This window comes from Urocitellus parryii, chromosome 1 (genome assembly GCF_045843805.1).
Source record: "Urocitellus parryii isolate mUroPar1 chromosome 1, mUroPar1.hap1, whole genome shotgun sequence".
Taxonomy (NCBI): Eukaryota; Metazoa; Chordata; class Mammalia; order Rodentia; family Sciuridae; genus Urocitellus; species Urocitellus parryii.
The window spans coordinates 179,239,304-179,508,997 of record NC_135531.1 but is presented as its reverse complement, the minus strand read 5'-3'; the positions used below and the strand labels follow the sequence as shown (position 1 = coordinate 179,508,997).

The window sequence follows — 269,694 nt, the reverse complement described above, 5'->3', positions numbered from 1 at the left end:
ACAATGCAAGAAGGTTCAGAGGTGAAATGATTGGTTTTGAGAGCCTTAACCCAATTAGTGAATTAATCCCCTGACAGGATTAACTGACTGAGGCTGGTAGGGTGTGGCTGATGGAGGAGGGTCATCGTGCCTTTGGGGGATATATTTTGTCTCTGGGGAGTGGAGTCTCTCTACTTCTGATGTGAAGTCCTGAGCCACTTTCTCTGCCACATTCTTTCGAGGTGATGTTCTGCCTCCCCGGGAGCCCCGGAATAGAGCCAACCTTCTATGGACTGAGACCTCTGAAATCATGAGCCCCCAAATAAACTTTTCCTCCTCTAAAATTATTCTTGTGGGGTCTTCTAGTCAACAGCAGTGAGAAAGCTAAAACACCAACTAAACAAACAAACAAAAACCCATAAGACTACTCCATGTAACAGTTTGGAATAATCTTGGTGACTTGCTTCCAAATGCTCCTCCTGTTGGTATTCCTTCTCATGGTGAGCTGTTTAATTGTGAGTGCTGGGTCCAGAGGGAAGAGCCTTGGGAAGGTGGCATGGCCTGTGCAGCGTCCCTGGCAATGTGATGCCTAAGCAGGCACCTGAGCATTCACCCCTTGCAGCTCTGGGGGTAAACATGGCCTTCTTTTCCATTCTCCTTTTGGAAAGCAAATATTCCTAGACAGCATTAAATCCTAAGCATTTCAGAGGAGGGGCTGGGTGAAAGGAAGAGGAAAATCCAGAAGGTAGAGATTTGCTAGGGGGATCTGTGAGGCCAGCTCAGCTCCCATCCTTGGGGAGCAGTTCACAGGTGAGGGACTCTGAGGCGATGTCAGCTCTTACTGGGTGGGATCCATCCCAGGTTGTTCCAGAGAATGGCCACTCGGAGGACAGATCTTCCAAAATCATTCTCAAAAAAGACGTGTGCGTATGTGTGCGTGCACGTGTCAGGAGATGGAAACAGCTAGGGTGGGCTAGGGTGGAGGTGGCCAATGCATTTCGAATCTCTATTCAAATCGTAGAATTTATACTTGGAAAAGGAAAAACCCTGGAGCATTGCAACCCTAGAGCATGCAAAAGTTAAGTTTGAGACAAAGGCTCCCTGGCGGAGCCGTGAAAGGCTTTCAAGCAGGGGAAGCCCTTTGCAGAGGGGGGGACACGCACGCTGGTTTCACAGGCTGGGAGAAAGCAGGACCAACACTTTGTCCTGGCGACCGTGCGCCCTCTGGAGGCCAAGAGCCTGAGCCGCCTCGCCTGGCTCCTCCAGCTGGTTTTTCCTGTGCGCCCAGGGAGGGTGTGAGTGGTGGGAGGTGTGACCTGTGGAGTAAGCTATCTTGGGCTCTTCTGGGCTGACAGAGCCAAAGACTTAGTCTCTGGGAATTGAAACTCCGCTTCAGGACTCCCTCTCCTCTTAGAAAGGAGGTTAGCGGTTGGGGTCCTCACTGGATCCATCCCTTGCTGATGTGAGTGGCCTGGAGATCCCTGGGTGTCTTTGGGTCGTGGGCATCTCTGGGTTATGGCCCTCCTCACACTGCACCCTCTTCTCTTTGGCAGGGGCCCTCAAGTCTTCCCAATGGAAGAGTTACCTGTTTGACCCAGTGTTACCATGGCCTTAGGCCTGAGCCTAAGCAACTCCATTTTAAAAACTCCAGTTTGAAACCTGCAGTCTCACCAGGCACACCCACAGAGCCCTCCAGTGTGGCCTCAAACAAGTCACTTCCCCTCACCCTGATAACAGAGTGAAGCCCCTGGCAGGCTGTCCTCCTCTGATAAGAGGGAAAGGAGAGGGCTGGGGATGTGGCTCAAGCGGTAGCGCGCTCGCCTGGCATGCGTGCGGCCCGGGTTCGATCCTCAGCACCACATACCAACAAAGATGTTGTGTCCGCCGAGAACTAAAAAATAAATAATAAAAAAATTCTCTCTCTCTCTCTCTTTAAAAAAAAAAGAACTCAGGGTGAGCTTCCAGAGAACTATGAACACCATGGGGTCTTTGGGCCCATGTCTAAAAAAAAAAAAAAAGAGGGAAAGGAGAGAAGATCAGGGCGGAGACCACCAAACCAGGTGTTACCAAACCAGGTGTTTCTGACCCCAGGGTAAATGATGTCTCTGAGAAATCTGGTGGTAGCTGATAAGGATTGAAAGGCGGGTCAAAAGAACAAACAAACAAACAAACCAAGTTTAGTATAAATAATAGAGCAAATGAACAGGGATTCAGCCAGCCAAGACAAGGATGCACTCTAGCTGGAGAGCCTGATGAGGACCTGACACCCCGTCACTTGTCCTCATTCCTGAGCCTCTGCCTGATCCCCACCACTCTCAACTCTACCGCCTCGTCTGGACCTTGGTAAGAGCCGCAACTTCTCCCTAGGACCCTCTCCTCAACTGGTCGTCCACTTCATGCCAGGAAAAGCCTGCCTTGGTTCCAGACCTGATCACCGTGGTCTGAGTGAGTGTGCATCTGCTGGACTTAAAGCCTAAGGTTTGAGACTTTTGAACTTAGCAAGCAGAGGGAATGTCTGTCATTGGCCTGTCATGATTAAGTGTGTTTTCAGTGCTTAGAATTAATCTAGAATTGTTTGCTATAAATTGATTATGTCTATTGCAGTGCCTAGCATTAAGGATTGTCATTTTCTTGATTAAGAACCTATAGAGTGAAATTGTATTGAGTGAATAAAACATTGAAAGGGGCAGAAGTGCGTGAACATTCTTTATTTCTCCTCTTGACTGCAGATGTCGCAATTTTGCCCCCTCTCCATACCCACCCTAATCCCTATCCCCACACCCAAATCACCTGAGTATTTTGTTCTAATTGGATTTAGTCTCTCTCCTCCATATTCAGTCCAGGAGGAAGGAAGAGAAAACATATGGGACTCACCTCCTGCCCTTCTCTTCCTCCCCAGCTAACTCCCCTCTCCCGAACCTCCTCACCACTCTCCTTTGTTCCACAGAGTGCAAACACCCTTCCCTTTAGGTGAGTGTCCCGGTCCTTTCTCTGTCATTAATAATACCATACCACAACCAGGCAAGGTGGTGCATATCTGTAATCGCAGTGGCTCAGGAGGCTGAGACAGGACGATCAGGAGTTCAAAGCCAGCCTCAGCAAAAGGGAGATGCTAAGCAACTCAGTGAGACCCTGTCTCTAAATAAAACAAAAATAGGGCTAGGGATGTGGCTCAGTGATCAAGTGCCCCTGAGTTCAATCCCTGGTGGTAATAATAATAATAACAATAATAATAACACCATACCACAAACTAGGTAAATTATAAAGGAAAGAGAGTTATTTTGGTTTATGGCTCTGGCCCCAGGTGGGGGGACTGCATCTGGTGATACTGGCACAGTCCTGGGGCAACACAGGACATCACATTCAGAGACTCAGGGATCCAATGGCAGACCTAGCCAAACTGGCTTTATAGCAAAAGACCCATTCTGGAGATATCCCATTAATCCACTAATTACATGAGCGAATTAATGCATTCCTGCTGGCAGAGCCCTATCTGGTCCTACCCAAAGGTCCTACCTAGTCCTGCCTCTTCATATCTCATATTTGGGACTGAATTTCAACATGAGTTTCAGAGGGAACAAACCATCTTTAAACCGTAGCAGACAGATTCTGTATCTTCTTTATACTCAACCTATATTAAAGGTGTAATTTTGGCCTGTCCTAAGCTTTGCTTTTGATAAGTAATGAGGTTTTCAGAATTAGATAACATTTTCTGTCTCCATTCGATCAAATTTTCAAGATTATTGCATTTCTGGGATTTAAAAAAATCAGTTTGAAAGATGAGCAATGACACATTCAAAATATATCTCTTTTCCAGGGCTTTCATTTCCCAGAATATCTCAGTGGAAGTATTTTGCATAATTCTAAGTGCTTAGGGTTTGGACTCTGATATAATTCCACAGCAAGAGGAATGAGGCCCATGGTCCTGATATGCTGTCCATGTCCTGGAAGCGGGAAAGATCAGGATGAGCCCAGAATATCCTGCTATTGGCCTCAAACTGTGGAAGGTTTCAGAATGTGGTGTTATTTGACCCAACTGTAACAATTGGCAATGATTTATCATGATTTGTCCATGGAAATTGAATCATAATTATCATAATTACAGTGTTTTCTCAGGTTTAATCTAAAAGGACATGAGACTATGATATCTAGAAAGGAAAAGTTTATATAAAATCACAAAATAGCCTTTTAAGTAACTATTTTTAGTAAGGGCAGTGCTTCTTAGGCCATGTCTATTTATAGAGCTGCATACAACACAGTCTCCATTTCTTTCTTTTTTCTATGTTTTTGGCAGGGGGCCGGGATACTAGGGATTGAACTCAGGGGTACTCGACCACTGAGCCACATCCCCAGCCCTATTTTTGTTTTATTTAGAGACAGGGTCTTACTGAATTGCATAGTACTTTGCCATTGATCCTCCTGCACCTCTGGGATTACAGGTATGTGCCTGTCTCCATTTCTAAGTGTGAAAGGATGAACATGAAAGTGTGAGCAAGTGAGAGATGACCAGAAAAGCAGGGAGGGACCAAAATCACAGCATGGAAAGAGGCCCAAGAGAATGCAGAAGGACACTGGGATCAGGTGAGTCTCCAAAGGCACAGAGCTACTTGTCTAGACTTCCGTCTTTAATCTCTGGGGTTGAAATCTCTAGTTGTCGTAATTAATCAAAATCCTGAAGAATCCTGAGAAAGTAAACTTGTTTCCCTTTCTTTTCTTATCTTTCCTCTTCCTTCTCCTTTCTCTCTCTTTCTCAGTTTTCAGGATCTTTCTTCTTTATCCCTTCAAGGTAATAAAATAAGCATTACATATCCTAAAAAGGTTAAAAAACAAGCGCAAGGATAGGGGCTATAAGATGAATTCCACGGAGAAAGCATTTTATTTACTTATTTTTCAGTGCTAGGGATTGAACCAGAGTCTTGTGCACGTTAGGCAGATAAGGGCTCTACCACTGAGCTACATCCCCAGCCTCATAAAGAAAGCTCTTTTAAAATACTAACCCTAGGCTGGTCAATGGTAGGTCAATGTGTAGGTCAACACTTGCCTAGCAGGCACAAAGCCCTGGGTTCAATTCCCAGCACTGCAAAAAAACCAACCAAACAAATAAAAAACACAAACAACTAACAAACAAACAAAAATAGGTTTATAGCAGTCCACCCATGTTCATGGGGATTACTTTCCAAGATGCCCAATGGATGACTGAAATCAATAGTACCAAACCCTATATACTGTTTTTTTTTTTTTTTACACACACTATGATGAGATTTAATTTATAAATTAGACACAATAAGAAATTGACAACAAAAATAACTAATAATGAAATAGAATCATTATAACAATAAACTCTGTAATGAAAGTTATGTAAATGCACTCTCAAAATATTGTATTTTTCACCTCTTCACTTAAAAAAAGCACTTTGTGGCTTTTCTTTGGCATATCTGAATCTCCATCATCTACTCTTTGGTTTTGGGGTCATTGTTAAGCAAAATAGCACTGCTTGAACACAAACACTGTGATAGCAAGAGAGTCGTACTGATAACTAAGATGTTACTAAGGGATTAACGGGTGGGCTGTGTATACAGTGTGGATACTCTGGACAAGGGAGAGAGTCACATCCCAGACAGGACAGAGTGAGGTGGCATGAGATTTCACCACACTACTTGGAATAGCATACAATTTAAAATGAATTGTTTATTTAACAATTGTTAATTGTTAAATTATGAATTATTTATCTCTAGAAATTTTCCATTTAATATTTCAGACTGAAGTTGATACCAGGTAACTGAAACCATTGAAGGAGAAACCGCAGATACGGGGAAACTACTGTAAATGTAAATGTAGCACTGAAGTTAGTTTTGCTACATTTTTGGATATTTTGTTTCTGTCCAAGTGGTGTGTGTGTGTGTGTGTGTGTGTGTGTGTGTGTGTGGTGCTGGGGGTTGAACATAGGGCCTCATGTGTACCCCTGAGTTACATCCCTAGTCTTTTTCTTAAAGGGCCATGTAGTCAATAGTTTTGCCTCTGCAGGACATATGGTTTCTGTTGCAACTACTCAAGTCTGCCGTTGCGGCACCAAAGCAGTCACAGATAGTAGTAATCCAGGGTGTTTCTATGTGCTAATAAAACTTTATTTCTGAAAGCAGACAGTGAATTATAGTTTTCTGACTCCTCGACTAGAATATTTTAAGCTTGAAATAATGTCATGATAAAACTCTACTTTTAATTACATCATTTAGAATATTTATTGCATTAAGTTGTAATTGGTGATCAAATGTTTAAGCCTGGCAAGCATTCTGTCTACTTACAAAAGCCTTTCTGCTATTAAAATAGTCTACTACCAGGCTTGGTGGCACACCTGTAATCCCAGCCACTTGGGATGCTGAGGAAGGAGGATCAGAAGTTGGAGATGAGCCTCAAAAACTTAGTGAGACCCTGTCTAAAAAAGAAAAAGAAAGAAAGAAAGAAAGAAAGAAAGAAAGAAAGAAAGAAAGAAAGAAAGAAAGAAAAACTTAAACATGTTAATAACAGAGCTGAATCTAAGTCCCCAAATCTCTCATTGGGCAAAGGAGAGGGAGGGGAGGGAGGGTGTATCGGCAGGAAAAATGGTGGAATGAGATGGACATCATTACTCTAGGTACATGTATGACTGCACATATGGTGTGATGCTACATCATGCACAACCATAGAGATGAAAAGTTGTGCTGCAATTGAGTAAAATGGGTCAAAATAAATTAATTAAAAAAGCATGATGGTAGAATGATATGGACATTATTACCCCTATGTATGGGTATGAATGCACGAATGGTGTAACTCTACATCATGTAAATCAATAAAATAAATAAAGTTAAAAAATCAAAACTATTAAAATTAAAAACAAAGAAAGGAAAAAAAATTGTAACCATTTGTTTTCCAGGTAGGTAATCTGGCTAGGATTGATTAGGTTTCCCATGACAAGGCTAACAAATAAAACAATAGGCAGAAATAAAAAGAAGGAGTATATCAAGTGCTTGATACACCCCCAAGGAGAACCCCTGATACACTTCAAAAGATTTATATTCAGGTGCTCAGAACCTCTAAGGAATTACAATCAAGTCAAAGGGAGGGAACCAATGAGGTAGCTCCCAACACATGCAGTTCTGTCCTCCTTCAAAGCCTCTGGAATAACAGATGTGAGCCACACCAGAGCTTTTGTGTGCAGGCTCAACAGTCACCATAGGAGGTCCAGACCCTCGAAATGCAGAGCACTCCCACAAACAGAGAGGGAGGGTGCCTCTCTCTGCTTCAGAGGGTCCAGGATTCCTAGGCACCCAGGAGCCATAGCCTCGACCCTGGTGATCATCTCAATGGGGCCTCCAAAATGTTATGTTGAGATTGCAATAAATCACCGAGTAGATCTTAAAGCAGGAGATGGAAACTTTATTCACCATCTGGCCGTCTGGATCTACCAGCTGGGGGCCAAGAGGCAGACGGCAAGTCCACACTCTTTGACCCCCTCCAAGGGTTATAGTACACATTATAATCCAAAACCATAATAATCATAAGTAGCTGTTGCTATGATTCAAAACCATAAACAAATATGAGATCATCAGCAGAAGGGGAAGTGGGTCAAAATGAACCTAGTTGAGACTTTATCCATTAAAGAGTGGTTACTAATGTCTAGACAATCATTCTCTGACAGGGTACACTGTCCAAGTAAAATGGGAATCCAAAAGAGGACAAATTTACACTGTATAAGAACTGCCATTTTGTGTTGCCAAACATGCTATGCTAAGCAACTGCTGATGGGTACAGAGGCAGGGTATTCCCAGGGGAGAAGCATTTCTTATACTACATGAAATCTCAGGGTAAGCTGGAGTCTGTTTGGCCATTACCCATAGAGTCTGGCCCATAACAGAACAACTGGGATTTTTTTTTTTTCTGGTGTTGGGGATTGAAGCCAGCCTCCCATGCTAGGCAAGCAGTCTATCACTGAGCCACACCTCTCAGTCAAGCCGCTGAGATTTTTGACTTTGCTGTTACAGCAAATAGCATTATCTTAATTGTAGTAATGATTGACAATGATGGGGACGCTGGGCATCACAGGGAGCCGCAGCTCCCAGCCAGCCATGCAATCACGACTGTACATAACTGGCAGTCCACAGCATGCTGTGTTCCTAAGCCATGATGTTTGGAAGTTAGGTGTACGCAATGCATTTCTGACATGATATGTTCCATTTAGAGTGACTTTATCAGGATGAAACCCCATTTGAAGTTGAGGAGCCCTTGTGGGATGGGGGTGTAGCTTGTACTTTGAAAGGGGGTTGGAGCTGAGGAAGGCCAGAAGGAGGTAGAAATTTGACATCAGTCCATCCACCCACTCATCAAATATTTATTGAGGATTTACATGGCTGAGGTCTGAGGATACAGAACTGGAGAACACACACCTGTCTTCAAGGACCTCAAGAGACTGGGAGGGAGCAGGCAGCTGTGCTGACAAGCACTGAGAAGTCTGCAATAGACTTGTGTCCCCGTGGATGAGTGGGGTAGAGCAGAGAGTCACCAGCTGGTCATACAAGGGTACCCCAGCCCTAGAGGCAGGTGTACCTAGAGGTAAATCAGAAGCAGATTCCTGGCAGGTCAATCAGGCAAGTGGCAAGAGGCAAGCAGTGGATTCCAGGACTAAGATTTCCCTAGAGAGTTCAAGATTTGGTAGGAATCTGCTTTCACAGCACATTTTCCAGCCTACAAAGGAGACTTCATAGTCCCAAGTCACTGGACTTGACTAACCTTATGGGACCACAGCCTGGATGGCTGGTTCAGTTGTAGTTATTTTTTTGACCTCCAGAGGGAGCTCCAGTGCTTCCTATAAAGGTTCATCCTTTTAATGCACGCTTGCTGTGTGCCAGGTATAGTACAAGTCCCTGTTCAGCAAGCAGGGGTGTGTGTGTGTGTGTGTGTGTGTGTGTGTGTGTGTGTGTGTGTGTGCATGCATGGACAAAGACACATAAACAGATCACTTATATGCATGTGGTTAGTCCACAGAGAGAGCTATATGTTGGATATCTCAGGAACTCAGAGTTGGGGTCTGATAATGTCCTCTATAGGGTGGGGACTTCTTTGTCCTCATCTTCTGCAATTTGTGCATCAAGTCTTAGTTCCCTCCACATGATGAAATCACCCAACTTATTGAGCAGACAGTGGGTGCCAGGCACTTTATATATCTGAACACACTTGATATAATTCGATCCCCATAACAACCCTGGAGTCTCAGAGAGGTTAAGGAGCCATAGCAGAGGCCAGATTTGAGCATATGGGGTGGAAGCAAATCCTGTGCTTTAAGCATTGTGCCCCAGGGCTCCCTCTCTGGGAGCTGCTCACTTGGCTCACAGGCCCCAAGGCCCAACTTCCTCCAGACCTGGGCCCACTCACTAGGGGCATTTGCACCACCTCTCTGCATGTCCCTCTGACAACCTGGATGCAGGCTCCTTCTGGGGTCTCCAGCCCAACTCACTCCACCTTTCCTAAGCAGGTGGGCAAATATGCCATGTTCCCTCTCTGGGCTGCTGGGTAGTCAGGTCTCTTCGTCAGAGCGGAGCCATCTCCATCTGCAGAAATTTCATGACCCCTGTCAACACCTGCAGCTTTAGGTTTCTTCATGTCCAATGCTGCCTACATAAATTCTACTCAATCCAACTTCTGTCTCAAATTCTTTGATTTCCAGGATGATAACCAGCTTTAAAGGGTTAGTTTTATCTTCATTGTTGGGACACTAATTGCATTATCATATATTGCCTCAAGACAACTCTCTAATATTTTATTCTAGTATAGTTATCCTATATATGACAGCCCTTCTTATTTAACTAGTAAGGAAGTATGTCCAAAATGTTCGATGAGGAGGGGATATAGAGAAAAATAAACTGCAAATTAGTACAACCACTATGGAAATCAAAAAGGTTCCACAAAAGACTAGGAATGCAATTACCATATGACCTAGCTATACCAGTCCTCAATGTTTATCCTAAAGAATGCAAGTCTTCATACTATAGAGATACAAGCATACCCATGTTTATAGCAGCACAATTCACAAGAGCCAAACTATGGAACCAGCCTAAGTGTTCATCAGTGGAAGAATGGATAAAAAAATGTGATATATATACAAAGGAGTTTTATTCAGTCATAAAGAAGAATGAAATTATGTCATTTGTAGGACGTTGGATGGAACTGGGGAACACTGTATTGTGAAACAAGCCAAACTCAGAAGATCAAGAGTCATAGGGGGAGGGGGGATGAGAGGGAAAGGGTAAATACTGGAGAATGATATTGGTCAAATTATTTTTTTATTTGTTCTTTTTAGTTGTACATGCCAGTGGAGTGTATTTTGACATATTATTCATACGTGGAGTATAACTTCCCATTCTTGTGGTTGTACACTGGTCATGCATTCATATATGAACACAGGAAAGTAATGTCCGATTCATTCTACTGTCTTTTCCATTCCATCCCCCTCCCTTCCCTTCATTCCCCTTTGTCTAATCCAATGAACTTCTATCTTCTTCCCATCCCTACCCTCCCTTGTTGTGAGTTAGACCCACATAACATGGAACATTTGCCCTTTGATTTTGGGGGACTGGCTTATTTCACTTAGCATGATATTCTCCGTTCCACCCATTTACTGGCAAATGCATAATTTTATTCTTCTTTATGGATGAATAATATTCCATTATATATATATATATATATATATATATATATATATATATATATATATATCACATTTCTTTATCCATTCATTTGTTGAAGGGCACCTAATTTGGTTCCATAGCTTAGCTGTTGTAAATTGAGCTGCTATAAACATTGATGTGGCTGTGTCAATAATATGCTGATTTTAAGTCCTTTGGGTATATGCTGAGGAGTGGGATAACTGGGTCAAATGGTGATTCCATTCCAGATTTTCTGAGAAATATCCATACTGCTTTCCATAGTGGTTGCACTGATTTGCAGTCCTACCAGCAATGTATGAGTAAATCTTTTCTCCCACATCCTCAGATATTAGCCAAATTATATTGTTACGTTGTGTGTATGTACAAATATGTAACAATGAATCCCATTATGTATAATTATAATGCACCAATAAAATGTGAAAAAATATTCAACAGGCTTACTATGTAAGATGTGATTAAAGGAAGGTCAGCTTTGTTTTGCCTCTAATAGTCATTTCTTGTTTTGTTTTTTTTTGCTCAAAAAGCAACTTTACTGAGGTATAATTTAATACAATAAAACAAACTCCTGTGTGTATGTGTGTGTGTGTGTTGTGTGTGCTTTGCTGTTTTCCCAGGGGAAAACAAATCCACTTTAAATGTACATTTATTTGATGAGTCTTGGTGAATTGATGTAACCATAAGAGAACACCATAATCAAGAGAGAACCTTTTTAACACCCCAAAGAATTCCTTGTGGTCCTTTCCCACCTTTTCCCATCTTCATCCTGGCCCAATGTTGACTCAATTAAAAATCACTGGTCTTGTTTGTGGTGCTATAGATTCAGTTAGGCTTTTCTAGAGTTTTATGCAAGTGAAATATGGAGTATGCATTCTTGTATCTGGTTGCTTTTACTTAGCTTAATGTTTTGAATGTTCATCTGTGTCAGTAGTTCCATCTTACTGCTGAATGGTACCTCCATGTATAAAGACATCACAATTTGTTTTTCCATTCTCTTGTGATGGACATTGGAGTTCCAGGGGAAGTCCCCAAATGGCCTTAACTGACCTAGTGCTCCCCCTCTTGCTTGAACTTCTGTACAACAAAATGAAACTGCAATGTCCTGAGATAAGGAGAAATTGTCTGGAAGAGGCCAGTCTTTGCCCTTGTTCCTAATAGATCAGGTTGTTCTGCCACTTTGGAGCTCAGAAACCCAGTATCTCCTGTGTAAAGTCCAGAGCACCCCATGTTCCAAGTCCTTCTGTTGCAGAGCAAAGTGGAGCACCTCTAGATGAATCTCCATCTGCCCTGGGCAGCTTTCCTGGGAAAATCTTTGGTTATGTTTCAATTTTAAGTTGCTTATCTCCAGTATATAGAAGTAGAATTCATTCTTTTATTCAGTGTGGGGGATCAGACCCAGGGGTTTGGCATGCTAGGGCAAGTGCTCTACCACTGAGCTACATCTCAGCCCTTAAATATTGACCTTGAAACCTGTGATAATGTTAAACTCAAATATCAGTTCTTGTAGCTGTTTCGAAGGTTTCTTAGGCTTTTCTACAATCTTATCTGTGAGTAAAGACAGTTTTACTCTAGGTGGCAAAAGCCTGTAATCTCAGCTACTCAGGAGGCTGAGGCAGGAGGATCACAAGTTCAAGGCCAACCTGAATAACTTAGTGAGACCCTGCTCAAAATAAAAATAAAAAATAAATAAAACCGAGATGTAGCTCAGTGGTAGAATACACCTGAGTATAGAATACACCTACTGGGAATTAGGGTAGGAGAGGGGCTTGGGGTAGGAGAGAGTGTCAAGAGAATGAGAAGACAATCCACAGAACGGGAGAAAACATTTGCAAAAAATAGTGCAAAGGCAAGCCACAGAGCTACGTCCTCAGTCCTTTTTTATATTTTCAACTTTGACACAGAGTCTTGCTAAGTTGCTGAAGCTGACCTTGAACTTGGAATCCTCCTGCCTCAGCCTCCAGAGTAGTTAGGATTATAGACCTGCACCACCACACCCAGCTTTGATACTTTTGCAGAGCAGAAGTTTTGAATTCTTTTTTAAAAAATATTTATTTTTTAGTTTTAAGTGGACACAATATCTTTATTTTACATTTATGTGGTGCTGAGGATCAAACTCAGTCCCTCAAGCATGCTAGGCAAGCGCTCTACCACTGAGCCAAACCCAGCCCCAGAAGTTTTAAATTCTAATGAAGTTCAGCCCACCAATTCTTTATTTTATAGATCATGCCTTTAATGTACATAAAAAGTCATTGCCACATTGTGGGGGGGGCATGAGAAAAATGGAGGAACTTTGGGCAAAGGGGAGGGAGAGGTGGAGAGGAACATGGGGGCAGGAAAGATGGTGAGATGAGATGGAAATCATAATCCTAAGTACATGTGTGACTGCACATATGATGTGATGCTACATTATGTACAACCAGAGAAATGAAAAGTTGTGCTGCAATTGTATACAATGAATCAAAATGCATTCTGCTGTCATATACCTAATAAAAAAAAAAAGTTGCTATGTCCAAGTTCATCAAGGTTTTCTCCTGTGTTATCTTCTAGGAGTTTTGTAGTTCTGCAGCTTCCACTTGGACCTATAATTCATTTTGGGTTAATTTTTGTGAAAGACATAAGGTCTGTCTATAGATTCATTGGTTTACATGTGGATGTTCAGTTGTTCCAGCACCATTTGTTGAAAAGACTCTTCTGTCTCCATTATGCTTTTGCTCCTTTGTCAAAGATCAGTTGGCTTTATCTATGTGGATCTATTTCTGGGCTGTCTATTCTGCCTCAATCATCTATTTTTCTACTCCCCCCCCCCCTAATACCATGCTGTCTTAATTATTGTAGCTTTATTTGTGCTGTGAATGGATAATTATGATTGTAATGCATTCCACTATCATCATGTGTGTAAGAAATAAAAATAAATAAATAAATAAATCTTTAAAAAAGTCAAAATATCAAGGCAGCACAAAGGATAACACATTAATCATATATGGTTATATTTCTATATAAATCAATAAACATGAAGATTTTTATTTATTTTTGTAAAAAAAAATTATTGTAGCTTTATACTAATTGTTGATGTCAGATAATGTTAGTCCCCTGACTTTGTTCTTTTTAAAGAACGTGTTGGCTATTCTGGATCTTTTGCCTAGCCATATAAACTTTACAATCAGTTTGTCAATGTCTATAACATTGCTTGCTGGGGTTTGGGTTAGGACTTACTTACCCAACCTATATGTCAGGTTGAGTAAGAACTCTTATTTTGACAATATGAGTCTTCTTATCCATGAACATGTAGCCTCCTCCATTCATTTAGTTCTTCTTTGATTTCATTCATCAAAATTTTGTAGTTTTGTAGATCATGTACATATTTTGTTAATTTGTACCTAAAGAATTGATTTGTGTGTGGGGGGGTTTGATGTAAATGTATTGCATTTTTAACTTCAAATTTTGCTTGTTCAAATTCCACTTTGTATATGAAAAGTAATGGGCTTTTGTATAGAAATTTTATATTCTACAACCTTCTATAATTGCTTATGAATTCTAGGAGGTTTTGTTGTTGTTAATGATTTTCCAAGATTTTCTACATAGACAATCATATCAGCTGTGAACAAAGATAGTTTTATTTCTTTCTTCTCAATGTGTATTCTTTTAGTTTCCTTTTCTTGTCTTATTGAATTAGCTAGGAATTATAGTACAGTGTTGAAAGCAGTGATAAGAAGAGATATCCTTGCCTTGTTCCTTGTTTCCTTAGTGAAGCTTTGAGTTTCTCACCATTACATATGATGTTAACTGTGCATCTGTATAGCTATTCTTTATCAAGTCATAGAAGTTCCATTTTATTCTTAGTTGAATGAGAATTTTTTTTTTATCATAAATGGGTGTGGGTTTTGACAAATGCTTTTTTCTGTATTGATTTATATGATTGTGTGATTTTTCTTTTAAGCTAGTTGATATATAGATTATAGCAATTGATTTTTTTTTTTTTTTTTTTTTTTTTTTTTTTAGAATTTTAACATTTATTTTTCTTAGTTCTCGGCGGACACAACATCTTTGTTGGTATGTGGTGCTGAGGATCGAACCCGGGCCGTACGCATTCCAGGCGAGTGCGCTACCGCTTGAGCCACATCCCCAGCCCCATAGCAATTGATTTTTCAATGTTGCCCCAGGCTTGCATACTTGGCACAAATTCCACTTGGTCATGGTGTGTAATTGTTTTTATATACTATAGTATTCAATTTGCTAATATTTTGTTGAGAATTTTTGCATCTAGGCTCATGAGAGATACTGGTCTGTAGTTTTTGTTCTTATAATGTCTTTGGTTTTGACTTTGGGATGGTACTGGCTGTATATATGAGCCAGGAAATAGCCAAGGCGTTTCCCACAACCATTTTAAATTCTATTCAATGAGAAAAGTTTTCCCCTTGTCCCCAAATAAAAACAGGGTTCCCAGCAGGCCCCGTAGTTTGCCAGTTTCTTCCTAATAAAGTATCCTTAAATGCAGTGAAAGAAGCCACACACGTGTGTACTTTCCATGGGAAGTTGCAGAACAGACAAAACTAACACCTGGTATAAAAATCAGAGTAGCATTTGCCTCTGGGATCATAAGGACAGATACTGACTGGGGAGGGGCATGAAGGAACTTTCTGGATTGATAGCAATGTTCCACGTTTTGATAGGGATCTGTGTCATACAAGCATATGCATTTTTTAAAACTCATGAGATTGTCCATTTAGGGTTTGTGCCTTTTGTTGTTGTGTTAGCTTTCTTTCTCTGGGACAAAATACCTGGGGTAAACACAAGAAGGAAAGGTTTATTCTAGCTTGTGGTTTCTGAGGCTCCAGTCCATGGTTGCTTGGCCTGGTTGCCTCTGGGCCTGTTGAGAAGCAGTACATTATGGCAGGGAGCATAGGATGGGACAAAGAGCTCATTTCATGGTGGCCTGGATGCAGAGAGAGAGTGGAAAGGGCTTGGGTTCCAACATCCTCTTCAAGGGCATCCCAGGGACCTAACTTCCTCCCACCAAGCCCCACCTTCTGAAGGTCCCCACCCCTAGTGGTGCCACAGGCTGGCAAACAAGTTTTCAATCCACGAGACTTTGAGGGATATTTCAGATTCAAATCATAACAGTGGTATATAAATTTGACCCCAAAGAAATGATAGACCTGTAAGCAAATATTAAACTCCAGTTAATAATGTACATGCTTTAATATTAGGGGGAAGTATAGTGAAGTCTGTAGCTTACTTTGAAACACAGCAAAAATAATTCAGATTGCTGGAGAGAGAGAGAGAAAAAATAGACAATTGGATTGATGATAAAGTAACCAGAGTAAAACATTACGGTAAGCTGGGTGCAGTGGCTCAGGCCTATAATCCCAGGAGGATCCTATGTTCAAGGCCAGCCTTGGCAACTTTCTCAAAATAAAAAATAAAAAGGGCTGGGGATGTAGCTCAGTGGCCCAGTGCCTCTGGGTTCAACCCCTAGTATGGGAGAACAAAAAAAAAAAATCTATGATAAAATCCCTGTAGTGGACACATAGGTATTGGCTATACATTTTTTTTTTTTACTTTCTTATGTATTTGAAAAGTTTCATAATAAAATGGTCATAAATAAATAAATAAATATAAATAAATAAATAAATAAATAAATAAATAAAAGTTTCTTTAAAGTTAAATATGGCTAAGAGACTGTTCTCTGCTCTGACCCAGGCCAGATTTTATTTTATTTTTATTTTTGTGTATCAGGGATTGACCCCATGGGCACATAACCACTGAGCCACATTTCCAGTCCCTTTTATTTTTTATTTTGAGACAGAGTCTCAGAAGTTGCTTAGGCCCTCACTAAGTTGCCGAGGCTGACCTGGAACTTGCGATCTTCCTGCATAGCTGTGATTAGCATAGCGCCACCAACTCCCAGCTGGGACAGATTACTGCTGCTCAATTCCCCAATTTCTGCAGTTCCCCAGCCCCCTCTGTGTGTGTGTGTCTGTCTGCCCCATGGATCTCTCCTTTAGAGAGTGGTTTCCTCCCTTCAGGGCCCTGAATACCATATCTGGATGACTCACCATCTCTGCCCACACAAGATCTCCGAGTTTGTTTTTAAGCATTTTAGTCCTGATCACGTGCATTTTTGAGGGGGTTGCTTCCTCAAGTACTCACTGTACTTGAGGCCAGAAAAGGTTGGTTTGCTTCTCCCCTGAGTGCTGCATCCAGCTGACCTGCTGAGAAGTGGTGCCACTCTGCCCCACAGAGATGCCTGCTCAGCCCTTCTGATGGCCCGGGGGGGGGGGGGGGGGGGATTCAGGTTAACCAGTTAACTAACACACAGTACAGTCCCTTGGTGAATGGAAAACATCTGGCCTGCTGCTCCCTGGCAATTAGACTTGGGAAAGCAGAGCCGGAATTGAAAAAGAGAGAAGTCCCCAGGAAGAGCAACACAGAGCCCAATAGGAAGGAGGACAAAAATGATGCAGGGTGGCCCAGAGAGAAAGAGAGTGACCATGGAGAAGGTCACCATCAAACCTTCACTTCCAAGGGAGCCTGAAAGCAAGATATTCTTTTTTATCTGTTAAGTTGTAAAAACAAAACAAATTTTTAAATGATATTATTTAGGGCTAATAATCAATGACAGGGCACTTTAAAATATTACTATTGAGGCTTTTATGGAATACTGTCATTTAACAATATGTCTTAAAGGTCATTTTAAATTAATAAATTATGTCCAAGGATATATCTACTCTAAGTTCAAGCAATTAAGATGTTTTCAAACATCTCCATATAAAGATATTTAATAGGTTATTATAATAGAAAAAATGGGATATAATTTTCAGGGTATTAATTGTAGTTTAACAAAGTGATGCAAATATTATGCAGACTTTCAGTGTGTGTGTGTGTGTGTGTGTGTATGTGTGTGTTGCTGAAGACAGAACCCAGGCAGGGCCTCACACATGCTAGGCAAATGTCTACCATGGAGACATTTTTCATGATGAGCTTTTAGGGAAGAAAAATAAAGTTACAGAAATTTATATACAAGGTGATTTTCACTATATGCTAAGAAAATATGAGAGATTATTTGTTTTCTTTTTCACAGTTTTCAGCATTCCCTAAGTTTTCTGCAGTGTACACACATTATTTTTCATATTAGGAAAACTTTCTTTTAAATGCACCAGTTTTAAATGTGCTGCAAAGGAGATTTCTGCTGGAGATGGATATCATAAAAATTAAAATGATTATAGAATGGTCAAAATGTGCAGAAATCCTTTCCTAAGTCTTAGAGATTTTTCTGACTGGGGATTGCCACAAAGTCATCATGTCAGGAACTGAATCTACCAGAGAAAAAAATTTTCCAGAATCTAATAATACATTGCAAAGTTTGAGAAAGACTAGATTGGCCAATTAGATTGCTTCTTGACCTGGACATTCTAATGTTACAAATTTTTGACCACATTAGTTTGTGTCAGTTTTACTGGAATTTACCTCAGTCTTTACTTATCTTCCCTAAAGAATTCTCCTATCTGTTACAGAAGTCCTAGTTCTGCTGAATTTTGGTAGGGCCCTTCCTGGTGTTTAAAGAAGTCTGTTTTTTAGGGCTGGGGATGTGGCTCAAGTGGTAGCGCGCTCGCCTGGCATGCGTGCGGCCCGGGTTTGATTCTCAGCACCACATACAAACAAAGATGTTGTGTCCGCTGAAAACTAAAAAATAAATATTAAAAATTCTCTCTCTTTCTCTCTCTCTCTCTCTCTCTCTCCCTCTCTCGGGGAGGGGAGGGGAGGAAAGATAGCAGAATACAACAGTCACTAGTATGGCAAAATGTAAAAACGTGGATGTGTAACCAATGTGATTCTGCAATCTGTACACGGGGTAAAAATGGGATTTCATAACCCACTTGAATCAAATGTATGAAATATGATATGTCAAGAGCTTTGTAATGTTTTGAACAACCAATAAAAAATTCTCTCTCTCTCTCTTTAAAAAAAATAAAAATAAAGAAGTCTGTTTTATAATTTGTAAATCTGTACCCCAATACAATTGTCCTTGTTTTATTTTAACCTCTTTTAGGATTTCTGGGTTGGCAAGACTGAGGATGGAATGTTTTTTAAAGAAACTATTGTAAGTCTTTTTTACAAATTCTTAAGAATTTGCAAAACAATTTGCTTATACTATGATGACCACACAGGTCCCAATTTAGAATCATACTGTGGTTGGGTAGAAGGAGCTCTGTTTGTATCAGGCTGGAGCAAAGGCATTACAAAACTTTCTGAGAGTATAATTTCAAGGCAGGGTTGTGAACCACCCATAATAGCAAAAGTTGCTGCCGCTGCTTTCTTGCAACATAGATGGTATTGGTGGCAAATTTCCACCATCCACATAGGAAAATGAAGGGTCACTGGAAGAGAGGGAATGGGGGAAGGGAACTACCAGTTATAGAGCCCACTTTTGATCTCTGTGATGAAAGACTTTACAAACATTATCGCTCACCTAATCCTTAGAACAGTCCCATTAGCTGTGCCTCATAATATCGGAGCCAGGCTGAGATAGAAACCTGCCTCCTACCAACACAAGCAAAAGGAGATGCATTGCTTTAGTTATCTGGCAAGAACAGCTTGATCACAGCCTCATATAACATGCAACAATCTTTGGCAGCTTATATTTTCTTAAAATAACTGCAACAGAATCTCCCATTCCACAAGCCTCTCCTTCAAGGAGACCTCAACATTCCTCCCACCAAGAACTAAGGGGTCTGTGTTCCTTCTCCTTGAATTTGGGGGACTTAGCACCATGGTGAAAGTGATCCTATGTGACTTGCAAGGCTAGATCAAAAAAGGTGATGCAGAGTCTGCCTGGATCTCCTGGGTCACTCACCCTGGGAACTCAGCCACCATTCTGTGAGGAAGCTCAAGTCACATGGACAGCCAAGAATAAGAGTCTTGGCCACAGCTAGCATCAACCACTAGACACATGTAAGGAAGCTGTGAGCTGACTGCAGCCTTGGCCATCATCTTGTGGCCACATGATCATTCTGAACAAGACCTCCCATCTGAGCTGAGTCAATCTCAGAACCATGTGGACAATAAAATTACTGTTGTTATTTTAAGGCATTAATTTGGGGGTGATTTGTTACACAGGAGTAAATAATGAGAACAACCTCCATCTCTTAGCTCTTCTTCTCTTTGTTGTAGAATTCATTCTGCCCTGGTAGAAAACATAGACAGTCGCTACACCCAGGCTTCTATCAGTCCCACTAGTAATTCCTTAGGAAATATTTTTCTTTTAATGTATAAGTGCTGGGGATATAGCTCAGTAGGTGGAGTGCTTGCCTCGCATGCACAAGGCCCGGGGTTCAATCCCCAGCAACACACACACACACACACACACACACACACACGCACGCACGCGCGCGTTTCCTAATGTTCAGGTAAAATCTCAAGTAAGAGCTAGTCTGTTGGGTCATATGTCTACCTCAGGAAAATCATTGTGGCCCCAGGAACAGGATTCGGTGCCCAGGTTGCCATGTGTATACCCCAAATTTATTCTTCTTCCCCTGTGCCTGAATATGGTTTGTACCCTCGGAAACCCAGGTTGAAATTTAATTCCCATTAGGAGACATTAAGAAAGGGAAAATAAAATGTTATTAGGGCTGGGTGCACCGGTGTACGCCTGTAATCCCAGCAACTCAGGAGGCTGAGGCAGGAGGATTGCAATTTTGAGGTCAGCCTATGCAACTTAGTGAGGCCCTGTCTCAAAATGAAAAATAAAAAAGACTAGGGATATAGCTCAGTGGTAAAGCACCCTGGGTTCAATTTCCAGTTACCACCCACTCCCAACACACACATACAAATGATGTGATTAGGGCTCTGCCATTCATGTGATTAATGGATTGATAGATTAAAGAGTTCATTTCTGGAATGGGTCTGCTATAAAAGCCTCTTTGGTTAGATCTCTCACATGCTCCTACTCTCTCACCATGTGTCTCATATCCAGACTGTCAATAAGAAAGTCATCACAAGATGCAGGTACTCAACCTTGAACAAGATGTATGAGTCAAGCTAGGCACAGTGGCAGATGTGTATAATTCCAGCTATCTGGAGACTGAGGCAGGAGGATTGCAAGTTTGAAGCCAACCTCAGCAACTTAGTCAGACTCTGTCCCAAAACTAAAAAAAAAAGGGTGGGGGGCTAGGGTTGGAGAAAATAATATCATAAGTCAAAATAAAATTCTTTTTAACTTTCCCAAATTGTGGTTTGGCAATTAGCAACAAAAAATAGATTGACACCCTAGTAATGAAATCCTAATTTTGTTTGGATTGGCAATGTGCCAGTGTCTCTTGTAGCTAGGCATGGCTTTGTGGTTAAATTCTGGCCAAGGAGATAAAAACAGAAGTATGTGTGGTCCTTCATGGAAGGATCCTATACTCTTATACTAGTTTGCTATTGTGGCTGCAACAAATTACTACAATATAGTAGCTTAAAACAACACATTTTTTTTTTTTTTTTGGTCTTACCCTTCTGGAGTTGGGAGAGTAACATGGATCTCACTAGGCTAAAGGTCAGGTGTTGTAGTACTGTCTTCCTTTTGGAGGGCCTAGGGGAGAATCTGTTTCCTTGACTTTTCTAGTTCCTAGATGCTTCCATATGGCTTGGCTTCCAGACCCTTCCATCTTCAAAGCCAGTGGCGGTCACGGGAGTTGTTCCTCTATCTCACCACTCTGACCAGACACGGACTGTTTTTCTTGCCTTTTCCACTCCTACGCACCCTTGAGATTACAGGGGCCCATCTGGACAATTCCGATAGCCTCCCTATCTAAAGATCACCAAACAGACTATCTTCAATCCTAACTTTCTCTTTGCCATGCCATCTTACTCATTCACGGGTTCTGGGGAGGAGGGTGTGAACATCTTTGGTGAGATCATAATTCTGCAACCCCAGATTTTTTTTTTTTAAAGTACCCTTTGGTGATTTCTTCCTCTTCCCTGCTACTGTGGTATACACACTTCTGGAATGAGGTACTGTGATGGGAAGCCTGCCAGGATCATCTTTTGACAGTTTCCCTAAAGAAAGATGAACTGTTATCAGTAATGTAGGAGAAGGAAAGCCAGACAGACAGATAAGCCAGGCGTTTGCTGCAATCATGCTGCAGATGGCAATTAGTTGACAACACTGATATAGCTACTGGTGGCTCTGCCAGGCTTGTCTGGGATCAGCTGGACTTGACTCTAGGCTGGGGTTAGGTTCAGGTGTGTTCTACTTGTCTCCCATCTATGTGGCAACAGGTGCACCTCGGGTACATTCTTCTCATGGCAGACGGCAGAAGTATAAGAGGGTCAGCCAAACTAAACAGGGACGTTGAAAATTTTGCTGGTATCATGTCTGATCACATTCATTGGTCAAAGCGAGTCTCATGACCAGACCCAGCAGTGATGGGGAGGAGATGAGCACTCATTCTTCTGGAGGTTTGCAGAGTGGCCTAGTGAAGGGCACAGATGTGTGACTCATTCCAGGGAGGATGGCAAGGGTTGGGACCAATCATCCCATTTATACAGTGGGCTGGGCCCAACCACTTCCCTCATCAGTGGGGGGGGGGGTTTCGCAGGGATTCTTCTTTATGCCCACTTGATTTGGAGGAGTATGCTATGGTGATTTTCTTCTTCTCACCTCCACTGTTTTAAAAAAAAGACTAAAAACAAGCTGGGTACAGTGGTGCACACCTATAATCCCAGTGGTTTGGACAGGAGGATGGCGAGGTCAAAGCCAGCCTAAGCAATTTAGCTGAGGCTCTAAGCAACTTAGTGAGACCCTGCTTCAAAGTAAAAAATAAAAAGGGCTGGGGATGTGGCTCAGTGGTTAAGCACGCTTTAGTTCAATCCCTGGTACCCAAAATACCCCAAACCAAACCAAACCAAAACTAAAAAACAGAAGGACAGAGACCAATATAACAAATGCTGAAATATGTACTCACAACCCAAATTTAAGAGATCTTTCTTACTCAAAAAGATCTTTGTTCCTTTTTTTTTCCTTTTCCTATTCCTGGAGCATCAGATTTTGGAGATTCTGAGATATGTGCACATTCAGTAGTTTCTATTAATAATTCCAGGTCCTATACATGAGGATTTTGTCACACTTACCTTGTATGGACAGAGTCCTGACTAATCACTGTACCACTATCATTAGGAATTGTATTTAGCTGTGTGTAATGGTGCCCTGGAAAAAAAGTGGTTTCAACACACAAGGCTCTATTTTACAGAGAGAAATCAGGTAAGCAACCCAAGGATAACTCAGTTCTTCAGAATCCTTAAGATTTCTCCTGGAGTTCCTGTGATATTATCTGTTCATCCTTTATTCCCTCTTCATCTCTCCACATGTGTTCTTTCTGAAATGAGGGATTTGGTTGGAGCTTCACAGACCAAGGAGTATGTATGTCCCTTGGTCAAGTGCATTACTGATGGAGCTATGATTGTAACTTAGAACTTCCCAGCTCTGACGCCTATTCTGTTTTCTACATTATTGTTCTCCATTTTTTCTTTAGAATTACTATCCATGTCCTTCATATTAAGACTTTTTTTTTTTTTTTTTTTTTTTTTGTGGTGCTGGGGATCGAACCCAGGGCCTTGTGCATGCAAGGCAAGCACTCTACCAACTGAGCTATATCCCCAACTCCCCATGTCCTTCTTCATGAAACTCTGTAATGCCTACTACTGGAGTAGGTAGGGTGAACATCCCTGCCCTGTTGGCTTGAGATTTGGCCACAGACTCATTTTGTCTTGTTTTGGTTTTTGTAGTGCAGGGCCTCATACATGCTAGGCAAGTGCTCAACCACTGAGCTATATTTCCAGCCCAAGACTTATTTATATCAATGAAATGAGAGCAGATATGACCAAAGCTGTCTTGGACAAGGTTAAAGAGCTTGGTTTGCCTCTTGGACTTTCTTTAGTCTTCCAGCAGAAGAACATTCCCAGTTAGTTGCTGGTTCAAAATGAAGATATGCATGGAGCAGATCTGAACCCAGACCTCAGCCTAGAGTTGAACTCAGCTGATCTCAGGAAAAGTCTATCAGGATTATGACTGATCTGCAGACTTTTAAGTGAGGCCTTGAGTTTGGAGGATTATTTGTTACAGAGCATTATGATAGCCAAATACTGACTAATACGTTCACCAGGCTGGTAAACTCAGGAGAAAGGGTTAAGGATACGATTTTATACTCTTTCTGTTGAAAGTACAAGGAGCTGTTTTATGTCAGTGTGAAAAAGGAATGTATTGGCTAGCATTTATGAACATTCTAGGATGGAATGTTCTTGCACAGCTGGATCCAGAACCCAGATAATGTTGTGAAGCTTTGTGTTTCTTTCAATCCATCAACTGCTCCATTTCTTTTTGAATATTGGCATCATTTTTTTGTTTTTGCTATGGGAGAGAGCTTCTCCTATGCAGCTTGGAAAAAATAGCACAAACAGTTCTGGCATGTAGCATCCCTACAAGTGGAGGGTCCAGAAGTTGGGTGGACTTGTTACCTAGGCATGGCCAGTCAAGGTGCTTCATGCCTCTGGCATGGGACTGGTACAGAGATGCTCAGGTAACCCAAGCCATCAGTCTTCCCTGGGACTTTCATGCTAAGACTCTCAGGAAAATACTAATACACTAGGGATCTGATAGCATTCTGGTACAAGGAATAGGGATGGCAAAGTGGAAGGGATTACCCCTCAAGAAAGGGGTGCTAGTCCAAGAAAACATAAGCACGGAAGACATATAGTCTCTCCAATTACGAAGTCTGAGCTTCTTCAACAAGAATGTCTCAATCCGCAAAATCTTGAGAACATTGATTCATTCTTTATTCATTCAAACTCTTGCTGATGATTAATCACCATCATGTATTGATGTTCCTGTTGTGTATCAGGCACTTAAATATCCTCCTTCAATCCTGCAACTTACGAATTATCCCTGTTTTATAAACACAGAAAATAAAAAAACTTGTTCAAGACACACAAAAAACAGAAGTTCTTCTGCTGTGATTTAATCTCAAGTCTATCTGCAATGCCCACCCCCAAATACTGCTTGATAAACTGTTATGGCCGCATCCTTCAGGGCCACCTTGGGCAAAAGTGTGTTAAAGGCCAGTATAATCAGCCCCTGCAATCTCCTCCCACAATTTCTTATGGCAAATCTCCTACTGAATGCTGATGGCCTGTACTGGTGGGTGACTTCTCAGTGTGGCCGCACTGGCAGCAACCTTAGTTCTAGTTCCTTTATTTTGTTTTTGTACTGGGGACTAAACTCAGGGGCACTTTACCACTGAACTACATCTCCAGCCCTTTTCTATTTTTTTATTTTGAGACCTGTCTCACTAAATTGCTGAGACTCTTGCTAGATTGTTGAAGCTGGCCTTGAACTTGAGATATTCCTGCCTTAGCCTCCTGTGTTGCTGGGATTACAGGCATGCACTACCATGCCCAACTCCCTTCAGAAAAGGGAGGCTGGGTATGATGGTGCATGCCTACAATCTTAGCTTCTTGGGAGGCTGAGGCAGAAGGACTGCAAGTTTAAAGCCAGCCTGGGCAACTTAGTGAGGGCCTGTCTTGAAATAAAATCTAAAAAGGACTGGGGATATAGCTCAGTGGTAGAGCATTTGCCTAGCAAGCCCCTGGGTTCAATTCCCAGCACTGTTCTTCACCACAAGAACAAAAACAAAAACAATAAAACAAAACAAAACAAAAAGAATCTGTAAAGTTCTTCCTTTAAAAGTGCATTGAGATACTTGAGTCCAACTCCCAGTACAAAAAAAAAAAAAAATGGGGGGGGGGACTTTGAGAGATCGAGGAAGGGAGGGAAATGGAAGGTACTGGGGAATATTATGTGCACATATGAATATGGTACAATGAATAATAAATCTCCTTATTATGTACAATTATAATGCACTAATAAAAAGTGCCTTGAGAAATTCATTCATGTAACTTTTATTATAATACACTGTTACATTTGTTCTACTTTATTATTAATCTCTTTCTGTGCCTAATTTATCAGTGAGTTTATCACAAGTAGGTATGTATAGGAAAAAACATAATATCTGTGGGGTTTGGCACCATCTACTGGGGGTCTTAGAACATATCCACCATGGTTTAAGGGGGACCACTATATTTCCAAGTAAGGTCATATTTATATGCACAGGAATTAGGACTTGGACATGTCTTTTGTGGGAGGGGTACACAATTACATCCACCACAGCAGGGTATTCGGGGGACCTCACAATGACCCCATTAGGCTGCTTCATATCCCCACCCCCCCACCCTTAAGTACAGAGTCCTTTTCTGTCTTCGATGCTCAGCAATTTCCCTGGAAAGACTTTATGGTGCTCTCTTTATTAGCCTCAGAAAAAGGAGAGTGTTTTCAGTCTAGACTCGTGCGCATTCCTTACTTAGCAAAGCTACTTATTGAAAATCACAAAACATAAGAAAAAGCTGCAGACTGACTCCTGGTCTCCCAAGGATCGAGCTGTTCCAAGGCAAGGACTTGCGAGGCAGAGGAGTATCTGCTTGGAGCAGAGCAGAGAGGCCCACCCAGGGCACTGCTGTCACACGGTGGTTTGTGTGACACTCTTTCAGGGCAAGGGTATGGCACACCCTGGGATCCAGGGATCATAGAAATAAGCAAGGGAAGAAACACTGTGACCTTGTCTACCGTGGTGCTGCCCAGTGGGCAAGAGGATCTTAACCCAACCTTGACCTAAAGGCGCAACTCTGTGAAAGCCCGCCCCCGCTGGTGACCTCTCTTGGTTCATCCTCCACCCCAAGTGCCTATAATTTATTCTTGAGAAGCTTTAATCATCTGGCTGCTTATGCCGCCCCCTCACAACTTCCCAGCCTGGCTGTGGTCAGGCTAGCCACCCCAAAAGCCTTCTCTTTCACTCCTCTGGCTTTCCTGGGACATATAATCTTCTGTTCAGTCCTGTTTTATTGATGAAGAAACTGAGGCTCACAGAGGTGACATAGCTTCCCTGTGTCTATTTAACTTGGATAGTGGCAGAGCCAACATCCTCTAACTTACAATCCAGTGACTCTTCCATGTTCCCTTGAGATAACTGGTTCTGGATCTTGGAACTACTTTGGCGTGGGAGGACATCCTTGGATGACCCACACTTGCCCGCCTGGCTTACTCACCAATTCCTGGAGCACTGTCCAGGCCAGGACTCATCCGGATGGTGGGGAGGGAAAGAGGTGAGCATGCGTGCTAGGAAGACCTCAGGTTGCTGCCTGGCAGGCATTGTGCTAAGCACTTTTTCTGCTTTGTCAGCCCTGTGGGGTACAGATGTACCCATTTTCCAGAAGACGGAAATGAGTCTCCAAGAAAACAAGGATCCAGCACCTGAGAATGAAGTAAGATTTATAAGTCTGTCAAGAATTCAGATTTGAGGTAAGACATGTCATGGAGGTGCCACAGAGGTTTGTCACAATGCCACATACAAACAAAGATGTTGTGTCCGCCGAAAACTAAAAAATAAATATTAAAATTCTCCCTCTTTAAAAAAAAAAAGTAAGTGAAAATGGCTGAACCCCCAACTGCTATTTCACTAGCTCCCCAGGGGCACTCTCTGGATGACGCCGGTGGTAGCCACAGAAGCAGAACAGCCCCAGAGGCTGGAGCTGACTCACTCCCAGAACACCACGCTGATTTTACTTTCTGAGAAACCAGTACAACGGCTTGCTGGTGAGCAGGGAGGGCACTTCACTAACTTGACTTAAGTCTCAGAATCACCTGAGGTTCTTAAAAGTACAGCTCACCTGGGCTTCACTCCAGCTTGAAAATGTGATCTGGTTTTGTAAGACGCTCCTCAGGAATGGGTCCCACAGCCAAGGGCAGGATTTCACAAGAACACCTTATGCTACTCTTGTGATCAGACACACAGCAAAGCTGCAGAGCTGAGTGGTCATGGGAAGGGACATAAAAGGGACACGTGGGACACTCCCATCAAAGAGCCGTGGTTGTGGATCTATTTATATCATTTCAGCCTTAGTTTTTCATCTGAATAATGGGCACGGCAATCCCCACTACGAAGTGCAGTAGTCTCCCTTATCTTATCTGTGGTTTTGCTTTCTGTGGTGTCAGTTGCCTGAGGTCAACCATGGTCCACAAATTATTGAATGGAAAATTCAATAATAAACAAGACATAAGTCTTAAATAATAGTTTATAACTTAAATCACTATAATTGTTCTATTTTTATCAGTTATTGTTAATATCTCACTGTGCCTAATTTATAAACCAGCATAGATATGTTGTGTTATAGTTTGGATATGAGGTGCCCCCCCACCGCAAAAGCTCATGTGTTAATGCAGGAATGTTCAAAGGTGAAGTAATTGGATTGGGAGAATTATAACCTCATCACTAGATTAATCCATTTGGTGGATTAATAATTTGAATGGGTTGCTGGATGGTAACTTTAGGTAAGTAGGTCACTCGGGGTGTGGCCTGGATTATTTCTCTGCTTCTGCTTCCTGGCTGCCATGAGCTGAGCAGCTTTCTTTTGCCATGCTCTTCCATGTCAGCCAGCCATGGACTAAGACCTCTGAAACCATGAGCCCAAATCCTTTTCCTCCTTTATGTTGTTCTTGTCAGGTATTTTGGTGACAGCGACACAAAGCCCACTGATTACACAGTATGTCAAAGATTAAAAAAAAATTATATGGATTTTGGTAGTATCTGTGGTTTCAGGCATCCATGCAACGTCTTGGAATATAGTACTAAAAATCAACAAATGACTATGAGGCTTAATCCCCCTATCAGAGGACTGAGGGGTTAAATGCAAGAACTGAAGTGAAGAACTGCAGTCAGATCCTGGCCCTAGCAGATTCTCAGTAAATGATGGTCACTAACCGGAGGCCACAGCAGCTGTGGCCCTAAAGGGTCTCAGGTCCAAGCCTTTTCATTTCCATTCCAAGAAAGGGAACAACAAGTAGACAAAATATGGTCTCCGCACAGGGTAACTGCACAGAGCCAAACTGCGGCATCTTTGTGAGGGCTTCCTTAGACCCTTCTTTGATACTGGTCAGTGCTGACATGCAGACTTTGTGCCTGGGAGCTAGCCTGCTGGCTTAGCTGCCTTGCACAAGCCAGAAAGAGGCAGGTGCTTCTGATCCCCACCATCGTTATCAGTGGAGTGATGCTTGATCACCGACTAAGTCCTTGATGCACGCAATTATTGCAAGGGAGGTTTCCGGGGACTAGAGGTGGTTTGAAAGCTGATGGGAACAAGGTTCCTTATCAAGTGGCACGCTTTGGGTGCACACTCCATGCCAGAAGCTTCTCATACTAACCCACCAAACCCTCACCACTCTGGACAGCTGTGCCTGGACTGAGCCTGGAGACAGATCTGGCTGGACAGGAACAACAGCCTGTATTCCATTTAAGGCTGTTTCTCCTTTAACTTTTTTTTTTTTTTTTGGCCTGGAAATAAGACCTGGAGCCTTGTGCATGTTGAGCACATTCCCAGCTGGTGAGATTACCCTCAGTTTTTTTTTTTTTTTTTTTTTTTTTTACTTATTTATTTTTTGAGATGAGGTTTTGCCATCTCCTGTTGCCTGGTCTGATCTTGAACTTGGTCTCAAGTGATCCTCTCTCCTTAGCCTCCCAAGTAGTTGGAACTGCAGATGTGTGCCACTACACTGGGCTCTTTTGATTTATTCTTGAAACAATAACTGAGCCAAGGAAATGATCCAAACATGGTCCATGTTATTTGGTGGCTGTGGCTCCCCACTGCTTCCCTAGGATCTCATGGACGTGCCTGAGTTTGATTGCATTAGCAGTCTCACTGGAGTGTGGAGGCAGGTGCAACTGTCGCTGCCATTCAGGAAGTTTCCTCCTTTGGATGCATAGGTGGGTTTTGGACTTTGGCCCGTATGCTTTCTTAGAGCAACTTCCCATCTGCACCTCAGTGGCCGGGCCAGAACTGGGGGTGCTAATTCTTAACGGCTATTGATTTACTCAGAATCACCTTTTATCATAACTGCTCCTGGGCTCTCCCCATGGCCTAGGATCAAATTCCATACTTGCAAGCCCCTTCACTCCCTAGTCCTATTTTACAGAGGGTGTGCCAAACTCAGCCACCCCAAGCAGCTGTCCCCTGTGTTCCTTCCTCTCTGGAGGTTCAGGCTGGGAACCAGGGTGATCTGCGTTTGAAAGTTGGTTCTTAGTTCCTTTACCAGTAGCAGGACGGTGGGCAAGTTGTTCTCAGGCCCACTGTTCCTCTGAGGGTGAGGCTGAACTACTGTCTAAGACCAGAGCCTAGTCTATGGATGGAAGAAGCCTGGGAGCTATCTGGCCTCAGTATCTCCTGAATTCTTTTTAGCTTCAGCATCTTCACCTGCAAAACGAGAAAACCATAACTCCTGTGGGACTGCAGAATTTATGGAAGGGAAACATCTGGCCATTTTGATCTTGTCCACTCTTTTTCTCTTCCTCCTTCCTTTCCAATAACTAAAGTCCTCCAAAATCCAGCATTTCTTGTCTGCAGCCTCCTGGAGTCCTGCTCCCCCATCTCCCTGCTGAGGAACTCTTTGGCTCACTGATCAAACTCACTCCCACTCCAGCTGGTGGCCAAGCTTCCTTAGGAACTTTACCTGGGGAAGCCTCATGCCAGATGTGCACCCTCTTCCTGATAGGGGCTCCCCACTCTCTTTGTTTATGTGGATCCATGGACTGGTTGGCCCTTGGACAAAACTTCAAAACTTTTCAACGCCACTCCCCTCCAAACCTGAGGCCAGCCATGTCCCTGACAGATGGCTGGAAGTATCTGCAATCGGAAGTCTCAGCTAGCCCACCCCATCTTCCTCAGTATAGAAGAAGCCACCTCTGTAACCCTTTTCCTCGACACCAAGGCTGAGTCCACCAGGGGCCTGGGAACAGGTGAGACCACCAGGACACAGAGGAAGGCAGGTGGAAGTACTTCCAGAGAACGTCTTTAGAAAAAGGAGGCGAGGATGAGAGATGGGAACAGGGTGAATCATTTCAAGAATCCAGATTACCGAAGACTTCAAGTAACAAACATACTTTTAATAATCTCAGATAAAAACTATTCAGGGAGGGTCAGTCATCAGTTCTGCCCCTACTTTGTTAGAGCCACATGCTGGGAAGCCTTGATAAACTGGGTTAACTGATTATTTTCACTCTTCACATCATTCATGGTATTAGAAGAAAAAAAAGGCATTATATCATTTTAGGTTCACTGTGTGGCTGGCAACCAAATCCAGTCTCTTACATCCCATATTTCTTCTTTAGCTCTTCTACTTTGTCGATGTAAGCTTTCATGGCACTTTCCTTGGAAGTTCCTAGAAGGAATCAATAGGATTATTTGTCAGGGAGGCAGTGAGGTAGAAAAGCAGCAGGTTTTAAGGCCCTCATCAGCTCCAGTTGAATTTTCCAGGGCTGAGTTTCTCCTCCATGTAGAAGGGGTTTACCCACATCTCCGAGATCTGTTGATAATTAGACTTAAAAACACCTGAGAATTATGGCCCTGAGTTATGCTCTGTAACGCACTGAACTCATCATGCATGGAGGGGCAGATCCAATGCTTGTCCCCCATGGGTCTCCCATGACAGGGTGAGCCTTAGCCTTCCAAGTCAAGCAAGCAACTGTCACCATGGTGACTTTACTTGTCCTGATGATTTCATGCTTGGCTTTATTCAATCAAATATTTCTGTGTTGGGCTCTTATCTCCTAGAGCTACTAAGCTGGCAGCGAAAGAGCAAAGCCAGCCACACTCTTCTCACCAGAGAGAAGCTAGAAGAGGTTTGAGAGTCTAAGCAAAGGCAGCTGATTCTTGGAGGGGAATGAGGCAAATCTTTCTTTTCCCTGCTGTAGCATAAAAGACACTGAATATATCTTCTGAGACAGTCACACCCAGTTCCCTGGATTCTCTGGTAAAAAGAGAGGCCCTCTGGGACTTATTCTGAAGTGCCTGATGAAAATGAACAATTAGACGGGCATTGCCCCCCTCCCCCCCCCCCGCTTGCAAATCCTAGGAGTATATTTATTGTATTGTGGTCTTTTCTGAATTCATGCACTTCTCATTTGCAGGAAGACAGCAGGCTTATTCAGCAACTAGCTAGTGAGGACACAAAAGCTGCCAGGAGCTTTGATGCCAACTTTGGGTCTTGCTGCCTTGGGGACACGTGATTCAATAGAAACTTGGATACTTTTCGGCTGTTGGGGCTCAGCAAATAATAGCTTCATTCACTGAGCCTACCAGTGGCTGGCCAGGCATTACCTCATCCCCTTTTTTCATGTGCCTTTCTGGCTGGAAGGGAACTGGGGAGGGCCATTCCAGTTAAGGGGTCACTGCTTGGCCTTCCTGTGGAGAGGGGGGTATGGAATCCACCCTTATTCTGAACGTATCCAAAGACATTACCTCCCAGCCCATTCTCACTGGCCTAGACCCCTAGCCCTTCCCCTCCAGATGATACCCTTTTGCAGAAATGGCACTTTTAGAAAAGGCATGAAGAATATTTGGAGAGAAGGTAGGTGGCCTAGTTTTCCCCACTTGGGCTCAGGTCAGGCTGATTTCCAGCATGTGCCTCCTGTACTTTGTTTCCTTCCTGCCCGTGTGTACTCTACAATGAAGAGTCTTTCATTACTGGACTTCACAAAGGAGGGAAACTGATTTGAAATAGTTACCTTTCAGCTGATTCCAGGCATCCCACTTGGCCTTGCCTTTGAAGTCCAATATTCCGGGCCGATCTTAAAGAAGGCAAAGGAATACATTATTAGATTTGCTCAAGTTCTAACATTGAACTTCATCAACTTTCTTTCCATGAAAGTCATCTTTTATTAAACTGATTCCTTCTAGGTTCTCTCATGGAATTTAATGTGTCTTGCACAGTGGCTTCTGCCTTAACAGATCCAGGTATACAGAAATCCAAACTTAAAAATCTAGAGAAAACAGGAGGAAAACTGTTCTCATTACAGGAGAGTTTCTGAATTGCAAGTTACCTTCGAATTCTATCCTTAAAAAAAAAAAAATCACTTAAAAAATTAAAGATCTATGCACATGGCTCAGAATTCAAAGCTACAAAGGTTAGCAGTATCAAAGTTCCTCCTACTTCTGCTTTCCGTCACCCAATTTCTCTCCCTAACGAATCATTGTTATCAGTCTTCTGGGTGTTCTTGCAATGTGAACTGTCCATATCCTGGTCCCATTGTTCTAGCAAGCTGTTAGACTACTTCCAGATGGGTAATCATCTGTAGTTGGGAAACATTCCCTTCCTCCCTGATGATCTATTTCACTGCCAAGAGGAATGACTGCAGTGTCCCTAATCTGGAGCACTGTGTTGAAGAAAATAGCAAGTGCTCCTGAGTGCTTTCAAGGCAGCATTCCTCGGGGGACCTAAGAAGACTATACCCAGTCAATAGTAATCACCAGAATCCCAAGCTGCACTCACTGCGAGCCCTCTATCCACTGTGGGCCCTCTATCCACCGTGGACATGTTTATTTGCAATATCCAATTCAGGATCATTTGCCACTTGTGGCAACTAAGTTTCCCGGAAAAAGAGCTCATGTGGCTAGCACTTGAACTTTAGATACTATTTAACTATTTTGAGTTCTAATGTAAATAGTCATCAGTGGCTACTGTATGAAAAGTACAGCTCTAGAGAGAGCTAATATCTCCAATCAGGCAGTGATAGACTCCATGTCCATCTACCTACCTACATTTATATGAGAGCAAGTCCCTTTAGCTCAAACAGAGGCCACGCTCTGTGAAAACACTATGTGACAGAAAAGCATCTCAGCCCCTCTGGCCACACCCACTTCACTCTCTTTTCCCTAATTGGGAGGAGACAATTTATACACCTACTGTACAACTCATCTTTGCTACAAGACCTTCCTTAAAATAAGCCCTTGATGTGAACCATAGAGTCTCATTTGACATTGCCCAAGATCCTTAGTTCTGGGCATTGCTGCAGCTGGCCACCTGCCAGCCTACCAGCTCCACCCTCCACCCCCAACCCTAGCTCCTAAGGAACTGGGGCTATGGTTCCCCTCCTCTTGAAGGGTCTGAGGGTCACTCCTTTGATGCTGACATGACCACTGACTTTTGAGTCCCTGCATGGAACCCATTAAGCTTCCACCTCACTGTACAGCTGTTAATTCAGGAACTTAGTTTGTCTAAAAACTGCCCAAGGCAGGAAACATAACATTGTAGATGACAGTGGTACAAAGCGTAGCTTCAAAATCTGCAACAAGATTTTTGGATAGGGAACAGAAATCATCAGGAAGGTACAGACTGTAGTTCACAAAAACATTCCTGACTGTCCCAAGACACCAGGTGCTTCTCTGCTTCTCCATAAGGCTTGGTGGGAGGACTGTCCACCAGGGGTGGAAGCAATACTGCTCAACAAAGCTAATTCTGAGCTGAAAGCCTGGAACAGAGCTCTTTTCCTGGGGTTTTATTTCCTCCCCAGTAGATGGAAACTTCTGGTGATAATCAGATAAGCCCTTCTAAAACCAGGATTGGAATTCTGCTACCTGAGACACTGATGATCCAGGAATATGGTCTTTGGGGAAACTCCCTAGCTTAAACCCCAAGACTGTGACCATGCCACGCCTGAAGAATAGAGCCTCTGGTAGTTTGAAAGTGAAGTTCCCAGACTTCCAATCAAGGACTCCCAGTCACTGGCAAGCCCCTGCTTTGATGAGCAGTTCAGCATACCTGTATTTATGTCGCCCACAGTTGCTTGTTTGTAGTGGCTGTAGATGAACAGCATCTCATCATCTGCTGGCTGGGTCTTGAGGTGCTTAACCTCCTCAGCAGCTTTGTCAAACTCAGCCTAAGTGGGAGGGAGGGGAGAGGAATGAGGGATTCCAAGTGGGATAGGGCAGAAAGTGGCCTGAATGGAGCCCAGGGACAGGATGAGAGGATGGAAAGGCAGCATTCCTAGTGCCATGCAGGACAGGAAAAGCAGCCCCCCTCAAGAGTGTCTCCCTTCCCCACTACGGATTCAGTAAAATAAAGAGGGAAGGTACATTAGTTCACTTACTCAACCTACAACTACTATCTGGTGCTCTTACAAAAGAAATATCAGGAGTTGGAAATACAGTGGTGAGGGAAGCAGGACAAGACTTGGCCTACAGTGGGTGGACACTGCGGAAAAGTAGCACGGCCAACTGCCTGGCCACCACTGGACCAGACTAGGGAATGGCTGAGGTCCCAGTGAAGCCCTAACCTAAGGAGAGGGGTGGCACACTGTGCTCGAAACATCTGCTAAAGGAACAGGACACAAATACAGTGTTCTCCAGCAGGAGTCCGCTGGCCCCTTTTCCCATGGGGCCTGTGAGTTTAGCGCTGACCTCTGTCCCAGTGCCCAGAGTGGGGAGAGGCAGGTGGGAGGAGCCAGCGATCGCCCCACATAGCTCGGTGCTGGACAAGGGTCTACATTGGAGGGCAGGGAAAGGCCTCTAGGTCACTCTACCTGATCAGCCACTCTCCTCCCCCCGCACGCCAGACACTTGGCTCTTACTTCTCCTGACCTCCACTACCCAGCTACGGTCTCTTTGCCTTCCCACCTGGCCGTGACTTCGCTCCCCCACCGCCAAGTCTCGCCAGATCCTTCCAAGTGTGGGGCTCAGTCTCCTTGCTCTTTCCGTACATGCAATCACCGTCCCGTCAATCACCCCATCTTTCTATAGAGGACCCTAGCCTCCCACTCTAGCCTGCTTCGCCACGAAAAGTCCACCCCATGGGCAACTTTCCAGCAGTTGCGGAGTGGGTAGCTGTTTTAGAAATCCACAAACGGAAAGTTCCGCTTACAAGGCTCGGTGCAAAGAATTAGGGCTGGGCATGGGTCCAGGAGCAAGAGCAGGGCATCCGTGGGAAGGACTCCGCGGGGTTCTGCCAGCCGGACGAGATCCCCACTCTGGCCTCCCGCCCCGCTCCACCTCCGCAGTTTGGCAGGGCACGCGCTGTACCTGAGACATGCTGGCGGGGTTACAAGGATTCCTCGGAGTGGAAGCTGCAAGAGCAGGAAGCGACAGCTAACAGCGGACTGGCCAGCGCCTTTAAATGCACAGCCCCGGGAGTCCCAGTCTCGCTCGGGCGAGCATCAACAGCCAATCAGAAGCGGCTTCTACGTCGGGGGCGTGTTTAGGTTCATCTCCCGCGCCAGCTCCGCCCAAACCCACGAAAGGCAGATTGCGCACGCGCAGGGCAAGCCGCAGGGGACGTCGGGAGCAGGTGGGGAACGCCGAAATAGTGGGTGTGCGGTGGGGCGGGTTATAGGTCCCGAGTTGTGTTGCTCTCCCAACAGAGGTTGGGGGCTGCACACGGGTCTAACGGGAGGAGGCTGAGGCCCGAGGGCAGACGCCTTAACGGTTTTAAAATCATGCCCGGCGCCAGGAGGCCGGAAGTTGCCAATCCGAACAAGTAACTTCTCAGGCCTGGGGATTGCAAGTGGGACCCGCCGCTCCTAGGGCTGATCCTCCGGAAATGGCCCCTGGTGAACTGTGTGATGGTAGCAAACTGGACTGGTCCCAGAAAGGCTAAGCCCAGGACTCTTCCTCTGGACTTTGGCACGTTCTTTGACCTGTTAGTTTGAAATCCTGATTTTAAACACGTTTGTGGTGCCATGCTTCATCTGGGGCGTTAAAGGCAGGGACAGTGGCTTGTCTTAGTGGACTTGGACAGGAACAGGGGCTCAGCAAACCTTTATTAAGTGACTTTTCATCCCGGATTTTTGTCGAACCTTTGTCAGCTAACTTGCACTGTACTAGACCTGGTGGAAACATCACTGTACGAAACAAATGAATCCCTGTAATCATGGAACTTACAGTGGGTTAGTAATGCAATAAATTATATAGAGAGTTTTTAGGGACATAGAGTTGGACATTTTAAGTTGGAGGCAGGGCGTAGGGAAATTGACATTTGAGCAAGTCCCACAGGAGGGGAGGGAACGTTGTGGCAGAGAACAAGTGCAAAACAAAATGTGGGCAGGATATAAAGGAGGAGAGTAGAAAGGCATGAGGCTGGGGAGGTGGCAGACCAGCTAGATGATGCAGAGGTTGGCCATTCTACATTGGACTTTCATCCTGATGGAGATGACAAGTAATCAGAGGGTTCTGAGCAGAGATGATGAATGAGACAGGGATCCATCTTTGCAAGGTGGGTACAGAGGCTGATCTTAGTGGGAACAGAGGAGAGGCACTGGTGGATAGAGTAGTTTGAGGGTTGATACTTTGGAGGCTAAGGGAAGAATTTTCAGGCAGTGGTTAAAAGGGAGTTGGTGAAGGAAGGGAAATGATGGAAAATGCCTTGGAGATCATTAATAAAGAGATCATTCTGAGAATAGGTTTAGAATTCTCTGTCAAAGGCAGGTCAGAGCCACCAGACGCATCACCGTGTGGGTGGCTGAGGCGGAGGAACCTGATCAGATACCAGGGATTAAGGTGGTGTCTCCCCCCTCATTGCTTCTAGCATTGCATATAAGAAAAATAAATGACTGGGCACAGGGCCTATGCCTGTCATCCCAGTGACTGGAGAGGCTGAGGCAGGATAGGAGGATTGCAAGTTTGAGACCATCCTCAGTAACTTACTTGGTGAGACCCTGTGAAACTTAGTGAAACCCTGTCTCAAAAAGGGGTGGGGACATGACTCAGAGGTTAAGTGCCTCGGGTTTCAATTCCCAGTACCAATAGTAATTATAATAATAATTATTATTTCTCTGCAATTCCTGATGTGTGACAAGAGGGCTACAGATCTCTACCTTTTCTACCCCCCCCCCCCCCGCCCCATTTACAGCTGTATGTGTTCAGAAAGGAAGGCCAGGTAGAAGCTTTTAGATGTCACTTCATAACTTAATGTAGGTCAGGCTTTATAAATGGGAAGAAGTGGAACTTTAATTGTAGGGAACAAACCTAGAGTTGTTAGTCTATGAATAATATTATTTGAGAAAGCAAAACTAAATTAACAAGAACCTTGGGGTTGAATTTGGGAAAATTTTATTCCGACTGTAAGAAATGCAGGCTTCGTCCACAGTGATTCTTCAAAACTTCTTTTCCCTATTGAGGCCTAGGTGAATACTGTGACAGATTGAAAATATTAGATAACCTTGGATAGTTTGTTTTCTTTATCATTTTTTTCAAGATCAATGGTGTGATTGATCTACATTTGACTGGAGTCAAATGTAGAAAGTAAGGCTAGTGAGAGTGTTGACATTAAATATGCAGTCTCCAGTTCGAGTAGGGTTGATTGTTGGTTGCTTGTTTGGAATGCATTTCACCCTTCCAAAAGAATTTTTTTTTTCCACATTGTGGTTTTGTGCTTCCCTGTTAATTCTACAAAAGTTATTTAAAGTAAATGAAGTATGAAATGAGTAAGGGTTGTAGATCCCAGGGAGGAGGATGCTAAGTGACCTTGACTAGGAAAAGGAAGAGTGCTTTTGCTTATTGCAGCGTGCATCCTAGGCCAAATTTCAAAGTAACTGGAGGTGTTCTTTTAGCATACTTTCTGCTTCCTTTCCTCACTTCTCAGTGACTATTTTTGTTACTTCTGTCTAGGGAAATTCCACCTTAAGCCCTTTAGTTAGTTCTTATATTCTAAGAAATAGGGATGGCATTCAAACTGCCACCTGGGATTTCATTTTTTGGGGGGTGGGTGGGTGTTAAGCAGGATGTTTATCAACCTTTTAGCAACATTAGCAACAAGAGCAACATTCGAACTGTGCTGTTTATAAAACTCAACCATGCATATTATTCCATTCATGAGGCTCAAGAAGTCTGATGGCTTCTGTTTTCAGTTCATAAACAGTAAAAACAAGCTAGATGAATTGGCTGAGTTACCTAAAATAAGGCATGCATCCTGTGTCCTGGGGGTTCAGATACTTGTGTTGGATATCTAACAGCCCTGGCAGCAGGTGTAGGGCTGAGCCCTGGTTTCTCCCTTACATACATATTGGATTTCATTTTTAAATATAAATTTTAGGGTATATTTGAGGTCAATGGATTGTGTGAGTTTTTAATTCTGTGTTTCTATAGGCCTGGAAAGGATCATTACTCTTCATAATCCTGAGAAGGTGCAAGATCTCCACAGCTATCCAGGAGGCTAAGGCAGAAGGATTGCAAATTTGAAGCCAGTCTCAACAATTTAATGAGAGCCTGTCTCAAAATAAAAAATAAAAAGGGCTGGGAATGTAGCTCATTGGTACTGGATTCAGGTCTAGTATGGGATAGATGGGGAGAGTATAAGATCCTCAGCTCTGTTTATGTCTCTGTGAGCAACTAACACATGTTGTAATTATTTTATTTACAATTATTTTAATTTCCTACTTTAAGTTTAATTTTCTACTTTAAGTTTTCTCCCCTACATAAACTAGGGAGGATAGGGGTCACTGTGTATTGGCCACTGCCTTATCTTCAAATGTCTAGTGCTTAGGTACTCAACTTGATTGTTAGATGAATGAAGTGCTTTTCTCTCTCTGAAGATTTGTCCCTTCTGGTTAGCTGTGAACTTGGAAACCAACTAAATTTGCTAGAAACAAATGTGAAACTGTGGGCTTGAATAAAGCAGATGAACTCTGTTGCAAGGCCCCATGATCTCTTTGTAGCAGTCCAGCTTTGGAAGCAGAGTGCCTGGAGGGTTAAAGGAAGATGGGCAACCTGCCCAGCCAACTTGTCAGCCAAATTGACCTAGCCAGCCATAGAGAGGCCATTGTCATTGTTGTACCTTGCTTTTACATCTGTAGGATACCATTTTGACCATCCATAGGCTTCACTTGCTGGATTTCAGCTTGATAGGTAAAATATATTAACAGGTGTAAGTGGTTCTTGCCCCATGGGTGAATAACAGTTTAATATTAGGTGTCTTGGTATAAACTAAACCTCTAATTTCTAAAAGTAATTGGATTATTTAGAAGTGAACTACAGTTACAAGAGAGATTCATTGGAAGGAAATGCATTCACAATTGATGAATTATGTTCATTCTGTATGTGTTTTCCTTTTCTTGGAATTTGACTCCTGTAGCAGGGCTTCAGCAAAGCTGGGAGCAGGCTTCGGGAATTGCTTCTGGGACTACAGAGGGGAGAGATGGGTGGAGTGGAGGGTTGTGTGATGGTTGAGGGAGGTCAGGGCTGAAAGTGATCGGACAAGAAGAGGCAGGGCAGTTCCCTCTTTACCATTTATACCCTCTTCTTTAGAGGAATTGCAGCAAGGGGCATGAAATGAGAGTGAATGTGGGTGTGTGGGTGGCGTGCCGTTGTGTGTCATTTTTCTCTCCCTTCCTTCTACCCAGGCAAACATGGTTGGGGTGGTAGGATGATTGAAGAGAGATAGGGAGATAACTCGGGAGTGGGAGAATCTGGTAGGGAAGTGTCCTAGGCTGGCTAGGGGTAAGGAAGGAAAGAAAACTTCCTATATAATTGCTTATCCATAGGTTTGTTGTCCACTGGTCAGGCCCTTCCTGTACTCTTGATTAGAAATTGTTATGATTACAGGGCAGAAATAATGGAACATGATGTAAAATGTTTTGAGTTTAATAGTATAGTTCTTGGTCAACCTCACTAGAAATATATATTCTACATTGTTTTCTACATCTTTGCCTGTTTCCTAGTTGCATATGACAAACACTTGGTAACTGCTTCCAAGTTAAGCTTTTAGAGATGAATTTTCTAGGCCCCCCCCCTTTTTTTTGGTGGTACTAGGGATTGAATCCAGGACATCACATACTAGGCAAATGCTCTACCCCTGAGTTGTATTCCCCTTTTAAATTTTATTTTGAGACAGCATCTCTCCGAGTTGCCCCCAAGCTGGCCGTAAAATTGGAGTCCTCCTGCCTCAGCCTCCCAAGTAGCTATAATTGCAGGAGTACACCACCACTATCAGGGAGATGAATTTTCCTACCTCTTTTATCACTTGCCAACAAGGAAATTAGAAATGTTTAAAACCTGGTGGCAAATACCATTAAAAAGAAACTGTTTTGAAATAATGCCATTTTAACAAAAGCTAATTTTTTGAGATAACTAGATTCAAATGCAGTTGTAAGAAATAATATTGAGTGATCCCTTGTATCCATTACCTACTTCCTCCCAATGATAACTGCTATGGTTTGAATATGATCATGTCCCCCAAAGGTCATTAAAACTCAATGTAAGAGCTTGGTCCCCAGGGTGGCTGTATTGGGAATGCAGTCCTAGTGGCAGGTACTTAGTCATTGGGGACTGTGAGACTTCATATGCTTTTCCTGCTTTCTGTCATATGATGTGACCACTAGCTCCAACATGCCCTCCTGTCATGATGTGCTGCTCTTGCCAGAGCCCCAAAACAATGGGGCTGCCCCATTTTGTACTTGTATGTCTAGAACCGTGAGCCAGAATAAATCTCTTTACTTCATAAGTAGGCTTGTGAAAGGTATTTGTTGTAGTGATATAGGCTGACTAATACAGTAACACTTTGCAAAACCATGTACAAGACCTAACAGTGCATTGATATATTTGATGAGATAACAGAACATTTGCATCAACAAGGACCCCTTGTATTGCCCTGATAAAGCTGTTACCACTTCCTTCCTGCCTCTCTTCTTCCTTAGACCTCAAGAACGTTATTTAAATGAAAGCATGCAGTGTGTAACCTTTTGGGCTTGGTTTTTCACTCAGTAGTTCTGTGGATATTCCTCTACCTTGTCGGGTGTTATTAGTGGTTTGTTCCTCTTTGTTGTAGAAAGGTCTGTCACCTGGATGAATCAGTCCATTTAACCATTCCCTCCTTGAGAAGGATATCTGGATTGTTTCTACTCTTTGACTTTTGTGAATAAAGCTGCTGCTATCACATATACAGGATTTTATGTGAGTGCACATTTCCCCTTTTCTGGAATAGATGTCCAGAGTGAATTTCTGGGTCATAGGTGGTGATTTCATGTACAGTTTTGTAAGAAACTGCCATACTCTTCCAGAGTGGTTGCACTATTTTAACATTCTCATGAGCAATGAATCAACAGTGAATCTTCACATCCTTGCAAACATGGTGTCATTACTATTTTTTCCCCAAGCCAAACTATCCAGCTTTATTAAAAATACTTTTCATAAACAATCATGATATTTCAGGCAGGACATGGGCAGATAATTGTTAACAGTGTACAACAACTTTCAAACTCCCATCTAATTTTGATGGACTACCAAAATTAGAGCCACTATAAAACCCAACGAAGTCTTCATTTGATCCTCTGAATAAGGACAGTTTAGAGTGAGGGTTGACGTTTCACCTTCAGCATGTTGTTTAACTACTTTTGAATTGATCCTGACTTCCAGGAAATGAAATGAAAATGGCAGAATTATTAATCTGAAGATCTGCAATCTAGAAAAGGAACTGCTGCTCTTTTAGTGGACATTATCTCATTGATGTCACTGGGAAGTCCTGGTTGTAAACCTAATTGGTGGGTGTCAGATCTCAATAGATCTACGGGTTCAGGGAAGTTAAATCTATGCAGTTGGCAGAGAGGAGAGGAGGACATAAAGATGATTTGAGTGTTTCCACACCACGAGGCATTTGTGCCAAGGTGGCTATGTGTGCCAACATCAGGGAATTCCTCTTCCTCTGAGCCATGAGGAAATCTCTCAATTTTCCTCCTCAGCAACCAGGTTTGGAGACATTCTATCAGTGCCGTCTGTTCCTTTTCCTCCAAATAACAATGAAGTGTTCTGTGTATTAGCAACATAGCTTAAAAAAAAAAAAAAGTAAAACTCTTCCTTTTTATAAAGCTTGATTAAAAAATAGTATTTCAATCTTTACAGTCCTCAGAAGTCCACAGTTATCAAAAATGCACACACTTCACTGAGCATCTCCAGTACCTTCTGCTTTCTGTGCCTGGGCTGTTTGGCATATCTATTTCTGCAGGGTTATTCCCATCCCTGCCAGTGTCAGCTCTTCCCTTTTGCCCTTTGGGTACCTTCTCTCCCTTCTTTGTAGGGGCCTTGGCTTGAGCTCTGGCTTTGGAGGAGCAGGTTAGCAGACAACCTTGAGGATCTTCTCTGTGGTTCATCTGCACCTTGGCTTTATCTCCTTTAGCATCTCCTCCAGCCTTTCCTCTGGGCATGGTGGAGACAGCGATGTGCTGTAGGCACTGGATGCAGTGTTGTGCAGTTTTGGTCAGTTCAGAGGTGTTCTTACCTCTTCTTCACACTGCTTTAGCACTGTCTTGGGTTTGCCATTTATCTGTTTTCTCCTGGGAAATGTTTTCTCATGTCTTTTGCCCATACTCTCATTTGATTTTTTAGAGTTGATTTTTGAGAATGCTTCATATATTCTAGATACCAGTCCTTTGTTGTATAGGTAATTTTTGCAAATATTTTCTTCAAGGTTTTTTTTTTAATCCTCCTAGCATTGTTTCATAGAGCCTAAATTTTTAAATTCTTATGAAGTACAGTTCACCAATTTTTCTTTTTCTGGATTGTACCTTAGTGTTGTCTAGATCCATTTTTCATAAACATTCTGTAGTTTTGTATTTTATATTTGACATAATACATTCTGAGTTAATTCTTGGTATAAAGTATAAGATTTAGGTTAAAAGCCAGGCCCAGTGGTATATGCCATAATTCCAGCCACTTGGGAGGTTGAGGCAGAAGGATCACTTGAGCCCAGGAATTTAAGGCTAGCCTATGCAACATAGCCAGACCCTGATCTTAAACAAAATATCTAGATTTAAGGTTCTTTTTCCCCCTTGGTGTCCAATTGCTTCAGCAACATTTGTTGCAAAAGTGACTTTTCCTCTGTTGAATTGCTTTTGCACTTTTTTCAGTAATCTGTTAGGCATGCTTATGTGGTGTTTTCAGGGTTCTCTGTTCTGTTCCATTGGTCTCTTCCCCTGTTCCTCCACCAATATTGCACACTGTTGATTACTGGAGCTACTACCATAGAGTTGAGTCATGTTTTTAAATCCACTCTGACCTTCTCTTTCAGTTGGTGTATTTAGATTATTTAGATTTAATGTAACTATTTACATATTAAGGCCTGCCATTTTATTTCTTGTTGCTTCTGTTTTATTTCTTTTTCTTACTTTTCTGTCCGTTACTTGAGCATATTTTAGAGTTACTTTTAAAAAAAAATTTATCTGTAGTGTTTTTGTGTGTATCTTGTGTAGCTTTTTAGTGGTTGCTCTAGGTAATGCATATTATTTGCAGTCATAGTCTTAGTGTCATCATTTTATCAGCTTGAGTGACGTAGAGAAAGTTTACCTCCCTTTATCACCCTCTACCCCCTCCACAATTGATAATTGCTATAAATATTTCCTCTTGAATCTTATCAGGTAATGTGGTAACTTTTCTCTTTGCATAAATGCATATAATATTCATTTTTAATTATAATTTAGAAAACTCAGGAGGAGAAAGAATATATTTACCCACAGTTTTGCTTAGTTTCCTTCCATCCTGTTAGTTCAAGGTGCCTTCTTTAACTGCTTTCTTTTCTGTTTAGACTTTCTATAGCCATCCTTTTAGTTGAGATGTGCTGATGATGAATTCTTCTAGTTTTCCTTTGTCTGAGAATATCTTGATTTCCCCCTTTATTTCTGAAAAGTGTCTTCATTGGACAAAGAATTTTGAGTTGACAGATTTTTTTCTCTCAGCATTCAAAGTGTGTGCACTTCCTTCTGGCCTCCATAATTTATGGTGAAAACCCCACTGTCATTTAAATTGCTTTTTTCAATAGGCTCTTTTGCTCTAAGTCTTCTTCCAAATTTTTTTTTCTTTGCCTTTAGTAATGAAAAGTTTGTATTGTGTTTTGATGTAGATTTCTTTGATTTTGCCCAGTTTACAGTTCCCTTCTCAAGTCTATAAGTTTATGTCTATAAACAAATTTGGGATGTTTTCAGTCTTATCTTTTTAGGTCCACCCTTTTGTCCCATCTTTTTTAACTCTGATGACAAGAGTGTTACAGTTCCACAGGAGATGTTTTTTTGCTTTTTTTTTTTTTCCCCTCTGCTCAGTTATTTCATATAGAAGGAGAACATTTGAAAAATCCTCTTCAGATCATGGCAACTTTAATCTATCCCAAAAGCATAGCCACAGGTTCTGCTTATTTGCTTATTTTTTAAGTCTTCTTTTTTCTCCATTGTTAAGATTGGGTAATTCCTATTGCTTTATCTTCTTGTTTACTTATTCTTTAATTTGTTCCTTCCATTCTGGTGTGAGCCTACCCATGGAATTTTTAAATTTTGGTTATTGCGATTTTTAGTTTTAAAATTTCTGTTTGGTTCTTTATATCTATTTCTTTGATAAAACCTCTTTTTCATTTATTTCCAGATTATATGTAATTGTGTGTTGAAGCATTTTTATGCTGCTTTAAACCTTTACCACATTATCCTAACATCTCTTGGTGTTAGCCTCAGTTGATTGAATTTTTGTTCAGGTGATTTCCCACTTCTCAATGTGTCAAGTGATTTTTGTCACTTGAAGTCTAGACATTTGTTGTTGGGTTCTGAGACTCTGGATCAATTTTAAATCTCCTGTGTTAATGACTTTCTTTGACACTCTGGCAGAGGAAGGGGACAGCTAGCTTACTTGTTATTACCAGGCAGAGACAGAAATTCGGGTTCTCTGCTTGCTTCTTGTTGACAGCTGAGGTGGCAGTGGGAGTTCTGGCAGAGGTTGATGCTTCTGGGAGGATAGGAGTGCCTTGCTACCGATCCTGACATGTCTTCCAGGGACACTGAGCTAGGTGTGGGAGGGTGGCCTCATCTTGCCTCTCCAGTAGTCCTCACCTGTGTCCACCCATTGAGGGAAAGAAGCCCTTCTTACTGGGAGACAGGGTAGAAGTATGTGTTCCTCAGATGGTCTTCACCGACACAGGGAAGAGCGGGAGTCAGGCTTGTTATGGTCCCGCTCCCTCTGACCTTCTTTGGCACCACCCCGGCAGGGTCACTGGGATGCCTCGTTAGGAGCCTGGCAAGGGTGGAGGTCTAAGCTCCCCACACAGGCTTTGCTGGTGTGGGTGGTGGTGGGACCACAGTTTTTCTTGATTCCTGGCTAGCGGAGAGCAGTTACTCTCTGAGAGTTTTCTCACCTGCTAGGCTGCCCCTTCCTGGTCCTTTGGTTAGAAAGAACAGGCTTTCGTTGAGGCTCTTCTTTTCTACACCTGTTGGTGTTTCCAGTTGCTAATTTCTTTAACTCCAAGTCTGAGACCCAGGAAAACCCAGAAAACTCGCCACCATGTCAGGCCTTGGGTCTGGAGTTCCCTAACCTGTCTGCCCTCTTCTCATCTTTCAAAGTCTTCTTATGCTTGTTTTATACATAATGCCCACAGTTTTCAGTTGTACTTAGCAGGAAGTATAGGGAAAAGTACATCTTCCACATATAGGACAGCACCATTTATAATTTATTTTTGTTATTTCCATGAAATATATTGGGTCCTGAACTAGTAACTTCTGTTGTGGCTGTTAAGTCTAGTAAAGAGTCATTATTTCCCTGTTTTCTTTAGGAGAACATTAGCCTTGGTTTGGCCATTGGAAAGATGTGGCAAAGGTTGAAGATTATTATGTACTAAATATAATAGCAGATTTATTTTCTTAAAAAAATCCATGTGGTCAGGTATTTACTGGTTTGTTCATTAAACATGAGTTTCAGTAAAGCCAAATCTAATTTTAACTAGCGTTTAATAAAACATCCACTTCTGAGTATTAGCTGTAGAAATAGTTTATTTTAAAAGGCATCCTTTCTGGCATGTGTGTTGCCAAAAGGAAGTTTTGAATTTATCTTTCCTAATAATATTTTCTGATTGCTGCAGTGAAACTAATTGTTCTTTATAGTGTGTCAGATACTTTATTGGTATAATACAGTGGGTAGCTCTTGATGGAAGTATGAAGATTTGTATTTAGTTACAGAATTACTGAATTAGCAACATTCAATAACTAACTTTGCTGTATTGTTAAGTGAGGCTTATGGTGATACATCTGAAGCATTTAGCACCATGTTACACACACACACACACACACACTCACACACTGCATCACTGTCACTGTTATTACCATTATTGATGAAGTTTATTGAAGCTGCAGCCTTGAAGCAAACTCTTAACAAAACCAGAGGTCAAATAATCTGCTGTGGTTCTTATCATAAAGTCATAGAATTGAGATTAAGGAGTTTGTGGCCTTTCTTCATTGACACCATTGTGATTTGTCAAGAACTATTCTTGACAAATAATAGGACTGGTAGTGAGGCCTCACTGTAAGATAGTCCCATATTTTAATAGGTTACTCAAAAAAAAAAATGAAAGTTTCATTTATTTATTTATTTTTGGTACTGGGGATTGAACCAAGGACTTCATGCCTGCTAGACAAGTGTGCTGCTACTGAGCTACACCCTGAACCTGATATTTTTAATTTAAATAAAGAAACACAATATTAAAACTGCCATTCATACCTCCTTTAGCCCTTCCATCACCCCTTAGAGTCTCTTTCACTTAAATCTTTCCAATTTGGCATTTGTGTTAGTTTCCTAGGGCATCCAGAACAAAGTAGCACACACAGGACAGCTTAAAACAACAGAAATTCAGTGTCTCACAGCTCTGGAGATCGCAAGTCCAGAATCAAGGTGTCAGAGAGTTGTTTTCTTGTGAAGATACTGAGGGGGAATCTGTTCTAGGCTGCTGTGAGCCCCAGTTGTTCTCCGGTTTGTGGGTATATTACTTCAGTCTCCAGCTCCACATGATGGTCCCTGTGTGTTTGTCTTTACATGGTTGTTTTCTTGTAAGGACAACAGTCATGTTAGATTAATCTGTACCCTCTACTATAATAGAATACTAGAGGCTGGGTAGTTCGTAAATAATAGCAATTTATCTCATGATTCTGACAGCTTCAAAGTCCAAGATCCAGGGCACGGGCACTGGCAGATTTGGTATCTTGTGAAGGCCTGATTTCTGGTTCATAGATGGTAGCTTCTAGCTGGGTTCTCATGTGGTAGTCTGGGCAAGGCAGCTTTCTGGGCACCCAGAGAGATTATAAGCCACCCTCAGGACCTAATGCCATTACATTAGTACTTAGGCTTCAGCATATAAGTTTTGGGGGAGTTCTGTTCACTGAATCAATCCATTTTCAGCTCTTTGTGCCTGGAACTGAGGTTGAATAGCCACAGTGGACCAGTGGATGTCATTGGGTTCCAGCTTAGCCAAACCACCTGTGACTAAGGGTGGCCTAAGGATTTAGGCCTTTGAACATTGGTGAATTGAGAGTCCTTAGGGTACAGAAGCTTTGCTTCAAGTGGGAGATGGGACACAATAGGTTAATCTCCCTTTTGACTAACTTACTGTAGCTATGTGCAGCTACTCCTGCACATCAAGCTGGAGGGACAAACATACCATTTCCATTTAACACGTGAGCTTGTCTGGCCCTTCCCACCTTACAAGTTAGAGTACTTGCTCCAAATGGGGATTCTATGCTGAAGTGTTGCATGGTCCACGGGTAATTTATTGAGTTTTGCCAGAGCTGGTTGTAAGCTCATGGAAGCTTGTCAGAAGCCATGATCTTGATGCGATGTCAGGGAGGTGAGGCATCTAAGACCTAAAGGGGCACATCTAGGTGGAAGCTGTCTCCCTTTGCTAGAGACTCTAGTTGACAAAATCATCAGCCACAAAGACTGTACCTCAGAGAGGTCATTAGGGTTGAGGGGCACCAAAAGTAGAGAATGTGCCATAGCTTGCTGTGTGGCTTCCAATAGTTGGTTTAGACATCATTCAGGATGCTTGCTTGTGGGTTAGCCATTATAAATGACCACATAGAATGTTCAGATATGGACTGTTGTGGTCAGAGTTCAATGGAAGAAGCAAAACCAGTAAAGAAAAAACAAAAGACACTTGTATGTATGCACACAGGTGTGCAGAATTGGCTTACTCATTTGTGGGTACTGGCTGAGCAAGTCTGAAGTCCAAACTGGCAGTCACAAGGGTTGATAAAGAGCAGACTATGCTCTCTAGGCAGGAGCTGATGCTTGTTGTCCCAGGCAGTAGTCAGGAGAAGGACCCAAGGAAAAGGGAGAGCAATGATAGACCCAGCTACAGTTTGTTTTTTTTCTAGGTCAGGGAAAGCCTACATCCCCCTATAGGGTCAAGTGAGTCAGACCTACCATAATCTCCCTTTTGACTAACTTAAAGTCACCTTACTGGAGCCTTGAATCATACCAGCAACATCCTTTCTCAGAAGCCCTTCAATCTGATTAAAAAATGGGGAGTGGTGGGTATGTTACAAAATGGCCACTGTTCTACCCAGTCTCTCTCAGGAGAGAATGTCCCTTGTTGTCCATCTGCATCAGAAACACACTAGAAAATGCTTTTTGAAGACTGCAATTCAGCTAGCCAAGCTGACACATCACAAAGCCATTCCAAGCATCATTTTATATAGTGCATTCTTGGGACATTGGAGGGTAGGGACAAGTGCTTTAAATCCTGACCTACCCACTGGTAACAGGTGGCACCATGGAAAGGGCAACTATATTTAACAGGTCACCTCCTGCTATACATCGAGAGGATTGACAGCAGTATATTGCTTGGCACAAATGACCCTGTTAACTAGGACATGTTTCTCTCCCTGCTAGGGTTTGAATCTTGAGTGTTTCCTAAAGGCCCATGTGTGAGAGAATTGGTCCCTAGCTTGGCACTGTTGGGAAGCAGTGGGACCTCTGAGAGATGGGACCTAGAGGGAGGGCTTTGGGTTATTGGGGGTATGGCTTTGAGGGGGAATATGGGACCCCAGTCTTTTCCTCCCTCTTTCTTGCTCCCTGACCATGAATCAAGCAATTTTGTTCTACCATGTACTCCCACCATGATGTTTCACCGTAGACTCAAAGCAATAGGGCCAACAAATCAAGAGATGAAACCTCTAAGCTGTGAGCTAAAATAAACATTTTCTCTCTATAGTTTGATTTCCTCAGGTATTTTTTAGAGGAATGGGAAGTTGACTAATATACTCCCCAATTGTGAATCCTGTTCAAACCCCATTAGCTGAATCTGAGTTCTCTTCCCCTGAGGCCAGGATGTCACCACAGGACATGCCCGTGTCCACAGAACTATGAAAGTTTTGAGTCCTCCCTGCCCTCTCCCACTCCCCAGCCCCCCCAATAGCATACTTGGATAAGTGCATAAGGCCTTTAGTTCCTCTTAGGGACCAGGATAAGTGTGGTCCATCCTTAATCATCTTTCTCCTTAAAGCAGATGTCAGGCTAGAGGACAAGGGGGAGGGACGGAGGAGCTTGACTTTGCTCTGTCAGCTTTAAGTTTCATGTAGTCTGATGGATACTCTTGGCCGGACATAATGCCCTTTTCATTCACCCGAAGACATCTATTTTCATTGCTGACATCATTCATTTCAACTTTGGGGACTATACTCAAACGTGCAGCCACATTTCCTCTCATCAGGTGATTATTCACCCAGAGGAGAGTGAACAATAAATAAGTACCCACTGGTGGAGCAGCTTGTTTAAACCCTACCCCTTACTGCCTACCCACTAGACATTAATTAATTTTACTCCCCATGCCTACCACATTTGCTACTGAACCCTAAAGAATCTTCTCATCTCCCAAACATGTAGACCTCTGTCAGTTCTGTTCTAGAAAACCTGTTCTGTTGTAGAAAACCATCCTGTATCAACAGTCAAGAAGTAGAAGAGGTCTGAGATTTTATCGTGTTTGCAAGCTAACAGCTCTGCCTGGCAGTTTACTGGATGGTTTCAGCAGACATGAGACTCCTGGGTCAGAGACAAAGGACTATATTGCTCATGGCACAGCCAACAGTGTGACCTTGTTAAGTGAAAAACTTGAGACAAGCTTTAACATGATTTATTTGAGTAAAGAATGATTCGTGTGGGCTGGAGCTGTGGCTCAGTGGTAGAGTGCTCGCCTAGCAAGTGCGATGTGCTGGGTTTGATCCTCAGTATCACATAAAAATAAATAAATAAAATAAAGGTATTGTGTCCAACTACAATTAAAAATAATGAAAAAAAAAGAATGTTCATGAATTGGGCAGCATCAGAAACAAAAAATGCAGAGAGCTCCACTCTATCTATGTGAGCAGCAAGCTTTTGTAGGCCAATATACAAACTACAGAAATCTCTGATTGGCTACAGTGAGGTGTTTGCTTTATTAGGTATGGTATAATGAGGCATTTTCTTTATTTGAAAGTGGTCCTAGCAGAGATCCCAGTTGTATAACCAATCAGTAGTTGACTGTTCTGTTGATAGGCTGTGGCTTGTGTTTTTGTTGTTGTTTTATTTAGAATGTTCCCAAATTAAATTCCCAGTTTTTTTACATAAGAATTCTGGTACAGAGCCTTAGGCTACTTGCTTCCCTTATTTGCTTCAAAAACCTTCGTGTTTGTATTAGTTCTTCTCTTATTAAATCACACAGGGACAATGTTGAGTGGCCTTGATGAACACTGTCCATGTAGTGGGTTTTTGTCATAGTTGAGGTGCCTTGCATTTAAATAATCCAAATTTTTTTGTTGGCAGAAGTCATAAGACTCCTGGGTCAGAGACAAAGGACTGTATTACTCATGGTAGAGCCAACAGCATAAGCTTGTTTGTGTCAGTACTTCTTACACCAATAGTCCCTTATGACCAGTGTAAGGTGGCCTAGGTGGCCACTATACATGGAGTATATATAGGTGATCCAAATTCTTTATAAAGGGCTACAAGCAACCTTACTCAAGAGGGAGATATTGTCTTTATTTTACTGGACAGTAAGCAAATCTACTCTCGGTTCTGGTGGAAGATCTTATGTCTTGCTGGGCTATTCGCTATGTGCACATCATCCAAAGAAAGTTTAGAACAAAAGCAGCCACCACAGAACAAAAGCAGACACTTTTGCTCATAAGACACGCAGAAGTGCCAGAGGCCCATAGAGAAATGTATCCCCCAAAGCAGGGCAGGATTAAACTCTCACTGATGATTGTGAATCAAGAAAAATAAAATTTATATGCATTATACCTTGTTTAACTGTTAAGTCCTATAGTCCCAGATGTGGGACACCTATAAAAACTTAGTTGAACAACAAATATACCACTCATGGTAACTTTTGAAATAAATGTTGTTTTTGGAGTCCTGTTCTTTTGAGAAAAATAAGTGAATGATTTAGAAAATAATATATTAGCTGTAGATTATAATTTCCAACTTATTTTTATGCACCTGTGTCAATTTTGTTGAAATATTTTCAGAATTGGAAGCTTGGGACTTAATGGGTTAGGATGAAAATAGTTTTTCAAATGGTTGTCTCTAACACTTTAGAAAAATGTGAGAGTTAGAATAATTTCCTGACTCTCACATGCTTTTGGATATTTTCCCCAGACTGTCACAATGAGTTCAGGTTCATGGAACTGGAAATGGTTGTCACCAGGTGGTGTATTCTAGGTGTGGGCAGTAATCATGGGTTTATTTATTTAGCATTGATTATGATCTGTCCTCAGGTAGGGCTGGCTGCTAAGGTCACTGTGCAATAAAAAAATAATACATGTGTATAGTTCTCAGATTTAGTTCATATTTATTTTGGACCTGCTGGGTTACTTAAACACCTGCAAGTAATTGTTTTAAACTACCTAAAAAATGGTTGAGGTCAGAGACTTTAAAATGATTCATAAATTAATCATTGACAGAACATTTCTCAAAAGTTTTATTAAACTGATTCAACTGAATTTCCTAAAATATTGGCACTTTGGTTTGTATGATACAAATTTGAAAAAGGCTAAGAAGTTTTAAAATGTTTATGTACTACTTACATGGTCCTAGTTATAAATGTATGCTTAGTTTCATATTTTAAAATTATGCTTTTTAAAAAATTTAAAAGCAAATTCCTGGTACCTTTTTTCTTTTTATCATAATGACCAACTTTTGGTTTTTCATTGTTCCAATTTCCATTTTTAGAGGAAAAATTTGTTCTCCATTTAAAAGTTAAAAGAAAACTGTGCTTTTGAAATAAGGCAGAATAGATTTAAAATGAAATGAACATTTCCATTTTAGTCATAGTCTTAAATGTGAATTAATGATAATTGATCATTCTTTTGAACTTTAAACTGGAATTTTATATAAAGTTATTAATTTGCCAAGGTTAAGTTCTCTTTAAAAGGTGAACACTTATCACTCACCTACTAGCAGTATGCTGGATGCCGAATAGTTTTAGAAAGGGTAATAAAAAGAATGTAGGTTCTCCACTACCCTGGCTTTAACCTTTTTTTTTTTTCTATAATGACATTTGAATGATATAATGATATAGAATTTAAGGATTATTTACTCCAAAATCATTAGGGTGTAATTCCAGAATCATTTGCATATTCAGTGATTCTCCTCTCAGTAGAATTCTACTCTTTCTGCCCCACCCATTTTTTGAGACATGGTCTTACTATGTTGCCCAGCCTGGCCTTGAACTCCTGGGCTCAAGTGATCCTCCTGCCTCAGCCTGTCAAGTTGCTGGGGCTCTAGCTGTGTGCCACCACACCTGTATTCTTTCTACTTTTATCCCTGCTGTTCTGTGATGGTTTATATACCTAATATGATAGAAGAAAATACTGTCTTCTTTTTATTGTTTTATTTGTTTTAAAAGGAAGGCAATGCCTTTTTGACCTACAATGCTGGTTCCTAACATTAGGGTATATTTTTGTATGCGGTTAGAACCATTTTTTTTTTTTTTGAGAGAGAGAGAGAGAGAGAGAGAGAGAGAGAATTTTAATATTTATTTTTTAGTTATGGTCGGACACAACATCTTTGTTTGTATGTGGTGCTGAGGATTGAACCCAGGCCGCACGCATGCCAGGTGAGTGTGCTACTGCTTGAGCCATATCCCCAGCCCAGAACCATACTTTTTTGAAAGTTGTTTTTTTCATATAGTTAAGACCAGATTTAAAGCAAACTTCATATGTGACAATTTTGATTTTACTGTACTTAAGGGAATAGATATAACTTTGTAAAATGTTTCAGTTTTTCAAATAATTCTTTCCAGGAGTCTGTTAAAACCCTGCTTCTGTGGGATGAAGGAAGGTCAGCGAGGGTGCTTTCCCACCCAGTTACTATGGAAGTCTTCTCCATTTAACTGGCTCAGTGCTTGAGTGCTTTTCCAATGCTCTGGTTTCTAATTGTTAGCTCATTTTGGATTCCATTCTCAAGAGAAAAGTTAAGGGCATCCATATTTCAAACACTGGAAGGCAGATGTATTGTTATTTTGGAAAGATAGTCCTAATTGTTTGCCGCGTCCCCTCGCCAGCAAAGGAAACACGACACAGGATTCTTCCTTCAGCAGTTTATTCAGGCCTTTGTTTAGACATGTCTTTTAGCTTGTTTCTCTCTACTATTACTACTACTCCTACTGCTACCCCTACTACTACTACTACTACTACTCCTACGTGCCCCAGCCTTAATAAAGCAGATAAAGCCCCAATGCACAACTGCCACGTGGATCTTTCTCATAGGGTGTTTTACAGCTACGTGCCAACTCTCCCAAAATAAGGAGTTGTTTATCATAGGCCACGGCGCTTATCAGCGCCATCTTGTAATGGCGGCCACAGTACACAGAAACGGCTCACCACAATTGTTCACAGATTCTGTGCTTGCAAATTCATCTATTCACTAACGTTTACTCAAAATCCAAACCCAAAGCAGTGCTCAAAGTGTTTTCTCAGTCATTCTTGGACATGTGCAGAGCAGTGAAGTTTGAGTCACCCAAAGCTCACATTTGATTGACTATCTAAGATCAATCAAAGCTGCCTTTGGCCTTCTTGTTCTAGCTTGTGTAGTATAAACAAGCATCTACTTTGTAGTCTGTGTGGTTCATTTCTTGTTTTTTATTGGTAATTTTGCTGTATATAATGCTCCTAGGTGTAGTGCTAAAGTGCTGTTGAATATTCTTACGTGCAAGAAGGCTTCAGTATGCTGTAGGGAGGAAATACATGTGCTGGATAAGCTGTGAGTTACAGTGTTATTGGCTGTGAATTCAATATTAAATGAGTCAACTATATAGATAGATAGATAGATAGATAGATAGACAGGTAGATAAATAGATCTACCTGTATATTATAACTAAAGTCCAAACAGAAACATGAGTGAAATGAAGTTATGTATTGATTGACTGAACTGTTGCGACCAGAATCTTCTAGGAACTTTACCCCACATTTCCCCAAGAAGCATTGTTTCAGGATATGCTAATTCACTGTTCCCTGTGATATAGTGAATGTAACTACTACAAATAACCAGAGTTGACTGTAGTTACATTTTGTTTTTTAAACTGATACAGATCAGTCCAGAGTCAGGAATCAAGTATTTGGGGAGCAGGCATGTTTTGTGTTTATTGTATGCTGGGTTCAGAGGTTTTCTGTGCTGGGCTAGTTTTCCTCTCTCTGGTTTATGGCTTTTCAGTTGGGAATTCTGCCACCCGGAGGGGATCCAGCTTGGGAAGGGCAGTAGTTGGGAAAGTTAGGGAGCCTGGTGTCAGCTTGCCTGGCTTTCTCTGGTTGCTGAGTTTCTACCACAGGCGCTGAGAACTGGAGGCTGAAAGCCCATCTCAGCTGTAGGGACCCAAAACATGTGTCCTAAGCCATGTGTCCCTCTTCACCATGCTGGAATTAAAAGCAGTTCTTAATTCCCAGGGAGGACCAGGAGGTGGGTCTCCAGGCTTCTTACTGGCTGGGGAACTGGAGCTCCATGGAGGGAGTTCCTACGTGGATTTTATTTGTTTTATTTATTTATTTATTTGAAAGAGTTTTGTTTTGCTTTTAATATGGAGTTTTCTTCATTGTCTCAGACCACTGGGTAAAGTAGCAGCCAGAAGAGGTTTGTAGGCAGGGAGGTTTAAAGACCCTCCTTAGCTCCCATCCCATCCCTCTTACTTCTCAAAGCCCCACCCTGTGTCACATGAAATGCATTAAAACATGCCCATACCCACATTACATCGAACCTATGTTAATTTTGAAAAGGACTGAGTTGATGTTGAAATGTTATGTTTTGTAGATATTCAATTAAATCATAATTTTGATTTTAAAAAACATTTTCATATTCTGAAGCAATAAATTTTTTTCTACAAGGTTCAGTCTTACTTGTTTTCTGTTTCTCACTCTCTTTCTCTCTTTTGTTCCTGCCTGCCTTCCTCCCTCCATCCTTCCCTGGCCCCCTTCTTTTTCTCCTTCTTTCCCTCTTCCTGTTTCTTTCATGCTGGGGTGGAACACAGGGCCTCTTCACATGCTAGGCAAGCACTCCACCACCGAGCCACACCGCAGCTTTCGCATATTTTCCTGTGTTCTGTGTCTTTAGGGCAGGATTGTCGCATCAATGTGTCCTTCAGAAAAGGAAGAATTCAGATTTTCCTTAGCCCTTTGGTTGCTCTTCAGTTCTGCAAACATGGTGCCTGTAATGTACCCCATGCTACACAAGTTGCTGGGCACAGAAAAATAAACCATGCAGCATTCTTTTCTTCAAGGAGCCCATAGGTTAGACCCCTTAGATAAGTGACTTTGGTATGGTAGCAGACAGAGGGGCCTATAACTCAGCCTCTGTGGGGAGGAGCAGCTGACCTTGAAGGTGTCCTGCAGAAGATAGTCCTTGGGTCAAGACTTGAAGGATGCTTGTATTGGAAGGTAAGGTGGGTGAGGGTAGAAGGGGCTTGAGAGAAGCTAAGGTGGAAGGTGTGGCACAGGCTTGGCAGCAGTGTGGTAGGTGTGGGGAGCTATGAGCCATCATTGCTGTCCTAGAAGCTGGAAGGATATGTGAATAGTAGATTGTGATGGTTGCAGATACCATCTGAGAGTCAGGGAGGGGCTGAGCGTGGAAAGCCTTTTGTGCCATCTTAGACAAGTTCCAACTCTTTCTGGCCATGTGACCTGCTTCTCATGCCTCTGACTGCTGAATGCTTTTTGGGTTTATTTGTTATTTCTCAATACATCAGGAGTATAACCGGGCTGTGCTGGGGATTGAACCTAGGGCCTCACACGTGCTAAGCAGAGGCTCCAACTCTGAGCTACACTTCTGCCTTCAAAAGTTGCCCCCGTCTTTCTCATCACCTCACTGGGGACCAAGCTTCCAACACATGAACCCTTGGGACACATACTTAAGCCATAGCTAAACTGCAATGCCTTTCACTCATTAATGTGCACAGGATATTTTATTTTAGGGAGTGACACATTCACTTAACTAGTTCTCCACTGATGGACATTTAGATGGATTCTAATTTTGTTAACTATTAGAAATATATTCAATGAAAGAAAATCTTCCTTGAATGTATATCTTTATGTATTTATCTTAAAATGTTTTTGTTGTGAAAAATTTCAAGCATATACAAAAATAGAATAGGATAATGAGATAATGAGGTTTTATATATACCCGACTCTTCAACAGTTAACGATGTTTTACTGTTGTTGTCTTCAGGGCTGGGTATTGAACGTGTACGCTAGACCAGAACACTATCACTGAGCTACATGCCCAGTCCTGTCCTAGTTTTTAATCTATACTTCCATAATTGTCTTTCCTCTGCCAGAGTGTGTGAAAGCAAATACCAGTATCATATCATTTCACCTATATGTCCCTTAGTCTTTTAAGACATAATTTCACCTAAACAGAATTAACATATTTCTTAATATTATCTAATACAATGCAAATCAGGACCCAGACAAGGCCTAAATGATGCATTGCTTGAAACAGCTCCTCTAGTCTCTTCTAGTTTAAAACCTACCTCCCTTTCTTCATTTCTTATGTGATCTATTTGTTGAAGAAGCTGAGTCATTTCTCTAGTAGGCTTTCTCACCAGTTGAACTTGGCTGGTGGCCTCTTTGTGGTATCACTTAACCCGTCTTCCAAAGCCCTCCCCACATAGTCTGGGAGATCTGGAGGCTCCTCCTTTCATTCATTAGGATTGGTTGGGAAGTTGAGGTGTTGTCAGCCCCTGCTGACTCCCTTCCAAAGTTCCCCATCAGTCTTCTACCTGACAGTTTTGGCATCCTGTCATTTGATGCGTTGCCTATATTCCTTATTTTGTTAGGGTTTTCAGAATGATACTTTTTAGAAACTTTTAATTGTGAGAATTGTATTTTACTATGAAGTTCTAAGAAATAAGAGAGATCCCTACACCCTTTGCTCACTTTCCTCCCATGGTAATATCCTGCTTGAGTATATAGAAAAAGCCAGGGAATTGACACTAATGTGATCCGTGGTGGCCATTGAGATTTCACTTTTACATATCCCTGTGTGTGTATGTGTGTGTATGTGTGTGTGTGTGTGTGTGTGTGTGTGTGTGCGCGTGCGCGCGCCCGTCCAAGCATGCTGGTGTGTTCAGGTGTTCTATGCAATTTCATCACATGTATAGGCAAACATGGATAACACCACAGGCAAGGACCAAGATCTATCACGAGGATCCCTTAGGTTACCTTTTGGAGCCACAGCCATCTCCTTCCCTCCCTGTCGCTTACCCCAGGAAACACAAATCTGTTCTCCATTTCTATAATTTTGTTTTTACAAGAAAGGGAATTATACAGTATGCAACCTTTTAAGGTTGGCTTTTTTTCATTCAGCTTAATTCCCTTGAGATCCAGCCAGATGTCTGCATGTATCAATGGTTTATTTTGTTTTATTACTTAGCATTTCTAACCATTCAAATATTGAAGCAAATTTGGGTTGTTTTCAGTGTTTTGGTGTTGTATATCAATATGCTGCTAGCATTCATATACAGGTTGCCTCTTGAATAATGCCCAAGAATGGGGGTGCAGTGATGTAGGCCTATGATCCCATATACTTAGAGGGCTGAGGCAGGAAGATCGTAAGTTTGAGACCAGCCTGGGCAAACTAATGAGAGCCTGTCTCCAAATAAAAAGGGCTTGGATGTAGCTCAGTGGTAGAGTGACCCTGGGCTCAATTCCTAATACTATGTACAACAACAACAACAACAACAAAAACCCCCACAATTGCTGGGTTATATAATAAGCATGTTTAGTTTTGTAAGAAACTGCCATATTCTTTTTCCAGAGTGGCTGAACCATTTCTTATTTCCACCAGCAGTGAATGAGACATCAAATTTCACCAGCGTTTGGGGTTATCACTGTATTTATTTTAGTCATTCTGATAGCTTTGTGAATGATGATTTTTAAATTGTTTCATTCTTTTACTACCTTTCAGTTGCAATTCTTCTATAAAGAACTCTTGTTCCACAGTTATTTGGTGACTCTGAAATAGTCTGTAGAAGAAAGGAAGAATAACATGTTTATTTTTTTTGTTGTTGTTGTTGTTTCTCTATCCCCTTCCCTTAAGCCAATTTTTAGAGAAAACAGATCTGTGCCCTGCCAGCCTCCAGAGTGACTAATTAGCAGTTTTTTTAAAGTAGCATCATGAAATCATGGATTAAAAAAATATTTGATGTGGTTATCTTCTCAAGGTAAATTATTAGAAGAGAAGTCCTGTGAAAGGGTAGACAAATTTAAAATTTTGATATAGATTACCCCTCTCAACTCCAGAAATATCATACCATTTTGTGCTCCTACCAATATATAAAAATATTTATTTCTCTATATCCTTGCCAACACTGATTTGGCCCGTTTTTTATTTTTATTTTTTTAATTTTACCAATCTGATGATAAATCGATATTTTACTGTTTCTATTGCAGCGCTTAGTTAGAATTGATCTTTTCACATTATTGAATTTTTTAAAAAACTAGCCAGTTGTCTGTTAATTAACTTTACCTGTGTTTCTATTGGGATATTAGTCTTTTATTACATTTTTCTGTTTTTATGCCTATCAGTATTTTTCCTTGGTGGTTTCCCTTCTATTTGCTTGGACTCTTTCCTACCTTAAGATTATAAAAATATGTACTTATTTTTTCTAGTGCCTTTAAATATTTAAATATTATAGCTAAATTTAAATCTTGGTTCCATGGAGAGCTTATTTTTATGTAAGAAATAAGGTGCAGCATTACATTTTCCCAAATGTCTGACCAATATCCCCATGCCAACGTATTAAATAAGTTACCTTTACCCACTAACTTTGTTACCAAATCCAAGTTCGTTTACTTGGGCCACTCAAAAAGAAGCCCAGTGTATCAGTAAGCCAGAGAAATCAAGAATATAGTGGGCCAGTGCCCTAAAAATCCATCTTTTTTTTTTTTTTATAAATAGATCTTTTATTTAATTTATTTATTTATATGCAGTGCTAAGGATCGAACCCAGGTCCTCACACATGCCAGGCAACTGCTCTACAGACTGAGCCACAACCCCAGTCCCTGAGCCTCATATTTTGAGAAAATATTTTCAGTTACAAATTGAATTTTTTGATTATAACTAATCAGTTTTTATAGTCTTCTTATGTAAATCTTTAAAACTTTTGTTTTTTTAAGAATTTGTTCATGTGGCTTATTTTCAAAAATTTTTTAAATTTTTGATTCTTTTTTTATTATTAGTTGTTCAAAACATTACAAAGCTCTTAACATATCATATTTCATACATTTGATTCAAGCAGATTATGAACTCCCATTTTTACCCCGTATACATATTGCAAATTCACATCGGTTCCACATCCACTTTTTTACATACTGTCATACTAGTGTCTGTTGTATTCTGCTGCCCTTCCTATCCTCTACTATCCCCCCCTCCCCTCCCCTCTCCTCCCATCTTCTCTCTCTACCCCATCTACTGTATTTCATTTCTCTCTTGTTTTTTTCCCCTTTCCCCTCACTTCCTCTTATATGTAATTTTGTATAACAATGAGGGTCTCCTTCCTTTACCATGCAATTTCCCAAAAATCCATCTTAACTCAGTATAAATTTCAAACTCCTCCTATCCTTAGTTTTGGTGGGGTAGGGTGGAAGGAGGGCTTGTATTAGGTAAGGACTGATGACTGGAGACCTAAGGTGCCACTCCTGTGTTAAGGAACAGGGTGTTGTGAGACCTGGTGGTTGGCAATCTGTCAATCAAGATGCCTCTGAAAAATCTCGAAAATATCTTAGTTACTCTCATTTTGGTGTCTTCAGCATTGAAGCAGGAAGAGAAAGATTAGGGAAGTTTCGAGTAAATCAGCCTTATACTACCAATTCTAGACAAGATTCATTAAATGACTACCATGCATCCATGCAAAGCTGAGCAGAAGCAGTGTAACCCAAAGGTTAGCGAACAACAGATCTGAAGGCAGAAGGGCCAGGCTTTCTTAGCCTGTTTCAGTCTGTTTCAGCCCCTTCCTGGGCAGGTCCAAGTGAAGAGTCAGTGCTTTCTACAAAGGCATTCTCCAAGTCCCTGATAAGTGCCCTAGGCCACTGTGTCATCATAACACACACTTCAGAAGTGTTATCTACAGCAAGGTTCGTGGGAAACTAATAATGCATTGCCCCATGGTGTAGCTTCCAAAATTCGTGATTTTTAAAGTCAGCTGCAAGCAGGTGAAGCTGGAAGGTTTACCCTTGATTACAACTTGGAATGCCACTTTTATGCTCAGTTCTCTGTAATTTTGATTCTGAGTTTTCTATTGTGTTCCACTGATAGGTCTATGACTGGTCTCTTGTCACAATTTATATTACCACAGCTTGATTTTCCATTAAGATTTTTGTTACTGGAATTTATGAAATTTTGAAAATTATATGAACTTATTCTTGTATGTCAGTTGCTTTATAATGTTTAATTTTGTTGTTGTTTTTGTTTGGTTTTGCAGTGCTAGGGATCAAACCCAAGGCCCTGCAAGTACTAGACAAATGCTCCACCAGTGAGCTGCGTCCCTAGACACTGTGACATGTTCTAATATTTGATTGCTTGTCTCTTTTCTTATTTTATGACTTTGCTGCCAGAGCTCACAGATTGATCCAATTGGATTTGAAAATATTTGTAAAGTTCTCCAAATACCTTCTATATTTCATTTAAGGAGGACTGATTTTATAATTTTAAACTCTCATGGTTAAGAATGTAGTCTTTCATTCATTTAAGTCATCTTTTGTGTCCTTGAGTACTTTTTATTACCTTATTTCTAAGTTTATTATTGTTAGTTTCTCTGTCCCTTTGTTTGAGGAATGCCTTTTAAACTTGATCAGATTCAATTTTTTTTTAATGAGGTCATACCTTCTGGGAAAAATGTCAGACTTTATTATCTGTAATATTAGCTTTCTAAGCTGCTCCCTAAGCCGACAAGCTCTATTTCCCACTGTCCTTAAGGCAAATTTAGACATAGTTTCCTTCTGATAGTCACTATTGTTTAGTTACCAAGTATAAATTACAACAAATTTCTGAGGAAGACATAATACATTGTTGATCAAAATTAAAGGCTAATTGAAAACTTCAGTTATTTCATTACACCATTCAGGCAACTTTTTATTAAGTGACAAGAGGAACCTACAATTATAAAAGATTTTCATAAGGCATGTGTCTTCTAGCCTACCAGTTTTCTTGGTTGGACTATTTATAGGATCTATTTCATTGTACCTGGGAATTGTTATCTTTTTCTGCTTGTAGAGCTGTCTTAATGCTCAAACCTGTTTTATCCAAAGTACAGTAGTAAAGATAAAAGCAGCTACTACTTACTGAGATTGTCCTATGTGCTAGGCTCTCCATCTTACATATTTAATATATGTTAATTTCTTTAAATCACTGAACAGCTTTCTAAGGATTTCTTATGTTGCAGATAGGAGGTGAATTGATAGTGAACTTAAATCTATGAGGCTTCAACTCATTAAGGTCTCAGATTACATTACAGACTCCTGCCTTTGTGGGTGTGTGCAGATGTACACATGTGCCTGCATTTTGGAGGACTTTTGTTGTTTGGAGGGGTAAGCAGAGAGAGAAGTGGTCATAGTTTCAGCAAACTTGAAGGCACTGCTTCTAAAACACAGAAGACTTTTATAATTCACCATCTCATTCTCAAGAACTATTCTTCATTAAGGATTATGTTCTGCAAGTACTAGACAAATACTATACCTCATTATGTTTTAAACTTCTATTTTGTAGATGTTTAGTGAACTGCTATTATTTGGTAAATTCTAGGATCAGTTTTCTGGGGAGTATTATAAACTAGGATTAATAAGAATAATATAAATATTGGAATTATCAAAAGATTTGTTAAGGTTAGTAACAACAAAACAAGATTATAAGGTGAGTCATTATTTTAGGGGGAAATCTATTTTCAGATCCTTTAAAACTACTCAATTATAAATAATATGTTAATTATAATTTCAGATTTTAAAAATTCATTCAAACAGCAGAACCCTTTGCTTTTCATATATATATATATATATATATATATATATATATATATATATATATATATATATATATATTCTCTTACTTAGTAAAGTAGCATTCTGTGATTCAGAGAAACTTTCCAGGCAAATCAATTGGCTTGTTTGTGTATGTTATAAAATACATGAGAAACACTAAAAGGCATAAAGATAATATCCTATCCTTATATCTAACATATTATTGAAGGCATAGAATTTTACCAGTATAAATGAAGTCCCTCTGTACTGCTCTTTAAGTGCCTGATCTTCCTCTGCCTCAGAAATAACTTATTATCTATTTTAAAACATAATAAACATTTTTGGACCTTGTAAATGATAGTATAAGCTAATTGTTCTGCAATTTGCTTTTTTTCATTCAATATGATATTTTTGAGATCCACCCATGTTGACATGTGTAGTTCTAGTCTGTTCATTTTTACTGCTGGTAATATTATGATCTATAAGCATGTCATCATTTACTTATACATTCTTCTCCGGATGGACAGGTAGTTGTTTCCAGTTTTTGCACTTAATAAAACATACTGTTATCAATGCTGTCTTACAGGTCTCCCTGTGCTTATATGTGAGAGATTCCGTAGAGTACTTTTCTATGAATGAAATTGCTGAATCAAAAGGTATGTGTATTTTCCCGTTTGCTAAACATTGGCAAGTTGTCACCAAGGGTAGTACCCACTAAGATCCCCACCTTTGCCAATTAGGTCTCTCATTGTTCTATACCCTTACCAACACTGGTATTGTTGAAGTTTAATTTGCCATTGAGTGATATCTTATTGTTTTGAATCTTCTTGATTATTGTTGAGGTTGACCTTTTCTTCTTGTGTTTATTAATAATATAGATATTTCATCCTATTATGTTTTTCCTCCATATCTGTGGGTTCTACATCGGTGGCTTCAATCAACCACAGATAGAAAACATTTGGGAAAAAAATGCATCTGTACTGAATATGCAGACCTTTTTTTTTTTTTTTCCCCCCAGAACTGGGGATAGAACCCAGGGCCTTCCATATGCTAGGTAAATTCTCTATCACTGAGCTCCATCCCCACTCCTTTTTATTTTTTTATTTTCTGTTTTTATTTTTTGTCTCACTAAGTTGTTAAGGCTGTCCCCAAACTTGAAATCCTCCTGCCTCAGCCTCCCAAAAAGCTGGGATTATGGGCAATCTCCACTGTGCCCAACTATGTAGACTTTGTTTTCCATGTCATTATTCCCCAAACAATACAACACAACAACTGTTTACATAGCATTTATGTTGTATTAGACACTATAAATAATTTAGAGATGACTTAAAGTATACAGTATAATATGCAAATACTATGTCATTTTATATAAGGGACTTCAGTATCTTGACATTTTGGGATCCATGGGGGGTGAAGAGTCCTAGAATCAATCCCCTGAGGACACCAAGGGATGACTGGACTTATTGTTTATAATGGTTGAAAGTGATGTGCAAATTTGAAAGTAGCATAGATAGATAGAACTATACCATATTATTATCCTTGAAATATTGGCAGTTTTGCACATTTTTTGGAAGACATAATTTGGGGTGGTTTCTTGATTGTATATTTTTAAAAAGCATGTACTTTGGATTGATGCTTGAATCACACACAGCTCTATTATTTTTCTCTATATGACCTTCAACTATTTATGTAATCTGAGTATCTACCTCTTCATCTTTTAAATGTGTATATCTTATGATTTGATGACAAAATTAGATGTCATTAACACCTAGCACATAGGATTAATACATAGTTTTAGGATGAAATATACATACTCAGTTTCAATATTATGAAAGATGGGTGATATCATGGTATAAATGTGGATCAGTCCTGATATTTGGAAGCATGTGGTAATAGTTGACTCTAATATAAATGTGCTTTAATCTCAATCAAGGAGACCATTGGCACAGAAAATCCAGAACTATCAAGTGTCTGCATAGGACTGTCTTAGTTCTCCCTGTATACCCTGCTCATCTTCTGTGCCCTGTCAGAAGGCAGTGATAGAGCTGTATGGGACCACCCACAGTGGTGGGTGGGCACAACCTCAGGCCCCTTCTGTGTGCCCCGAAATCTGGCTCTATTTGGGAACCCAGTCAATAACCATACACCATGGGATAGGTGGGCCGTGTGCCAGAGAGCTGATGATGGCAATGCAGACTGGTCAGTCGTAGATACTGTGAGTTGATTTCATTTGGATTGTTCTGTTGCCTCTTGCCACAGGAATTTCTTCACATGGCTGCTGAGGAAGTGACCATTACAGTGCGCCTCATTCGTTCATTTGAGCACCGCAATTTCAAGCCCGTAGTGTATCATGGAGTTAATTTGGATCAAACCGTAAGGGACTTTATAGTATTTCTAAAGCAAGGTATGAGACAGTAGAGTCATTTTGTTTTACTGGTGGTTTGAAAATATAGCTGGCTGTGATGTTAATTACAGAGGTAATTGGAAGATATTAATCTAGGTTCTGAGCCAGGTGCTAGGCTGGCTCCTGTTCTGAGCCTTGGCATCAGCCTGCCCCAAGATTTCTTAATAAGCTACGTGTGTGTCCTCACCACAGATTGTTACCATCATGCTTGACTTAAAAAAAAAGAAAATTAAGATCTGTGTTTTCTTTTCTTTCTTTCTTTTTTTTTTTTTTTTTTCACCTGCAACACCGACTTTATTTTTAAATCTGAAAGTGTCTTGGGAGAGTTTTACAAAAAAATCAACAGAAATGAGTTATGAAAATATTTGACCAACTTTATTCTTTGGTTATTTCTTATTGTGGCTCTGTAAGGACAGACTGTTCCTGAAGCTCCAGCTAAAGCAGGAAGGGAAAAAAAAAATCAGTCCAAGTATAAACCATTTAACAAACTGGGTGTTTATCACCTGTTGCTAACATAGAGCAGGCCCTAGGGCCTACAAAACCAGCCCCACTCCCAACCACAAGGTTGAAAGTCCTAATGAGGCAGAACATTAAGACTCCTTTATAAATATGAAAATGGATTAATCAACTGGAAAAGTTCTTTAAATGGGTTAGCTAAGAACCATGACCACCACGCTGCCTTGCCCTCCCCTTGCATAGAAACGTAGTGATGTGGTCTGACCATGGTCAGTTGTACAAACAGCAATTATTCAAGTGTCTTAGACATACCGGCAAGAACCACCCCAGTCTTCAGCCCTTTATCACTTCCTGGTCAGCTCCAAGTTCCATCCAGTAGCTTATATGCCCCCCCAAAAGGCAACATAGATTTGGGATGGTAGAAGAACCAGGGTAATACCACCTGCCAGCTCAACCTAGAACTAAGAGTTCTCTGGTCCTGTCTGGGGAAGTATACTTGGGTCAGGTTGGAACTAGAGCTCCTTGCTTAACATCACCAGTTGGCCCTAACTAGGAAGGCCTCTTGCTGCTGCCTTTCCTCTCATGCAGCCATTGGGTAAATAGGAACCCAAAAGTTTAGCCTGGCTTGACCTGCTCTCCAGGCCCCAGGGAAGAGCAGAGGATGTGCACCAAGGGGTCTCTATGGCTTTAGTTGTCATCCCCAAGGTAAGACAGGGGTTAAACTTCCTTACCCATCCTGTTCTCCCTGGACTTGCAGTCCTATGCCTGAGATAGATTAGGGGACTGCAGCCAAGTTTCTTGGCTTGCCTTCTTCTATCTCCATTTCCTCGGAGACACTTCTGCAACATGGGCTTGTCTCCTGGGGCTTGGGCCCCAAACCGTTTTCTTCCTGGGGAGTATAGCAGTCCATGGTCTCATGGGCTGCAGCAGCTGCCCGGAATGGTGGGATCTCTCTTACCCTGTACTTGAGACTACTGAGTCGTGGTGGGGGCCCATCAGATAGTGATTCTTCATGGCACACAAATGGACAAGCCTCCTGATGCAAGAACTCTGGTGAACCTGGCAAAGAACGCCATCGGGGAGCAGGTGGGGCCAAGGGCTCCTGCCAGTCAGCTAGGGGTGTAGTTCTAGGCCCTGGTGTATCCAGGTCAAATACCAGGGAGATCACAGACTTGCTGGGTAGGTCAAAGAGCTTGATCTTGCCGCCCTTGAGGTCCTGATGAGCACTGAAAGGATTGACTTTGGGGAAGAGGATCGTAGAGGAAGGCTGCTCAGCTTCTGGCAGCTATAAAACAGACAGTGAGAAAGAGGGAGGAAGGGGCCAGATAATAAGTTACAGTCTTTGGGGATATGCCCACAGTGACCCACCTTCTCTAGCCACAACCCACCTGCCCACAGTTACCATCCATCACAGTAGCTCTTTCAAATTATTAATCCACCAAGTGGATTAATCCACTCTATAGGTGACAAATCTCATAATCTAATCATTTGACGTCTGAGCATTTCTGTAATAGCACAGGAGCTGCTAAGATACCTCATGTCCAAACCACGACAACCATGTAGAAGTACACTGCTGACATAATTCCCCCTTACCCCTCAATATTTCACTATGTATTTCCTAAACAAGGAATTCCCTTTCTCTTATGTTACCACAGTACAGTGATCAAACTGAGGAACTTGATATTGAGACGGTACTCTTTGATCTCTAGGCCTTGTTGAGATTTCATTTGCCCCAATAGGGTCTTGTGTGACAAAGGTCATACATTGCATTCAGTTCCTTTGATTCAGAATACTTCTGGAGTCTTCCTTGTGTTTCATCACTTGGACAGTTTTGTACAGCACAGGCTGTTCTTCAGTGCTAAGAGCCATAGCCAAGTAGGAATGATGCATGGCATTTTTGGTTGAAAGGTGACGCCAGCAAGCCATTGAGATGATAATGATTATGTTAAGATGTGCATTCAATTGGGTATTAGACCCCTGCTGTCCGCCTTGGCCTGCTACTTTGGAGCTCTCACAGGACTCCCGGAGAGTTCCCATTGGTTGGGGAAGTGCGGTAGGAGGGATTTCCGGTTGGTGTGGTGTGGCCCGGAAGAAGGCCGGCGTTTGCGGAAGTTTTGGAAATAAAGTTTGTTCCTGTTGAGTGGCTCATGATTTTGTGCCCAGCCAGACTGCAGCACTTCAGCACACTCTGCAGTTGGGTGTCTAATCTTTTCCATAGTTTATAAAACCTTTCAGCAGGAAGAGCAGAGAAGTCTTCTCGGGGCGTCACACCAGGATGAGTACCACTGATCAGGCAGTGGTCACCAACCAATTGGTTAAGTTGGTATCTGCCAGGTTTTTTCACTGTAATTGTCATTGAAAAGTAACTTGTAGGGAAGTAGCCTGAGACCAGATGAATATCCTCTTACTTTTCAAACTTTCATCTGCCATGTTGGCTTTCTTTGATGATTCTTGCATGACTTAATCATGATGATGATGATTGATAGCTGGTGACTTTTCCAATTTCAACCTTCCTTTTACATATACTAACTGGCTATCTACAGCAAGGAAGAGCTTTGTATGTCCCCTACCTCTTTTATTTAATCATAAATAAAAGAAAGAAGATTAGATTGATCTGTAACAGAAGGAAAACCTAAATAAGCCCCCCCCCCCCCGGTTTCACTTGGTTTTATTTGACTTTAAAACTCAAATAAGTTTAAATGGAGTTCATGCACCTGAGCAATATATTAGTAGACCCCACTAGTAATAGATGTGGATGACACCTCTGGATGGGTGGATTATGAGATATGGTTGTCTACATTACTTTCAGGGACTTGAAGGTTGCTTTTTTTTGGACCAGGGATTATACCCAGGGGTGCTTAACCACTGAATCACATCCTAAGCCTTTTTTATTTTTTTTACTTAGAGACAGGGTCTCATTGAGTTGCTTAGTGCCTCACTTTTGCTGAGGCTGGCTTTGAACTTGCGATCCTCCTGCCTTAGCCTCCCGAGCTGCCAGGATGCAGGCGAGCTGCTAGGATGCAGGCGTGTGCCAACACACCCTGCAAAGGCGGCTTTTTTTGCTGAAAGCAGTGACTCTTCCCTTGGGCTTGAGCGGGCGTCCAGTGGGGAACAAAAGCAGAATGAAAAGCTTGGAATCTCTGCTTCATGTTGTCTTTGTCCTCTTTGCTGCCTTAACCCAGATTTCTGTTCAACCCTGCCTGCAGACAGGTTAGTCATTTAGGGAACATTTGTATGGAACTGGTAGTACAAGATTGATTTTTACCCTAAATTTACCTAATATTTCTCCTCCCACTTCAAGCTGAAGACACCGAGATAAAAGCAAAATGTTTTAAGATTTGCAGGGCATCATGACTCTGTGGTTAGGTATGTTCCAACTGCCAGGCGTTACAGTGTCCAGTTCCATCCATCCATGGCAATGGTACCTTGAAGTCTTCAGTCATCAGCTCTTCCCTAACCTGAGCCCCCTTCTTTCCTCCAGGCCCAAGGATGGAAGGAGCTTGAAACTTAGGCTAAGATGGGTCTTTCCCTAGGGTGCTACCTGTTTTGCTGGCATTCTGCATACATCTTTCTTCTTGCCCTTCAGAAGCCTGTCCATGATTTGTTGAGTCCTTTTAGAATGGTGAGTAAACAGACCTGGGTTGCAGAACAGGTCTACTTTGTAGTGATTTTTAAAGGATTTTATAGAAAGGACATAATTACTTATAAGACAACTTTACTGGCTTACATAGAGAGTGTAAATGTTTTTGCCGTGTTCTTAGGGGAGAATCAACAGTTGTTACTAAGAGGTAATGTTGTAGGGGAGAAAAAATAATTTTTTCTCAACCCTTGTAAGTTCTTAGATGGAAAGGATACTTTTAACAAAATACAGATTAATAAGCAAAAGTTTATTAAAAAGTAGATTTCATACATGCACTGCAGATGCCCAGGGAGTGAGTCATTCTGAAAGAGAAGGCTTTGAATTCTAGCTCATATAGCATCTTCATCAAAGAAGAGTAAGTTTTTAAAGAAGTGACACAAATAAAAAGGACTTTGAATCCTTGGGGGTGGCAGCTTTGGGGAGGGAGCAGGTTAAAGCTAGTTTTCTAATGTGGATCCCGTCTAGTGCCATCTGTAGACTAGTAAGGGTTAAAGTTGTCTTCAGTAGCTGCCCTTTGTTCTCCCTAGTAGAGAGGGAAAGAGGGATATCCTTTGCCTTTGTAAATCTGTGTAAATCCTACTTTTTGATAAATTGAGGAAAAGCAGAGAGCATTTTTGCATCTGCTTCTTAATTGAGCCTATAGCTCAAAACGATCCTTATGCCAAAGAGGCACATTTTGAGGTGGCATGTTCTGGTCCCCCACGAGTCGATTACAAAGCGTGCTGCTTTTGAGAGTTCTTCACCCAACATGTTCAGGTTTTGAACTAAAAACGAGTCCCTACCTTTTTGTTTCATAATCTTTCCAAGTACTGAGAGTTATGATGTTTCTTTTTTTTTTTTTTCAAAAGAGAGAGGAGAGAGTGAGAGAGGAGAGAGTGAGAGGAGAGAATTTTTAATATTTATTTTTTAGTTCTTGTCGGACACAACATCTTTGTTGGTATGTGGTGCTGAGAATCGAACCCGGGCCGCACGCACGCCAGGCGAGCGCGCTACCGCTTGAGCCACATCCCCAGCCCCACGATGTTTCTTGATATTGATACAGCAAGTGCTATGATGTTCTTGGTACAGGCAGAATAGGTTACTCTTGAAACAGAAGGAAGAAAATGTAATTTCCAAGCTGCTGCAAGGTTTTGGGGGAAATTGTGGAGCCCCCACCTGCTGGGAGGGGCCACAGAACGCCTCCCCAGCAGAGCTGTGGTACCCAGCCCCACTGGATGCTCAGGCCTGCCGCTTAGGTCTTTCACCTGAGTGAGCAGGAGTGTAACCACTGCTTGTTTCAGTTGTGCACCTGGGGAAGTGTATTCCACTGACTGTCAAAGGCCAACTTTTGGGGGTACAGATTCTTAAGCTGTGAGGTCTGTGCCCAAGCTTATCTCTGTCATCTGATTTGAGGTCCTGTGGAATTCAGAAAAGTTGGCAGGCCACATATTTGCATTTGATGTATTGTGCACATAACTAGAAACAAATGGATTGACAGTGAGACATTTTGGAGACTGCAAAATGATAGCTAACACTGCTGGGTCAGGTGCTGGGCCAAGAATTTTACCAGGGTTTTCTCATTCATCCTCACAGTGTCCCTTTAGAGTAAGAATTGTCATTATCCCCATTTTATCTATGCAGTAACTGAGGAACAGAAAGACCAAGAAACTGGCCTGAGATTATGTGGCTAGTGAAAGGCAAAGCTGCAAATCAGCCCAGGCAGTTTAATTATGAAATATGTGCTCTTAAGCACTATCCCAAATTGCCTCTGTATTCTCTTGTGTGTCACTTGCTTAAGTAGGATCTTTGAAATAAGTAGATTCACTTGGTGTCAAAAGTGTCTTTGAATTTTGTTAATCTTAATCCAGGATTTTGAACACTGAAAGATGGAAGGTTGGTTTGACACTGTGGCATAGTGAATTTTGCCCACAGACAGAAATGGTCACTGTGATGAGTGATCTTTTGGGGTTATTTTAGAAGCCTTACTCATTTTTCTCCCTGTTCTTTGCTTTCCCTAGTCCCTTCTGTCATCTGTGGCTTAACCTAGTTAATTGCCACAGTCTGTCTGTATTTGCCCTGCAGCCAAGGAGTGCTGGTTAAATTTGATTGACTCTCTATTGAGAACCACTGGACTTAAAAGCATCATGCCAATAAACATGGAGTTGTATAGATACAATAAGTGTGTGTATTTATAAGTAAATATAAACATATAGGCTGTATTTAGATAAGTATAATAAGTAAATATAATAAACCTATTGTTGACAAAGAAGGAATAGATGAATCAGATATTTTGATTACAGAGGTACCATAATATATTACCTTGAAAAGATGACTAATTTTCTAGATTCAGAATAGTATACAAACCATTTATCTAGCTAGAAGACATTTTCATTGTTCTTTGATTTGGAAGTATTTCAGTGCTTTGTCACGCTTCAGGTCTTACTTCTGAATGTCAAGTCATCTCACCTATGAAAAAAGAAGAGTGCCCCGAGGAGCTGTCCAGCCCTCTGGCTTCCATTGCTCTCTGTCATCCTCTCCCTCCTGTGGCTTGTTGCTTTGTAAAGCAGTCTGTTCTATTGGGGAAGTGCTAAATGGTTTGATTTTCTTTTTACCTTTTTACCTTTCATATTTCTTCCTGTCTTATGCCTCCCAGTTTCCTCTATTATTAACAGTGTATGTTAGTATGCTGTGTTTGTTCCAATTAATGAACCAATATTGACACATTATCATTAGCTAAAGTCCATAGTTTATTTGGATTTCTTTAGTTTTTACCTAATGTTCTTTTTTCCGTTGCAGAATCCCATATTCCATTTGATTTTCATGACTCCTTAGGTTCTTCTTGGCTGTGACATTTACTCAGACTTCCCTTGTTTTTGATGATTTTTTGACAATTTTGAGGAGTACTGGTCAGGTATGTTGTAGGATGCTCCTTCATTTGGAATATTTTTTATGTTTGTCTCCTGATTATGATGGAGTTGTCTGTTTTTGAGAGTAAGATAAGAAAGACAAGTGTGGCTTTAGACTTATCAGAGCACATACATTTCATTTAAATTGCTCTTGAGCCTACTGTCTAGGAACAAGGGTGTGTACTTCCACATGACTTGTGGTTGGAGATGTTGCCCTTGATCTCCTGGCTGAAGGAGTGCTAGGTTTTGCCACAGTAGTTCCCCCCTCTCCTACTTTATACCATGCTCTTCAGAAGCAAAGCAAATCATGTGCATAGTCCACAGTTAAAGAGTGAAAGGTTTTGCTTCCTTCCTTTAGGGTAGGACATCTACATAATTCTTCTGCATGGAGGATTTTATTTACTGTTCATTTTTTAATATGCTTGAATTGCTCTATTTTTGGCCATTGGGAGTTCTTTCAGTTGGCTCCTGTGCTGTTCTGACATGTACCACCCATTTGACATATGCTGTGTGTGTGCATGTGTGCACCATGTCCTTCCTTTCTGGTAGGACAGGATACTCCAGGTTTATCTGGGGTTTTTCACCATTTTTTACTGGTGCATTACAATTGTGCTTAATGGTGGGATTGGTTGTTACATATCCATACATGCACAAAATGTGACAGTATAATTTGGCCAATGTCACTCCCCTTCCTACTAAACCCCTTTCTTCTATTCTAATAAGCTCCTTTGATTTTCATGAGATTCCTGCCCCCCCCCCAACCTTTCTTTTTCCTCACTAACTTCCACATTTGAGAGAAAACATACAATCCATGATCTTGTTTGGCTTATTTCACTTAACATAATAGTCTCAAGTTCCATTCATTTTCCTGCAAATGACATAATTTTATTTTTCTTTATGGCTGGGAAGAATGCTATTGTGTATATATACCGTTTCCATTGATGGACATGTAGGCCGGTTCCACAAGTTTGGCTATAGTGAATTGTGCTGCTATAACCATAGGTGTACATGAATCACTATAGCCTTGCTGACTTTAATTCTTTACGATAAACACTGAGAAGTGTAGCTGGCTCATGTGGTGGTTCCATGCCTAGTCTTTTGAGGAACCTCCATACTGCTTTCCATAGTGGTTATACTAATTTACAGTCCCACCAACAGTGTAAAAGCGTTCTTTTTTTCTCCACATCCTCTCTAGCATTTATTATTGTTTATATTCCTCCTGATAACTGTCTGGGCTTATTTGCTTTTTCTCCCTGTCCTAGACAGTGTGGCTGACCACTTACCTTCTTGGGACCTTGTGCTCTCAATTTTCAGTTGAAGTGATTAAATTATATTAATTTGTTCATGAGTATTTCTGATTGCATGTGATGTGCCAGGCAATATTTGAGGTCATGACAGCATGATGAAGAGAAAAAACTGTAGTCCTTGCCTTCATGGGATCAGTATTTGTTAATCTGTTCTGTGTTGGACACTGTCCTAGGTTTTGAGAATTTAGAATTAGTAGAGAATAGAGACAACGATAGGTAAGTAGACAAAATTACAACTGTAAAAAAAAATGTCACAAAGGCAACAGCATGGGAGGATACCGCTCCTCTAGGCAGTGTTATTGGGAGAAGCCTCTCTCTGGAGACGACACTGAAGCTGAGGTCTAAGGGAAGAAAGAGAAAAGGAGCTCTTGTGTGTCCCGGCATTGCCTCTCTCAAGTTCTAATATAGTAGCTTCATGCAGCCATTTGCTCTTCACCTCTCCCCCTTCTTCAGGGCTTTTCATGATCAAATCCAGGGACTCTGAATGGCAGAACATAAATAGATTTACTGTTCCTTTCTGATGTTTAATGAATACTTCTTTTCTGTGGCCCATGATTCTTAAGCGAGTAGGAACAAGAGGGATTAAATGAAGTATTTATGCACTCTGACAAGTCTAAACCAGAGGTTTCCCCTCGTAGATGTCTGCTAGGCAAATGCTGTCTCCAGAGCAGTTTCCTTTGGCTACTGGGGAATGAACCCAATGTAAGCCAGGCTCACTCTACCACTGAGAACATCTCCAGCCCTGGCCTGTTGTGTTTTAAATATTGGGAAATTTCACCTACCCCCCCTCCCCCAGACTTTTAGAGTTTCCATTGATACAGATAGGGTCCTGTGGCTGTAGCACTGTGATCAGTCAGAACTGGAAGACGGTGCCCCCTTCTGCTGGGATACGCGACTCAGATCTCGCAGCTCCCTCTTGCTGACCTGCTTTCCTCACTTTGTCCTAGCAGCATTGCCTCCATATTGGAATGTTGTGTTAGCCCTTGAAGATAGAGGCTTGCTAAAACTTAATGGCTCACTACTAACATCACAGAACACAGAGCCAATATAAACACTGCCTTCAAGTGGTCTACGTTCTTACATATAGGTGGCAGGAAGAAGATGGTCTATTAATGTGTAACTCACAATGGCCATCTGTACCTACAAGAAACAGCTACAGAAACCTCAGGAAGTCTGGTCTCAACCAGAGAGGCCTGTGACCTGCAAATTTTAAAATAATTTTTTTTAGAATAAAGTCTCCTCCTTTCTCAATACCATATCTCTAGACTGGTTTGGCCTGTGTGTGGCAAGTAGACTAATTTGGGTCCAGTGATATGGTTACCTATCTGGTCCTGTGAATATATTCAACTAAAAGATGTTTCAGAAGGATTTTGTTTTGTGTTTAAACATCTTCTGCATGTGGATAGCCAGTTTTCCCAGCACCATTTATGAGGGACTATCCTTTTCCCAATGTGTATTCTTGGCACCTTTCTCAAAAATCAGTTGGTTGTAAGTGCCTGGATTTATTTCTAGGCTATTTTGTTCCATTGGTCTATGTGTCTGTTTTTGTGCTAGTGCCATGCTCTTTGGATTACTATAGCTTTGTGGTATATTTTAAAATCAGGGAATGTGATGTCTCCAGTTTTGTTCTTTTTGCTCAAGATTACTTTGGTTATTTGGAGGCTTTTGTTATTCCAAGTGAATTTTAGTATTGGTTTTTGTGTTTCTATGAAGGACATCTTTGGTGTTTCCATAGGAATTGTATCATCTGTGCCCAGAGCCAGCTTGCTACGAGGACTTTCATGACTGGGAACTTCTCTTGGTAACTGCTTATTTATCCTGTACCTGGACTGCCTGGTGGTAGGCACTTGAAATGCTTATAGCATAAATAAAAAAGTATATTTTAATTTGAGTGTATATTTCATCTCTAAGAGGCACGGGTACTTAAAAAACACAAATTCCTTGTTGGTTTTGTTTGCTCTGGGGCCTGGGCCCATCATGGGACTAATTTTAAAATACTTATGGAATAAAAGAATGAGTTACATCTTGAAAATAAAACAACACATTTCCGAATTCAGATAGGTGGGTTTTGTTGTTTCATTTTCTTCAGTAAGTAACCATTTATGTAGTTTTAAGATCAAAATGTAGAAAGAACTATGATGGAAATTTTGCCTCCTCCTTCTGTTCCTCTCTGACCAGTGCAGGGGCCTCCCACCCCTCAGGCACGTACATGCAAACACCAACAACTATTCTTATTTTACCTTCTTACTGCGTACTAAACGTGGCTTACTAAAAATAACGTTCTCCTTGCAACTCTTTACCCTTGACATGTTTTGAGGATCTTATATTAATAGAGAGCTTCCTTCCTTTTTTTCCCCACAGTTGAAAAAATATATTTTATTGTTTGTGCATATTATAATTTATTTAAAGAGTATCTCATTGAAGGGCATTTGGAATTTTCTAAACATTTGCTACTGAGAATAATGCTGCAGTTGGATCTCTTGCATATATGTCATTATCTCTATGATCAATTCCTAAAAAAGTGGAATGGGCTAGAGTAAGGAGTATACACATATGTAATTTTGATATGTGTTACCAAATTGCCCTCTGTAGGGGTTGTGTCATTAGTAACATATGTGATATTTGAGATATTTTTAAAATAATATTTATTCTGTTTTGTTTAGTTTTCTTTGATGAGTTAGAGGATTCATGTTGTAGGCTGCCTGAATTTTGATAAGAGTATGAAGATTATTCTAGATCATTGGTTCCTAGTAATGGCCGAAGATCCTCAAGGGGTTTTTGGATTCACATGTTAAACAAACATCAACTTTGTCTCATAGATTCATTTTACAGGTTTCAAGGGCATATCGAGACTGTTGCATTGGCTAGAGTACTGATTCTTCTAATAGCATGTGCCTGCGTTTGTTAGGAACTGCTCAGCAGCTTTTGATGGTGCCATTGTCTTCCTTGGCCCATGGATGTTTGGCTCTCATTTTTGTCTCTGTCAGTTGTTTCAAAGTAACCTAGTCTATGGATGTAGGCAAAAAGAACCAAAAGACTATGTGTGCTGTTTGAATATTTTATAATAAAAACGTTCTTTCTCTTGTAGATGTCCCTTTGAGGACCAGCCTTCCACCACCATTCAGAAATTATAAATATGGTAACTGATTTTTCTTTTTCTTTAAATATGTATATTCATATAATTTGGCATTAGTTTTTTGTTGACACAAATTCACATTTGGTTTTCAAAAATGAATTTACTATCTGCAAATAAAAACCATTTTGGAAGTTTATTTAGGAATATAAGAATTCTAGAATGTTGTTAAGGTCTATTGTAATTATATAGGGAAGTGCTATATAGGTGAAGAATAGCATGTTTGGCAAAACTATATCTAAGATGGGTTTGTTTGCAGGGAATCAGAAGGAAAAACGAGGACTAAGAATTTAATATTTTAAATATGATGTAGTAGTTTTATATGATGCAACTGGTTATTTAAAAGTATAGTAAAAAGCTGGTTGTAATTATTCATTATAAATATGGTATTCAGCAGACTAGAATTCAAGATTGTATTTGAAAGTTATGGTGCACCTGATGCATATTTCTGTTAATTGGTGTAGACATTTTAAAGCATAAATTTTTTATTACTTTAGATCATTTTTTTTGGAGTGGCTTTTCATTCTGTTCCCATTCGATAGGGCAGCTCGTGACCTACAGTCCTTTGAAATCACAATCTTCTCCGTGCGTCTGCATTTTAATATCCAGAGACTAATTGTGAGGTCATAAGGGGTAGTCAAGCAGAAGTTGAAGGCACTGAGTGGAAAGTACTTTGATTTATTGGCCCTAAAGAATTTACATACTCAATATTGAATAAGAGAAAGGAATAAAAAGCATGATTAAGGTAAATATGAAACTTCTCAATTGTAGCTTTCATGGCTTTTAAAGTGTAATGCCCTGAAATATAACCTTAAACTTGAATCAACCTACAGATGCCATTTCAAATTAGAATAGTTACATATGGTTTCCCTTTTTGCATGGTGTGTGTATCTATATGCAAACCTGTGTTCCATGCAAGTTATTTCAAAAGATAAATTTTAAATAATGAAAGCATCAGAGTATCTGAGTCGCTAAGCATCATTGGGGTAGATAATGTACCTTTTAGCTTATCCCATCTCATTAACGCCCTTTCATCCTGGTGTTTCTGTATATTCAGGTGAATTGGTAGAAAAAGCTAATACATTTGTCAGAGAAGAAATTATAGAACCACTAGTGTTTTGATAGACTTCAGGTGGTTCTTTCTTTGAGTTTGGCTCTTTAACAATCTGCTGCTTTGTGTTGAGCAGGAAGGCTAGAGTGTTGCTTTTCACCTGTCATTGTCCTCAGTATGCTGCATGGCCCCTGGGAATAGAACACTGTTTTGGGTGGTGGGGAGTAGAAAGGGTGTAAAGTAGTTACTGTCTCTGTGCCCTTGGGCAGAGGGCTGTGGTCTAGGCCACCCACTGTCTGAGATTTCTCAGAAACCCTTCTTCCATTTAATTGTCGTCATCATCATCTATTATTGATGTAACCACTCATGCTACTTATTTTTAAATCCTTACTACCTAGACGTAATACATTTGTGCCCACATTAATGTTGTACAGCATGTGGCTGCTAATCCCTGCCTGTTTCATGAGGCTGTGTGAAATTAAATTATGCAGGGGCCAACTTGTTAAATGTCCCTCAAACAAATGATGTAAGGTTCCTTTCCTTAAGGAATTTCCATTAAGAAAACAATGCCCACAGATGTTGTTTTTGTTAATAGCAAGTCTAAAAAAATTGAGTCTATTTTTTAAGAAGTTAAAACAAGTAAAGGAGATTATTCAACAAAGAAAGAGACATTAATACAACATCTTTTGCTAGCATGTCATTTTTCCTTCCTTGTTCACCTCTTGGGTCCTGCCAATTTCTGTTGGGGAGAAAAATGAGGTGAACTTTTCCAATCACAGCATTTCTCTCTTTCTTTCTCTCTCTCTTTCTTTCTTTTAAATGTAGACTTCCTATTGTGGGTTTGCTGGATCTATTAGAGCAAAGTTATTTCAAATTTAAAGGCTTATTAGCAAAATATATAGAACATGATTAATATTTATAAGGTCAAACTGTAGTTTTGCAGCTTGATTATAACAGACTTTAAGCCTCTTTTATTAAAAAAATTACTGTTGGCTTCTCTAACTTGTCTCAAGTAATAAACCAATACCTATTCATAGTGAGAAAGAGAATATAATAGGCAACTCAGAATAGTAGATAATTCAAAAGTCACATTTGTTTATGTTCTCATGTCCATTGTAATTTTATTTTTAGCATCTGTGGCATGTTTACATTCCTGATGTGCATATTTTACTTGGTTAAATTTATTTATTTTCTTAAAAATATAGTTGTAGGCTGTAGATCTTGTTTAAAATTGCAATTAAAAAATTGCAATGGATAGTTAAAAGTTGACTATTTAAAATAATCGGTAATGTCGAGTGCCAGACTTAACTAGGTGATTGGTACCCTATTCTTTCTTCAGCACTAAGACAACATAGTTAAGGTCTTTAAAAAAATAATATCCTTTTATTTCATATCACTATTGGAATTTCTTGTTATAGCATTATTGATAGAAATGAATTTTAGTGTACGTTTTAGAGCTTATTCAGATAAAGTTATAATTTAGTCAATAAATGGCTGAATAAAACTGAGTAAAGAATCAGAAACTTCTGGAATTTAAACATGTTGAATGGCTGCATCTGCTATGTAATTAGGGGCTGATTATCTCGGAGTTAGAATGTTACCCAAGTGTGAAGAAATTGCCTGTTGCAAAAGGACCTTGTGGCCTGACTTCAGGATAAACCGATTAAAGAATGAAATTGGGTTTGAATAAAACATACTGGACCATGGAAGCCTGTGCAGTATTTGAAAACCAAGAAGCAGATCTTGGTGTTCTTTAGTCATTAACAGCCCTGCTTAGATTACTGGTGATCCCAGGTAATGTTAGAAATCTGAGAGCGGTCACACTTTTTCAGCATGATCATTGAACCTCCTGAGAGCTTAATAGTTTTTTAAACTGCCTTTGTTACTGTCTGTCATTATTTTTATATATAATATATAAATATAATTATATATACTATATAATAAATGTGATTATATATAATGCATAAATGATTATAGATAATATATAAATACAAATGCATAAAATTAAACCTGTAGATAAGATTATATAGATGTAATTTTTTGATATTATCTGCTAATCTTAAAATTTAGTGACTCTAAAAAACAAAATAGAGTAATGTGATTTGCTTGTCTTCTGTTCAAAGGAAAAAATGAGTTGAGGTGATTTCAGGTTATCTCTCTCTCTCTCTCTCTCTCTCTCTCTCACACACACACACACACACACACACAGTTGTGTGTCAAAGCCCAAGGCTTTAAAATATCTGTGTACTTTTTTTTTTTTGTTTTGTTACCAAGGATTAAGCCCAGGGGTGCTTTACCATTGAGCTACATCCCGTGCTTTTTTATTTTTTGAGATGGGATCTTGTTAAGTTGCTGAGGCTGGCCTCAAACTTGTGATCCTCTTGCCACAGCCTCCCAAGTCACTGAGATTAGAGGCATACAGCACCACACTTGGCTTCTCTGTGTACTTTTATCTTTGTGTGTGTGTGTGTGTGTGTGTGTGTGTGTGTGTGTGTGATTTTCTGGTGCTGGGGATGGGGCCCAGGGTCTCCTACATGTAGGGCAAGTGCTCTACCAATGAGCCGCACATCCTCAGCTCCCTTAATTTAAATTTTAAAATTTAATTTAAAATTTAATTTTATCTTTAATTTTAATGATTTTCAAAAGTAAATTTCCTTTTACTCTATAACAGATTTTTAAGTAAATGTGTTCATAAAATTATAAAGAACTTAGAATTTCTCAATTTCATAGGTACTCATTTGTTTCTCTAATAATGTCAAAAGAAGTCTTAGAATATTCTGTGTAAGGAGACGATTTGCTTTTTTCTTTCAGATAAACTGAAGATTATTCACCAAGCACATAAATCAAAGGTACGTTCCACTTGTGCAGTATCTGGCACTTAGCAGTAATCAATATTAGTTGAATTGGTGAGTAAGTGAATGTGCATGTAAGTCTTTTCCATTATAATAGCATTTTTTATCTTATAGGTACTCTTTCTATAGCCTTACTTTCTGATTAGAGAATTAAACAAGCAAGCAAACAAACAAACAAAAAAACTAAGCTGTATATACCTGCTCATAGATTCTTTTAAAAAGTGTTAATAAAATAAAGCATACCAGGGCTGGGGATATAGCTCAATAGAGTGCTTGCTTTGCATGGCCCTGGGTTCTAATCCCCAGCACCACACACACACACACACACACACACAAACACACACACACAAAAAGCACCGTATATTTATATAACATAAACATAAAACAATAAAGAAATATAGGGAAGCCACTTATTATCTGTCAGTCTAGTCTCTTTGACTTTCTTAAGTCCACAGAAGAACTGGGCTAGAAGCTGACCTAGAGGATCTGCTTGCCGTGGTGCTTGCTGTAAGAGAAGGTTCAGGACCACAGCTCACTCTACAGAGGGCGCCATCTGCAATCTGAAGTCTGTCCTTCAGCTGTTTGTGTGTGTACCATATGTTTACATTGCTCTTTTCTTACTTTAGTCATGTTTTATTAAGCCACAATCAAAGGTTTGCTTCTCATTACAGAGCAGTCTTTTTTCTCAGTGGCCTTCCCTATGATGTTCACACAGGGACAAGGGACCATGTCTTATTCTGTATGTCTCTTGTATCTCCAGTACCTTGGGCAATGCCTGGTTCACAGGAATTTTTCCAAAACAAGTTTTGAATGAAGTATTTATAAAGTTTATTTTGTTTCATTCTGTGTGTAGTCATAGATATACTCCATGAACTCAATCAGCTTTCAAAAAGATGTTTGCCACAGATCACAAAGAGGGTATGTCTGTTGCCTCTGGATTAGTAACTTTGTGGGATTTTTCTTTTGTATGTGCAAATTTTATCATATCCATTGTCAAGTACCTCATGCTCACAGGTGTCAGGGATCAAGTGTGGCATCTTCCCCTCCTTTGGGTACTAGAAAGTTCTGCCACTATATCTGGCCACAGACTTTAACCATTTTCTCTTCTCCAGGTCTGAAATGTTTTCAACCTGGACCCTAAAATGTAGAGAAGAGCAACTGTGGTTCTATTTTATATGGAATAAACATATGTAAATTTGTTATAAAAATATAAATAATGGGGCTGGGGATGTGGCTCAAGCAGTAGCACGCTCGCCTGGCATGCATGTGGCCCGGGTTCGATCCTCAGCACCACATACAAACAAAGATGTTGTGTCCGCCGAAAACTAAAAAAAATAAATATTAAAATTCTCTCTCTCTCTCTGTCTCTTCAAATAAATAAATAAATAAATAAATATATAAATAAAGTTGAAATGAAGCAATATGCTCTTGGAAAAAGTTGTAAAGCAAATTGTGCATGTCATTCTCCATTCAGTGTTAATTTTATATTGTTGGTCTTGCTTGTAAGCTTATTTTTCCTAGAAAGAGGAATTGGCAAATTCTTCATTCTTTGTAATGAAGACTGTGTTCATCATGTTCAAATAATCAGTAGTATATGTAAAAATTATTTTTTAAAAATCAGGAAATTTTCCTTCAGAAAAAAAAATCTTAGAAGTGTTATTTACACTTAAAATGCATGTCTCTCCCTGGTGCATTATATATAGAGTCATCCCTCAGGATTGGTTCCAGGACACTTGTGGATACCAAAAGCCACAGATTCTCCATGTTCCTTATATAAAATGGTATAGTATTCTTGTATAACCTATGAATGTTCTCCCATACACTTGGACTCATTTCTAGTTATAATACTTAATACAATGTAAATGCACTGTAAATGATTGTTATACTATATTGTTTAGGGAATAATGTTGAGAAAAAAGTCTCCACATGTTCAGTACAGATGCAACCAGCATAGTTCAAACCAAGTGTTCAGCCTGCAGCTGATTGATTTTGCAAATGACCAACCTTCCATACAAAAGACCAGCTGTAGTTTCAAAATTAGGACTATTTTTTTTTTCAGTTGAACAAATAATTTGTTTAATTATTTGCTAGATCCCCAAAACAAATGAAGTCACTTAGAATGTTTCTGGACTCTGGCTTTATAAAACTTCATTTAACCGTAACAATCCAAGTCTGGACTCTGTATCCTGGAGAGGCTTCTTGAAGCTTCCAAGAGATAAGATCTGTTTTTACAGATACAGTTTTAAAACTTCAGAAAAACTTCACCTACATGTTCTTATTGGTGTCTTATATGACTACAGGACATTTTTCTCATTTCCAAGTGATTGCTGTCTTTTTATCTTCTGTTTCCGTCTGCAAGGCCTATAGCGTCTCTGGCCAAGCTTGTCAGTTTTTTAGGCCAGTTGGAATTTTAATTTCTTTCCTCAGCCAAAGTGAGAGACTTCCGGCTAACCCTTAATGAACTCATTCACATAAGGGTCAAGAGACTTTCCTAATTGCAATTTCCAGGTGTCTTCAAAAATTTCTTCTCATCACCACAATAAAAAAGCTGTCTGGATCCCTGCCCACCTAACTAAGCCTCCTGTTTGGACTATGAGCTAAGTGTCTTTTAGTGAATGAATAAAAGTAGAATGCAAATGATTATCATAATATTACTGTGCTATGATTATCAAGAAATTCATTAAAATATGTGTATGAGTATTATGGATTGTAATCAGTAGGCTGTTTATATTATAGTGAGAATAATTTTTGCTAGAAAGATTTGAAATAAAAACTTTGATCTCCATCTTATATTTTGTGGGTTTGGAAAACAAATAGCTATCCTTATTAAAGGAAGAAATCATATCCTCGAATAAACTGTGTAAGAAATGTGCAAAATCTTCAAGAAGGAAATTTTTTTTTATTATTAATTTATTGTGCTGGAGATTGAACCCAGGGCCTCACACGTGCTAAGCAAGTACTGTACCACTGAGCTACACCCCAAACCCAGAAGAAAATTAAATGCTACTGTTCTTTCCCATCTTCACCACAAACATACTTGAAAAATGAATCCAAACTCTGGGAATAATTATTCAGTCTCATAAAGTAAGCTCCTCTTAAGATCTATGCATTTTATTATGTTAAATTCCACTTTAGTTTAACAACAACAAAAAAGTGAAATATACTATGAGGAATCCAAAATAAGACTTACATAGAAATAGTTATGCAATTTTGGATAGGAACGTGCAATAGTATGAAGATATCAATTCTTGGTTAATTTACAATTTTAATAGTACCTCGATAAAGTAGTAATAGTTGCATATATGTAAATTATAGAAGCTTATTAAATAATAATTTAATACATAAAAAGTAAAAAGAGAAGAATTCTGAAAAAAATGAGTGATTAGCCCTAATATATATTAAGACTTTATTATAAAATTCTAATAATTAACAATGTGTGGTACTGTCACATGAACTGGTAGTTCAGTGGCACAGAATTAAAAATCCAAATATGGACTCAAATATACATGGAAATTTAGTGTATAGTAAATATGGCATTTCAAATCTATGGACAAAAGATGGAGGATTCAATAAATGGTATTGAAATAGCTGGGTTGACATCTAGAAGACTAGTTGAATTCCTATCTTTTTCTTTATGCCAAAATAAATCCCCATTGTTTTAATGACTCATGTAAAATTTAAATTCATAGATGAGGTTAGAGAAGAAACAGGTTGAACCTGAGTTGATAATTTGTTCAAGTTGGGTAATGGGTATGGGGCGGGGTTCATTACACTATTCTATATATATTATATGTTCGAATTTCTCCACAATTAAAAGTTTTAAAAATGAAATTCATAAAAATATGTGAAGAAAACATGGAATTTAAAACATAATCTTGCAGTGGAGAAGTCTTTCGAAGTATGATAGAAATTGAACAATCATAAAAGACTGACATTTTTTTTCATTCATTAACTTATTCAATAAAAATAAGTTAGCAGGAGGTAAAGAAGAAGGTACATTTCTCTTCCCCCTTTCTAGAGATGAGGAAACTGAGTCTTAGTTTGTGTAGTTTGTTTGCACACAGCTGAGTGCTGGGGGAGTCTGGATTTGAACCTACCTCTAACTGGAAAGCCAGGGCTGTCACAGTGCAGTGTGCACTTAGTAGGTTTGCACTGTGTGTTCCTTAATGCCATTAAGGGAGTAGAATGTGACTTGATGTGATTCGGATTATTACTGTGACTCCAACTTCAGCTCCACCTCTTTGGGAAGTCTTGCTGAATGCAAAAGCATATCAGTATTGATGAAATGCATGTTTTCTTTCTTTTTAGACAAATGAACTGGTGTTGAGTTTGGAAGATGACGACAGACTCCTGCTAAAAGAAGACAGCACTCTGAAAGCAGCCGGAATTGGTGAGGAAGGGGAATGATCTTGCTGAAGGGGCACTCACATTCCCGGCCTATGTGGCCAGGCCTGGCTGGTTATATTTGATGACTCCCTGTGATTTGAATGCCTCTTGCTGCTCTTCATACTTTCCCATCCCTATTCAAAGGAAGAGGAAAACGCATTCTGATCATTTGATCAAGGGCAGTCGTTATCTTCTCACCAAATGGGCAAAATGCAAATAGTTCGTTCAGAAGGTTTGCTCAGAATCCTGTTGAGGGTCATTTTAAATGATTGACAGGCTATTAGTACCATGTCTACTTACTCTCATCAGTGTCATTCGAGCCGATGGTTTGAGAGAAATGGACGTAGTAGAACTAATGTGGAATAATGAAATGAGATGTTGTTTGTATAACGTACAGCGTGGCTTCTGATAGTCATCCAAGTCACTCAGGGCTGACCAAGGCACAGAATTTTAAATAGGGTCCTAGTGTGTGCAGTTGAAGAATTGCCTGATTTAACTATTAAACTTAGAATGTGTGTATAGTTCCGATTTTTAAAAAATGTATGTGACATATCTTGTGGCCATTAGATGTCACTGTTATTCTACTTACACGGTTACCTTAAGCTGATCTGGCAATAGAGGAGTACAGATTAGCACGGAGGTCTGAGCAGGTGAAAGCATTGTGTCACTGACACACCTCTGTGGTCTGTGACCATGATGCAACGTCACAAATCATACTTCCTTCAAAACATGCAAGATGAGGTCCACACTGGGTACCTGTACATTTTTTGTTTGTTTTATTCTATTGAGTTTTTTTTTAATTGGGGATTAAATGCAGAAGTGTTTTTACCATTGAGCTACAACCCCAGTCCTTTTATAAAATATCCATATTTTGAGACAGGTTCTTGCTAAGTTGCTAAGGCTGGCCTCAAACTTAAGATCCTCTAGCGTCAGCCTCCCAAGTTGCTGGGAGTATAGGTGTACACCACCTCACCCAGCAGGAATTCACTTTTGAAATGATTCACATGAATAATGTGAATTTCTGACATGGGCATTTCTATTTAAATAGAATTTTACATGGCCGTTTGTAAAATCAGACTTGTTTCGGTATATAAGACTGTGCTATTTGCTAGGATCAGTGTCGTTCCCTATAATGAATATGTGAGATGGATTGTTATTTGAAAAACATTATTTAATTGGCATTTATTTCTTCAAATGTTATTACATTATTGTATCAGGTGGCTCCTGTGTTATTGAGACATGTGGCACCTAGGGGTAGCCCTGTTTGTCTTTAAAGCATAAAGTTATAATGAATATAATAGACTGGCCTTGTTGTGGGAATTGGCAGATAGCTCCATGGAAAAGGTTAAAAAATGCAAAAAACAAACCAAAAAAAAAAGAAAGAAAGGTAAGATTTTTAACGAGATGATGCAGTTGACATCTCATATAAATGAGAAAAGATTGAATTAACCAGAAAATTACATCAGGTCCATTGCCAAAATATTCAGGAAAATAAATTTCAAATTTTATCTCAGTCTTTATTCCAAAAGGAATTCTAGATGAAGTAAATGTTATACTGTAAAAATTAAGAAAATAAAATATGCAGCTCAGTGATAACCTAATATTGGAGAGAAAAGAGCTTTCTGAACAGGACTCCAAAGGCCAGCGCTGTAAAAGGAAAAAGCAAGAGATTTGACCAAATAACTCCCCCCCCAATTATAAACCATTAAAGGAGAAACAATAAACTATGAAAATCATGTGAAACATAAATGAAAGATAAAGTTATTAGCCAGACTTTTGTAAAGAGCTCTTGTATTAGTATGAAAGGATATGAAATCTGATAGAAGGTATAGCTAACATAGGAAAAACAGTTGTACCTTATTGGTAATGAGAGATGCACATTAAAATAGACTCTGCTTTTTATCATGGTCTAGTGGTTAAGAATAACAGCCCAGGGCTGAGGATGTGGCTCAAGCGGTAGCGTGCTCGCCTGGCATGCGAGCGGCCTGGGTTCTATCCTCAGCACCACATACAAACAAAGATGTTGTGTCCGCCGATAACTAAAAAAATAAAATATTAAAATTCTCAAAAAAAAAAAAAAGAATAACAGCCCAGAGCCAGCATGTGGGGGTCAGACCTCGATTCTGCTTCTCACTCTGTGGGTGACCTTGGTCAAGTAGCAGTTAGTACAAGATTAGTGGTTGTGAAAAAAAAAAAAATGCAGTACCCAGGGGAGCCCCTGGTGTAAGGAAATGATGTTCTCAGTACCACTGTTGGGAATGTATGTTGCCTGTCACGTTCCGTAGATCAAGTTGAACATTCTTTTGTGTTTGTTACTAAATCAGATATGTGCTTCTTCAAACTCTGAGGTTGTGGTCTGCCTTCAGAGCGATGGTGGGGTTCTCTTTTACCTTCCCTGTTTGTGAATCACTGCCACAGGAATTTTTACATAGCAAAGAATAATGTGCAGTACCATTATCATTTGGAAATGTATCCAGAGACATGTTTGTATTTGTACACAGAGAAAAGATCATATACCACAATTATAGAAATGGTTTCTCAGGGTGGTGGTATTGCCAGTAAACTGAGTTTTTCCTTTCTTCTCTGTATTATCTTAATATGATTATTGGGATTTGCAAAATTTTTCATAGTTTATAAGTATTCCTTATAATTAAGGAACTACGTTTTTAAAAGAATAATAAATCCCTAATCACTTGCTTTGTGACCTTCTGTAAGCCACTAGGCCTCTCTGAACTTCAGTTTTGTTTTCTGTATTAATGTGAATAATGAAACCTCTTTCAGAAGGTTTCATACGGATTGAATGAAAGAATGAAGGTGTCCAGGACAATGCATGGAAAAGGCCCTACAGAACAACTATTTTATTTGGAACCCATTTTGGAGATGGCATTTGGCAAATATTCTGAATTTGCTAGGACAGAGTTTGCCTCGTTCTCATTTATTTCAGACTGACTTATGTAACGGACCATCTTTAAAAGTGAGAATCAAATCCCTCTTTTTGTCATTCTTGTTTTCAGGCCACAGAACTTTGATCAGATTCAGATCCTTTTCATGGTTTCTCCACTTGGGTCAGGGTGGTATGGGGAGCAGACCGCCCCTGAGACCCAGGCAGAGCAGTGGCCTTGGCCACGACGAGACTTCAGTCCCTGCCAGGAGTTGTTTCCTCTACTATTTCCTAGCAGCTTGTTGCTGTCCTCCTGGCAACAAGCCAAGGTGGTACCCAGGCAAAGAAATGAGGATCCCCAGAGAGCAACAGAAAATCCTAAGTAGGAACTGAGTTTCGAAAAATGACAATTGAGAGTCAGGCATGGAGGTGCACACCTGTGATCACAGCTGCTTGGGATGCTGAGGTGGGAAGATCTCAAGTTCAAGGCCAGCCTGGGAAATTTACTGAGACCCTCTCTAAAAATGAAACAAAAAGGCCTGGGGATGTAGCTCAGTGGGAGAGCACTCTCCTAGCATGTGTAGGCCCGACTTTAATCCCAAGTACCACACCAAAACCACAAAGAAACAAAAACTGTGATACTTGAAGTATGTGATTTTTCTAGGGAATTTTCCCTCCCTCCCTCCGTGCTGTGTCTGATTAGGTTTCTAAGAGGTTTAAGAGAAAAATTCGAAGTCATCCCTCTCTCCCTTTTCACCACTTGATCTTGCTGGAGAGCTGTCACTCTGCTATCACAGCCAGTTGCCATGGGAATAATGCCAGTGTAACAAATTTATCATCATGACTCTTCTGCAGGAGTCATGAAAGGGAAAGAAAGGCTGGGAGGGGGAAATTAGGGGGGAAACTTGCTTTCAGAGTCTTTCATCTGTACCACAGATCCCCATTGTATAGTCCACGTCTTACCCTGGTGCAGAAATACATAAATAAAAACGATTTCCTTTGTGGAAGAAAGAGAGAGGAGAATTTTACCTAGAAATGTTGTTTAAGATAGAAAAATTTTTATCTTGTTTTTAACAATAGTTTATGGATTAATTTTTCTAATTAATAAATTGCATGTAAGTTGTGGGGTGGGAGATATTTTATCTCTTTCATTTTGCTGCATCCTGCTACTATTTATCTTTTGAATCCACTCTGGTATAAGAAAGAAATTATGGCAGAGAAATTCTTCTCAAGCCAGTTGTGTTTTCTTGGAAATGTTTTAAAGCAAGTTACAGTAGGCCAGACTGTATGCACTTATTTGAGGAAAAAGTTGTTGTCAAACCAGTCCCTGTAATAATTCCAAAACTCCCTCGTGGTTTGTTTTCATTTTGCTCCTGTCATCTATCCCCGACTAGAACCTGGTCCTGTGCATCACATCTCTGGTTTTCTCCTCCATGTGGCTAAAACAGGTTTCTTTTCTTCCTGCTTCTTTATCAGGATCATGTTTGACTTGTGCTTCCTTAAGGTTTGGGCCTTTTCCCTATCTTGAGGCGTCCTCATTTTCTTCTTTGACAGAGCCCCAAGTGGCTCCTCTTCATGTTGACATTATAACAGCAATGTTCATTGTTAACAGTTGACTTGCTTAGAAATCAGTGATTTCAGAACAAGGAGTCAGAATACACTGCACAGATTGTTCTTCCCTGGCTTCTATTTATTTTTTGAATTTTTAAAAATTATCTTTGACAATAATTGTACATATTGGTGGTAAAAAATGAATATTTTGATACATATGTATAACGTGTAATGATCAAATCAGGGTAATTAGCACATCTATCACCTCCGACATTTATGTCTTCTTTGGGTGGGAACATTCAAAATCCTTTCTTCAGGCCATTTTGGAATATACAATAAATTATTATTAACTGCAGTCAACATACTGGGCTTAGCACATTAGAACTTATTCCGTCTACCTAACTAACTTTATACCCATTGATCAATCTCTCCCTAACCTATTTCCCTCCCAGTTTTACTGTCTAATTCTATAAAAACATTCTTTAGCTTCCACATGTAAGAATATGTAGTATTTGTCTGCCTATTCGTTCTGTCCCTGGCTGATTTCCCTTAACATAATGTCCTCCAATTCCATCCATGTCGCCACAAATGACAGGATTTCACCCTTTTATGCCTGAATAATATTCCACTGTGTGTATGACTGTCCTTCCCATTTTACTTTCCTCTTGCCACTATGGAAATTGCAGGCACATGCTCAGTAAGTCCAGTCAGTTTTTATCATTTGTTTTCTTAGGTCTGTAGTTTGGTATCTCTTACCAGTTGATCCAAAACACATTTGAAGCAGGTATGACAGTAAGAGCACAGGAGTTGCTCTCTTTACTGGATTGTGAGCTTCTTTGGTGAAAACTTTGAAATAGAACTCAACTCAGAGCATCTCTTTGATTTGTAGATTGGGGTTTTGTGGAGTTTGGAAAGATATGGTGGATTCCTGGAACAGGACAGAGGGTGAAACTTTGTTTCGGATTTGGTCTCAGATTGCCCCATGAATCTCCTTTAAGTACACACACACACACACACACACACACACACACACACACACACACCTGTGTGTGTGTGTGTGTGTGTGTGTAATTTTTTAAAATCTGCAGTGATTGTCACATGACAGCTTGTCCTGATCACACCACAAAGCCAGTGCACACTTCTTGGTTTCCTTTCCCTAGCCCACAGGGGCTGACCCTTATACTACTTTGGGGCCAACCAGCTTGAGGCTTAAAAAGCAAACAGCAAATCCTTGTCAGTAGATAAGTTCACTGAGATAGTGAAGGAGTTAAAAAACATTGCATTTAACTTATTTTGGGATTACCCACTTAAAATTGTTTTTTCTTGTTTTCAAGTCATTGTTAACTATTTTCCTGTTAAATGGTATGTGTGTGTGTGTGTGTGTGTACACGCACGTGCACCTGCCTGTCTGTCTGACCTGTTAGGAAGCATTATATAATTGTTAATTTCATAGCCAAAGTTCAGATGTCCTGACTTGTGTTCATTTCATTAAACTAGAACATCAGTATTAAACTGATCCACAAATGCATTTGGAGGGCTCTGACTTGATTTCATTTGATAGTAAGACGAAGGGATGAAGTGGCGATGTATTTATTGGATTTTAGATTGCACATTCATTTCAGATTCCCATGCCAAGGCGCTCTGCACCTGACCGCACTGCCGCCTGCAGCACATTTAATTTAAAACCAGGTGCCCGAGGGGACCGGCACATGCTAGACTTCCTGAGGGTTCTTTCCCCACCATTTTTAAAGAAGCCATTTTAAATAGAATTTGGGCAGCATAATGGTGAAAAGAGCCATTGTGTAAAGGTCTTGAAAATCATTTGTAACTTGTTTTCACTTAAATCAGCAAATCAATTTGCAGTATTACATCCAGGAAATCATTCTCTAATATTTTCAATGGTTTTAAAAACATTACTACTTCTGTCAATGAAGTTTTAAAATCCATTTTGTTTTACATTTTTTGGATTTCAGAGAAACTTGGAATGTGTATGTTTTCCAATATAAGGGTGAGCATTTTTTTTAATCACCTTGAATATTTGAGTTTAACCCATTTGTCAACCTAGCTTTGTTGAAAAAAGAACAGACTCATATGAAAATAAAATCATTACCCTGGATGATTTCATTTGGCACCTATGAGAGATGGCCTCAATACTTTATATAAATAACAAGTCGCTCTCTAAGTTAATTAGACTCATCGCAACAAAACTGCATTGTCAGTCTTTGCTTTCTGTCAGCTTATTCTGAACCTGCTCTTCCTGTACTGCAGATCTGCGTGACATATTAGCTTCTCAAAAAGAGTACAGATAAATGTCAACTGCAGTAAGTGAAAATTGTAATTACAGGGAGCGTGGCTTGAGCCAAGTGCTGGCCGGGCAAAAACTGTGTAAAGTTCCATGTGTAAATAACACATCACAGACAAAGCCTCGCTCTGTGATTTTCAGGAAGAGGGTCCCTCTTGTTCGTTCTCCATTATTGCAAATTACCTACATCTATCTCTGTGCACACCTCCTTTCAAAAAGGAAACCCATTGAGCTTTTTGTTAAAAAGATAGATCTCCAAATATCTTCTTTGAATATTGAATTTTCTGATGCCCCCTTTTCAATATGTTGCTGATTTCAAGTGTGGAGCCTCTTCCCCATTCTTTTAAATGCTCTTTCTTATAAAACTGTCCTGCACACTTACCTGTTTGCTCAGGGTGCCCCTGTTTACAGCCCCTCCTCATTGGTTCCCATTCTCTCTGATGTCTCCCCCACAGTCTCACTGGGTAAGAGTTTGTGATCTGATTTTCATCCACTCAGATTAAATTTTATCTTGAAGGCAGAGTAGGCTCTGAAAATATCATTTTGTTTTTTTCTCCGAACATGTGTGTGTTTTCTATAGTGAGCACAGTAGCTTATGATGGAGAAAGACTACTTTTGATATTCTTGCAAATGGTAAAAACATTTTTAATGAGATGACATGCTAATATCATTAATTTCATTCTTTTGTGATAAGTTCTAATGATGAGATTAGAGCTGTAAACCACACACCAGTGGTAATCCATGGCTCCCTTCTTATCATCGTATTTATTTGGCTTGAAGAGTTTTACTTGCCTGTTTTTAGAGTATATGTTAATTGAATACTCAGTATTCATTACAAATAATCTCTTCTGTTTTCTCCTCAGGATTCCAAAGGCCCTTTTGCTCTTTCTGTAAAAGCCAAGCAGACTGTATTAACTTCTGGTTTAATTTAAAAAACCAATGTGGAACTTGTTGGCGCAACACCTTAAAGAATCGCATGTTTAATAAATTGGAAGGCTTTCCATCAGATTTGTCTCCAGTCTGAATTAATAATGTTGCTGACTTATTGTTTTAGAAGATGGAGTCCTTGACCTGCTAGGTTGAAAGAATTGTGACTGCTCTGAACCTTTGTGGGTCCTTTAGCTGTGCCATCTCCCCAGTGAATAATTAGAGGTATTTGAAGGTATTGCGGTAGGAGCCAATTTGTGTCTTTCACTTTGCATATTGTTGAAGCCTCATGAATTAATCATAAGCAGGGCAAAAAATTAACTTCTTCAGACACATATTTTGATGGGTCATGAGGGAGAATGTAAAGTGATCTGTAAAATATTCTACTGATCCTCTAACTATTAAATTATTATACCTACGGGCTAATTTCAGGGAGGGGAGAGAGTCCCTCCCCCCTCCGGAACTGAGTAGCATATTGGAAAAAATATCAAGGTTTGTTGGTTTCTAGGACTGCAAAGAAGACTATAAATAAGGGATTTCATGATTTTCTGAAAAATCTTAATTCTTGTGTTAACTCTGGGTTTTAATTTTGCAGGTTATTTTTCTTTTGACTTTTAAATTATTTTTATTTTATTTTATTTTATTTTAATTATTTGATTTTTAGATTCTTACAACTACACCTAAAACTTCTTGCTGATTTGGTGAAACGTATTGTATCACCCAACAACTAACTGATATTTTTCATTGCAGGCGTCTGAAACCATTCCAAAATGCCAAACCAAAGTAATGTGGATTTCCATACTTGTTTAAAATTTAGTTTTACATTAAAATCTCTTTTCCATTTTCTGTTTCTCTTTTTTCAGCCAGCGAAACAGAAATTGCATTCTTCTGTGAAGAAGATTATAAGAACTACAAAGCTAATCCCGTTTCATCCTGGTGAACAACGGCTCACCTCGGGGCTTCCTCTTTGCATACCTGTATTAAGCTCTTTATTCCACTAGTGAGTTTTTGAAATTGACAAATAAATCTTTAAAAATTAATCCCAGGCTCTGCTATTTGAACTGAAATTTGGTGATTTCTCTCTCTTTAGCCAGACTGGACTTCCTTCCTTCCTTCCTTCTTTTGATAATATGAGAAAAATGTGATTTTTTTAAGCGAAAAAAATTGTTATTGAATTAGTGATTCTTTTAGTGGTTTGCATGTTGGGTCCTTTAAAAAGAGAAGATCAAGGTCATACTGTTTATTTTATATTTTTTCCATAGTTTCTGGCTAGCACAGCTGTGACTGTCTTTGGCTGCCAGAGATGGGAAGAGGCTCTTAGGACTGTGGTGCCATCTTTTAGGTCAGGGAGTGTATGATGTTCCCACCACAAATGACATTGAATGGTGTTTACATGACGGAGGTCTTATGATGTAATCGCTTTCCTTTTTTAGATATTGTGTTAGTCAGCTTTTGTTGATGTGACTAAAATACCTGATGAGAACAACTTGGAGGGGATAAAAAAGTTTACTTTGGGCTCACAGTTTCAGAGGTAAAACAGGTTGGCCAACTCCACGGCAGACTTGAGGTGAGGCAGAACATCATGGCGGAAGAGCGTGGTGGAGGAAAGCTGCTCAGCTCACAGCCACCTGGAAGCAGAGGGAATAAGGTGCCAGGGTTAAAATGTAATTTCGAGGGCAGCCTGCAGTGACCTGCTTCCTGCAGTTACACTCCACCTGCGTACAGTTACCCCCCTGTACAGACGTCCTTTCAAATTATTAATCCATCAAGTGGATTAAACCACTGATTCAGTTACAGCTCTTACAATCTAATCATTTCACCTCCAAATATTATGAACCTTCCTGCATTGCCTAATGTGAACTTTGGGGGGATACTTCATATCCAAACCATAACAGTTATCTAGGTTTGTACAAATAACATTGCTGGAAATTTTTTATTTTTCTGAGCTGTGTTTTCTGACTTTCATTACAGCAAACTCTAATTCATCCAAAGGCAGTTTATTTATAGAGAGGAAGTAGCCAGATGTTTGTACTTCTCAAAGTGTTCAGAAACAAGTCTACATCCTGGAAGATACATTCTTTCAAAATTATGTAATACTGTTGGTTCCTGAGTGGCTGATGACAGGGACAGTGTCTGAGCAGAAGTAATTCTGTGGGGGCCTTCAGCCAGCATGTGTCTCATGGGATCTCCTAGAAAGATTTAGCTCTAAAATTACCCCCGTTTTCTCTCTAAGTTGCCTTTCAAGTGATGCAGAGAACTTAGAACTTTATCTGGTAGGTAGTTGGAAGCCAAGGCAAAATTTAAACAGCTAAATTACATGATTCAGTTTTTAATTCTATAAAGTGAGTTTGGGGCTGGTCATGGCAGTACCTGCCTGTTGTCTCAGCTACCAGGGAAGCCGAGTCAGGAGGATTACAAGTTCAAGATCAACTTGGGCACATTAGTGAGACCCTGCTTCAAAATAAAAAATGAAAAGGGCTAGGAATGTAGCTCAGAGGTAAATATTGGGAAAAGAAAAAACAACAACAAAAAGCAAAGTGAGCTTTGGTGACAGCATCAGATGGTAGAAAGACTAGAAGACAGTTGTCACAGACAAGGTGAAGACTGGAGGGCCTGGCCTAGGGTCAGGACAGAGGGCAAGTTGAGGAGAGGAGATGATCTTGAGAGTGCTCACATTGGATCATGCATGAGAGCAAACATGGTGGCCAGTACTTAACACGTTAACTACACACTTAACTTTAACCACAGCTCTCCAAAAGTGATAGCGTTGTGTCTATTTATAGATGGGAAATTGGAGATGGGGAGGACTGGAGCCAAGTCTGCCTTAAAATTCTGAGCTTGCTTGTTCCAGCCTATGGCCAGGATGCAAGGTAGAGTGACCTGGGAAGTTTGGCACTTGGTGAGTTCCTACCTGTGGGCAGTGGGGAGGGAGGAGTGGAGACTAAGTGACTTGCCAGATTGATGGTGACAGCATTAACCCAAGCAGGAACTCAGTAAGTAGATCAAGTTCAAATATATTATTTTTTTCATTTTGCAGATACCCAGTTTACATATGATCTTTTCTTTTTATGTGACATTAAGCATTCTTTACCTGTATATTTTATTTCTAAGAAATAATGCAAAAATTTCTGTGAGTGTATATCAAAAGCCTTTTTGGTGTGTGTTTTCCTTATTATGAAAGATATATATGTTTTACTTGTAAACAGAGTCTTAAAATATGTTATGACAAAAAGAACTTTTACCAGGAATGGAAGGCTAGTTCAAACTTAGAAAACCTACCTATGTAATTTATAAAATCTATAGATTAAAGGAGAAAAAAATTATGCTTGTCTTCATAAAAAAGCATTTAATGATATTTGTCTCCATGCATGAATACATATTAGCAATGGATAGAAATGCCTTTAGCTTGATCAAGTTCTATGCATAGAAGACTTACTTAATGGAGAAGTGGTTATTAAATCTATTAAATACAATAGGACAAGGGTGGCCAATACTGCTGATGCCACTCAGTGTTGTTCTCTGGGTCTCGTTATAGCCAGTAAGAAAAATAATAAGAACCGCAGGTGGGAAAGGTGGACACAAAGCAATCGTTTGCAGTCAGCATGATTGCGAGAGGATCAAGGGACAAGTTATTAGAACTTGGAGACTTCAGGAGCACTAGATAATGAACCTAAAATGAATTGTTCGAAAAAGCTATCAAGTGTTATTAGAGGGCTATAAATGACCTAAATAGAGAGAGAGAGAGGGAGAGAGATACTACATGTTCATAAATGGAAGATATAAAGATATAGAATTTTACCTAACCTGCAATTTAGTGTGATCTTAATCAAAATCCCAAAGGAACTTTATCATGGAATTTGACAAATGAACTCGAGAGTTCATTTGGAAAACGAAATGTGCAAGATTATCCAAGATCAATTTGGAAAAACACAAAGCAGGGTGGGGTGGGGTGTTGCTTAGAGGTCACAATATATGTTTAAATTTATAGTAATCCAAAGAGCTTGGTAATGATAGAGAAACTGAGCAATGTGATTGTATAACATGTATAATCAGAAATTATACCCCATCTATGTTTGATATATCAAAATGCATAAATGCATTCTACTATCATGTGTAACTAATTAATTCAAACAAAATTTAAAAATTAATTAAAAAAGATCAACAGAATAGAGGGTAGAAACTGACCACTGTGTATGGCAACAATTTATAATAAGAATAGCATTTGAATCACTAGAGAAAAGAAAACCACTTGGCACACAGCTAGGCATAGACAGGTAGAGGGCCCTACTTCATGTCATTCCCTAACATTTCAGACAGATTAAAGAAACAGGAAAAAAATGATGAGCTCATTACAATATGGAGTATGTCAGAACCTTGGGATAGAGAAGGCCTTCTCAAAACACAAGATGTGACTGCTGTAATTTGCCATATTTGAAAAACTAGATTGAAAAAATCACAAAGGCTGAAAGACAAGTAAAGATTTGGAGAAACTACTTGCACACATACAAACAGACACCTTTGTGTCTGGAATCTATGAAGAACTCTGACAAATCAATGAGAATGGACAAGCATATAACAGAAGAATAAATGTATCGTACAAAGAAATTCATATAAAAGGAAACAGTCCTTACAGATATGTAGAAAGACGCACATCCCGTTTTTTCAGGAAATTCACATTGAAGTACAGGGTACCATTTTCAATTATCAAATTGGCAAAAAGTGAAGGGTTTGTCAGTAAGCGTTGGCAGCGTTGTTGTGTCTGCACTGCTGGGGGGCATGAATTGCACACCATCACTTAGGCAAGCAATTTGGTATGCTATCCATTGAAATAACAGGTATGTGTGTTATATTGACCCAGCAGATCCAGTGCTTAGGATTTATTCCAAAGAAACCCTCTTATGACTGCAGAAGGAGGCATTTATAAGGGAATTCACTATGTGTTACAAAAACACTGAGACAACCTAGATGATATTACTAAGAGAGGTTAAACAAACTATGCCATGCATGTGTCTGGGTTTCTAATCTAAAACAATGAAGGACATTCAGGTCATTCACTGTCATGGACCTTGAGATATTGATGGATAAAATGACAGAGGGACTCATAAAATGTGATTTCACTGTTTAAGAGAAAGCACAGAATGGTAAATACATGCATATAGAAATGTAGGTTGTTATGGTCCAAATGTGAGGTTAGGGTGGGAAGTTGGTTCTCCATGAGGACTAACCCATTTTGGATCCTGAATTTGCCAGTGCCACCTTCTTAGACTTCCTATCCTCCAGAAACGTGAGAAATAAGTTTCTGTTGTTTATAGATCATCCAGTCTATGGAATTTTGCTTGCAGCCAGAATACATGTGAGCATGAATATACACAATGAGATACATGTCCACACAAGGGTACACACCGAACTTATGACAGTGACTCCTTTGGTGGGGAGAATAGGATTGGGAGGTGGGGTGGTAGGAAGCCTTGCTATGATGTTTAACTTTATCAGGAGAATGTATTTGTGTCCAAAATTAATAAAAACAAGCCTGATGTGTATATAGAAATCAAAAGAATCAGGAAAAAAACCCAGCAGGCAATTGCCATGAATATTTTTTGGCATATTTGTATCTAGATTGTTTGCATTTTTAGTGTTTCTGATCTTTTTCATATTTTAAGTTATATTTGCTTGTAAAAATAACCAACTTTGGGCTGGGGATGTGGCTCAAGCAGTAACACACTCGCCTGGCATGCGTGGGGCGCTGGGTTCGATCCTCAGTACGACATACAAACAAAATACAGATGTTGTGTCCACTGAACTGAAAAATAAATATTAAAAAAAAAATCTCTCTCTCTCAAAAAAAATAATAATAATAACCAACTTAGAGGTGAAAATCCTCTTTCTCAAAAATTTCTCCATTCCATAGCTTGATTATATATTTTCAGATGTTCTTCTCCACATATATTATTATTTAGATATGTAGGTATGAACTAGGTACGGTGCTGCACACCTGTAATACCAGTACTTGGGAAGCTGAGGCAGGATGACCACTTGAACCCAAGATCAAGACCAGCCTGGGCAACAAAGAGATCTCCTTTCAAAACTTCTCTGTGTGTGGATATAAAGGATTGGCATAATCTGTTTTTTGGTTTTTGTTTTTTTTTTTTTTTTTTTTGGTACTAGGAATTGAACCCAGGAGCACTTAACCACTGAGCCACATTCCCAGCCCCTCTTTGTATTTTATTTAGAGACAAAGTCTCACTGAGTTGCTTAGCACCTTGCTAAATTGCTGAGGCTGGCTTTGAACTTAAGATCCTCCTGCCTCAACCTCCTGAGCCCCTGGGATTACAGGCATGCACCATCATGCCCCACAATTGTCATAATCTGAAATATGAGAAGTCTTCTCTTTTTCCAATTGTCACTGTGTGCCAGGGTGCTGTTCATTCAGTTCTCACATAGACCTGTGGTCGAGCCCTGGGGAAGCCTGGATTCCCCATGGAGAAGACAAGACCACTCACTGGGTTTGGGGATTAAATGAGACATTGCCTGTGAGGCACTTGATAGACAGGCCTGGCACAGAGTGAGCACTCCTTACCTGACTTGTGTGCTCACAGAGAGCAGGGCAGTACTCAGCATCTACTTTGCTTCTGAGCAGAGAACTCTGACTCTCCCTGATGGTCAGCCCCTAACATGTTAAGTCAAAGAAAGGTTTCTTTATTCTGGCTTCAAACTCCACTTTCTGCCACTCTTTGAAAACTTGGGGTCTGGGGCATTGGAGAGGCATGGTAGGAAGGTTGTCTCCAGGCACCAAGAGACAGCTCCTGTTTGTGTGGCCTGGCACCTTTGCATGCATTTTTGTGCTTCTTGGTTGCAGAAAAACTGTGCTGGCTTCCTGGGCCACAGGAAGGTAGGTACAGGCCCTGACTAACCAGGTGGAGGAAGTTTCCAGCCACGGCAAGTGTGCTTGCTTCCCTTCTTTTTCTTCCTGCTCCAGACACAGGCAGGGGAATGGTGATGCCCCCCATATGAGACACCCCGGGAAGTGGCTTGGCCTGGACCCCTTTGGGAAATGGCTGCTGATTGCCAAGGACAGGAAAGAGAGTGGAGCTTCTTCGTTTCTGCTAAGGTGTGTGTGTGTGTGGTTTGGAGGTCTGAAATCGCTGGACCATTTCTTTAGTGGGCAGAGGGGTCCTGGTACACCAGTGTCCAAGGACTGGACTCATCTTTTTATCACTGTGTGTGCACATGCGTGTTGGGAGCTGAGTGCTGATGATTGGTTGCTCAGGCTTTGCCTTATTTTACTCAAACTTTCCTGATAAATCAGAAGGTGATGAATGGGTTTGAGGTTAATGTCTTGAACTCCACCATCCTGGCAGGGGAGGGGGGGCTCTGGAAAGCACTCTGGAAAGTTCCCATGTCTCAAGGTGACCCCACAGCATTAAACCCACTGTGCGCTTCCAGTGTTTCCAGTGGCGTGGGTGTGGAGGAGGAAGGCACAGCCTTGTCATTTCTTTCCATCAAGGGAGACACATTTATTCAATGAAGCAAACCTGAGATCCATCCCTCCCATCCCCAAATGTGCATTTTGGGTTAGAATACGGACATGAGAGTTTAGATAATGGCCTTTGGAGACTCATTTTTTGATCATTACTCAGTGAGAGGATCATATAACGTGTAATGACTTAAAAGAAACATCCAGGAGGTGTGTCATGCTGCTGTTACAAGGTATTTTTTTAAAGGGCAGCCACCCTTCTCTGTCCCGCTCTGGTGGCACTCCCTGTGAGGATTCAGTAAATGATCAGTCATTCATAGGCTGCAAGATTTAAGTTAAGAGAAATCCATCTCGTGTCCCCAAGGATGTCGTGTGACTCCTTTGAAATAAGTAGAGGCAGACTATTTGGGGAATGCCACCTGAGAGACTCACACTTTTGATTTTGGCCTTCTTCCTACTCAGTTCAATACACAGGGAAAACGCTACTGCTGGTGATGATATTCTGTGATCAGTCAAATCCCGTCAATCACAGCAGTGACCAGAGTACTCTAAAGGCTCTGATTTATTTTATTTTAATTTTTAGTAGTGGAGATTGAACCCAGGAGTGTTCAACCACTGAGCTACATCCTCGGCTCTTTTATTGATTTCTTTTTTGAATTTTGAAACAGGGTCTCAATTTTGCTCAGACTGGCCTCAAACTTGCAATCCTCCTGACTCCATCTCCCAAGTCACTGGGATTACAGGTGTGAGCCACCATGCCTGGCGAAGGCTCTGATTCTTTCGTGGAGCTGAGGCATGACAGGGATGAGGACTGTGCGCTTCCAGCATCTCCAGTGGCGTGGGTGTGGAGGAGGTGGGCTTCTTCCCCTCGTTTCTGACATGGCAGAGCTGGGAAGACGGGGACAGTCATCCTCAATTCTGCCAGTTTGAATTCTGTTTGGCAGAAGTCACCCCTCACTTGATATCCTGATCTTGCCCCTTCCTCCTGTTCTAAGCCTTGGCTTTGAGTCTTAGGCTATCATCAAGCCACACACCTCGTTCCACCCACCCACCACACTGTTGTAGACTCTTCTGGCACCTCCCTAGGACTTGATGGTTCTGTCACTCTCTTTGACAAGACTCCTGCTATAATTCAGGGTGGACATAGACAGGCCTTATTGTGTCTTGGGACCTCTTGGGTCACTGACAACTGTGACATCTTGTCTCCTCTGTCTTGGCCATCTGCTCCCTAGGTCACCTCCCTTGACCACACCCTCATCCACAGCATGGCCTCAGCATCAGGCCTCTTCTCCTCCTGCTGCCTCCATCTCCCCCTTCTTCCACCTTTGGGCCCTCCTCCAGTGGTTCCTCACATCCGGTTGTCCTCTCACTCTCCTTCCCCCAACCTAACTGAGTCTCTGGTCCTTTGTCATTCCTTTGTGTAGAACCTCACTCCCTGACCTCCCCTTGCCCCAGGATCACCTCTGCTGCTCTCCATCTTCCTCACGCCCGCCCTGGAGGAGTTGTACGTGGCTGGAGAAGGACACATCAGCTGGCCAAGATGCTAAAGTGGTGCTTCCAGTTGCAACCACTAAGCCCCAGGGGATTCCTGATGCCACCCAGTGGTGCTGTCTTTCCTTGGTTCTGTCTCCCTGTCCTGGGTTCTCCTGGGCCTTCGTCTATCAGTCTGTGCTTTTCACTCTGAGCTATTATCCTTGCATCCTATTTCACTGGGTATGTATAGGCCATCAGGAGATGTCACGTTCCTACTCCACCACTGTGTCCCCTCTTGCGGTGGCACCTGTGTGCCCTGTCTGCCTTCCTGAGCCACTGGGTAAATCGGTTGTGCCTGTTTATAAATCTAGCCTTGATGTGTGCACAGAGGCCACCATCTCTTGGATACACATGAGCACCACTCCAGCTCTCCTGCATCGAGGGCTTCCCCTCCCCCACCCTCCCCCAGCATGCATATGCAAGGCAGCATCTTCTGTCCTAACCCCCCAGCAAAGGTCCCTAGCAGAGTTATCCTCACATTCCTAGTTCCATTTTCTCCTTGTGATCTCTTGAACTCCCCATTTGGGCTTCCGTCCCCGGCTGCTACTGAAACAGCTCTTGCCAAAGTCACCCATGTTGTCACAGGAACATGCTTCAAGTATTTCACCCCTGAGCAGCTTTTGACCGAATCAGTGGATACTCTTTGCTATGGCTTGAATGTGTCTCCCAAAAGTTTATGTGTTAGAAACTTAATCTCCAAAGCCATTATGTTGATGTTTTTTGAGGTGGGGTCTTGGGAAGTAACTAGGGTTAAGTGGGATCATGAGGGTGTGTCCCCATGATGGCATTAGTGGCTTTCTAAGAGGAAGAGAGACCTAGGCTAGCATGCTTGCTCTGTCTTGCCGTGTGCTACCTTCTTCCATGTTATGGTGCAGCAAAATGCCCCTCACCAGATGCCAAGCAGATTCTGGGGCCATGTTCTTGGACTAGCTATCCTTGGAACTATGAGCCAAATAAGCCTCTATTCTTTATAAATTACCCAGTCTTGGGTATTCTGTTACAGCAGCAGAAAACCAAGATACCCTTCCTCTTGCAAAGACTTTCTTCACTTAGCTTCACCGGCCAGGCCTCACTTCCCCTGCTGGTTCTTCCTCATCTCTTTAACTTTTAAACACTGGACCACCCCAAAATCCTCCAACTCCTGTAATTGAATCTACCCCTTAGATAGCCTCATGTAGTCTTCCATCCTTGAATAACAACCAGATGCTGTGGACTCCTGTTTCATACCAGAGCCCAGATCTCTCCCCTGTGTCCATCTGGCTCCGCTAAGTCTCTGTGAAGGTGGCTGTTAAGTATCCACTAATACTGAGCTGCTGAACATCCACGCCCGCCTCTGGTCCTTCTTCAGTCTTCCCTATGAAGGGAAATGACCTGCAGTCCTCCATCTGTTCAGACCCCAAACCTTAGAGCCACATCCAGTCCATGAGCCAGACCTATTGGCTCCACTGTCAAAGTCTACCCAGTGTCCAGCCTTGACACTATTACCACCTGGCCTGAAGCTCCACCATCCCACTCTGGGTTATGGTCCAGCTTGCTTTCTAACTAGGCTTCTTCATTCCACCCCCGCCACTACAGTTCTCCCCCATCCCTCAGAGTGTTTCTTCCAGAACATAAGTCAGATCCCATCCTGCCTCCACTCAAAACTCTCACCCAGAGTCAAGGCCAGTTTCTTGCTGAGGCTTACAAGGTCCTAGGTGACCGGCCCTTACCACCTCTCTGACCTCATCTCGTAGCATCTCCCCTTGCCTTACAGTGGGCACCTTGGCCTTCGTCTTCTCCCAGTATACACTAAACACTCATGCCTTGGGGTCTTTGCACTTGCTCTTCTTTCTGCTTGTGAGGCCTTTTCCCTGTCTATGTACATGAGTTGTCATCTCATTTCTGTCAGGTGTCTTCCCTGATCACCTTATATAAAATAGCTAACACCCACATCCTGCAGGATTTCCTGGTCTTTTAACTCTGTGTTACTCTTTAAAAATGTCTTTTTGGCTGGGTGCAGTGGTGCACGCCTATAATCCCAGTGGATCCGGGGACTGAGACAGAAGGATTGTGACTTCAAAGCCAACCTCAGCAATTTTTTGAGGCCGTAAGCAACTTAGCAAGACCCTGCCTCTAAATAAAATATTTTTAAAAAGAGCTGGAGATATGGTTCAGTGGTTAAGTACCCCTGGGTTCAATTCCCAGTATTAAAAAAAAAAAAATCTTTTTCTGCTGTGACTTCTGCTATTACAACATTCCCAGTGAATAGAACAGTAGCTGGTCCTTAATAGACCAGCATATCTCTTAGATGAATGCTGGCCTATTGTATTTTGAAATTGAATTTAATTTGTGTGTGTGTAGGGGGGGTACTGGGGGTTGAACCTAGGGGCACTCTACCACTGAGCTATATCTCCAGCCCTTTTAATTTTTATTTTGAAACAGGGTCTCACTAAATTCCCCCAGGCTGGTCTGGAACTTATAACCCTCCTGCCTCAGCCTCCTGAGTCATGGGATTACAGGCACAGTAACCAGCTGTATTTGAATTTTAAAGCAAAACTTTACAGATTCTTGAAGCTCATTGAATAGCCCAGTACATGCAGTAGATCTGTGTACATTGGATAAATTTATAATCATTGGATTTGCAAACTGATGTAGACTGGGCTCTGGAATAAATGGGTTAGCAGCCCTGTGTTTCAGAGTTAAGGAAATAAGATTTAAAAATCATGTTAAAAGCTAGTTTGTATTGTTCTGAATCCAGTTGTACTCTGGTACCTGCACTTTCACGTGTCTGACTGCTTCTCTGCTGCTGAGTTCCTGTGTATGCCCAGAGGCAATCCTGGCTTTGTGAAGACTTTTTTTTTTTAAACCAGCTAGTAAAAAAAAAAAAAAAAAAAAAAAAAAAAATCTAAAAATCCCCGCCATGGCGGTTATTCACAATAGGCAAGATAAGTGTCCTACATTGTCATTTGTTTCTGTTTGAACTGTCCCTGGAAAGCTGAGTAGAAAACTGAACAGTGGATTCTACAACCGTACAAATTACAGCAGAATTTTTTCCCCACTTGCCTTAAAGCAAAGTTGCTTGTTTTAAAAGTGACCTAGAAGTGAACTTGCGATGACATTTAAAATTATACAAATTGGAAAAGGCAAATGGTGTGCTTTTGCATGGGTTGGAATTATTTATCTTAGTGTGTTTGCTTTAGGCAGGCGTGATGAGGAGGAAAGAACCCTGGCTCTGAATCAGACAGCCCTGGTTGGAAGCCTGCACACACTGTCGCTAGCTTAGAGGTATGACCTTGGGCAAGCAGCCCAGCCTTTCCAGGACTCGGTTTCTTGCTCCATTAAATGGGGATAACAGTGACCTCACAGAGTTGCTCTGAGGCTACAGCAAAATGACTTAGCATGGTGCCTAACATGTGTGTACTCTATTTTGGGGACAGTTTCTATCACAATGAGGGGCCTTTTAAAATTTTATTTTGGTATTTGGGATTGAACCCAGGCGTGCTCTACCATTGAGCTACATCCTCACGTCCTCCTCATTTTTTATTTTGAGGCATGGTCTTGCTAAGTTGCTGAGACTGGCTTTGAACTTGTGATCCTCCTACAATGATAGGTTGCTTAGAAAGAATATTTATCCCATCACACAGAAAATTTAGATGCTGAGCTATAGCTCACATTGAACATTTGTAGTGGAGACAGGCCTTCTGCTACCAGGCAGGTGCATTCTGCTGCCTGACAGTTCTTTCTCATCTACCTGTCAGCTTTGCCACATAGCCCAGCAATGTTCTTGGGACCCAGGGAAGGACTTATTTTGTTTTCCAAGAATCCTTCCCTTCCCCCTTCTTTTGCCGAGGTAGCTTGTTATTGGATGAGGATAACCAGGAGCATGCTACCTGTCAAGTGATTCTCTTACATGTCCCTTCTTCTGCTAGGAATGTTTGCCAGTTGTTAATGGGCTCATTAATAACAGCAGAAAAATTAAATGTCCTTTTTGTAAGAATAAAGTCACCTCTTTATTTATTTATTTTGGTGCCAGGGTTTGAACCCAGTGGTGCTTAACCACAGAGCCATATTTCCAGACCTTTTAAATATTTTATTTGGAGACAGGTTCTCACTGAATTGCTTTAGGACCTCACGAAATTTCTGAGGCTGACTTTGAATTCCTGCCTCAGCCTCCCTAGTCATTGAGATTGCATGCATGCACCACCGTGCCCCGCTACCCCTTTATTTTGGGGCATATATTGCTTCAACCACTATGGAGTGTAGTGGAGGAATGAATGGGTGCAGAGGAGTCCAGATAGACTCTTTGGGAAAAAAAAGTCTTGCAAAGACTGGTTTGGCAGCCTGAATTTTCCAGATACCTGCCCAAGTACCAGCCAACAAATGCTTAGCCTTTAACCTACAGATAGTATAAATTGGCTGTTCCTCCAATATGACAACTTTCCTGGCGTTTTAGCCAATATTCTTTGTAGAATAGAGTCTAGGCAATGAGGTCAGGTGGAGTGAAATCCGCCCTGGACTCACCCTCTTGTTCCAACTTCAACCACCAGGTGGCAGCAGAGTCTGCCGAGGCCTGGAGGACAGGGTGGCAGAGATGGTGAGTCATTTGTTCATGACAGTGCATGGTAGGGTAGGTTTGTCCACCTGCAAGTCAGTCCTTAAGCTAAAAGTCAAAGCCTTCAGCTTATAAATGGTGTGACATGTTGTACTAGTGTTCTAAAGCCATCGCAGATTGCTACTGCCTAAAATCTTTTTTAAGTCAGTGCCTAATTACTTCAAATCCAATACCTTACTGTAGTCATTGTACCTCTATCGTCTTACTTATTTGTAGAATACCAATAACGTGTTAACACTTCAGACAATGCCCCTGCTTATTTGTTGAGGATTATTTTTAAAAGCTGAGGATTGAAAGGCAGTGAGCAAATTTTAATAGATCTTTTGCTAAATGCTTCCAAATACACTGCATTATATGCAGCTTGCTTTGTTTGGCCGGGGTGAGATGCTTAAATAAATTTGGTCCCAAACCAATTGCAGAATGTATTCTGCACAGTGGCAGAGGGGCTTGGGAGCTGTCTTTTTATACAAGCAAAGCAAGCCTTCAAGCAGTGGCCAGAGCTTTGGGAGCAGAGTGACTCCCACTGCAGGGACATAGGACTTACTCTACAGGAGGAGATGTTCCTCTTTCTCCTGAAGACTGGACACTTTCATGTGAGATCAGGCAATGCCATTAACTCTTTGCATAGTACATAAGTTCATAAGACTTTGTGTCTGTTTCTTGATGTAAAAATCAAGCATATTTCATTTTAGGTCATGAACACAGTAAAAACGAATCTGTCAGAGTGCAAAATAGTGCCTCCCTAGGTTTTCTGCCTGGTTCTGCTTGACTCTGGGCATGATATAGAACTATTATAGGCAGAGGATTGAGTTGAGGCTAGGAGCAGAACCCGAGAATAAGTCTGAGATGGCAGGGTCTCATTACAGTTTTGGAGGGTCCTTTGGTATGTAGCTTCAGTCCCAGTCCTGGCAATGCCATGAAGCTCTTTAATGCATACTCCACAGCTACAGATGCTTCTAGCTTAAGATGCTGGGGAGAAAACAAGGTTAAGTGTAAAACAAAACATAGAAGCTAAGAAGGAGAATCACAGAAGGCTTATTTGTGGTAGGTGCAGAACACAGTATGCAAACTCCTCCCAGGTCCCTGTCTTCCAAATTCTTACCATCCTGGGTTGAAGAGGACTCCCCTTACCTAGTACACATTCTACAGTCTCAAGTTCCCAGTATTTGGCAGGAATGTATTGGGACCTGCTGGGCAAGTTCCTGGTACTGATCTTCTTCTGGGTCCCCAGTTCATGGGGGCAGAGTAGCTTTATGAGACAACAATTTGCATGTGGTTTTCTGCCTTCTCTCTTCTGTCTTTGCAAGAAGTTAGGCTCTTTGGTGTCCTAGCCCAGGGGTGCTTGTAGGGTTGAAAGCTAAAGCAGCTTGAAGGCAAATTGAGTCTTGCCTGAAAGTCTTAGCCAGTCAGGGAGATTTTGTTGAGTGACTTGAGGTATAGGGGAGGGAGAGGAGGGATGGGAGCTGGAGTAGTTCCCCTAGGCTGGGAGGGGATGGAGGCCTGTGGGGTCCACCGTTGGTGGGTGTCTGCATTCTGGGGAAGTGGACCAACATCAGAGGGGTTTAATATTTGCCCCTATGCTGCTCCCACTCAGACCAAGACTCCAGGCCTCTGCTCAGTATGGGAGCAGCCTATGGATTGAGATGACAGGCATCTCTGGGAAACTGAACTGAACACCAGGAGTCCCCTGGAGTATTTTGCCCCAGGATCTTTGCATAACGGGGAGGTGCAGGTGGATAGGGAAGCCAATTATGTCCCATATTGAATTACAAATTAGATGGGAATTTGGAATCAGATATTTTTTAAAAAATATGAATTTTCTTTCATACATGTGTTTATAATTGCAAATTCACATACAAGGTACCAGTTGGCCTAACCTAGTAGTTAAGGGAGGGCAATGTAACACATACACATGGATTCATTTTTGAACAAAAAGAATAATTTAATAAAAACGGTGAGTAGTACAAACTTCTGCTTCCAAATTATCAAAAGGATCTATCTCCCTTTTATAAGAATTAAAATATATATACCTTTTTCATTTTTACCCAATTAAAAATCTAATAGGACTGAAAGTCTCATATAATGGTTTTCCTGGGCCTGGGTATATAGCTCAGCTGTAGAGTGCTTGTCTAGCATGTGCCAGGCCCTGGGTTCCTTCCCTAGCACTACAAAAATAATAATACTAACTTAACTCCTTTCCCTGGTCTCAGGGTTCAAAAGCAACTATTTTATACTCTCTTAGCAGTTTCTTCTGCTTTCTCCATATTTTACCTGATACTTTCCCATTGCTTGACTTGTCCATTCCAGGAGGAACCTGTTGACTTCCTGTTATGATGGGTGAAGATTTAGCCCACACTCTTTTCATAGGCCTGTCCCCTGCTCTCACCCTACATTGTGAAGGTTTTCAGTTAACAGTCAGTGTTTACAGGTTATGGTTGTGCCTTTTCTTGGACATTTAAAAAATAAGCTTTCCCCCTCACTTGCATAGTTGTCGCTGTACTTACATAAGCTTGTCCCAGACTGGTCATAAGACTTTTGTTATCCCCATCCCCATCCCCAGCTATTGCAGCCTGTCAGACACCACCTATCCCCTTTTCTGAAACATCTGTGTGTTCCCATTTGGATAGGTTGGTCCTTTGGTCTGCTGGAAGACCAGGCTGCCCTGGGACTTTGTGTCGCCCTTATCTTGGGGCTTCTCTTCCTTGTTTGGCTTCTGGTTTCCAGAGTCCTGCATTTTTGGCCGCCTCGTTTCACTGACTCACTGTGATCTAGTTTCTAGTTGTTTCCTGAGAATGAACACATGGAAGCTACATATTTGAAATGTGTGTTCCTCTTGGACACTTTTGGTGAGTGTTGAATTTGAGGTGGAAGGCCTGGCCCATTGCTTACAGGAAGCAGCTGAGGTAGCCACAGCTATTCTAGTTTCATTTCCTTGTATATACACAAGTTTTTCTCCCTAAAAACTTTTAGGATATTCTCTTTTTCCTGGGTACTGAAGTATACTTCAGTGAGGGGGTGTTTTCAGGCTTTGAACTTAATATTTAGTGATCCCTTTCACTCTGGAAACAGGGCTTTCAGTTTGAGGAAATTTTCTTGTTGAGGTTCTTTGATGATTTTTTTCTTCTCTGTAATAAACATTCCTGTTAGCCAGAGGTTGAACTTCCTGGATTGTTCCTGTAGAACTTTTTTTTTTTTTTTTTTTTTTTAAGAGAGAGAGAGAGAATTTTTTAATATTTATTTTTTAGTTTTCGGTGGACACAACATCTTTATTTTATCATGTAGAACTTTTAATTTTGTCTTCTGGTTTTCCTTTTTGTCTAGGAAATTTAGTGAATTTTATTTTCCTATTTTTCCATTGATTGGTAAATATTTCTGCTTTTATGTTTTCAATTTATTTCTAGTTCTCAAATTTTTAAAGTATCATTTGTTTTGCTGGGTACAGTGGCATACACTTGTAATCCCGGTGACTCAGGAGGCTAAGGCAGGAGGATTGCAAGTTCCAAGGCCAGCCTGGGCAACTTAATGAGAGCCTATCTCCAAATAAAAACTAAAAAGGACTGGGGATGTAGTTCAGTAGTAGAATGTCCCTGAGTTCAATCCCTAGTACCACTACCAAAATAATAATAATAATTTGCTTATTTTATAGGTATAATTTCTTTCTTTCTTCTTTTTCTAAATTTTTATTTTGTTTTAGTTACAGGATCTCAATGAGTTGTTAAGGGCCTTTCTAAGTTGCTGGGACTGGCTTTGAACTCCAAATACTCCTGCCTCAGCCTCCCCAGTGGCTGGGATTATAAGCACGCACCACTGCACCCGGCTATAATCTCTTTACTAAGGATGTTGTTTTATTAAAACATCTTATTCTGCTCCTTGTGTTTTCTCTGTTTCCTCTGGGTTCCTTTTCCCAGTTGCTTACTTTGCTTTTTTGTGATGTGGTAGAGGTAATTCTCAAATGTCTGTCTCTTTATATTTAAGCTTAAATTACTAAATGCTCCTTAGGACCTGCAGATTATATTATTTGTTTTTATTTTCATCTGCTTCCTGCATTACCTTTGTTCTTCTGGTTCTCCTTTCCTTCTTTTTTGGTCATGTCTTTTATTGTACTGGAGGGTTTTTCTCAAATGTTGCTTGAACTTGGTATGTGTATGCACTAGGGAGTCAGGGGTAGGCTGCTGCAGGGCAGGTGTGTTGCAGGGCACTTGGGGCCAGGACACTTTCACCAGGGATGGTAACCATCAGCATGTCCACATGCTTCCGTGGCTCCCCCCCTTTCCCCACCTCCCTGCTGGTGGGCGGACCATGGCTGGGCGGCACATGACTGGGCTCTACCCAGTGCAACAATTACAAGCCAATGAGCACAGTTCTGTCTTCTGTCTGTCGTGGAAGTGACATACAAAATGACAGAGCCAGGAGATGGAGCAGCCTGAATTCCTGAGGCCCCACATGGACAAGACAGCTGCTGAAGAGAGGAGACCTCTGCTTTCACGAAATGCGTCTGATGATTAAGCCATTGAGATTTGAAAATTAATCTGTGATCACAGCATAGCTAAGACTACTCTGACTAATATATGATCAACTTATAAACTTTTAATGTTCATTTCTGGAGATTTTTTTTCAGCAATTAATCAGTTTCTCCTGAGAACAATCCTATTTATCTATTTACCCTCTGAGAGCAGGGTCAGGGAATTGGCATAGGATTTACCCCTTTTCTCTAATATGCTTCAATCCTGGATTCCAGAGAATACCCAGGCTCCAACCCAGGCAAGGCCTGAAGCTCCTGGGATTCTGAGGGCACGAGGCTGCCTTCAGGCAGGAGTGGCTTTCTGTCAGCCCTGTAGTGGGAGCTCTCTCCGCTCCATCAATTCGGACTCTTCCAATCACTTTCATTCTTCACAAATTGTATCAAAGTCTGGGGCATAGCTCAGTGGTGGAGCACCTCTGGGTTCAATTTCTGGGGGTGGGGTGGGGGAAGATTGAACTCAAATGTATGTCTAACCTCTTATTAAAAAAAACAAACTCACATTGTTAGCCTTCCCTTCAAATCACCATCTGCACTGTATGGTGGTCTGGGCAATGTGAGTACAGGTCCCCCCTGGGGTGAGTGGATCTTTGGCCATGAGAAGAACCAGAACTGTTAACCTGTTGAGGACCTAGATGTCCCACTTACCAGGTTCCTGTAGACCTGAGGTAGGACAGAGAAATAAAGATAGCTAGAAAGGAGACTAAAGGGAAGAGAAAAGAAGCTGTACCTTTAAATCTATAAAGCTCCAGGAACACCCCACCTTTATTCCCCAAGTTATAAAAAGCCCTTGAATCTTACTGTGAGTCCAGATGATTGATGCCTGCACACATTGCTAGTTCATGCAACATATTTTCTTAATAAGGCCAAGGGAAAGTATTGTTAGAGACTTATGATATGGGTGTATTCCAAATGTTGTCTGTTACCTGGATGAAGTCAACCTAGAGATCCTGAAAGAACAGACCTCTATGGCTGCCCTGTGCTCCGCAGGCAGGAGAGTTGAGCTCAGCAGTCTGAGGTCACCCCATGTGCCTCCCAGGTTCACTGTCTACAAAGCTGCCTTTACAAAGAAGAGCCTGTGACCCCAAGAGTGCCTGTCACTGTGTAGGGCCTGCACTCCTCCCTTTGAGTGCATATCCTGCCCCGTTGCTTTTCTGAATAAATAGCTTTGCCTTCCTAAATAAACTTTAGTGCCTCTTCCGATGGGTCCTGAAATTCCTTTTTGTGGCATAAGAACCTTCTGGGCTGAGTTGAGGTTCTCTTCCCTTCTGGGGGACTTCCTTGGACAGGCCTTCTAAACTAACAAAAGATGTATTTTAAAATTCCTAATATCTGGGGCTGGGGATGTGGCTCAAGCCGTAGCACGCTCGCCTAGCATGCGTGTGGCCCGGGTTGATCCTCAGCACCACATACCAACAAAGATGTTGTGTCCGCCGAGAACTAAAAATAAATAAATAAATATTTAAAAAAAAATTCCTAATATCTGTCCCACAATGAAGTTCAGCAAGCCCTAACGGGCTAAGCTATTGGAAGAGAGACTGAGGTAAAACATGCAGCATTTATGGAGTGCTTCCTAGGCCCAGCCTTGCTAAAGCCCTTGTGCATACAGTTGTCCCTTGGTGTCCAGGGGAATTGGTTACAGGATCACCCCCGCCTGCCCCCCACACAAATGCCAAAATCTGTTACTGCTCAAGTCCCTTTACAAGATGATGTAGTATCTGCACATAACCTACGCACACCCTCCCCCATACTCTAATTCATCTCTAGCTGATACAATGTAAACACTATGCAAATAGTTGTTATACTGTATCATTTTAGGGACTAATGGCAAGGGGGAAAGTCTGTATCTATTTTATAGACACAATTTGAAAAAGAAATTGTTTTCTATCTGTGGTTGGTGGAATCCAGGGAGAGCTGACAGCGCATGCTCACTGGTGCTCACACCACCCTGTGAGGTGGGCTCTGTTGGACCCTGTCTCCATCCCACAGATGCAGAGCCGGCACTGCAAGGTGAGGACCTGCACAAGGTTACCCAGCGAGCGAGCCTTGTTCATGACCAGCTATCGGGAGGGACTTCAAGGGTACCAGAACCACTGCCCTGTCCTTCGCCTTTCACTACCCGCTGCTGCTGGCCTGCTGGGATTAACGTCTGTCTCCCGAGAGCGCCCTCCCCTTCTCTTTCCTTCTCCCCTGTCCTGGTTGGGGCCTCTCATTCCTCATCTTGACCACGGAGACAGGCTCCTGTCCAGTTTCCTTCCCTGCAGACTCTGGCCAGTCCATCCTTCATGCTTGCTGCCAGCTCCAGCCATCTTTTTTTTTTTTTTTTTTTTAAGGGTGCGAGGGGTCCCTACTTCCTTTTGCGCTTTTTTTATTTTTTAGTTGTAGTTGGACACAATATCTTTATTTTATTTTTATGTGGTGCTGAGAATTGAACCCAGGGCCTCGCACATGCTAGGCAAGTGCTCTACCACTGAGCCACAATCCCAGTCCCCCCAGCCACCTTTTAAAAATGCAACTCCAACTGTCCAGCTCTGTTGAAAACTGTCTGACCATCCCTGCTTCCTTCTGGATCAAATACACATGTGTATCCAGAAGGAAGCAGGGATGGTCAGACAGTTTTTGACTTAATCTGTAGTCAGATCTCCCCCCACCCTTTCCTCTGCCTTTGTGTGTGTGCGTGTGTGTGTGTGTGTGTGTGTGAGACAGGGTCTCTCCATCCTCCTGCCTCATCCTCCCCTATAGCTGGGACTACAGTCAAGCACCACACCTGACTTTTTCTCCTGCTGTGTGATTTAGCACTCCTCTCCTGCCTCCCATAGTTCTCTACTGTCCCCTCTGGACACACAGGGCCACCACATCCCTTGGACTTATCCTTCTGTCCATGTCCCTTCAGATTCAAGTTTATCTTGGGAGACACTATCAAGATCATCTTGCCCCTAAGGCCTTTCCTGCCCCATCCTTCCTTCTAGCTCATGGCCTGTAGCCTGGATTCTGCTCCCTTTTGGGTCCTCCTCATGTTCTGGGCCATCTGCCATCGCACTTGTAACAGGTTGTGACCTTGCTTTCCTCTCTTCCCATGGGGCTTTCCCTGAGTCAGGGGATCAAGCCTTGTTTGCTGCTGTCTCTCCACTCCCTGACACATACAGGAAATTAATAAATGTACAGCTCTATTTATTTGTGGATGAATGAATCGATTGGCTCTTCCTGTTGTATTATGTAGTCTTCTAAAAGTTTCTGGGCTTTGCAGAACTTATATTGAAAAATTCAGATACCAGCAATCATATCCAGGCTCAGCCTCTGCCCGGAGTGCTTGACAGGATTATCTGTCCCTCCAGGTAGAACTGCAATTGCTGCTCTTTTATTCTCTGTGTGCCCTGATATAGTATCGGGTATGAGCTACCTGTTTATAGTTTATTTGATTGGGGTTGGCTGGGTGTTGGGGGAAGGATACAAAAGACAGAGGAAATGTTGCAGCTACGGAGGATCTGACATGTCAGAAGGGAGACAGGACAGATCCTGTGGGGGGAGGAGCCTCATTAAAGTCAATTAACGAGGCTTTCCTCCACCATCCCCAGAGATGCCCGAACACATCTCCAAGAAGCTCTTCCGAGTTGTGTGACCCTGATGAAGGTCTTCCTTCACCATATGATTTGTTGCAGTAAAAATAAGGAAGGAATTGGAAGCAGTTAAGGTCACTTTATACTGAGGCCACAGCACTATATCATGTTAAATAAAATGTCAGTTGATAGTTATTGTGTCATTCTTTTCAAAGGATTTTATGCATGGTAGATAATTTTATCTTATATATATTTGTATAATTTGGATTGGACCACATTTTCAATTTTTAAGAATTTAGTAAGAGCATATAAATAAGTCTGTATTCCCTACTTAAGGAAACCCAAAAAGGACCTGAGAAGAGTAATGATGCTCCGTGAGGAACCGTGATGGGCTTTTTGTCTATGTCCTTGTCTGATCTCCATAGATACTATGTCCCCTCCTAGCAGGTAAAAAAAAACAAAACAAAACAAAAAACTCAGGTTAATCTGCTGAAGGTCCCTTCCACAGCCCCATGCCACAGAGTATGAGTTCAAATTTTAGGTTTTCCGCAATATGCCACCTATAGTTATTCAAATCTAAATCCATTCACATGAAATGGTTAAATCCTTTAGAAAATTGTCAGCCAGTTGGCAAATATCTGTGATATATTTGTTTTAAAAGTGTTTTTACCCATGCATGTATATTTCTGTTTTAAACATGAAAAATATTGTGGCTGATAGGTGGCAAAAGAGAGGAAAAGAGACGGGGTGGGGGGAGAGAGAATACAAAATAAACACAGACTGATTTATATCAGTATTTCTATTCAGCAACAGTGTGAGGAAACCTAGAACAATATTTTAGGGGTGGAGGTAATTTGGCTATATATACCTAAATCAAAATTACCCCAGCCCAGTGATCCATCAGGGCCTCTTGGGGATCCTCTGTGCACAATGACACGATGGTGCCATAATTAAGGGCAGAGGCCCTGGGTCGCCAGAGACCTGCTGTGGAAATGTTTTCTGCCCTTAACGAGCTGTATGACTGTGGGTAATTGAGTTGGAGCCCTGTTTTCATCATTGGTGAAATTAAGCTACTAGTTCCTACTTCCTGGGGCTTTGGGATTGAATGCTGGGATGTCTGTCAAGCACTTGGCACTGTTCCTGTCCACCGCGTGTCCCAGCCAGGGACGGGGGCTCTTGTCATGGCAGGATCACACCCTTCGTGGTTAACAAGGTACACTCTCCTGGCTGTGAAGACTGAGGACGTGCAGCTGTTGGTGCGGGCTAATCATGGAAGCTTCTGGAACCTCAGTGTTTGGAGGGGGAAAAAAGGATGTGGCTTAGAGACCTGGTGTCTGAAACTGCTTTCCTCTCACAAATGAGCAGGATGAAATCCAGATTCTGCCAGGAAGCCAACACGGAAGATCCCAGCAGTGCTCACTTCATCATGTACTCACTGAGGGCCAGCTCAGACGAGGACTTTCTGGGCAGACCCAGTAGCCAGACTTCAGACCTGTTGTCAGAGCCCCATTTCTGGTTTTTGGATTTGGTTGTGGAAGAATGTAGAAGTCTAGTTATTTAGACTTCATAAAATAGAAATGGATATAGGGAAGAAGAAGAGGGAGCCATAGGAGCAGGAGAAAAGAGTTCAAGAAGGATGATGGAGGGAGGAGAAAGTTGGAACCCAGGCAGACCCTGGGCTGAATGCCCAGGAGTGTGGGGAGGTTGTAGCGCTGGGGGGCGGGCTCCATGCTTCCTGGGCCAAGCACATTACATAAACCACAGAGCAGGAGGGCAAGAGGAGGCCAGCAGGCTGAGCACTCTGTGTGCCCTGGCTCTCAAGCAGCTCCCTGGAGTCCCCTCTGGCACCCAGACAAAACTTCAAAGGAGGTGGTGCCTTTCAGGTACCTGAGTATCTCACCAAGGGAAGTGGAGAAACTTCCTGGGGAAGGGAACTAAGTAGGACCCTGCCTAACTGAAAACGGTCAAGCTGATTTTTTGTGACACCCTTTCAAGGTAACTGGATTTTCGGAGCTTTTCCTGTGTTCATCCTCAGAGAGAACCTCAGGAGTGGACCTTCTTTGTTTCAGGAGGGACTGAGAAGGAGTCTCTCAAGGGCATGCGTGTTGTTTCCAATCTCAGCTTTGAGGTTTTAAGAGAGTGAAATGAGGGTGCTTTGTGATTCTGGGTTTAATGCTCCCACCGATTCCCCATTTCATCATACCCCTCAGTGCTATGAAATCTGGATTATTTTTTAATCTTCCCATCCCATTTTTGTTGTTCTGGTGTTGAACTGATTATGCAGAACTGTGTGTTGATGGCTCTGTGGCACCTGCCCTCCAGGGATGGAGCTCTGCTTTCGAAACATCCCCCTTAATCCTCTTAAGGAGGGAAGATGCACCAGGGTCCTCACCCTGTCCGTCAGGGCGCACCAAGACTGACGAGTTACAGGTGCTTGTAACCTGGAACATGCCAGACAGGAGGCTTGGAGGGGCCAAGATCCCAAATCTGCCTCCCACTCCTCTAGCCACTGTCTCAGGTGGCTAAAGAATAAATGCATGGAAATGAAGAGCCTTCTCTTCTGTCTGTGAAAGAGAAGGCAAGTTGGCTGTAGGCTGTCACCTGGAATCACCTCCCGGAAGCGCTGAGTCACCCCAGATCAAGGACAGAAAGGAGGCTTGGTGAGTGACAGTCCCACCCTGGCGGTGCCTAGGACAACACAGCTTCAAATTCAAAGTGAAAACAGACTCAACCTCCCAGTGCAAGATACTTCACTCTCAACTCGGGGATGTTTGTGATAAATAGATCGACACAGGATGGCTGCTTTCATTTTTCATTTATATGGGCTACTCTAGGACACCTCTCACTTCAGCAACTTTTTACATCTTAATGGCTTTTCTAGAATTTTCCAGAACATGTACTACCCACTCCTAGTGGGTCTGGGGGGTGATTTGGGTGGTGGTATAATGCAAAAGTTACTCTTGCTAATTCTCTTGCAGGTTTTTCTGTTGAGGGAAAAGGCCATCTCACAGTTTGGTGCTGGCAAGGCAAATCTTTAGACTTGCCTAGACTTCTACTTTCTGTTTCATTTTTTAAAAAGAGACAAAAGGTCTTCAAGGGGGTCCCCACCCCCAAGCAGGTAAATACTTAGCTAGAATTTAATATTCAATAAATTAAAATAACTTTTTTGGGGGTGAGTAGGTGCAGGGGATTGAACCCAGGGTTCTTTACTACTGAGCTACATTCCCCAGTCCTTTATAAAAAATTTTATTTTATTTTTAAATTTTATTTTGAAACAGGGTCTTGGTAAGTTCCTAAAGGTCTGGCTAAATTGCTGAGACTGGACTTAAACTTGTGATCCTCCTGCTTCATCCTCCCAAGGTGGTAGGATTACAGGTGTGCACCACCATGCCTGGCAGATTCAAATAATTTTTAAAAATTCATTTTAAGATTGTATTTCTTTCCAAGTCTGGTGGCAAAGTATATGGTTTCCATTTACATTACAGCACTTACTCTGGGAATGGTCTGTTTTAAATGTTTTCTAAAAAGAAATTGTGATTCTCATATGCTAATAACAAGTCTCTGCAGTGAGAACTGTAGTCACCCTCATTTTCTAGATGGGGAAACTGAGGTAGCTGGGGGTGAGATCGGGCTGGAAAGGGGCGGAAGCCACACTGAATCTCTGGCAGAGGCAGCGCAGCTCCAGGCTGTGTGTTCTCTACCTCTGACCCTGCCGCCTGCCTCCCTGCAGGAAAGGGGGGAAGTGAGTTGATTGAGGGATCACTGATATTAAGAAAACAAGGGAAAGCACCTGGTGGCAATGGCAGATATTGTGGACACAGACTAACAGGAACGTGGATGGGACTGAGCAACTGACCTCAGCCACAGCACACTTCCAAAAGGGTCCTTGGAGCTTCAGATAAACCTTCCTGCAGTGGAGTCTGCTGTAGAGACGTCTGGTAGGAGTCACCATATTGGTCATCATCTGTACGTGCCTACACACACATGCCAGCCACAGACACACAGACACTCTCACACACATACACTGCTTCTTTTACTATGTACCAGGAACTGAGCCAGACAGCATCCTGGCCTCTGTCAGTCTTCATGCAAGCGGATAGGCTGGTTCTCATCCCCCCTGCGGGTCAGGAAGCTGGGCTGAACTAAGCTGCAGGACTTGTCTGGGACTGGCTGCTGACAGGGGTGGTGCTGGGCTGGGAGACAAGGGAGATCTTACCCATTGTTCAGTCACTCTTCTGAGAACTCGGGTTTCCAGTATTCTCTTTCAGAATAGAAAGTGTTGGGTCTTAGCATGACTTTGGGGTTTAAATACTCAAGAATTTAAATCAGAACTTTGGGTTTCCCTCTTTAATTTTCTAAGTGTCTTACTCCATTTGCTTTTGCTGTAACAGAAATCCTGACACTAGGGAATCATGAAGAAAAGACATTTATCGAGCCCAAGATTCTGGTAGCCGAAAAGTTCAAGATCAGGTGGATACATATGCATAGCTTTTACCGAGAGCCCCATCGACTAAAAGCACTAAAAGCGAAAGGGCAAGTGGGCTTGGGCTAGAGAAGGGGTCGGAACTCCTGCCACACCCACCATTCCTGGAGAATGCTCCGCCCTCGTGACCCAAGCGCCTCCCACCAGGCCCGCATCCTAACCCCTGCTTTGTTGAGGAATTCCATCACATGTACTCCAGGAGGTAAGGACAGTAAAAACAAACTCTGCTTTCCTAAAGCAACCACCCATTACTACTATTAATGCATCAATGAAGAGACACAGAGAGAGACTGTAAACATGGAAGTTTGTGTGTGTGTGTGTGTATGGGTGTGTATGGGTGTGTATATGTGTGTATATATGCATAGATCTCATGTTGCTTAAGACAAAGAAAGCCACGCCCAGTGGCACACACCTGTAGTTCCAGCTCCAAGGGAGGCTGAGGGCAGAGGATCCTTTGAGCCCATAAGCTTGGGGCTGGTTTGAGCAACACAGCAAGATCCCGTCTTGGTAAATAAATACCTTAGACAAATTCAGACTTCTTCATGGAAGTGAATCGGCAGTGTCTGGGAATTCCTTAGAGTGCTTGTCTACTGTTTCTGCTATCTCCTGTTGGCTGCCTTAATTATCCTAATTTTAAAATTGCCTCCTTCAAGTGATACCAAGAAGGTATCTCCTAAGTCTCCTGAAACTGATGGTTCTGATTATGAATTGTCCTGGCTCTTACTTTTCAAAAGCTCCCTCATGCTCAGCATGCTCTCCAGCAGTAAGTCCAGGGGGCTGTGCCCTGTGGGAGGGCAACAGTGGTATCTGTTTTGTTACCTGCTGGTAGAACCCAGCACAGTGCCTGGCTCACAGAGCTATTTGTTGAGTGGAGTAACTGAATGGCTGGTGAAAAGGAGAATTTAATTTTTATGATTTGTGTGCAGATCCAATAAGCTCTTCATATAAAACACATTTGTAAATTCTGAAACATGATAATAAAAAAATGTGCTGTGAACCCAGCCTATGACTTAAGAAAAACAACCTTGTGTGTGGCTCTCCTATTATATCCTCCTTGCTTCCCTAGAAATAATAAAAACTGTCTTTAATTTTGAGTCTGACATTCCCTTACTTGTATATAGTTTTTAAAAAACCCACATATGCATATTCCTAAACAATATTAGTCTTTTGTTGTTTCTAAGATCATTATAAAAAGAGAATCATCAGTATATTATCTATCCCAAATTTTGTGCTCACCAGTCTTGCTTCCTTAAAATATAGTTCTAAAAATCATTTTAAAAGCTGGGCTCTGTGGTGCACTCTTGTACTCTCAGTGACTTGGGAGGCTGGGGCAGGAGGATCATGAGTTCAAAGCCAGCCACTAAGCAGCTTAGTAAGTACCTGAGCAACTTAGCGAAATTCTGTCTAAAAAATATAGAAGAAGAAGTAGAAGGAGGAGGAGGAGGGGGAAGAGAAAGAAGAAAACAAAAGAAAAAAATCATTAAAAAAAAAAAAAAGGCTGGGAATGTGGCTCAATGTTTAAGTGCCCTGAGTTCAATCCCTGGTACCAACCAACCAACCAAAAAACAAATAAACAAACAAACAAAAATCAACAATTATTATCCCTATGCAAGATGTTGCTCAACTTTTGCTTGGTATCTGAGATTTATAACAATGGTTTCATGTTGCCTTTTCCCCGTGCCACGCCATGTTTCTAAGTTTTGCTTCAGCTCATAGGTTTCAAGCCACAGGTCATTTATTCTCCTTGCTGCAAAACGGGGCATCCTCTGAATAGTACCATTTATTCACACAGCCCCTTCTGATGGAATCTGGGTTGTTTCCAGTCTGGAGCAATTATGAACAATACTGCTCAGAACACTGTGGAATGGCAAGGGGCGGGGAGGGGAGACGGATAGGAGATGACAGGGGAGGACAGGAAAGCGAGGACAGGAAGGATGAAACGGTAGTGTTTAGAAAAGGAGGACACAACTGCTTAGAAATGAGGCGTCTCTTTTAAGGTCTTCAGGGAATAGTCCGAGAAGGGCAATAGCAGGGTAAAATGGTGGTTCCATTCCCAGCTTCCCCAGGAATCTCCATACTGCTTTCCAAATTGGCTGCACCCGTTTGCAGTCCCACCAGCAGTGTACAAGAGTACCCTTTTCCCCACATCCTCGCCAGCACTCGTTGTTGTTTGACTTCATCATGGCTGCCAGTCTTACTGGGGTGAGGTGGTATCTTAGGGTGGTTTTGATTTGCATTTCCTTGACTGCTAGAGATGATGAGCATTTTTTCATGTACTTGTTGATTGATTGTGCAGGGAAATGGATGGCACTAGAGCAGATTATGCTTAGTGAAGCTAGCCAATCCCTAAAAAACAAATACCAAATGTCTTCTTTGATATAATGAGAGCAACTAAGAACAGAGCAGGGAGGAGGAGCAGGAAGAAAAGGTTAACATTAAACAGAGACATGAGGTGGGAGGGAAAGGGAGAGAAAAGGGAAATTGCATGGAAAAGGAGGGAGACCCTCATTGTTATACAAAATTACATATAAGAGGTTGTGAGGGGAATGGGATAACAAACATGGAGGGAAATGAATTACAGTAGATGGGGTAGAGAGAGAAGATGGGAGGGGAGGGGAGGGGGGGTAGTAGGGGATAGGAAAGGTAGCAGAATACAACAGTCACTAATATGGCAGTATGTAAAAATGTGGATGTGTAACCGAGGTGATTCTGCAATCTGTATTTGGGGTAAAAATGGGAGTTCATAACCCACTTGATTCTAATGTATGAAATATGTTATGCCAAGAGCTTTGTAATGTTGTGAACAACCAATAATAAAAAAAAAAAAAAAAGAAATGAGGCGTCTGACACTAAGGCCAGGCTAGAGGTGACTCCTGGTGGAGAAGAGAGCTTGTGTTTGGGAAGGGGAGGTGGCAGGCTTATGGGGTCAGGGACGGTTTCCTTTCCATGAGAGCATTTAAAGGCATTCATCTTTTAATTTCATTAACCTTTCATTTTGTTTTGCACATAGTGTAAAACAAAATGAAAGGTTAATGAAATTAAAAGATGAATTAAAAGGTTATGTTACATTTGTGTGCAAAATTATTTTAATAACCAAAACTTTTTCTTTTAGTTCTTTGTTATTAGAAATAGTTGATTTAAAGTCTTTGTCTATGCACTGGGGATGTAGCTTAATGGTAGAATGCTTTCCCAGCAGGCATCGGATTCCGCCTCTAGCACTGGGAAACGGGGATGGGGAGTGTCTTGTCCATTAAGTCCAAAGCCTGGGCTTCCTCAAACACTGTTTCCATTCATTGCCTCCCTGCCCCCACAATGTGGGTTATACTTTCTCATTTCTTAATGTGTCTCATAATTTTTTTCTCAAAGATTCCATGTTTTAAATAATATAATGTGTCAACTCTGTAAGTCAACTTTGCTCTGGTTTGAATGTGTCTGCTTCTAAATCCAGTGTTAAGCCTTCATGGGCAATGTGATGGTACCAAGGGGTGGAGCCTTTAAGAGGTAATTAGACAGGAGGGCTCTTCCCTCGTGAGTGGGATTGAGACCCTTAGGAAAGAGGCTTCACATAGCATTCAGCCCAAATTCCCTTCTGCCTTCTGCCGTGTGAAGATGTGGTGTTCTTCCCCTCTGGAGGATGCAGCAATAAGGCAGCATCTTGGAAGCAGAGATCAGCCCTCTCCAGACACCGCAGGCATCTTGATCGTGGATTTCCAGCCTCCAGAACTGTGAGAAATATATTTCTTTTCTCTCTCTCTCTCTCTCTCTCTCTCTCTCTTTTTTTTTTTTTTGGTGGTGGGGGGCAAGTAATGGGATGAACCCAGGGGCACTTGACCACTGAGCCACATCCCCAACCCTATTTGGTATTTTATTTAGAGACAGGGTCTCACTGAGTGGCTTAGCACCTCACTTTTGCTGAGGCTGGCCTTGGAACTTGCAATCCTCTTGCCTCAGCCTCCTGAGCCACTGGGATTACAGGGGTGTGTCACCTGGTCTCTGTTATTTTGTTATAGTAGCACAAACAGACAGGATTCTTCCCCTTACCTATAGTTTATTATGGTTGCTATTTCTTCTTGTTGTTTGCTTGGTGATCCATCTGATTTAACTCAGTGAAGACTGTATCCTTTGTTGCACGTGAAGTCTCTGCTTGGTTAGCTTAGTTGTCAGCTAATGATTGGACAGGGAATAGCTTAAATGTCTGGAACCAATGAGTCTCCCAGTCACATAGCCCAGTCTTAACCCTTACTTCACTCTTACACAGTGCCTCAAGGTCCGTCAGTTCTTTCCTATATTTGTATAGCCCCAGCCCGGTTTTGAATTTTATTTAGAGATGGCTTCTCACTGACTTGCTTAACGCCTCGTTTTTGCGGAGGCTGACTTTGAACTCACGAATCTTCCTGCCTTAGCCTCCCAAGTTGCTGGGATTACAGGGCTGAGACACCATGCCTGGCCCCTTCTAAGCTTTTTTATTTGTGTCTCTTTTTTGATCCAACTATTATCCAACTTGTCAGGCAGCCACAAAGTTAAATAATTGCCTCTAGTCATATCAACAAATGTCCGGGAAGAGCTTTTTTTTTTTCACGGAGTGCACTTGGAGTCAGGTCAAATAAAGGCAATCTTGCTATCTAGAAGTCTCCATCACGTTCCTGACTGATCTCCAGAAAGGTGGCTTCGAAGGAGCTCTACTCCTCTTCTAGGCTCTCCAGTGGCTGCCGGGCGCTGGTTTCAGCATGGTTGTGGGCTGCTAACTTTCAAGTGCAGTGTTGGAGTGTCAGGGCTGGGAGGAAGACAAGTCCAAATACCACACAGCTCTCTGTTCTCACTGAGATTCAGCAATTTCCAAGAATAAATATTCCCTAGATTGTTGTAAGCCTTTGGTTAATTTCTAGAGTCCAGAAAATGTTGATTCTGACCACATTTGCTCCTATCCCCTGGCTTTTATGGAGAGAGAATTTCAGAGGTCCTTATCCACCATTTCCCTGACACTCCTTGGAGTAACTGATTCCATGTTTTTCCACAGAATATGAAACTTTGAACCATCAAGAACATTGTTGATACATAATCTTCAAACTTATTTTTTGAAGCATAATAAGCATACAACTGAAATGTACAGATATGAAATCTATGAGTTGTTGATGCTCTACAATTGTACACCCCCCCACATAGCACACAGTCGAATCAATATTCAGAACATTTCCTTCACCCCAGAAAGATCCCTTGAGCACATTCCCAGTCAATCTCTATTCCCAGAGCTGTCCTCCCTTCTGATTTCTCTCCCCATTGAGTTCTATTCCCTTAACATTTTACTATCTATAGGTTAAACTTACCTGTTCAAGAATTTTATATGAATGGATTCACAATATGTACTTTTTTTATATCTGGCTTTTTTTTGTATCAGCATGAAGTTTTTGTGGACGAACCACAAAAGCTGCTGTTGTGTATTAATAGTCCATTTTTTTTTTATAATGCAGGACTTTTTAGAAGAGTGCTTGCAGTGTCTTTTTCTGGAATTTTCTTCCATGTTGCCGATACCTATTCTGAAGACTGTAGTAAAAATACTTTCTCAGTTTTACCAGAAGGTAGCTATAAAAACCACCAGGACTCATACTTCTTTTTCTAATATTCTTTAAATCATTTGTTGGCTGAAAGATAACAAGTAAGTCAATGGGAATCAAAGTCTAGTTTGAGTATTTGTGGGGTCATAACAATGAAGCATCTGCTCCCTGGCCAGGAGTGATGATAGATGCTATCAATTGTAAGTGGCATTCTAATTTCAGAGAAATTAAAATATGCAAAATGTGTGTCTTAAAAATCAATAAAATATGGTGTCTCGAGTTTCCATGTCATGCAGGTCTGTTTTTAGGTTCTCTGTTCTATCTATTCCTGGGCTTCTACCACATTGTGTTAATTAGTATAACTTTAAAATGCATCTTGATATTTGGTAGGGCAAGTTTCCACATCTTATTCATCATGAGTTACCTTAGCTTGTGTCTTGGAATTTCACTTTTCCACAGAAATTTTGGGATAAGTTTATGTCTTAGCTATGTTTCTAGCTTGTATAAACCAAAAACTGTCTTATCTGTCCTACACGCTCATGACCGATGCACCTAATTCTGGACAACCTGATATTATGACTGAGTCACCTTGCCCTGGCCCCCTGCCTTTCTGTCACCTGTCCCTTGGGAGGACTTCTCTTCTGGGGGTACACGTGTGTACCCCCATATACTCCTTCTTTGGGCTCTCACAGTTCAGGGCTCTGAACAACTACTCTACTCACCTTAGGCCAGGTACCAGACAACTAGAGACAGCCCCTGTGCCCCGGACCCTTCTGCAATCCTGAACCTGCTGGCCTTGCCTTGCCTGTTCCATCCCACAGAAACCAGAGTGAGGGCGCTTGTCCACATCCCTCTCATCCCATGATCTCCTGACCCACCCCAGCGCTTCTCCAAGGGCCCCCAGGGATTCTGTGAGGATAACAACAGTAGTTCTCTTGTTCTATTGGCTGTGCTGTACCTAAATAATGAATAAGCCTGTTAAAATAGCTTACTAGATTTTTTTTAAAAAAGCTTACTGGGGGGCTGGGAATATAGCTCAGTTGGTAGAGTGCTTGCCTTACAAGCACAAGGTCCTGGGTTCAACCCCCAGCAAAACACACACACACACACACACACACACACACCTTATTGGATTTTTATTGTATTAAGTCTATAGATCATTTTAGTGAAAACTGAGAACTTTAAAGTATCAAGTTTTCCTTTCCAGGAACATGGTATATATCTTGCTCTTCTTTACTGTTTATAATAAAACTATATAACTTGTATAATTTATAATTTTCTCATTATGGTCCTCCCACAGATGTATGAGATTTATTCTAGGAATTATATTTTTATCGCTATTATAAAAGGTGTTTAGTTAATTAATTACTTTAATTATTTATTTTTTTAGTGCCGAGAATTGAATCCAGGGGCACTTAACCACATCCTCCCTTTTTTTTTTTAAAAAAAAATTAGTTTGAGAAAGGGTCTTGCTAAGTTGCTTAGGGTTTTGCTAAGTTACTGAGGCTGGCTTTGAACTTGTAATCCTCCTGCCACAACCTCCCGAGCTGCTGGGATTACAGGTGTGTGTCACTATACCCAGCGGGCATTTATTTTTAATGTTTTCTTACCAATTGTTGCTGGTGTATGAGAATTCAATATATTTTCATATGCATTTAAAGCAGCTACCTGTCTTAACTCTCCTTTTACTTCCAATAAGGTTTATATTCTTTTGGGTTTTCAGTGTAGGTAATCAGGTTATCGGTAAATAATGACAGTTTTATAACTTCCTCTCCTGTTCTATCTATCTTTTTTTTTTTTATTAGTTTCCTCTTTTGCACTGGCTAGGACCTCTGGTATAATTAAGTAGAAATGGTGATAGTGGCATCCTCGTCTTGTTCCTGATTTTTTGTTGTAGTTTTTATTGTGGTGCTGCTGAGTATCAAACCAAGGGCCTCTCACTGCCTAAGCAAACGCTTTATCTCTCTGAGCTATATCCTCAGTCCTCAATCCTTATTTTAGGTGAGCTGCTACTAGTATTTCACCAATTGAATAGTATTTGCTATTTAAGTTTTTAATAGATGACCTCTGTCAGGTCAAGGAAGTTGCCTTCTATTTCCCATTTGTTAAGAGGCTTTAAAAAAAAATCACGATTGTGTCTTAGTCTATTTTCTGTTGCTATAATAAAATATCCACGGCTCAGTAATTTACAAATAAGAAAGGTCTGTTTAGCTCACAGTTTCAGAGGCTGAGAGTCCATGATCGGGCAGCTCCATCAATTTTGGCACATGGTGGATGGCATCACAGTGGCAGGCACATGTGTAGAGAGAAGAATCCCATGGTCAGATTAGAAACCAGAGACCTGGAAGGGGTCAGGGGGCTCTTTTTATAACCTGTTCTTGCAGAAACTAACGGGGCAAGAACTACATTAGTTCCTTCCAAGAGCAATTCTCTCAGTGATGATACAACCACCTTCCACCAGGCCTCTCCTCTAACAAGCCACACCATTTTTTTCTTGGTACCAGCAATTTAACCCAGGGGCACTTTACCATTGAGTCATATCCCCACTCCTTTTTACTTTTTCTTTCTTTCTTTTTTTGTTTGTTTTTTTTTTGAGGGGGGGTGTGGTACTGGGGATTGAACCAGGAGCACTTGACCACTGAGCCACATCCCCAGCCCTATTTTGTATTTTATTTAGAGACAGGGTCTCACTGAGTTGCTTAGTGCCTCACTTTTGCTGAGGCTGACTTTGAACTCATGATCCTCCTGCCTTAGCCTCCTGAGCTGCTGGGATTACAGCGTGCCAATGTGCCCGGCTTACTTTGTATTTTTGAGACAGAGTCTCACTAAATTGCTTAGGACCTTGATAAGTTGCCCAGGCTGGCTTCAAAGTTGTAATCTTCCCCCTCAACCTCTAGAGTTGCTGGAATGACAGGCATGTGCCACCATGCCCTTCTGCACCTCTCCTTAATAGTGCCATATTTGGAACCAATTCCAACACCTGAACCCTTGGAAGACACCTTCAAATCAAGAAAACCTTTAGCAAAAGGGTTATTGAATTTTATTCTCTTCTAGCTATTGAAACAATCAAAAATTTTAATGTGATATTCATAGAGTTTATGGGAAACCACACTTGCTTTCCTGTAATAAAACTCAAACTGAGTCATAACTTGTGATCTTTTATATTTATCACAAGATTAAATTTGCTAATATCTTTGTTTAGGATTTTTGGATCTATGTAAGGAGTGACTTTGGCCTGTGATTTTTCCTTTGTCATATTTTTCTTGTCTAGTTTTATTATATCTCATAGCCTCTTAGAATAAGAAATATTAGAATATTAGAATAATAAAATAGTTTTTGGAAGAAATTATAAAGATAGAAGTACTCAATTCCTGAAAGTTTAGATTGCTGCACAATCATCTGGGCCTTAGTGGGGATTTTAAATTCCTGATTTAAGTTTTTTAGTGATTTCAAGGAATATTAAAGCTTTCTGTTTTCCTGAGACAGTTTTGGTAAGTTATATATTTGTATATTCCATCTGAATCTTCAAACTTATTTTAATAACCTCATGTGTAATATTCTCATTATCTTTTAAATTTCTGTTTATTCTATCATTTTACCTTTGTCTTATACCTAAAATTATTTATTTGAGCCTCTTCTCTCTTTTATTTTCTTGATAAGTTTTATCAAAGAGTCATCCATCAGTTATCTAAAATCCAACCTGTGACTTTGCCATCTTCTCTATCTTTGTTTCCTATGTCACTAATTTCTGCTCTTATATTTAGTATATCTTTCTATTTACATTCTGTGGGTTGGATTCTTTGTGCCTTGATTCCTAGCAAGCCTACTGATTTCCTTCTAAGTAGAATTCTGGCTGCATCCTCAACTATTTGAAATAGTGATTTTATTTTCTTTGCAGTACAGAGATTGAACCCAGGGGTGCTCTTCTGAGCCACATCCCCAGCCCTTTTTATTTTTTATTTTGAGACAGGATCTCACTAAATTGCACAGGTTGGCCTCAAACTTATAATCCTCCTGCCTCAGCCTCCAGAGCAGCTGGGATTACAGGCGTGCACCACTGCACCAGGCAATCTCATTAATTTGCTGGCTGCCTCTAAGAGCTTTTCAGTATGTCTAAGTGTGGCTTTACTTTTAAATTCACTTTTCCACCTTGTGGTATATGTTGTGCTTTCTACGTTTTTGAATCCAGTCTTTTGTTGGCTTTAAAAAATCCTAAGTTTTTGTCTCTTTAAAGTTTGCCTCTGTATCCCTATTCTTTCTTTTGGAACTCCAGTTATTATTATGTTAGACTATTTCATTTTAATAGCTTTTTCTTTTAACTTTCTTTCTATATTTTCAATATATTTGTCCTTTTTTGTATTCTGAGTCATTTATTCAGCTCCATTTTGTGGGGGTGGGGAGGGGTGATACCGGGGATTGAACTCAGGGGCACTCGGCCACTGAGCCACATCCCCAGACCCATTTTGTATTTTATTTAGAGACAGGGTCTCACTGCGTTGCTTAGCACCTTGCTGTTGCTGAGGCTGGCTTTGAACTCATCCTGCCTCAGCCTCCCAAGTCACTAGGATTACAGGTGAGCACTACTGTGCCCAGATTCAGCTCCATTTTTGAATGCACTAATTTCTTCCAGTCAACAAATTTGGGTTGTTTCCAACAATTCTTCATTTCTGAAGGTTTTATTTTTCATCATGCCTGGTTCTTCATAGTGTCTTGTCGATACTTATTTTTCAAGACTCTAGTTCTTTAGATATTTAATATATCATCATTTTCAATTTGACAATTCTCCTTTGAAGTCCTCTGTGGTGGTTTCTGTGGATTCTCACCAACGGTTTGTTGATCATAGATGCCAAGTTCCTCTTTAGTTGGCATGAACCCAGGTTGTTTTTCACCAGAAAGGACTTGAATTTGCTCCTGCCATGAGCCAAAGAGAGCTTTGTCTTGTTTGTTTATCTGTGTGTTCCCGTTCACTTTCTGCCCTGGTGATTTCTCTTACCTCCTGAGAGTTCAGCAGCACTTTCTAAATATGTCTTTTGTTCAGAAACTATAGCTGTTTTGCAGCAGGAAGACCCTTCAGAAAGTGGAAGCCCTAATGAGTTCTTTGGGCAGGGAAAAGTTTTCACCAGTGACTAAAATTAAATTTTCAAGAGTAGGTTCTGCACAGGATGGGAAGTATAGAAATAAGGTAGATTTCTGTTCCCATAAATAATATGAACATTCAGTAAACACGGGGTTGATGGCTGACTTCACGGGAGGGCTGGCAGTGGAGGACTGGGTTGCTTAGTGCATCAAAGGGTCCATTTGTGATTGTTCACTTCTGATCCAGGAAAACAAAAGCACAGCCAAAGTGTTTTTGAGTAACTATTAGAGACTAAACCCAGCAAAAATAAACTCTCTGGAATTATGGTAATTTGTGGAGAAAACAATTTAACTGAACAAAATCCACTTTGCACACTTCCCAGGAAACACAATTAGATGCATTTCTCTTTAGACCAAAAAACAAACCAAAAACCAAAAACATAAAACCAAAAAACCAAACCAACACAACAACAAAAAAGAAAAATGAACAAAACCTATAATCAAGTTTTTTAAAAACCCTACTAGGTGTCTCTTATCAACTCCCTTTTCACTTTCTCCAACAATTATCTTTAACCTCTAAGCCCTTGAAGCCCAGCCTTCTTTCCCTGTCAGTCTCAGCAGACGCATTGTTTATTTTTCCATAAAGGATAGAGATGCCATTGGAAGGGAACTGCCATAGTCAAAGCCAGTCCCTTCCCCCATTGACACCTCCCCTTTCCTCCTTCTTTCCTAGTTTTAAAGGACAAGCTGTTGATGCCCCACCTGCCACACAACATACACGTCACCTGTGCTCTGGCTCTCAGCCTTTCCGGTGGCCTCTAGGACTTTGATGTTCTCTCATTCTTTATCTCTGTCTCTCATGTCTTCAACCACTCCTGTTCATCGAATGTTCCAGACATATTTAAAACGTGTTCAGGTTAGAACCATGGAAAACATAACCAACCCTCCTTCAATTCCCCTCTTTCCTATTACCATCCTTTCTCTTTCCCCTTCTTTCCAGCCAAGTTTCAAAAGAGGTGTCCAGAATTCCTGTCTTCATTTATTTGCTTCTTATTACTTATTTCCAATCTGGAATTTTACCCCCAATGATCTATTGAAATTTGTACCATTAAGTTTTTGTATTTCCGAATTCAGATGATATTGATTGGGTTTTGCTCTATTTGACTTCTTCATAACTTTCAACACACACACACACACACACGTTTCTTTAGCCTTTATCTTAAAATTTCAGTTGTAGAGCAAGAGGGTTGTTAGCTTTCTGTCACTGTGACAAAATACCTGAGGTAATTCATTTATAAGGAGGAAAATTAATTTTGGCTCATGGTTTCAGTCCATGGTCAGTTGACTCTATTGCTTTTGGGCCTGTGCTAACATAGTGCATCATGGTGGCAAAGAGGGCTGTTCACCTCATGGCAGCCAGGAAACAGGAGAGAGGGAGGGGGGATGGGGGTGACTGGAAGGGGCCAAGATCTTAATAGTATTCTTTAAGGGCATGCCCCCAACAACCTAACTTTCTTCCTCTAGGTTGATGGACGATGTTTAGTTGAATATCATTGTATTCATCTTAAAACCAACTTACTGTATAATAACTTACAGTATAATAGTTGCTATTACTATTTTAAAGGCATATTTTAGTATAAATCAACTTTATTCTTAGCTTATGTTTTAGACCTTTGGACTAAAAATCGTATGTACAGCTAAGTTATATTATTTCTGTAAGTTATATTACTCACTCCAGCTGAGTAAGCAGGGATTTTCAATGTTTGTTAGAAAAGGCCGGAGCTGGTCTGTTGGGATTGAGAATTTCTGTTTTGGTGGTAACAACTTACTCTTTTTTTTTTTTTGAGAGAGAGAGAGAGAGAGAGAGAGAGAGAGAATTTTAATATTTATTTTTTTTTAGTTATTGGCGGACACAACATCTTTGTATGTGGTGCTGAGGATCAACCCTGGGCCACACGCATGCCAGACGAGCGCGCTACCGCTTGAGCCACATCCCCAGCCCAACAACTTACTCTTAATACAGAGACCAGGGAAGCAACCTAACACCAGAAAGCTGCACTCCCAAGGGCCAACTCCACTGTTCTAGGGAAAGTTTCCACTTGCCCAGTAGCCCAACGGTACCTCCCTTTCCAACTGACGGGAGCATTGTGGCCATTCCTTAGTTCTCGTGTGAGCTCTCTGAGTAGTGGGTACTTCCCACAGATTTTACTACTTCTTAGCCAACATCACCCAGCATTAAGGGTGGGAGGACAGAGAGTAGAAGAGCAAAGCCCCAAGCATGAGATTGCTTTCACCTTGAACATTTTTTAAGTGAAGTTATTCTCCGGACAATCTCAAGACTCACCCCACACCAGGCATGAGAAGTTGCATTTGAACCAAATTCTCAAGTGACTTACAGGCATGTTATCATGCAAGAAGCACCACTGTTCTAACCCGCACTCAGGGCCTGGGCCTTCAGACCACTCCAAGAGGCCTCCCTTTGCTGTCCAACTGGCCTAACTCAGACTTTGTCACCTGGGTCTTAATCCATTTCCCACAGGTCCATCCCTGTGGGTCTCTCTGTCTGCCCTTCCTCAGTGGCAGGCTCTAACATTCTGTGTTCACCCCGATAGCCCCCAGCCCTTGGGCACTGTCTGACTGAAGGCCAGCTCCATTCAGAAGGCTGGACAAGTCCATGTCTGGACCAGCTCACACACGGTCCACACACCAGAAAGTAAAGCCTGAAATTCTTGGAAGGTTAGGTATTTATTTCTGTTGCTTAAGACAAGCTCCATACGGTAAAAACAAAACACAGAGGCTGAATGGCATAGATATTAAACATCCACCTCGGACCATAGCATTTAGGATTTCCAGAGCACGTCGGTGGAGGCACTTTTGGACCGAGGCACATAGACTTTCCCAGGCCGCAGGGAGTGATCCGCTCTCTTGGGGATGCTATTGCCAGCTGCCTAGTGAGGTAGGGAGGAACAGCAGTAGACACAGGTCAGGGCCAAGCCCAGGGCCCCTTCACTAGCTGATTGTCTGGTGGCAGATGACAATGATGCCTATTTCCTCCTGTCACCTACCTTGGGACCATTTCTGACCTGAATAGCCTTGGCAGGAGGCGGGTGGAGAAGGAAGGAAGGACCTTGTTTGGTGTCATCCTCTTTGGTGTAAGGAGGTACCCCCAGCCAGGGACCAATGGAGAAGGAACAGCTGACACCCACTGAGGCTGGGATCATGGGAGGTTCATGTGCCAGTCAGTGTTTTCCCTGCTTCTCATTAGTAGGGAGACCACGGGCCCTCCCTGTGCCAAGCAAATGCCAATCTCTGCTCTGCTCCTCCGCCTTTAGGTGAACCTCTCATAGGCCATTTCTGGCATTCTATCAGGACCAATTTATGTGACACGCTTCTGCCTCCAGCCTGGGGGAGCACCTTAGAAAACAGACACCCCCACACAGCCCTCCTCCAGCAGCCACAGGCCTAATGAGAGGCTCCTACACTGAGTTTTTATTCCTTATCACTTAAAGACCCTAATGTAGTCTGTAGACGTTAGTACGTGAAGCCTCTGCGGGCTGGCATCTCACGCACTCTGTTGGCCTCTGAAGGCCCTACTCTCTTGGCTTCATCAAAACATGCCTCCTGGTCCAGGAGCCCTCTGTGATCTTTGGGTTCAGAGATGACTTTTTGGTGGCTGATCATTCTAACCGGGGGAGGCAGGGCCGTAAGGGAGACTCAACAGAAAACAGCTGTTTATCAACAGAGAGTAAACCAGTTTTAGTCTGAATCAGTGATGGGTGGCCTGGGACTGGGGGACAGATGTTCTGTGACCCTGGCTGTGGTCTGGCCTCTTGTGCTTTGGGGCAGCAGTGTTTTTAGATTGGTAACTTTAATGGAAAAGTCCCTCCTAGCTGTTCTGAACCATAATACAGTAGTCCCCTCTTATCCTCAGGAATACTTACAGGACACCCCAACCCACCGTGGATGCCTGAAACCTTGGATGGTATGAACTCTATACGTACATTCTTTCATATGCATACACTCCTGTGATAAAGTTTAATTAATAAATTAGGCACAGGAAGAGATGAACAGAAATAAAAACAGAATAATTATAACAACCTACTGTAACAAAATGTGTGCTCTCTCTATTAAAAGTCAAGACAAGTATTCAGACTGCAGTTAACCTTGGAGAACTGAAAATGAGGACCATGAAACCCTGGATAAGAGGAGACTACTGTACCCCATGAGGGGGAACCACGAGCCACTGTGATTTTCAGGGTGCTGGGAAGGAAGGCAGTTTCTCTGCCTTGCATCAACAGAGGACATTTGAAGGCGCCCCGTTATTTTCCCACAGAGCCAACTTAATGAAGACAGTCCTTCAGCCTTGAAGGCAGGTCCAAGAAGAGGCTCAGCCATGATACTCAGTGAGCAGGTGTGTGTCCCCCTCCTACTGGACTGATCTGTAAAGGGTCTACTCTAAGCCTTCCAGGGAGACATTCAGAGTAACAATGAAAAGGTGAGAAGGCACAGTGGTTTAAAGAACGGTCACCACCTACTTAATGGAGAGAAAGCAATTACACTTGCACGGAAGACAGTTCATTAGTGCTCCACAAAGAGGTGCCTTCACACCCTCACAGGAGGATCCATTTGCAGGCTCCATGGTGATTCCCGACTTTCAAGGGGAAAAAAATCTCCCTGGCTCAGTGAGAACCAGGTGCAGCAGCTTCAGTCTCAAAGCAACCCCCACCCCACCGCCAAATGGGTGGACCTTCATTTGGCTCCCACCCTTCCCACCACTGCCCAGGGGAGAGGAAGAGAAGGGACCACAACCCCTGCCCACTGACATCTCCTCATCTCCAGGCGCCCGTTAGGTTGCAGGTAGAGCTGTTGTCTCCCTGTCACTTATGAGTCCCAGCTCCGCATGAGCCTTGGGAGAGCTGAAGGGGGACTAGGGTGGAGGATAAAGGCCGGTACTCACCAAGGCCATAGCCTCTTCTGTACAAAAATGGGTATATCTCAAGGTCACAATAGCATGATCTTGCTTTTTAACATCTGGCACTTGCTTTTAGCTACAAGTTGAAATCTCAGGGACCCAATTTTTTTTTTAACCTAAGTAAATATAATGGGAAGTCCTGTTATATATGTAAAATACACGTACATCTATGACGCGCACACGTGCGTCATTCTGAATATTACTGCGCACAGTTGCATCCCAGGAATTCCAACCTCAAACCACCTCTTTGTGCGTGGACACTCCACATTGCTCCATCCAGAAAAGAAAACCCGAACAGGGCTTGGGCTGCCGACCCGCCCGCACCTCTGGAGCTGAAGCAGGCACCTCACACGTGGCTCGTCTTCTCCACCAGGATGTGGTCTGTGGGTAGCACAAACTTGATGGCGCCATCCTTCTCCCAGCCCCTGCGGATCTTGGCAAGTCTGCGGCTGAAACAGGGGAGGAGGAACAGGCCTTTGGCCAGGATGATGACGCAGGGGACCAGCAGGGTGAGCGTGAAGGTGGGCGGGAGGTAGAACTTGTAGCGGTTCTCCTCGAAGGCGCGGGTCCAGCCGTAGGTGAGTGTGTGCAGCGTGGTCAGCACCAGGGCCACGAAGCCCAGCGTGGACTGCGGGAGCAAAAGGCAGGAATGAGCGCCTGCGGAGGACCCCGCGCTCCTGCCAGCCTGGTCCCCAGGGAAGGGGCTATAGAACTCAAGGCTGTAGTTTCCAGTCCCAGCCCAACCACTCAGCACAGGCGCCATCTAAACTCTCTGACGTGTCACTAGCAGAAAAATAAGACTTCTGTGTTGAAGGGATATAAGGGTTGATTAATGCAGATTCAATAAGATAACTATGCTTCCCCTGCCCCCCAACTGTTATCTGTGCTTCTGACAGCTGCCAGACAATTTTGGATGGAATTATGTTCAAAGGAACTGAAAAATATTTTAGTAGTTTTGTGTATATTTTAATGAAGAGTAACAAGTGTCTGCCAGCATACCGAAATCATAATTTCACAACTAGTCGGCTTAAGTTAAGGCTGGATAAAAAAAAAATGAAATTGATTTTGAGTTGGCTTAAAGAGAAACACAAAGTAAATAATTTATAGATGGTGTGTGGATATGGCACCAACAGTTAAGGGAGTTCCAGGGACCTGTAGTCTGAAGGTGACCTGGCACTATACAGAAAGCCTTAAACACCAGACAGATGCACTCAGTGCAGGCTGGTCCTTCACCTCCTGCCATGCTGAGTTATGAGCACCCCCTAATCTTTCCCTTGGCCTGCTAAGAGCTGAACCCTAGTTTTTCTATGCAGGTGAGCTGCTCCAATTTGGGAATTTTGTAATGTAATGATGCTTAGCTGGCTGAGTTGGAATCCTTTAATGCAGCCGAAACCCACACCAAAATGGTCTTACCACAGGGAGGTAAGACCATTCCAGCTCCAAGCGGAAGTGGCCTTCTTATATCAGGGCTCCACCCCTTGAGCCACTGGTGGGCTTTTGTGGGTCACTGCCAAGTGCAACACATGCTCAGGAAGGGCTGATTCCTATAACTTCGGTCTCTTTTGCATGCCAGCATTCCCTGGACCACACAGAGAAGGTGCAGATTCTTCCCAGGGGCTAGTTCCCACAGACACTGACCCAGTTCCAAAGGGAGGTCCTGCCTGCCCCTGCTTTCTGTGGAGGCACCAGAGTTGCAGAGATGGCTGGAAAGTGTCTTTTATCCCTGAGCTGACCAGTCTGAAACTGGTTTCAAACTTCCGCTGCACATTAAAATCACCTGGAGATTTGGGGGTGAGGTGGGGGGGATATTAGTGCCCGAGCCCCGCCCCCCCAACTGGGAATTTAGATTAAATTGGTTTGGGGCAAGGCTCAGGCATCTGTTGTTTTTCAGAGTTCAGCAGATGATGCTAATGTGCAGCCAGGACTAAAGCACTAATTCTGGAAACTCACATCACCCACATCTTTCTAACTTGAGGTTGAAAAGTCCACATGGGTCCCTGTGCCCAGAAAGTCTGACAGGGGAGGACTTGGACCTATCTGTTCCTTAGACGAAGACCCCCCTGAGGGCCTTTCAGTGCCTGTGTGCTGTGTTGTGCTTTTGTCTAGATGGGGCAGCAACAAGAAGCTGCCCAGACCTAGCATTAGCATCTCCCTTGGGTGACATACCCTATACTCCAGAGTCTGACACATATGGGCCACTGTCCCCAATCGCTAATCTGGAGAGGGAGGGATGGGGTCTTGCATTGGGACAGCAGCCCCCAGGCCCACCAGAGGCAGCCAGCTCCTACTGTTCATACATTCTCATGGTGTGTCATCCCAAGTCCCAGGATGCAGGTACCAGGAAGCACTAGCCTCGGGCAAAGAGTTCATAGCAAGGGACAAGAGCCAAAGGTCAGCCAATAATGAAGGGCCTCATGACTTCCCAATCCTGGTGGAAAGCCCAGATGATTCCAGCGAGTTTCTGTCCCTAAAACTTTCTCTCCTTGGGAGCAATTTAATAATCCCAGAATGGCCAAAGGAAACCCAACAAAGGGGAGGGATTGTCACAGGGCAATTAATAACCCCCCCAAGCCAGGGCCATTTTTATTTTGTGGAAGCTTGTTAGTAAAAAAGAAACAGCCAGGTCCTCCGTGGCTCCTGCTGGTGCTCAATTACTGCAGCATGAAGGGGCTTTGGACAATCGCTCATCAAGCTGGGGTCGGGCTGTTCTCTATCATTATTTCAGGCAAGTGGCTGGAGTGAACAAGGTCACAGGAAGCTCCTCAAACTCTGGGGCAGGACTGAGGTGCTAAGAGCTGAACCCTAGTTTTTCTATGCAGGTGAGCTGCTCCAACCTGGGAATTTTGCAATCTAATGATGTTTAGCTGACTGAATTAGAATCCTTTAATGCAGCCGAAACCCACACCAAAATAATGAAACGGCCCAAAGAAACACAGTCCAAAATTAAAACTTTGAAAACAGCCTTGGAAACAAAAGGACAAATGAAAAAATGAGTTGCACTATCCCAATGGCTTTTAGATAAACACAATATTCTAGACCCAGGGGTCAGGCCAGGCCCATTGAGACCACAGGTAGTTTCGAAGCCCTGTCGGCTGTGTATAGGTACATGGGCGGGGATAGAATCTGGGTAGTGCTTCACTGGCCACACTAACTTGACAAGATTTGGGTTGCAACTTTGCTAACAAAAAATCATTCATCCAGCCAGCCATGCATGGCGGTGCATGCCTATAATCCCAGTGACTCAGGAGACTGAGGCAGGAAGACCACAAATTGAAGATCAGTCTAGCAACTCTGCTTCAAAATAAAAAATAAGAAAAGCTGGGGATGTAGCTGCACAGGAAACAGTGGTAGAGTGCCCCTGGGTTCAAATTCCAGTAACCCTCCAAAAAATCATCCAGCTATTATGGGGTGCATGGGTCCTTAGTTGACATGTACTGGGCTCACATATTCCCAGTGACCACGTGAGTGAACTCAGGCACCACACCAGGGAGCAGAATCTCCAAGAGTCTGAGAAACTTGTCTGATGGTGCAGGGCAGGGGAGGGTCTTGGCACTGACCCCAGATCTGTGTTTCCACCTCCTGTGTTCCAACCACCAGGGGGCACCACACACTACAGCACATGCACCTAGGGGTCACCCAGACTTCCAAGTCATCCCTCAGTATGAGTTCACAGGTCAGGGGCAAGTTTGGGCATCCCTATTCTCCAGGAGTGCTCTGTGTCTTCAAACCTTTCTAATGGTGGCTTGCCAGTAAGAAAGGCATTTTACATCACTGCACAGGAAACAACATGTATGTAGTTCCTGAGTCAATATAGCTGAAAACATCTATCCTTACACCATGCACGCCCTCAATGAAACATTGAGGGCTTGCATGGTGTAAGGATAGATGTTTTATTCTATTTCATTTAGAAAATGCAGGGAGCACCCACTGGACGGATTGCATGACCCACTCAAAATGTCTACCATAGTTGGCAAACTCCGACTTGAACTGCTTGGATACCCAGGGTTGAAGCCTCTTGGCCTCTCTCTTGCAACCTCCAATCTGAAGTGGGTGGTCAGGAGCCACCATAGTGGTGCACGACTGTAGTCCTAGCTCAGGGGCTCAGGTGGTGGACATGATCTGCTCAGAGTGGGGACACAGGCGGTGGAGCTGGAAGCCAGGCTTCCTGGGTCCAGGGCATCTTGCATGTCAGCTCTCTTGGGAGACAGAGCGGCTGGGTTTTGTGGACAGAGTGAGGATATTTTGTTTCCACAAACAAAATCCTGCCTTCCTACCCATCCGACCCCCATCCCCAGCTCCTGCAGAGGCAGAAGGACTTTCATATTTTTATTTTGACTCTTCAATATGTAAAGCAGGGTGCAGCTACTGGGGTCTCAGTCAGCTTTTGCTAACAAAATCAAATCCAGAGGCTTTCTCTGGCAGCCAGAGCCAGGGCATGTAATCTGTGGCTGCTTAAGGGAGCCACTTTCTGGTGAGAGGAGCAACCTGTGGTCTGTTTTAATTGTGGACAAGCCATGTACCCAGGATACTCTAGGCGGGAACAGGCAAATCCTAGATTTGAGTGTGAGACACACGGGGGATTAGTGGCAGATCAGTCAAATTCCCTTCCCTCCGCCCTCTTGGCTAGCATGTGTCAGCCTGAGCACTCCTCCAGGACTTCTGAGATGAGCAGAGCCCTGGAGATTCACAGACAACGCTTTACAAAACAACCACAACCGTTTTGTTCTAAGGTACTCTAAGGATCCCCAGTCACAAATAATTAATTGCAATTACATAAAAGCAACACACTGTCACTGTCCCTGAGTCCTCACTGCTCAGGGAAGATACTCAACAGATTTTTTTGCTGACAGTGGGGGTGGATAACATTGCTGTTCTCTGCCCTGATACCATACAAAGGCAGGATCCAGCATTAGTCAGCGCCCATCCACGGAGGGGATAGGCTAATCCACCAACACTGACCATGTGCTCTGTGTGGAGAATGGTGGGAGATGCCTGAGGAATGTCAGAAGGGTCCCCATCTCAGTTGTCTCCATGGTCATTGGAACAAGGCTCTGCCTGCCTGCTCCCTACCTCCTCCTAGCGTGATGTTCCGCATACAGCAAGTGCTCAATCCACATTTGCTGCCTGAACAAATGTACAAAAATCCTTCTGCCTCTGGTAGCATTTCCCAGAGCATGCTCTGAAGGGGGCTGATAGCTTTGAGAGCTGTCACCTGAAAAACAGGGCAGGGGTGGCGCTAAACGTCACATCAGTCTAGTTAGCAGGTTGTGTATGGTACACATTGTTGGAATCTTTGATGGGCCAAAGAGTGCTATGAGTCTCTTAGGGGGGAGCATTTCTCAAATTTATTGGATGACAGATCTTCTTCTTTTTTTCTTTTTCTGGTGGTGCTGGGGGTATGTGTGCTAGGCAAGCACGCTACCACTGAGCAATACCCCACCCCTAAGACCTCCTTTTCTCTGGATTTTCCCAGGAATGGTGTCCTTTGGAGATGCTGTGACTCATCCCTCATGTTCAGTGACCCCAAAGCTCACCTCCCCACCTGCCCTGCATGCATCCGAGGCTTAAAAGGAACCAGAGTGCCAGGTTGGGGCATGGGGGCGGTGTGGTAGGCTGGCTTCAGTGATTCACATCTAGACCTGCAAAATGTCCCATGACTACAGGGCACAGAATTTTTGTTTAGACAGTTCAAGACCTGCAGAAGCTGAGAATGCTCGATCTGGGATTCTGTGTGCTGTTCTCTAAATTTTTTTGCATTCCTCTACTTGGCTTCCCCTGATGTCTAAAGGTGAGCTTGTCTTTGGCAGTTCTGTTGTCAGGAGGCCAGGAGGGTCCCCAGGGTAGGAAGGCCCTGGCATCTGACTGGGTGGAAGGAAGGTTCTTGCTGGGGACAGGTGGGTGGGGCCGCTGAGGTTCCCTGGTAGAGAAATCACTACTTTACCTGTACAAAGCTGAACTCCCTCCAGTTGAGCGAGTTTGCGATGGACGGCAGAGAGGTGACGGCCAGCAGGGACAGCGTGCCGAGGGCCAGCACTCCCAGGGAGACGTATATCTCCATTCGCCAGACTTCCTCCTCCACCCAGAGGTGGCTCTTGTTGGCTACCTGACATGGACGGAAGGAAAACCATGAACACAGAGGCAAAGGCTGGTGCCCTGGGGAGTGGGGGAGCACGTGCTAAAAAACAGGAGAAAGATAGCCGCTGCTACCGCCCCTACTCCACCTGACACCCACCAAGTGCCTGATTGTGTTCTAAGTGCTTCTCAGGCATTCCCACAATCATGCCCTGAGATGGAGATCACTATGAACCCATTTTACAGATGGAGGCACAGAGGTCAAGTCACTTTCCCCAGGTCACCGGTTCCCAGAGTCTTACAAATATCTGTCTGGGAGCAGCCAACCAGCCAAAAGCAAGGAGCCAGAGAGATCAACAAGAAATACACATTGAGAAAAACTGTATCACACGGATTTTCAATCCCTACATCACAGGACAGCAAGAGGGGCTCTTCCAGCATCCCCTCAGCCAGGTGGGCTGGCACCTCTGCAGGCTGCCTCCTCTCCCAGCCCATCTCCTGCTGGACGCTTGGTCTCCCTGGTCCCCCCAGTCTGCCCCTGGCTCACCCCTCAGGACACACAGACACACAGAGTTAATGACCCCCCAACATTTCCTGACTCAAGTCCCCATCTTCCCACCTACTCGTTCATTTCTGTCTGAGGCATACAGCTTTGGTCCAACTGTTGCCAGGCAACAGAGACTGAAATCCATTCGCCAAACCGTTTAGCAGCCACTTAGGAAGTACCTACTGTGTGCTGAGCCCTGGGCTGCAGAGAACAGGGACACCTGCTTTCACAGAGCTCCACAGTCCTTACTAAGCTCCAGGGACTCATACTCGGGAGACTCTCTGCAAACCTGAAGATTCCCCCTCCTCTGCCCACCTGGACCACCCCCGCAGATGAGCCCACTCCTAGCCTGGTGACAGCCAGAGGCAGAGCACACTCAAGAGGAAGACCTTGTGTCCAGGTCCTTCCATTAGGGATCATCATCTCCCAACCCGCCCAGGTAGCCGAGTTCCTGGAAGTCAGTGTGTTTTCTGAGAAGCCCCAAGAGAGATGCTCGTTACTTTTATCTCCCAGCAGAACCAGCAGCAGTTAAGTGTGACAGAAAATGTGACTCTTCTTCAGTAGGCTGGTCCCTGCCTCTCAAAACAGAATGACTCACATAGGTTTATTTTTTGAGAAACTACTTCAGCTAGGAAAAAAAAAGAAAAAAGAACGTAAGCCTAGTTACCAGATAAAATATTAAAAAATGAATCCAGGGGCTCAGTTAAAACAGCTGAAAGGCTTATTGAGGGGAAGTTTAAAGAAACCGAGAAAAAAAATTATGGGCTCTATGTTATTTAAGGATATTGGGGTGGGGGACGGCCCATGTTGGAGGTATTGCTTTTTCTTGCTTTCTGCTTCTTCTTTTCCCCCTGTGCTGTTGGGATGGAACCCAGGGCTTCGCACATGCTAGGCAAGCACTCTACCACTGAGCTGCATCCCCATGTCTTTAAGCCATGAAAGGACCTGGAGACCCTGCTTCTTGTCCTGACCACTAGTCGTGACTCTGGAAAAGTGTCTTGGGCCTCAATTTCTCTACCTGAGAGACACGGATGAGGTCATGTCTGAAACTACAGTTTTCCTCATGTGTCAGAAACCGCTAGGGCAGCATTAGCTAGTAGGTTGCAGCTAGGACCACACGAAGGGCACAGGTCCCCTCCACAGCAGTGCCCAAAGGGGACTGAGTCACTCCTGGCAGTGTTAACCATGCTGCCAAATAAGTCATCTCCACGTGGCAAGCTGTTTGTTCGTCAACTCCACTTCATTAGTCACTCCTTCCTGTGTCTTGGTAAGACCAAGCAGTTAATGTCATAAGTCAGGGTTTGGAGGATTGCACACATACACCATGCCGGCTTGCGAAATGTCTTGTTATTTTCCTTTGGATGTTTCCATTCTGTGGCGATGCTGGCAAGGGAGAGGTGGGGCAAGGGAGCAGTGGACGGCCAAGCACCTGCATCTTGGTCACCTGACAGCCTGTGAAATACGTATGTGACCTTCAAGGTCCCAGTGCTACCCAGGCCTGAAAGCTCTCTGCTCCCCTAGGAATCCTCCTACAAAGGACTATAGACCTGCAACTGGGACCTCCATGTGGGCTCCCGGTAGTCAGAAGAGGCGACCACAGAGGGGTATTTTTACTGCTATGGTCACTCTGAGGGTACCAAGGACAGCGGTCATCAGCCAGAGAGGGACTCACGTCGTGGGATTTCCTTTCTCTTCTGGTTGTGGATTGGATGCTGTAGGACGCAGGGGCAGGAGGCCCAGTGAGGCTGCAGTGGTGTCCCTTCTCCAAGCCCCCGTGGTGGGCGGTGGTGGGGAGAGGGTGATGCCCATGGCCTGCCACGTCAGAGGAGGAGCAGGGAGGGAAAGGGGCAGCCAGGGCAGTGGAGTCGAAGCATCACAGCTCCTTAGATCTGGACTCAGATGCCAACTCTGCCTTGGGGACAGTCATGAGACCGTGGGCAGTGCCTTCCTTGCTAGGAGCACCACTGTGTCTCTGGCTGTCACCCAAGGACTAAGTGGATGGTGTGTGTGAAATGAGTAGCATGTGACTGGTACGTAGGAGATGCTGGATATAACAAATGGCTGGGGCTCTGGTTCTTAGTGGCAGTTGGGCAATTAAATGAGCACTTAGCCAGGCGCAGTGGCACACACCTGTAATCCCAGCAGCTCTGGAGGCTGAGGTGGGAGGATCAAAAGTTCAAAGCCAGACTCAGCAACTTAGCAAGATTCTGTCTCTAAATAAAATACAAAAAAAAAAAAAAAGGCTGGGGGTGTTGCTCAGTGGTTAGCACCCTGGGTTCAATCCTCAGTACCAAAAAAAAAAAAAAAAAAAGAACTCTTGTCTGAGCTCTACATGCTCCTCTTAGGAGATGGCTGGCATTGGCTTTGTGGCCATTTTCAGGGCCACTCAGTGAATGTGCATGGGGACTCAGTTAGGAATCTTGGCCCTCAGGTATGGAAGAGCCGGCTGATGAATTGTTGTTTTAGAAAAATGACAAAATAACAGAAGAGTATACCAAACACAGCAGGTGGGTATGGAGAAGCAGATAGAAAAGCTGGGAGAGCTTAAAAGAGGCAGGGTTTTGAAGGAGGAATAGGAGTTTGCCAGACTGTGAAGGTCTCCCAGGACAGGTATTCTGGGCCGAGGGAGATGAGTTCTGCCCAGGACAATACAGGACCCAAATGTGATGTATCACAGAAGTGGGGTAGAGGAGGCTGGAGAGGAGGTGTGGCTCCACTGTGAACCGTCTACCCTTATCCCAAAGACATGGGGAGTCACCTTGCAGCAGTGATGTGGCCAGAGGAGAGGCTGAGACTGTTCTCTGATACTCATATGCAGATCAGATTTGGAGCAAAGGGGCCTAGGGAAAGAGTGGGCGGGTTGAACACGGATCTTGATTTTTGATTTTGATTTTGAAATGTATCTCTAGAGAACAGCACAAGCAAATCAGAAAGCACTCTTCAAATATTAGTCGCCGCTGCTCATAACACGGTCAACAAACATGGTCTCAAAGGTCTGCTCGACACCTGGGATCTGTGCTTCCAAATCTGCAGACTCAGGGACTTCCAGGAAGCCCAGGAGGAGTTTCTCGCGCCCAGGCTAAGGTGTTCCTTAACCTAAAGAGCACAGTGGGCCCCTGGGTGCAGAGCAGCACTAGTGAGGTGCTATGGGGAGGCGGCGGATGGCAGGCAGGGGAAGCTACACTCGAGGCGCGTGCCACCAGGGAGGTCTGCTCTGGGGGACTGGATGCATAACAGACTCAGGTGCCCACGTACAGGACCCAGAGCATTCAACAGGTTTAATTAAGCACCTCCAGGTTAAGCTACTCCCTGCTCTGGGCTGCTTCATGTCAACTCTAGCAGCCTTCTGACCACGCCCCCAGACACAGCTGCCCTCTGACCACGCCCCCAGACACAGCTGCCCTCTGACCACGCCCCCAGACATAGTGCCTTAGTCCGGTTCTACCTTGAGAACTTTGTGGAACAAGTTGAAGCCCCTTTGCATGGCCAGCCTTTGATGCCATCCCATCCTGCAGAGTGATGGTTGCCTGGCAACCTCCACAGAGCCTGCAGCCCTAGATGGCTTTGGAATATGGGGAAAATTACCTTGTCTGTGCCCCTCTGTGCCCTGTATTGGCATTAAAGCAAAATTGGTTAACATGACATCAAGGAGAGCCTTGGCCAGGTAGCGCATTTAGAGGAAGGCATAGGGCACTGTGGTCACAACAGTCATCCCAATTTAGGAGGTGGAGGCAGGAGGACTGCAAGTTCAAGGCCAGCCTTGTCAAGGCCCTGTATCAAAATTTTTAAAAAGAGGGTGGTGGTGGTACTGGAGAGAAAAAAAAAAAAAAAACAGAGGAATTTAGAGAAAGTCCTAAAACACCTGCTACTCAGAGGAGAGGGCTTCCTGTTCCCCAAACACAGGGCTCAGGTTCTTCCACTCTCAGGGTCTGCCCCGTCCTGGGCAGCACAGTCCTCCCAAGAACCCCACAGAGCCTCCTGTGGAGAGGAACAGCTCTTTAGAAGTCAGAAAGTATCTGCCCACTGGTGCCATGTTCCACACCTGTAATCCCAGCTACACGGATGGCTGAAGCAGCAAGTTCAAGGCCAGACTGGGCCACTTAGAGAGACCCTGTCTCAACATACAAAATAAAAAGGACTGGGGCTGTAGCTGAGTGGTAGAACACCCCTAGGTTCAATCCCCAGTATCAAGGGGAAAAAAAATTTAAGAGCATCAACATTAGAGTAGGAGAGACCTTGATCTACACACCACAACCTCAGGGCAAAAGAGGACCTGGGATTTGCTCAATGTCAAGACACTGGAGGGTAAGAATCCAGGGCTTGGCCTTCAGGCCTGCACACAACACCTGCTAAGGTCAATCTTACTTTTCTCTGTACCCCCCTCCTCCCCAGGGCCTAGTAGAGTAGGTGCTCAGTGAATGAGTAAAGGAATGAATGACCCAGTTCTGAGATCATATACTCTACTGCTAATTTGGCTGTTTTCCCAGGAAAAAGCACCATGGGTATAGCATTGATCTGGAGTAGAATGGCTAAGTCTGAATCTTAGCTCTGCTCCTTATTGGCTTTGTGACTTTGGTCCAGCTACTTAACCTCTCTGTGCTTGAGTTTTCCTCTGCCTTACAGAGATAAGACAAGGATCAAATGAATTCACAGTGGGTATGTCTGTAACACTCTTAGAATGGTACCCGGAACACAACAAGCTCTTTTTTAAGGGTTCGTGACTATTATTTTTTTTTTCCTTGCCTCTCATTTCTAGCAGGCCTCGCGCTTCTCTGCCTGAAGTCTGGGGTTCTTCCTCTCCCTTAGGAGAGACTGAGCCCACAGAGGCGATGGTGCCAGGTGTCTGTGGGTGGGGAAGACAAGGGCCCCTGAGAAGCTGCCAGCAAGAGAGCAGGAGCCCCGAGAGGAGCAGGGGCTGAGTTCTGTGGTTCCTTGGCAGGTGCCAGCCTTGCTTGCCCATCCCCTGGGTCCCCAACCTTTGAGACCATGTGCTGGGCGTGCCTGGGGAGGGTCACGGCATCCAGAGTGGGGTCAGGAGCTGCAGGCCCACCCAGGCTGGACCAGGGGTGGAGGAGAAGAGTCTCACAGCGCCTGGGCCAGCCCTGCCACACGACCCATCCTGGAGTGGGAGGGACCCTCGCACCAGCCGGCCCAGGGGTGGGGGGCCTGGAGGTGGGGTTCAGGAGCTGGAGTCGGCAGAGTGGGGCTTGAGCGCCACGGGCCTGTTTCTGGGAGTCCGGCTGCCAGCTGACACCGCCTCTGTTCCACCTGGCTCGGCCCAGAGGCCCCCCCCTTTCCCAGGGCTGCTGCTGGCAAAGGAACACCATATGGCTTTTCCAAATGAATAAAAATCCCAGCCCCCCAAAATTAAAAAAAGCCACAAACCAGAAACACTCACTCCGGAAGGCCTCCGCAACTTAGCTGATGGCATCAACTGAATCCTCCCAGGTGCTCAGACCAAAATCCCCCGAGACATCCTTGCCCCGTAGCCGGCGACCCCAAGCCCATTCCATCTGCAATTCTGTGCGCTCCTGCTACCCAATCCGCCTCCGGTCCCTTCCTGGCCCTGTGCCCCTCCATCCTGCTGCCACCACCTCCACTTCTAGCGGTGAAGCATCAGGCAGATCACCAGCAAGACTGAGTCACTGGACCCTGCACTGGCTCCCTGCTCCTCTCAAGGGCCAAGGGCCAAGCCCTTCCTTGACCTTCAAGGCCCTGGGATCTGGCTTCCATCTCTCAGGCCTGCGCACCACCTGCCCCCCTGGCTCCAGCCTCCCAGGCCTCCCAACTGTCCCTCAAGCATGCCTGAGGGACATGTTTCTTGTGAGCTTCCACTGAATGCACCCTGACACTCAAAGTCATGGGCAGCTGGACGTGGGCACCACCCCAGGAGCAGGATCTGCAGGCAGCCACTGGCCCAGCAGCACCAGGTACACAGACAGTGCTGGACAGACAGTGCAGGCCAAGGGGCGGGAAAGGGAGGGTGTGGGGCTGATACCTGATCGACAGCCAGGTTGACCAGCTCGTAGCGGGAGGAGCGCAGCAGAGGCAGGCAGAAGCTGTAGACGGCGTGCAGAGACGCGCAGTAGAAGCTGAGCAGCCCAATCTGCTTGCGGTGCTGCAGCCAGTGGTCCAACCAGTCGGGGAAGCGGCGGTATTTGGTGCCTCGTCGCAGCTGCAGAGTGGCTGCCAGCACGCCAGGCAGGTAGACCAGGGACAAGAGCACATAGGCCACACAGGGCAGCGTGGTGTTGACCACAGACACGGGCAGCTTGTAGAACTTGTTCTTGCCGTGTTGCACATAGGGGTGCAGCACATCGCGGACGAAGTTGTAGGCATAGAAGCAGACAAAGAGCCCCAGGGCCAGAAGGGTGGGCACCTTCCAGCCTGGGAGGAGGCGCAAGGGCATGGCCTCTACCTCCCGGGCTGATGCTAGGGATCCCACGTCCACAGGCATGAAGCCCATGGCGTGCACCATCTCTGAGACGGTACGCTTGGCTTCTGGCTGGTCACTACAGATGGGCACCTGTGAGGAGGAAAGAAGACAATTATATGTGGTCACAGGCTCTAGGAGTGGGCAGGATCTCAGTGACCACCTGGGCCAAACTCCTCACTGTCAGCTGAGAACAATAAGGCACAGGGCGCCCGTCCAAGTGAGTGGTCAATCAACAGTCAGCATCAGGTGGCTGACTCCCAGGCCAGGGGTCTTCTCAGGGCCCCCTGTGGCCTCCGGGGCTCAAGCCCAGCATGCACAGCAAGGTCCACCACTCAAGGAGGGAAACTGCAAGTGAGCGTCCTGCCCAGCTCAGGGATACCAATAGCCACAGGCCAAATGCCCACCTAGTTAGCTTCCCTGGTCCCAGGAAGAATGGCTTTCATGACTGCAGCCTGCCTTGGAGTTACTCAGTGACAAGGTCCAGACACGGGCCTGAATGTGTACCCCTGGCCGCAAGCTCCATCCCTCAGTATGGAAGTGTGCCCTTTGATGATGTCCCTTGGTTCCACAGGGACCTCAGCCCACCCATGAGGCCTTTCCCATGCCAGCCCTGCCTCCCTTCTCTGCCCCTGGCCCAGCTGTTTCTTATGAGCGTCCACTGAATGCACCCTAGTGTCCTTGGATCTCCAGGCACTCCTGGGGTCATTGTGGTTCACTAACAGAGCACGTAGTCTGTGCTGCCTTTATTCACATGATCCTCGGCCTTGCCACAAGCCTGCAGGTAGGTACAACTGTCCCCATTTTTCAGATGAAGATACTGAGGCCCGAGAGCATTTTTTTCCTTGCCTTTTTGGCTTTTCAGGTTGGCCCCTCAGCCTCAAAAGCCCTCTCTGCTAATATGAGGCAGGTCCAGGTCAAAGCCCACTTCAGTCTTCTCCAGCTAGCTCGCTTGCTCCGGTCCCTCCAGACCCTGCACCCCACTCTCACCCACTGCAGGAGTTCTGCCATGCAGAGTGTACTCAGACCTACAGTCAGGCTGGCCAGTTCCTCTGGACTGTCTCACAGAGCCTGGCACCCGGCTGGACTCAGTGGTGGGCATTCTCCCATAGGTGTGGAGTCTGGCCCTCTCCCCCATAAAGGTGCAGGTGACCTTTTGGGCATTAAAACCCACCTTGTCTGGGTAGGAGCTCCTCCTGCCAAGAGATGCACACAGCTCTGACTATTCTCCAGAGATCTATTTCCCCTCACCAAACCTGCTGCTGATTGTCCTAAGAAACTTTCTCAGTTCTTAGAAGTCCTTGGCATAAACCTGATAAAGTGTGGGACCTGCCTGTCTTCTCAGGGCCTGGTATGGAAATGTGTTCTTTTTTTTCTTCCTGACTCCAGTTCTGCAGGCAAAGTCTCTCCTGTTTGGCTCCAAATACTAAAAAGTCACCACCCTTTTCTCCTCATCCCCTGGGAAACCAGTCACCATAAGAGAAAGAACATGGGTGCTCTGATTTGGATCAAGAACTCCTTCAGGGCTGGGGATGTGGCTCAAGCGGTAGCGCCCTCGCCTGGCATGCATGTGGCCCGGGTTCGATCCTCAGCACCACAACAAAGATGTTGTGTCCACTGAAAAAATTAAAAAATAAATATTAAAATTCTCTCTCTCTCTCTCTCTTAAAAAACAAAACAAAACAAAACAAAACAAAACACAAAAAACTTCTCCAAAGTCCTGTTGAAGGCTTGGTCCCCAGCTGGTGGCACTGTTGGGAGGTGGCAGAAACTCTAGGAGGGAGTAAATAGCTGACAGTGTATCCCTGAAGGGTATATTTTGTTCCAGCCTTTCTGTCTCTTTTTGACTAGTCACCATGAAGTGAGCAGCTTTTCTCTACCATGCCTTCCTGGCCAACATATCCTGACTTACTATTGGCCCAGAGCAATGGAGCCAGTTGATTGTGAACTGAAACTTCTGACACCATCAGCCAAAATACATCTTTCCTCCTTTAAGCTGATTTATCTCAGGTATTTTGTCACAGTGACAAAAGGCTGAGCAACACAATAGGTTTCAGAGCCATATGACTAGGATTCAAATCCTTCATCAGCTATATGCTTTGAAATAAGATCATCAGCATCTCTAAGCCTCAGTTTCCTGGCTGGACAATGGAATTTGGCAGTGATGTGCAAGATTGGCTAAGACAAGGTGCATATAAAGCTTGGCATGCTGATAGCCCTCAAAGAAAATGAGCCATTTATATTTATTGTGATGATGGTTGTTATTCTCCCTGAACATACCTGCCTGTTCCCATCCCTCGGGCCAGCCTGCAGGGTCCAGGCAGAGATGACGTTGAAGGCCTTGACCACAGTGCAGGTGGGGAAGAGAGAGGCCAGGTATTCGGCGTTGGACTCTCGATGCTGGAGGTGCTCCTGCTCCGTGGGATTGCTCACGTCCACCAGGATCTTGCCGGCCAGCTGGTCACTGAGATCACACAGCGAGGAGTAGTGCTCCCGGAACACAGCCACGAAGATGACTTCTGGGGAGCTCACCGCCTCCTCCCTCAGAGTCACCTGGGCTGAGGAGGGGAACAGCCCGGCTGTGCGCTTGGGATTACGGCTTCCCACCACCACGCTGAAGCCAGAGCCTATAAGGCGTGTGGCCAGGGAGCGGGCAAAGTCCCCACTGCCCAGAATGCCCACTTTGGGGGCCTTGCTGGGGGTCTCCGCGAGGCTGCCGTCACTGTCCACCAGGCGGCGGCTGATCAGTGGCTTGTCCATCTCTCCTGACATTTTGGTGGCTGTAAGAGAAAGCAGGAACTCCATCACTGATTGTTCCCTCCTGCCCCTGATGCCCCCTTTTGTCCACTGTGGAGGGTCACACCCTCACTGAGCAGGCATTCTCTGAGTGCTACCATGTGCTAGCATCAGGGGACATGCTGAGCAAGACCAGCTCCTGCCCTGAGGAGGGCACAGACTCAGGAAGAGGAGGGTGACGGACTCCTGCCCCCCACCCTTTGCCTCTCCTGCAGAATTACCTCCTCAGGACAAATTGGCAGGGGTGGGAATCCTGGGAAGGAGGACATGGCGCTTACACAGCCGATGCTGCGCAGTCACATACTTCTTTTCCAAAGGATTATGCTCTGGACAGTGTCACCAGCCAGGAGTGGCCACTCAACCCAGCCTCGTCATGGGTGTGTGTTGTTGTCTATGGTTACTGGCAGGGTTAACATGTTCCTGGGCAGGGCCTCCTCTTATGACTCTGGGCGTCACTGTTTGTCACCGGACCTGGCACAGACCTGGTGCTCAATGTTTGCTGAATGAATGGATGAACACCAAAATCCTCCTCCGAGGGTCTAGGGAGACATGGGAATGAATTGGACCCTGAGATACGGTGGGTGCCCTTCGATGGTGTTATGGTTTAGAGTGGTGTCCCCCAAAAGCTCATGAGACGATGCAAGAAGGTTTGGAGAAGTGATTGGGTTCTAGCCTTAACCTAATCACGTCAATTGACCCCCCTGATGAGATTCACTGAGTGGTAACCGGAGGCAGGTGGGCTGTGGCTGGAGGAAGTGGTTCACTGGGGACGTGGCTATGGGGTATATATTTTGTATCTGTCAAGTGGAGACACTCTCTGCTTTCTGATTGTGATGTGAGCTGGTGCCCTCTGCTACTCCTCCACCATGATGTCTGGCCTCACCTCCAGCCCCAAGGAAATGGAGCCAGCTGTCTAGGGAAGGTGACCTCTGAAATCCTGAGCCCTCAAATAAACTCTTCCTCCCCTACAGTGGTGCTGGCCGGGTCATTTAGTCACAGCAGTAAAAAAGCTGACGACTGAAGCAGGTGGGAAAATGACATTTTAATTGCTACCAACTTCTAATTGAAATTGGCTCTTTCCTTCACGTATGAAGCAACGAACCACAGAGTATTGGCAGGACCTGTGTGTCACCAGAACGGATCGATGTCAAATCACAAATTCAATTGTCAAAGAGTTCTCTGAGTACTAGTTAAACTTACCTTTAATTTCAAATTACAGTAGAGTGGGGATTCAATCTGCAGAACCCCCCCTCCCACCACACTCACACACATTAAGGTAGATAGTAAGTCTGCTACTGGATCTTGTTCCTTATGTGAATGCATACTACATGCATGCATGTAAATAAGCATGCATATTACTAAAATGCATCTCTTTCGTGGTACTGGGGACTGAACCCACACATGCTTTACCACTGAGCTATATCCCTGGCACTTTTTATTTTGAGTCAGGGTTTCACAGAGTTGCTCAGGCTGGCCTTGAACTTGCAATCCTCCTGCCTTCAGCCTCTGAAGTTACTGGGATTACAGTCGTGTCCCAGTTTAAACTGGAGAAACTGAGGCTCAGAAGGGTTGAGAACCTGGTTCCAGGCAGTGACTGTCCTTTGAGAGTTACAGGACACCGTTCCCATCCTGCCTCTGCCCCCTTAACCTCTCACTCTTTCAAGTGGTTTTAAAACATCACCCTTGTCTCTTATAGGACAGCAGGGACTGGCCAAGCTAAGCCCCTGTGGGTGGTTTTGTGGCGACCATGCCTGCTTCCTGACTCCAGATGGAGGGGCCACGCCTACACAGGACACACAGTACCAGGCACTCCCTGCACCCCATCTCACCAGACTCGACCTCCTGCAAAATGGGAAAGGAGACTTTCTGCCTGGTTCTGGGATGTAACCCAGTGAGGGAGATGAACTACCCTTTGTTAAGTGCCCATGGGCTTCTGGACCCACCCCACCTTGCAGACTTGGAGTCACACACCATGACAGCAAGGGCTGTGCTCTAGAAGGAGCCAGACAGCCAGGCATGGGAGGCTGAGGCAGGAGGATCGCAAGTTCAAAGCCAGCCTTAGCCATGACGAGGAGCTGAGCAACTCAGTGAGACCCTGTCCCTAAATAAAATACAAAATAGGGCTGGGGATGTAGCTTAGTGGCCGAGTGCCCCTGAGTTCAATCCCTGGTACAAAAAAAAAAAAAAAAAAAAAAAAAAGCCAGACTGCTGTGTTCTGATTGACTCTAGTACCTACGGAGTGACTTAGCGCCTGTCTGTGACTCAATTTCCCCAACTGTAAAAGGGAGACAGAGAGACAGAGAGCTCAGAACAACACTGGGCACGTGTTAAGCACTTGGTAAAGGGCAAGTGATTACTAAGCACATACTGGTCGCCAGCAGAAGCCGAGCTCTGCACCAGCAGCAGGCAAGAGGTGGAGGAGGAGGAGGTGGAGACCCCACCTGAACCCTGCTGGCCCCAGGAACAGGATGAGAGCTGGTGGGAGCGGAGCTGGGGCAGCGGCTCCACAGCCCAGCATCAGGGACCCTCCCAGAGATTCCAGGGTCCCTGTGGGTGGGAGGGTCGAGGCTTCCCCTGTGGTCAGGCAAGGCTGGTTCGGGCATCTCAGCTGCGCAGAGCCAGGGGGCAGTTCTGCCCTGAGAGGGAGGGAGGGGAGCACACAGAGGCTTCCAGACGGTGTTCCCACACTTGCTAGGATGTGGATTCCAAGTAGATCCCCTCCTGGACAACAGCCTGTACTTGTCTTTGCTCACTTCCTCCTGTCTCCTAAGTAAGTGTGCGGAATGCTCAGAGAAGTATAAAGACTTGCAGGAGACACAGGGGCCACTCTTGGCTGGTGCCCATCTCATCTGTGCATGTGGGGGAGGGGGCTCGGATAAGAACATTCATCAAGGACTGGACATGGGTGCTGGGTAGCTCGGAGGGGTGCAGGCCTGGCTGGGGCTCTTGTCCAGGGGACTGACACCACCTCCCAAGGGGAAGCCAAGGAAGGCTACACACACACATGTGCCACCTGATGGTGCTTGAAGAAGCCCAGATTGCTTACTGACTAAAAACAAATGGAGCCAACCCAAAGTTAAGGAAGGGTCTCAGACTCAGACCTTGAGTCTTACCTACACTGTACCCCAGACCCAGCATCACAGGTAGGAAGGGATTGTATGGGATGGCCCTCAAGGTCATTGCTCCAAACAATTTTGGAGCAAATTTGGTATCTGCTTCCTTTTAGAGAGTTGAAGGGCAGCCACAGCAGAGGGATGTCAGTGGCAGAGGCCAGGAATCTGGGGCTGGGCCCATCTCTGTGCCCAACTGGTACTGGGACACTGGAGTATCACCAAATTTATCTGAGAGGCTTCTCTGACACGAGCCACTGAACTAGATCCTCTCCAAGTCCCTCCCAGTCCTGGCAGTCTAGCAATCCACTTAAAAGTCCCTGACAGCTGGGCATGGACCTGGAATCTCAGCTACTCCAGAGGCTGAGGTAGGAGGATTGCAGGCTCGAGGCCAGCCTCAACAACTTAGCGAAAGACTCAGCAATTTACAGAGACCCTGTCTCAAAATAAAAAATAAAAAACGGCTGGGGTGTAGAGGTAAAAGCATCCCTGGGTTCCATCCCTATTACCACTCCCCTCCAGCCTACACAAACATGACACACCTCTAAAGCACTTCTTGCTAGGACATCAGTCCTTGGGACAGGAAAATGCTGGGTGGACAGGTCACCATATGAGACTTCCCTGCCCGGGGGCCGCTCCTTCCTCTGCATTCCCAAGGCAAAGACAAAGCCACAAGAGTCAAGGGAGCTATTAGGCAGGTGGCTGAGGGTCTGGGCCAGGCTACAGGGGTCAAGTCATGGTCACAAGGTCACTAGCTAGCTGGACACCTTTGGGCAAATTATGTAGCCTCCCTCTGCCTTAGTTCCCTCTGTTTCAAGGCAGGGACACTGGTTGACTTTCTTAAGGGTTGTGCAAGGACAAAGGTGTGTGTGTGTGTGTGTGTGTGTGTATGTGTGTGCGTGTGCGTGTGCGTGCGTGCGCACACACACACGGACTTGTGTTGTTCTCCAAGTTCCTCATGGGCAGTGGTCACATCAAATTCTGCCCTCCTGATGCCCAGCATGAAGCTGGCTGCAGGTCTGAAGGCCAGTGGAGGCGGGGACAGGCTAGGTGATACAAGTCCTGGAGTCCCCAGAGGCCCAGCAGTGGTGTCTACCCGCTCTTGCTTGTGCCTGTGGCCTGAGCATGAGGGTGGATCAACTGGTCTAGGCCCAGGCTCTCAGGTTCTATTTATAGGTCTAGTGAGAGAGCAGAGAGGGGATCAAATTGCAGCTGCTGGGTGGAGGCCTGAGGCCCACACAGCCCTGATCTGTGGAAAGGGCATAGAGGTTTGGATGTCCTGATACCTTGGTCTCTGCCTAGACTTGCCTGTCCCCTCTCACTTCCTAGCAGGGCCAAAACCTGGGCTGTGATTGTGGCTGGGAGACTCACCTGGCCCAGAGGCTGCCTGTCAGCTATTGACTGTCGTAAGGACAGCACACAGGGCCCTTCAGACCCACACCAGAGCAGAACTCCTTCCAAAATGCATTATGCACTTTAAGAGCAGGCAGCCAAACCCTCACCCAGAACCCAGCAATCATCCCAAGCTGCTGGGCTTCCCCTTGATCTTTTTTTATCCTTTTTTTTTTTTTTTTAAACCAAGGATTTAACCCAGGGGCCCTTAACCACTGAGCCACATCCCCAGCCCTTTTTATGTTTTATTTTGAGACACAGTCTCACTAAGTTGCTCAGGGCCTCACTAAGTTGCTGAGGCTGGCTTTGAACTTGTGATCCTTCTGCCTCAGCCTCTTGAGACACTGGGGTTACAGTGCACCACTGTACCTGACTAATCTTTTTGTTTTTCCTTTCTTGGTGCCGGGGATGGATCCAGGGCTTTGTGCGTACTAAACTCACACTCTACCACTGAGTAACACCCCTCATCCCTAATGGTTTCAGAAAACATTTTTGTAGGTTCTCCACCTCTTTTCTCACTGTCAGAACTTTGCCAAAGCTGCCTGTCTGACTCTGCAAACCTTCCCCTCCCCCACCCCCAGGACCTCCAACTTGCTCCAGACAAGAAATACCCAGAGCAGACCATGAAAAAAGTGAAGATGAGCCAGGTGCGGGGATGTATACCTGCAATCCCATCCACTCAGGATGCAGAGACAGGAGGATCACAAATTGGAGGCCAGCCTCGAGCTCAGCAACTTAGCAAGACCCTTAGCAATCTAGCCAGACCCTGTGTCAAAATAAATAAAATGGGCTGGGTATGTACCTCAGTGGTAAAGGGCTCATGGGTTCAACCCCCAGTACCAAAAAAAAAAAAAAAAAAAAGGAATGAGTTGGGCATATGCAGGGTATGTACCTCTAATCCCAGCTACTTGGGAGGCTGAGGCAGGAGGATCTCAAATATGAGGCCAGCCTAGGCAACTTAATGAGATACTGTCTCAAAATAGGAAGTAATGGGGGCTGGGGATGTGGCTCAAGTGGTAGCACGCTCGCCTGGCATGTGTGCGGCCCAGGGTTCGATCCTCAGCACCACATATAAACAAAGATGTTGTGTCCGCCAATAACTAAAAAATAAATAAATAAATATTTAAAAAAAAATAGGAAGTAATGTTCATAGTCGCATTATTTGTAATACCCCAGAAAGTATAAATCACCAAATGTACATCAACGAATGAATGAATGGTGAAACTAAATGGCCTATCCATATAACGGAATAACATTTAACCATAAAAGGGAACTAAGTGTCAATACCTGCTCCACCATGCATGAACCTTGAAAGTATTATGCTCAGTGAAAGAAGCCAGTTGCAAAGGGCCACACATTATATGATCATACTTATATGAAAAGTCTAAAGTAGGCAAATCCAGAGACGGAAAGAAGATCAGTGGTTGCTAGGGAATGTGAGGCTCACAGAAAATGGCAGCAAATGCCCACCATCTAGGGTTTATTTTTGCAGTGATGAAAATATTACAAAATTGATGGTGGCAATGGCTGCATAGTTCTGAACAGACTAAAAACCATTGACTTGCAGACTTTATAAATGGGTACATTTTATAGTATGTGCAGTAAAACTCCATAAAGTCATCATAAGAAAAAAAAAAAAAGGTTTAGGAGCTGCATCTCATGATGAGTTTCTTGCTGGCAGTATCCTAAGGGGTTGCAAGGTATCACATGGTGAGTGACTTTTATAGCAAACCCTGAAAAAGCTTTCTATGCTTTGCCAGCATGTGAGAGGCCCTGGGTTCAGTTCCCAGCACTGCAAAGAAAAAAAACTATATATATATATATGGAAGAAATTGAGATGTCACTGACTGTTCTTAGTGTGTGATACACTAAGAGGAAGCAGGACTGGGTGAGCCCCTAGGGATGCTCCATGAGTTCCATGCATGGATTTTGCAGCATCAGTGCTGGTGGCCCTGCAGCTTCTAAAGCTGTTCTCTAGCTGTTCTCCACACTGCTGAGGTCTCTAAGCCCCGTGCCTCTAGAATTGAGGCTCATGTCATGGGTCCTGCAGGCTGTTGTTGCAGGGACAGGGGTGGTACCTTGGGTACCTCTTGGCCTTGGTGGGCGCTGCGGCTTTGGCTCACGGCTCCCTCTCTGTGCTCCCACCCACACAAGCAGACAGCTCTTCCAGGGCCGTGTGGATTGAAGACATGTGCTAAGGGCTGAGGTCCACCCACCCATTCCCAGGATGGTCAGTGCACTGGACGGATGTGTCCCAGTGGGTGGGAGGTGGGAGGCATCATCCTCTATTCACCCAGATGTCTGGGCGGTTATGTAAGGGCATGCGACTGGAGGCCGGCTCACAGATGCAAATCTGCTTGCTGGGCTATAGGTCTGATTCCTTCCCCTGCTATGGTTTAAATATGGTTTGTCCCCTCTGAAACTCATGTTGAAATATAATCCCCATTAGGAGACACTAAAAGGTGGGATCAGGTGGGAACTTCGAGAGGTAACTGGGGCTCTGCCCTCATGAATGGATTAATCCACTCATATGATTAGCAGATGTATGGGTTAATGGGTCACCTCCAGAGGGTTTGCTATAAAAGTCACTCACCATGTGATACCCTGCAACCCCTCAGGACACTGCCAGCAGGAAACTCATCATGAGATGCAGCTCCTAAACCTTAGATCAGAATTGTGAGCTAGAATAAACGTCTTTTTCTTATTAAGTACCCCGCCTTAGGTATTTTATTATAGCAACAGAAAATGAACTAAGACATCTCCTTTTCTCCCCAAATTCATATCTTCCCTAATTAGGCAGAGGATCAGACCAGCCCCTGGGACTCTCCAAATCACACCCCCAAGTCACAATCAGTCCTTGGGAGCTTGCCCAACCAGGCCGCATTGCTGCCCGCAATGTAGCCATCAGAACATGAGCTCAGGAAAGCATTTGAACATTCTGGATTATTCAGGATCCATCACTTTAGTAAATTGCAAGCAAGGGCACAGCACGGAGGCAGTGGGATTCATATCCCATCCTGACCACTTACTAGCCAGGTGGCCTGGACAAATCACTTTACTCTGTGTCCCATCTCCTCATCTACACAATGGGGCGACAGCACTTACTTCATTCAGTTGTACTGGGGGTTCTAGGAGATAAATGCTACACTCTGGGACCGTTAAATTCACTCAATTTTCATTTTATTCCTCTCTCTCTAGGATTTTTTTTTAAAAAAGCTTTTGTCTGTATAAAGCAGAAATAGATGCACCCAAATCAATATAGCATTCTGCAAAATGGAAAAATTTACTTGGAAACTTTCTAACATGTGCTCTGAGATAATGCCCTGGAGGTATAAACTCATTTCCCCCCATGACAGCTGGAGGAGAGGAGACACAGATGTCTGGGACTTGGGGAAGCAGAGAGGAACAATGAACCCAGGGGAGAGGGGTACAGGCGGGGAGAGAGGTAGAGTAGGGGGAAGGCAGCATAATGGGCAGATAGATACCAGGGTGGTTTGGCATTGAAGCAACAGGCTCCCTGCCAGGGACAGTCTTCATGCCATGGGGTCCCCAGGCCACCTCTCCTCAACAGTCTCCAGCTCTTGATCAAGCCGGTACCAGCTGCCCCTCTGCCTCCATTGCCCTCAAGAGCAACCTCTGTCCCTACTTTCCTGTCCATCTCCTCCTAGGACTCCAAGCTCCTCAAAGACAGGATATAGCAAGACTCACCTCTGTGACCCCAGCACTCAAAGTGGTGGCTGGCACATGTTAGGTCAAATTGAGGTGCATGAGCATCACTGAGGCTTAAAACCTATTGCTGGGCTCCTTCCTTGGAGCTCCCGATGTTGCTGGTCCAGGGACCACACTTGGGAACTACTACAGTAAGCGCTCAGTAAAGACCATGGAAGGGGATGACTTATTGAAACCACTTGCATGCAAGAGCTCTCTAGATCTAGATGTGCTCCTGGGTCTTTACAGTCCAACCCAGCTCCCAGCCCACCACCTCCATCAACCCTCCCTGACCATGCGGACTCCCATATTTCCCTATGTTCCTCTCGGTCTTAAGGGTCAGGTGCATGGGCCCTATTCCTGCACCCTCTTGGCTGCTCAGAGAGGGGTCTTTCTGGTGAGCCAATATGGCCAATTGTATGCTCCCTCCCCTGCCACATATGGTCACCAGGCCCAGAGTAAGCTGGGGAGAAGAGTGGTACTGGGGATCATAAAGATCCTGGGGGATTGGGAGCACCTCACATCCTCCCAACTAGCATGCGACAGACCACCTTGGAAGACTCTCTTGTTGGATCGCTCCATTACTATCTATAGGAGCAGGAGGGCAACCAGTGCTGGGCAGGAAGGGGAAGAGGCTGGCCCAGTGCTCAGCACCAAGACCAGGAGCTCCAGGCAGCAGAGGATGCTCAAGCCCTTGGGTCCCCTTGCTACACATCCCCAAGGGTATCTTTCACTTTGGAATCCATGTGGGTGGTGCCTATGAAGAAATGGTCAGACCTTCCAAGGCTTCTCCATGAAATGCCCTGATTCACGACTGCATGGGGACCTCCTATATTCCCAGCAGGGAGCAAGGCACTGGAGCCCTGCAGGTGGCCAGATGACAGCCTGCCTTCTTTTTCTTTTGGGTACCAAGGATTGAACTCAGGGGCACTGGAACACTGGGCCACATCCCCAGCCCTACTTTGTGTTTTATTTGAAGTAGGGGTCTCACTGAGTTGCTTAGCAGCTTGCTTTTGCTGAGTCTGGCTTTGAACTCAGGATCCTCCTGCCTCAGCCTCCCAAATGGCTGGGATTACAGGTGTGCACCACCGCACCCAGCTGACAGCCTGACTTCTTAAGATCTGCTATAAGGTGCAGCAGGAAGTAAAATGCTCCAACAAAGGTACTGCAGGCACTGAGGGATCCAAGGAGGAAGGACTTCATTCCATCCAGGGACGGGCATGTGGGGGTAGCCAGCTCCCAGTGGGCTGGTTAATCCAGCCACGCCAGAGACCATCAGCAGTGGTGGCTGAATTTGCAGTCTCAGCGTCTGGGGTTGGGTTGTTTCTTACTTTCCAGGGAGACTTGGAGCTCTGAAGCCTGGGGCCAGTGGGTCCTGTGGGCTGTGGCTGTCCCTCCCCACCCCTCCCCTTCCCATGGTGCAGGATTTGCAGAATCAGGAATGAGCTCTGGCCCTGCTGTTGAGAAGGATAGATGTGGGAGCAAAGAAAGGGCAGAGGCGGCCAAGACACACACGGGCAGCTCCAGGGCATCCGCCAGCAGGCTCAGCCTGCCTCCCTTCGCCTGAGTCTTGGGCTCGGAGGTGTACGCCTCCCCCTGGGCTGCCTAGTCATGAGCTGCCTTTTCCAGTAAGCCTCGGGGGACCCTCCCCTGACCCTTGGCAGCCTCTTCTTGGCTCATAGCGACACTGAACTTGGCCTCCTCTCTTCAGCTGCTCTGCGTGGGGAGCATCAGGCAGCCACTTCCCTATCCCTGTCAGGGCCACCTCAGACTTTTCCAAGAGTCCCAGGGAGCTTAAAAGGATAGACCCAGAAACAGCCCCTGCCTTCCCCTTAGGCCAGAACAGAGGGGACCTCAAAATCTGAGACTCCTTCTGCTCTTCTGTGCCATTACCATTGACTATGCGCCCTGGTTCTCTAGTCGGTCACCACGCCAGATGGACGCCACTTCTTTCTCATTTCTGTGCCTCTTGCACCTCATCAGTGACCCAGTAGGTGCTCAATTAATGTTTCAGTTTGAGAGATTAAACTTCCAGATTCTGTGCCCGAGGACAGGGTGTGCTTGTGGGTCTTCTCTCAGAACCTAGCTGGGGCCTCCTAGCACCCAATGAAGTAACATCAGGAGCTTCTGACTCTACTGCAGCCTGGAGGTATGGCCAAGCATTTCACTATTTGATAAACTTAGGAACACAGAGGCCTTATGTACAGGTGAGTTTAAATACTGCCAATAAGTATGAGAACCTGAGTCGACTCCTGCAGCTTTGGCCCAAGTGAAAAATCAAACAACAGATCTGAGGTGCACTGAGATGCAGCCTGGTCTGGGGGTACCCATGGAAGGAGGCTTTAGAGATGCTGGGTCAATGGCTCTAGGGCCCAAGGGCTTTCGGGGGCTATGGCAGATGTGCCGTCTCCTTGGCCCTTCCCAACAGGGGCCAGTCTGGTGTACAGCCTTATGTCCTCCTAGACCCTGTGCTTTTTCTCTGACTTATTCTTTTTCCCTGCAAAGTCCCTTCCCTCAAATTAATGAAGCTCAAATTCCAACAGGAAGGCCTGACTCCTCTTTAAGACAGAATTGATCTCCCCTCTGCCCCCCCTTGGCTTTCTGCACACAGGTGACAGGATAAAGCCAGATACCTTCCTTTAGCGGTCCAAGAAGGTATTGGGGGGGGCCCTACCCCTACCCCCATAATCTTTATCAACCCTCCCACATGCCAATGTGAATATTAGACCTAACGCCCTTTGATATGAATAATTCACATTTCCCCAGTCAGGTAAGATGAATCATAGCTTCCAGAAAGTTTCTCTCATTTTATTGACTGAAACATACCCAAGTTCCTTGACTTAATGATGGGGTGACATCCAATAAGCCCATTATAAGTTGAAAATATCAAAAATTGAAAACATTGTAACTTGCTTACTGCTAGCCTGGGAAAAGATCCGAATCTAAAATATGAAGTGTGCAATTTCTACTGAATATGCATTGCTTTCAGCCCACTGTAAAGCCAAGAAATCCTAAATCAAACCATCCATTGTAGGAATGTATAGGGGACCGTCTATACAATGTAAGTAAAAATTAGGGCACTTGCTATGCAAATAGAAGCAAGTCTTAGGGAAGTCTCCTAGTTGCATGCTTCTGCCACATGACTGCCCTTGTGTGGTAACCCAGGGTTTCCCCTGGGGCACAGAGGCAGTGGGCAGGCACATCCCAGCACCCTACAAGTGCCTGGCACAGGAACATCAGTCACAGTGCCAGGAGTCAAAAGCCAGAAGTGGCTACGGGGTGAGGCCAGACTCACCCATGGGAAGATCAGGACGGTGGCTGTGGGCTTGCGGGTGTGACCTGTGGAAACCTATCATTACTTCCACTTTGCAGATCTCAAAACAGAGGCTCAAACAGGTTAAGGGACTTCCTCCGGGTCCCAGTTGGGTCCTGCCGGACCTGGACCTACTGCGCCCTCATCCATCCTGCTTCAGGCTGCCTCTGTGTTGGTGAGGGTGGCAGGTCCTTAAGTGGGTGTCACATTGGGTCACCTGGTCATCATGAGGCTCAGGCCTGCTCTCTTCCTGTCCTGCTCCCTTCTCCTCACTGAGCTGCTTAAAACGCTCCTCAGGTTCAAGGACAAACTTGCAAACCTGGAGCTGCCCTCTATCCCAGACCCTGGACCACGGCAGCACGGCCCCAGGCTGTCCTTCCTGGACCTTCTCAGGATTAGGAGTCCAGTGCTCCAGGTCCCTCTCCTCACAGGACCCCCAACCTCCCACAGTTGACAGGAGGGGAGAGGCGACGGAGGATGCCAGTCTCAAACCGGGGTTTAAAAGCCAGCAATAGCAACATTCAGTTAATCAGTGCATTTCTATTTTCTCATTGGGCAATTTTTTCCCTTTCTGAGGGACTCTTACAAACATTTTGCTGTTACATTTCTTGTAATACTGCCTGGAATCGTTATTTAGACATCATAAAAAAATCATTATATTTTTAAAAGGAAGGCGGATATGTTCCGACCAGAGAGAAGACAGAGAGCTCAGGGAGGCACGCAGGCCAGTCCACACGTCCACATACGTGCGCCCTCGGTCTGAGAGAAAACAGAATTTTTTTTCTATCCCCACACCACTTTGCAAAATAAAAGTGAATGAATAATTGATAGGGCTTTTTACAAACATCGAGATTTTCAAATCATGCTAGAAAAATCCGGTTCAATTACTTGCAGCAGCAATTCCGTGATAAACCAGCACACAAATGGATACCAAGAAGTAAAATTTATAATTCCCAATGGGCCTGTATTCTACAGAAATGCATCGTAAACATTAACTTTTTTTTTTTTTTTAAACAACACACCCAAACCCACAGAGCTGCTGCTCTCGCTACCTGCAGGCTCCCTGCGCGATAAATACTTGAACCCTTTACTTTGAAAGCGCTCCTGACAATCACCTAGACGCCCATCCCTCAAAAGAGGTGCACACAAGATGATCTCCCACTTTATTTGGGGATCCTATTAGACTGTGATCTTTGCTGCCAGTTCCAGTCCTTCAAGAGGAATCCAATTATTTGGACTCCCTAGAGATGCGAAGGGCCCAGTCCAGCAGGCCTGGGGACTGGCCGGCGAGGAGGGAGCCCACCCCTCCCCACGCCACCTCCCCCCAGGATCGGTACCCTAACAGGACTTACCAACAACAGGCAGGTGCGACATCTGGATGAGAGGGTCTGGGGCTCTGGAGCTCCTGGCAGCCCCACGGCAAGCTGGGCCACCCCTTTCCCCTATGGATCTCCAACCTGTGGCCAGGGCTGAGGGCTGCCTCCCCTTCAGCCTGCACTCCAGCTGGCCACAGGGAAGGGCCCGGGGTGGTGACTGCTGCTCGGTTGGAGAGTGCACTGAGAGACAGCAGTTCTGGCCCGAGACTTCCTGTTTGGGCAGGAAACCTCGCTGGGGATAATTAGTGGCTCAGACTCTGGTGCCTTTGCTACAGGAACTGAGGCGGGACAGCCAGCAGAACCCAAGATGCATAAAATGAATAAATGTCAACCAGCACAAGGCAGACTACCTCGCAGAAAGAGAGAGGGAGAAAGAGAGAAAGCATTGAGATTCTCCAAGATCCGAAGTCAAACATAATGGCTGCAGAATGTGGCGATTTATCAGTTTCTGCAGGGGTAATTTATTGCAATCACCCTGGCTGTCATGGGCTTAGTGATAATTCTCTCAGCATTTTGCACTTACAAAAGCTTATTGTCATCTTTACTTGTCAGACAGACGGTGAGGAAAAAGACAGATGGATGGACAGTCCTGTTTTTCGGACAGGTATGTTTGTTTTCAATTTGTTTGAAAACTAGCCATCTTGGAATATGGAATCTGAGTAACCCCGAGCATCTGATAACCAGAATACCTCCCCCTGGGGTTCAGGCAAGGTTACTCTACATGACAACCAACCAGAGCCAGGCTGCATCATTCTGACTGCTTGACCTCCTGTGTCTTGTCTCTCCTACTGTAGGGAAAACTTCTGAAGACAGGGGTAAATTCTGGAATCTCTCTCGAGTCCAGCACTACCCTCCTTCCAGTCCCCTGCTTCCTCTCCAGTTTAGCCAATTACTTCCACTTCCTGGGCCATCCCAATCCCCCTTCCTGGAAGATCCATTCCAAGCTCTTGGGCACATATGGTGCCTGCCAGTACCCTAGAGCCTCCCAACAATCTCTCCCACTCTGAATTCAGAGAGGCAGCTGTGTTAGTTGGTGGCTACGAGATAGGCCTGATTCAGCCACCTGTTACTGTGATGGTGGACAGGTTGCTTTCCCTTTCTCTTCTGATGATACTGTTCATGTCCTTGCTCTTTGGGGACCACTTACCACCTACCACGTGTGGCTCTGAACTCCTCCCCCTCTGTGGCTCTGGGTGCACTACCATCACCTCACTGTGTCAGCTGAGGGCACGTCTACACTGCCCCACAGCCTCCATGTTCTGCTCCCTGTGAGGTTGGCAGATGCCTGTTGAGCCAATGGAGCTCAAGCAGAGCTTTCAGACATTCAAGATCCCTGGAATCCACTGAGATTGCCCAGGGAGCTTCAGGGGCAGATGTGTAGGCAGTTCCAAGCCCAGAGTCCCTGATTCAGTAGACTGGGGCGGGGATCAGGGGATCAGAAGCCACCATGTGCAGAAGCCACACTTCCCTAGAAAACACAGCCAACCAGACTCAAGTGGAAAGGGGCTTGCAAGCACCCCACAGTCCCTCAGTGCTCCAGGTCAGCTGTGACACCTCTCCTGGAGTTCTGAGACCCTGTTGCACCCTGAGCTCCCCAGTCTTGAAAGCCCTCTCCCGTTGGTATTCCAGATACCCTGCCAGATGTTCAACAGGAGTTGTAGCAAGAAGAACAAAAAGCAGCCACACTGGAACTCTCAACAGCAGAGCATGTGGTCTCCACTCTCCAGCTCTCTAAACTAGGACAACGGGAGGGCTGGGCTTTCCTGGATGGCAGCCACCTCTGACCCTTGCGTCACAATCCTTGATGGCCAGGTGTAGGCCATATTGCTTCTTTCCTTTCCATTTGTGGGTACCACCACCTCCCCACAGCCTGACAGCCACCCCACAATGCCTATAGTAACAGGAGGGGTCCCTCCATCCCAGACCCCAGCCCACCAGCCTTAGGAGCCCTACTGTCTGCAAGTGAACTAGGCAGCCTACTCCCCCATGATAAGATTATCGGGGCCAGGCCTGGTGGCACACGCCTATAATCCCAGGGGCTTGGGAGGCTGAGACAGGAGGATTGTGAGTTCAAAGTCAGCCTCAGCAACTTAGCAGATCCCTAAAGAACTCAGCAAGACCCTGTCTCTAAATAATATACAAAAAAGGACTGTGGATGTGGCTCAGTGGTTAAGTGCCCCTGTGTTCAATCGCCGGTACAAAAAAAATAAAAAAATAAAAAGATTAGCAGGCCCCTCCCCATTCCATTACATTTATACCACTAATTGGTGTTATAATCTTGGTGTTGTAACTTTTTTTTTCCAGTTTAATCTCCTAATCTTACCGCTCAAAAAGGCTTAAAAACCAGCTGTTTGACATTGGGGGTGAACTGAATGGCAGAGCATTTGCCTAGCATGCTCAATGTCCAGAGTTCCATCCCCAGCACAGTAAGAAATTATTTAAAATATGCAGCCAGGCATGGTGGTGCATGTCTGTAATCCCAGCAATTTGGGAGGCAGAGGAAGGATTGCAAGTTCAAGGCCAGTCTCGGCGACTTAGTAAAAATAAAATATTAAAGGGGCTGGGGATGTAGCTCGTGGCAAAGCACCCCTGAGTTCAATTCTTAGTACCCAAGACAAAATTGCTCTGCTTGGTTAGAATCTAACTACCTGTCATGAAGTGGAAGATGGAGGAAGGAAAAATTTACCACCTGATTACAGAACAAGTTGTGCTCACCTGTTGCAGGTGACGATGTGATGTACGAGGGCAGACGGACCGGGAAGAGTTTAATATGGAGGAATTCCACAGACAGGGTTTCTGTGGTCCCGAAACAACTGAACCATGGTCAACTCAGAGCAATGTTTCTGGAGAGCTGGCCACACTTGAGTAGGAGGGAGACACTCTGCCCTGGGTTGAGAAACCATGCAGTTTATGATTCACTAGCATCCATCGACCCTGGCAGCAACACAGCAGTCAATATCTCCAACTTGGGGGTGGGGAGGTGCTGTCTCTGATTTTGGATCCTGGCTCACAATAGCTGTGGGTCCTGGGCCTCTCTGAGGTTGTTTCCTTACTTTATTAAAAAAAAAATATGTAGATGGTAAGAGCCTCTGGGAGTGACAAATGATGGCTGTGACATTCACCCTGCCAGAAGTGGGGCTCAGAGTACCTGGCACAAAGTGAGTGCTCAGTAAGTGTTTGCTGAATGAATAAAAGATGAAGCAGAATTTGGATAGGCATATAGTTAAGTGGTTAGGAGTCTCAGGACTGGGGATGAAAGAAGAGACTGGAATCTCATCTGTCCTTGAGAATGTTATGTGGTTGGGAGAACAGCATTATCCATCTCTTAAGAGTTTGGAGGAACAAATGAGCTCATGCCTGTTCTCTGCTTGGTCCAGGGCCTGGCACATGGGAGGCTGAATGGCAAGGGTGAGGACTGCATTTCAGGTGTGATGTTGGGGGTGTGTGAAGGGCTGACAGAGGAAATGCAAAGAGGTTTGGGAACCATGAGAGGTAGAGTTGGATAGGTGGGTGGGCCTAGGTAGCAGGGGGCAGCCAGGAGGAAGTGAAACTTCTATAGTCAAATGTTTGCATTCCACCCAGAGCACCTGCCCCATCCTCTGCCTTCCTGTCTCCAAGTTCTGTTATCACCATAGTCTCCTGAAATGGGATGGGGGCTTGGGGGGCCGGGGTGTGGAAGAGGCACATGCTCCTTTAACTTCCAGGAGGAAGAATACAGCCAATTTGGCCTTAGATTTTTAATAACTACTGAAATTGGCAGACTTCCTCCTTTTAAATCAAGGGGGCCATTTCTGATTCCCAAACTAGAAACCAGTTACATACAGTGCTTAGCTTAGCTCCCACCTGCCCAGCCCAGGACTTCCTGGCAAGAAGGCATGGTAGAGAGGGCAAGAAGAGGTGGATCCAGTCGTAGCTGAAAGGCAGAGGAACCCAAGTTCCTGAATGGCCTGCTTCCTACTGCACCCCAACTGTCTGAAGACCACCCTAGCCCACTGAGCTTCTCCTCTGCAGGATGGACAAGGAATGAAGCAGACTTCTCCTCCAGGCTGAAAGGCACTGGCCAAGACTTCAAGCTGGCAACCCTGGACCCTGGAGCTGGAGCCAGCTCTGCCACAAAGAGGACCTTGAAGGTCACTCTCTGGGCTTCAGTTACCTTTTCCAGGGAACCCAGGGTTCAGACTAGAAAAGCAATGAGCCTGTAAAGTCCCATTGGATTAACGCACATATCCTAGGGGAAGAGAGAGGGCCTGATATCTCATAACATTTCCACAACCCAACGCTCCACACAGTGAACCCACAGGCCGCCATCATCACCCCTGCTTGACGGGATGAAGAAACAAGTTCAAGACTCCACTGACAGCTGAGATTCAGGCTCTGCCCTAGAGGCAGTCAGCCACCACTTCCCCAACCTGGCGCTCAGGTGTTCCACTTTGGACTTTGTCAGAAACTTTCACTTTTTAATTTGCCTATCACTCTGGTCTCTGATAAGTTCAGGGAGGAAAGGGCTATGGGACAAAGGACAGGAAACATGAATGGGAGAGGAATCCACCTATTTGACATCTCTAGGCTGGAAAGGGCTTATCTGTGGTCCCAGCTTGACCAAGACCTTAACAGGATCCCCCAAGATCTCGAAAGGCTTGGGCTAAGGCTGTTCAGCTCTCAAGTGACTGACCAGGGATCTGGCCTAAAAACTCCCTGTGGGCTCTAAGGCCAGCATTACCTGATGTCAACTCCATACCTTCCTCCCAGGTTGCCTGGTAGAGGCCACCTATGCACCACTGAAGGTCTCTCAGAGAGCCTTCTCCTCCTCCTCCTCTCCCAGAGACACCTTCTACCCCACTATATCCACTTATCCATCAGACATTGAAGCACCTGCTCCCAACAGCTCCTCTGCAAGCTGCTGTAGAGGTGGGCCCAGGCCCTCCAGGTGCACCTGACTGATTCCATCCACTGAATGTGGGACCTGGGGATTTGCATTTTTTTTAAACAATATTTTTTAGTTGTCGATGGACCTTTATAAACCCAGTGCCTCACACATCCTAGGTAAGTGCACTTCCACTGAGCTACAGCCCCAGTCCGGATTGGCATTTTTTAGTAGAGCCTCCAGGTGACTGAGGAGGCACACCCATTGAGGCCCTTTGGTCTTGTGGACATGATGGCCTCTAGCACTGCATTCTTTGGACTGCCAGGATCCTCTGAGGACCCAGCCTGTCCCTCTCCACTAGTAGGCTCCTCCTGGCTCCCAAGTCAGATAAATCAGGGTTCAAATCTTGTGCAACTTGCTAACTGAGTGTCTTTGCAAAATACCCAGGCTCGCTGAGGCTCAGCATCTCCATCTGTAACAAGAGATAATAAAGATGCCTTCCTGCTGTGATGATTAGCTGGGATACTGTGTGCAGAGCCCTTAGCAAGAGGCCTGGAACACATAAACGTGCAATAAATGTTTGCTATTAATTATATCATGACTGCACTCTGATGGACAGAAATACTTCCCTGGGGCATTTCCAGAACCCCACTTCTGGAGCCTGTCGCAGAAGTGGCTCCGAACACCCTCCTGCCCTGTGCCAGGGCTTCAAAAGAACCTGTGGGAATTTTCCTTTTCCAGGCAGATTGCGCCTCCTGACTCCCACAGGAAAAAACTGCCAGTCGCACCCTCCTTCATCTAGCCAGAGTGACCAAAGTTCCAATCACACCTCTCCGGGCAGCCTGCCCCCAAATTTCAGGGAACTGGAAAGGAGGGGGAACTTCCCAGGCAAGGGCTCTGCGGACAGGGGCGGGCACTGGGCAGTCCAGCCTCCTCTGGACCAAGGTCCCGCGCCCCTGCTGGGACAGTGCTGGAGCCAAGGGCAGGGAGAGGAAGATCCAGGAAGGTCCCGCCCATGGCTGCCCGCCCTCCCCTGGGACCGCCTGCACAGAGCCTGAGGGCATGCGGAAGGCTCTCGGCGGGGGGCCGCCAGGAAGGGCGCTTAGAGGTGCACCCCGAACTCTGATCGCCTGCTTCTCCCCAGTTCGGTCCCTGGCCCTGCCCACCCCGCCCGGTGCGCGCGGCTTCTGTCCCTAGAAGAGGAAGCGCACAGGGTGGGGAACCAGGACCGGGTTCTTCTACCACCGGTCGCACGTGGCTCGGTCCTAAAGCATGGAGGTTGCCAGGCGAGTGGTGATGGCTCGGGGTGCAACTGGGTGGGAGATGGGCTGGGGTCCCTGTAACGCGGCGCAGCGCACGGCGACAGGGAAGGTCACTCACCTCGGCGGCCCGCCGCTCCTTGCAGCGGCAGTGGCTGCAGGTCCGAGGCGGAGGCGGTGGCTCGCTCACAGGCTCCTCCTCTGCCCGCGCCCCGCCCACCCGCGGGGGCAGGAGCTGCGCGGGAGGTGGCCTCCAGCTAGCCCGCCACTGCTTATCCGGCTCGGCCACCTCTCTCCCGGCCGCAATCAGGAGTGGCAGAGAACTCGGTCCCTGCCCAGCCCTACAACCCCGGCAGCGGAGGAAGCGACCAACCAGCCTCCTCCTCGTGCCCTCGGCGGGAGGTTTGGAAACAGCCCTGTAGCTTATCTGTCCGCGCACAGTTAAAGCGAGCAGAACTCCGGCATGGAGTACAAGGTGACCTCGTCCCCAGCCCCGACCTGAGGGCCAGCTCAAATCCAAGTCCATGTCATGGCCGAGGTCATACTAGCAAGTGGCCGGTTAAACATGCACAGGTGGGCAGAGGACCCCCAGCGGGATAGGTGGACACCCGTTTCTTCCCCTCCAGTGGAAGTGAGGGCGGGAGGCCCCGCCCCCTCCCTCTAACAAGGTCGCCTCCAAGCGTTTATGGTCCTCTCATAATCTCTGTCTCTTGTCAGCCTTTAGGGTGGACCTTTGACCTTTCCTTATAGTCTGCGGTTCCTATGGCTGGGGGCTGGGGGTCAGCCTCAGTTCCCCAGGATGTGCTGGACCTTTGCCTAGCCCCTTGCCCCAGACAATGCCCACTGCTGCCCGACCCCTCATCCCACAGGCACAACAGGGAGGTGGCTCGAAGGTGGAGGTACCTTTGTGCTTTGTCTTAAGCCGTTTCTCAGCGAGGCCACATCAGCTGTTGACAGTGCCTCCTCTTCCTTACAGGTGAGGAAATGGGGGCTGATGGCAAAGGGGGGACACCAACTTCACTCAGCATCTGGAAGGCTGAATGGAGGTTTCCTAACCCCTGGGACTTTTTCTAGAATACTCCTGGGAGGAGGGGGCACATATTCCACCAGCCTCTGATAAGCAGCTTCAAGTTACTCTTAGGAAGTGTAAGACTCCTGTTTTCCAGGAAGCCAAAATGCATGAGCGATAAGCTCTGGGGAGCCAGAGGTGGGGGGTGCTAGGCCTCCAGAATGGCCCTGCCCTAGGACCCCAAAAGGTACAGCAGAACCAAGGAGGCAGAGTTCTGCCCTAAAGGCTGATGTGAGCCCCCGCCTGGCCCTGTCCTCTCATCAGCTCATGAGACTCACAATGAGCACCTTGTGCCTTCTCACCACCATGGGCTTCTTCCTGCCTGCAGTGTCCCCCTCTCCCCAGCTCTGCTGGCCTGGACTCTCACCTGTCTTCTTCAAGGATGTACTGACAGGATGCACCGAAGTGCGTTGAACATCTTCTATGGGTCAGACTCTGGTGTCCTGAACCAGCCCAAGGGCAGAGCAGTCAGATTCACCCTTGCAAGACCTTTAACAGATCATGTCACTCCTCTGCTCAAAACCATCCCTTGGCTCCCAAGGGTGTCTCAGAGCAAAAGCCAAATCCTTGGAATGGCCTCCAAGGTCCTGCATGAATGACTCTGGACCCCATCTTCTATCCTCCTCTCTACTCAAGCTCCACCCTGCTGAGCTGGCCCCCTTCTTTTTCCTCAAACAGATCAGACAGGGCCATGACCCTTGCAGTTCCTTCTGCTGACCCAGAAATCCCCACCACCCCTCCCTTCCTCCTGCATTTGCTGAAATGTGGCCTTCAGGAGCCTACCCTCATCTCCCCCACCCTGGATCCTGGGATGACTTCCTTCCTCCCTTCCTTCCATAGGCTTTATCATTTTCTAATACACTGTAGCATATGCTTTTTTATGTCTATTGTGTAATAACTTTCTCCCACTTTGCTCCTCCAGGGCAGGGATTCTTGTCTGTTTTACTCATTGCTAAAGTAGCACGTGGCATGTAGTAGGTGCTCAGCAAATATTTGTCAAATGAACACACTTCCTGTCGCCCTCTTTCAACTCCTTCAGCAGCTCTGGGAAGCTTCCACCAAGGTTCCTACCCACCCTGCTGTCCTGTGTGCTCAACAACCATGTGATGCTGTACCTGCATTTATGGGTCTCTGTGCCTGGGGTTGCTGAATGTTCTATTTACAGAGGCCTTAGGATCATCTTTTCCTTGAAGAGGAGACTAGCCCTTTAGCTCTAAGGACAAGAGTATCCAGAATGAAGCCAGGCACATGCCTGTAATCCCAGTGACTCAGGAGGCTGAGGCAGGAGTTCAAGGCCAGCCGAGGTAACTTAGTGGAACCCTGTCTCAGGGTAAATTTTAAAAGGGCTGGGGATGTAGCTCCGTGGTAGAGCAACCTCTGAATTTAATCCCCAGCACCAGTAAATAAACAAGAGTCTCTAGGGTGATAATCTAGGTTAATCTTCTACTTGGACCAGAGGAAACTGGGATGTTGATCTCTCTCAGCTTCTTGGATTGATCCAGCATTTGTAGGCTGGGACAGCATACATCCATTTCACCCAATAAATCCTCTAATTGACTATTAAAATGAGATGTCCACAGGAAGCCATGAGCCTCAATGTACTCTGACAGCCCTGGCCAGGAGCCAGGCCACCTGGATCTGTTCCTGCCTGGCTGAATGGGGTGGGCTGTGTCCCAAGGAAGCTAGTGTTCCTTGCAGAATTGTGTGCTTCTCCCAGTAGACGGAGCACCCAGAGATTCCCTTCTGTGAGGGAGGGGATGAGGCTGTACTCAGGCAGAAGGGTCTTGAGGGTGACAGGCAAATGAGAGAATTGTCTTTGCCTTCATGAAGACCCAGTGTCACCCATGTTGGCCACACCCAGGGCCGAGAGAGGGCCAGGCAACTGGACCTTGAGGCAAGTTAGCAGAAATGTGCTGGGCCCTGGGATTTAAATATATGAGTGGTGGTGCCAAACATATAGCTCAGTGGTGGTAGAGTGCTTGCCCAGCATGCACACAGCCCTGGGTTCCATCCCCAGCACCACAAAATAAAACAAGGCCAGGCGCAGTGGCATATGCCTGTAATCCCAGTGGCTCCGAAGGCTGAGGTAGGAGGATTGCAAATTTAAGTCGAGCCTCAGCAATTTAGTGAACCCCTAAATAACTCAGTGAGACCTTGTCTCTAAAAATAAAAAGGTGGGGGTGGGGCTAGGGCTGGGAATGTGGCTTAGTGGTTACACGTCCCCCGGGTTCAATCCCTGGTAGAAAGGAAGGAAGGAAGGAAGGGAGGGAGGGAGGGAGGGAAAGAAAGGAACAACAAATCTTTTAAACATATATGAATATTGGCTGGGGTTGTGGCTCAGCAGTAGAATGCTCTCCTAGCACATGCAGGGTCCTGGGTTTGATCCTCAGCACCACATAAAAATACATAAATAAAGATATTGAGTCCAACTACAACTAATATATATATATATATATATATATATATATATATATATATATATATATATGAATACACAGATGTCTTCCACAGCACATGATTGTGATCCAGTGTTGTATATTGCACGGCATTGTATGGTGTGGCTTACAGGACATTGGAAACCCCCCATCCACATCCCAAATCTACCCCAAGGTCACTAGTCTGCTGTGGTGCAAGGTGGCCCTCCTTGCAGTCCTCTGTTGAAACCTGAAGCTCTCCAGAGAAGATAAGTTCTCTGAGCTCAGGGTAATAAGACTGTGAGTCCACAGGGAGATTTAACGGTGGCTGACGCAAGAGCATGAGGAAGGTTCTCCAGGCAGGTGCTATTGGGGGGGGGGGGTAAAGGACTGGGTGGCGTAGGGAAGATCCCATTTTTCTATGGGATCTCCCTGGTACTTAGTAGTACTCAAGAAACTTGGCTTGTGATTAGATCAAGGTGACCAACCAAGTGTAGGTGGCCCAGTACCTCTAGGAAGCATTTGCTAAGGCCAGGCGCAGCTGCTTCGTATCTACAGCCGTCATAGTATTGCCATTCCAGTCGGGGGAGATTAGAATGGCACCCCTAGAAAGCTCGAGAAGTCTGGGCTTCAGCCCTTTCTATTCCATGACACCAGGAAGGGTTTTAGAACTGCAGCATCAGGCCAGCTCCAGAGCTCCTGGATGAGACTTGCATTTTAACCAGCCCCCCTAGAACATTACGCATGTTCAAGATCGAAAGCACTGGTTCACAGTATACCTGAGGGAACTGGCAGCTCATTGCACACCTGGGTCAAGGCGGGTCAATAGAAGCCTGTAATCGAAGGACCCTCACCCTCACCAGGTTGCACTTCAGTATTATACTCTGCTTTCCCCAAGGTCCTCGGGAGCCAAAGACCCTCCTTTAATCTGATTCTCAATTTCTATAAATATGAGGCAAATGACCCTACCCTTCATAGCACTCAGGGCCTGTTACACAAAACTTCAAAGGAAAAAAAAAAGACAGATACACTTACTCTTTCCTGAACGAAGTTCCTTAGACAGCTCAGCCATTCCATTGGCGGGGCTCCTTTCCAATAACTGATCTTATTAGTTCAGTGGCTAGGACACTCAGAACCATGTTTCAGACTCGATTATCCATATGAAACACATATAATTTCTACATTCTTTTTTCCTAATCCGTGATTCTATGTCTAGTTGACTATCGCCTTATTGTTAAGCTTTCCATTGTAAATTATCCCAAGCCAATACTAGGAACAAAATAAATAGGAAAGTTGTGTGGAATACAATGGCAAATTCTCCCTTTTTTTTTTTTTTTTTTCTTTTTCCCAGTGCTGGAGATTGCCCAGGGTGTCCTGCATGCTTGGCAAATGCTCTCCCACTGAGCTAAACCCCCAGCCCTCGCGGTTTCTTTTTGACTACTGTCATCCTTTCACCGTCATGGCATGACTTCTACCGAATTCTGGAAAAAGGATGAAGGGGCTGGAGGAAGCATGCCTCCCTGGACATCTGCCAGAAGTTGTTAAGAAACCCCAACAGCTGGTGAGGGAATTGGCACAGGATGCTCCCGCTGGACTACATGCCACTCCCTGCGTCCTCCGGCCCATCAGAGCCCAGCTCACCAGGTCTGCAGTGGGAGGTGCTGTCCTCATCAGGTGACTTTCCACAGTCCTGAGGAGTGACGGTAGGGCAGGAGCCCTGGTCACCAGGAATCTCAGCTGCCATGTCTCTGAGTGCTGCTCCTTCTGCTGTGAGGACCCCAGGCTGGGTGGCTGGAGCTCACTCAACACAGCTCTGGTGGTAGAGACCAGGATGGACTGAGGCTTAAGGGCAGGCAGATTACAGCCGGACTCTGCAGGAGGGCGTGCAGGTCAGTGGCCCCAGGATCATCTGCAAACACTGAGATCAAGGACAGAGATAAAACCTCCCTCCAGGGTTGGGGTTGTGATTAACCTGCCCAGTTCTCTGCTCCCCTGGTCTTGGCCCCCAAGGGGACATAAGGGAAGGGAATGACATTTGCTCATCTGGCACAGACTCTCCATTTTTCAGATGAGGATGTTACCTGCTTAGCGTCACATAGTGAGGAAATGGCAGATCTGGAATTCGGACCAGGTTCCCCTGATCTTCCCAGATCTTTCCCTACCTCTCTTCCCTAATCTCCCCCAACTGGAAAGGCAGGACCATGTCTACCGTAGACAGGAAGCAGCTGCTCCTGGGCTCAGCTTCCTGAAGGTGCTGGGCCAGCTTCCCTACACTTGGGCTGGTCACCTTGATCTAATTATGAGCCAACTAGAGGCTTCTGCAGGGAGTGGCCTGCCCGCCTTTGGTGACAGCTTGAGGACTGGCGGCAGTGTGGCTTGGGCCCAGCAAGGGTAATGCATGCAGAATGACCAGAGGGAGATAATTCACTTCCAAACACTCCCTGCAATGCACCTCACCCTGTTTAGGGAGATCTCTCCATTTGTCCCCAGTCTCTTAGCAAGGCTGTTACCAAAATCTCAGTCCTTGTCCCTGAGGCCAATCTAATAACAAGGACGTGGTTTTGAGAAAAAGGAAAAAGAAGGTTTATTGCTTTAAAGGAGAAACACAGGGGACTCCTGTCCCAGAGGCTGATTCTGCCCTTCCTTCCGGGGGAATAGGAGGCTTTTATTTGTTTATTTTTAAATTTGTTCTGTTTCATTATATATGACAGTAGAGTGTATTTTGACATATTTTACACACATGGAGTATAACTTTCCATTCTTGGGTTGTACATGATGTGGAGTTACACTGGTCATGAATTCATATATGAACATTGGAAAGTTCTGTCCAATTCATTCCACTGTCTTTCCTTTTCCCATGCCTCTTCCCTTCTGTTTATTCCCCTTTGTCTAATCCAATAAACTTCTATTCTTCCCCCCAACAGGAGGTTTTTAAAGAAGTGACTCAAGGCTACATTCCATGGCGTTCTCTGTTGGAGTTGTAATTCACTCCTTAATTTGGGAGATAGTCACTTCTGAGATCTTCTGGAGCCATCCCCAAAGTCTGGATGACTTCCTCCCTGTGGTGGGTATGTGCTCAAGGACTCTGCCTAGGATGGGAAGAAAGGTAATCCCGTTTCCCCTGAGATTAGGGAGGGAAAAGATTAGGGAGGAGCTGGGAGAGAAATGGCAGAGCAGCAAGGGCTGTGTTCCAAGCATGATGTGGACCACTGTTAAAAGGTGACTGCTCCATATCGCATCTACCTGTGGTCTGTCTGGTTCAGTCTGGTGTTCTGGCTGCCTTCTTGTTACCATGCAAGAGGGTCATCATTCAGAGCCATCTTTAGTCACTACTGATGACTGTGAGACTAGGGCAAAGGACAGGAAGTCAATGTAGATAATAAATGGTCAGGTCGGAAAGATGGGAGCTAATTATCAAAGAAAAGGAGATGGGATGCTAATACCTCATTAGGGGGAATGATCTGACTTAGACTTTCCAACACAATGATTACCTCCTGTGGCTACTCTTTCCTGCCTTTGAACAAGGCAAGTTCTATTTGAGAGACATATGTCTCCCAGAAGGCCCCCCTAGGAAAAGAAAGGAGGTGGAGGGGTCTATAAAAAAGCAAGACACCCCCATTCCCATGAGAAGCCTAGCTTCTCTCTGGAGAAGTTCACTATCTCTGATCCTTCTTTTAAATAAAACTTGCTTTCTGTGCTTGCCTGGGTATTTGTTGGGTGGGGGTGGGGGTGGGGGTGGGGCGGAATGAGGACTCAATCCTGATTTCCAAGGCCAGTATCAATGCAGCATGGGAGAAGCCTAGTCCCTCTGAGGTGAGTAGGGGGATGGAGAGGAAATGATGACCCAGGATCTGCTTCTGTGCCCAGGGTCCTGGGTCACAGCAAACCAGGCTTAGGGTCTCCAGGGAAGCGTAGGGGCAAGACTTTGGCCTCTGGAGGCATTCACAGTAGGTGGGATGGAGCTCAGTGGTAGAGAGTTTACTTAGCATACAGGGACCTTGGGTTCAATGCCCAGCACTGCAAAGAAAGGAAAAGAAAACAAGAGGAGAGAGGAGGGGAGGGGAGGAGAAGAAAAAAAGAAAAGAAAAAAACATGTGCGGACTTTGGAGCCAAACAAACCAGGGTTCAAATTCACCCTTTGCACTAGCCTCATGGTTTCCTCCGCTGCAAATTGGGGACGTATGTACATGTAGAGCTGGTTGTGAACATGAAGTGAAACATCACTAGGAAAGTACCTGACATATTTGGTAGGTGTTTATTAAAACTCTGTTAGACCAAGCAAGCATGGTGGTATGTGCCTGTAGTCCCAGCTGTTCGGGAGGCTGAGACAGGAGGATGGCTTGGGCCAAAGGACTTGAATACCAGCCTGCACAATGTAGCTAGACCTCATCTCAGAATAACAACAATAACAAAAAAAAGCAATCAGACTGAGACAGGGGCACAGAACAGGTGGTCAGCCTAGATAGTAAATGATCAAGTTGAAAAGATGAGGGCTAATTGGCTAATTATCAAGGAGAAGGAAACGGGTTGCTAACACCTCTTGGGAGTCGCTCCTCCTAGCCCAAGGGGTTGCTAATGATCATCCCCAGGGCTGCTCTTTTCCTGCCCTTCCAGACATAGGCAGGTGGGTAGAGAGAGAACACCTGGGATCTATAAAAAAGGCGAGACACACCCACTCCTAGGGATACCCAGCTCTGGGTGCCTTTGTCTCTGGAGAAGTTATCTCAGTCTCTCTCAAATAGAACTTGCCTTGTAAGCTTGCCTTGGTGTTTCTGAGAGCTTAGTGTTCAACACCTGGGGAACTAGGACCCCATCCTGATTTCTAAGACTGGAATCAAGACCCTTGCAGCGGAAAGACTGCTGGAAAAATCAGTTCTCTGAAGACATGTGTCTCCTGGAAGGCATCCCCTAGGAAGTTCCTCCCCAGGAAGAGGACTTCCTGGGAGAAGCCTAGAGAACTTGCTGTCCTCCACTGACACCTGCCCAGGGCAAGGAACTCCTGGTAGGAAATGGCCACCAGCCTTAGTGAGCACCCCGGTGTGGGAATCAGGCATGGTGGCTGGCCACTCCCAGGCTGTTTTCTTGCTGGGCCTCTCTCTCCTGCCAGCTTGAGGTGGCTGAGGTCTTGGTGTTGCAACCTCCCTCACTGCTGTGAGAGCTGCTGGGAACAGGCTCTGGCCTGGGCACAGGTTGGGGGCCTGGGAGGCACAGCAGGAGCCAGGGCTGAGGAGGGAGCGGGGAGCCAGGGGAGGCCTTGGTTCCTTTGGTGAGAAGCCAGGCTTCATCATGCTGGCAGGGATATTTTAAGAGTGTCTTTGATAATAATGGCAAGCATTTGTTTGATGACTTGCCACATACCAGGCCCTGTTCTAAGCATTAAGCATTAGAATTTCAAGACCCCAGGCCTACTTTGACACCTAGAAAGAACAGGCTTTCAAGCTTGCTTTATTATTATTATTATTATTATTATTATTATTATTATTATTATTATTATCATCATCATCATCATCATCATCATCATCTGCAGAGCTCAGGATGAAACCCAGGGCCTCCTGAACATGCTAGGCAAATGCTAAGCCTCACCCCAGCCACTGCTTTTCTTTTGAAAGAAGCTTTCCTTAGAGGAGAAAATTCCAGAGTTTCTCCAATCAAGGTCAGAGGAATCTTGATGCTGAGGCAATGTCTACTGCCTCTCAGCATGTTGCAGCACAGTAATCTTTGGGGTCATTTTGTGATTCTTTGGACGCTCAATCCCCTTCATGTTCCCAGATATAAATGAGGGGGGTCTCAAATATTCTGAGGTATCTGAGGCTTTTGCAGATGCCCCTGGAGGAAAGTGGATTGAACAAGGGTGGGACTTGAACCTTAGTCATTCTTATCCAGACCAGGGATTTTGCCTTAAAAGTCCACCCTGAGTTTAACATCCCTGAAGTCCCCTCCACACCCAGTCTAATGGGGCAAATTAAGATTTTTTTTGAAGTATTAGAGATGCCAAAACCCACCAATCCAAATGGAAGCCAGCAGAGGCAGTGCGGATAATCATGGGGACAGCACGGGACAAGTTCAGGACACACACTTTGCTCAGAGTAGGGGAAGGGCTTTGGGGGTCCACTGTCATGAAGCCCAGGGGTCCGTCTCTCTGCTGATGCCCCATTTCCTGGGACTAAAAGCTGCCTGAAGACAATAACTGGCTACAGGACGCACTTGGAATATAGAACGTATGCAGATTTATGCAAACACATGCAAATGAACCTGGCCTTAGGCTGGGTGCCCTGGGATGGCAGCTGGTTGCGGGTGGGGTGCTCCCCTCCTGTTTTTCACTTCCAACTTTGCCTTAAGCCTCGGAGGACTCGGCAGGGACCCGCCCACCTGCTTTCCTTCCATAGGTCCCTTTTCTCAGCAGGACAACAAGGAGCTATGGAGCACCAACTAGGAACAGGTGCCACAGAGCAAGAAAGCACCATGGACTTGAGGGGGTGCCCGTGAGGCTAGGAGAGGGGTAGGGGACTTTTCTGTCCCACAGCCAGAGGCAGAGGAAATGGACTCCTATCCACAGCTGCCTGGCTTTGATTCTGAGATAGCAATTTGGTGATAGAGGGGGACCAAAAGCATAAAGTGCTGGGCATGATGGTTCACACCTGTAATCTCAGCTACTCAGGAGGTGGAGGCAGGAGGATCACAAACTTGAGGCCAGTCTCCACAATTTAGGAAGGGCCTAAGCAATGGGCTTAGAGATGTAGCTTAGTGGTAAGTGCCCCCTAGGTTCAATCCCTAGTACCATAAATAAATAAATAAATAACACAAAACAAACAAACAACAACAACAAAAAACAACCCATAAACTGAGAGTAGTGCCCAGGAACCATTGGAATGCAGGAAATGCTCATGAACTTTGAAATGCCAAATAAGCATTCCTGAGCACCCTAGCCCAGGTCTTTAGCCTGTGACCTTGGCCCATGCCCTTGACCCATGCCCTTGCCTGCAAAAAGTGAGAGGAGGGCAACTTGCAAGCACAGGGAAAACCGGCATGAAAACTGCATTCCTCCGCCCCAACTCCACCTCTCCTCCATCCCCTGCAACTGTTCCTCTATAAATATTAACACACCCACACCCATGGGTTGTTGCCTCTCCCTCTGGGGGTGCCCCCCTCTTTCCTGATTTACACCCAAAGCTTCTCACTCTCAAGATGGCTGGCATTCTCCTTTGCAGTGAAGATTCTCCCTTGAATGTTGTATTTCTTACTCCCCAAGACATCCGTCCGTCCTTTGAGATAGCCCACCTTTTCTCTCAAATGTATACTTGCTTCCCTAAATAAATCTGTCGGTGTCTCTACCTGGCTCATGCTGAGATTCTTTTCCGTCACATACTCCAAGAACCCCACTTGTCCTGAGTCGAGGTTCTCTCCAGAAATTCCTGTGGTGGCAAGTCCAGCAGCCTTCGCCATGCGCCGCTGTGCTACCAGGTCCATAAGTAACGTGGGCTGGGCTTGTCACTCCATGGTACATAGAGCACTTGCCTAGCATACCTGAGGCCCTGAGTGCCATCATCAGTCCTGCATAAACAAACAAATAAATAAACGTTGGAAATAAATAATTTGAGTATGTGTATACAGCTGGGCACAGGGTCCCCTAGTGCCTGGCTCTGTAAATGTTAATGCACAAAAGCTGGACTTTAAGGTACACAAAGCCTATCAAAGGTATGGGGGTGGGGTGGGGGGTTGATTTTGTTGCTATTTTCTTAAGTTGGCCAGGTCCAGGCCAGAATGCACCCTGGTATTTAGGGTGGGGTTTTCTTGCTACACAGGGAAGGGGTATTCCGGTGATTTACCAAAGAAGTTAATGGTGTGGGAGTGGTGGTAGGGGAGCCTTGGACTTGTCGAGTGAGGTCCCTTGGGGCCTGGAGAACTTTGGCTTGAACACTCTGCTGGGATGGAGCTTTCACCTTCCTCCTTCCCTGCTCACATCATTTAGTCCTCAGGCCCAGGAGTCACCACTTGGGCACAGGCACAGACTGAGGGAAGCAGGCTGAGGTCTGAGTGAGCCCAGAGGACAGGACTGAGCTAAGTACAGCTTCGAGTGTGTTTTGCTTAAAGTCATAGTTGGGCTGGGTTTGCCATCAGGGATTCATCTCCTTCCTCTCCAAAGCCAGCGGGGACATCAGTGGTCCCCAGTGGATAGAACTCATCTCATGTGATCAACATCAAGGAAACATCATTGCAGTGGCCAGATGCAAGGCAGGGGGAGGGCTCCTTGCTCTCGGCCCTGGGAGACCGTTTTTCTGAGAAATATTCAGAAATCACAGTGGTGGGGCGGATGGGCCTGTGTCCCTCGGGAGGGGATGGATTTTTTGGGTAGGTGGTGGTAAGGGCTTGTGTTATAGAGATTTCAGCCTCGAAAGCAAGAGTGATCTCATTAGGGCATCACGAGGTGACAGGCTCAGGGACCCACACACCTCAACTTCCCTGTTTCAAGGACCAGCCAGGCAGAGCGTGGTGGGACAACACAGCTCAGGACAGTGTGGTGGGCAGAAATGGCCAAAGGTGGCCAGGGACCTAGGATCCCCAGGGTGGGTTGGGTCTCCAGACCCCGCAGCCAGGCTCCTCCACGGCCCACCTCTGAGCCCTGCGGGTCTTTCCCAGTCCCCTGTACTTCAGGATTCGACTGGGCCCTAGTGAAACAGGCATAACTCTCACTTCCCGGAGCTGTCAGACAAGGAGCAGGTACAATTACCAGTAAAATAAGACGCCAAACCCCACAGCAGACGCTCCAGTCCTTGGCAGAGGGCAGACCAGAGCTGCTGGCGGTGTGGCCCTCTGGGCTGCGGGGCAGAGGTGGGGGAGGCCTGAGCACTTAGCAGGGGGAGGCTCAGTCCTTTCCCAGGTCCATTAGTGCTGAGGAGGCCAGCGAGTGCTGGCAGATGAACCACAGGCCTCGAACGTTCCTTGGACAAGGGCCTCCCCTCCGGGGCTCACACGGTGCCAGTGGCCCCAGAGCGGGCATAAGGCAGCCAGGGCTTCTCTGCCTTTTGGAAAAGGAGAGTGGGGAGGAAAACAAGAAGCCTGCCCTACACAGACTTCCTCAAGGGTGTGTTTGGGCAGTGAGCCTGAGGACTGGGGGCCTCTGGCGCAGACCCACTTGAGTCTCAGGCCTGGGAGCCAGTTTTTGACCTCTCACCAGAAGGGCTTCCCCCTGACAGGCCCACAGTCCCCATTCAGCCTCAAAAATGCTCTTTCTTGCAGCACTACAGAGGCCCTACAGGAGCAGAGGCAGGACACAAGCTGGGTGAGGGGCTGAAGGCTCTCGTTCTCCCCCTGACTGACCCTGGGCTCCCCGTAGGTGTGCAGGTGGGTTTTGCCGCTCCCGTGAGCTGAGGCTGCACATTCATCGTCGCTAACATCTCTGTGCTCTTGTAAGGGAGGATCTTCCCTTCCCTATGCCCATTTTGCAGCTGTGAATACTGATCTCCTGCAGAGAGACTGGAAGGAAGCCATGTGATGGGTGGCACCTTATGAACCATCAAATCAGTGCCATGGTTTTTGGTTTAAGAATGTTTCCTTAATTTACAGCAACAGGAAATGAGCTGGGTTTTGTTTTGATCCCAACAGTGATGCTTTGAATGTTGTACACAGTACATTTTTTAAAGGGCCATATAAAAAGTCTGTCATAAGCTACAAGAAAGAAAATCCAAAGTTTGATCCCACCACTTTTCTCTTTGCTAGAACTATGACCTGCTGCTACAGTTTTTTTTTGAATTTTTAAAAAATATTTATTTTTTAGTTTTCGGTGGACACAATATCTTTATTTTATTTTTATGTGGTGCTGAGGATCGAACCCAGTGCCTCGCGCATGCCAGGCGGGCATGCTACCACATGCCCAGCCCTGCTGCTACAGTTTTAAGGAGATTTTCAGTTGTTTAAACTATACAGCCAGGAAAGTCTAATGAATTAAAGAAACATGAATTCAAAATGATGGCGTAGCAGAACATGAACTGCAACCAGTAAAGAAATGGAAGTTAGAGCTAGACGTGGTGGCTCATGCCTGTAATTCCAGCTACTAGAGAGGCTCAAGCAAGAAGATTGCAAGTTCAAAGCCAACCTGGGTAACTTAGCAAGGCCCTCTCTCAAAATAAAATAAAAAGGATGGGGATTTAGCTCAGTGTTTGCCTAGCATACATGAAGCCCTGGATATCTCTCTCTCTCTCTCTCTCTCTCTCTCTCTCTCTCTCTCTCTCTCTCTCTCACACACACACACACACACACACACACACACACACACAAATCCTTTGTTGGATGGTTGGTTTATCAAATGGGTATAAAACTATGGTTTTCAAGCTTATGTCATGTGATTGCACAACCTGATTCTATATGTACAGAATCAAATGTTTTGTACCTATAAGCAAAATAAAAAGCACTATGAGACACATTTACTCTTATGATGTGTGATATGATCTGACTTCCCCCCTACCCTGTACTGAGAATCAAACTCAGTGATGCTTTACCCCTGAGCCACATCCCCAGCCTTTTTCAATTTTTTAATTTTGAGACTGGCTTCAAACTTGCCTCAGCCTCCTGCATAACTGGGATTACGTGAGTACCATATACCATTAGCCCAGCTATAAAACTTTAGTCTTTTTCAATAAAAGGAAATCTTGTCAGTCCATATCTTTCTCTTTCTGTCTTTATACTAGGGATGGAACCCAGGGGTGCTTTACCACTGAGCTAGAACCTCAGCCCTCTCTTAAATTTTTTATTTTGATACAGGGTCTCACTAGGTTGCTGAGGGTCTCACTGAATTGCTGAGGCTGGCCTCAAACTTGTGATCCTCCTGCCTCGGCCTCTGGCATAGCTGGGATTACAGGTGTGCACCACCTCACCCAGCTTTGACCAGACACAATTTCTAATAGTTACCAAAGTTTGCATATCCAGCTTGTGGCCACCTTGACATGCATCATGGTTATTATGGTGCTGGGTTGGTTCTAGCTTTTTGGTTGTGTATACTGGAGCCTGGGTGGATGAGAAGCAGAGATGGAGAATTTTCCCAATTGCACATTTTCTTTCTTTTTGTACCCAGGATTGAACTCAGGGGCACTCAACCACTGAGCCACGTCCCCAGAGCTGTAACCTAATCAGTGGATTAATCCATCTGATGGATTAATAATCTGAATTGACTTACTGGGTGGTAACTGTAGGTGGGTAGACATGGCTGGAGGAAGTAGGTCACTGGGGATGTGCCTTTGGGGTTTATATTTTTTCCCGATGCCTCTTGCTGTCTCTTTCTCTGCTTCCTGGAGGCCAGGAGCTGAGCAGCTTTCTTCCCCCAAACCCTTCCACCCTGATATGCTGCCTCACCTAGGGTCCAGAACAACACAGCTGACCATGGACCATGGACTGAAACCTATGAATTGTGGGCCAAAATAAACTTCCTCTTCTATGTGCCAGGTCTTCTGGCATGAAAAGCTAACACAATGATTGCTTAGGTCAGAGGTATCCACTTTGCATCCTGAAGGGATCCAGGATTCCCTAAAGGGCTTGGTGTCTCTGTGTCGAGAGGGGGCAAAATTGTGACGTATGCAGTTGAGGGGAGAAATAAAGAAGGTCCTCGTGCTTCTGCCCATTTCAATGCTTTATTCACTCAAATTACTCAATACAGTTTCACTCTATAGGTTCTTAATCAAGAAAACGACAATCCTTAATGCGAGGCACTGCAATAGACATAATCAATTCACAGCAAATAATTCTAGATTAATTCTAAGCACTGAAAACACACTTAATCATGACAGGCTAATGACAGACATTCCCTCTTTATACTAAGTTCAAATGTCAGATCAAAAGTCTCAAACCTTAGGCTTTAAGTCCAGCAGATGCACACTCACTCAGACCACGGTGATCAGGTCTGAACCAAGGCAGGTTTTCCTGGCGTGGAGTGGATGACCGGTTGAGGAGAGGGTCGTAGAGAGAAGTTGTGGCTCTTGCCAAGGTCCAGACAAGGCGGTAGAGTTGAGAGTGGTGAGGCTCACGCAGAGGCTCAGGAATGAGGACAAGTGACGGGGTGTCAGGTCCTCATCAGGCTCTCCAGCTCGAGTGCATCCTTGTTTCGGCTGCCTGAATCCCTGTTCATTTGCTCTATTATTTATACTAAATTTGGGGGCTTTTGACCCCCCTTTCAAACCTTATCAGCTACCACAGATTTCTCAGAGACATCATTTACCCTGGGGTCAGAAACACCTGGTCTGGTGGTCTCCACCCAAATCTTCTCTCCTTTTCCTCTTACCAGGTGAGGACAGCCTGCCAGGGGCTTCACTCTGTTTATCAGGGTGAAGGGAAGTGACTTGTTTGAGGCCACACTGGAGGGCCCTGTGGGTTCTGTGGGTTGTGCCTGGTGAAACTGCAGGTTTCAAATGGCTTGGGCCTAAAGCCATCCTCACACTCTGACTTAGCCACACTACTCCAAACTCCTTATCTAAATACTGGGAATGCAGAGCCAATAACATCATGAACCTTCTATCCAGGGCACACTGAGATTGTCCCATCCTGAACTTGACTTCCTTCTCCCTTAACATTTTCCATTTTTCTTTCCAATCTTTAAAATATCCTGCCCAGAGGAACTTAGAAATACATGAAAAAAAAAAAGAAAGAATTCATAATTTAAAATAAAATACCCTGCCCAGTTAGAGGGATGAGCCACTAGAGGCTGGAGAGCTGTGTGTGTGGCAGGGCTGCCTGGAGCTGGCCAGGGTCTGGGTGAAGAAGAGGGACGGGCAGGCTTGCCTTGGATACTCTGGGGACTCCGTGGGAGCTGCACAGGTGTGGAGCCCTGATGCAGAGGAGGGGGTACCCTACCACCTGCCATGCCCCTCCTTGCTGGGCCTTCTCCAGCCTCTCAGATGTCAGCACCAGAACTTACACAATCCAGCACCTGACCTGGGCAAAGACCTGCCCAAGCTGCCACTTACATGATGGTCAGCAGCCCTAGCTTTTGTCCCAACTGTCCTGCTCTTCCCAGAGCACGTCACCACTGAACGGCCAGTCTGCCTTGTTTGCATTGGTCCAGGTAGATGTTTCTGAAATGAGGACAGCTGTAATCTTCTTTCTAAAAGGCAAGTTGAGCTCCTGGGTCTGGGAGGAAGGCAGATGGCAGGATCCTTTAGAGAGAGATGGTAGAACTGCTCCTTTGGGACAAGGCCTCTAAGGAGTCATTTAGCTGAAAAAGGCAGACTCCCCTCCAGGCCCTCAGCCCATACCTAGGCCAGAGAGCCAGACACATGGAACATAAATTGTCCTGCATCTCAAAATGACAGGGATTTTGAATTTCAGGCTACCTGGTAAAGAATGGAAGGCTAGTGCTCAAAGCCAGATAGAAGGATGTTGTGACACAGAGGTCCCTTAAACTCGGGGCACCCGGTCACTTCTTTCTAGAAACCATGATGTGAGATGTTCTGCGAGGAGTTATTTCCAGCCCCACATGTCATTTCTGCACCAAGGTGCCAGCGTTTCCTAGAGCTGTGGTCCTGGGTTCCTTCTCTGTCCTCTGAGGGGGAGGAACAGGGAAAGGCTGTGTCCACACTGGGAGTGCAGGATGCGGAGTGTGAGTTCTGGGAGCCTCAGTGGTGACTCAGAACACCTCTCAATTTGTCTGAGAGGAATCTCTTGTTTGCATATTTCAGCCTGGGATCCCACTCAGTGCTCCCCAAGCCCCTTTGGCTGGGGCCCACAGCTGGAGCCCTACACCCAGCTTTCTTCTCTGGTCTAAGCCCAAATTCTCAGTGATGCCTTCACGGGAGTCCCACTAAGCCCACAGCCCCAGCCCCAGTGCATTGAGTTAGAGGCAGGTGTGCGCATGCGCACACGTGCAGCATGAAGGTTGGGGAGCTAGATGAAGGAGTCAAGTCAAAGGTGCATTGTTGAGCTAATCTCTGCTCCATTAGAAACTTCTGGGGAGGGTGTAGGCATTTGCCGCTCACCCTGCAGCCACACACCTGGACCAAGGGCTGCTACAGGGACCCTTGACTGTCCTGCATGCTGCCAGGGACGCCTCACAAAACCAGAAAAATTCTGGGGCCTCATAGGGAGTGAAAGCATGCAGAAAGCACGGGCTCTGTGAAAAGTCTGTAGGAGCTGAGCTCAGCCCAGGCCTCTGATCCCAGAGACTTGGGAAGCTGAGGCAGGAGGATCACAAGTTCAAGGCCAGCCTGGGCAACTTAGAGAGGCCTTGACTTAAAATAAAAAATAAAAAGAGTTGGCCATGTGCCTCAGTGATAGAGCACCCCTGGGCTCAATTCCTAGTACCAAAAATAAAAATAATAAGATAAAGCCTGCAGGCAGCTTGGCTATGTTCAGAGAGTGGTTGAGGGGGTGTGAGATGGGGCAATACATCTGATACAGCCAGGGACAGTCCCAGAAGGACCACATCATCCAGATTGACTCACAGATACCACAATCCCTGCCCTTGGGCACATCTTTCACCATCAGGCTGAGGAAAAAGCCTAAAGGTGCCAAACAATTGGTGAGGCCAGAGACTCTTACCAAATCCAGTTTCACAACCACTTAGCAGTACATGATGATGCCAGAGCTGAAAGGAATTTCTTTCTTTCTTTCTTCTTTTTTTGTCAGGTCTTGCTATGTTGCCCAGGTTGGTCTTGAATTCTTAGGATCAAGTGACCCTCTTGCCTCCCTAGCAGGTGGGACTAGAGGTGAATGCTACTTGCCTGACTTGAAAGGAATTCCAAGAATCCTCTAGTTAATTCTAGTCCAATCTTCTCACTTCAAGATATGAAAACTGAGCCAAGTGTGGTGTCTCAACCAGAGAACTTGGGAGGCTAAAGCAGGAGGATCACAAGTTGGGGGCCAGCCTCAGCAATTTAGCAAGATCCTCAGCAATTTAGTGAGAACCTGACTCAAAATAAACAGTTAAAAGGATGTGGGTCAGTGGCAAAGTGCCCCTGGGAAAATTGAGATCCATTTGAAACAGTCTCTTTGAAATTAAAGGCAACATCCTGATAGCAGTTTTTCTGCGTCTGTGTTTCCTCATCCTGAAGGTAGAGGCTGAAGGGCTACACTCCTGGCCTGACAGGGTCTTACTAAGGTTTTCCAGGCTGGCCTTAAGCTTGGATTCTCCTGACTCAGCCTCCCAAGTAGCTGGAACTGCAGGCATGCACCACTGCACCGGGCTTGCTTTCTCTTTTCTTATAAAAACTTTCTGTGCCCTAGACTTAAAGATAGGCTGGGGATGTGGCTCAAGTGGTAGCACGCTCGCCTGGCATGCGTGCGGCCCAGGTTCGATCCTCAGCACCACATACAAACAAAGATGTTGTGTCAGCCGAAAACTAAAAAATAAATATTAAAAAAAAAAGACTCAAAGATAAGCTTTGTGACAGAAGAATTTCTACTACCTTCCTCAAAGTCAGTATTTTCTTTCTTTTTTTTCTTTTTCTTTCTTTCTTTCTTTCTTTTTTTTTTTTTGGTACCAGGAATTGAACAAAGAGGTGCTTCCCCTCTGAGCCACATCCCCAGCCCTTTTAATCTTTTGAGACAGGTTCTCACTAAGTGGCTGAGACTGGCTTTGAACTTGTGATCCTCCTGCCTCAACTTCCTGAGTTGCTGGGATTATAGGTGTGGGCTGCACATGGCTCAGAGTCAGCTATGAATAAACCTAGGTTCATGTCAAACTGCCTCCAGGGCTTTTAGTGGAGCAATGAGAGGTAAATGGATTCCCTCTTGTAATATATGTATTAATTTGTTCAACATTTTATGACAGGGAAAAGGGAAAGAAGGTAAGCAGCTTCCAAAGTTGGCCCCTGTGTGATGAACGCTTAGGTCCTAGGAGGGCCGGTGAGTGTGGCTGGATGTGATGGGGTGGGAGTGAGTGAGGCGGGCTTCCAAAACACCTCTGCTGACTTAGGGCACCACTGGTAAGTGAGTCCTCATTATTTTGGACACATCTCAGAAGACCTCTGGGGAACTTTGTTAAAGTCTTGGACCATCTCCTCCAATTATTAATGGATATTGATCTGCAAATAAATGCTGAAATGCAAAAAGTATGGGTTCCATTTAGACAACAGGCATCAATTTTTGTGGTAGAATTTGGAGCTACAGTAACAAGAACACTCCTGCCCTTAACCTCTTGTTCTCTCTCTTTGACCTTGGGTGATTGATTTTTCTTCTCTGGGGCCTCAGTTTCTCCACCTATATAACCCCTGTTACAGCCTCGCCCTACCTGCTCCATGACTGACAGGCTGAAAGCGTGGGCCAGCCCCTAGGGCCACAGTGCAAGCAGCCTTCCAGATAACCAGCCCAACCTCTTCTGTAAAGATGGGAGACAGAGGCACGCAGGGAGGAAATATGGCATGCCCTCCAGACATCCACCAGCAAATCAAGAGGGCAGACACGTAACCACTACCAGAGGACAAATGCCACAGCAGAGGTGCATTTCAGGAACCCAAGTGTTCCCGAGAGCTGTGTCCAGGAAGCTTCAGATGATGGGAACTGGGCTGAAAGCAGCCTTAAACTCCCAGATGCCACAGGGGGTGACCTCTGCCAGCATCATGTGCCCCTCCCTGTGCCCCTTCAATGATCACCATGGCTCTGTCTACAGGGGACCTGCCTAGACTCCTCCGAGAATCTAGGGAGACCTACGGGAACATGCAGGTACTCGAGGTAGTCAGAGAGACAGATGAGGTTACAGGGCAGGGACTGTCTGGCAAGGGCACTGTGGCCATCAACCTGGACATCAGGTGCCACCATGTGCCCTGCTGCCTCTGCAGCTAGGGTCTGTGACACTACTTCAGCCAGCAGGACTTCTGACCTGCCCTGCTGTTAGGTGGCTGGAATATCTGACCTTCCCCAAACCGTGGCTGGAATATCTGACTCTCTGAATGTGGGCCTGATGCCCAGCTGCCCAGCTGCCCAGCTGCCCAGGCCAAGGAGAACAAGGCAGGGAGGGCCTCCCTATCCCCCCGCTCAAGGAGACAGGGCCCACCCCTCCCCCACACTCACCCAAGGCCCATTCCTGAAATTGAGCCTCTCCTGTGTATTTATCCTGCGCCCCCTGGGCCTCTGGGGCCACCTGTGGTATAGGGGTGGTGGGAGCAGGAGGAAGTGTGCCGGTGCTTATTGGAGCCCATCGGCATGACATTGCCCTGTGCTTGGCTGCAGAGATCTTTTCATAGCTCTCTGCCTGTGTTATACATGTTAATTTTCTGAATGCAAAATGTTGTGCCAGGCCCTTTCCTTCCTGATGGCAGAGCTGTCTCAGGGGCCTCGGTTAGCACCCCCGGGGTGGTGGCTGTTGAGGGGTGGCAGGAGATGTCCCCTGACCATGTACTCCTTGCATTTGGAGCTGATTGGCCCTGTGGCATGCTCATTGCTCAGCCAACAGGAAATGGCAGTGGCCCAAATAGATCACTCTGAGGCAAGCATCCCTTCACTGGCTTACTGTCCCGTGTGTCCATCCATCCACCTGTCCATCCATCCATCCATCCATCTTTCATGCATCATTAATGAACACCTGCTCATGTGTGCCTGGAGACCTGTGAGGTGAGGGAAAGGTGGGGGATGCAGAAATGCCAAAAAAAAAAAAAAAGAAAAAAAGAACAACACTTCAGTGTCTTATGCGCTGACGTAAAGGGAGGTTGATTGCAATAGATATCATTTGTGGCAGACTCACTGGGTTCTGGGTCCTTGCTAAGCCTCATCTGGGCTGCAGACGTGCTGAAAATCCCAGTATGTCTCCCCTGAGATTAAAGTCTCAAGGGAGGAAGGAGATTCATACAAAGGGCCCATATCAGGAAAATGCCTTCTACTTTCTAGAAGCACTGGAGAAAGTGGGTTAGCTCTTGCTGGGGGAATGGAAGAATGTCACATTATTTTATCTACTTAAAAACAAATTAAACTGGCTGCAAGCCCCCATTTGTCAAGCTAGATGAGAAACCTGCCTCTGTCAGGTTCGGGGCAGGCCTTACCCTGGGGAAGCATTCAGGCAAGAAACTTGACCAGTCCCTCCTTTGGGCGTCCTTGCATGGGCCCTGTAGTGGATGCTGTGGCGTGCCACCCAGACCCTCCTTCTGGACATTTCCCAGCTGCCTCTAGTATTAGCTACGGATAAAGAGATGGCCGCATCCCTCTCTGAAGGCAGATGACTTGTGGCAGTTTATCCCACCTCTGAGAGCAGCCCACCTCTGGCAGTGGGTTGGGGTCATTCCACTTGCCTCAATTTGGGACAACACTCAAGGGCCATCCAGTGTCAGAGCACCTCATGGGGTCGGCTGAGGCCTTAGTTGTGGCTACATTTCTGTCTAGCTTTATCCTCTTCCCAGTCTTGCTTTGGTTTTTTTCCTTGCAAATGTCTGTCCCCTGCATGAAAATCCCACCTAAGGTACACTTTGGGCATTTTCTCCACATCTGACTATTTATTGGCATCCTCCAATAGTTCGAGAAACTTCTTGAGGGCAGGGACTATGAGTTTTTACTAGGTGCTCATCAGCTGGCCCAGAACAACAGAGTATTAAGGTAGTCCGGAGAAGAATGGGCCAGCGAGGAAGAGTGGTTTCCTGGTGGAGGTGGCTTCAGAGCTGAGACCAGAGCTCGCCCTGCATGTACCCACTTGCCTGGATAGCCATGCACAGGGGCTCAGGTGAAGGACTCCAAGACTGGTGTCCATCAGGCTCTCAAGGAGGGTGGCCATCACGAATTCCCAATGCCCTGCAAGGGAATTCCTAAGCTTCAGCGAGGATGAGAATCCACAGAGGAAAGTGTGGGTAGTTGAGTCCCTCAGTGGGAGATCTGGCAGGGTAGGAGAAGCCAAGGTTGACCTTGGAGCCTGCAGCCTGAGTGGGCAGGAGGATGGGGAACAGTGGTCCATGATGCTGCTTCTGGTGGACGGAGCATACAGAGAATGGGTGAAACACACCTTGCAAACCCATCTCTGGAGCTGAGGAGAAGTTTGGGGAGGGCTGGATGGACACACAGACTTGGCAGGTATAAGGGGGAAAAACAAGAAACCTCAGGTGTCAACTGGATAATGTGGAGGGAGAGGTCAGCCTGAATTCAACTCAGAGGTAAGGGAACAGAGACAGAGCAGGAGAGCCAGGAGTCAGCGGTTGTGAGATGGGGAGGGAGGGCTCATTAGGGAGGACCTGCCTAAATTCCTTTGGCCGATGTGGTCTCCATTAGGGGAGTCGATGTTGCTTGGAGGTCAAGGAAGCCTGGGCCACAAGGAGCCTGGTGGGGAGGCCCCTGGTGGCTTTGAGAGGCTAGCTAGGGCACCAGTTGGGAGTGTTACTGGAATCCCAGGCTAGAGCCTGACTCTGAGGGTTTCCAAAAAATCAGGTCCAGCCACTCACCCCAAAGCCAACTGGAAAAAGTAATGGCAAAGAACAGGAAAGGGAGTTGAATCAATAGGCTACTTTGAGAAGAGGAGTGGGAGTAACCTCTCAGCCCTGTCTTCAGAGACTGACAGAGCTTTAGAGTTATGCAGAGGAAGGACTGGGGTAGAGGGTGAGGGGACACCTGGTCAAACAGTCTCCATCAGACTGCGGTCTGGTTGATTGTTACCTCGGTTCTGGTTCTGCAGGTGGCTCCAGGGAAGTTTTTTTTTTTTTTTTTTTCCACTGGAGGGGACAGTCTCCTTGTGCTTCACAGCATGCTTATCATCAGACCTGTGCTTACGGAAGGGGACAATTCAGTTCCCATGAGATGATTGCTCCTGCTTAGGGGGACAGTGTCATGGTGGGGTGATCGGCCTGGAAGGCTGTGCTGTTCCTGGAAGGTGAAGGGCCATGGCTGTGTCACTGGAGAAGAGACACCCCCGAAGAAGGTCCTGAGGAGTTCCCAGAGAGGGGGGACTCTTGACTCAAGATAAGTGGGGTCCTTGGCGTATGTGGCGGAAAATAATTCCAGCACATGTCGGTAGAGGCCCAGAGATTCATTTAGGAAAGCCAGGGGTACACATTCAAGGGAGAAGGTGGGTCATCTCAATGTTTTGGGGGTTCCTGGCTCTTCTTTGAAAGGAAAATTGGTGAGGGTTGGGTATGGGAAGGTACGTAGGGACGACATCAGTTTGGTGATTACAGGATGGTTTATGGTAGTCTAGTCATCAGCCCAAGTTCCACTCCAGGAGTCTGGAACAGGACATTGTAAAAGCTGGCAATTGTCCTGCAAAGCTGAAAATATCTCAGCTGCTCTTGCATGCTCAGCCTAGAGGCTGATGGTAGATATCTGATTGGTAGATAATGGTGGAAAGTTCCCCTAAATTATTGGTTTTTCAAAATAGCCTATTTCTCTTTGCTTGATCTATTTATTGGTGGGCTAATTAACATTATCATCAGTGAGTGACTTTATGGTTTACAGATTTCCCAGAGATTTGGGAGTGACAGGCCTGGTAGACAGACCGGCTTAGGGAGAGATGGACCTGGAATATTTTTGTGGAATTTTGGACTAAAATTATATTTCCACCAGGTATGGGAGTGCATGTTTATAACCTCAGAGCCTCCGGAGGCTGAAGCAGGAGGATAGCAAGTTTGAGGTCAGCCTCTGCAACATAGTGAGACCTTGTCGCCAAATAAAAAGTAAAAATATTTTTAAAAGTGCTGAGAATGTAGCTTAGAGTTAAAGTGCCCTTGGGTTCAATTCCCAGTACTATATATATATATATATTTTACACACACACACACACACACACATATATAATGTATGTGTATGTGTATATATAGAGAAAGACACACATACATGTGTGTGTGCATATTTCCTTGCCTTCCCTTTATGTCTTCTTTCTACCTTTTTTTAAACTTCTTTTTAAAATTTTTTAAAAAAATTTTTTATTAGTTGTTGACGAACCTTTTTATTTTATTTATTTATATGTGGTGCTGAGAATCGAACCCAGTGCCTCACAAATGCTAGGCAAGTAAGTGCTCTACCACTGAGCCACAACCCCAGCCCTTGTTTTAAACTTCTCTATCCTACTTCATCTGGAGACTTCCAAGTGCCACTCCAGGAGTCTGGAGCAGGACATTGTAAACACTGGCAATTGAAGGTTCCTGCAAACCTGAAAATATCCCAGCTGCTCTTGCAGGCTCAGCCTGGAGGCAGGTGGATGGCCTGCTCTAGATGCACACTCCTTGAATGATTAACATGCCTACGTGCAGAGTTGAAAGACAACTGAACCAAAGTCGAAGGCAAAGGGGACAGATGCAGAATGAAGGCAGAGATGTCCGGCTTTATCCTGCTTTTAGTTACCTATCAGGTCTCTGCAGACCCGAGGGAAGAGTCAGCCCTTTTAGCAAGGCTGCCTCCTGGTCCCTGGTGTAAGAGCACAAACCCTGGTGTAAGGATTAGAGTTGTGCTGGGTTCAGGCTGCAGCTCATTTACTTGCAGCCTCTGTGTAACCGTGGAGTAATGGACTCCTCTGTGCCTGTGACACAAGGATGCAACACTTGAAAAATTGCATGGCACTGTGCTTTTTGCCTGGCCACTGGGAGTGCCAGTAGCCTGCAGTTGCTGTCACTGCAGGGAAGGGAAGGCAGGAAGAGCTTTGTGAGGCTGGGGCCCATTCCACTGGGGTTTGTTTCTGAAGGGAGGGCCCAGGAGTGGGCTGAGGGGAAGTGGGAAGCTGACCCTGGAGGCAATGGCTGGTGCACAGGTGCAGGGAGAGGGAGATCTGGAAGCTTCCTTGGGCTCCTCCGGACTGGCAGGAGTGGGCCCAGCGGCATGAACCATTTTCTCTCATCACAGGTCTGCTCATGACTGGAAAATACGGGATGATGGTAGATTTGGTCATTAAGTAAATGGGATAAAGAAATAATTGGAAAATGGATCCCTGTCCAGAAGGAGTGGAATTGTTCCCTGGGCTATTGTCCGTGCCCTGCTCTCTGAGTAATCTGCCTGAGCCAGGCAAAAAAAAGGACGTCAGGATCAAGAGCAAAGAGAAACTGTGCCTTGAAAAGAACCGGAAATTACCTGCGGCAGTAACAAGAGCTTTTGTTTCCTGAACGGGAGGAAAAAGTGCCTGAGTGTTCCCTGGGAGTGGGAGGAAGATGGTTACAGTGAGTCCCCACTGGCCAGCAATGCGGGAAGGAGTGGGGGTGGGGATCCAGACCCAGGGGGCCGGGGTGACAGGAGTGCCCCAGGCTGGAGAGGGCTGTGTGGGCTGCAGGTGCTTTTGCCTGCAAGTCCTTCTACCCAGCCATGGCCTCTGCAGTGGACATCCCATGTTCAGCCTTCAGCACACCCACCCAACCAGATGGAGCTCCTTGGACCACAGTGGGCAGAAAGGTGGGATGGTTACCTAGGATGCAGACCTGGGGATAGGGAGAATGAATTTTGGATGTTACAGGTCTATCCCCTCACCCCCAGGGGCACTCAAGGGGAACAACCTTAATGTCCACCCCCAGCCCTCCCCACACCTGATTGTGAAATGCACCAATAGAAATGGTGCTTTCTCCTCCCCTTGTGACTTCATGGCAGCAAGCACTGTATTAGGCACCTGCTAATGTTTAAAAAGTTTTCTCTTCTTCTAAAAGGTCAGGGTCAGTCCCAAATGGAGCTTCCCAAGTTCAGTCAAACATGTGAGTGGGACTGTGCTCCATTTCCCCATTCTAAGCTGGAAGAGCAAACCAGGAAGCTTGGAGGTGGGGGGGAGGGCGGTAGCGTCAGACTTACTTCACTTACTTGTGTAAATACAAGTTTCTTGGCCTTCATCCAGGGTCACAGAAATAAAATCCATACAATCAAGGACTTTAATGAAATAACTAGATGCTTGACTTGAAGGGAAAACTCTATTTAAAGTGCCATATTCCCTTCTGGGGATATAGCTCAGTATGGGCCCTGGGTTCAATCCCAAGCACTGCAAAAAAAAAAAAAAAAAAAGGAAAAAAAATACAATAAAGTAAAGTGCTCTACATCTACCCTAACATAGGTTACCCTGCATGAAAGAGTCATATGCAGAAATTGTTACAAATTGTCCTTGGTTTTACAAAGAATAAAAACATTGCAATTTTCTGAACAAGAAATGCGAGAATTTTTTGTTTTGTTTTGTTCAACATTGAGAGCCAAACAGCTTATTAGTAGAGATGAAAGTTGAATGGAGGAAGGGGAACTTTCCATAAAATTATTTTTTCCTTACATTTTTATTTGATGTCCATCAAAACATAACATTAGTCAGGCAAGAGAGAGAAAAAAAAAGGAAAGAAGAAAGGAAGGGAGGGGCTGGCGTGTGCCTCAGTGGTAGAGCACTCTCCTCACCCAGGCACTGTGTTCAATCCTCAGCACTACAGACAAAAAAAAAAAAAGTTATTTAAAAAAGAATAATTGTAGCCAGACATGGTGGTGCATGCCTGCAATTCCAGTGGCTGGGGAGGCTGAGGCAGGAGGATCACGAGTTCAAAGCCAGCCTCAGCCAAAGCGAGGCGCTAAGCAGCTCCTTGAGACCCTGTCTCTAAATAAATTCAAAATAGAGCTGGGGATGTGGCTCAGGAGCTGAGTGCCCTGAGTTCAATGCCCAGTACCAAAACAAATAAATAAATAATAAAAATAATGTTTTTAAAGGAGGGAAAATCAAAGCTTTTGCACACACATTAGCGTGTTGTGGTTTGTCCCCAGGGCTTCCTGTGTGCTGGATTTTTCTTCAGCTGCCATCTAAAAAAGAGGGTCCGGTTCCACACCAGGGATGCCCAGGCGCAGCTCGAGCAGGATACCTTTACTTCCTGGAAGTCCGGCCTCCTGAGTCAAGAACCCACTTGGGCCAGTGTCATCTTCTGCTGCTCCATGTCACCTTCACCCTCCTTTCTGGTAACTTCCATTCAGCCAAGGGAAGCTGCTGCCTCCCATTTTTCCCACACAGACCGACACACGTGCTGTGATGGTTGATTTTAGGTGTCAGCTTGACTGGGCCCATCGCCTCTGACCATCACTACACTGAGGCCCACACCTCCCACAAGGAACCCCTGGGGACAAGTCATATCTAAACCACAGCAGTCTCCAAGAGGTGGACCACACAGGTGATGGTTTCCTCGTGTGCTTGGTGTGTTCTTCCTTCTTCTTATTTTTACTTTTTAAGCTCCAGGATGCTGGGATAAGGGCCCTGATGTGGCTACTGTTCAGAGTGCATCTCTGAAGCCACTTCATTTTTGGGAGGTGGAGGGTGTTACTGGGGACTGAAAACAGGGGCACTCCACCACTGAGCCACACCCCCAGCCCTATTTTTTAGTTTATTTAGAGACAGGGTCTCACTGAGGTGCTTAGTGCCTCACTTTTTTTTTTTTTTTGAGATTGGCTTTGAACTTGCTATCCTCCTACCTCAGCCTCCTGAGCTGCTGGGATTGCAGATGTGTGCCAGGCCTGAACCCACTTCTTGATGGAGGAGACCGGTTGGTACCAGGGAGTCCCCTGGCTAAGCAGAAGGCACTCAGTTCTCCACTAGGGTTGTTACCAACGTTGCCAAAGGCTGGCACCTTTACGGTCCTTGGCAGTTTGGAGCAATTGCTCACCCAGAGTCTAGGCACATTTTATTTTCTCTTTTTAATACTGTAGATTGAACCTGTGGGTGCTTTACCACTGAGAATAATTCCCAGCTCTTTTTAAATTTTTATTTTGAGACAGGCTCTTTCTAAGTTGCTTAAGTCCTTATAAGTTGCTGAGGCCTCAAATGTGCAATCCTCCTGCCTCAGCCTCCTGAGTTGGTGGGATTACAGGCATGTGCTACCATGACCAACTTCTATGCAGTGTTTTCTTGCTTCAAATTTACTGCATGCCTTCAAGCATGGTGACTGGTATTAGGCATTGAGGAATATAGAGATATCTTATATGGGGAAAGAAGTTCTGCATCTATCAAGCTGTGTGCTAACAATTTACAGGTGAATTCTAAGGCTTCCATTCAGATTAAGAGATAGGCTGGGTATGGTGGCCCATACCAGTAATCCCACTGGATCTGGAGAAAGATCACCAAGTTCAAGATCATCCTGACAAAACCCTGTCTAAAATAAATAAAATAAAGTAAACAGCTGGCGATGTAGTTTAGTGATCACCTATCATGTGTAAAACCCTGGGTGTTCAATCCTCAACATTGCAAACCAACAGAAAAAAAAACAAAACTGCATTGTAGGGCTGAGGTTGAGGCTCAGTGGTAGAGCGCTTGCCTAGCACATGTGAGGCACTGGGTTTGATCCTCAGCACCACATATAAATAAATAAATAAATAGTTAAAAATTGCATTGTATGCTTGTGAGTGAATGAGAATAAAAAAGGCAGATAGCCTCTTTGTGTGCTTTTGGGAATAGTTTTGACCTTGTAGACCCCCAGAAACAGTCTTAAGGACTGAGTTCCAAATCACTTGGAGGACCACTCAAGTATATTGGTATTGATCAATGTAGATTATTGTTAACATTGTCTTAGGCTTAGTGCTTTAGCTTAGATTCCACCAAAAACCCGGGATAAGGGATTATATTCAGCTTGTTTATTTTGGGAAGTGATTCCAGGGATCAGAAGTTAGGAGTCAGGGAAGCAGAGGAAAGCCAGTTGTAGCAGAGGGCAATCATTTAATTGGAGACCTTCAGAGAGATCATGTAGAAGTTGCCTAGAACTGTGTTCCTGAGACCTGAAGGTGTGTGATACTTATATACTGGCTCCCACCTCCTAGACAGCAAGAATTGGTCCACAAAGGATTTATCCCTGAGGCTTGTAGATTTGTCCCTGCTCCAGATGCCAGGGACAGGAAGGAAGACATAACTGGACCTAAAAGATGCTCAACACATTGAGTGGGAAAGCCAAGATCCAGAATAATGTACATAGAAAACATCCTTTATGTAAATAGCAAAACCACTAAAATAATATGTATTTTCATGCACTGCCTTACAATGTAGGATTAAGGAAGTACATACTAAAGTGGTCCCATAAGGTTATATGGCCTAGTGCCACTGTAGCCATCTTAGTTTGTGTAAGCATACTTTGTGATAGTCACACAATAACAAAGTTACCAACAGAATTTTTTACATTTGTCAGAATGTATCACTGTCATTAAGCCATGCACAACTGTATACACATGCCTGTTTACAATTATATACACTGTATCATTTACATGTGTGTATGTACATGTATTTACATATGCAAATATGTTAAATACATATACATGTGTACATGTATTTAAAAGTATTGGATTAACACATAATACATTTCCAGAGAAGAGATTTGACTTGGAGGTATGGGTCATTTAAGAGAATGCTAACTTTTTTCTGTAATTTTCTACTTTCTTTTTCCCTCAAGCTGTGCAAACTGAAGATTCGATATTTAAAAGAGTTCACTGGAATAGCAAAAACAATACTAAGCAGGAAGTGTGAATCAGGCGGTATAGCGATACCAGACTTCAAACTATACTACAGAGCAATAGTAACAAAAACAGCATGGTACTGGTACCAAAACAGGAGGGTGGACCAATGGTACAGAATAGAGGACACAGTGACCAATCCACAAAACTACAACTATCTTATTTTTGATAAAGGGGCTAAAAGCATGCAATGGAGGAAGGATAGCATCTTCAACAAATGGTGCTGGGAAAACTGGAAATCCATTTGCACCAAAATGAATCTGAACCCATATCTCTCGCCGTGCACAAAAGTTAACTCAAAATGGATCAAGGAGCTTGATATTAAATCAGAGACACGGCATCTGATAGAAGAAAAAGTTGGTTATGATCTACACGCTGTGGGATCGGGCTCCAAATTCCTCAATAGGACACCCATAGCGCTAGAGTTAACAAATAGAATCAACAAATGGGACTCACTCAAACTAAAAAGTTTTTTCTCAGCAAAAGAAACAATAAGAGAGATAAACAGGGAGCCTACATCCTGGGAACAAATCTTTACTCCACACACTTCAGATAGAGCCCTAATAACCAGAATATAGAAAGAACTCAAAAAATTAGACAATAAGATAACAAATAACCCAATCAATAAATGGGCCAAGGACCTGAACAGACACTTCTCAGAGGAGGACATACAATCAATCAACAAGTACATGAAAAAATGCTCACCATCGCTAGCAGTCAGAGAAATGCAAATCAAAACTACCCTAAGATACCATCTCACTCCAGTAAGACTGGCAGCCATTAGGAAGTCAAACAACAATAAGTGCTGGAGAGGATGCGGGGAAAAGGGCACTCTTGTTCATTGCTGGTGGGACTGCAAATTGGTGCAGCCAATCTGGAAAGCAGTATGGAGATTTCTCGGAAAGCTGGGAATGGAACCACCATTTGACCCAGCTATTCCCCTTCTCGGTCTATTCCCTAAAGCCCTAACAAGAGCATGCTACAGGGACACTGCTACATCGATGTTCATAGCAGCTCAATTCACGATAGCAAGACTGTGGAACCAGCCTAGATGCCCTTCAATAGATGAATGGATAAAAAAAATGTGGCATTTATATACTATGGAGTATTATTCTGCATTAAAAAATGACAAAATCATAGAATTTGGAGGGAAATGGATGGCATTAGAGCAGATTATGCTAAGTGAAGCTAGTCAATCTTTAAAAAACAAATACCAAATGACTCCTTTGATATAAGGGGAGTAAACAAGGACAGGGTAGGGACGAAGAGCTTGAGAAGAAGATTTACATTAAACAGGGATGAGAGGTGGGAGGGAAAGGGAGTGAGAAGGGAAACTGCATGGAAATGGAAGGCGATCCTCAGGGTTATACAAAATGTCATATAAGAGGAAAGGAGGGGTAAGACAAGTTAATATAAATGGAAGAAATGATTTATAGTAGAAGGGGTAGAGAGAGAAAAGGGGAGGGGAGGGGAGGGGAGGGGAGGGGGGATAGTAGAGAATAGGACAGACAGCAGAATACATCAGACACTAGAAAGGCAATATGTCAATCAATGGAAGGGAAACTGATGTGATACAGCAATCTGTATACGGGGTAAAAGCGGGAGTTCATAATCCACTTGAACCAAACCGTGTAATATGATGTATTAAGAACTATGTAATGTTATGAACGACCAATAAAAAAAAAAATTAAAAGAGTTCACTGAAGTTAATTCATAGCATTTGCCTGCTCATCCCTTTCTTCCTGGGGAACAAGACAGGAACTCATATCATGCTCATCAAAGGGACGTCAAGGGAATGGCTTGTAGAGTTTGGGGTACCTACGTCGTCTTAGTCCATTCATGCTGCTATAACAAAATACCCAATACTGGTTTATTTATAAACAATAGACCCCTCCACCAACACACACACACACACACACACACACACACACACACACACACACACACCAGTGTATGGAGCCTGGGAAGTGTAGGATCAAGGCACCAACAGGTCTGGTGTCTGGAGAGGATTACGTTCTGCTTTCAAGATGGTGTCTTATTGCTGTGCCTTCTAGCATTCTCCTGACATGGCAGATACCTGGCCATGTAAGGTGACATAGGGGGCAAGGCCAGTTTGGATAATTTAGTGAGATTCTGTCTCAAAAAAAAAAAAAAAAGTACTCAATGGCAGAAGGGACAAAGGAGTGAATTTCCAAACTTTTATAAGACACTGAACAGTCATGAAAGCTAAGCCCTCACAGCCTAATCAAAGCACTTTAAGAGGGAGACACTGACATTTCTCCCTTAGCTGAGTGCTTGCCCACAGGGCACCAGAGGGACTGGTCAATAAGAAACTGTGGGGGTTGGTGTGGCAAGGGTCCTGAGTTTGGGATTCAAGATGAGTAGAGATGAGCTCTGCTTCCTGTTGTGGTGTGGATGTGAGGTGTCCCCCTCAAAAGCTCATGTGTGAGAATGCAAGAATGCTCAGAGGTGAGGCGATTGGGTCATAAGAGTCTTGAACTAATTAGTGGATTAATCCACTGATATGGATTCCCTGGGTAGTAACTGTTAGCAGGTGAAGTGAACTGTTGGCTGGAGGGAGGAGGTCACTGGCAGTGTGCCTTCAGGTGCATATTTTAGTCCCCAGTGAGCAGAGCTCTCTCTGCTTCCCGGTGGCATGTCCTGAGCTGCTTTCCTCCACCCCACCCTTCCACCATGATGTTCCACCTCACTCAGGCGCAGAGCTGTGGAGTCTGCCATCCATGGACTGAGACCTCTGGAACCTTGAGCCAAAGTCAACTTCCTCCTCTAGTTGTTCTTGTTAAGTCTTTTGGTCACGGCTATGAAAAGACTAAAAAACTCTTCCTCTGTGGAGAACGCTCAAGGTGGGACACTGACTTGGGGCAGATTATGATATCAGGGGAGGCAGGAGGGTGTGAAGTCATAAAAAATACACATATTGATCTCTACCCCGAGTCCCTGGCACAGAGCTCCTAAAACTCTTGTCATTTCAAGTGATGGGGTTCTAGAAACACCTTTTTTTTTTTTTTTTCTCATGAGGAGATTCTTGGTGGACTCCTGGGTGGAGCCCAGATGGGTCACCAGATAGACAAAGCCATACATGTTTTAGGAGGGTACCGGGGATTGAACTTAGGGACACTCAACCACTGAGTCACATCCTCAGGCCTACTATTTTGTATTTGATTTAGAGACAGGATCTCACTGAATTGCTTAGTGCCTTGTTTTTGCTGAGCTGGCTTTGAACTCACAATCCTCCTGCCTCAGCCTCCCACGTCACTGGGATTACAGTCATGTGCCACCAGCCCAGCTAAGCTTGGACCTTAGAGACCTTCTCCCATTCTCTTGAAAGGGGAGAGAGGCAGGAAGAGACTTAGTAATCCATTAAGCCTCCATAAAAATCCCTGAACTATAGGGTCCAGAAAGGTTCTCAGTAGGTAAGCACATCTGCGTGCTGGGTAGGAGGGCATGCCCCAACATTAAGGGGACAAAAACTCCTTCAAGTGAGACCCTTCCAGACCTCACCCTAAGCACCTCTCCATCTGGCTGTTCATCTGTGTCCTTAATTAGTAAACCAGTGAATGGAAGTACAGCATTCTGTGAGCTGTTCTTGGAAATTAATTGAATCCGAAAGGGGTGCTGGGGGAGCCCCAACATGTAGGCAGTTGGTCAAAAGCACTGATTTACGTTGCCACCTGAAGGGGGCAGTCTTGAGAACGGAACCCACAACTTGTGAGATCTGATCCATCTCCAGATGGAAAGGGTCAGGGTGGCACTGGAGGACAAGCAGCTGGTGTCAGCTGGGGAAGGAACTGTTCTGTATGCAGGGAAACACCCCTGCGCATCTCGTGTTGGAAGTTCTGTGTCGAGTGGCATGCGAGTAGGAAACACACCTTGACTTTTCCTCTCTCTCCAGGGGTCAGTGTTCTGGAAGCCACCCTGCCATTCTTGGTCAAGCGAAGAGTTTCTTAGGAGCCAAATGAACCCCACAGAAGTCAGGCTTAAGCTATTTGAAAGAAGCCCACCCAAGAGACCTGCCTGCCTTGGGAAGGGGTGCCCTAGGGAAAGTCTGTGGGGAGAACAAATCTCAGGGGGCCTGAAAGTCACAAGAGATGACTTCGCTGATAAGCACCTCCTTCACAGCCAGGAACTGCTGGTGGGGTGCAGAAACACTCGTGGGGAGGGGGCCCCTTCAAAACGCACGCCAGAGGCCAAGACAGAACTGGTATATGCAAAGATTACCCTTGGCCTGTCCTCTGAGTTGTGTCTCCTTCCACCAACCTCTTCCCTCACCCTGAACTTGGAGGAGTGTGGGGAGGGAGTGGGACAAGTGGACCCATCCTCCCCCTGTCCACCGGGTAGGTCTGAGCCGCCGAGGGAAGACACTCATGTGAGCCTGAATTTTGATTTCAACAAGGCTGTGCTCCCATGCTTGAAATACTACCACGGTTGTGACAGCACAGAGGGACTGAAATGTAAAGTGACTGCCCCAGCTGTCATTCAGGGCCTGGGGAGGAGGGCTGGCTGCACAGAGTTGAAGAACAGTGATGGGAGAAAGATAAAGCCTTTTCTTGACTGTGCCCAGGGAGTTCTGCCATCCGGGAGCCCAGGTGTCCTGGTATGTATTTAACAGATATTTATATAGATAGCTGGCTGTGGTGGCATGTGCCTGGAGTCCCAGCTACTAGGGAGAATGAGACAGGAGGATTTTTTTTTTTTTTTTTTGAGTCCAGGAGTTTGGAGCCAGCCTGGGCAACATCGTGAGATCCTGTCTCAAATAAATTTTAAAAATCAATGAACAATGAAATAAAAGTATATATTAAGAAGCCAGATGCAAATATATCCCCCCCCTTTTCTTTTGGTACTGGGGAGGTTTAACCAAGGGGCTGTTTGCCACTGAGCCACATTCTCAGCCCTCTTTATTTTGAGACAGAGTCTCATTAGGTTGCTTAGGGCCTTGCTATTTTGCCGAGGCTGGTCTTGAACTTGCGATCCTCTAGTCTCAGCCTCCCAAGTTGCTGGTGTATGCCAATACGCCCAGCTTCCAAATGTTTCTTGTGGTGAAGAGATTGTTGATTATTCAACCTCAAATCGCCTTGCACAGATTCTATAGGAATCGCAATTTTGTGCAGGTATCCAGCCAACTCTGTGAAGTCACTTGGGCAGGGAGAAGCTGCGTGGTCTAAGCCAGTTGTTTTCAAGGAGACAGTACCATTTCCTAAGTGTGAGAAGGTGTTCTGAAATCAATGGAGGCTGGGACATTTGGGGGGAAAGACCCCTGCTGATGAGTGGGGTCTAGGAATGCTAAATGCCCTACAATGTGTGGGGCATCTTTGAGAAAATGACCCCTTATCCCACCTGGCTCGTCGATATCCCATGAGACCTTCATGTGAGTGAAAAACCTTTCTAAGCTGGAAGCTTCATTCCATTCAACATACAAGCTCCAACTACTTTTTTGCATGCTTATAATATACCCTGAGTTTCCTAGGAACGGAAGCGCTGTTTCAGTCGGGGGAAGATTGCATTGTGTTTTGTTCGAAACTTTGTCATGGGTTCACCATTTGAGAGAATGGTGTTGTCAGTGGTAATGGCCTTGTGAGTCATCCCCTTATGAGTGGGTGAGTCACCCCCTTATCCATCTGCATTAGGGGCTAGAGCAGCCTGGGCATTTCCCTGTGCAGTCGCACAGGTCGACTTCATTGTGTCCTACAGAGAACGTGGCTTGAACCTTTGCTTATTAAGAGACAGATTCTTTTTTTCTGGTTCGTTTTGTTTTTTCATTTTCCCTCTGTTTTTAAGAAAACATTATTGGTGCATTATATTATACACAATAGTGGGTCTCATTATGCCACATCTGTACCTGCACGTCACATAATTTGATCAATCTCATCTCATTCTCGAGTTACCTTCCCTTTCCTTACCCTTGACATATTCTTTTAATACACACACACACACACACACACACACACACACACACACACACACACATATATATATAATGGGAAGTTCAAGGCCATATATAACATATATATATGTATATTATGGTGTTGGGGATTGAACCCAGGGCTTCACCCACATGTTGGACTCTGTACAAACTGAGCTACATCCCTAGCCCACAAATTTCTTTTATTATTAATTTTTGTGGTACTGGGGATGATCTCAGTACCTTGAGCATGATAGGCCAGGATTTTACCACTGAGCCATGTTCCCAGTTATCATAAATGGCTTTTAATTCTCCTTTTCATTACATCTAGAGCATTTTTTTTTTCAGTACTAGGGATTGAACATAGGGCACTGTACCACTGAGCTCTATCCTCAGCCCTTTTTATTTATTTTTAGACAGTGTGTCACTAAGTTGCCCAGACTGGCCTCCAACTTGTGATCCACCTGCCTCAGCCTCTGGAGTAACTGGGATGATAGGTGTGCATCCTGTGTTCCCGCTGCCAGAGAGTCTTTTTGATTTTTTTTCTTAAAATGTGTACTTGTAGGTTAATTATGTTATTTCTGAATTTCATTTCTGGAATGAAGTAGGGTATGATGATGATGATGATGATGATGATGATGATGATGTAGTGGGGATTGAACCCAGGGGTGCTCCATCACTGAGCCACATCCCCAGCCCTTTTTATGTTTTATTTTGAGACGGGGTTTTCTTAAGTTGCTGAGGCTGGTCTTGAACTTACCATCCTCCTGTCTCAGGCTCCTGAGCCACTGGGATCACAGGCATGTACCACGGCACCTGGAAGGAGGTAATTATAAGAGGTTTTTTGTTTTTTTTTTTAAGAAGGAAAAAAGAAAAGAAAAAGGTTACTGGTTTGCAAGAAAGCTAGCTGTTCTGACAGGATTGAGGAGCCTGTTTGTTCTGAGAAATTCAAGGTCCAGGTGGCCTCTTTCTCTTGCTAGTGATTGGTTTGGCCAGTGAGATGCATGCAGTGAGTCTGGAGGAGGACTTTCGGGATGTTTGCCCTTAAAAATAGACAGAAAAAGGTAGGGTGCAGTGGCACATGCCTGCAATCCCAATGACTCAGAAGGTTGAGGTAGGAGGATCGCAAGTTCAAGGCCAGCCTCAGTGACTTCTGAGTCCTAAGCAATTTAGTGAGACCCTGTCTCAAAATAAAAAATGAAAAGGTCTGGGGATGTGGCTTAGTGGTTAAGCACCCCTGGGTTCAATCTCTGGCACTAAAAAGGGGGAAGAGAGAGCCTCTTCTCTACCTCTGCTGTTGTCCTGATTTGATCCTAACCTGGAGATTAGGAAGCCCAAGGACAAAGTCCACAAACTGAGGTGGCAGAGCTGAAGGAGAAAGGACCAGGTCACTGGTCATATTGTTGAGCTGCTAAACAACCCACTTTGGGGCCACCCCTCATTTTTATTTAATCTACTTGTAAATCAGCCAATATGAGTCATTCAGAGAGATGGGACTAGGAATGAGTGTCAGTGTCATTTGATTTTGTTATTGTTAAAACTTGCTTCCCCAGACAAAGAAAAACCAACAAAACCCAAATCCCTTCCAAAGGAAAAAAGTAATAATGCACATGAAAGAAAATTAACACACTCCAAAATGTTTATAATGAAAAGCCAGGTCTCCTTCAACCAGTTGTCGATCTGTTTCCCAGAGGCAACAAATACCACTGGTTTCTTGTGCATTTTTCTAGAAATACCCAGCTCGAGCACACACACCTACAGATACAGAGGTTGTTCTCCCTTGCCGGGGTTGCATGCTGATAAACCCATCTTAAACTGAAAATATCCTGAAGTGGAAAATGCATTTCATATGCTACTAGATAGCATAGCTCAGCCTAGCCTACCTTAAACTTGCTGAGGACATGTGCACGAGCCTCCAACTGTGCAAATCATCTGACACGAAGCCTATCTTATTGTAAGTGTTGAATAGTTCACAGAATTTATTGAATACTGTATTGAAGGAATTTAGGCAAAATAGTGCACTGTAGACTGTTCTTTTCCCTCCTGATTTCAGGGGTGCCTGGGAACTGTGGCTTGCTGCTGCTGTTCAGCATCTGTATTTTGCATATTGCATATTTCTAGCCTAGGAACAGACCAAGATTCAATATTCCAGCTAAGATTCCTACCGAGTGAGTGCATATACCTTCCATACCACAGCAAACTCAAAAACTCAAAATCTGAACCAAAGTAAGTCAGTAACTTTCAATACAGATTATGTATATGCATGAATATACATGCAAACACACACTTTGTCTTTGTTTATTTATTTGTTTTTGTGGTGCTGGGGATAGAACTCAGGGCCTTGTGCATGCTAGGCAGGTGCTCTACAACTGGAACCCACACCCAGGCCTTCTTAATTTTTAAAATTAGAGATAGCATCTCACTAAGTTGCCCAGGCTGACCTCAGATTTACCAGCCTCCTGAGTTGGGGGATTCCAAGTGTCCAGCCACAACTCATTGTCTGCTCCCTGCCAGTGCTGGGGATTGAATCCAGGGGTACTCTGGCACTGAGCCACATTCCCAGTTGTTTTTATGTTTAACTTTTAGATGGGTTCTTATTAAATTGCCCAGGTTGCTCTCAAACTTTCAATCTTTCTGCTCAGCTTCCCGAGTCTCTGGGATCATAGATGTGCATGTGTAGCATCAGGTATCAAGGGTTCTTTATTTTATTTATTTATTTATTGTTTTGGAATCAGAGATTGAACCCAGGATTGTTTTACTAATGAGCTACATCCCAGACCTTTTATTTATTTATTTATTTATTTATTTTTATTTTAAGATAGGGTCTTGCTAAAACTTCTTAGGGCTTCTTAAATTGCTGAGATTAGCCTGGAACTTGTGACCCTTCTGCCTCAGCCTCCCAAATTTATGAGATGACAGGCATGTACCACTGTGCCTGGTCTTTTCTTTTTTCTTGTCCAGTTATTATAGACTTAGGAAGACAAGAATTTTTGATGGTTTATTTGGAGATTAATTAGAGAAGACTAATTTTCAGTATGGTAAAGGGGTAAACTTTTTGTTTTTAGTCCTAGAGATTGAACCCGGGAGTGCTCTACCACTGAGCTCCATTCTCAACCCTGTAAAAATTTTTACTTTAAGACAGAGTCTCACTAAATTGCTGAAGGTTTCTTTCTCTAAGTTGCTGAGACTGGTCTTGAACTTGTGATCCTCCTATCTCAGCCTCCTGAGCCACTGGTCTTATAGACCTCCATTATTGCACGTGGCAGATGGGAAACTTTTTGTGTTAATAATTGTTTTCAACCCATTTTGCCCTTTGTCTATTTCTTAGGTTGTAATCTTCCTTTCAGTATTTGACTGTGGAATGTCTTTTATAGAAATAAAAATTGGGTTCTTTTAGGAGTGTAGTCTTGGCTGAGGGAGAGGTGGGCACCTCTGGTGTTGGGAGCCTGGGGAGGTGTTGAGCAGTGAATGCCTGGATCGTCTCCCCCAGTGTGTGCTCTGCTGAGGGGGCAGGTGCTGGGGTGGTAGGGAGCACCCTGGACCTGGAGCTTCTTTGCCCCTCAGCGTTTCTACTCGATGTGGATCTCTAAGCCTCTCCATGTGGATCTCTAAGTCCTCCACCACTGTCTCATTTAAAAATAAAATCAGGGGGCTGGGGATGTGGCTCAAGTGGTAACGCACTCGCCTGGCATGCTCGGGGCGCTGGGTTCAATCCTCAGCACCCCATAAAAATAAAATAAAGATGTGTGTCCACCGAAAACTGAAAAATAAATATTAAAAAAAATCTCTCTCTTTAAAAAAAATTAAATTAAAAATAAAACCAGGCTGGGGTCTGGCTCAACGGTGGAGCACTTGCCTAGCACATGTGAGGCCCTGGGTTCTTCCCTACCTCTGAAATAAAATAAAACAAGCATCTCCCCATTGCTGCACTTGATCCCTCTCCTGCTGTACCTAGCCAAGTTTCTTCAGCACTCCCTGTCTCCACTTTCTCTCTTCCCATCTATTTTCAACCCTCTGTTGGGAAGTTGTCCTTGTCCCCCAAGCAAGCTGGCCTGGCCTCTTGGGGACCACAGAACCCACTGTGTTGGCCAGTGGGGAGTCTCAGTGCCAGCCTGGATCATGTCAGGGAAGATCCAGGGCCTCACAGACACCATGGCACAGCCCTGGTGGGAGAGCCAACTCCAGGCTCACAGGCCAATCATGTGCATGAGTGGGTCGGATTCCCAGGAGGGTGGACACAGCGTCGATGTGAAGAGTGAGGTGCCACCAAACACAGATCCTCAGGGAAAGGACAGGGATCTGCAGAGTCCAGAGGGGATCATGGAGGTGAAATTTTTAAAAATTGTGCAACTAAACACACAACATTAACTCCACTGGCCCAGCTTTCGGTCCATGGTTCAGTGGCGTTGGGTAAATCCACATTACCATGCAGCAGGCCTCTAGAAACTTCCCATCTTGCAAAACTGAAAGGATACCAGCAAATCTCCTGAGAGACCCCAACCTACTTGATCACTTTAGAGGATGCTAATAAACTAGTTTTTTACACTGAAACTGGTAAATAAAGGCAAGGATAAGGGCCGGGGGTGTTTCTTGCTGGTAGAGCACTAGCCTAGCATGCAAGAGGACTTGGATTCAATCCCCAGCACTGCAGAAAATAAATGAACTAATAATAACAATAAATAAAGGGAAAGAGTAACATCCTTTGCTATTTAAATGGTACCACTGAATAACCAAATAGTAGTGGAAGGGAACTAGCTCTCTTTAGAAAAGCAGATGAAGAAGAAAGGATAGAATTGGAATATCACCATTTAGCAACAGCCAGAGAATTAGAGATCTGAGCATCGAGCACCAGTCTATCATCACAAAACAGGAACAAGTAGACAAAATGCATCTTTCTGGGGAAAAATACCACACCACCCTTGAAAAAGTCTTTTCAAAGATTCTAACCCTAATCTGATCCAGTTCCAAGTCCTAATTTACAGAAACATAGAGGGATGAGTAATCTACACCGTGGTGTTGCAATCAACACAATCCAGACTGTGATGAGTTTCAGAGGAAAATCACTCCAGTTATTCAGCAATTAAATTGCAGAGCTGAGACAGAAAGAAAAAGAAGGAAGAGGGGGAAGAGAAAGAAGAGGATAGAGGGGAAAAGGGGAATTGAGGGGAATGTATAGATTGAAAGAAGCATAAGAAATACCAATTCAGCTGAGCTCAGTGGTGCCCACCTGTAATCTCAGCATCTGGTGAGGCTGAGACGGGAGGATTGCAAACTCAAAAAGCCAGCCTCAGAAATTTAGCAAGGCCCCAAACAACTCACTGATACCCTGTGTCTAAGTAAAGTACAAAAAATAGCTGGCAATGTGGCTCAGTGGTTAAGTGCCCCAGGGTTCAATCCCCAGTACCAAACAAACAAACAAAACCTATTAAGCAGCATTGCATGAACTTTATTTCATTGCGTTCCCCCTGGATTTCTTTCTTTCTTCTTCTTTTTTTTTCTATTTTCTTTTGATACCAGGGATTGAACTCAGGAGCACTTTATCCCAGCCCTTTTTATAGAAAAAAAATTTAAATTTTGAGATAGGGTCTTGCTGTTGCTGCAGGTCTAGCCAATTTGCCCATGCTAACCTTGAACTTACTGCCTCAGCCTTCTGAGTCACTGGGATTGCAGGCATGTGCCTGGAAGCCCTTATTTTGTTTCTGACTCACTTGACTGTGATAATAATGTGACATTTATGAGACAATTAGAAATTTGAACAGTGACCAAATTTGATGACATTGAGCAATTACTGTTAATCTTCTTAGGCAAGATAAAAGTATTCTGCCTATGTGAGTTTTAGAGAGAGTTCTTAATCTTTTAGAAAGTTGGGGCCCAGAAAATGATGCCCCAAACTATGGCATTTTGGCACTGGGAGAACCTTGAAGTAAAGGAAGTTAAAAGGTTTTAGAGGTAGCCTCAGGACCGAGGACTATCTGCCCGTCTCCTGTCCCCCATGCTCAGGGTAGAACACTCTCTAAAGTTCCGAAGGTCCCTAGAAGGAACTTGACTGCCTTGGTCCCCTCCCTCAGGGGGAAGATTAAAATCCTCTTCCAGGAAGGAAGGAAGACTAAGGAATGTCAGTCACCATACCTACACAGTCTCAGCCACAAGCTGTCACCTGTTATGTAGGTCCATTCAACTCTCTTAAAATCATTTATGACTCCTGTAAATTTCCTTTATCCTCTCCATATCTCTCTGCCCTAGGAAGACAGTGTATGAACTTTTCAAATTTTTATTTTGCAGTGCTAGGGCTGGAACCCAGGGCCTCGTGCATGCTGGGTAAGTACTGTACCACCGAGCTCCCTCTGCCCCAGCCCAAGGGTACAGACACTTCTGAACCTCACTGGGGCATAACCCTCACTCTCCTGTGATTCCCACGTGCATGTAATAAACTTGGGAGTCCTTTCCCCCCCCCTATTAGTCTATTGTTGGTTTATTTCAGATGACTTGAGCCTTCAGAGAAGGAGGGGGAAAGTCCTTTTGGCATTACAAGAAATATTCCGGAAACATTAATGGAATGAAATAATGTCTTGAGATTTTCTTCAAAATAACAGAGTAAAATGGGTGGCAGTATATATGAGACTAGTTAGGCTGTGCATTGACAATTGTTGAGGCTGGGCGGAGAGATACAGGACGTCGTGATATATAGTCCTATTTTTGTATATGTTTGGATCTTTCCATTAAAAGAAAGGTAAAGACTTGGCCCTGAACTGACTGGGTTGATATCCTGGTTCTGCACAGTGGTCATGAGACCACAGACAATTCTTTACCCTTTCTGAACCTCTTTTCTCATCTATAAAATGGGTCATAATAACAGCATCTATCCCACAGTGTTATTAAAGCAAATCAAGTAAATTAGTATTTATAAAACATGTAGAGGCACCTGGAACGTATTAAGCACTCGGTGAATGTTGTGTTGTTATTGTTAAGGTAGTTTTGCTGCTCTCCTCTGGCAGCCTACGGTAGAGACTTCCTCTCATGATCCAGCCTGATGACCAGTACTGTGGGTAAGATGGGAAGGCCTAGGGAGGGAAGGAAAAACTCGACTCCATCCTCTGAGCACCAGCCAGATCCAGCTGCCCTGACCTTGGCAAGAGCCTCCCCTGGCCCTGTCCGCAGGGCACAACTCCTCCTGCTTGCTCCATGTGGGCCTTGTGCAGTGTCCTGTGGGGACACTCCTCCACTCACAATGGGGCTCTGTCCTAATAAATCTGTGGCAAGTTGAAGCCACTGTAAGTTAAAAGTGTGTGGAGTCCTCGTAACCTCCCAGAACACCCTAGCTTAGCCACACGGAGCCCTGTGGTGTCTCTCACTTCTTCCTGGTGACCCTGGGGCTGATTGAGAGCCCTGGCTCACCCAGGCTGTGCAGCATGGTGAGATGGAAATGCTCTGCTTGCTGCTGACCTGGGGAAAGATCCCAATTTTGAAGTATAGTTTCTACCAAGGGCTTCTGGCTTTTGCATTATTGCAAAGTTGAAGAAATCCTCGGGTAAATCACTGTGAGTCCAGGACCTTCTGCTTTCATAGGGTCCCACTGCCATCTTTACCTGTTAATGTCTTTAACCTGGAGCTCCTGCGGGCGGGGCCAGGTGTTCCTGAGAACCTGCTTTCCACTTCCCCTCAACTGGCTTCCCGAGGTAAGGGTGCATGACTGAACTCTGGGGCTCCCCAGCACCCCACAAAGGACTCCTGTGAATAAAAGCCAAAGACCAACACCCACCAAGTGTTCCAAAGAATAGAAAATGCTGGGAGTGTGACTGGGTGATAGAGTGCTTGCCTACTGGGCTCGAGGTCTTGATTCCATGCTCAGCCCTGCAAAATAAATACAAAACTAAATAAATAGAACAGAAAACACAAGGGAAGCGGACTCTCGTGTTCCTCTAGGGCTTATTAATCAGGGAATATACCAGCAGCTCAGGAGGCTGAGGCAGGAGGATCGCAAGTTCAAAGCCAGCCTGAGCAACTGAACGAGGCCCTAAGCAACTCAGCAAGACCCTTTCTCAAAATAAAAAAATAAAAAGGGCTGGAGATGTGGCTCAGTAGTTAAGTGCCCCTGAGGTCAATCCCTAGTACCAAAAAACCAAACCAAACAAAAAAATCAAACCAACAAGGGGACAAGCTTATTCTGTCAGCTTCTCCCAAACCAGGTGAGCAGAGGAGACAGAAAAGGGCGGGCGGAGAGCTGTTGGCCCAGGGAAAGCAGCACAGCTGTCCTGCTTCTCCTCAGGGGAAGGGCAAGGGGGTCCTGGCCTCTCTGAAGTCATGCGGGGGCCCGAGGAGAAGGCCTCTCCGTGCTGGGGTGTTTGCAAGCAGGGAAGGAATCAGAGCAGGTGGAGAGGCGCTGGCAGGGAGCAGCCGGCCATGTTTGGTTTGGTCAGGATTCTGCAGAAATGATCTGGTTTAAGCTACTGCCTGTGTCTGTCTAAGAGACAGCAGCAGGTGGCAGGAGAGGGTACAAGGCAGGAATGGCCTGTGTCAGCAAACTCTGCAGCCACATGGCCCTCAGAAAACCTATGCTCCAGAGAGCCACTGAAGGGTGGTCACACAGATGGCCTCCCCAGAGACACAGTGACCACTAAGAGAAGGCACAGCAGCACTTAGACAGTAAGTGACCGTCGTCCCTTTCTCCCTCTGTCTCCTCCCAGTCCAACGTCCCACGGGAGACAGAAACTTTGCAAAGGGGAAGTGGGGGCTGAAGTGGCAGATCTGTCCTTACCTTTGTGTAGGGCCCAGCGGCGTGGCCTGGGCTGACAGGGGACCAAGGAAACTAGTGATGAATCTGATATGAAACCAAAGTTTCCTAACTGAATACTTGCCTAAGGCATCCTTTAGGGACAGGAAGACGGGTTCTGAGAGAGCCTGACTGAAGATAGGGATCAAGCAAATAATGCCATTCAATGCTTCTCTCTATGAATCTTTTGAATAAATTGAAGTTTCTATTTCCTCCTCCTCCTCCTCCTCCTCCATCTCCTCCTCCTTTTTCTTCTTCCTTTTTGGTACCAGGGATTGAACTCAGGGATGCTTAACCACTGAGCCACATCCCCAGCCCTTTTTAAATATTTTTTTTAGAGGCAGGGTTTCCCTAAGTTGCTGAGACTCGCTTTGAACTTGCCATACTCCTGCCTCAGCCTCCCGAGCTGCTGGGATTACAGGTGTGTGCCACCACATCTGTCCCCATCTCCTTCATTTTATGGACAAGGACAAATAGGCACAGAGACCTGGAGGAACCTCCCTGAGATCACACAGCTGGTCAGTGCTGTGGGAGGCAGCTTCTGAGATGGCCCTGGTGGCTCTCACCTCCTGCTCTCCTACCGAGCCCATCAGAGATGGCCTGCCTGGCCACAGAGACCTTGGCAGAATGACAGTGTGTGATGCTAGAAAAGGGGCCAGGAAAGGCTTGCAGGTTCTTCTTGGCATCTTGCATTGCTCCCCCTGAGGAAAGCCACCAGCATGCCATGAAGCCCCTCAAGCAGCACATGGTGAGGAAATGAGACCCCTGCCCCCTTGGTGGCCATGCAAGTGTGAGCTTCGTACAGTGAAAGAAAACAGCTGGTTTCCCACTGCTGCCCACATCAGTCTCAATACTCCAGTTCTGTGACAGGATGTGTTGGGTTTTTCTCACACTGAACATTTATTTGACACCATCTGGTTGTCAATTCAGTTCAGTTCAGTTTAGTTCAACATGGACACTAACTATCCAGAGTTAGCGAAGATCTCGTAGGCTTAGGGCTTGGTCCCACACTTCAGGTGCCAGTCACAGATAGTAGATTTCCGGGTTACCCGTGACTTCTGTCCCACTCTGCTACAATTCAGAGGATCCCACAACCCTTGCCTTTATCTCCCCATTTTATTTTTTACATTTTATGATGCTGGGAATCAAGCCGAGGGCCTCATGCATGCTAGGCAAGCTCAACCTCTCCTCAACCACTCCACCACTCCTCCAGACTGCCCTGTTTGGGACAAAGTTGTAGTCGCCTGTTCCAATTTCCCATCAAACTGTTACTCTGAAGAGGTTATCTCTCTGCCTTGGCGGGGGGGCAGGGGGACGTTGCATGTTGTACAGTGCATTCTGAAGAAATGAAGGCCAGCTATCCAAATCCATGCACTCTATCTTGTATTCTGATTCTTTGGTAGACTCTGAGCACATGCATGTTCCAAAGGTCAGCAAAGCTCAACAAAGCTCAGCCCAGGTCTGGACCCATTTGTAGCCACATAGTCCCGCAGGGTTTTGAATATCAGTCTGCCTTGACAGGTATGTTCAAGACCTTCCTGGCAGGGAATCTGCCACACAGCCATCTGCAGATAGAGTACTTTTTTACTGGCCTCTTGTGCCTATGAAGGGGCCAGTGGAATAGGTTTGGTAGATTGAGCCCATCTCTGCAATGCTGCACTCATTTCATGGTCTCTGATGGTGAGCACCTGGTCGGGTTGGTTGTTGATTTTTAATCACCTTCTGAACCTGGAACGGGGTCCTTTGGATGGGCATCCACATGTCCTATCAGCGTGTAATCCTCAGTGTTCCATAGTGATTTCCACAGGACTGTCCCCTCTTTTAGGCATTTCCCTCTTTTTTTTTTTTTTTTTTTGTACCAGGGATTGAACCCAGGGGTGCTTAACCACTGAGCCACATCCCACCCCCTTTTTAATATTTCATTTAGAGACAGGGTCACACTGATTTGCTTAGGGCCTCGCTAAATTGCTGAGGCTGGCTTTGAATTCACCATCCTCCTGCCTCAGCCTCCGGAGCTGCTGGGATTACAGGTGTGCACCACCACACCTGGCCTGGGCATCCCTTTAATAGCTAACTGGTTTCTGTTGTCCTCCTGCCTGATGATTTGGTGCGGTCATGTGCCGCTGCCCATGAGTCTCTAGAAACCTGACCACAGAAGCGTCAGTGCTATTCAGTTCTTCCTTACTGCTAGGAACACAGCATGCAGATTTTCTGGAGAGTCCCCTGATTCTCCCCTTGTCATTTCCCTTTTTCTTGTTAACTAACCTGTGTTTTTATTAATGTGTGTAAGATCCACAAAGGGAAGCAGAGACAGCAAATTTGGCAAGCCTTTCTGAACAGTCTTTCGGTTTTGCAGCAGTAAGTTAACACGAGGAGTCCATGTTGTTGCAGATCAAGGGCCTGCTGGGGAGCTGAGGCAGCCACCACCGTCCACGGTTACAGGTTCTTGTGATCATTCCAGAAAGATTTCAGACATGTGGCTCAGAGAAGCAGGCGTGAGTTTAATTAGAAAAGACAGGGGGAAAGTGAACACTCTAGGGGAGAGAGTGGGTCCTCTCAAGGAGGAGAGGGGACATGCACTTCTCCTGTTCTCCAGTTTTATAGGCGATCCCAGGGAACTTTCCAGAGAGTCCCAGCAAAGTCTAGCTCTTGATTTTTGACTGACAGCAGGATTGCATCAGACTTCCAACTTGGTGCATGGTAAAGATCTAAGGCACTCATGAAAATCAAAGGTCAGCAGAGGAAAGGGACCCGGGGTGAGAGGAGGGGAGGGAGGGGGAGGTGCTGGGGAGTGGTAGTGGCCAAATTATATTGTTATATTGTGTGCATGTATGAATATGTAACAGCAAATCCCACCATTATGTACAACTATCATGCACCCATAAAAAGTATGGAAAGAGAAAAGATCCAAGTTAACTCTGAGTCACTTTGGCCCACGCAGACCTGTTCTAATTGGAACTTGTTCTTGCAGATTTTATGGTTAGGGGGCTTTGCTCCTAATTATCCTATCTCCTTGAGTTTTGCAATCTGGTCTGTGTAAAGATCACAAAAGTCCACCCTTCAGGCTAACTTGTGCTCTCCTTATCTGCAGGGAGATGCCTTTTGGGCCTGAATTTCTCCTGCAGGTAACAGGTTGTTTGCTGAAGAATGTAACATCTCCTATTGATTTAAGCCAAGCAGGGCTGCCGGTAAATCGCTTTTTAAAAGAAAGCATGTGGGGGTCAGCACAGCAGGCCCAGTTTATAGAATCCCCTTAACTTCCTATCCCCTGCCCCCTTATGACCTTAGCCAATCCCACATGGCTTGTGCATGAAGCATATCAGCTGCTTCATTTTGGGTGTTCCACTTGACATTTACAGGGGTAGAGTGACCGTCTCCCTTCTCAGCCCTTATGGTGACTTTTACGCAGACCATCGGGCTGCCTGTACCCTCGGAAATAACCTCCTGAGTATCTGGATCACGTACAGCCATCCGAGCTTGCTCTACACGGAGCTGTGGGTCCTGTGTCAATTCAAGCTTGCTCTGCCGCTCTGCAGCATTCAAGCCAGTGACACAGCCCCCAGCTTTACTCTCAATCCATGCAACGTGGGCTTGGCAGGAAGCTGATGAGACCCATCTATGGAAGGCAGCAACTCTCTCATGCTATACCTGCTGCTTCCAATAGTTGGTTGGTTTTGCCCTCCCTCCACACGGACGACCTTCTCTTGGGTGATCACAGGTCTTAGAGGGATTTCCTGTTGTCCTTGCATAGTTTTTCCCTTGGGGGTGGGCAGATTTGAGGCAGAGGAACTCAGACTTACCTTGGTCAGAGCCTGACCCAGCGCTCTCTTTGGTTTTATTGTAGCTATTACAGGTAGCAATAGGCAAGGGGATCAAGTATTTTGCACTTTTACGTAGTTTGCATTTCTCTATGCATCCAGCTCCTGGGGAGTTGGAGCCATCTCTAAATTCCACTGGTAACTTTCATCTTCAGGAACTGATTCCCCAGTGGGATGATGGCTGCTCTCCCGATGGGACACCATGTGGCCACCAGGAACTGAAACAGACTGAGTTTTTTAATTTTGGGGGGTGCCCCCCACCCCCCATCCCGCAAATTGGGAAGTTACTCTTACAAGTGCCAAAGAAGAGCTTGGCTCCTGGCTTAAGTCCAGAACCTGTGGAACCCAGGATACCAAATCTGCCTAATGCGGATTTCCTGCCTTTGGTCCCATTTTGCTGAGCTTAGGGCCAACTGCACCTACATATGTATATCACTGGGCTTTTGTTTCTATCAATTATAACTATTTCTGTGGGGTTGGACTAGCTGCTTCTCTCCAGTTTGATCAAACTGCATCAAGTTTACTATTTTTCCATCTTTTGTTTGTTTTTGGTACCAGGGATTGAACCCAAGGGTGCTCAACCACCGAGCTACATCCCCAGCCCTTTTTTAATATTTTATTTAAAGACAGGGTCTCACTGAGCTGCTTAGCACCTCTCTAAATTGCTGAGGCTGCCTTTGAACTCTTGATCCTCCTGCTTCAGCCTCTTGAGCTGCTGGAATTATAGACATGCACCACAGTGTCCTGCCCCACATTTGGTTTACTTCTTACACTGGGCAGGCAGCCAAATCCAGCCAGCAGGATCAGACAGGGCCCTAGACTAGGCTGCTGGGAATGGGATCAAAGGTTCCTCACCCTCCACCCTTTCATCTGGTCTCTTCCCAAACCCTTCCATGAGCCAGAGCTATTGTAGCCAATCCCACCTTTCCTGACAGCAACCACAGGGAAAAACACATGTTGCTCTTCTATCCTAAAATAGCACTTCAGGTCACTAAATGCATGGGAGTTTTCTGCACTCACATCCTTTTTACCAATTCTCTGCAGATACCACCTCCAGGTCAATTCTCCATCTTTTTTTAAAATTTAATTTAATTTATTTTTTATTTTATGGAACTGGGTATTGAACCCAGAGGTGCTCTACCACTGAGCTATACTCCCAGCCCTTTAAGTTTTATTTATTATTTATTTTGAGGGTCTTGGGTTGCCAAGGCTGGCTTTGAACTTGTGATCCTCCTGCCTTAGCCTTTGGTATCACTGGGGTTACCGGCATGTGCTACTACATCTGGTTAATTCAGAGTTAGCCTAGACTCTGCTGGTTAAGGGCTAGGACTCACAAGGCTGCCCCAATTTCAAAGGCCAATCACAAGTCACAGGCCCCAGGTTACCTACAACTTCTGTCCCACTTGGCTACAAATGGGACATTCTCACAATCCCCTTCTTGATTTTGATTATTTGCTAGAGTGGCTCACAGAATTCACAAAACAAAGTTTATTTGCTATTGCTGATTCATTACAAAGAATATGTTAAATAATTAATGAAAGGATTTAACAAAGGAGATTTTAAATATTTAATGAAATATTTTACTTCATTACAGATGAACACCCAGATGAAGAGATTTATAAGGAGGGGTTCAGAAGCGTCCTAAGTGCAGAAACTTCTGTCTTCTTGAAGTTGGGCATGTTATAGTCCTGGCTTATGATGTGTTCTTGTTTACCACCCTGAAAGTTTTCTGTTTTTTTTTTTTTTTTTTTTTGTACCAGGGATTGAATTCAGGGGCACTCAACCCCTGAGCCACATCCCCAGCCTTATTTTGTATTTTATTTAGAGACAGGGTCTCACTGAGTTGCTTAGCACCTCACCGTTCCTGAGGCTGGTTTTGAACTCGTGATCCTCCTGCCTCAGCCTCCGGAGCCACTGGGATGACAGGCATGTGCCATGCACCTGGTCCTGAAAGTTTTCTGAATCCCATCTTTTTGTGTGTGTGTGTGTGGGGGGGTATTGGGGAGGAAACCAAACTCAGGGGTAGTCTATCATAAAGCTACACCCCTAGCCCTTTTTATTTTATTTCACTAGGTTGGCCTTGAACTTGAAATCCTCTTGCCTCAGCCTCCTGAGTTGCTGCATTATAAGCATATGCCTGGCCCTTTTTGAGTTTTTATAAAAGCTCCATTACTTAGGAATTGATAAAGTCCTTGAATGTTGGTGATCAACTCAACCTTCAGTCTTCTCTCCCTGGAGATGGGTGGTGGGCTGGGAGGGGAGGGACTCAAGTTTTAACCCTCTAATACATGACTGATTCCCTTGACCACCAGCCTGTGGTCATCTGGGAGTCCTAACCATCAGTAATCTTACCATCACACACACAAAACCCACTTAGCATTTGTAGCTGCAGTTCTCTGAAGAATTCGTTTCTAGATTCAAGATCCTGCAGATTGCTTGACCTTGGCTGACTAGAACATTATGTTGTGGAGAGATGGAATATTGTGGGTCCACAGCTCAAATTATCTTGGGCTATCTTAAGCTTAAAAAAACAATCATTTACTTTTAACCTGGGTATCTGAAAACATTCTCATGACTAGTAGGTACACCTTTCCAACGGTATTCTCAGGCTTAAGAGACCTCAAGACTCACACTCCTAAAGCTAAGAATGCCATAAGATAACATTGGATACCTAAAGGAAAGATTTCCGCCTTTTGTCTAGCCTCCGACCTAATGCCCCACCAATATGTTTACTAAATGTACTGAGTTATGACTTCTTTGTTCTTGGGCTGCGGAAGCGCATGTCCCTCTTTCACGGCAGAATGCCTTGTTCAGGGTGACTTGAATCTGTGTTCCAGGGCCATGGCCACTCATATTTGGCTAAGAATAAACTATTTTCTTTAAATCAGAATTATTTTACATTAACAAACACTTTGAAGAGTCAAAAGGTTTTATAAGCTGTGTGTTAGGAAATAAAGGTGGAGACCAAATACATGTTCCTTATTATATAACAGTATCATAGCTCCTACAGAGCCCAACTCCCCAGCCCCCACCAAGCCTTCAGATGAGAGCAGTCCAGCCGACATCTGAATGTCACCCTGTGACAGGCCTCACATGGCAGGGCCTGATCAAGTCTCTCCCAAATTCCTGACCTGCACACACTGTGGGAGGTCACACATGATGGTGGTTGTCCTGACTCAGAGGACAATTTACTACCCAGGGTTATGTCCAAAGTCAACAAACAGTACAACACATTTAGTTTTAATATCTTAATTGGTTTTTATTTGTGATTCTAGAAGCAGGCAATACCTCATTCTGTAAAACACATTGAGTATTCCTAATGAGCTTAACAGAAAAGATTGGCCTTGAAGGGAGAAAAAGGCTAAGGAAACAGAAACAGATGAGAAAAAATTGAACAGGTTGTTCACAATGTCTTTTCCTTGTAGGGGCTGTAACAGAGCGACTTTACTGTCCCAGCTAAAACTGGCTTGCTCGAGATTGGGCTGTTGGCTCTCCTTTTCTTCTGATTTCTCAGAAGGTCAGTTAAACAATTTAGTTTTGGCCTGTTGACATGGAACCTCAGTATTGGTGACTGACTACCTTTTGGTTTAGTCCATGGGCCTAGATCAGGAGCTTAGTCAAACCCACGGTCTCTATAAATCGGAGTTAATTAATATAGTAGCAGATCTGGGATTGAAACCAGGTGGTCCAACTTCTGACTCCAGTCTCTTAATTACTTCACCAGTGGGGTTCACACTTCATGGGGGGCGGTGTGAGGAAACTCCCCTGGATCATAAGAAGAGGATTAGACCTTTTATTTCCATAGTTTTTTTTTTAACTGAAAAGAAGAAAGAAATTGTTTCATCAATATTTAGTGTACTGACCAGGGCCTCCAGATCTGCGTGCTGCGTGGTCTCTTGGTTTTCACGGTGCCCTTCTCCAGGTGCCCTCAGGGAAGGGAGCTCCCCAGGTTGGGGGGGAGAGTGGAGCCCCTGTTTGCTCACTGTCAAGCCTCCTGGGGCAGGTGTGTGGGTGGACACATTAATGGGCAACCTGGTCCAGATCTACACAAAGTAGGACATAAGTTTGGTAAGGTACAGCCAGAGTGGCTTATGATGATGATAAGGAGAACTCAGATGAGCAAAGAGGAAGTGGGGTTGACACCTGGTTCCTGGGAGGAACTGTTTATCACATCCAAGAAGGGGAAAACGAGGAAACTCATGAATCAGACCTGTCACTTTCAAATATCTTGCTCTCACCAACAATATTGCTATTATTCATATCTTTTAGTGAGGGGCTGGGATGTGGCTCAAGCGGTAGCGCGCTTGCCTGGCATGTGTGCGGCCTGGGTTCGATCCTCAGCACCACATAAAAAGATGTTGTGTCCGCCGAGAACTAAAAAATAAATATTAAAAAAAAATTCTTTAAAAAAAAAATCTTTTAGTGAGAATGTGGAAAGGCTATATTAGATACCACAAACAATTACAACTAAAACAGTAACTTGAAAATGTTTATTTCATCTTTTTATCTTCCTTTCTTAATTATTTAAATTTTATTTTTGCGTGGGGGATTGAACCTAGGGCCTGACGCTCGCTAGGCAAGTGCTCTACCACTGAGCTGGAATAGGCTCTCACTAAGTTGCCCAGACTCGCCTTGCACGTGGCATCCTCCTGCCTCAGCCTCCTGTGTCACTGGGATTCCAGGTGTGCAGCATCCTGTTTAGCTGTTTTTTAGAGTAAAATTTTAGGCTCTGCAGTGAGTGACACACACCTGTAATCCCAGAGACTTAGGAGGCTGGTGCATTAACAAAGGTGACCTTGAGGAAATTTTTTTTTTTTTTTTTGTACCAGGGATTGAACTCAGGGGCATTCAACCACTGAGCCACGTCCCCAGCCCCGTTTTGTATTTTATTAGATACAGGGTCTCACTGAGTTGCTCAGTGCCTCACCTTTGCTGAGGCTGGCTTTGAACTTGTGATCCTCCTGCGCCAGCTTCCTGAGCCTCTGGGATAACAGGTGTGTCCCATGTGCCCAGCCCTTGGTATTTTTTGACTCTTTAGATTCCTTTTCTATAGCCTCTTCTCTCCTCTACCTAACCTCTCCCCACTCCCAGCCCCAACTACCCCTCCCCCTTCTTGTCCCCACCTGTCCCATCCCATTCCATGTCCTCCCTCACCTGTCCCTTCCCGCCTATACTTCCCAATGTCTCCCCTTTTCTTCTCCCCGCCTGGCCCTTTCCTTCTTTCCCCCACCGTCTCCTCCCCTTCTCTCCTGCCCACCCCCACCTGTCTGTCTCCGGCTCTGCCTTCTGTCACAGCTGAGCCACCAGAGACTGGAGGTGGGGTCAGGAAGAGGTGAGTCCAAGGAGGGTTTTGTTGCTTCCTACTTGTGTAACCCCCCGGCAAGTTACATGATCTCAGATTATGTTTTATTTACGTCTTTCAAAATATCAACAGCAATACCAGCCCTAAACATCTCCCCAACATTGTTTTTTAGAGTAAAGTTTTAGGCTGTGAAGTGACTGACACCACCCCTGTGATCCCAGAGACTTAGGAGGCTGGTGTAGGAGGGTCACAAGTTTGAGGCCAGCCTCAGCAACTTAGTGAGGATCTGTTTCAAAAAACAAAATAGGATTGGGGATGTTGCTCAGGGATACAATGCTCTGGGTTCAAAAAAAAAAAAAAAAAAAGAAAGAAAAAGTAAAATTTTAGAAATAAGCCAAATCTCCATCAATTGGAGAAAGTATGGTCAAAGTAGTAAATTTAAAGAAAATCTACATAAATCATGCCATGTGCTGGAGTAGCCTGCATTTATTAAAAAGAGTAAGACTGAGCTGTGCCCGTTACAGAAAGATGTGCCCAGCAGGGCACTTGGTACCACGGGTGAGACTGAACAGTACACCCCCGTGTGCAGTTATCGTACCAAATATTAATGCACTTTAATTTTTTAATTTATTCAAAAATTTTTTTATTAATGCACTTTAAAGGATACACACCCAATTATTAATGTCCACCCTCGGGGTATGAGAGCAAGGGGGAGAAGGATTTGGGGGTGCTTTTGGACTTCATACTCTTGTGTCTTATTTAAATGATTTTGAAATGAATGCATATTAATGAATGCGTATTAATTTTGTTAAGATAAGTCGTGTTTTGGAAGGGAAGAACAAAATCACCTGTTAGTGCTTCCCCAGAGTGCTGAATATCAAGTGACGTGCTGCATGGGAGAGCCCTGGGCGCTCCTCCTACCGTGTGTCACTGTCCCCTTGGCTCCCCCTGCACCTTCTTGTCTCCATGCTTCTGCCTGGCACCTTCCCCTCCAGCTCCCTTTCCCCTTTCCAGCCTCTCTTTTCCTGCAGATGGCATGTGACAGCAGTGACAGGTTGGAGGAGGGTAAGTCTCCCACCCAGTCCAGTGCTCTGCTGCCCACTCCCTCCATTTCCAATTCTGCCCAGAGGAGGACGTGGCTGGAAGATATACATGCAAATGCCCTGGGGCTGCCCTCACCACCCCTGGCCATCCCAGGGCCACGTCAGAGATCCCCAGCTACTCAGCTGCCTGCAGCGTGTGTCCTCAGAGCCCCAGGCTCCCAGGAGCAGGGCAGGAGCTGCGCTGGGCACGGCCCATGGGCCGCTGAAGCCCTCGGGATTTGCTCCACGGGGTTGAACTCAGAGCTGACAGATGGAGTCATATGGGCAAACTAATTATATTTTTTCATTTTTTTTTCCTGGGCATTTGTGAGTCTGCAGGAGCTTAATTTATGTATTAATTACACCTCAGAGCTAAATGAGGGGGCTGGGGCGCCTCAGACAGCCTTTGCATTTTATTAAGAAACATGGCACACATGTTTGGCTTTGTAAGGAAATAACTACTCAGACTTCCTTCCCAGGAGACAGTGGGCCTTGGGGGAGCACAACTCCACAGAAGGCCCAGGTGGGGCCCAGGTGGAGCCGTTGGAGGCCATTCAGCCTCGTGGGCCGGCTTCAGAACTGGCTGAAATATCTCGCTTGGCTTCTCTATGCACCTTCTTCGTGGAAGGAAGACAGTCTGAGCTGCACCCGGGGCCTCAGCAGCCTCTCTGCTCTGTGAAGTTTCTTCCTGACTGACTGTGGGGTGGTTGTGCTGCACCCGCCACTGAATCCCTGTCAAGGCCCAGCTGAGAGGCCGAGGGCTTGTTTGTAAGGAGTCTCGTAGTTGTGTGTGGGACTTCTAGGATGGACAGGGTCCTTGAAGAGGCGGAGATGTAAGAAGAAAGAAAGTCACTTTCTTGTAAGCCAGGACATAGGGCCTAGGGCTTCTTAATTCCGGCTTTCTTGTTCCTTAGTTTATATATATATGTGTGTGTGTTTGGTACTGAGGATTGAACCCAGGGGTGCTCTACCATTGAGCCACATCCCAGCCCTTTTTATTTTGAGAGGGTCTTGCAAAGTTTCTTAGGGCCTCACTAAGTTGCTGAGGCTGGTCTTGAACTTTCAGTCCTCCTGCCTGGGCCTCCCAATTGTGGGGATGACAGCTGTGCACCACTATGGCTTGATTGGCCAGTTTTCCTGGGGGAAATAGCAATTATGGCCTTGTGCTGGGAGTTGTCGGTACTGAAGAGCTCACCAGAGGGAAGAAAAGGAAAAAGACCTTGGGGAGGGGGCAGCAGCTCCTCTACCTCAGAAGCCTCCTGCAGGGCCAATCTACCCCAGTAGAGGGTCTACTTTGGAGGAAGCACTTCCTTGAAAGGGCTCAAGAGTGAGTTAGGCATGATGATGCACGCCTGTCACCTTAGAAGCTTGGGAGGCTAAAGCAGGAGGATTGCAAGTTTGAGGCCAGCCTCAGCAACTTAGTGAGGTGGCTATAAGCAACCTACTGAGACCCTGTCTCAAAATAAAAAGGGCTGAGGATGTGGCTCAATGGTTAAGCACCCTTGGATTCAATCCCCAGTGCCAAAAAAATTTTAAAAAAAAGATTCAAGAAAGGCCCCAAAGATGTCTAGTGCGTATGGGCTGATATGTAGGTATACCTGTGAGGGCTGACGGTGGCCTGCCGTCTGCACCCCTCCCATTCCTATTGCTCTGGCTCTTTCAAAGTTTGGAGGATTCCTACAGGACAGGCCCACTTCTCATAGCAGCTATGGAGTGGCACAAGTTGTCGCACCAACTGACCACTGGAAACAGTTCAAGGTGGGCGTTGACATTTGACCTTTCCTTATTGCAGAGAAAGGAACAGGTTTGGGGCACATGTACCCAAATGAGATCTCCCAGGGGCAACACTTTTGTCTGCTTTTGTTCATTGTATTCCAAAAACCTCGGGGACTGGAGATGTGGCTCAGTGGCAGAGCGCTTGTACAGCAGGTGCAGGGACCTGGGTTCCATCCTCAGCAACCCCTCCCCCGAGAAATTGCTGTGATTGCGAACATGTTCTGGATTCAATCTACCGAGAACCTAGAAAAACACCAGGCGCAGAGCAGTTGGTCATTCAGTGAGCCTGTAGGAGGGAGTGTTAGGAAAAGTTGGCAATAGCTACTCTCGAATCATCTTTTGGGCAAAACGGATGAACAGGTGGCCAGTGAGTCTCAGAGAGCCTCTGTAACCTGCCCAAAGTCACACAGCTCATTAAAGGCTAGGCCGGGTTGAAAATCTTGGCTAGGAACATTGGTCTGATTTTCATTCCCTAACCTGCGTGTGGGATGCAGACCCTGCATCCATCCCGTTCACGCCTGCAGCTCCAACCAGCAGAGCTAATTGTCGAGAAATCTGCTTTGCCTGATGCTATGGAGGATGCTCAGATTTTTTTGTGTGTCCTGGAGATGACCCAATGCATGGAAATTCTTATTATTTATGAGATTCCACTGCCTCAGTGAAGGTTTTGGTGCAAGCATTGAGCAGGACAGCCACCGGGAATTCTGGGGAGGGGGGAGTGACCACCATATAGATGCTGGCAGGCTTAGGGCCAGGGGGGCGGTGCTCTGTTCCCTGGACGTGCCCAGCACAAGCTCTCCCTGGGGAGGGGCTCGGAGGCTGCACTATCCTGCTCCTCCATCTGCAGTGCCTGCTACCGGCTGCACTGCCAGCTTGTCTGTGCAGGAAGTGTGTGAAAACAAGCCAGAGGCCTTGTGTTCGCCTCGTCGTCAGCTCTCCCTTTATCTGCCTGGCCAACTGGTCAAAGGCCTGGCTGGAATCTATTACGAGGCCAGGTGGGGCCCGTGCTGTGGGAACCATCTTGGAATCAGGTGTCTGATCAGACTCTACCTAGGAAGGGCCGTGGCTGCTGGCCTCTCTGCAGGAGCCTGGAGACAGCTGATCCTGACACCCTTCCCCTGAGGGCCCTGAGCTGGCAAGCTCCTGGCCTCTCCTGTCTCCTCCCTCGAGCCTCAGGCCCCCACCCTGCCAGTCTTCTTAAGCTAGGACTCAGGGAGCCCGCAAGACTTCCAGGAGAGGTGGCTAGCCTGTTTGACAGATAGCTCTCTGGATCGAGCCTGTCCGAATGCATTTGTCTCGTCCCCTCGCATCCAGCCAGCCAGGAGACAGGACTAACCCTTCCTGACAGAATCAGTTCAGCCCTGTCCTCTGAGCAGGGCCCAGGGTGGGCAGGGGGCTGGCTGGGCTCTCTGGCCCTTGCAGCCGGGAGTCTGCTGACTGGGGGAGGGTCCACAGGAAGCCCTGGTTGGCCCAGCAGAGGCCAGTCCAGCAGACTGAACTGGGGCTCAGAGAGGCTGAGATCTCTGCAGCCTCTCCCAAGCCCTAGGCAAAGGTAGAGAGGGGAGCAGGAAGAGAGGCCTGGCTCATTCCCTCCACCCCACCCCTCTCCCATTCTGTGCCCCAACTTATAAAAAGCCCACATTCTGGGGAATCAGATGGGTTTCCATCCTGGGGGTCTAGGGTAGAGGAGAGGCGGCTGTCTGGGGTCCTTGGAGAGCACATGCGTGGACTCTCTACTGCTAGTTCTGCCCTCTGCACTTGAACAATACAGTGCGTCCTCTTGCAGCCTGTGCTCAAAGGCCACTACTGGTGGCCCACCCCTTTGCTGGAGCCATGCCCTCTCCATCCCTCTTTAATAAATTGCAAATTCACATTGTTTATGAGAGCTCAATCTTGTTTTGGAAGGACCGGGTGAAGGACTATGGAGAGTCACTTGGGGGTCGGGGGTCTTAAGTGGCATTCGGGGTGGGAGTAGGGAGTAGATTCATGCAGCTAAAGAGAGGAAGGTGGGCTTCGGCCTCTGTGGGCCTAGGATGGACTGTGGGTGGACTCACCACTGGGACTTTTGGGATGTCAGGGCCAGGACCAGGCCCCTGAGATGGGAGTTGGGTCCCAGTCCAGAGCCAGGGCCAACTGTTTCTTCTGCCCCTAACCCTATGGCAGCTGAGGAGCCAAGCAGACCCGGGAGCTGGGTGAGGCTGGACTTCCGCTTGGGACCATGGGAAGGAGGAGAGTCCTGCTGGGGATTGTCAGAGAACCTGGATGAGAGGCAGTGGCAGCCAGGGAGGATGGGAGGACAGAGGAAATGCTAATTCCTGCCTTAAAAGTGTGATCAATTCAATATTCCCTCTATCACTCATGAAAGACCAAGAAGGCTTTTTTGCTGGAAATGTTTTTTCGCTAATTTTTACCATATTTTTTTTATTGATGCATTAGAATATACATAACAGTGAGATTTGCTGCTGTTACATATCCGAACATGCACATCGTATAACAACATAATTTCAGCAATTTCATTCCGCGGTATTTCCTGAGTATTTATTACAGGCAGGCAGGAATATAGCTGCTTGACCTCACACATCCTCTCAGACTATGAGGAGCAGAGCTGGGGCGAGAGGTCAAGTGCAAGTTCAAGTACAGCCATGTACTGAATCGTGACATTTTGGTCAATGACAGACTGACAGGCTGCATATATACAGCAGTGGTCCCAGGTACAAAAGAGCTGAAATATCACCCGGTGACACTGTAGCCTTCCCAAGGTCTGGGGCAACGTGCTCCTTGTGTGAGTGGTGATGCTGATGTAAACAAATCCATAGGGCTGCCAGTCACATAAAAGTATAGCACGCACAATTATGACCAGTACGTAGCACTAGATTAGAAAGATGTGGTACTGGCTTATGTTTTCCTATGCTTTAAAAAAACAAAACCAAAAATTATACTTTATCATTAGAATGCACACCTTCTACTCACATGAAAAAAAAAAAGTTTACTGTAATACAACAGGCCATGTCATTCCAATAGCAGCCCCAGACATCTCGTGTCTGCCATGTCCCTTGATGGCACCGAGACCACCCTGAGTGATCGACCTGGGCCATCTGGGTCTGTGTAAGTACACTCTCTGATGTCCACACAGTGACAAATGGCCCAACGGTACATTTCTCAGAAGGTGTCCTGTTGCTCAGCATCACATGACTGGAGCTCAGTTGGGAGGTGAGGCCAGGGGACATCCGGAGTGAGATGGGCAAGGTCAAGTGTGCACTGTGTATCTCAGAGCGTCCTTCTTGGAGGATGAGGATGCTGGATTTACACACCAACTCCCAGGGCCACTGGTGAAGGGATGCTCTGCTGAATGGTCAGCTCCAGGGCTCTTTGGCCTCCTGTGCAGGGGCCTGGAATGCAGAGCAGGTGCTGGTGGCTGGCCAGCCTTTTCCACACCTCAGGAACAGAGGTGCAGGTGCTGGCAGTGGGAAGGGCAGCCGCGTGTGTGGAGATGGTACAGGCACATCACATGGGCTGCAGAACCTACCATCAGTTCCATTGTCTAGAGTTTAAAACTGAGGCTCACAGAGGTCTCTCGTCCAAAGTGATCACTGTGCTAGGATCTGACACCAAAGACCAGGTGCTTTTATTTTTCCTTAAATTTTTTTCCACTTTCAACCCTATCCCTGACCTATTTTAGCACTTTCTATTCTAACCCCAATAAATTTCATTTTCCCTGTAAGACAGTGGGCCCTGGGGATGGGGGAGACTCTACCCCTTTACCAGCTTGTGCCTCACATGTACCAAGGAGGAGGAGGGGGAGCCCAGTCAACAGCCAGTGGGAAGAATATTTCTGGCCCCTGGTATCCGATTGCAGACAGCTAGGCCTCATTAATGACATTGATGTGGACCTGGGAAAGAATGTAAGAATCAAATTTTCTTTCAAATGCACCAGGGAGCCTGTTGTGAAAGGGCTGTGGCTGAGACAGCTTTTATAAAATAAGGATTGTCTTCTTTCTGTTATGGATTTAATTGTGTCTCCCTTCAAACATTTGAAGTTGAAGACTAACCCCTCAGCACCTCAGAATAGGACTGTTTGGAAGGTGGGGTCAGGGTCTCACTGAGTTGCTTAGGGTCTTGCTAAGTTGCTGAGGCTGGCTTTGAACTTGCAATTCTCCTGCCTCAGCCTCCCAAGCTGTGAGGATGACAGGCCTGCCCCACTGTGCCCGGCTTGACCTTGGACTTCTAACTTCCAGAACGGTGAGAAAATACATTTCAGTTGTTGAATGCCACCCAGTCTGTGGTATTTTTTACAGCAGCCCAAGCTGACTAATACAATCTGTTATACTAACCAGGATTTATATGGAATGTTTGAGCTTTAAGATTTTCTTTCCAATCTTCTACCGCAGAAGTGATAGATCCAGAGAGAGACCTAGTGTACTCAGATGCATGCAGAGTTAGGAACAGAGTGGGAACTGAGGTTTTCATAACCTGGGGGTTACTTAAACCAAGGTACTCCTGCACACCACCTTCTGGTTGACACCGGACCCCCATCAGTGCCCTTGATTTCCCTCTGAGGAGGAGCCTGGGGTCAGGCTCAGATTTCTGGGTTGTAGACTTCGAAAGTGGAACAGCAAGAAGTTGCTGAAGTGGCCGACACACACCTGGAGGACCTTGGGTTGGGGGAGGAGCTGACAGAGAAGATGGTCCAGCCCCATCACAGAGAGACAAGTTACTCCATTCCCTACCTCAGTCTTACCATCTGTCAAATGGAAATCATGATATCTACCATCAACCATGATGGCCATTTCTACTTGCAAGGGAGCTTTGAGTGATTCTGGTGGCAGTTGCAAAAGTGCTTCTAAATGTCCAAGACACCCATGGACCACAGCCAAAAGCCCGTGAAGAATTGGGTTCAAAGACCACTAGTGCTACTTAACTGACAGAGCTACTTAACGTGACCTTGGGGAGGTGGCATAGCCTTCCTGGGCTTCAGTCTTCTCCTTTGTAACATGGGGCTAATCACATGTATCTGGAGGGGTCATTATGGGGATTACATAACAAAACCCAGGGGACATGGCTGGTGTCCCCAAGGGACAGTGGGGATGACACATACCCTTCTCACATGCTCCCTTCTGTCCCTTCAGATTCTGTTATGATTTAGTGGAGAGGCGGGGGTTCAGACTCTGATCAATGCCCCTCTGGGCAGGAATGCTGCTGGGGCAGAGGCCCCCCCTCAGGCCCAGGGTGGCCAGTGCTTGGTGTGGGTGGCCATTCCCAGGAGCCTTTCCTTGCTGGTGAGCTGGATTTCTTTTCTGCCTGAAGGCCACTTTATGAGTCACATAAACAAGGCCCTGGCAGGGGTCCTTTAGAACAAAAATTCACACTTTTTTTTTTTTTTAGAAGATCAGACTCTCCAGTTTCCCAATTAACGAGGTCCCCATTGACCCAGCATCTGACAAAAGCTTGCTCCCACTTTCAGTGTTGTCATCAGGCTCTGGCACTCTTCCTCCTACCCCCTTTTCTTTCCACCAACAGGAAGCAAGTCCCCTGGTCCCTCCGCCTTCCCAGGTTGTGCCAGTCTGCAGGATTCACGATTGCCTTCCCTTAAGTCCCCTTGCCTTTGCATGTGTTTTTTTCTTTTTCCTCTGATTTATAAAACCCAGATCGGGATCCCTTTTCTCTGGGATCCCTCCCTGGCCTTTCCCAGGCAGAATCCACCCTCCCTGTTGTGGTCAGGAACCTGGGCAGGGAGGATTAGACGGCAGTAGCCGCCCGCGGCCACAAGGGGGCGCGCTACAAGGACGTGTCCAGGGGTTGCACGTGGGGCTCTTTCCAGTTCGAATCCAGGTCGTGGGCGGTCAGTGGGGACAGTGGGCAGAATTCAGTAGGCACCGTCCTCAGCCAGCGAGATGGGATTGAGTCCCCACCAGCGCCTACAGGAGTTCCCAGAGCAACGGGTAGAACCCGGAGAAAGGGCTGAAGCAGAAACGCAGCTCCTCCCAGCAGGGAGGGCCGGTCCTTGAGGCTTACAACACGCTTTTGCTTATTGAGGAAGCCTCCAGCAGGACAGGGTAGAGTCCATCTGGAAATTAGAATCAAGATTCTGGGCACGGGAGGTGGAGCTCAGTGGTAGAGGGCTTGCCTAGCACGTGGGAGGCCCTGGGTTCTGTCCCCTACCCAGCAAGAAAAATCAAAGCAAATCAAATGAATGAATGACCCACAACAGCAACAAAAGCCAGTGTGATGCAGCAGATTTCTCCCCAGGTTCCTTTCTGGAGAGGATCTTGACTCTGGGAGAGTGCTGCACCACCGAGGTGTACTTCTGAGGTTCCCTTGTCCCCCATACCTGTCTGCCACCCCACCAGGAGGGCCCCACAAGGGCACAGACCTACCTTGTTTGCCTTGGATTCCCAGGAGACCTGGGCCAAGTGAACTTCCTGGAGAAGGCACCTGCAGGCCCCAGAGCTCCCCACATTCCCTCTGGACACAGCGTTCTGTTTCTTTCCCTCTGAACCAGAGGACCACACCATTCCACTGGGACCTCACCGGAGGGCCCCAAATGTCCCCTACAAGAGAGGTGAGGGCACAGGGCATGGGCAGGGCTCTGATGAGAGGTACAGCAGGCTCCATTGAGTAATGGGGAATTAGCTGAGGGGTCTGCATGGACCCCCTACTCCCTTGGTCACTTCTCCCACACGAAACCAAGGCTTCTCCAGAGCCGTGCTGTTCTCTCCTTGGGTGCTGGACACATCCCTTACCTCACCATGGCTAGGCTATAGTCCCTAGTTAGTCAATCAAACACTCACCTAGGAGTTGCTGAGAAGGTATCCAGTAGATACTGGTCATTACTGTCATTCCTTGGCTTTGGTGGGGCATTGGTTCCTGGATTCCCACCCCCTTCCAAAAAAAAAAAAATCTGTAGATGCTCAAATCCCTTATATTAAATGGCATAGTGTTTGTATGTAATCTGTGCACATCCTCTGGCATATTTTAAATCATTTCTAGGTGACTTATAATACCCAATGCATTGTAAATGCTATGTAAATAGCTATACTGTATTATTAAAATATTTTTTTCCAAAAAAATTTTGTTTAAATTTTGATATCAGGGATTGAACCCAGGATTGCTTAATGACCAGGTCACATCCCCAGCCCTTTTAATATTTTATTTAGAGACGGGGTCTCACTGAGTTGCTTAGGGTCTCACTAAGTTGCTGAGGCTGGCTTTGAACTTGTGATTCTCCTGCTTCAGCCTCCTGAGCCACTGAGATTACAGGCGTGTGCCACCATGACTGGACTTTTTTTCAAATATTTCCCACCTGCAACTGGTTGGATTCACAGATGCAGAGCCTATGGAGGGCTGACCATAATGTCTACCATCGGTTGACCTTAAATAAAGATTACCTTCAATAACCCAGGTGGGCCTCAATTAATCAGTTGAAAAGATAGGGCTGAGGCTTCCTTGAAAAAAAAAATCCACCTGTAGACTGCAGCCTCTGCCAGAGAGTGCCAGTCTGTACTCTCGGCAACCCACGCTATGTATTTCTGCCTTGCCTAACCAGCCCCCACAGTATGTAAGCCAATTTTTTACAACCAATCTCTCAATATCTTCCTCCTCCTGGTTCTGTTTCTTGGGTGGAATTCTATCTGAGGCAGGTGGGCTGGGGAAGCTCCTGTGCCCGGGACAGGCAGGAGGACTGGCAGTGTCCGTGTGTGGGCGTGTGCTGCATGGCAGGCAGGATGCTGAGACATTTGTCATATTTAACTCACATCAGATATCATAAGAACTATTATCCCCATTTTATAGATGAGGCAACTGAGGCCCACAGGTGTTATTTGACTGAAGTCATTCAGCCTGCTGCAGGTCTGGATCAGAAGCTCCTAGCTCGAGGCATAAATTTTTTTTTTTTTGGTACTTTTTTGGAACTCTGGGGCATAACCACTGAGTTACATCCTCAGTCCTTTTTTGTATTTTATTTATAGACAGGGTCTCTCTGAGTTGCTTAGGGCCTTGCTGAGTTGTTAGGGTTGGCTTTGAACTTGCCATCCTCCTGCCTCAGCCTCCCGAGCTGCAGCTGCGAGGCATCAATTCTTATGGTTGGTGAAGTCATGGATTGCTAAGAGCCATAGCCAAGTAGTATGATGCATGGCATTTTTGGTTGAAAGGTGACGCCAGCAAGCCATTGAGATGATATGATTATGTTCAGATCTGCATTCATATGGATATTAGACTCCTGCTGTTCATCTCATCCTGCTACGGGACTCCTGGAGAGTTCCCATTGGTTGGGGAAGTGCGGTAGGAGGGAATTCCGGAGGAGGGACTTCCTGTTGGGGTCCGGGAGAACACCGAGTGTGTGGGTCGGCAGTGCCCCCCCCCCCCAGCTTACGGGGCATTGGCGGCAGTTTCAAAAATAAAGTTTGTTCCTGCTTGAGTGGCTCATGATTTTGTGCCCAGCCAGACTGCGGCAATTGGTGGCCTGTACGGGGAACGCCTGAAGCTTGGAGGTAAGCAAAATTGCTCGCCCCTGAGGGAAGGCGAGAGAATGGGTGACCATTTCAAAAAATGCCATGCATCATACTACTTGGCTATTCAACCAAAAATGCCATGCATCATACTACTTGGCTATGGCTCTTAGCAATGGATCCCTCTTCTGATTGATTCTTTCAAATGCATAAAATTAAATGCACAAGATTACCAAGGAAATCATTTAAAACATTATCAAAATATTTAAAACACTTTGGCTGTGGTGACATACACCTATAATCCCAGTTACTTGAAAGGCTGAAAAAATATGATACAATTAAATATATATACATAATTTAATTGTTATTATTATCACTATTGTTATTTGCAGTAGTAGGGATTGAACTCACAGGCACTTTACCACTGAGCTACATCCCCAGTCCTTTTTATTTTGATACAGGGTCTTGCTAAGTGGCTAAGGCTGTCCTTGAACTTGGTAATCCTCCTTCCTCAGCCTCCCAAGTAGCTGGGATTGCAGGCATGCACTACCACACCAGGTTTATATATATATATTTTATGACAAGTTAACTTGTGCAATGTTTTTTTTTAATCTATTTTCCCCCAGAGCCTCCTCTTTACCTTTGAGCTGCACCCCCAGACCCCATATGATTTTTATTAATGCATTCTGTTAGACTATGGAGTGTCTGCATGTCATGTATAGTGATTGTCCCAGCCATGAGAGTTCCTGTGATTCTTCCTGGTGACAAAGTCACGTGTACCGCTAGCCCTACTTTGGCCCCTTGCTTACCTTCCCAATGGAAGGAAATGCCACATTGTGTTAGAGGGCCATGGTCATAAAAATGTCTTTTTTCTCCATTCAGGTTTGCAGACCCAAGTATCCCCGATGTGGGCCCCCCATCACCCCTGCGGTGGCACACATTCATGGAGTTGGAGCCCCAGGCACCCAGCAGTCATGCTCCCTTCCCCCACTCCAGGACTGCAATAGGCCCAAGGCAGGGGGCCCAGGAGAGGACACAGACGGCAGCGGTGCCCAGAGCAGCCTCCTGCTCCTGAGGGTCCAGTCGTCCTGCTCCGACTCCCGGGGACCCAGGCCTGGGCCCTGGTATTCTCCACACGTCCCTGGGGTCATTCAGAGGCCTGGCTCTGAGGCTGCCCTGTAGACCCTCCCAGTGTCTGTGTCCCCTCGGCTGCGCTTGGCCAGCTGCTCACCCTCCTGCATGCAGAGCGGCTTTGCCACTGACTTGCAGCCTCAGAAGATGACAAGGCAGTGTCTCGGGGTGGGGGACCTGGAAGGGCCAGGGGGAAAGACAAGCTGCCCTGGGTGCTTGGCTGCCCACCCATTCCCCATCTGGAATTGGTGGTCCCATATGGCAGCTGGGGAGGTTCTCTGCATCTCCACAAAACAACCAAGGAGATCCTGATGAAAATCAATCTCCCAGCACACCTACCCCGGCCTTTTGCCATCATCTCTCTGAGAAGGAAGGGGACAAGGAACCCAAATGCACAAATGCCATCGTGGGCCAGGCACTTGACTACCCAATTGTACAACAGCACCCCATACGATGATTCTATAATGCTAGCTTCATAGGAGAGGAAACCCAGGCGCAGAGAGAGTGCCACCCAGCAATGAGAGGCCAGGATCACTCTCTGGTTAGCCTTGGCCCATCCCTAGTGCTCAGCTGCCAGGCTGCATGGAGCAGCTGCTATCGTGCACAAGTCTTCTAGCATACTAATTCAGACTGAAGTGTTGGTGGCTGCTGTTACTCTGCCTTGGGTATTTGTGTTTTAAAGGGGCTTCAGACAGCTTGCTGTGCTCAACTGCTCGGAGAGTGGCTCTATCATGTGACACACAGACTGCCCAGAATCAGAGGCCTGAGAGGGGCAGGGGCTGAGAGTCTGAAAGGATCTGCACTTGCAGGAGAGGGCGGGGTGCAGGGAGAGTTTCCCTCCATGTTCATTCCCTGTTCTCAATCCAAGAGGCACCCACTCGGTATGTCCTCCTGCCCAAACCTGCTCCTCCCACTGGGGGCCTTCTGAAAACGGTGTCACAATGATCAGACCCTCATAATAATTGGAGGCAAAAGACTTCCAGAGGGTGCCAGGAACCTTTCCAAGCGCTGGCCACATATGAACTCTGTTAATTTCTACAGCGATTTCATGGGGTGTGTGCTAGTTTCATCCCCATTTCATAGATCAGGAATCAGTGTCACAGAGAGATTAAGGGACTCGCGGAAGGCAACACAGCTGGTTGATGGCAGAGTCAAGTTCAGAACTCCAGTAAGAATGTTCTGCTGCTCCAGAAGACCCGGCATGGTCACAGCCCTAAAAACGTCATCAGTGGAACAAACAAAAACATTTTGATCCAGAGTTTTCAAAACTAATTTTACGCCCAGATACTTTTTTCTCTCCAGGGTGAAAAACACTTTGGGAATTGCTGCCTTGTCCTCAAGTGGACCCCAAGTGAGTGGTACTCAACCCTTTGATTGGGGCATGAGTTTTTCTGATTCCTGATAACCCCCCAATTAGGCCTGCTGGGTGGCTGTTTTCTTATAGGGTTGCATACCCCCAAAATAAATCTGCAAGGATCATGTGTTCCTTCCCAATACTCTATTAACCAAGAAAATACAAACTGTGGTAGAGGTTGACGAAGCCCCTCTGATGTTGTCAAAGCTGAACGTTCAGCCTTGTGATTGATTTCTTTCTCCTGCCGGGGATGAGAAATGAGTGTGGACAGGGTTAGTGTTTCCCTCATTATAAAGCAGTGATTCATGGGAAGTGTGTGTGTGTGTATGGGTGTATGTATGTTCATGTGTGTATGTGCATGCATATATGTGTGTATATGCATGTGTGCATATGTGTGTGTATGTGTATGTGTATGCATGTGTGTGTGTATCGCAAAGTAGGTGCACAGAGTAGCCAAGAGGTAGGAATAGGGAGTCAGTAAGGACAGTCCCTCTCAGTGTCTCAACTTTGGCCCAGCCAGGGAGAGGTCCCTGTTAGGGAAAAGGCCCATATGGAGTGTCTGAGGTTTCCACACAACTTTGGCCTCACATCCGAGCCAGGCAACCTGAGCTAATTCTTGGGTAACTGAAACCCGATTCCTGATTCCTTCCTGCCAAAGGAAGTCCCACAGCCCAGCTCTTAGCACCATGGACAGCGGCGGGCCTGGCAGGTGCCTGCCAGGAGGACTGGACCTCAGTTACTCCTGGAGCAGTCAGAGTTGGGGGGTGGTTGGGGGGTTGGGGGGAGAAAGGGTGGGGGTGGGCTGAGATTCAGAGCATCACAAGGTGTTCTTGTATGTGTAGTTGAATCCTAGAAGGACTCACTGCTATTTGCCTGTTCCTGATCCACCAAATCAACAGAGGGTCCTAGAGAGTGTTGATAAGCCCTGAAGATGGTGTGCCCATGTCCCCAGGAGTGCAGACACAACTGAGGCCCAGCAACACAGTGGTACTGCATGGCTTGGGCTGCCTGCCTTGTCTGTCTGCGTCTCAGGGCTGGGCTGGGTCTTCGGTGCCTCCTGCTCAGCTGCTGCCGGGTTACCTTAGTGCCGTGGGAGGCTGAGCCTGCGTCCAAGGCCAAGACGTGGACCCACAGCCGAGTCTCCCTCTAGGAGAAGGCCATATGGTCTCAGAGGAGCTTTCAAGTAAAAAACCTGCTTCCCCAGAAATCCACAGGTGCGTTGTCAAAACATGGACATTTGCTTTATTAACAGGACCGTGGAGAACAAACAAACAAACAGCCACACTCCTCTGGTGGCCTCTGGGGCTGCCCAGAGAGAAACACAGCCAAGCCCTGAACTTTCCAGTTTCATTTCGCTCCATCCCTCAAATGCACATTGAGTGTTCATCCTAGAGCCAGCCCTGTGGGGACGAGGACACCAAATGACAGGGCCTTTGCCTGAAGAACATACAGCATCATGGAGAGCAAAGCTGCTCCAGAGAGACAGGATGTCGTAAGAGCCATCTGAGGATTACCACTCGTCACATGTGTCACCTAGCTCTGGGGCATAGGTGATCTGGAAGAGGCAAGGTCTATGTTGGCAGCTATTACCCAGAAGGCAAAGGGGTAGCTCGGAAAAGTCACTGCATGTGCTATTCAGCCAGCCACGGGACAGAGTGTTTCTGCTTCTGGCTGGATCCCCCGTGTCTTGCACAGAAGGAGCTCACTGAGAGCTTGCTACCTGGGGGAGTCATTAAACCACAACTCCCTGCCTGCTCGGGGGCTGGGAGAAGCTGGGGTGGGCAGTGCAGCTTGAAGGGTTGCTCCTCTGGCTGGCAGAGTGTAGGAATGAGACTGGCACCATGTGGGGGGACCAGCTTCAATGGCTGTCACTGAGGGATTCTGAGACAGCTGTATTTGCAGTTGGGAGTGTCATGGGGGAACTTGGGCCCTGGAGAAAGCAGACCCAGGGACAGCGACAGACTCACTCTTTATGAAGCCCCAGCAGAGTCACTTCCTCAGAGGAGAGGTAATTAACCACCACAGCCTCTAAGAGGGCCGGGTGAGCGCTTTCTGGGGCTGGCTGACCCTCTTGACTCAAACGTGTTAGCACTGCTTCTGACTAATGGGCCCGGAGGGCGCCTCCTCATTGGCCAGGGAGCAGGGCTGCCTGCACATCTTCAGGAGCTCAGATCAGAGCATTCTCTCCCCAACTCCTTCACGGCGAGCATCTCAGGAGCTGGAAATGGAAATGGCTGGTTGGGTCACGGTGGCCCAGCCTTGCAGAACCACTGGGGCCTGAGTGCTGAGCCTGGTCCACTCCCTGGCTGTTGATTGTGGGGCACTAGTTCCTGCCTGAAAGGACTGGAGAGGCTGTGGTATCCACACTCGAAAAACACCTAGCTCATTGCTCAGCACAGAGAAGAAAATCTGACTTCTCCTTTCTTTCAGGGTGATCATTCAATAAGCTGTAGGAAGTCTGAGGGGCCAGGAGGCTGGATCGACAAAGAGACGCGCAGGGCAAGGCTTGGCACAGTTCCAACAGCTCAAAAACGCAGCAGCTTGATGGAGCACTATTTTCAGGGGTTGGGGACACAGGAGAAGGCTTGATGGGAAGAGTGGCCCATGCAACATCCCATCGGCACCAGCCTTGCACAAACTCTCTGCCCTGTGTCCCAGACACCACCTGTACAGCCCCACCTCCACCATCTGGCCAGGTTGAAATCTCATGTGTCCTTTAAGGTTCTGCTCTCGTTACCCGAAGAAAGCCTTCCTTCATGGCTGTGGCTTTCCCTGTCTGAGCTGGGTGGTGGCACATGACTGTAGTCCCAATGACTTGCGGGAGGCTGAGTCAGGAGGATCACAAGTTGGAGGTTGGCCTGGGAAACTTAAATTTGGAGACCCTGTTTAAAAATTAATCCGAATCAAAATCAAAACCAGAAAGCGTAGGTGCTTTCAAAGCTTTCTGTGTGTCTAGTTTCTCCAACAACTAGATTGCAAGCTCCTTAGCAAAGACATAATCTTTAGGCTTCTCACCCCATCCCAGCACAATGTTCTGCATATGTTAGGTGCTCAACCAAATTCTTATTTTTTTTTAAATTAAATAATTAAACAATTCCTGGTTGTTCTTGCTACGGCTAAGCCAATGAAGTTGGTACTCTTTGAAAGATTTCTATTTCTTTCTTTTCCATATTTCCAACTGGTGCACTATTCCGTGTAATGGCAGAGATCATTGTTACATATTCATAAGTATATATAAGATTTCTACTTCTTAGACAAACTGTGACATCAGATCATATACATAAAATTTTCAAGTCAAATAAAATAATCAGGAATTTTAAAATATTTGCTGAACAGTTCCATACTCATGATAGTTCCTGTCCATTGGGAGGCGAAGCGTTTGGTGGGGAGATAGAGTGACACACACATGAAGGCACCAGCGCCCCCTAGTGGCTGGGAGCTCCAGGTCTGCAGGGTCTCGTGTGTCTTGGGGTGCCAGGATGGCCTGGAGCAAATTTGCAGAAAACTAACATACAACGATGACCTTTGCAAAAACTCAGATTAATCTTCCTCATCTGGAAGACAGGGACACATATCGCGGAGTACTGTGAACATTAAAAGAATTAATAGATCTAAAACACTCTTGGAATAGTACCTGGCACATAGTTGGTGCTCAATAGATATTACGTTTTTGTGTGTGTGTGTGTGTGGTGAGGTACTTGAATTAAACCCAGGGGCACTTTGCCACTGAGCTACATCCTCAGCTCTTTTTAATTTTTTGAGACAGGGTCTCTCTAAGTTGCCCAGGCTGGCCTCAGACTTGGAGTTGAGCCTCAGCCTCTGGAGTTGCTGGGACTACAGGCGTGTTCCATTGTGATCATCGCCTCTTACAATATTGTTAAAGTCATGAGACGTTTATTGAGTTGCTATGAGTCAGATTCTAGGGACTTCGGGCTGCCCCGGGTGTCTCTTGGTCGTTGACCTGCCGTGCTCTGCTGCGTGCTCTCCACCAGCAGGAACATGCTCTCTGTTCTTCTAGCTTTAACTCACTTCCTTCATCTCCCAACAGGCTTCTTCCACTCCATTTCTCTCCCCTTTCTTATCCAAGCTTCTTGAGGATTGTGTGGATGCCCATTTCCTCACCTCATTTTGCTCTTTAATCTGCCACGCGTGTTCCAGTTTGTCTCCACTATTCAACTGAATGGGCTCTTGCTAGGGCGGTGTGTTGGGTGGCCCACCTGGTGAGCACACGGTGTTCTCCCTGCTACACACCTAATGACATCTCTTTTGCCATCTCCAGTGGTTTCCTCTTCTTGTCCTTGCTTTCCTGTACCTCTCGGCAGCTTTCCAAACAACCGGTTCTATCTCCCTTCTTGAAATACTCTCCTCTGTAAGCCACGCCCCTCCCTCCCTCCCTTCCCTTTCCCTTCCTTCTCCTGGTGTCTCTTCTCCTCCTCTGCCCCTCTTCTGAAGGATGATGTCCCTTGGAAACAGTGCTTCCCCTCCCTCTTCCTCTCTTCCCTTCCACCCTCCACTCCCAAGGCTACAAATATCATCTGTTATCCTGAAAACTCTCTGTGCATATCTCCATTTGTGACCTTACCTTTGAGTACCAGATTCATGTCCCCTGGCCCGTGATGTCTTCATTCAGATATGTCACTGGCATCTCAAAGTTAATATTTGCCCAATGGAGCTCACAATTCCACCATCCATCTCCTACAATTTGTTCTTCCCCAAATATCTCCCTTCCCATGTTCATTCACCCAGTTGTGCTCAGGCCAGATCTTAAAAGATAACCTTGATATTTTTTTTCCATCTTCCTCTCCTCCTAAAGCTTCTATATTAAATCTATCAGCAAGACTCAGGAATTCTGTGTTTAAAACACGGCTGGAATTCACCTACTCCTCTTCTACTATAGCAAACCAAGCCCGCATTAATTACCTTTTGTCTGGATTATGGGATAGCTTTCAAACTGGATTCCTCATTTTCATTCCCTCCCTCACATTTATTAACCACACAATAGCCAAAGTGATCTTTCCAAAATGTAAATGGCATCACGTCACCTTCTCCCCACCCCACACACTTTTAAGCTGCTTCAGGGATTCTCAGTTACATGCTGGATAAAAGCCATACCTTTTATCACAGACTCTGTCTCAGTCAGCTCTCCAATACTATATCAAACACCTGAGATAAACAAACTTACAAAGAAAAAAGGTTTATTTTGGCTCACAGTTTTGGAGGTTTTGGTCCATGGATAAGTTGGTCTGTGTTGAGGCAGCATATCATGGTGGCAGCATGTGACAAAATGTTCACCTTGTAGCTAGTATGCAAAAAAGAAAAAGGAAAAGATCTGCATCTCATATTCCCCTTCAAGGACACCCCCCTTCCAATGACCTAAAACCTCCCACTAGGCCCCACCTCTTAAAGTTTCCACTACTTTCCAGTAGCGCTAAAGGCCAGGGACCAAACCTCTAAGAACTCATGGGCCTTGTGGGGCTGCATTCATTCAAGCCATACCAGACTCCAAGGCTAACATGATCTTGGCTGTGTCTGGCTCCCTGACCACAACTCATGCCCCATCCCCCCTGGGGGATAGAAGCAGGAGATTAGGGGGTGTATTCCAGAGGGTACCTCTAAAGAGCTTACAGTCTAGTTGGGAGCACAGATCTGATTGGGAGAAAGCATGTCAACAGCCATACTCAATAGCAGCTGTTTAGGTGCAAACCCAAGTGATACAGGAGGAAAGGCATGCGGGAGTGGAGGGACTGTGGTAGGACAGCTGGAATGGAAGGGACCACAGCTGTTGGGTCCATCAATACCACTGAACAAATGACTGACATAATGCACCAATAAATGACAAGATTCCTGTCCTCCGGATCTCACAGCCTGGTGGGCGATGATAACAAGGAAACAAATGGTTGGTCATAGGACATGTGATGGCAGAGTCACATTCTAAGTACTCTGAAGGTAAGTGGGCAGGAATGGTCAGCTCTGCTTAGAGAAGAGTCAAGAGAGACTTCAGACAAGGAGGGGACATATTGCTGGGATTTAAAGGAAAATTAGGAGTAGGCAGGGGACAGATACGGCAGGTTGAAGATCCTATAGCACTGGTGAACCAAGGGTGGCCTAGTTGCTCCCGAGCTGACGGAGTATGATTGAATGTCAAACTACATGTCATAGGCATAGGGCTTTGTGAGGGGAGGACTGGAGGTGACTGGTTGGCACACAGTAGGTTGTGAACAGATGTTAATAGAAGGATGCTCACTGGGTTACTAAAGGCAATTTAAGACAGATACGAGTCACAACTGGGCCTTGAAATGTGAAATTGTGGTCTAAATGAAAGGCAGTATGCTAATAAGGGTCATAATTAATATTGATGAGAAGATAGTCACTGATGACAAAACCACTGAGGAGGGGCAGAAGCCAGGTGGACGAGGAGGTGTGTCAGACCCTCCAGCCAGCCACTCTGTCTGGGCCTGGCATATTTGAGGGAGGGAGGGCAGGGGAAGGACTTCCGGACTCACAGCTTGTGAGGAGGAAGCTGCCTGCCCTCCCCTGCCCTGGCTGCTGCTGGAGCTGCCCCCTGGTGGAGGGCTGGCCTGGGAGCAGGGACTTCTGCCCTGCCAGTCAAAGGTGAGCCCAGGATGCTGATCCCCAGGAACACAGCTTTGCACAGGTGAAAGCCTGGGTCTCTACCATTCGCTCCACCTTGCTTCCTCCCATCCCAGATCTTTCGAGGACAAGGCCACTGGGTTTCCTGGACCATTCCTGAATTCTGCAGGCCTGGGAATTCAAATGGAGTGAGCATCTGCCTGGAAAAGTTTACCTGTGTGGAACTGGTGATTGGCAATTCCCTGAGGTGTACTGATAGAGTGAAGCAACGCAGTCTGGGGGGACGAGGGAGGGACAGGAGAGCTTTCTCTGCTTTAGAACATGTGAATGATCTTCACGCCTCTCTCTTCTTTTCACCATGAACCCCTTTACGCCACTCTGCTTACTGTCCACCTGTCTCATTTTAGTGATCATTAGCCTGACAGTGAAGGTCTAAAGCAACACGAGTTAATAATAATAGCTAACCTTCCTCTGAGCCAGCTATTGTTCTAAGCCCTTTATGTTAATTAGCTCATTTAATCCTCTCAGAGATTCTGAAGTAGATACTTTTCTTACTCCCATTCTATTTGCATGAAGACAGGCTCAGAGGGGTGGAGCCATTTGCTCAAGGCCACTTAGACCCGATTTACAGAGCCAGGCTTAGAACTGGGCAGTGTGGTTCCTGAAATTATCCTTCCTAGGCGTGGTGGTTGGGGAACTCTGAGAATCAGGAAGCCAGCCCAGTGGCTCAGCTCAGGAGGCTGAGGCAGGAGGACTGTGAATTCAAAACCAGCCTCAGCAATTTAGCAAGGCCCTAAGCAACTCAGCGAGACTCTGTCTCAATATAAAATATAAAAAGGGGTGGGGAGATGGCTCAGTGGTGAAGTGCTCCTGGGTTCAATCCCTGGTACAGAAAACAAAACAAAAAACCCCCCAAACCAAACCAGACTCAGGAATCCAGTGAAAAATATGGCCAAGAGCCACTTGGTGCTAGGTTCTGAGAGCCCTTAGTTTTGGTGGAAGAATATTCTAAGTCTTCCATATGGGTGGAGCACACAGGGAAAGCACCTTATACGTTGTCAGAGCCTTGGTTTTCTCATCTGTATGGTGTGAAAATGATCATTAATCCACAGCACTACTGAGAGGAATAAATGAAAAAGCCCATGCAAAGTGCCTGACTCATAGCAGGTGCCCCCAAAATATGGATTTCTTCTCCCTCCCTCCCTCCTAGGTCAACTCGGCTTCAGGTGAGGCTCAGTCATTCTTTCCATGAGCATTTACTGAAGGAAGGCTTACCCACTGTGGGACCTTTCGCTGTTTCCTGGGAATTAAGATAGAGACTGTAGCCATGTGAAGTGGAGGTGGGGGGGGGATGACCTGGAGTGACAGAAATGGATCAACTAATCCACAAGAGCACAGTGACAAATTAATGAAAGTTCTTTTTAAAGCAATAGCCCCAGGAGAGTGCACCGAATGGTTGTTCCGGAGAGGTTCATGCTCCAGAGACTCAACAGCCCTTGGGTGCCCCTCCTAGGCCTGGGGCTTCCCTCCTGTCAGGGGGTGCTGTAGTAAGAGCCCAGCTTTTAGGAAAATAGAGTCTCAGAGAAGAGAATGACCTGCCAAAGTCACACAGCTCCTCAGGGCACAAGCAGAACCAGAAGCGGGGCTTTCCCTTTCTTTTTTCCTTTCCTCCCTCTCCTCTCCTTCCCTCTCCTTCCCTTCCTTCCTTCCTCCCTTCCTCCTTTTCTGGTGCTGGGGGGTGAACCCAGGGCCTAGGGCATGCCAGGCAAGCACTCTACCACTGAGGAGCGCCCCAGCCCCAGGCCTTTCATTTCCCCTCCGGAGGTCTTTCCAACCCAGGGAAGGTCTCCATTTCTTCCATCATCCTCATAGCTGCATTGGAGAGGAATAATTCTGCTCTAATTTGGAGCCACAGTTTATTCAAAAGTTTGGCTGAAAATAGTTTGGGAGTATTTTTTTAAATAATTACCCCCCCCCACCCCAATACCACCACCACAGGAGGAGGAAGCTAGGAATATTCGAGGGAACTTGTCCAGGTATCTATCTACCCAGGAGATAGGCAGGGCTGGTGGCAAGGCTCCCAGTAGGAACTGAGGGCACCAAACTTGAATGCTATATCATCACCAAGTGCTGGTGTCAAATATTTGCATTTGCAAGTGAACTTTATACACAGGATAAATGCCAGACACTTTCGATGGAAGATAAGGTATGAAGCTAACAGATTTCTGTACTGGGGGCTTTGAGCTTTGCAAAGTATCCTTTGGAGAATTGGTGAGGCCTGCTTGAAGTTGGGAGTCTTCAGTCGGAAAGACTGTCCAGGGACAAGATTCATTCAGTTCTAAAGTAACTCCAGGGGCTTTCAGACGGCCCTTTCCTGCAGGGTCCGGGGGCCAGGACTTTTCCGATGGAGGTCTGATCCTGTTTTGGCAGGGCGCTGGATTAGGTGACCCCCACCTCCAAAGGATTTTATAGGCTCTGGGATTCTGAGTGACTGCGCGGCCTTGTGGGGGTGCCTGTGTGCGCCCCGCGACAGCGCGAGTGGGTGTTTGTGCTCCCTGGTCGGTGGGAGGCGCGTGAGTGTGGCCGCAGGTGGGTGTGTCTGTGGCGCCCCAGCTGGGGGCTGCGCCCGTTGCGCCCACTTGTGGCTCCCGGGCGCCGCCAGGAGGAACCCAGCCTTTGCCGCTTCTACCGAGGACGCCACGGGATAGGAGGAGGACTGGAGGCTGATGACATGAGGGCGCCGTCTCCCGAGTGATGGCAGCGCGCGCTGCCTCGCCGCCTCCGCCGCTCAGCCCCGGACTCCTTACGTCAGGGTAGCTGGGTCCCCCCTCCGCGCGGGAGCCAGCGAGCAGCGGGAGAGCAGAGCAGAGCGCGCCGCGGAGCCGGGGCGCCCTCACCGCGTGCGGAGCCCAGCCCAGCCTAACCCCGCAAGAAGAAGCGCCGCGGATTCGTCGCCGGACGCCACTCGCGGATCCAGCACTCCCCGGCCTCTGCCGCCCGGACCCGTGGGGCGCCGGGCTCTTTATGTGCGCCCCCCGCCATGCGCGCCGGGCTCCGTGGGTCTCCTGAGCAGCCCCAGTACGGTGGGCACGGGAGCCCAGGCCGGGGCACCTCTTCCTGAAGTAGTTGGGTGGCCGGTGCAGGGGGTCGCCACGTCGGGGGCGCGGCCCGGACCCGCGGAGTTGGCCCCCGAGCTCGGGGAGCGGGGCCACCCGCGCCGCCCCACCATTACCTCCCCGGGAGGCAAGGAGGAGCTGGTGGCGGTTGCCTCCCGGCTGTGGCAGCGGCGGCGGCGCGCCTGCCTGGCGGCCGTCGGCGTACTCTTGGCCATGGCGCTGGGGCTGCTCATCGCCGTGCCGCTGCTGCTGCAGGCGGCGCCCCCCGGAGCAGCGCACTACGAGATGATGGGCACCTGCCGCATGATCTGCGACCCATACACCGCCGCACCCGGCGGGGGACCCGCGGGCGCCAAGGCGCCGCCGCCGGGACCCAGCACCGCCGCCCTGGAAGTCATGCAGGACCTCAGCGCCAACCCTCCACCTCCCTTTATCCAGGGACCCAAGGGTGACCCGGGGCGACCCGGCAAGCCAGGGCCGCGGGGTCCCCCTGGAGAGCCGGGTCCACCGGGACCCAGGGGTCCCCCGGGGGAGAAGGGCGACTCCGGACGACCAGGGCTGCCCGGGCTGCAGCTGACAACCGGAGCGGCCGGCGGCGTCGGAGTGGTGGGCGGCGGAGCCGGGGGCGGCGGCGACTCGGAGGGAGAAGTGACCAGCGCGCTGAGCGCCGCCTTCAGCGGTCCCAAGATCGCCTTCTACGTGGGACTCAAGAGCCCCCATGAGGGTTACGAGGTGCTCAAGTTCGACGACGTGGTCACCAATCTCGGCAATCACTACGACCCCACCACAGGCAAGTTCAGCTGCCAGGTTCGCGGCATCTACTTCTTCACCTACCACATCCTCATGCGAGGCGGCGACGGCACCAGCATGTGGGCGGACCTCTGCAAGAACGGGCAGGTCAGTAATTGCCACCCGTGTTGGGCCCCACACAGACCCTCGCCCGTGTCCCGAACCGCCCAGGAAACCAGTCCCTTTCTCCCTATTTGCGAGCGCTGGAGTAAGCCCTGGGAAGGAGTGCGCTGCTGGGCCACTGCGTCCCTTTCCCCAACATTTTTGGGCAGCAATTACGCCAACGTAGCGCTAGAGGTTGGGCCTGGAGCGCGGAGACCCTAGTACCCAGTCTGCATTTTCCCAGATACTTGCGTCCCAGCCTGCAGCCGCACCGGCTCTTCGGAAAACTGTTTTCTTTAGCTCCCAGGTTGCACGTAAACCGCCTCTTGCCCTCCAGCTTCCTTTCCTCTTGTCCCTAGCCCTTGGTTCCCACCCTTTCACACCGGGTCAGTGTTTACGAAGTCCCCACTTGCCCTCCTTCCAGGACTTGCCAGCTGCGGGGGTCGGGGTCGGGGATGGAAGGGAGGAGAGGACCCGGCAGGAGTCGCTAAATTGGAGAGAGCGGGGAGCTGGGGTGGGACTGGCGACGCACAAGGCCTGGCAGGGGGCGCGCACGGTGGGGGCGGGGCAAGGGCTTAGGAAGAGGTGCTGGGGTTCATCGCTCCCACGGTTTTCCTTCAGGTTCGGGCCAGCGCCATTGCGCAGGACGCGGATCAGAACTACGACTATGCCAGTAACAGTGTGGTGCTGCACCTCGATTCAGGGGACGAGGTGTACGTGAAGCTGGACGGCGGGAAGGCGCACGGAGGCAATAACAACAAGTACAGCACGTTCTCGGGCTTTCTTCTGTACCCGGATTAGGGGCGCAGAGGGCGCGAGGTGGGGTAGCTTCAAGCCGCCCTGTCTCCACCCGGGCGCGCGGCTCTTTGGTGAGGGCCACTTTTCGCTTCATGACACTTCCTGACATCTCCGTTGGAAAAGACACACCCCTGCTGTCCTCCTTGCCCCGCTCCCAGTCTCAGTGTGGCTGCAACTTACCACCATGCTGCAGGCGGTGCCCCTGGTTCCTGTGCCCAACCCGGGGAGGGAGAGGGGGACGCCCAAGTGGCGAGCTGAACGTGAACCCGAGCCCTCGCGGCAGTTGCGCTCAGACTTTGCAAATCTGATTGGACTGGACAGGCCGCGCCAGAGCCTGCCCTCTTTCAGACCCCCTCTTCCTCCTTCCAGTGCCCCCAGGCCAAGGGCTCTAGGCCCAGGCCAGGGAGATTGGCCAAAGTGAGCACTGGCTCCCTGGGGCCTCCTTCTTTGTGACCCGAAATACTCGTGCAGATTTTCCTGTCCATCTGCCAAAAACCCACCCACAGCAGAATTTCAGCAAAGGAAAATTCACCTTTCCACACCGCACTCACTTCCTACTCAGACCCACTGCGATGCATTAAATTATGTTTTTAGACTATGGGCTCCCGTTGTCTTTGTCCTCACGACGGCCCCTTTACTGGAGTTCCAAACCTCCGCTTCCATTGAAAGGTTGAACTGGGGCCCCAATAGCCCCATCTGTGCCTGCTTTCCATCACTGCCCAGCCCTTCCCATCTGGGATGGATGAGAAGATACGGGGAGACCCGGGCGGGCCTGCCATCTTTCCCCTGAGGTTCTCCACTGCAGTCTGAACTGGCCTGACCCAGGAGGGGCAGTTAGAGGAAGGCAGGAAAGTAGTGACCGGCCTCCAGTCTCTGGTAATCTGCCTTCCTGGAGTGGCTGGGGTGAGGCCAAAGGGGCGGGGCTTCTAGGGAAGGAAGCCAGAGGGGTCTTCTGCAGAACTGGGAGGCAAGTGAGGCATTTGCTGGTGTGGGATCTGTGGGTTAGAGGCTCCGAAGTGGGAAGTGCAAAAACCCCAAGCAGAGCACCCCCCACTGTGCCTTCAGCTTCCTGGGCACAGTCGGTGTACCTGCCCTGACATAGGTCTACGTCTCTCAAAAGAAGTGGCAAATTGAGGCAATTCCTGGATCATCCACCTCCCTGCATTCAACCAGGATTGGTAAGTGAGATAGTGGTAAGTGAGATAGACACAACCTCTGAGAGGAACAGCCCTTTTCTGAGGTGCTCCCTTCCTGTTTGTGGGGTGGGGTGCTCTGGAGTGGGTTTATCTATTAGTCTCTCTTCCCCTCAGCATTTCACACACACAAGTTAGGAGAACACCTCACCTTCTTTCCTTTTTTTTTTCCCCTCTTTACTTTTTTGTTTTTGTTCTTGGAATACCGAGTTCCAACAAACAGTAAGTTGTCTACAAAATTACTGGTTAACCTCCCCTAGTACTTACAGAGCTCATTTTGACTAGTTTGAAAAGAAATGTGTGTGTGTGTGTGTGTGTGTGTGTGTCCCTGAGGGTGTGTATCTATATAAGCTGGATACACACACATCTCCAATGTAGATATTATGTTGTCCACACATAATTCAGGTTACATATGTGCACATGCATGTATGCATAGGCCCATAATGAGGGTCTATGTCAATATGGTGCGTGACAATGTTCTTGACTGCATTTCTGCCCCCAAATAGCATTGTGTTGAACTTCAGTTCCTGAAGCTGAAAAGCTGTGATTCCCATTTAAAAGACTATTATACCCCCTGCCTCGAGTCCTGTGGCTGTTGCTGTTCCTCTTTTATGCTCTTATTTTATTTGAATAATGTTTTATTGTCATTCACTTGAATATGAGCAATGATTATGTCCGCTTTGAGTACAGGGATAAAGTGCTCAAAGAGAGGTAGGGAAAAAAAAAATATATATATATATATATACAATTTACCATCCCCCAGCTTCGGATTCAAACAGAACCCTAATTCCCAGCCCCATTCTACCCCCACTGAATGTGGACACCAAGCCCAGCTGAGCCCACCTGCTTCCAGGAACTAAGGAGGGCAGAATCAGCTCATCTACAGTTGCATACGTATCACTTTCTGATGCCTTGTTGATTGTATCATCCAGAAATGCGATTAAAACCAAATGTCTGAGACCCAAATGAAGTCTAATTGCTATGGATCTGCAATCCCCAGCGGGCCCCTAATCCTTTTTGACTTATTCCTCCCCTTCCTCAGATGAGATGGAGCTTAGACACAAAGCCCTCGGTTTAAATTTCAAAAATTAAAATTGACATGCAGCGGTGGCTTTCCTGGGAGCGGGAGGAATTTCTAAGGAGGTGCCCGAGCCCCGCTTGATCCTCTGCATTAAGAAGCAATTTGTACTTCTAACAAAACCCCTGCCACTCCCCTTTGGCGGAAGGGCAGTGGAGACGCCTTGCCCAGGTCTGGCTGTTCACGATACTTAGACAAATTTGAATCTGAGATTCCTCCATCTGTATTCCCTGGTGCAGCCAGCCTTCTTGCAATTCTAATGCCCAGGCTGCCGGGAGGTGCTGCCAGAGGTGTCAGCTGCTAAGAGGATGATAGATTGATGAGGCAGCGGGCGGGAGCCCTGCCAGGCAGGAGCAAGCCTGCTCAGGGGCAATCTCTCTGCATCTGCACTCGCTCCAGGTCCCAGGCAGGTCCCTCGTGGACCACCAAGGTCCATACCCCATGATGTCTCTGGAGGACTCCCTGAGAAGGGGAAGGCTGGGCTGGGGACACCATTCCTTCCACCACTGCCACCCCAGTGGAGCCATCAGTCTTGGGGTGCATGTGGAATACAAGAAACCCTGCGTCGCAGACACTTACCCTCATCTCTGGTTGATAGGGAATTATTATCAGTTGTAATTAGAAATAATTGCTTTAGTGTCTTAATCGCTTTTGGGGTACCTTTTTTAGTTATCTTCCTAGGTTGGGATTAGCATCCTGGCTTTGCCCAGCAAAAAGGAAATACGTTGCTCTATCCCACTGACAGCTGGTAGAGTTGAGGCTCAGAGGGGTTCATGACTTGGTCAAGTTACAAAGCTTATAAGAGGTTGAGCAGGGACTTGAACACTGAGCTCTACTATCCTGTCCTGCCTGACTACACAGATGGGACACATCCACATCCCAGAGTTCTGAGGCCTTTGAAAAGAGAACAGACAGAGAGCAGACATGTCACCCCTTGCTGTGATATAAGAAGGGCCAGATGAGAAAATCAGCTCTGCTTCTTCACCCAGGCTGCCTGCAGACACAGGCTCCCACTCCTGAGGACTTCGTTGAACACCCTGGCTGTGGGATCAGTGGGTAGCCCAGGGGAACCTTTAGTACCAAATGCTCCAAGTGGACCTGTGGAGACAGGTCCAGCAACTTCTCACTGGCCACGATCTCCTGTGATAGATCTCCCTTTCTCTCTGGGGGAGAGGGGGCATCCTGCAGGTGGGGAGAGTTTAGCTGAAGTGGACATCAGCTGTCTCTGATGGTGGGCGAGTCTTTTCCTACGTCCAGATGCAGCACCTATGTGCCTATTTTCAGGGAGGCCTGAGTGCATGAGGCACACACCTGGACCCCAGAAATTAGGATAGAGATTAGACCTTTTGCTCTTTTTCTTTCCTATCTACATGAGCAGGTGGATGGCTGTCTTGGGCACCCAAGACAAAACTCCAGGCCCCTTCTGCACTGGGCTATGATCCCACCCCAGAGGACACACTGCCCAGCCTAGTTGCTTCAGACTTCTCTGATCCTGTCGTTTTATTGGTTAAACATTATTTGAGCACTCACTTCCAGTATGTATATTTGACGGATGAATAATTTACGTAGACCATTGCCAATCTATACTTTTAAAAAACTTTCCATCTTTCTGTATTTATATTCGTCCCAGGACCCCTACATTCAAGTCGGTGTCTCTATTCCAGCTGGCTAACCCATTCTGGAAACAGGCCACCCTTCATCAGAGCAACAACAACAACAACAACAAAAAAGAGGGTTAATTCAAGTCTTTCCCTCCAACTTGCCATTTTTCCAGAATTGCCGGCATCAACATCTGCCCTTTTATGAGGCATGGGCAGCCCTGCACACTTGGACTCCTGCGGGACCTACCTTCAGTCTAGGTTTTCAGTTTTAGCAATGCCTGATTTCTCTCTTTAGATTAAAAAGAAATGAAGTGTCAATAGTTCTTTTTGACACAGGGTTTTTTGGAGATCCAGGTGTTGGGGCTCTGCTGGGGCCCCTCCGAATAGCCGGCAAATGGAAATGAGGAACTTCTCAGGAATGTTTTGGTCTCCGGTGGGGTTACTGTCACATTCCAATTCCTTTCAACCCAGGAGAGCACGCCCCTGAAGGACGGTGGATAGCACAGGGCAGACCCTGTGTCCACATGGATCACCACCAAATGCCCCTCGCCCTCAACAATTAGAATGGTGCAAGGCACACAGTAGGTGCTTAATAAATATTTATGGAATGGACAGATAAATGGATGGATGGATGGGTGGGGGTATCCTTGGAGGGAGTCCCAAGAAGATAAATCTTGGAAAGCTTTCCAGGGGCCAAAGGGGGTCTCTCAGCAAGCTGAATCACGGCTGCTAACCAACAAGTGCCTTCCCTCCCACCCCCAGCCCTAAACGTGTAAGGTGTGGGAGAATGAGGAGGACCATTTGCAAAGGAGCCTTTATTACAGCCTTTGAGGTCCTGGTCACAGCTCTAGGAATTTCCAGAACCTTCCGGTTGACATACACTTATGCCACTGCCACACTGCAGCTCTGGGCTGATGGAAGCCCGCTCCCCCAGGGGGGCCTTCTGTACCTGTAGGCCGGCTTCATTTCCAGTGGGGTCCCCTGGTTGATGCTTTGGCTGTCAGGATTCTTTTATCTTCTTCAAATGGAAAACATCTTTTGAGAAATCGTTGACATAATATGCACTTACAAAAAGATGTAAACAACACAGAGAAATATAAAACAGAGAGTAAAAACTCCCCCTCCCTCTCTGCCATTTTCTTCCCCAGAGATAATTTCTGTAATAGCGTGGCTTGCATTCTTCCCGACATTTCAAATGCACATCTGCGTGGATTCATATGTGGCGATTTGGAGATTTGTACCTGCTCTCCTCTCCTCCCTTATGATCTCTCTGCAGCAGCTCTTAGGGGCCCTGTGGGCTGAGCCCCCTTCTTTATCCATTGGTACCATTGAAGATGGCCTTAATTGCCTGGCGTGGTGGCACATGCTTGTAATCCCAGTGACTCTGGAGGTTGAGGCAAGAGGATTGCAAATTTGAGGCCAACCTGGATGATTTTAGTGAGTCCTGGTCTTAATAAAATAAAAAGAACTGGGGATATAGTTACATGATAAAGTGCTCTTGGTTGCTGGTTGTAATTTTCAGTAGTAAATAAATTAGCAAATACATAATTAAGTAAAGGTGGAGATAGCTTTAATTGGTTAAACAATTTCTCCCACCACCAGACCTGTTACCTATTTCCAACATTCCCTGGTCTAGCAGAGGAAGAATCTTTCTTTGCTAACAGGATTCTTCTTTTTATTTCTTAGTTTGTTCTATTTAGATATACATGACAGTGGAGTGTATTTTGGTTTATGCATCCATGGAGTTAACTTATTCTGATTAGAATCCCATTCTTGTGACCGTGTCTGATGTGCAGTTACATTGTTCTCTATTCATATGTGAACATACGAAAGTCATATCCAGTTCATTTGACTGTCTTTCCTATTCCCACCACCTCCCTTCCCTCATTCCCCTTTGTCTAATCCAGTGAACTTCTATTCTTCCCTCCTACCTCCTTTATCGTGCATTAGCATTCACATATCAGAGAGAACATTTGGTCTTTGGTTCTTTGGGATTGGCTTATTTCACCTACCATGATTGTCTCCAGATCTATTTACCTGCAAAAGTCATAAAGTCATTCTTTTTATGGCTGAGTAATATTCCACTGTGTATAAATACCACATTTTCTTTATAAAGGATTCTTCTTTTACTTATAGATTCTGCCCTTATGTGGCAAAATCCTTCTTTATTTGCAAAGCAATGCGAATAATGTCTTTACCCAATTTACATTATTTCAGCACTTTCATTCTTTCTGTCCCTGTTTTCTACCTCTTGGTATATTTTCTACAGTGAACAGCTCCTCCCTTGGGACTGGGTGAATTAAAGCCAGGTTTTACTTGTGTTGGCACAGGGGGAAGAGGGGACTCCTGGTTGGGTGTGGGGGCATGGAGACACCATTCTCTGGGCATACAGGACTCCAGGAAGGATGGGACTTAGCTTCTGTCAAGATTTCCAAACCTCACGAGAGATGCAGAGTATGAGAGGGAGAGAGGCATTTCGTGACCATCTGGAGAATTCTTAGGGGAAACACCACTTTTGATTTTGACCTTTGGGTGACTGATGGACAGAGCTTTCTTCCTCCTCCTCCTCCTCTTTCTTCTTTTCTCTTACTGGTGATTGAACTCAGGGGCACTTTACCATCAATCCATACTGCCAACCCTTTTTATTTTTTTTATATTGAGACAGGATCTCACCAAGTTGCTGAGGCTGGTCTCGAACTTGTGATCCTCCTGCCCCAGGAGGATCCTGAGTCGATGGGACTACAGATATATGTCTGTGCTTCTTAGCGGGGTGTGGCTGCTTGTCCACATGGTGCTCTGAGGTAGTTGGTAAAGCAGGCCTCTCTTCCTGAAGCCACTTGTGATGTTTTGCAGGAAGCCACTTGTGATGTTTTGCAAAGCATTTAGGAACTCAGCTCCCGCTGACTCCTCCCCTGCATGCCCACCCAGGTCCCCAGGCCTGAGGTTTGGAGAATGGCTCCCTTCTCCTCTTCCTGCCTCCTGGGGCTTCCATTTCCTGTGTCCAGGCTGGGCTCTGACACTGGGGAAGCTGGAGGGAGGGAGGAGTAGCTTTTATGTAAATCTAAAGCCACGGGGTCACAACCCAGGGTGGAGAGAGGAAAAGAGAAAGTGGTTTTGACCTTTTCATTTATGTATATCTCTGAAAGCACGTTTTAGATATACGTAAAAGTTACTCCTCCCTTCCCCCAGCTTCCCCAGCGTCAGACCCCATTTCTTTGCTTATTGATTTACTACTGGGAATTACAACCAGCAACCAGAAAGTTCTGTATAACTTTCATGTATACCTAAAACATTTTTCAGATGCCTGGTAACTCTAGGTCAGCTGAAGAGGCTGAGGCAGGCTCCGGGGTGCAGGGGGCCACCCCGGGTATCTGACGGGTGCCCTGCAAGCAGACTGAGCAGTGGGCAGCGGATGACTGCACCAAAATAGCCCAGCCCTTTAAAAGCAACCAGGTCACAACACAGAATGGAAAGAAGAGAAGAAAAAAGTGGTTTTGACCTTCTAATTTAAAAAATTTTTGTATTGAGCTGAATCCTTTATCTATGTTCACTGGCTTAATCTCAACCATGAGGGAAAGTGAGACTCAGTAAGTTAAGTACCTTAATAGATATCTCAGCAACTTGGTGAGAGGGTTGAAACTGAGGTACAGAGAGGGCTAGCAATTTATCCAAAATCACACAGCAAAGAAGTACCCCAAGAATAAAGCCCTGGTCTCTCTGACTTCAGAGGCCCTACTTCTTATAGACCACTTCCCTGTCTGTCATATAGTCCATCTAATCTCTCTGAGCCATATGCTTTCCTCATCTGTAAAATTCCACATATTCAACAAGTGAATGATTCCCTGGAGTTTTATAACATTACTGGGAAGTGCTCTATGATAGCTCGTTATCATCAGCATTCAAACACTTATTTTGGTTAAAAAAAAAAAGTAACTTTTCTGTGGATACCACCTGGCTACTTTTCTGAGCTACTGATTGATGTTCAGTGGAACCCAACTCTAGCCTTTGAACTTGGATTCAAATTCACGTTTAGCATAAAGTAGCTCCGTGATTATTGAACCAGTCATTTGACTTCCTGAGCATCTCTTTTCCCGTCTGTAGAACGAAGCCAGCACTCCCACCACATGGGCAGTTGGGAGGGTTAATAAGATGCCATAACACAGTATGAGGCACAGAATCAGCATCAGAGACCTGGAGAGAGCAGGTGGTGGCACTGGAATAATGATTGGGATGACTTTGTTCTCTTCTGAGCCAACACATTTCGGGGACCATGAAACCAAGGCCACTTGGAAGGAGAAGGGGGTTGGATTTCAGTGTCAACAGCTGGCATTTATGAGCATGCCCATGTGTTAGGAGCAACCAAGAGCTTTTTCCCAAACATGTCTATAATCCATTCAGTAACCCGATGAGATAAAGATGCCGTACCCATTTCACAGGTGTGGCGGTAACAAGTGGTTGCCAGTCAGGATTCAACCCAGTGCACTTCCCAGTCTTCCTGCCTTGGCCTCCCAGAGAGGATGCACCATGGAGGTAATCATTGTCCCATTCGTGGAGAGTCTGCACCTGAAGATCACTGTCAGATCCTGGTGGGGCTTCCTTGTTGACTCCCAGGCGAATAAGCCCCTGCATAATTGAGGCTGGAGTCCTGTGACTAAGTCTCTGGGCTCTGCCACATGAATATGCAAACCCCCATTGACAGCCCCTGCTCTGTCAGGCCGGATTTCAAATTAACACCACACAGCCTGGTGGCTCAGGGCCTCTGGCTGCCACGCATAGCAACACCTACTAATCCTACCAAAGCTCAGGACTTAAGGCTGGGGTGGGGTGGGGTTCAGCCCAGGCCTCCTTCAAGGCCCCCAGCCCTGCCCCTTTAGAATCAATATGGAACTTGCAAGTCTTTGCAAGAAGGCTCCTCTGTCCTGAGCTGCAAGATGCTCTCCTGGGAGATCTAGACCCTGTTCATAGGAGCAGCCGGTTGACCTCTGGAGTTTTGAAAACTGGCTTTTGCCACCCTGTGTTCCATTCAAGACCTACTTAGTGGGTGTCCCCTCTGCTCCCAGCACTGCGGCAGGTGACATGGTGGCTGATTGGTAACTGGAAACTCAGAGGCACGTGCCTAGACATGCAGCAGCATTTTGATGCCATTGGATCCTTTCTGTTTTTCTTTTTTCTTTTTTTTTTTGCATGATACTGGAGATTGAACCCAGGAGCGTTCTACTGCTGAGTCACACCCTCAGGGATTTTTAAATCTTTTTTTAAATTTTGAGACTGGGTTTTATTAAGTGGCTGAGGCTGCCCTTGAACTTGTGATCCTCTGTCTCAGCCTCTGGAGTCACTAGGATGGCAGACATGCGCCCCACGTCTGGCTCCACTTGATCCTCTCTGAAGGGCACCTGCAGCCCTATTCTGCCATGTTTGTAGCAGCATCGGTCCCCACACTCTCCAGCGTGTGAGATCACAGCCAGCTCTGTGCTCCTCTGCATTTGATTTTTGCAATGCCCCTGGACATAGGGGGAGGGGGGTCCGTTCTAACTCCCCACTTACCTGCAGATGGGATAGACCAAGATCAGTGAAGCAACTGGTCTCAGTCCTGTTACGTCCTGTTATCTGCCACACTGAGGATCAAGTAAACGCTTGCGTCTTTGGGTGACCGTCCACCCATCCACTATCTATTCATCCATCCGTCCATCCATTATCCACTCACCTTTTATCCACCCGTCCCTCCAGCATCTCCGCATTCACTACACTCCTGGGTGCCAGGCCTATGTAGGTGCTGGGAGACGAGCCAATCTCTACCCAGAGAACTCCCAGTCATGGAAGAGCTTCCTGCAGCCTCTACCCCTCCCTTTCTTGCTTTCTCTGAACAGCCACTTGCTGAGAGAGACAGAGGTGGGGCTGTCTGTCACCCAGCTTTGCCTTGAAGAGCCAGCCCAGTGGTTAGCACGACATCTTCTGATTGTCAGAGGCCCACTCTCGAGAAGGTGACTGGCATCCGAGAATGAGCTCCGCTGGTGAAGCTGAACTGAGTGTAGTTCAAGTTTCCCTCGATAAACAGCAGAGGAGGCTGGGGGCCTGGCTCCTTTTCTGAGCTACAACACTTCACAAAGGCATCCTGCCACCCTTTCCAAAAAGATAGGCTCTCCCCGGGCCTGGTGGTGCATGCCTGTAATCCCCATGGCTCAGGAGGCCGAGGCAGGAGGATCGCAAGTTCAAAACCAGCCTCAGCAACTCAGCGGGACCCTGTCTCTAAAAATAAATTAAAAAAATATAAAAAAGGGATGGAAATGAGACTCAGTAGTTAAATGCCTCTGGGTTCAATCCCAGGTTCAGGTGGGAGGGTGGGGGGAGGCAGGAGTCTGGGGACTGTGTGTGTCTTGTGATGCAGTTTATTGAATCGTGAGAGAGTCACGTGTGTGAGTTTGTCCAAGTTTCTGGTGGTCCCTGGCCTGATGCTGCACCCTCTGCTCAGCTGGCCACCTGGCATGTGCGGCCCAATTTCTGGAAGGAGTTTTATGGCTCCATGCAGTAGTTTCAGCATCGATGTTGGGAGACGTGGTGTAGAGGGAGACACCTGGGTCCGTGTCTTGCTCTTGCTGCGGGTAACTCACCAGAGAGGGTTCTTATGGAAGTGGAGGAGCAAGGCCACCATCCATCCAGCTTGGAGCATGCGACAAGTTCAGGTTTAATACTGAGCTCCTGGTCTAGAGGGCCGTGACGGCTGCTCTGTAAGATGTGTGTTACTCCTGAAGACCCGTAAGCTGACTAACTGGTCTTCATTGCCGACTGTCAGCTGCCTCATTGCCGACTGTCAGCTGCCTTCATTGCCGACTGTCAGCTGCTGGAATAACGGGGCTGCCAAGTTAGGAACCCCGTGGTCCAAGCCCTCAAACAGCAAGGAATTGTTTCCCCTGTGGGAGAAGCCAGCAGTTAATAGGTGTTTGCCAACAGCTGCTGGGGGCAGGAGCTCAGCCAGGGTTTTCCTAATTAACTCTCCCTCATTCCCCTCCCAGAAGCCTGGGGCAAAGGAAGCCTGAGCAATATCAAATCACTCCTCACTTTATGTCCTGCACTCATATAATCACCTCCAATTCCCAAACCCAGGGGACTGGCCTTTTGTGATCTGACCTCGCTCCCTCCAGCCCACTCTCTTCCTCTGCCTGGTTCTGCAGTCACATGGACTAGGGTGAACTGCAACATTAAGGGGTTACCCAAACACTCACTAGCTGAGATAAATAGTGCAATCTTTAAAACTTAAAATGAATATAAAGCACAATAAACAAGGTATCACAATTTTATTTTATTTTTTAAATCGTAGGTGGACACAATAGCTTTACTAATTTATTTATTTATTTTTAAAGAGAGAGAGAGAGAGAGAGAGAGAGAGAGAGAGAGAGAGAGAGAGAATTTTAATATTTATTTTTTAGTTCTCGGCGGACACAACATCTTTCTTTGTATGTGGTGCTGAGGATCGAACCCGGGCCGCAAGCATGCCAGGCAAGCGCGCAACCGCTTGAGCCACATCCCCAGCCCGGTATCACAATTTTAATTCTAGATGCCACCAATCAGAAATTGGGCACATCTTTGTCCTTCAGGGTAGTTTCTTTGCTTTCTTCTTAAAAAAAAAAAAAAGAAAGAAAGAAAAGAAAAGAAAATTTTATTGAGGTACGATTTTCGATTCTCATTGTAGCCAAGAGGAGCATCAGTTTTGAAGAGCAGAGGAGAAGGAGAGGAAAAAGAAAGTGTTAAGAATGCGCAAGTATTTGAGTGGCTGATCGACTGTATGACTGTATTAAGCTTGATAAGAGTGACCCCCTTACTAGCCTCCATAGTTTATGGAGCAGGTGCCATAGTTTCCTGCCAGGTGTCGCACGGTATGGCTCACACTCAGGATCTCAGTTTTTCCTTGCAGAGGTGGGTGTCATTTTTCTTGTTTCTTGGAATCTGGAGAACAGAAAGGTTGAATAGTTTGCCCAGAGGCACACAGCTCTGGGTTGCGGCTCCAGGAATCCATGTCTGATTCCAAGGCCCATCTCCTTCCAAGATATCCTAGGGCTGCCCCCTGGAGACTTTGATTTTTAACCTCTCCCAGTTTCAGCAAAAATGAGGTCTATAACAATAATAATAAAAAAAGCATTTAGGGGGTTCTTGCTTTGTGGCTTGATACTGTGTTACACGTCTCATTGAACCCTCCCACACCCTCAATGATGAGGTCAGAATCATCCTCATTTCTTATAGGAGCAAACTGAAGAACAGAGAGGTGAAGGAAGCTGCCCAGCTTCCGCAGAGAGTAAGCGGCAGAACCAGAGATAGGCAAGTTCCAGGGCAGGACCCTGCATGCTCCCTGTTGAGGCGGGCTGGGGCTGTCCCCGCCCCTGTGCTGGGCCTGGGCCAGACACAGGGAGTCCCTACCTGCTCTGTCCAGCCAGGCCGACACCCCCCTCCACGAACAGCGCCACCCTGGGCCGCCCCTGCCGCCGGCCGCCGGGCTCTGCAGAAGCCGTCATCCTCCTGGAGAAGTGCCTGCGGGGGTGGGGTGGGGGGACAATGAAGGCATTCAGGCCGTTATTTATTTATTTCTCCATAAAGAAACTTCATGAATAGATGGATATTTATTCACCTAATTCACTTTTGCAAATGCAGTGTCCTTCAAAGGATGATTTGTTTGCTGAGCGGGGCTGAGGCGGGAGGTTAAAAATAGCTCCCGGCAGTACCGTATTTCTCCGTAAATCAGTGTGGATCATTTAATAATGAAATTAGTCTTACATCAGGTACCAGATGACGCGCCTCTGACATGCAAATCGAATTCAGCTTCCTCTCCAGTGTGGGCCGTTGGTGAGGCTGCAGATTCCCCAGCCTGGTTTTTTTTTTTTTTTTTTTTTGGGGGGGGGGTGGGGGGTGGCACTAAATTTAGAGGCTTTCTCAGGCGGGTCAATAGGAGAACCTTTAAAAACGCCTGTCTCACTCACGTGGTCATTTATAATGTTCACTGAGTGTGGAAATGTGGCGGCCTGGGCTTCCTCTCTCCCCAGAGTGGCCACACACACAGTGGCCGCTTCCCCACCCCCACCTACTGTGTGCCAGGTCCTATTCTGGGTTCTGGGGAAGCAGAGATAACCTAGATGCTGAGGCCTGTCAGGATGGAGGGCCCTCCTGGTCTACATGGGACAAATACATACAACATCCAGGACTGCACCTTGGAAAGAAGGACCTGTGTCATCTCCAAAGAAAGAGTACGTGATTCAGAAAGGCTTGTCCTCCAAAGTGACATGCCTATTGGGTTTTGCAGGATGAATAGGAGTTCTCCAGGCAGTTGGGTAGGAGTTGGGGCACAGGAGAGGGCATCCCAGTCAAAGAAAATGGTCTATAGAAAGTTGTGGAGGCTTGAGAATGGCTGCCCCAGGAAGACCCCAGACCTGAGCCCTCTGGATGGGAATCTCAGGTCTCACCTGCACAGGTATTTGACTAACTCTGCTTTGTGTATGACACACGAGGTTTAAAAGCCATTCCCATCTACAGGGACTATGTGACTGGATACGAACTACCATCCTTCGAGATGGGCAGGGCAGGCAGCGTGATTCCCATTTTACAAATGAGGAGAGAGAGGCTCGGAGAGCTGATGTGACCTGTTCAAAGTTAATTAGCTAGAAAATGGCAGAAATAGACTCCATGATGTGCTCATTTATTATTATTATTATTATTGGTTCTTTTTAGTTATACATGACATCAGGATTCATTTTGACATAATGATAAAAGCATGGAATAGAATTTGCTCTAATTCAGTTCCCAGTGCTTCCCTCCCCCCCACCCCTCCCCCGGTTCCCTTCTGTCCACTCTACTGATCCCTGTGTTATTTACTTATAGATTTTTTTTTTCTGATTAGTGTCTTGTGGCTACATATGATGGTGAGCTTCCCTGTGGTATATTCATATATATGTATATGGGAAAGTTGGGTCAGATTTATTCCACTGTTCTTCTCTTATCCCATCCCCCCTCCAGCTCCGTCAATCCTCTTCCTCTGTTCCACTGGAAGGGGGTCCAGATTCCATTAAGTGCTCTTGATTCTTAGTCCAGACTCTTTAGGGCATAACCCTCAAGTTGGTGTGTTAGCCATCTTTCCATCACTGTGACAAAACACTTGAGACAAATGGCTTATAAAGAAGAGAAGTTTATTTGGGCTCATGGTTTCTGAAGTTTCAGTCTATGGTTGGCCCTGAAGCTTTTGGACCTGTGGCAACCCAGCACATCATGGTGGTGGGAGCATGTGGTGGAAAAGACTGCTTACCCCACCACCACCAGAAAGGAGAAAGGGAGAGAAAGGAGGGGTAGGGTTAGATTTCCCTTTAAGGATACTCCTTCCACTTCCTCCAGTGACTTAACTTCCTTCCAGTTGGCTCCACCTCTGGACTGACTAGGGGTCATTTGTTACAGCAGCAATAGGAAACTAGTACACACAGCCACCCATGCTGGTCCTCTGGCAAATCCTGGTGGGTCATGATATTATCTAAGAAAACTTCCAGTTGGCTCCACCTCTTAAAGGGCCTACCATCTCCCAAAAGAACCAAGCTTGGGACCAAGGCTTTAACTCATGGCCCTTGGGGACATTGCAGTTGAGATCTAAACCATGACAGTTGGGTACCTCTGTTGAATGCCCCTTTATATATGAGTCATGGGAGACGACAGAGGGTGAGCCGACTTCTCCCAGGCATGTAGCTGACTCGGGGTCTGAATTGAGAGTCTGCTCTCCCGAGGCTCATCCATCCCTAGCCTCATCCCTGCCACCTCACCCCGCCCACTCCTCCCTTCCTCCTGGTGGCTCTGGGTGCCTGATATTTTGTAGCTGGCCAAGCACTGCCAGGGCCTCTGTCCTTTCCAGAGCTCTGTCTGGAATGCCTTATCCCTAGAGATCCTCATAGTCTTCCCCTTACTTTGGTCAGATTCCACCTTAGAGAGCCCTTTCCTGCACTTCTGGCCACAGCACGTCCCACCGCCCTGGTCCCTTCTCTGCCTTTAGTGTCCTTTACCTCGCTGTTGCTATGTCTTCCCTTGCACGCTGCCTGTCTTTCCCACTAGAACGTTCCTGGAGGGCCAAGGGGCTTGCATCTGCGCTGTGCTCCCTGCCTGGTTGTGGAGGACGCCCTGCACGCCTGCTGGTGGAGTGAATGGGTGTTGAGTGTCCGCTGAGTGCGAGGCGCTGTAGGATGAGCATCGTCCATGCAGAGCTGCATGCACTGTGTTAGGAGGACCCCCACTGTGTTAGGAGGACCCCCACTGTGGGTCCTCCCCGCGGGCCAGTGTGGCAAAACAGATGGCACCTCCACCACGCCTGATCGATCTTTCTATAAACGCTCTAGGAAACTTGGTCATGTTCACAGCTCTGGGTCTCAGTTTACCCAGCAACAAAGTGGGTGGAAGAATCCCAGTTTTACTTAGCTCACCAAGCTGTGACATTCCCTCACTCCTTCTAGTGGAAGTCAGTCTGCCGTTTCCAATGCCACCTTTCCCCTGTATCTCTACTGCCCACGGGTATCTCCAGCTCTATGGCTGGGGAGGGGGGACAGGAGATGCAGGAACCTTGCCCCTTGTTTCCAGAGTGGCCAGGGCCTGGGGATTGAGACCCCTTTCCAGATCTTGAATGCCACAGTGTAGGGACAAAGGAGCCATCCGGGAGCTGGCTGATTTGCAGCCCTGAGAGCTGGCTGGAGTCAACGCAGTTAGATGACGGGTACATTTTATTCTGTAATAAAAGGGCTTTTAAGGAAAATACAGAACTGCTTAGGGGAAAGTTAAGGGGAAAGAAAGGAAGGTGGTGGAATTGTTCGCACTCCATCAATGCCGAAGAAGAGGAACCCGCTCAGTGACGCACTCTTCCAGGTATTAGGACGGCGGTGTGGGGGTGGGACGCCCGTCCCTGCTGCCCACACTGTCCCTCCCCACTCCAGGCCACAAACCTCGGCTCTCTGCCTCCTCCCGGCTCCACCTAAGTGCCCCCCCCCAAGTGAAGCATTCAAAGCAAACCCCTAAGACCCCTCCCCCCAAGCTGGAGCTGATGATCAGCCCACCACCTCGACGGATTAAGATATTTATGTATTTTATTTAAGAACTTAAATATCTAAATACTTCCTTATTGATTCATGAGTAGTCACAGAGCCACCCCCCTGCCCTGGCCTCTCCCCCAGGACCACTGGACCTTCCTGTGCTGCAGCCATCAAAGACTTAACCACTGGCACAGCTGGGGTCTTTGAGGACAGTCCCGCACTGAGTCCTCCTGATTGGTCAGTGTTAATAGCCACAGGTTCTAAGTATGTCACACCCCCTCCCCCACTTCATACCCTTGCCCTCCCCTCCTCTGCCCAGCAGGCAATGGCAGCCATTCAGCAGGTGGCCAAGGACACACCAGGGACTGCTCCAGGCTCCACGAGGGCAGGCACCGTGCTCGCCTGTTGGCTGCAAGATCCCTGACGTGGAGAGCGGTACCCAGTCAGTGTCTAAGAAATGACTCACTGTGGGTGGGGAAGGATGCCCCCCCCCAATATACCTGGAAATCCAGAACATGTGAATATTACTCTCTATGGAAAAGGGGACTTCGTGGATATGACTAAGTTAATGATGTTGATGGGGAGACGATCCTGGACCACGCAGGTGGGCTCAATGCCATCACAGGTGTCTTATGAAAGGGAAGCAGATGAGGAAGCAGGGGGAGGAGGAAGCCATGTGCCTATGGGGGCAGAGATTAGAGTGTTGTTGCTATAAGGGATTTGAGCAGCTTCCAAAAGCTGCAAGGGGCAGGGGGACGTGGTCCTGTTTTGCTTCCAGAACCTTCATCTCAGTCCCACACACCCCTCTCCACATTTTTGACCTCCAGAACTTTAAGAGAAGTTTTTGTTGTCTTAGGCCACTGACTAGGGGTCATTTGTTACAGCAGCAATAGGAAACTAGTACACACACCCACTCGTGCTGGTCCTCTGGCAAATCCTGGTGGGTCATGATATTATCTAAGAAAACTGCTCAGCACTGTGGCCAGACCTCTCAGAAATGCAGAACCAATCATGCTCCTCCCAGTCCCTCGCTCTCCTTCAAAATTCATCAAAGGCTCCCTATTGCTTCCATGATGAAAGGGTGAGTTTTTAGGCAGCCCATAGGTCCTTGTGTCCTGCCTCTAGTGACCTCTTTTGTCTCTTTCCTCTCACATTCTTCGTCCACACCCATGTGACAGTCAAGTCCAAACACCCATATTGTCATTTTCCTGTCTCAAGCCAGTCACTACTTCTGAGAGCCCCTGCTGCTTGTTCTAAAAGTCAGGTCATTGCCTACCTTACAACTCTCCTCCTCCAGGGGGCCTCCCCTGGTTGCACCAGAGTTGGGTTCCTTTCGGCGCCTGTGTTGACCTCTGCCTCAGGGCTGCCAGGTCACCGTCTGTCTCCCACTCCCCCAGTGTTGAGGAGCCCCTAATGTTGGGGAGAAGTGAGGATGGGTGGGCATGACCTCCCTCTGCCCTCCCTCTGCCCTGTCTGGCCTGAGGAGAGGGTCACCGGCTGGACTCATGCCCAGCGGACCACAGCTGGAACTTGTGACTCACACTTTATAAATCACAGCTAGGGCGGCAGGGCAGGTGTGGACACCTGGGGGGTCTGACCCTGCGGGGTTACCCACCATGCCAGAGGAAGAGGCTGGGTCCCAAGAACTGTCCTTGCTTCCAGGGTGGGTATGCTGGAGTCACAGCTGGGCGGGACACGAGTTTCACCTTGCCTTTTCCTTCCATGATCCCAGAAGATCTTATTTTTTTAAAAACATCAGACTTTCTATAGCTGATATGTATATATATATATATATATATATATGATTTCTATATATTTATATAACTGAATGAGAAGAAGAGTATTTCTTTTATTTTTCTTTATTAGAAGTAACTTTTTCTGATTTTCTTCCCCTGGTTCCTAAAGTCCTTCTTGTTCCCTGGAGAGAATCTGGACACTGTGGGAGGGGAAAGGGGTGCCTACCTGTTGTTGCCTCCTGTTTCCGTGTCAGCCCCTCCACTTTGCTCCCCCACTTCCCACAATGCCGGGCCACTGCAGCTTCCAGTCTTGACCTCTGAGGTCCTCAGTTTTGCGGGCTCCTCCTGCAGACCCCACACACCCATCTCTTTCTCTCTCACTCCCACATCTGCTATAGCTCCCACTTTCCCTTTCCTTGCCTTCTTCTCCCCACCCCCAACCTGTCTGGCCCACTGCACCAGAGAGGTCCTCTGAAGGTTCCACCTGGAAGCTGTCCCTCTTCCCTTCCACGGTCCCCATTGCCTACCTTACAACCCTTATCCCCTGGCCCCATCTGTAGGATGCAGCTCCTGACCCCAAGGTCTTTCCACCAGCCCAGAACTGATCCTTCTCTAAGTGCATGGGCTTCCCTCTGGTATGGTTTCTTCTGAGCCCTAGCACTCTGGGATGCTCTTGGATTTAAGAAACAGCATTCACCCATTTCTGGGCACTCAGAGAAAGAAGAGGAGACCATCCCATAGTTGGGAAGCAGGGGAGGGTTAGGGAAGGCTAGGGGAAGGAGGAGGCCCAGGATGTGGGGCAGGCTGCACTGTGAGGGTGAAGATCTCCCTCTCCTAAGGACACGCACAATGGGAGTGTGGGCCAGGAACCGATGAGCCACAGGGGAGGGAGATGTAGCCAGAGGTCCAGGCAGGAGCCATGTGGCAGGAAGCCTCCAGGAGGGATCAGGCCTGGGAGGGTGCTCCCAGAGGCGTGTGCTGCAGCCTGCTGCATGTCCCCTCGCCAGCCTGCTTGGTTGTGCAGTCCTGTCCTAGCCCAGTTTGGCCACTGGGTCACTAGCACTGAGCACCAGGCATCCTGAGTAGGCCTGAGCCAGTGCGAGAGCCTGCAGGCTATGGAGGGCATGCAGAGGAGAGAACTCACGTCATCTGAGGATTTAGCATTTACCAGATGTGGTGCTAAGTGCTTCTGAGGCTTTCAATGACCTATGAGGTGAGTCACTATTATTAATTCCATTTTACAGATGAACCAATCAAGGCCCAGCAAAGTGGAGACTAGTTCTAGAACCCAAAGCAAATAAGGGCAGGGCTGGAGTTCAAAGCCCTGTCTTTCTCCTACTCCACCGAAAGTCCCAGGCGGAGGCCCCAGCATCGGAGGAAGCCAGAGACGAATCAACAATAGTACAGAACAACTACCAGGCTTCATCTGTCGCTCCCCAACAGCAAGCACTGCTAGCTCAGGGGGAAGAGCTGGTTGCACAGAAATTGTGCCTGGGGCATGGAAGGCATGGACAACTTAGGTCAGCCCCACAGAGAAACGGCTTTGGTTGAGGGTTGCAGAGTGGGGCATGGGGCAGGGTCTCTGATTGGTTCTTGGGAAGGCTTAATGCTGCCACTCTCCCCATGGAGCTGGGGGGACTGATCTCGGCCATGAATGGGTGGCCTCGGGCCATGCACTGGCTGCTCATCAGATGCCCTTAACCTCCATAAGACAAGGGGTTGGAACCAGGGAGCTAGAAGGGCCCACCCAGGTCTCACCCTGAGGTCCTGGGATTCTGAGGCAGCCCCTGTGGCAGAGCACAGCTGGGAGCCACATCTGTCAGATTATTCATGGAGAGAATGAGTGAATGAAAGGAAGGGAGGAAGGAGTGAGCCAGCACACCCTAAGCTCACGCTCCTGGGATCTGGACAGGAAGCGGAAAGGGTGAGAAAAACGTGAGTCTTCCTTGGTACCCCATCCAGAGGAACAGGGCCAATGCCAAGACTTAGAGAAACAGAAAGGAAGAGGAACTGTTTCCCCTCTAAACTTTAATCCCATAAATCCAAGTAGGGAGGTCTTAATTACATAGCTTTGAGTGGTTTTATTTTTCAATTAAAGTCACCCAGTAAACATTTGGAAATTGGTGTCCTTGTTTGGAGCTTGTAGCAGGAGTAGAACCTCCCGGAGAGGTTGAAATGGAAGTGGCCACGGAGGGCCGTGGCAGGGCGTGAAGTTCAAGTATGGGTAAGAACCAAGAGGCCCCCACCTTGCCCTCCCTGCATGAGCTGTGCTGACGTTCCATGCCCTGCCAGGAGGGGAAAGGTTGAGAGGCTTCTGGGAGTGGGGTGGATGCTCCCCGAAGCATCTGCCCTTCCACCTGCTTTACCAGGCATTGGAACTCTCCCGGCTGAGAGTGGGGGGAGCATCAACTCAAACCAAGGGCAGGACCAGGAATCAAGGAGCCAATGAGAGGCCCATGTACACAGCAGGTGCTTAGCTGGTGTCTACTGAGCTGGAGTGCATGCGGTGAGGGGCTGTAGGCTCAGGACCCGAGAGCAGGGCTGTGGGTTTTTCCACTCTGGCCTTCCCAGGAACCACAGGGGAGGGAAGGAGATAGGAGAAGGGAACTAGGGTGCCAGTCTAGGCCCCTGTGGGTGGTCCTGAGCCCCCAAACCACCACTTCTGGGCAAACCCTAGCCAGAGAACCAAGAGTCCTGCCAGACCCATAAAGGAGCAGAAATGACAGCAGAAGAGCCCAGGAGGCCACTGGCTGCCTCTGGGGGAAGATGTTGATCCTCCTGGAAACCCAGAGAAGCCCTCTGTGTTCTTTAATCAATGCTGTGAACTACATTGCATTTCCCCAAAGTCCTAAGTTCCTAATCCCTCCGGGTGGCTGTATTTGGAGATAAGGTTTATAGGAAAGAAATGAAAACTCAATGAGGTCATAAGTGTGGGGCCCTGATCCTGTAGGTTAGTGCCCCTCTCTGTTTCTCTTTTTCTCTGTGATATGAAGATGCTACAAGAAAACACTCACTACCTGCCAACCAGGAGGACAGCCCTCACCAGACACAGAATCTGCTGGGACGTGGATACGCCTGCTGTTTAAGCCCGGCCCCATCCGGTTATGGCAGCCTCTGCTGACCAACAGCCAGTGCTACGGGCTTCCATTCTTCAGCACCGTGCTCCCTCCTCCTTAGCATCCTCTCCCTGCAGCCCTGAGAGGATGCTAAGCCGTGGTGCCAAATGGTTAAGCACGTCGTCAGGAAGAGCAGGGATGGTACTGGGACATGGGTGGGTCGTGCCACTTCTAAGTCTGGTGCCTTAAGTTACTGTGCTGCTAATGGTGACGGTGGTGGCAGAATCTACGTGGAGCACAATAGTACAGAACAACTACAGCTGACCAACAGATGAGGAGGTAGCCATCCGGGTAAAACAGGACGGCCTCAGAGGGCCCAGAAGGACACGCCCTCATCTCAGAGGTTCCCAAGGGGATGATCAGCCTATTAACCACCACTCACCAGCACCCACCTGCACCCACCCTATCTCCTTAACTCTCTTTGGGGTTATCACGTTTGAATCTAGGAGGGAGGGAAGGTCCGGATCCAAGAGAGGGGGTCTTGCTGAACTCTGCTTTGGCTGGGGATCTGAGATGCCTGGGGACCCTTCATTCAACCAGCCCACAAAGCAGTTGGCATCGGTCTGGACAGACTGGCTCCCTTCCTGGACACAAGATGGCCACACAGAACCTTTCCCATGATTCCACAGATCCCCTGGTTGGGACCACAGGGCCCCATCCTCATCCCAGAGGTGGGCCTCTTGCCCTGGCTGAGGGACTGGCTCTGAGGAGGCCAAAGTGAACAGAAATCTATCTGAATGGTCCCAGGATTGATGCCAGTGTAAAAATAGCACAAAACCAAAACCAGGATTTTTTTTTCAGAGAGATTATCTGAAAAAGTTTACATTAATGCAACATGTCATCTTTTCTGGGAGCCATCTTTGAGATCAGAAGCCTCGGCTGGGCACCCGCTCAACACGACGAGGGTGATTAAACCCCACGTCAAGAGCTGAAATGATGCTATTAGGCAAGCAAGGACTGCGGATTTGGGC

At 45.5% G+C, this 269,694-nt stretch overlaps 4 protein-coding genes and 1 non-coding gene across 13 annotated transcripts; 2 read left to right on the top strand and 3 right to left on the bottom strand.

The window, feature by feature from the left end:
• Positions 1 to 30,676: 30,676 nt before the first annotated feature.
• On the bottom strand, positions 30,677 to 35,694 carry Dbi (diazepam binding inhibitor, acyl-CoA binding protein). The gene is made up of 4 exons (XM_026410591.2): positions 35,607 to 35,694; positions 34,351 to 34,468; positions 32,318 to 32,380; positions 30,677 to 30,972 (listed from the first exon to the last, which is right to left on the bottom strand). Exons 1-4 carry the CDS (start codon positions 35,613 to 35,615, stop codon positions 30,899 to 30,901), a joined length of 264 nt encoding a protein of 87 aa, XP_026266376.2. The 5' UTR covers positions 35,616 to 35,694; the 3' UTR covers positions 30,677 to 30,898.
• A 4-nt stretch (positions 35,695 to 35,698) lies between these two features.
• C1H2orf76 (chromosome 1 C2orf76 homolog) lies at positions 35,699 to 93,574 on the top strand. Of its 4 annotated transcripts, none has more exons than XM_026410590.2 (7): positions 35,826 to 35,871; positions 63,369 to 63,438; positions 65,042 to 65,186; positions 76,563 to 76,613; positions 80,470 to 80,507; positions 84,819 to 84,900; positions 93,421 to 93,574. In XM_026410590.2, exons 2-7 carry the CDS (start codon positions 63,418 to 63,420, stop codon positions 93,495 to 93,497), a joined length of 414 nt encoding a protein of 137 aa, XP_026266375.2. In that variant the 5' UTR covers positions 35,826 to 35,871; positions 63,369 to 63,417; the 3' UTR covers positions 93,498 to 93,574. The 4 variants fall into 4 exon arrangements, with proteins under 4 accessions (XP_026266374.2, XP_026266375.2, XP_026266372.2 ...); XM_026410587.2 differs by lacking the exon at positions 93,421 to 93,574 and adding an exon at positions 92,494 to 92,669; XM_026410588.2 differs by lacking the exons at positions 35,826 to 35,871; positions 93,421 to 93,574 and adding exons at positions 39,398 to 39,425; positions 92,494 to 92,669.
• LOC113198018 (small nucleolar RNA SNORA29) lies at positions 44,589 to 44,744 on the bottom strand. Its single transcript, XR_003302790.1, has one exon. It is a non-coding gene; the product is annotated as a small nucleolar RNA SNORA29 (small nucleolar RNA).
• Positions 93,575 to 94,046: 472 nt separating the features above from the next.
• On the bottom strand, positions 94,047 to 174,404 carry Steap3 (STEAP3 metalloreductase). Of its 5 annotated transcripts, none has more exons than XM_077802278.1 (6): positions 174,309 to 174,404; positions 149,647 to 150,146; positions 146,932 to 147,459; positions 140,256 to 140,417; positions 134,639 to 134,942; positions 94,047 to 94,185 (listed from the first exon to the last, which is right to left on the bottom strand). In XM_077802278.1, the coding sequence occupies exons 2-5, from the start codon at positions 150,136 to 150,138 to the stop codon at positions 134,661 to 134,663; spliced, it is 1,464 nt and encodes a 487-aa protein (XP_077658404.1). In that variant the 5' UTR covers positions 150,139 to 150,146; positions 174,309 to 174,404; the 3' UTR covers positions 94,047 to 94,185; positions 134,639 to 134,660. The 5 variants fall into 5 exon arrangements, with proteins under 5 accessions (XP_077658404.1, XP_026266359.2, XP_026266358.2 ...); XM_026410574.2 differs by lacking the exon at positions 94,047 to 94,185 and adding an exon at positions 132,069 to 132,290; XM_026410573.2 differs by lacking the exon at positions 94,047 to 94,185 and having other exon boundaries at positions 132,069 to 134,942.
• Positions 174,405 to 246,488: 72,084 nt separating this feature from the next.
• C1ql2 (complement C1q like 2) lies at positions 246,489 to 247,967 on the top strand. 2 transcript variants are annotated; one of them, XM_026410594.2, is made up of 3 exons: positions 246,489 to 246,872; positions 246,918 to 247,172; positions 247,788 to 247,967. In XM_026410594.2, exons 1-3 carry the CDS (start codon positions 246,489 to 246,491, stop codon positions 247,965 to 247,967), a joined length of 819 nt encoding a protein of 272 aa, XP_026266379.1. The 2 variants fall into 2 exon arrangements, with proteins under 2 accessions (XP_026266379.1, XP_026266378.1); XM_026410593.2 differs by having other exon boundaries at positions 246,489 to 247,172.
• Positions 247,968 to 269,694: the final 21,727 nt, after the last annotated feature.

Coding starts and splice junctions, on each gene's coding strand:
- Dbi (XM_026410591.2), bottom strand. Junction 32,381..34,350: donor TGTGGGCGACATAAATACAG/GTATGCTGAACT, acceptor GCCTTCTTTAAG/ATCGGCCCGGAATATTGGAC. Junction 30,973..32,317: donor TGCCTGGAATCAGCTGAAAG/GTAACTATTTCA, acceptor GATTCCTTCTAG/GAACTTCCAAGGAAAGTGCC.
- C1H2orf76 (XM_026410587.2), top strand. CDS start 63,418: ATGAAATTGCTGAATCAAAAG. Junction 63,439..65,041: donor TGAAATTGCTGAATCAAAAG/GTATGTGTATTT, acceptor CTCTTGCCACAG/GAATTTCTTCACATGGCTGC. Junction 80,508..84,818: donor ACCAAGCACATAAATCAAAG/GTACGTTCCACT, acceptor CTTTCTTTTTAG/ACAAATGAACTGGTGTTGAG.
- Steap3 (XM_077802278.1), bottom strand. CDS start 150,138: ATGTCAGGAGAGATGGACAAGCCACTGATCAGCCGCCGCCTGGTGGAC. Junction 147,460..149,646: donor CGAGGGATGGGAACAGGCAG/GTATGTTCAGGG, acceptor TCCTCCTCACAG/GTGCCCATCTGTAGTGACCA. Junction 140,418..146,931: donor TCAACCTGGCTGTCGATCAG/GTATCAGCCCCA, acceptor CGTCCATGTCAG/GTAGCCAACAAGAGCCACCT.
- C1ql2 (XM_026410593.2), top strand. CDS start 246,489: ATGGCGCTGGGGCTGCTCATCGCCGTGCCGCTGCTGCTGCAGGCGGCG. Junction 247,173..247,787: donor ACCTCTGCAAGAACGGGCAG/GTCAGTAATTGC, acceptor GTTTTCCTTCAG/GTTCGGGCCAGCGCCATTGC.